Below are 265,544 nucleotides of genomic sequence, written 5' to 3'. Positions count from 1 at the left end.
TCATTTTGAGTAACTGCAGGATCCCCCTTTCCTTGGTAAAGTTACTCGGAGGTATGTATTTTGAAATTTGTTGCCCCCACCCGCCCAGAACAAAAAAACCAAAGTGACTTATTCTGCGAATTCCTGAACGCGAGTGACTTTGTTTTTTCTTTTGCTTCTCCCCTTGCAGCTATCGTTCAGTACAAAAAAAACCCGAGCAATCAATTGGAATAAAAGTATGTGTTCTGTTCCCTAACAAGAGCCCACTTAGCTGTACCTTGCCACTTATATTTGATTTATTTTCTGTCACGCCCCCCGCCCTCCAAGAAAAAAACAATTCGCGACTAGAAGACCTTGAACACGTGTCACTTAAAGTGGCAGACCTACTGTCATCGTGCAGCTTTTCAAGAAGCAGCAGCTCATTCTGTCTGAAACATTTTTCCTCTTTTTATTCCAAGAAAAAAAAGGTATTTTCATCCCAAGCGATTAAAATAAAAACAAACTTATATTAATAATAACAATAATCAATCATAAAGAGGATAAGTGTGACAATTCTTTTTGTCTCATTTGTCAAACATGCACCTAAGGATGATTATGATGGAGGTAAGAAGAGGAAGACAGACATTTTAAAAAATAGATTTCCAAGCTTTCAATGGAACTCAAACACACAGATCGCCGAAAGGAAGTCTTTGAAGTTGTACAAGGGGTAGACTTCAGGCGTAAGAGTGTAGCATGAGGCGCCGCTGTCTTCTATGTCAGATTCGCCTTGCTCACTTTATTGTGCTACAGGTTCAATAACAATCTTTCTATACAAACCAGAAGGGAAACATAATTTGCCAGTCAGCAGATAACATGTTAATGCTAATTCGTCAAAAAGAACTGCTACAGTTCAGTCGCACAAAGGGATGACATTTTTATGTTGCAGTTTGGCGAGTTACGCTAGTTCACTGAAGTAGAACATAAATATCTTGAGCGTTGAAAACGTTTTTACCTGGTATAAAGTTCCCTTTGTCCCAGCTAACTGTTATTAGAGAACACAGCGCTAGGAAATCTCATTTTCACCAACAGTAGATTAGCAAAGCAGCTAGTTTGCAACTATCCTTTAAAATTATGGCCTCATGTCCTTGCAAGCTTTTCTGTTTCGCTACTGTGGCCAAAATGAACACGTTGTTGGGTCAACAACTAATCAGAATGATGCAGCGGCTGAAAGACGGTTGCCGTGAGCTCCTCTCTATATATACACAACTCACAATTAAGTTCGGGATAGGGGGCTTACAGGCAAAATTCAAAAGCACAATAATTTTAGGTAAACTTTGAAACTACAAATTTCAACTGTTTCATGTTCAACACCTTTTGCACAACTTGCTGTTCTCTTTTAGGAGAGTGTTTTCTTATTTTAAATTTCCAAGGACATTCACTTGCAACCACTGTGGCGCTCTAAACTCAGTGGCAGCTTCCTGTTTAAAGCCTTGTAATGGCGAGCTTCTCAATTGCTTGTTGTTGTTTTGGTCTTACGATGACAAAATGTCAACAGCATGATGAAGAGAACTCTTTAAAGATCAATCATAATTTAAGCAGTAAGAAAAAAACACTAGTGAATTTTACCCTTGATCTTGTAAAAGAACAAGTTGTGCAAACAGTACTGAAACATTGAACATCTGGACAAGCGCATTCAAAAGTGCACAGATCAAATGTAATTTCACCTGGGAAAGTTAAATTGTATCTTAGGTTCTTCATGAAATTTCACCCGAAAGACCAGTAATCCTAACTTTGTGTGAGCAGTGTAAATTGTGCAAACCAGAATAAATTAAAACAAAATCCAAAATCAAAGTGATGTCATGTGACAACATTGTTTGTTGTGGCCAAGAGCCGGCTTGCGGTCCTAGTCGGTCAGTGATCGTATGTGATAATGCGGAACATGCTAGCAGAAGAAGTGCGTGTTTTGTTCCCATGGATTAGATCTCTCCCGTGACTTGACGTGGTTAGCGTATTCTTGACTGCCTCGCTGAGCCAGAATCCGCTCAAGTTCCCGATCGGAGGATAAGACAAGAGGGAGGGAAGGATGGATGACAGTTAGAGAGAAAAAAATAACTGCAATTCTTTCTTCTGGCTTTGTCTTCAGTGGTTCACGGGGCTAGGGGGTGTTTTATAGGTCGTTTATGTGCGTCCATCAGCTGCTGTCAGGCGACGCTTCTCGCTCTCGATGCTGAACGGTGCCGCTCTGATGTTTCATGCTGTCCAAATATTCCTGCTGGGATACGGCCAGGACTGACGCCAGGATCTCGTCGTCCTCCCAGTCGCTCAGACCTGTTAAAAAAAACAAACAAAACAACATACACAAAATTCAACTATGACTTTGAGTCTTTGCATGGCAAACTCAAGTGCCTCATCTGTGGACGTCTTGTTATATTTCTTGGGCAGCTCTTTCTTAAGCTTCACACCTTTGCTTTTGCATATATAATGTTGAAATGGACGTCAAAGTACGGTATATGCTTGGTAATTTATGTTAACTTTATGCTTGTGATGTACATATTGAGTGTTTTGTTTAGGTAGGAATTGGATACTGTTTTTATATTTGTGTTGAAAAATCAATGAATTCTTGGATTACAAATAATAATAATAATAACATCCACACACGTGTATTTACTAATAGTGTATATTTGTTGGGAAAAAAAAATTACAATTCAATTGTGACATAGGTAGTTCCAGCCCGACAGCAACTTAAAATGCTAGAAAATAACACCCAGTCCTCCATTGATCTTTCTCACCAAATGCTGTAGGTGACATCTCCTGCATGATGGCTCTGTACTCTAAATGATGACGACTCTGATTACTGGGCCCTGCAAACACACAAACAAAATATAACAACATTACAAAGAGCAGAAATTAGCACAAGCAGGTGCATTACCCGCAGGGTTGCAAAAATCTGGGCATTTTTAATTAGGAAACCTCTCATGGGAATTAATGGAAATTTACAACAATACAATACAATGCAACTTTATTTGTATAGCGCATTTCACAACAGCTGGAGCAAGAATGAAGCAGGAATTTACCAAATTGAGCATTGTCTCTTGACTTATTCTACGTCCCACACGACTCTTCTCACAAATGTAGAAAAAAAAGGGTCAGGTGCCAAGCTCTGTTCGTCACATTCCAATGATGGAAGAAGAATCCTTCAATCGCCGCAAATAGTGTCTACACCAGCAGCGATCAGCAGTTCGATCTGTGTAGCTCAGCAATCAGTCTTGTATTTAATTATCTATTCTTTTGTGTAGCTCAGCAATCAGCACACAATACCACAGTACTAACCAGCCAACATTCTTTATGGCTTTCGTCTTCTGCTGTCTCTCATTTTATGGGTGCCACCAAGTGTTCAGACTGAGACACGACAGCTTGTGCTGAAATGCGGCTAAATGGGAGATGCTCCTAAATGTTACCAGAAGCACTGCTGTAATTAATTTAATTCTTTGCACTTGCCTTGAAAAGAACTTGTACAAGCCCCCATTTTGATTTGATTTGACTTTTTATGGCCACTAGAAATTTCCTTTCATTTTATTAATGTAATTTTTTAAATATATTATTACGTGTACATTACATATTGTGTGTTCTACACGGTGTCCATAGTCTGGGCACCAAGCTAAAACTATCAACGGACGGATAAAATCAAAACCTTTCATATATTAATTTATAATATTTTAGAGATATCCATTATCTTTATTATGGATTTCTTGCTCTTTTTTGATGAATCATGACATTATATATCATTCTCTTGTGAGTAATACTGATTTTGGTTTTTGTTTTCCAAACGTCGCTGTGCTTGCGGTGATGACGAGTGCCCGGCACGTTTATTTAATCACTATTGACATTGGATCGTCAAAGAAAGCAAGCCATTTTCAACACTCAAAATTGGTGAATCATCAATCGTTAATATTCAGGTCCAGAACCTTGGATCCTTTTGTGTTATTTAAGTCAGCTTTTAAGGGCACGTAATGTATCGGTAGAGTTAATGTTGAATTTTGGTTCGTATGATCTTATCGGTGGATAGTTTGAACTGAAACTCAGATTTGAATGTCATTTTTTTTCATCAAATTTCTATGTGACGGTATGACACAAAAGTGTTCTCCAAAAATATATTTTTTTTTACGACACACACACAAAAAAAACAAACAAATAACACTCCAGAACCCATCATCTGATTTGAATTTACCAGACTATCCAGAAACTTTCTAGAATTTTTTTTTACCCACCCCTTTGCAACCCAAGTCACCCATGGGCTTTACCTGGCGCACAAGGTGAGGGTGGTTTGTTGAGGATGAGGGCAGCGCCAGCGGGGGAAGGCGGCTTGATGACAGTCGAAGGGGCACTGGTGAGGTCCGAGTGCGAGGGGTCAGAGTCTCGTTGCCGCGGCGACCGAGCAGTCCAATCCTCCAGCCCACTGGAGGCCGCCGCTGTGGCTGAGCTACAGGTGGCGCTGGCTTTCCTGGGCTAGAGGGGTGAAGATTGCAAGTAGTAGGCAAAAATTACTCATCCAAGCCGCTTCCCCTCACGAGGGTCAGTGATGGCATACCAGAAGCTCACTCATACCTCATTTTAGCTCGCAAAAAAAAAAAAAAATCATCCAAGAGATGACTGGACAAAGTCATAGGTTGGGACACTCGTTAATCAAGTTGCCACTCTTATTGTCTTCTGTCTGACCTTCGTTCCCATTCTATATGAAAAACCTTTATATAAATCAAAAGTTACAAGGAAAAAAAGTAGACAAGGCGCTGACCTGTCGGGCCTGCTTCTCCTGGTCGCGAAGCCACTGCAGGTACGACTCCCTGGCCACCTGCTCCTCGATGGCCTCGCATGTGGCTTCCCAGTCGCTCGCTCGCTTCTTGTCTTCCAACATCTGCTGTTCGATCCATGACTCCTCCGACGTCTTGATGGCTGACTTCATCAGGGATTGGTCCGCATACTATGGATGTGATTTAAAGGGGTCATAATATGCAAAGTAACTTTTTATTGAGTTTTATCTTTATAGTTGTGGGTTAGAAATAAAGTATCGGTCAGGCCAAGATGGCCCAATTTTCACGAACAAGCTCAGTTGATAAATTTTTGGAGCAGGAAACTGAAATAAGTTATCATTTTCTTTTTTATCCAGTCATTTTGGAGAAATTAGGAAATAAGTGCCGACTAGAAAAATGACTACTTTTAATGAGGAATATGGCCATGCCTCTCTCCGCTCTCTCCATATTTCATCACTCTGAGTCATTTCATGGGCCGATTACAAACTCTTTAACACTTTCATTGCTTATAACGTCCAAAAACGGCAATCAATTGGCAGCAAAATTCATGTGGACATCCCTATGTATGACCACTTCAACATATCAAAAGGATTGACCTCTTCGTGGTTGATTTATATGAGAATGAATTCAGCTTGGATCACATGAGCTCACGTTTGCTGTCAATAAATCCAAACTATTGTGCAGAACGCTTTTCTACTTTCACATGTTGAAGTGGAAAAGGGTAGTAATGTGCATTTGCATTCTGGTGGCGATCGATCGCCGTTTTAGACAACAGAACTGACAATTCCAGCAATATTACCTCGCTTGACTCCCTGCCGTGCGTGAGGGAACATTGTATTTGTCATATTATATTGTTATTATATGATTGGTTGATTACAATACAATGCAAATAAAAATATTGTCAATTTGAGGTGTGGCATCATTTTTCAAGTGCACTTCTTAGAGCAGTATACACTGTGTGCGTGAGCAAATAAAAAAAAAATAATAATATGGCGTGCAACGCGCAGGTTCGTACCCCCGGCTTGAAGGCGGGCAGGCCAAGGCCCACACCGATGGTGGCCTTGTTGGGGTTGACCACAGAGTTGTAGTGGATGTTACGGTGGTAGCTCACTCGGATGGGCTCGTCATTATTCTGGTGGATGCCGTGGAAGGTGTTTATTGGCTCTGTGGCAGAAAGAGGTGGGGCTTAACCTGGATGCAGCTAATTGGCAGTTGCAATGAACATAACCAAACTAACTAGGGCTGCAGATATTGAATATTGTTAGAATAGAGAATTCTACCGATTATACCACCAATTAGTCAGACAAAAATTGGTCCACTTGGTCAAAATCCTCTCGTTCTACTGCAGTATGTGTGTGTTTTTGAAGTGTGTATGGCTTTAAAAGGCCGGGCTGGCCTGGTGCGTGATGTGGACATCAGCTGTTAACTTGGGTAGGCAATTCTAGACGTGCAGTCGTGGTACAAATTGCATTTTATCTTCATGCTAACTTATTTTTACACAGAGTGGTGTGTAACTGCAGTGACATCAGTCCAAGTGGAAAATTATCCTAGCAAAGGTTTGAGGCAGATTCTAACTTATTGAATTATTCGATTAATCATTGCAGCCCTGAAACTAACAAAAAAGATAAGGAGACGAGAACGAGCGGAAGACACCTGTGCCGTACTGGTAAACCTCCACTGGCCTGTTGTACATTTCTGCCATGGCCTGCATCTCAATGTGGTTGCCATGACAGTTGTTTTTCCTCTTCCGGTTGATGTACGTGGTGAAATCCTCCGTCACGTAGTTGGAAAAATAGTCGGCGTTCTTCATCTGCAAGAGAAAAGTCAGATAAATAAAAATAAATAAACATAAACTCAAATATTACTGCTGTTGATACTAATCCAGTCCGACTCATATTGATCTCATAGACATTAGACAAATGTGTTACACATCTTTTAATCCAAATCCCAATTAACACAGTATACATTTAATTATTAACATTGCAAGCTGTTACATTTTTTTTAACATCGTAAAGGCCTACATTTAAAATACAGGAGAATAATTTTGCATTACATTTCATTGACATTTGAAACGTGTTGGAGAGACAAATGACCACTAGACAGGGTCAAACTACCAGCTTAGTTGAAACTATGATGAGGATTTCTATTGATTTTTTGGGACATTATATTTTAGTGAAACAGAAATTAATTATTAAATCCAGTTTTCACAAATTTAAAATGTTCCCAAAAAGCCACTCTGCACGCAACATAACAGTGGTGTGAATTCACATGACCACCCCGACATCAAGTTTCACCGCCGTCAGACTACAGCAAGTGTTACCCAACCAGGGGTGCACGTACCCCAGGTGGTACGTGAGCACATTGCAGGGGATACATTTAATAATTATTTCCAATGAGTAAATATTCTCAGTCATTTCATAAACAGAGACAATAACCTGTGGCACACTGTCAGCTCAACTGTCTCATGAAAGCACAGATGACTGATGAAAATCAAGTATAACTGCTATAGTGGGTCGGAAAATTATTATACGGGAAATTGTCTTTTACTTGTGCAGCCCTTTTCCACCTGTTAAGGCAATCAAAGCGCTTCACACCGAGTTTGCATTCACCAACTGATGGCGCAGCTGTGGGTTCAATACCACGTTTGAGAACACTTTGACATGGTCACAAGGGCCGGGGATCAAACTCACAACCTCTGGGTTGGTTGGGAGACGACTGCTCTCCCACTCTCGGCAGACATGTTGCAGACAAACAAAGGGTCTCATAGCCAATTTAAAGTTCTCTTGCACGTGCAGTGTGACATAATCAACGATTGGTCCATTTGTCCATACTCCCTCGCCCCACCATCCAGGAACGCGTCCATAGTCTCCACTTTTTTTGCCTTTTCCTTGCAGAAAACAAATGCACATCCCCAGAATGTCTCCGTCTACATGACTTCGACAGCTGCTTGTCCGGTCATCCCGAAGGGCAGAAACTTGACGGAAACATGCGACAATTGGGCAAGAGTGGTCTAAGGCGCCGTGTTCAGGACCCAGTCCCCCAGGAGGCCTGGGTTCGAATCTCGAATTTTTTTTTTGGCTGCCAGGATGGCCGAGTGGTCTAAGGCGCCGCGTTCAGGACCCAGTCTCCCCAGGAGGCCTGGGTTCGAATCTCGAATTTCCCCATTGTGGGACTAATAAAGGCAATATTATTATTATTATTATCTGGTTGATGGCAGACTTGTGGTGTGACGTCTCGCCCGGTCCAAGGCACAAAAAGATATCATCTTGTAGTACGACAGCACGCTCGTCGTGAACAAAAAAAAAGAAGCCATAACTTGTTGAGGTCAGGGTTGGGGCTATTTGTGAATGCCACATTAATTCTTGTATTTGTGCTAGATTCAGCGCAGATAATGAAAGCAATGCTTGCAATAATATAGGCCTCAGAACACTTTTGACCTGCTTCGTTCTTTAATCCATTGTTATATTCATTTATCTCATTAATTCATTCATTAAAAGATTTCAGGTGGGGGGGAAAAATAATACCGTAATGAAATAAAACAATGAGCCAAATAAACTAGATTTTTCCTAGAATTAATGAATTTCATTAAATAATTGTTAGTTGCATTATTGTCACTAACACAATAAAAATACAATAAACTATACATTTTTTTTTTGTGGCGTAAAAAAGTATTTCTTAAAGCTTTTCCTTCCCTAAAATTAATAAAAATTACATTTAATACATTAAAAAATAACAATAATTTAATGTAATGAATTAAAAACATAAATAAAATGAAGAATAAGCATTCATTTACTCATATTCTCCTAAAATTGGCTGATTACATTTTTTTTTTTTTTTAATTAACTAATTGGTTGATGAATTTATTGTAACCAACAAAATGTGAACTAAAATGTAAATAAAATAGTTTTTTTGTTTGTGTAGTAAAGAGAATAAAGTGCCACTCACCAGGTAGTCCATGCAGTGTTTCCTCACCACCTCATGCATGTCCTGATCGCCATATACCTGGTCAGCTGACACACAAGCACATACTTAGTGTTGGCAGCTAATTATCCAGAAATGTTGCTCGCTAGCAGCTCTATTTTGTTGCTAAAATTACTAAATGATATTGTTGTTGCATGATCAAATATTCAAATGTGTTAAGATTACATTATAATTGGATGATTTTCAACTCAGTTCAACTGTATAAAATATTAACAGCTAAGAAATTTAAGGTCACAGTATCACCTTCAATTTCAGTTGCTCCAGTCATTTATAAACATTTCAGGAATGCTGATACAAGGTCCAAAGTTTAGTGGAAGTCGAATGTACTGTCATCTTAAATGTCTTTATAATTCATTAGTACATACCTTCAAGAATTGAAGCTATAAGCTACCGATGGTCATATAAGAGCAGCTGATTGGTAGTGCCATATGCCACCATTTTCATGTGATCAGATTAATCGTGACTACTGTTGGTTTGTCGTCGACTAGCAAAATAATCGTTTTTGGCAGCCCAATTGCTAACGCAATTTGGGTGTTGTGTTGACTTTCAGCATGGTTGACAGAACTTTATTCTGTGTGAATTACATGTTGGTAAGGTTTATATTAATGCCAAGCATGCATTATTAGTGTTAAAATTTACTCCAGTTTCAGTTAAACCCTTTCTCTGTGCGTCACATCCAGTCATCTGGTGCAACTAAAAGTGTATAAGAGACTAACTGACACAAAAGAAAACACAGTATGCCTAAAAGTTGGCAGTACATTGCCATAGCTATTGATGTAAGAACTTGTAAAGTCGATTTGTCACTGTTTTGGCTTTCCTAACGCTACAGTGACAGCGGGTGGCCATCAGAGGAACCATTTGACTCACCGACGGCTCTGAAGAGGCATGCACCGTCCTCCTTCATCTTCTTGATGACAAAACCTTTCTTGTCTTGCAGCGTTTTTTCAAACCAGTGCTCTTGCTGCACACAGACACACACACGCACACAGTCAGAATTAATCATTGTCATTACAACATTGAGGAGCCACATCAATGAACAGAAAGAAAGTCCTTGGTTTACAAGCGAGTTCTGTTCCCATGGCGACTCTGTTCCAAAAGTTAACATCCTAAAACGAGCCGTCAAACTGCATTGTTGCAAATCACTACAGAGTCTTTTAGAGGGAGCAATTTAGTACTGATGTCATTTTTACATGCAAACCTATTATATAAGTTCCAATGTTAACGTCAGTGAAGTGTCCCTTTAAACATTCAGCCGAGTCACACTACTTTATCCATTTGTATGAGCCAGGGCCCGAGTCACACATCCATTGTTTGATATTAGTTCTGTTAAAACAGTACAGATCTGAAAGAAAGGAACAAGCTAAAACAGTGCAGGCCTCCAGCGTACAAAACATCTTCTGTTATGACTGACTGACTGTTGTTGTCTTATTTCGGACAGGTGATGAATGAGTGACTGTTAGTGTTTTGTTAATGTGTTCTGTATTTTCTGGCATCTTCTTGACCACTGATGGCACTGACCAGGAACATATTGTAATGTTAAACTGTACCACTGGCATTTGGCAAAAAAATAAATGCACTGGCTGCATTGATTGAAGTACGTGATTCAACTCGTGTATTGTTCATGGTTGAAATTGTTTAGAATTGTTTTCTAATGTAATAATAAAATAAAACAGTCTATTGTTTAAGACAAATAGCAATAACCGTGATATATATTTGCAAAAATCAGTATAATCAATAATCATGGTATTAACTCGTTCACTGCCAGCCCAGGTAAAAAAATACTTTTGGGCGTCTATATCCGTCAATGGCATTGAATGAGTTAATCAGTCACACAAGTATTGACATGATTTGAATCGAATTAGGAGGTAAGTGACCCGTCCCACCTCTAGACTACACATTATTTCATGGTTGTATACTTACACAATATTTAATGATCTATATAATTCTAATAGGACATCCATCCATCATTCGTTGTCATACTTTTCTGAAGAAGTAATTCATGTTTTTTTGGCAATAGTTTGGCTGGTTTTGCAACTTCGACTGAACTTCCACTGGTGGTAATGCAGCGGGAAAAAAAAAAGCTCCGCCAACTGGCAAGACAGTAGACGTAGTAGTACCGGTAGTGGTAGTAGTAGTAGTAGTTATGCATTACCGCCAGCGGCCATCATCTTTGTAGCATGTTAAAGAAGGTGGCATTAATGCACCAAAAGTATTTGCCAACTACCCAGAGGAAGGAGAGGACGAAATGGAAGCAGATGAAAAAATAAAAGACAAAGGCTGTGTCCAACAATCCACCCTTATGCTCTAACCCCACATTCACGTTATAGTCCTGAATTATATGTCGCACTATATAGTAGTCCCGTCATTCTGCTAGGAAATTCGGAGAGCCAGCTAACTCCTTGAAAAAAAAAATAATAATATTATAAACTGTATTTTCTTTCTTTTGTCCGACATATTTTTAATTAAATAAAATGAATTTATTATTTCTGTGGTGTATAGTTATATCGCTTGATATTTGCATTTGCGGCATGCTGTTTTCCTGCTCGCAGTGCATTGCGGTCGATATTAACCTGTTGATCTATGTTCGATGTTCACTTCTTTTCCAAGTGCCCCAACAAACCCCTTAGTAGTGCACTATATAGGGAAAAGTGAGCATATTCGGACACAGGCAAAGAAGTAGTTGTCAATGCACCTAATGTGTGACTTGAGTTAGCTCCCACAGCTAGCATGCAAGAATTTATAATTAAAGATGCAATAACCGACCAGGATTCTAAGTTTGGCCACAATTCGATGCGGAATTCAAGTTAAGGTAAAGCATTCCAAACTAAAAATAAAACATTTTCCGTAGTTTCAAGCAGATGTTTTGATGGCAGCCAGAACTTGTTCGCTGCCATCAAAACGGGTTGTGTTCGTAAATTCACTCTGATACCGCAACACCACTGTGAGAGTGGTTGTGTGAAGATTACAACAATAATGCAAATCTGCGTGTTTATCACTTCGTGCATACCACTTCATTTCATTAAACATAATATATAAACGAGGACTCCAATTCTGGATTAGTACTCAATTTATCATACAGACAGATAAATAAATACAACATACATGTATCAGGGGTCGTCATTGCAACCATGATGTTCGCAAATGCTCCTATTTTTTTCAGAAAATTTCACCCGATTGCACAGTGTGAGTGCATAATACTCCTAAGAGTACAAACAGCGAAGGGGCTTCAACTATGTCTGTCTGTCAGACTGCACACAGAAGGTGGAACGTCTAAATTAAAAGCATAAATAGTCATCCAAGTCTGGATGTGTACTTTGCCACTTTAATATCCATCTAACTTAACTAGTACTATTTACTTGATAAAGGACTGCTTTCAATTCAGCCCCCCCACCCCCATTTTCAGGGCTAAAATGTGAAATTATAAATCCTTTGCTGCTAATATTGTTGTAACACACAATATTTATATAGCCGGTTGGGTCATGGGATGGATATCTTAAAACGCGGAAATGGATTCATCGTGTGAGTCGCGGGCTGATCACTTGGATCACCCGTGCCATGTAACAGGCAGATGCTTGCGATTGAATATTTGTATTATTGTTTGCAACACACTTAAACATTTGGGTTCAAATGGATAGGGTCATGATGGCAACATTACATTTGACACCTCTCGCCTTCGGTGGGACATGGGGTGCATACAGGTACATTTCAAACTCAAACTGAAAAAAAGTCATTCTATGCAGTCAACGTTAAAAGCTACGAATCTCTAAATAGTGGGGGCACGGAGATCGACTGGTTAGCACATCGGCCTCACAGTGCCGAAGTCATGGGATCGATCTCGGTTCCGGCATTTCTGTGTGTTTTTTGCATGTTCTCCCTGTGCCTGTGTGGGTTTTCTCCGGGTACTCCGGTTTCCTCTCACATTCCCTAATCATGCATGGCAAGTTGATTTGACACAGTAAACTGCCCCTCGGCATGAGAGTCAGCGCGGATGGTTGTTTGTCTCTGTGTGCCTTGCGATTGGCTGGCAACCAGTTCAGGGTGTCCCCGGCCTAGTGCCTCCAGCGCCCCCACGACCCTCGTGTAGAGAAGCGGTTCAGATGATGCATGGATAAATAATGTGGGCTTTCCATCAATCTATAAAAGCTTTGCTATTTTACTTAATCAGTATCAATGGTCCATCTAGTCACTTCAAATCACGGGGCGTCCATCCTTCAGTCTAGTGGTTAAGATGGAGGTTGATACTTTTGATACTTACGTTTAAATAATAAACAACAAATATTCTGTTGCATGAAGACTTGGATGTAAATAAAAAATAAAATCAATGGTGTGTGTAAAAATTGTTAAATGTTATTTAATTTAAATTGTTGTTAAGTGTCTAAAAATGTCCAAAATGTATTAGAATTATCAAAAGCATTCTGTTTAGTATCTATAGAGTATTTTGTTGAACTAATATAAATAAAACAAATTTGAAGTTGTTTAGCACTCAGTTATTATTTGACTGCTTTTAACTGATGTTCGTTTTTGCCGCGGGAGCAATTCCTCATATTTTGCCTTCGTATAAAGTAAAATATATAAAATGAGTGTTTTTGCAGCAGCAGGGCGGTCGACTTGTTAGCACGATGGCCTCAGAGTGCGAAGGTCGTGGGTTCAATTCCAGCTGCAGCCTCCCATTTTGCATGTTCTCCCCGTGCCTGCATGGGTTTTCTCCGGGTACTCCGGTTTTGTCCCACATTCCAAAAACATGCATGTCAGGTTGATTGGGCACTCTAAATTGCCCTTAGGTATGAGTGTGAGCGCGAATGGTTGTTCCTCATCAAAGTGTACTGCACCTACTCCCTGAAGATAGCTGGGATAGGCTTCAGCACCCCTCATGAGGAGAAGCTGTACAGATAATGGATGGATGGATGGATGAATTTTTTTTTCTTTGATCCCTGTCAATCCTTATATCATACAAAACGAAGGCATGCCAACTGAGAGGACTACAAATCAGCAAATATGGTCATACTGCAGAAAACAGAACCACAAATCGTTGCGACCAAATCTGTGTGCTGGTGCGACCAACTTTTTCTAACGTTTGCACTGGTAACACGGGTGCGACCAATTTCAGTTGGTCGCACCCGTGTTACCCGAATCCCCTAAACACAAATTGTTGTCATTGTTTATCACCTCAACTCAATCACTTTAAGCCACACAAAGTACCCTGTCATCTTATGTATAGAAACATCATGAAAAAGGTCTAATTTGGGAAAGTGAGAGTTGGGGTAGAAAACACAGACATCAATTTTGAAATCTAGTGGGTCAAAGTGATTAGGAAAGTAAATAATAAAGTAAAGTGCGGTACGCTGAAAAACGTACTTCAATACAGTAACATGGTATTTGTACTTCATTACTGGCCATCACAAGCGCCTTTTAATTCTGGCAAGCCCAATCGTGTTGTCATGGCGACGACATGATTGACGTGACCCGAAAACAAGCGTCTTTCATTCACTCCCACGTCTCGGAGCGTCCATTTTATACCCGACCCAGGAACCCCACACAGGATTGAATCTCCGGCGATTACCTGCTCGGCAGTGGCCGGGTCAACGGCCTGCAGGCGGGCGGCGTTCTCGTACTCGTCCTCGCTGTTGTTGCCGCCGGCTCCCTCGTCCGGGTCCTGGCTGGAGCCGCCGGGACCGCTCACGCCGGCCTGCCCCCCTCCGGCCAGAGCCGCAGAGCCGGAACAGGTGCCCGCTTGCCGCCGCCTCTTACTAAGTCCAGGCCCGGAGCAGCAGCCGCCGATACTCCCGCCGCAGCCCACAACGCCGGCCTGCACCACCAGGTCCCCACGGGAGGTCGCCACCAGGCCGCCACCGCCGACTCCGCCGCCGCCGTCCCGGCCGTCGCAGGGCCCGGCGGAGGCCACGGAGCCGCCAGGCGGAGGAGAGGCCTGCTGCGGCCGGGAGCTTGCCTCAATGCTCCGCCGCTCGTCTCTGGTGGAGGGCGGCGCGGGCTGGTACGTCCACGGCGGTGGAGAAGCCCGCGGCCGTGCTCCGGTCCTCCCCGCGTGTGGGTGCGGGTGCTGGTGAGGGTCCGCGACGCTCCGCCGGTCGCTGTCATCAGCGTGATCCGCGACCCCGACCCCGGAGCTGGGTTTCTTTTTGGGCAGGATCGTCATTGTGGGGAGGCGGAGGAGTAGCAGGAACAGGAGGAGGAGGGGTTGGGGAAGGGTGGGGGGGTAGAGGGCGACGAGTCAGTCCGCCTTTTTGGATCAAAAGATTGCTGTGTTCGGCGTCGAGCTGGATGGCTAGCCGCAAATCATCGAGCGAATGTTCCTCGTCGACAACACGACGATCCCCATCGACGCTTGGACGGAACACAACATACAAACAAACGAGAAAAAACCCACAAATACGTCTCCGACTTCCCGGGCGAGAGCTCGTGCACAAAACATCAACACAGACTGACGGGCCTGCTTGCGTCACTTCCGGGTTAGACCGCGTGGTTACGTCATTGTGTCCCCGTGACTGCCGCGAATACAAAATAGCTTAAAAATAAATTACTGATGCAGCTAAACATGGATATGCTGCTAACAACCGCGCTGCTAAATTGTATTTCACACCATCTAGGAAAACATCTAAGGGTTTTACTATATTTATATTTTTAGGTATATTTCTAATATTTTCCTTTGTGAGGTTTTTTTAAAATAATCGTTTCGGTATTATTAACAAAAGTAACAAATAATAACAATTTACATGATATATATATATATATATATATATGTATATGTCATGTCATTATCCACACCGCTTATCCTGTACAGGGTTGCAGGAGGGTGCTGGAGCCTATCCCAGCTGACTACGGGCGAAAGGCGCACTACACCCTGAACTGGTCGCCAGCCAGTCAAGGGGCAGACATAGACATCGTCACTGAGTGGGAACTGAATCCACGCTGCCCGCACACAACTCAGGCGAGTGTACCACTACACTATCAGTGATGTATGTATATATATATATATATATATACATATATAGATATATAGATATATTAGTGCTGTCGAGTGATTGATTTTTTTAACTAATTAATCACAAAAAACTCCATGATTACTCATGATTAATCACATTTCTCAATCAAACTGAGTTACATTTTTTGGGATTAATCACCTGAGTTAATGCTTTAATTTTGACAGCCCTAATATACATATATATATATCCATTCATCTTCTGTACCGCTTCTCCTCACCAGGGTCGAGGGGGGTGCTGGAGCCTATCCCAGCTTTCTTCGTGTAGTCGGCGAGAGACACCCTGAATTGGTTGCTAGCCAATTGCAGGGCTCACGGATACAAACAACCTTTCACGCTCACGCTCATACCTAGGGGCAATTTAGAGTGTTAAATTGACCTGCCATGCATGTTTTTGTAATGTGGGAGGAAACCAGAGTACACGGCGGAAACCCACGCAGGAATGAGGAGTACATGCAAACTCCAAGGCCGGAGCTGAACCCACGGCCGATACTGTCTCCCACTGTGAGGCCATCATGCGAACCAGTCGGGCCACCGTGCCGCCTATATATGTAGCCGCGATTCCTGTGAGGTGAAGCGGCTCAAATCATGGATAGATGGATAATTCTGCCTAATTTAAACAGACATAGAACGAGTAAATTATAAATGATAAGGTTTATGAAATTATTGACATTAGGTTTGTTTTTATTTTCTAGCTATTCTAGTCTCAACATGTTTCTGTTTCTGTTTGAAATTATTGAAAAGAAGACATCAGATCACGAGCAAGGCTCTCATAATTTCAACTCGTGATACTCGACATTTTTTTCCTTTTAAACGTAAATGTATTTATTTTGGAATTATATCATATTGTGTCTGTTTCGATTCTGTGCGAATGCCTTTGACATGGGAGCTTTCATACAAATATCCATAAAATGCGTTGTTTGTATTATTTTGCACACAACACTCATACATCGATACATCTTATTTTGAAACCAGTACGATATATATATATATATATATATATATATATATATATATATATATATATATATAGTAACGTTGTCTAATAAATCAGGCCAATTTGTCCATCAGCGAACGCTTTTATTATTCAGCCAAAAACGGCTGCTGTTGGCCGCAACCACGCCGATCAGAAAAACAAACACACAACGACAACAACATAACGTTCACTCCCGTCGCTCCCCTGCTGCCTTCACAGCCTCCACAGAAAAGAGTAAAACACAGAACCCTTGAACTATTTACAAAGTCACTACAATATATATATATATGTATATATATATATATATATATATATATATATATATATATATATATATATATATATATACATATATATATATATATACATATATATATATATATATGTATATATATAGCGGCACGGTGGCCGACTGGTTATCACGATGGCCTCACAGTGAGAGACAGCATCGGGCATGGCAGGCCGATTCAACACTCGAAATTGCCCCTAGGTATGAGTGTGAGTGCGGATGGTTGTTCGTCTCTGTGTGCCCTGCAATTGGCTGGCAACCAGTTCAGGGTGTCCCCCGCCTACTGCCCGAAGATAGCTGGGATAGGCTCCAGCAACCCCCGCGACCCTAGTGAGGAGAAGCGGTACAGGTGATGGATGTATGTATGTATGTATGTATATATATATATATATATATATATATATATATATATATATATATATATATATATATATATATATATATATAACTTTTACGACGAAAATATGAACAGGATGTTCAACATGCCTCTTAGTTACATATCCGTCTTATTGTTTCCGGAAGTAATCGCTTTTCTCTATTACTTTGAAAATCTGCACCTTTGCACCGGATGTTCCCGATACTTAGTTGTTTATATCTTCGCTTTTCGCTTTCTGTGCATACTTCCTCGATTGGAGTCAGAATTCTTCGCGCGACCATGAGAGCTCTCTTGTGGGTTGTCTGCCTGTTCTTCCTCGGCCTCGCCGCGGCCTCTACCCGGGTCGACGTGCCCCCACACGACCAGGTTGCCCGGGTCGCCCGCTTCGTCGCCCACCAGTGCGACTGGGCCTCCATGGCCACCATAAGCAGCCACAAGCCGGTGGTGGGGCAGCCCTTCTCCAATGTGTTCTCGGTGAGCGACGGGCCACCGGGCTCCGGTTCCGGCGTACCGTACATGTACTTGACCCGCATGGAGATCTCTGTGCAGGACCTGGAGGTATTTTTTTCATTTAATGTGTCACACAAAATTTCAACAAAAACAAACGCACATGGCCTAAGAAGGCCCGTGCGAGGCTGATAACGTTAAGTTTCTTTGTAGTTTTTGTACTGATAAAACATTTTTTATTAAGTGATAAAGTAACATTTTAATTATTATTAAGTACAACCTTTCATGTGCTCAAATGTCTGGCCTGTGCAAATTCTTGTAGTCACAATTTTTACACGTAAACATAGTTTTGATATTTTGCTAGACCATTTTAATCACAAGTGCGTGGTTTTCTAGAGTGTACTTTATCTTTCACACCCCAAACGAAGAAATCCGTTGGTTCTGGGGATCGACTGGCCTTGTTGACCTGTAAATAATAAACAACTTGGTATAACTCTTATCTGTATTCCAACTTTTGCGCACTAATTTCTTCATGATGTAATAATAATTTATAATTTACATGATTTATTTCCCTCATTTTGACATCTAGTTCTTTAGTTACGGTTTCCACTCATGTGAATGTGATCCATTCAGTCACCATGTTACAAGAAGCGTTTATGCAACTGTCGAGGTGCCACCTTGACTCAGCATTTTTTCAACTATGACTTAGCAAGTTTGACAGTCACAGAGTGGAGATGCAACCACGTGACTTGAAATACAACCTCACGCTGATGATTTTTCTTTTTTACTACCGTCCAATATAGAAGTGGTCAATAGTCGCTCTATTTGCCATGAGAGCTGTTTAACAAAAGAGCAATAAAGTTGCATCCCAATAACTTAGAATATTGTAGTCAGTAGTACATTAATTTCACTAGTCAAATTCATGAAGTGAAACTTACATGCACAGTTATTAAACACAGGAGAATACTTCCCATGAGGCAATTTCTTATGTTTTTGAATATGGGGATACATTTTTGTTAATTTTTGAATGGATTGGGGAAATGAGTCATACTTAACTCAGTATTCATGTTTTTTTCCTTCAATAAAAAAATGCATCTCCCCAAAATGTTTAATAAATGATCAAATAAAATTTAATTGCCCTTAAAATGCACTGAAACTTTGCAACCTTTGTGTGTTGTGACACTGTATATTATATATGATTCATTGTTTGAATTGAACTAGTGAAATAAAATTTCCTCGATTATTAAAATTAGCCTGACCAATATTTTGTCTAAGTGTGTTTTTTTTTTTTAAACATTGATACATTACAACGTGATTTTATTCATTATAGATTTTTTAATGTCTACACTGATTACCCGTAGTCACTTATCGGAATTTTATTCTGCCGAATATCAGAATCAGCCTAAAACAAAATCCATATTGGACCCGCCTTAAATTTAATTGCTTACCCCTACTTTTTAATTGTAGGTCCAGTTTAAAGCTTGAGTGAAGTGAATTGAAACCTTGTCTCCATGCAGGTGAACCCACAGGCATCTTTATCCATGTCTCTGGCTCAGACTGACTACTGCCGCCAACAGGGCTTCGACCCTCAGAGTCCTCTGTGCGCTCACATCATCCTGTCCGGATCCATGCTGGAGGTTTTTAAAACACCCCCCATCCGCTCTCTCCACACACGCGCACACACAAAAACAAACTCCACTTACACTCACGCTATTTGTGTTCTATTGCCAGACCACTGACATGCACCTGCTCATCTTCTTCAGGTGAACGGCACAGAGGCAGAGTTTGCAAAGAAAGCCCTCTTCACACGACACCCCGAGATGATCGACTGGCCCTCAGACCACGACTGGTTCTTTGCCAAGTTCAACATTACACAGGTATTTGGACCACAATTGTATCTGCAAGGTCTTAGGCTTTGGAATTTAAGGGTCACTGTTGGAGTTATGATGCCAACACCCCAACCTGAGCTCAAGTGGCACTAAGGCACATCTGTTCAAAAATCATAGTCTAATCAGCATATTTATATGCCATCCCTGTGAGGTGGATGGGTTTTCTCAGAAGAGGAGAAGTGCTCCAAAAATATGCCTTTTGTTCTTGGAGGAAAAAATAGATTTAATTCCTGCGATTACACACCTTTTTTTCCAAAATCCCTTAGACTTTGCTCATAGATTTATGTCACAATCATATCAGATTTTATAATCGGCAAGGGAGGGAGGAGTAATTTGTTGCTTTATTGATGCCAGAAGCCCATATTTAGTTTATAGTAGCTACGGACTTTTTTTAAATGTGACATAACGGTCAAAAAAAAAAAACATCTTTATTTCCATACCCTCTGTGTTGCAGGTGTGGGTGCTGGATTATTTTGGCGGGATCAAGACAGTCAGTCCGGATGAATACTATCAAGCCTCTCCAACTAATATGCACTAGTGACATTGAATGGTGTTTAGTGTGTTCTTTGCAGTGAATCATGTTATAAATTTTGAAAGACAGTGCACAATTGAAATGAGGTGTTGTTGGTGTGGAAAATGAAATGGGCACACAGGGGCGGAGCTACATAGTGGCCATGGCCACTCCCACTTCTAGGGGCAGATTATTTTATACCAGTGATTTTTCTGCCAATTTCTCAAGGATTGTATTAATCGCGTTCTTAGATATCTTGATACATCCATCCATCCATGATCTGTTCCGCTTCTCCTCACAAGGGGCACGGGGGTGCTGCAGCCTATCCCAACTGTCTTCGGGCAGTCGGCGGGGTACACCCTGAACTGGTTGCCAGCAAATCGCAGATTATGATACAGTGACCGGATATTTAAAGAAGAGATTTATGGTTGATTTTTGTAAGATTGTTTGATATTACAAAGTCAATCAAAATCATTACTTTCACACGCAAGCGCATTGTATATCATATCATCCACAGTCAGGGTTTCATGAAAAAAAATGTACACATATACCAATCTTGCCTAACACACTCATAATACAAGCAACAACAAATTTACTCAACTCGAATAGAAAGTAACATTTCGATGAGCTTAATATACTAGACAGTGTCGTTTTTTTTTGCCGTTGTGTGCTATCTCGCAGTCTACTTACATCTCATGCACTGATTCGCTCATTAACTCACACGACACCATTTTTGCATACGATGATTGATGGCTCATTCTCAAATCCCAAATCAACAAAAATCTCTTAATTCTTCACAATTCTAAATGTTGCTTTTTACTGCTAGTTTTGTTCCTTTATAGCATGATCGCTGACTGTAGATGCTATGATAAACAATGACTTCTCAGTTTCAGTCGACTTGGCCATCCAAGAATTTCTGCTTTCTTCCCATTGCCTTTATTTATTTTATTTTCAGATCATTTGAATGGATTTCTATTTTTAGATTGAACACAAATATATTGTTTGTTAATAAAGTTTGTGTAATAAAACAGAATGTCTCAACCTCCTCTGTTTGTTAATAGAATTTATCCTAAGTTGAGATACTGTAATTTGAGGACTGTAACCATGGTGTCATATGGGATCAGTCTAAGATAAAATCCAAAATAGTATTCAATACTGTGCAGACTCTCGCTAAAAGTGTAAAAGAACATTTTATAGCACCAATCTGTATTTGTCTGACCACATCTCAACAAAGGGCAGTTTGTGTGATCGGAAGAGCATTCTGACAAAAACAAGACAGTCGATGGCTTACCTGTTTTCTGGGTTTGGTCACATGATTTTCACAATGTGAGCCAGAGGGGACTTTGACATCAATTTCTGTGACTTGTGGTACAAGACAAAATGGCTGCACCCTGACATTGAAGAAAGATTTTTGACTTGCTCTTATTTTTCTGATGTCACCCAGGTGGGGGTTCGTCTCACACTGACAGGTTTACCTCCACAAATTAGTGACTGCAGGCACCATCAGGTACAGAGGGAAAAAAATGTAGCGCTTTAAGCGGCGCCGTGCACATTTGCTGTGAAAAGTTGTTCAAATGAATGAATAGGATTAGGTTAAGAATACTGTAGGAAACAAAATCATTACAAGCTTCAACAGAGAGGTAATAATGGAAATTTGTGGAGGTGGAGGTTATAATGGCCATTTCAGTTGGAAATACAATTGCCACGACACCAAAACATCTGACTACATGTGATTTGACGTGGGCGCGACGTCACCTTCCACAGCAGCTCCTCGCCACTTCCTGTCCCACATCACAACGCGAGACGTTGTTCGAGAGACTACAAGGAGTTCGGGATGGCGTTCTGGTGGGCATCAGGTCTGCTGGTATTGATGGTCCAGCCCGCAGGTAAAACACTTCATAAAATCCTCAAACTCAAATCGTCTTTATTTGGTGATTGGCTATTATTTGAAGCACACAGGAAGTTCTTTGGATGATTTTCTTCATGGGTTAAAAAAAGACAAACGCAGATTCATTTTAAGAGTCTATACATTTTCAACTTTGGCTATGCATCTTAAACAAATTATTGTCCAAATTCATTTTTTTAGTCTACTAATTGTATAAACTAAAATGAAACTATCATATGGTTTGTTTGAGGCAACCAACCAGGAAGCAACTTTGTGGTTTTTAACACGACGGCTGCTCAGGAACATTCTTCCTCTTAAAGTAGAGCATCAAATTTGCTCAGAGAGAAGAAGGGAGGCAAATTGAGAATGCAGACATTTATTGGCTGACATTGTTGTTGACCACAACTTTATCTGCAGATGCCATGATGACGCTGTACGACCCCAAACTATGCTACATCTTGGACGGCTTCCTTGGCCTGTACGGCCTGGTCATCACCGCCATGTTCATCAAGGAGAAGGTCAGTTTGATGATTACAGAACCCACACACAATCTACTGTAATGATGTCATCTCTACCCAGTTCTTCAGAACGAAGGCGGCGGCAGCAGCGGATGATGGTTACACGGTGAGATGCAAAAGCAGCAGCGGAGCGTCTCCTGCTCCCCAGTCGCCATTTTGATTCTGGTTGTCTCGTTCATTCGATCAGGGTGGAAGAGGCCAAAGGGCGGGCGGTGACTTGCAGCTGAGAGGAGACGTGGAGAGAGGACGTGTAAGTAACCCAATGAAAGTAATCTGAGGAATAGTCTAGAACAGGCGTGGGCAAACTACGGCGAGGGGGCCACATGCGGCCCGTTAAACATTTTAATCCGGCCTGCCAAACTTGAAAAAAAAAATTATAAACCTTTTTAATGTTTTATTTTCTCAATACTCTGGTGTGTCGAACACAGATATTTTGTGGTAATGCTTTTGTTCATTTTCATTTAAAATAGATTTTTTTTCTCTGCTGAGGTGAGGTTACCAAAACACTCCATCCATCTGCTCCTGGTCCGGCCCCTCTGTCAAATTTTAGAACCCATTGTGGCCCACCAATCAAAAAGTTTGCCCACCCCTGGTCTCGAAAATACCAAGAAGCATATCTGGAAATGAAATATGAAGGTCTCAAAAACTGTAAATGAATGCAGAACATCTTAAAACTGATGAACTCAATTTATCAGCGAGCTGTAGTGTATGTGCACTTTGTTAAACAAAGTTTCCCCTTTAATCTGTCCTGCAGAACCGCAGGATGAACGATAACACGACATACACGGTACTACTACGTCTGAGTCAAATTTATTGTTTGGAAACAAAACTAAATAGCGTGCGTTTGTGTGTGTGTCTGTGTGGGCTTCATTTCAGGAACTGAACAAAAGAACAGAAGACGAGTACAAAGAACTTCCTGTAAAACGAGAGGTAAGTGTGTGTTGGCTTCATCGTTTCAGACTCGTTCTTGGCAATTGTATCATTCGTTTATTACATTTCAAGTGGGCAAGTTGGTTTTTTTTTTAAATACCAGCCAGAATCATATCAAAATAGGAGTGCACTTCAGTGACCTGCCATTTTATAATGGCAGCAAATTTTAAGTCACATTCATTTCCTTGCAGTGGAATGCCAATATTGAAAAGTTGGCATGGTAAATGCATAAATAAACTGGTTTGTCAACTGCCAATCGACCCCAAACATAAAAACAAGCAAATACAAAACATTTGATACAGTTGTGATTTGCACTTGCATTTCTTCTGTTTGTAGATTAGATAGGGAGAATTACTGTTTATTACTTAATATTAGGCTTATATTTATTTTCTTTGTCTTAAATTAAAAAACAAATGACGAAATAACCACTGATTATTTTTGATGAATGAACTAATGATACGGATTCCAAATACTTGCTAATGCTAGTGTGTGACTCAAATGAACTAACTGTTCACGTTCATTTGCTGCTAGCGACCCAGAAAAAACGATCAGGTTTACCAGGTGAGTCCAATCTCACTTAAAAAAAAAGACATTTTCATTTTAATTTCTACCACACTAACACGCAAATGTTAACTTTGAAATGTGATTTCAGGGTCTCAGCAGAACAACCAGAGACACTTACGACGCCCTCCAGATGCAGCCGTTTCCAGCCCGCTAGAAAGATGCCGTGCGCGTTACTCTTTTCCAAGTTTAATCAATCAATCCATGCTGTTTTTTTTATCATACATATGATTAATTATATAATGAAATATGAACATTGGCCTTATTTCTGTTGACTATTCTATTCTTCCAAACAGTGAAATGAACATGTAAATAAATGTAGATTTTGTTTAGACTACAACGATGGAATTTGTTATTTTTACATTCTTCATAGGAGCTTCGTCAAAGAAGGAGAACTTCTGCTTTTTGTGGTTTTCTATTAAGGCAGTGTACTCCTTCAGTTCGTCGGAGTAAAACTACTGTCTGACGAACACTGGTCGTGGTGGGGAGTTGATATCTAGTTTGGCACGTTTGCTCCTCAGTGTCGGTTTATTGTGAAAAGAACGAGCGGAAGTACATCTCCTAAAACGGTGGTTAACGGCGTATTTGGATTTCGGCTATGGCGCTAGCAAGTCCGCTCGCTGTGTTTATGTTGCCTTTTACGTCAGCTTGCCAAGTCATGTCACTCGTGTCCAATTTAATTATAATTATATATCATAAATAATGCAACGGTAGTTGTATCGTAGATTCAGTCTCGCGCTCATGGGTTGTGTTAAGTGCTAACGTTAGCTGTTCGCCGCACGGGTGTTTAGTTACATCGTCCTTCTCATTGGTTCCTTCCAAATTGTCACGTTTTAAGTCTGAGAGAAAAAGAATGGAAACGAACGTGCAGAAGAGACGAGACAACAAGAAGCCACTCCGCGTGAAAGTAATAAGCCTCGGCAACGCTGAAGTCGGAAAGGTAAGTTCTAAACGTAAATGGTCAATTGGTTTACATTTAGTATCGTAAGCTTCGTGGTCGAATTAAATTTGTATTTAGCAGTTTCGATGGATAATTTGATGACGGATTGTTTGATCAATTCCCAATTTCTGAGCAGCCCTCCCCCAAAACAACCAATTTAGTTTTAGTGACGTGTTGTTAATAAAGGAAGCTAACGCTATAATCTATAAACATAATCCATAAAAGACAAAGAAGAAATAAACTTGCTATTTAAAGTATAATGTGTACCCCTCGAATTCGTGTGTTGGATGTGTTCCGTTAAGGGGCGTGGCCTAGTGCATTACGTCAGGAGCTGGAGTCTGATGAGCGGGTTATTATGTTAGTGAGTGCTTGGCTGTCAGTTGTGGCTGACAGGACCTCTTTGCAAGTACAGAAGTGTTCCCATTTTGAATTCATCTGGCTGTTTTTTTTCCGCACACATGATGGAAAAAAAATAACTGCATGATACAATGACATTCCAACACAAGAGTTACACTACACTAATTAAAGTGGCCTATAGTAATCGTGTGGTGTATTTGTGAAATGAAAGTTCTTTGTGTTTCTTTAGACGTAATAAACATACACTGTACTACATTTCATGTCAATTAGAATTGATTAATTGTTAATTTAAACACCATATATGCATGTGGTAAAAATGCATGTATTGCTTGTCTAACAATGTTATTTTTGAGCGCTAAATGGATTTAGATGTAATGACATTCTTATTTCTTCTTGCAGAGTTGCATCATTAAACGTTATTGTGAGAAGAGGTTTGTTCCTAAATACTTGGCTACTATTGGAATTGACTATGGTGTCACCAAGTAAGTGCATTCACTTTTGATGTGTGCAGTTTAGCATTTGTACGTATCTGCAATATGACCCTCTTACGTCATGTTGTCAGGGTGCAGGTTCGCGACAGAGAAATCAAAGTCAATATCTTCGACATGGCTGGCCATCCTTTCTTCTATGAAGTGAGTCTGAGAATGTTGAATGCTTGGTGTTTATTTTTCTGAAATCAGTAAACCGCCGGGGATATAGACTGAGCCCTGCTGGAAATAGCGCAAAAATACAAGTAAATGTACCCTAAACATGAATCCAAGTCTATTGTCCTACTCTGCTTTTTGTCAGGGCTCTGTTGCCATTTTATAGCATCTTAGAAATAGAAAGCTCACAAAACCAAGGATGGCTTTTTCAGTGAATACAGAAAGACAGAAAGAAATCCAAAAAGGCAAATTAGTAAATAGCAAACCGCAAATAAATGCTGGTTAACTGTAGTCGATGTGGTGCAAACACACCAGGAGGGGGTGCTTGTAAATAAATCCATCTCTTCTTCTGCAGGTGCGAAATGAGTTCTACAAAGACAGTCAAGGTGTGCTACTGGTGTACGATGTCGGTCTTCGGGACAGTTTTGACGCACTGGATAGCTGGCTGGGCGAAATGAAACAGGAAATGGGCTCACAGGCCAACATGGACAGCATCGTGTTCGTGGTCTGTGCCAATAAGGTCCGACTTGGCCCCTCCGGCTGATTCACAGCAAACTTCCCAGTCAAGAAGTGACCCGATTGTGTCCACAGGTGGACCTGTTGAAGCGGCGAGTGGTGGACGAGGGCGAGGGGCGTCTCTGGGCTGAGTCTCGGGGCTTTCATTACTTTGAGACATCGGCGCAAAGTGGAGAGGGTATCAATGAGATGTTCCAGGTAGGAAAACATGCTGGAACCTCATTTGGCTCTGAACCAGAATGTCGACTCAGTCTGTGGTGTGTTTGCTTGTGTCCAGGCCTTCTTCTCCTCCATCACCGACATGTGTGAAAATGGCGGCAAGCGCCCCGTGTCAGAGGTCAGCGTTGGCTTCACCAAAGAGCAAGCAGACACGATCAGACGTATCAGAAACAGCAAGGACTCCTGGGATATGCTGGGGGTCAAACCTGGCGCCACACGGTGAGTTGACGAGCCAAATAGACATACGATTCTCGAATGTCTAAAAACAGACGCATAATTTATATTTTAAAACATTTGCCAGGTGTCTGCGACTTGATTTTAGTCAAAACCCCCCCAACAATCAACACTCACAGTACACACAACAGGTGCACGACTGGCTGCCCTGTATGTCAATCAAGTGACCCTACACTTCTATTCCAAGTGCTTAAGGAGTGGCAATGAGCCAAACCGCCAGCAGAGGGTAGCAAAACATAATTTTAGATTCAAATCACCTCTGTTGCCGAACTGTTTACGATGGGGAAGGATGACTTCACTATCATGGCAGCGTACTGGGGCACGAAACGGACTTTTAGTCACACAGTCTGAAGCATAAACTCGAACGAGGAACAGATTATGTGTTATAATAGTTAGCATGAGTTTGTGTATGTCAGAAAAGAAACATAGTACAACAAGTTGTCATATATCTAAATAATATATATGTGTGTATATGTATATGTATATGTGTATATATATATATAATCAGCTGATGTGCCATTCTTGTGAGTTGGCACACTCACAGTGGCTGTATATCACTAAATAGATCATTGTTTTGCCAAAAGCCATTCCAAAATGGTGTTAATTCCGATGTATGAATAGAATCCAATATTCATTGGGTCTTGAAATACCTATCAAAATGCTCTAAACTGGCTTGCGCTCTCGGGATATCTAATGTATAAAATTCGGCCGTTGGATGAGTTGATCTAATATATATATATTTTTTTCCTTCCTACATGCTTGTTACCAGGGAGGAGGTCAACAAGGCGTACAGGAAGTTGGCAGTACTGTTGCACCCAGACAAATGTGTGGCACCCGGGAGTGAAGATGCATTCAAGGCGGTGGTGAATGCGCGCACCTCACTGCTGAAGAACATCAAATAACGGATACCCACAGGGGGAAAAAAAAAATCTGGTGTCACAGTTCTTTATTTATAAGCACTTTTTGTTCCACCTCTTCGGTGCCATGTTATTCTCTGCCAAACCTGTTTTACCACATCTCTGAACACACGCATACATATATGTGTGTGTGTGTGTGTGTGTGTGTGTGCAAGAGCTTACATTTAACACTAATTCATTTTACTATGCTAAGTAGGATTGATATTGGGGAATTTCTTTTATTATTATTTTTTTTTTATTTAAGATGTTAGTCATTTATTTTTTTTCATTTTTGTGAGCATGGTGCCGCAAGTTGAAGCAAAAGCAGGTCAGTGTTAAACTTGATTTGGACTAAATGTCAGTAAGGTAACCGACAGGTAAAGGCTATTTCTACTAAATTATTCTAATTTATTACATTATTATAGTTGGATAGTTACTTGGATTAAACTCTACCTCTGAAATGTGTGTGAATTCCGATTAGCATCAGCTAGCTTTGGTAATCGTGCATGTTTGTATTTAAAGGAGATGTAATGCATTATTTGTCAATTTAAACCAATTTGCAGGTGTCTCAAGACAACGAAACCATTTTCACTTCTGGAGGCAGCAATTACACAACACGACACTTCATATGCTTAAGTTGCTAACTGAGTCTTTTCACCATAATATTAAATGTAAAACTCTGCTGCTGTCAAGGGTTTGAATGATGAGTTTAGCCCTTTTCTTGACTGCCGAAGTGTTAAGGTGTGACGTGTCAGTCGATTAGAAGATGCTACGTGAAGTAAATTGCTTCCAAAGGAATTATTCCAAGGGACAATGATATAAAAATAGATATGGTGGCAGCTCAGGTCATAGGTCACGTGATCATTTAGGGCCTGGAATTTCAGGATCAGAATCAGAATGCCCTTTAATGTCATTGTACTCAGTGTACAACAAGATTGGAAAGGGCCCCTCTTCAGTGCAGCATAACAAATAATTTAATTAAATATAGCAATTAAATAAATTAAAGATGAAATAAAATAAATACGAGATTAAATAAATAAAACACACCGTGTTGCAGTGTAATTTGGGAACTTTCTATTATTAATTGATGAATGATTATTGGCACAGATGTGCTGTTCCACAGATTCAGTTGGGATACATTTAGAATTTTGGAGAAAACCTCAACCTTTTAGGGTATATTTGGTGGCGCAACTCCAACCACTGCTAGTTTGTGTTTTATCATTTATCTGTTCACATCAGCCATGGTCGAACATTTTCTACCTCTTGGAAGTACCCCAATCCCTATTCTTTACAAACGCTGTCAAAAAGTCCATTAGTGTAGCTGATCCATGCATGTGGCACATGCAGTGGACACATTGGCAAACACAAATCACCTCAACTCTCGTCTGCCTTGACAACATCACTGAGCAATGAAGTTGTTGGCTAATGCCAATCTGTTAATCCAACAAAACTCAATGCAGCTGTGCTTAACTTTTGTCTTTGATGTTGGGTTTAAGACAGCGACAGGTGTCGGAACCTGGTGGCTCATGGGCGGTCAAGTAAAAGTAAAAGTGTTCCCTGTCCCAGACGTACCAGTGTTAGCCATGTCTGACCCTTGACATCGCACTTATAAGTCAAAATAAGGCAAGTAAAATATGAATGTTTGTATGGCAACAATGAGTCAACTAAAAAGATAAACTAGTCCTAAAACGATTCGTTAACGCTAATGCATGCACTGCAAGAGCGTATTAGGTTGCTACACTTATATTGTATGACCGTTGAATGAATGCTAATATAAATGTATCAACAATACTGCTTTGGAGTAGCATCAGATTCAAATAATGCACCATATTTTTTTTTATTGCTCCCTATCAACGATGGTCCGCATTAATATAAGTGTTTTCGTCAAGTGAGTTTCACTTAAATTAAGTTAAAAATGAATATGATATAAAATTCCATAAGGAAACTGATTGATAAAAAGAATGTCATTTATAAAATAATTATATTAAAAGTCATCTTTTAGTAGTCCTGCGAAAACATTATAACTTGGCAAATTGTTACTTCTGTACAAATTGTTCAAGTGTATTTGTGTTGCTGTAAATCTGTGAACAATGCATGACTGTGAAGTTATGTTGGCATCATGTGAATATGATTTGATGTACAAATGTGTTTTATACATCATATTTTAATGAAAAGAATAAAACATTTGAAAAGAATGAAGATTGGATGCTTTTATACTGAGGATAAATATAATCAATAGTAATCACTGGCATCAAAAACGTGCACCAAAAGGTGTCCCAAAAATATTGACCTGACTGGCTTTTGTTCATCTAAGTAAACCACACAATTTTATGGTTCTCTGCAATTTTTTAACACATCTTTTGTGCCACATTTGCCTTCCAGATTTGTAAGCAATAGTTTTGTGTTTTTTACAGCATACAGCAGAGGTATTCAATTAAAAGTCACACAACGAAAATTTCTTCCAATTAAAAGGTCCGAACCAAAGTCCAACTTCCCTTAATGTCTAGCGTATGTTTACATTTTTAGTTTCAATATTTAGTCATTTTCAACAGAGTGCACTTATATACTAAATATTTAGCAATATTCCCATTAAACACCTTTGCCAGTCAAACAAATATAAGGCGTGTATTTCACATTCAAGAAAATGTGGCTCCAGGAATTTAAGGGTGCCACTTCCAGAAATAAAAACTGTAAAATATCTCCTGCAGAAATATATCAAGTGCTAAGCATTGACTTAACGTCTTTTACCTTTTTTTTTTTTTTTTTTTTTTTAATCAAAGCGTTATCAGCCTAAAAAAAACGGAAAGCCTAATTATCCAAGTAAAACAGGTCAACATGCATGGAAGGTTAGATGAACACTAACCTAGGTATGAGTGTGGTATGCTGGTTGTTTGTCAATGTGTGCCCTGCGATTGGCTGACGACCAGTTTGGGTTGTACCCCGCCTACTCCCCGAAGACAGCTGGGATAGGCTCCTATTCTGTTGGGTTTACAAGTCAGAGTTAATTCAAATAACTAATAACAAATTTAAAATAATTTAATGGGATAGAAATTTTGTTTTTAAAAAGTGAGTAACAGGCAACAATCCGCATTTGGACAAAGACTTGTAGTCATGTATCTTTTGACACCTCATGCCTGAGAGGCGTGTTTTCGGATGGTCACAAGTTGAACACGGGTTGCCGTAACAACATGCATGACTCGGTGCATTTGGAGCGAGTGCTTGAAACAGTGGTGCAGAAGATCACTTCAAGTCAACGAACTAAATGACAAATGTGGTTCATGCATTTTATTTCTTACAACAAACAGTTGCCAAGAAATTGGGTGCATGATGTCCAATCTACCTCGTGGGGCTACATTGAGAAAAATAGAAGGATGCAAGGACAGCTTTCACATTCTTCATTTTGAATTTATTTAAAACTCTAAAACTAATCCAACAATCACGTAGTTGCCTTTGCTCGGACTTTTAACTTAAGAGGATAGGTGCAAACAGGAACGCAAAGAGGAAAAAAAAGAGACATCATTTTGAATTCCTTATTCCAAAATGAAAACTTCCGTACATCGCATCTCCCTTGGACACGGCAGATTTTTTTTATTGAATATTTTTCACAAAAAAAAAAAAAAAAAGAAAAAACACTATTAAACAATGTGCTATCCTATTTTGCCCAAGATGTGAAAAAAAACAACACCATATAGCATCTGTTACCTAAGTTTGTTAAGTGTGATCAATCTTATGCTGTTATTCTTTTTCATTGTTTTGAGATTCACCCCCCAGAGAATAACAGGCGCATTTTTCCTCTCTGAACCTTTGTAAAGGTGGTGGAAAGTGGAAACAGACAATCAGAGTAACACATACAGGTCTCAAGAGTGTTTGAAAATCCACAATGAACATCTTCCCTACTGTCACTAATGCCCGATTATGGCACATAAAGTTTAAAGGTTCCCACAATTCCCATCAGTTTCTTTGATTTGCCAGACACTGGTAAGTGTCAAATTAATACAGGTCACATATGACCCAAAATTAAGTCAAAGAATACAAACCTCGTAGCTACTTATCCAAAAAAATACCCCTCAACTCAAAACCGTATATTTTTGGACCTTTGTCTCCAAACACCTGACCAACTGTAAATTATTATACAGTCACCAAGCTCTTTCTGCCAAGTGTCAAAGTTCATATACAGTGCTGTAGATCAGTGTTTACCAACCAGTGAGATAGATTCCTGGTAACATTCTTTATTAAAAAAATCTGCCTGAACATGTGTAAACCAGTGAGTCCAACGAGTCCATGAAAATCTTAAAGAGGAAGTCAAGTAAAAAAAAATGTCTTCAGATAAATATGTTATATGTGCCCCCAAACACGCCAATCTGAATAATATTGCGTATGTGTAACATAAAATAAAACAATTCAGGGTACGACCATTTTGCCAGCTGCTGTTGCCGGAAAATGGCACTAAAATTCCAGTTCAGTTCTCAAAACGAGACTTTTCCCCCTTCTTCTTTTTTTTACTCCCATCCCTAATCCCGACCCACCTGGCCACTGGAAAAGGTGCCACTGATTAACTGCGATTCATCGACTACAGCGCAATGTTTAACACCATAATCCCTTTATAGATGGCATCCAAATCACATGACCACTGTCTGTGCCTTTCCTCTTACAAGCGGATCCTTAATTTTCTGACTGACAGACTACAGGTGGTGCGTTTGAGTAAGCACATGTCATCCGCCCTCATCACTGGAGCACCCCAGGGCTGTGTGCTGAGCCCCTTGCTGTATTCCCTCTACACCAATTGCAAGACCATTTCAGGCTCAAAAATCATAATCCAGTTTGCTGACGGCACTGTTGAATCACGACTAAGATCATTTGGCAAACTGCTGCTGGGGAAACACCATAAAATTAAGACGAACAAAACAAAGACGCTCATGTGGATTTCTCCAGGAAGTAGAAAAGGAGCTTTATCCCACTCATCATATGTTGTAGCTTGGAAATCTTCGGGCACCTCAACATTTTCCAGGACCCTCTTGGTCACACAACCTCAGCACTCTGATACTGTAGGACAACTAGTCTTTACCAACTCCGATGGCTGAGAGACTCGCAGCCCCACTTTATGGTGCCCAGGGACTTTCAGACCATACTGTAGAAAGCAATTGTGTTGTGTTGATCATTCAGTGGAAAGATATAAAAGAATTTCACTCCAGCCTATACATGTATAATTAATTCAGTATATGACCAATACAGTTGAATCTTGAAACTTCTTCTTCTGCAGCAAGGGGCGGGTCTACAACCACACGCCCCCTGCGGACGGCTGATCCCTGCAATCATTAAAGCCTCTGAAGAGGACAGAGTGGTTTCACAACATGAGGGGATTGGACGGAAACATGAAGGACAATATGAACTGTGCCCGGTCTTCGTCCGATGACCTCGTCTTCTTTGTGAATGGGAAAAAGGTAAAAATGGCATTCATTTCACTTGAACATTAATTGCATTTAGTTCATTCATTTTCAGGGACCATGTGAAAAAATAACTTTTTAACCATATAATATTTTATTTCCATTTGCAAATTAAGAAAAGAAATGAAAAGTAAAATGAATATAGATTACACGCAGAAGTTCAAAAGTAAAGTACAAATTGTCCAAATGCAGTCATTTTTGTAATGTGTTAGATTAAGTGTAATGTAAAGAAATATTCATTTATTTTCTTGTTAGCATACATGAATGACCTATTCCTGTACTCATTTGAAATAAGTTAAAACACACAAAGAAGGGGATCAGATTAGATACATACTTTACTTCTTCCAACTCCCCTTTGAACATGTAAACTTATGACGACCATTTGTGTCTCGTCTTCTTTTAAATATTTTTACTTTCTGCTACATTATTTTCCCCTTACGTTTAGATGTTCAACAAACAAACATTACTCGAGTTGTATATGCAAATCTACGTACATTAATTAATGGATGGCATTTCTCATGCATCACAAAGTGCAATAGGCACGTAAATATACTTTCGGTCTCCTATATATTAACAAAGTGTATTTGTCACAAAATATTTGCAAAGATACCAAAATGAATTCCCGCACATTACTGTATGGACATTTTGTGTATTCTAAAATACAGTCCAAAGTCAAGGCTGACAGGCCTTTTCTTTTTTTATTGTTTCTTTGGACAGGGTTTTATAACTTGTGATAGTCTTAACTCGTGAACGCTGAATGTGACGGTGGTATTATTAAAAAGCAGGCAACAGTGTGGTCTGCACACAAGCCTGCAGCTGTTAATAAATAACTGCTCACATTTTGGGCTGTAACATCTGTTAAACACAATCACCCCTTAGATTTGGTTTCATCACATGTTGAGCTAATGTGTTTTTTTAGCAACTTATATTTATATTAGCAAGTTGTGTTATTCGTACTCATTGATATAAAGACGGCACACAGCAAAAATGAAAGTTTTTGTTGTTGTTGTGCAGATTGTGGAGACAAATGCAGATCCTGAAATGACTTTGCTCACCTATCTGAGGAGAAAGTGTATGTCACACAAACACACACACACACACACACACACACGCACGCTTGTGATCAGACCAGAAGCGGCAGAAATACTCACACTCTGTGCTTAAATCGAAGTGAAGATTATTGTGTAAATCCAAAAACAGTAATATTTAAGATTTGACTCCTTTATTAAAAATTCTAAAAAGTGCTCCCACCAATGTAAAAATATATTTTTACCGTCAATTTTATACAATACCCGATTTGGCACATCATTCACTCTACGATGTTGAGCGACTCAAGATTTTTCGTAGTCGATTAGAACGAAGCCGAAGTCAAGTAATCAATAATTTCGTTGATATTTTTTTCAGCCCAGTACGGCATCTCCAACCTTTGTTATGCCCTGCACCGGGTTCCAAAATGTCATGGGTCATCTTTTTTCTGGGTTTGGTCAAGTGATGTCAGTTAATAGCATAGGACGGTACAGGACAAAATGGCTGTGCCCTGAGAAGGACAGCAATGGACGAATTAATTTGCTTGATTTTTATTCCAATATTAACCACAATACTCTGCTCATCTCAATTTTCTTCATAAAGCACTTTCCGATAACCACCCTGTGTACGTGCAACGTCAACAAACAATAAAACAGGCGGGCGAGGGCGCTTGCCTAACCTTTAGCGAGAACTCATTCCAAAGAGAGGGCAGGCAACGGAAAAAGGCTCGATCCTCTCTGAGCCGCCGCTTAGTCCTTGGTACCTCCAGTAGCGTCTGGTCCGCTGACCTGAGGCACCCGGCAGGTGTGTAAGGGTGGAGAAGCTCAGAGATGTAAGGTAGGGCGAGACCTTTTAAAGATTTGAAAACAAATAAAAGAATCTTATAAAGAACTCTAACGTGTACAGGGAGCCAGTGAAGGGACGCAGCAGGAGTTATGTGCTCCCTCCTATGAGCACCAGTTAGGATGTGAGCAGTATTTTGGACCAACTGGAGGCTGTTAAAGGAGGACTGGCTGACTCCCAGATAAAATGCATCATCTGAGATGTGACAAAGGCATGGATTACAGTTTCAAAGTTGAGAATAGAGAGGCTTTACCTTTGCCAGCTGGGCTGAACAAGAGTCACGTGGATCCAAAGACCTTAACTTTAGTTTTGTTATCATTGAAATTCAAGATATTCAGTGGCATCCAGGCCTTGATATCCTCCAGACAGGACAAAAGTGGCCCCAATGAGAGAGCGTCGTCAGCGGGTCCTAGATCTGACAGTCATTTGCATAGCAGTGGAAGGAAATACCACATTTTCTTAAGATGGAACATAAGCACAGCAGATACTATGAAAAGAGCAAAGGCCCCAAAATGGAACCCTGTGGAACGGCATACGATAGTGGAGCAGTGCGATACTCAAAGGCTATTGCATATGCTTTTGTTCATTTTCATTTAAAATGTAATTTTTTTCGAGGTGAGGTGAGGTTACCAAAACACTCCATCCGTCTGCTCCTGGTCTGTCAAATTTTAGAACTCATTGTGACCCACCAATCAAAAAGTTTGCCCACCCATGTACTAGTAAAATAATTTGATTTGTGAACAAAGTGGTAGGACTAGATAAGTATTGTACTTCATCCTACTCCTACTCTACCGATCATTTTCTTTTCTTTGTTTTAATTCTGTATTTATCTTGTCATGTGTTTATATGTTCTATAGTTTTTTTTTAGATATTTTTGTGTATGAAATGATACTAAAATTGTAAACATTCTCTGTCTTTTACACAATCGTTCCTCCCTCTCACTCTTATTGTTTCGTGAGTGCGGTAATGGTCCGCATGGAAAAATGAACACCACTAAATCCTGCGATGTACCAAAAAAAAAAAAAAAATTGAGACTTGTGATTCCTACTCGAAGTTTCTTCTTTTCTTGACCGAATTTGGTTTCCCCTTCCCTGGTTGGGTGTGTTGATTGCTGATTGCTGTCAGGTGTGGGTCTGTGCAGCACTTTGAGACTCGTTTGTAATTAAGAGCTAGACCAGGGGTGGGCAAACTTTTTGATTGGCGGGCCACAATGGGTTCTAAAATTTGACAGAGGGGCTGGACCAGGAGCAGAGTGTTTTGGTAACCTCACCTCATCAGAGAAAAAAAATACATTTAATTTTAAATGAAAATGGACAAAAGCATTACAACAAAATAAATGTCTTTGACACACCACAGTATTTAGAAAATAAAACATTATCAAGGTTTATTCATTTAATTTATTTCAAGTTTGGCGCACCGGATTAAAACGTTTAACGGGCCGCATGTGGCCCCGGGCCGTAGTTTGCCCACGCCTGGGCTGGACAGGTGAACTAGACTTTAAAAATCTGTGATACAGTGAAATTGGAAAAAGTGAACCGCGATATGGCAAGGGGTGAATGTATATGTGTTCAAATGTAGTAAGCAAAAGAAAAAAGTCATCGGAAAAATAAATACTGAAGGAAAGTACAGACACTCAAAAAATCTTTATATACAATAAGCAAACATTTATACATTGTTACTTCCCATCACGAGATCCATACGCTGCGTCACATCACATCCAGTCTTAAATTGATGTTTTGCACATTTGATCATTTCTGCAGAACTAAAGGGTCACTTATTTGTTCTCTTCCTTCATCCTGTTTTATTTCATTGGCCCCGGAATCAATGCATCACACTCAGACACTCCATGAATCAATTGTTGCCTCGTGACCCTGAGGAATTTGTATGCCTCATCTAGCATTTGTGTTGTCTTTTCCTTCAGTGGGCCTACCAGGAACCAAGCTCGGTTGCGCTGAAGGTGGCTGCGGAGCGTGCACTGTGATGCTGTCCAAATGCCAACCTCACACGCAAAGCCTGCTGTATCCTGACCCCACCCCGCAGTCATGTGTTGCCATGTGACGTCGGCAACAAACTGATTTCAAGCTGATAAATTGTGACACCGAGAATAAGTCCTTAGCTCTGCTCAGTCACTTCGCCGTGAATGCCTGCCTTGCCCCCATCTGCTCCTTACATTTGGTTGCTGTGACTACCGTGGAAGGAATTGGAAATGTTGCAAAGCAGCTGCATCCTGTTCAGGTAAAGCATCACAAACTATCCTCTGACTTACCTGTAAGACTATTCAGTGCACTAGTAGAGCCACAATGTTTTACGAGTGAACTGATTTCCACGACTTCCTTCCATGACTGTGATAATCTAGTAGAATGACTAGTACAAGCCACCAGAATGACAGTCGTACTAGTTATACCAACACTGCCTTCCACTTCTGTGTGACATTTCAGCACACTATAAGAACAACAATTTCTTACTAGTGAGTTTATTTCCACTACCCTATGACATTTCTGCGCTCTCGTGGAGCGTTTGTCTTACAAGTGGGGTTTTTCCACTTCTTTATGACCGTTCAGCACACAATTACAACAACTGCATATGACTAATGAGGCAAAAAATGCTCTGTTTGACATTTTAAACACTACATTTTAACAAGTAAGAATTGTACAATGTCTCTAGCCATACCAGGAGCACACAGTTTTACCTCGTACGCAACATGTAGGGCTGAACTGGCTCTCTGGTTTACTAGGCCGATGTCCGGTGGGCCAATGTTTTTGGGGGCCAATGCACAATGTGCTGTTGACTTATTGTTTTCCTCCATTTTACCCCAAGAGACCAGCCGACCTTAAGGGGCAGTATCCCATTAATCCAATTATAAAATAGACAGCACAGCAAATAGAACCAATCAGGAGTCATGACCGAATACACATTTGATCAGAATCTAAGAAGAAAAAATTCTAAAGGGTCTTTTGAGATTTTGACATTTCATTATTGCAGTCAATGTCCGTTATATCCATTATTTTCACACCATTGCAAGCGAACAACATGGCTGAGAAGTCATTTTTTCATAAAAAAAAATCAGTTTCCTACATTGTTAAATATTTATTTGGGCGAAACCATAAACATGATTAGTGTCTTCACATAAATTCCTATAATTAGAACAAATTTGTTTCGCGACAAAATATGGATTAAACTGGAACCCCTTTGTTCTCATCAGTATTCAAGAAGTAGCTGTGAGTTTGGAGACGCCCATTTTCTTGTTTTGTATTCAGGAACGGATCGCAAAGGCCCACGGCTCGCAGTGCGGTTTCTGCACTCCGGGTATCGTCATGTCCATGTATGCTCTGCTGAGAAACAATCCCACCCCCAAAATGGCTGATGTGGAGGAAGCTTTCCAAGGTAGAGAATGCATAGGACGTTTCACCCTGACTTTACATACACCATAAACTCAGCCTTAAACAAATCCTGCGGACCCCACCTCGTTCCCCCGCCCTCTCTGCTCCCCTGGATTACAGCTCAGGGAGGGGCTATGTAATTACATGATGATAATATCTAATTGTATGCTGCATATTGTGTGCTCAATTTCAACAAAGTATTCATTTTTAGGAAACCTTTGTCGCTGCACTGGCTATCGGCCCATCCTGGAGGCCTACAAGACGTTTACTGTGGTGAGAAACAGTCCGACTAGACCAGAGTTTCCCAACATTTATTGAGCCAAGGCAGTTACAGTGGTGCCTTGAGAAACAAGTTTACGTTCATAACTCAAAACACTTGTATCTCAAATAATGTTTTCTAACTGAAATGAATAGAAATACCATTATTACATTCCTGCCCCCACCCATAAAAAACACAAAAATATGTAATGTGGTTTTTAAAAAGCAAAATAGCATTTTATATTTACTTTACAAAACCTATGGTAATAATGTAATACAATAGAAAGAATTAAAAAGTTTGCGTGCCATAATTGATTCATTGCCACGCTAGGTGTGCGTAATCTGGCCATCGGGGGGGGGGGTTGTAAAATTGTCATAAAGACTTAAGGTATTTCTCATGAGATAAAAACTCTCAGCACACATCATACAACTGGATAAAAAGGTTAACCGTATCCTTCTTTTATCCAGAATTTACGTGTTCTGTTTGTTCCTATACATTGCTGGCATAGATAGATGAACAAAACACATTATTTGGACTAAATAAATCATTTTTCCCACCAATAAGTGAAATTGTGAAATTTCCCATGACACATACGATCATTTCTCATGGCACACATTTCGAAAATCACTGGATTATACCCAATCATAGTCTGTAAATCACTCAGTTTAAGATGTGCCTTTAGGAGGGTGAATGCTGTGGGGGGAACGGCTGCTGTAGAATAAATGGCAAAGCGGACGAGAATGAGCCAGATGTGGACGTAAGTATGTCTACAATGTAAAGCTGCTGCATTATTGCAAGTGGAGTAACGGCTCGGTACATTTTTAGACGGCCTCAAGGCTGTTCAACGCTGCTGACTTTGCGCCGCTTGACCCGACGCAGGAGGTCATCTTCCCCCCTGAGCTGATGGTGAGAAACAAAACACACACGGGCAGTCACCCTGCCCTTCATCTGACATCCAGAGGTGGCAAATGTACGCTCACTCTGTACTTGAGTAGAAGTACAGATAATTGTATAAAAACAGACTGAATGGATTAATTCAACTCATTGTCTTAAATAAAAGTATAAGAAGTTCAGACTATAGAATGTACTTCAAGGAGGAATTACATTTTTTTTTTTAAAGAGTCACATTGTTGTTATCTTTTGATTGATAAGTATGCCCTGACTTTATTTAGTTCATAAAAAATAACTGTGGTGAAAGAAATCAGCTGCCCCTGGCCTATGTTGTTCCTCTAATTTGATTTGCAAGAAACCACCGCATCCGAGGAAAAAAACCTACTAGTCAAGACTGATACGGGCACATTCATAGCAGCCTAACGTTAGCCACGGCTGCAACATTAGACATTACAAAATAAAACTGATAACATTTAGCGGCATCAACATTTTGATGCGACAAGTGAAGCAACTGCATGGAGTTTAGGCTACCAAGAAATGGGTTACCATTTCATGAGTATAGATGTGGTTAAAAATAACCCTGATTTTATTTCAAATAGTTTCGAAGGAGATGAGCCAACTTTGCCCTCACCGGGGTGGCCGCAGCAAGTCACATGCATGATGTTTGGCACAGTTTCAAAACCCAAATCCATTTGACGTGGATGGCCCGTCCACCTTGATGAGGCTTTGAACTCGATCCCTGTGTTCAAAGTCGGCGACGTTACCCACTGAGCCATCGGCAGCAATAACAATGTTGAATGAAATTTACTTCAATTCCAGTACACCGGCAACCAGCTTAAGCCCTTCACGCCCCCCAAATACAATTTTCAACGCATGCAGCTGAGTCGAAATAATTAACACAAGGTTAGGTTAAAGTAAAGCAAACTGCTAAAAATTCGCATCTAATCAGCAAGTGCGTTAGGAAAACAATGCAGCATTCTTTCTGTGCGAACTTTCACCCGAGTCTTTCTACTTTGAAGTATTTATATCTCTACTTCAGCACTGAGTGTGATTCCTTTCTCTTTTTTACATGTCTACACTTTTGCTCCATGTAGTCCCTAAGCAAAAATCAGAAGACTCGCTCACTGCAGTTTAGCAGCGACAGGGCAATGTGGCTGCAGCCTGCCAACTTGGACGAGTTCCTCAGTCTGAAATGGAAACATCCTGATGCCCGAGTGGTGGTGGGAAACACCGAAGTGGGTGCGTGTTAACTCTCATGCACTCAAACACACACATCCACTCAAATTTTAACCTGTGCGGGTGTGTGATTGTGTAGGTATTGAAGTAAAGTTCAAGAACATGTTATATCCAGTCATTCTGGCTCCAGCCTTCATTCCGGAACTCCACAAAGTGACACACACTGATGAAGGTGACCACTGAGGCAAATTGTGACTCTCAACTAATGAAAACGGATCAAAAAATGTTATAAAAACAAGTTGGTGTGGTTCACGCTTGCAGGTATCGTGTTTGGTGCGGCGTGCACTCTCACCCAAGTGGGTGATGTCCTGAAACAGGCCGTGGAGGAGCGTCCTCCTCACCAGACGCAAGTCTTTCTCGCCGTCCTGGAACAGTTACGGTGGTTTGCGGGTCTGCAGATACGCAACGTTGCGGTGAGCGTGTAGCTAGCCTTGCATTTGACAACTACAAATTCGTACTTGAAAAGCCACTTGGACACAAGTCCTGATCTGTCTTTTTCCACAAACCAACAATGTTACACCGCACAACTAAACACAATTATTTAACAAGTTATACATCCATACAATGCTCACGGTCACACAGGAGACATTGCTAGCATGGCAGAAATGAGGCATAAAATATGACCAAAGTCATCAAATTGACATTTATTTGAGGAAAACCTTCAAACTTAGACAGTATTATATTTAATTTGTCATTTACTTCTAAAAGCCAGAGGGAGCAACAGCAGAGGGATTTTGCGGGCATTCATCAAATGTTTGTGTTTGATGCATTTCAGGCTATTGGTGGGAACATCATGACTGCCAGCCCCATATCAGACCTCAATCCAGTTTTTATGGCGGCCAGCTGCAAACTCACACTGATGGACAAAGGTAACGTGTTATTATTAAAACGGCATCATGTTTTGAAAGATTTTGGAGTATTTGTTTCACATTCATCGTAAGTATGCTTTTTCCTCACTAAAAAGGCATTTTGTGAGTTTTTCCCCCCTCACTGATTCCATTCACACTCCTGTAGGATATTACTTCTCAGAAAAAAAGTGGCAAGTGTGCAGTAGAACAATAACAACACACTAGAAGCAGTAGTATGACAAGGTTATATAGTGCAGCAATAGAGACAAGGGCACACTAGTAGAAAGACTTAGAAAGACATACTAGTGCAGGTGTGGGCAAACTACGGGCCTGGGGCCACATGCGGCCCGTTAAACGTTTTAATCCGGCCCGCCAAACTTGAAAAAAATTAAATGAATAAACCTTGTTGATGTTTTATTTTCTAAATACTGTGTTTTTTCAAATACATATATATATTGTTGAAATAATTTGTGCACTTTCATTTAAAATTAAATGAGGTGAGGTTACCAAACCAATCCATCCATCTGCTCCTGGTCCGGCCCCTTTGTCAAATTTTAGAACCCATTGTGGCCCGCCATTCAAAAGGTTTGCCCACCCCTGCTCTATTGAAATGCTCATGTCTTAATATTGTCAAGAATGTCCCAAATTCTCCTGACAGGATTCCATAAACGCAGACTCAGATAATATTTGACAAAAAATATTACATTAGAAATTGCTCTAAATTGACAAAGCCGTTGGTCAGAATCAACCAGGATGAAAACGAGAAACCAAAAATGCATGCAAAAGCCAAGGAAAAATCCCAATGAAAATTGCTTGTCGCAGAACGACAAGGAAATCCAAAACAAATGATACAAACTTAACACTAGAAAGCAGAACGCTACTTACATGAGCGAGGCAAAAACATGGCAAAAGAATACGTGGTTTGAAGCGGCTAGAAAATTCAAGCACTTGGATGCAGCGTCTTGAGCAAGAAAAATAATATGGCATCAGGTGTTTGTTTGGCAGTCCTCAAATAGTCTTGTAATCATGATGCACACCGAGTAGGAGGTAGCGCTTTCTACTCTTGATGAGCCTGATGCGTGATGGGTGCGCCCCTGGAGGGAACACCTTCCACAAAATACAAACAAAACAGAAACATGACATTAATGAATATTTTTCTTTCCCCATTAGATGGCAGTCGTGTGGTTCAGATGGACGACGGTTTCTTTGTGGGTTACAGGAGAACTGTGCTGCGACCACATGAAATCCTGCTGTCCATCGAGATTCCCTATAGCAAGAAGGTACATGCGTCCCGAAGACCGTCTGGAACCCTGAAACTACAGTCGAAATCAAAAAGGATAAACAAGAATTCGATTAAAAGAGTGAACATGTATCAATCGGTCGCCTGGCGGATGTGTAGTTTTTGGCGCGCAGAAATACAGATACGTAACAGATTAAAAAAAAAAAATTCTGGTGCAAATAAAAGTACTGATTCCTCTCCTATGAAAAGTAAAAATGACTTACAAATGTCTTAATGTAAAAAGAGAACAACTACGCTATCACATAACAAGTTACCCATTCGTAATTCTCCAATCACTTCTGTTGCCGATGTTTCTGCTTGCCGTCCCTAGAATCAGTTTGTCTCAGCGTTCAAACAATCACCTCGCCGGGAGGACGACATCAGCATCGTCACAGCGGCGATGAGTGTAGTGTTCACACCTGGCACGTGCGTTGTGGAGGATTTGAGGCTAAGCTATGGCGGCATGGCAGCAACCACAGTGCTTGCAAAAAATACGGCAAGCAAACTGCTGGGAAGGTAACAAGCATAAAGAAAATGAATCGAGGAAAGAAGAGAGAATAGAAAACCCTTTGATGTCATCCAGATGTTGGGGGGAAGAGTTGCTGGAAGAAGCTTGCTCCTCATTGGCAGAGGAGTTGACCCTCGATCCCTCCGCACCAGGGGGCATGGTGACATACCGACGAACTCTTACCCTCAGCCTATTCTACAAGTTCTACCTGACAGTGCAGCAAAAGCTCCAAGGGAAGGTAACCAATGTGTGACTTAGAAAATGCAATTCAAGCACCTCAAATTTCAAGTCTTCGTCTTCTTGTCACATGATATAGTCGCACATTAGACACTTGAGATAAAGTCAGATGTAGTTGTTGTGTCACTTATCTTGAGTTGAATTGTTTTAGCCAAACAAGTCCCAAGTCTTAAAACTGGCAACGAAAGTCAAACCTGAATCAAGCCATGTGACTTTAGTCCCCCACCTGTGGTGACTCGTTTCCTTACACCGCATCCGTCAAATCAAACATCTGTGAAAGATTGAACTTGAGCTTGGTTGTCTGTCAGGGTCTGAACGTAGAAGAAGTCAGATCTGATTTCCTGAGTGCAATAGAGCCTTACCATCAAGAGACGCCATCCAGCGTTCAGATCTACCAGGTACAATCGACACCTGCCATTTTTTCGCATGTTCCACGAGACATGTCAGTAAACAACGAATGAACGCTTTCATCTGCAGGAGGTGCCGCAGGCCCAGAACCAAGATGATGTGCTGGGCCATCCCGTCATGCACCTCTCAGCTCTGAAGCAGGCGACGGGTGAGGCGGTGTACTGCGACGACATCCCACTGTTTGAGAACGAGGTCTACTTGGCACTCGTTACGAGCAGCAAGGCGCATGCTCGCATCCTGTAAGGCTCGAGTTATTCTCCTGCTCACACATGTACAACAGCTGGCCGTGACCATTTTTGGTTTTCCCCAAAGCAATATTTTGAAACATCAGCATAAAAGCAAATTGAAGTGAATTATTCAAGAGACACCTCATCAATTTGCTGAATATATTTTTTGGAATCACTTCACAAGCGTTGGTTTGCGTCACAGCTCCATTGATTCGTCAGCCGCCGAGTGTTCGCCCGGGTTCATTTGCTGCGTCTTTGCTGACGACATTCCTGGCAGCAACACCACCGGGTTGATGCACGATGAGACCGTCTTTGCGGATAGCGAGGTAGCTTTCGTTCTCGTCACTCGCAAGCATCGCATTATGATCCGGCTGTTCGGGTGTCACTTCTCGTCATAGGTCACATGTGTGGGCCACATCATTGGCGCCGTTGTGGCGGACACTCAGCTTCATGCTCAGCGAGCCGCCAAAGCCATCAGAATCCAGTATGAGGAGCTGCAGCCTATTGTCACCATACAGGTTAGAACACCTGCGGCCTGATTTCCTGAGATCCCAACAAGAAGACACTGAGTTGCATTTACTCACGAACAGATTATGCCCGCAGTTGCCGACAGGCGACCATTATATTTAAAAGAGGATTTGCACTTTTGAAAACTCTGAAAATGAGCAAAATGTAGTTTGAATTCATGCAACTGCAAGACTTTGTGGCAAAGGCAAAAAAATAAAAAAATATTACTGAGTTACAAAAACAAAACAATCCATCGCTCCGATAATTTCAGGGATGGCAGTGACTGCATAGAAGTCATGAATTGTTTGATTCAACTCCTCTCAAATGCATGCAGATTGGATTTATTTGCCCAACCTATCGTAACATTGCAATTAAAAATAGGGACAGAAAACAAAACAGTTTCCGCAGATGCCAAAACCGATTGTCGCAGTGCGCTGAAATGACACAGATGCGAGCAAAGGCCGAGTTGAAATGAATTTTGGTTACATGGCATATAACTCCTTCTTGTGAGTCCGCTCTAAAATCATCATCCAGAAGCTCTAAAATTTCATTAATGAGTAGTTCCTTTATCAGATTAAAATTTGTTTTGCGGCCTTTCAAACATGTTCTTCTGAAAAGCTTCTGGTCTGCTTGACAGGAAGCCATAGCCGCCCAGTCCTTCTATCAGCCAATTCGAAAACTCCAGAAGGGAGACTTGGAGGCAGGATTCAAACAGGCAGACCATGTCCTGGAAGGTGTACTTGTCAGCTCGTGAATGCAAACGGTCATGATACAACTGTTCACATTACTGACTGACTGCCCGGCAGGTGAGCTGCACATCGGCGGTCAAGAACATTTCTACCTGGAGACCAACGTGACAGTGGCTGTCCCTCGAGGGGAAGACAACGAAATGGAGCTCTTTATCTCCACTCAGAATCCCACCGAGACACAGGTGAGGGCATACTTGGTAAAAAATAAAATATTTGATCAAGGCTTTAATTGTTTGCATGTCAGTCTCTGGCGGCCAAGGCATTGGGCGTCCCTGCCAACAGGGTGGTTGTCCGAGTAAAAAGGATGGGTGGAGGCTTCGGTGGGAAAGAGAGTCGGACCTCCTTACTATCCACTGTGGTTTCTGTGGCAGCACACAAGTACGTCAATCAGGCAATTTCTATTCAGGCTTGTAGATTCATACAGATATTTTTCTGCATGTGCACCAGGCTACGACGACCTGTCAGGTGCATGCTGGACAGAGATGAAGACATGTTGATCACTGGAGGAAGACACCCATTCTATGGAAAATATAAGGTACAGAGCAGGCGTGGGCAAGCTATGGCCCGGGGGCCACATGCGGCCCGTTAAACGTTTTAATCTGGTCCGCCGAACTTGAAAAAAATGAAATGAATACACCTTGTTAATGTTTTATTTTCAAAATACTGTGGTTTTTCAAAGACATATATATTGTTGTAATGTTTTTGTTCGCTTTCATTGAAAATTAAATGTACTTTGTTCCTCCGATGAGGTGAGGTGACCAAAAAACTCCATCCATCTGCTCCTGGTCCGGCCCCACTGTCAAATTTTAGAACCCATTGTGGCCCGCCAATCAAAACGTTTGCCCACCCCAGGTTCAGAGGGACTATTTCAAGGCACTTAATATATTGACCCGGCAGGAATTACACTTCTCAATATAACAATCCTGCACATGTGGACACAATTGTTGGTACTGCTTATCCTAATGAAAGAAAAAAACAGTGGCCACAAAAATAACTTAAAGAATCTTTCCAGCCAAATGGCCCATTTTTCACTAACAAGCTCAATTCATAAATATTTTTTATCAGGAAACTGAAATGAGTTATTTTCTTTTTTTATCCACTCATTTTGGAGAAATTAAGAAATAAGCGATGACTTGAAAAACGCCTACTTTTAATGAAAAGTATGGCGGCGCCTCCCTCAGCTCTCTCCATGTTTCGCTCAAGTCATTGAAGGGACCGATTACAAACTCTCCATTGGGGATTATTGTACTTTCATTGCTTATAACGTCCAAAGACGGTGATCAATTGGCAGCAGAATTCATGTGGACATCCCTATGTATGACCACTTCAAGGAGGTGATCACATGAGCTCACGTTTGACGTCAATAAATCCAAACCATCGTGCAGAAAACTTTTATACCTTCACAGGTTGAAGTGGACAAGAGTAGTAATGTGCATATTACGTCGCTTGCCTCTCTGCTGTGACATAGACGTTGAAACCGGAAACAAATAACAAGCCATGCTTGTTTCTGTTTTGTTTGTCATAAATCTCATCACAAAAAAAAAAAAAAAAACTTGAATCACTACATTCTTTTGGGGGGGATCAGTTTAGGACTGATGTCATTTTCACACGCAAACCAATTTTAAAAATGCCAACGTTAATATCAATCAAGCGTCCCTTTAAATCTGACAAAAGTAAATCTGTGGTAGCCATTGAAAATCACACATGTTTTTGAAGTATGGATAAAAAGAATAATAAAAAACAAATGTGGAAAAAGGCCTGCACAAAAATGAATACCTTCAAACTGTGACACGGCTTAGCAGATATTTGCTGCTCCCGATATCACAGGTTTGCAGGCTCGGACACCAGATTTTCATAAGTGATGTTCTCCTGGTTGCTATGAATCTGTTCCAGCCTTCTGGCCAAAATAACAAGATTTTTTCATGTGTTTTTAATGGGAAAAATAATTCTCTACAATATTTTTCAACGCCCATCCCTCCAACAAAAGCTCTTCAACAATCCCCTTCCTCCTCCAGGTGGGGTTTCTGAAGAGCGGGAAGTTGGTCGCCCTGGATGTGTCATTCTACAGCAATAGTGGCAACTCCCGTGACCTCTCTCTGCCAGTGAGTATTCCTCATCACACATGTCCGTGATGATGCATTTACAGTTCCCTTGATTGTACTTTTGTCGTTGAGGTCATGGAGCGGGCTCTGTTACATATGGAAAACTCGTACAGCATTCCAAACGTGCATGGTCGCGGCTTTTTATGCCGAACAAACCTGGCATCAAATACAGCCTTCCGAGGCTTTGGAGGTCCCCAAGGCATGATGGTTGCTGAGAGCTGGATAAATGACGTGGCTCAGAGCCTGGGTTGGCCGGCTGACGAGGTCCGTGAACTTCTTGAATAAAAATTGCAAGCTTGTGGGAAGGGATTGTGCTGTCACATTCTGTCCTCTTGCAGGTTCGACGAATCAACCTGTATCAGCAAGGTGATGTGACACCATTCAACCAAGTCCTGGAACAGTCTACTTTGGATCTCTGCTGGGACGAATGCCTCTCCCGCTCACGCTACCGGGAGAGGCAAGCTGCTGCCGAGCTCTACAACAGGTGGGCTAGGCTTTAGAGAAGGCTTAAAAAGTTGAAACAAGTCGATATCTTTGTGCCAGGCAGAACCGATGGACCAAACGAGGCATTGCCATCATACCAACAAAGTTCGGAATCAGCTTCACCGCTCTCTTTCTAAACCAGGTAGGGTAAATGTAGGCTCTGGCCTTCCTGTTTGGAATTTTCATGTTTTCATTTCAATTTTAAGAATTAGTATGATTTGTCAAGTTAAGTGATTCGTCGTGGTTTATTATCAGAAATTTGGTAAGCGCTTACTGGCCATCAAATTCAATTTGTATGTATTTGTCATATTTTTTGGTAAGAGTCAAAAATCATATAATTGATTTATTTATTTTTTTTTTGCACATTCAAGGGAGAGTTTGTCACATTTAAACCATTTGTCAATTTCACAAACGTCTTTGTTTATAATTACTGTACTGAGGTGAGAGGATGATGGTTGTTTGAGTACATATGCCCTGTGATTGTCCGTGTGCATGCTTGTGACATAGTAAATATGTTGTCGGCCCAGACTGGCTGTTGCCGACGGCACATGGCCAAAAGTTCATTTCATCCTACGCTGGATGAGTGGAGGAGCAAAATTTCAGCTTCGAACACTTCAAATGTGCTGCGGGTTCCACAGCTGCACTTGACCGTGCTAACTGTATTGGCGATATACGTAAACTCACACCACAGAGAACGCTGAGCATGCCTTCGGTCTGTACGTAGCAGAACTTAATAATGAAAATTTTTCATGGTAGAATTCCCCCCCCCTCCAGTTTGTAAATGGATGGTCAGATGCATCAAACAATGGATGCTCACAATAAAACAAAGCTTTGATGGACATTTATACTGTGTTGAAAGGCTGGAGCGCTCGTCCACATATACACAGACGGGTCGGTGCTGCTGACTCATGGTGGGACAGAAATGGGACAGGGACTCCACACCAAGATGGTTCAGGTAGTTTACAGACCGAAGAGGAACTGCGGTTATTTAGGAATTAGAATTTGAACAAATTCTCTCATTCCAGGTTGCCAGTCGGGTTCTTGGTATTCCCTGCTCCAAGATCCACATATCGGAGACCAGCACCCAAACTGTCCCTAACACAAGTCCGACTGCGGCTTCGGCCTCGTCGGACCTCAATGGAGCTGCTGTGAGAAATGCCTGCCAGCTCCTCAATGAGCGCCTTGAACCCTACAAGAACAAAAACCCCAAAGGATCATGGGAAGACTGGGTAAGGATCATTTTGAGCATTACTTAGCTGCACTGTTTGCTCCCATTGAGTTGCAGCCTGTGTGTTTCAGGTCAAAGCAGCGTACTTCGACAGAGTCAACCTGAGTGCCAATGGCTTTTACAAGTGGGTCCGTGTTTGAGCTGTCCGCCATAGTCATTTTGATTAGTCCAGTGTCACTGTAAGATGTTTTGTGTCAGGACTCCAGAAATAGGATACGACTTTGAAACCAACTCTGGCCGAGCATTCAACTATTTCAGTTATGGGGTCGCCTGTTCTGAAGTGGAGGTCGACTGTTTGACTGGAGCTCACAAGGTCACAAAGACAATGCTTTCCTACATTTTATTTACCTTTATATACTATATGATGTGTCGCTCTATCACAAACCTGTCGACTAATAATAATAATAATAATAATAATTAAAATAAATAATAATAATAATAATACATTCACTTTGGACACGCCTTTCGAGATCCTCAAAGACACGATCGATCAATAAACTCCAGTAAAAACAGAATTATCCAAAGTAAGTGTCGCGGGTTCCTTTTTGACCTCCTCCAAAACAAATGGCGTAGCCAGAATATGTGCAACAGTGAGGTTTATTGTGCAGCCCTTCCAAAGTGCAACACAGTGAAAAGTCCCCAATAAGTCCAAAAACCCAGAAAAAGTGACACTATAGTAATTTACAAAAATAAGGGTGTCTATCTATATATTTACAAAACCACTGAATGGAGTTCAACCACAACTATCATGTCAGCTACGTTGCAAACTGCGACACTGTCTCGCTCTCCAGTACTACCTTCACTGCAGCACCTCTCATCCCCCTCTTTCCAAACAACTCACTCTATATATGATTCGCCCCTCCCCTTGGGCATCAGCTGACATAATTGTCGCGCGAAACAAACATATTTAAGAAACGCGGAAGCTCCCCCGCTGTTTGGTCTTCCTCTATGTCGTGTTATGTCGTGTCTGTTGTCTTCCGCGTCTCGTGACTGGTGAGTGTTAAATTGAACGTCCACGCGTGTGTGTGTCCATGTATGCTTCCATTCATAATAAAACTACCAAGTGTGCACCCTCGGTCGCTCTATTAAAACAGAGACTGACGTGGTATTGATGTGGTGCCAGGTGGGTGCGTATGTATTACACGGGATGGAATTGAATGCATCAGTATGGGAATGTGCAGTGCATGCGTGTGCGCATTTGCGTCCCCGGGACCATCCTGTACCGTCCTTATTGACGGAGCTGCTCCGTCACAGTAAGTAAGAAAATTTAATTACAAATAATAATAAAAGAAGAATGAAAATGATGCTGTGCCGTCACAGTGAGTAGGCAATCTTTTTTTCACAAGAATATGTTCGATAGCAGCTCCACTAGTTGAAACATAGCGTTCTAAATAATATTGCGTTTGTGGAATATGAGTGAAGCAATAAAATCCACCCATTTTTGTACATCTGAGAGACGGACATTTTGTCACTTGTCGACTGAAAATAACATCACCGTCGATCAGGGCTCAGCAAATGACCAAACATGGCTCAGATTCAATAAACAGGTGAGCCGTGATTGGTCGCTACCTGAGCTCTGAGTAACTGTAATGTCATTTTCAGTTGACAAAAGTGACAAAATGGCCACCCAGTGAAATGGCTGAAAACAACCGGATTTCGTTGTTAACTCATATTCCATAAAATCAATATTAATTAGAATTAGAATTGCCAAGCTGGGGTGCAGAGCTGCTGAAGGCTGGGCAGAATTTTATTTGTAAATCTGTTATATTTAAATGAGGCTATCTATTGCTATTCTTCTGGGAAAAGACATATCAACAAAATCTGTTGTGTTTTGGTAGCTGTTTTGGATTTAATAGATCAACCTTACGAAATATATCTTTTCAAAATTAATTTGGAGGGTGTTTACCAGTTCCCCCCTGTTTTTCATAGAAAACGCATATTGGATGCTTATCGGGGTTTTTGAAAAATCATTTTGGGGTTAAAATTAAATTAATGTTCATATTTTTTTCGATGCATTTCAACGCGTGTCAATTGTACGCACAATTTATATATTCGCAGGGTCCTCTGTACATCAGTCTGACATTATACTTGTGCTTAATTTAGAACCTGAGCACTACCATTGTAATGGACGTTGGCGTTAGCCTCAATCCTGCAATAGACATCGGACAAGTACGTTTGCAAGTCAACAAATTCAAGATGTTTTATTCTCGCATGGAGCTGCAATGCTGTCTATTTGTCTTCAGGTGGAGGGGGCATTCATGCAGGGTCTGGGTCTTTTTACCCTGGAGGAGCTTCACTATTCCCCCAAGGGCGTCCTCCTCACTCGGGGGCCGGGTTCTTACAAGATCCCAGCCTTTGGTGACATTCCTTCTAAGCTAACTGTGTCGTTGCTTCGTGACGCAGTCCACGACAAGGCCATCTTCGCCTCCAAGGTACCTGGAAACTTGAGCCATATGACTCAACTTGCTGAGTTTATGACTTGGTTGGCAAAACTTAAAGACTTGACATTTACTTGGCATTCATGAGACTTGACATTGACTTGAATTCCGTGACTTGACGAGATTTGGAAATCTACTCTTAAAATAAAGCCGAACTGTACTTTCAGTCACTGGGCTTCGATGATGAATGTGATGTGTTCTCTTCATCAGGCTGTGGGTGAGCCTCCTTTGTTCCTCGCTTCATCCGTTTTCTTTGCCATCAAAGATGCTATTAGTGCAGCTCGGGCCGAGTCGGGCATCACAGGCCCATTCAGGTTGGACAGCCCCGCCTCTGCAGAGCGGATACGCGATGCTTGCAACGACCGCTTCACCAAAATGGTAAAAAGATTTTGAATTCTTCAGCAGAAAGAATGGATTTTACGTTTGTTTTGGAAATCAGTAACAGTAGATCTTTGTGTGGCAGTGTCCCCCTGCAGACCCTGGGACCTTCCGACCTTGGTCTGTCCAAGTCTGAATATGTTGGAAAACTGAACCACAGGCCACCAGATGGAGAAGCACATATTCAAGAACTCAGCTGAATATAATGTCCATAGGATTAATAATCGGAAAAGACCTTCCCGCCACACTACAAGTGATTTTTGTGACACAAATTATCGCAGCACTTTAAAATCAATCTGAACATTGTGTGATTGTCAGTGTTGGGCAAGTTACTTCCATAATGAAATATATTACGTATTACTAGTTACTTGCATATGAAAGTAATAACTTTCTTGACAATATTACTGTCTTTGCAGAGTAACTAGTTACACAAGTTTAAGTTACTTTTAAATGACTTTAAAAAATGATCAGCATTCATTTATTTAATTAATGAAAAGGAAAATGGTAAATTTGTGACCATACTGTAGCTGATAAAGTTTACTTGTAATGAGGATGGTTAAGTATTTTGTGTGGGCTATATTAAATATTTTGACTATCAATAAGATGTATTTATTAATATAAATATTGAAACTAATATTTAGTAAATAGTGGTAGTAGTAAGTAAATAGTCCCACACTGTAAACCATGAATTAAATTATCAACATACTCAAATAAATTTACACACAAATAATAGATGACATAAAATTGACAATTGGTCTAAGAAAACAGGTAGGTAGGTATAGGCAGGGTTGGATGGATGGATGGATAGATAGATAGTTTGTTTTTTTTTAATCATTTTTTTTAAATGGCGCAAAATTCAATTTCAAAATTCAGTTAGTTATAATTCACTGTACTACATCAAGACAAAGGTTTACAAGTGAATCCAACATAAACGAGCGCATCCGACTGGAGTTGCCGTGGTGAGACGTCATCGGCCCCCAAACGTCTTTGCCTTTGCCCTTTTTTATTACTAACAGCCAATCAGAATGACCAATGTTTTACATACTGCCGATGGCCAAAATTCATTAAAATCGTATCTAAAAAGCGCAATGACTCTTATTTCTTCGCAATGTATTTTCAGCTTTTTACTTATAGATGTTTTGCCGCTTATATTTTGAGAGTATGTTTTGCATTTTATTTTATGAAACAATGATAGTCATTGGTGACATAAACAATAACTCCTCAGCCATGACAATAAATAGCATTGTGTATGAGCAAACGTCATTTCTCAAAGAGAGGTAGAAGGGGAAATTCAGTCTACTTCCCAGCTGCGTTTTTATTCAAAGGGCTCTCTTCCCGTAGGCTCACGAATCATCTGAATATTACTGTGAACAGGTCACATGAAACAGCTCCTAACTGTTTGAAAAAAAAAAAAAAAGAAAGAAAACGTCCCCATGTGGCTCATACTCCTGGAAGTAGTATCCAATTACAAATAAACGAAAGATTGTACTCAACAGCAAGTAGTATGGTTAGGTCTTGCCTTACTTGAACCATTTTTTTTTAAACTTGGAAAAAGGACTCCGCCCCTCACAAAACCTCTTAAGTGTCCTTGCATTATTCTATATTAGGGGGTCGGGGCTCGACAATTTTTATGAATAAGGCTGCAGGGTCGAGGCCGGAAACATACCACGATAGCAGCTGGAGGGCGGGGTACCGGCAAAAAAGGGTTAAGTGCCCAAGATGTGAAGAAGAGACATAGGGGAACAAGACATAACACAAAACATAAATTATATTCAAAACGAAAGTCCACAAACGCTGCTCATGACATTGACACATTAAATATGACAGGACTCACAGGCGTACAGTCTATCTCATCTGGCTGGCTGTCATATACTGCCCCCTGCAGGTGAAAACGGACAGCAGTACGGTGGCCATCCCACCACTAAGTTTTCCAAAGCCACTCAATGGGGATCTGCGGATGTTGAGCAATTTGGGATGAAGATTGGAGTTGAAGAACTGAAACTGCTTGCAATTTTTGTGTACTGAAGTTGAGGTAATTTGAATGCAATGCTCTCAAAAATCAAAAATTCTGGGTGACTCAGTAAGCAACACTGCTATCTCTGGGCATGAGGATTGGGGTTCAGATCCTCAACCGGGTGGATGACCCACACACACAAAATGGCGTCAGGAAGGGCATCTGGTGTGAAAACTGTAGTGACCATTGCCAGAGAATGGTTCCTGCTGCTTCTTCTAAGAAAATGGTGCTAATAAAATGTGTCTTATTTTTAACAACTGCTGTACTGAGTACCCGGTAAGACATTTCTCGATAATTTCAATTTAGCATTATGGGTACCTTTTACCCATTGAATCAAAATCTTGAGCCAATGTGGTGGGTCACAGTATTGGTGCAGTCCCTATTGGCTCCTGTGCTGGCTTTCACCCAAATGGGGTTTCTTTTGACACAAAAGTTTATTTAAAAGAGAATATTGATGCAAAAGTGAGACAGAAACTTTAAACTTTATCATGTCATTACTGTATGTTTATATAATTGATTTTTTATTGTTATGATTCTTTGGAATCCAAAAATGTTTGTTGTCTGGGGCAGAGGAGTTACCACCTCTGGCATTTCCTTTCATTTCTAAAAAAAACCCGAATTGAATCCAAAGCTTGTATATGTGTGCTGCCATGACACGATTCATGTTGATGTTGGCAGCCAGTGGCCGGAGATGCTTGGCGTGACGGTGTTACACCTTCACTTCAATGCTAATTGTGTGGTCTGAGTGTGAAGTATGAGCTTGTCCGGCATATGAAGCCGCGTGCAACGCCACCGAGCTCAGATGTGGACATGGCAGCCGGGTGTGCGAGGCTGCCAAACGTAAAATAAGTCCAAGTTTCTCTTTTCGCATGCGGTTCAAGTGTGACGGCCAGAGAGAGAGAGTGGAGCAATGGCACCAAGAAGGATGGAAACCAAACCGCTCATCTTGTGTGTGAAGATCCTGCTACTCTTCTACTCCTTCGTCTTCTGGGTGAGACGCCTTTTCAACAGCACGTCTCCGTAGGAAAGTTTGCAATCTGTCTGTTGTTTTCATCTTGAAAGGAAAGGTTGAAAGGAGTTTTTGTTTATGACTGATCAAGTTTTAGCTGAGGAAGTGCCGGACTGTCGTTGTTTATTAAAAAGCTGAGGTCAGAGTTCAAGGATGGAACAATCTGAGGAATGATGATGAGATGCAGGGTGAAATTATCTCACCCACTTGGTAATGAAGAGAGTGGCTGACACAGGCATGTCCGAACTTTTATGAAATGGAACGATGCAAGGGCCCATTGGACCTTCTTCACTTTTGTTATACTAATCTATCTGTGTAAAATTGGGGATGCTAAGCAGTTATATATATTTTATAACAGCCTTTCCATTGAGTCAGTGACAAAGTAATGACAACCGATTTGAATTGTGAAAAATTGGTTTTGACTGAATATATTAAACTCTACCATCCTTTAATCGTATCACACCATGTATTGATCGAGATACAATATGAATTCAGTTTGATGTTGCTGATGATTTGTTGTTCTTTGGAATTTGATCATCTTGAATCGTTTGGAAATTTGAGGATTTACATGTTGTTATATATTCATAACCACGACAAAATCTACAGCTGCACCGTATCGAACTAAATCGTATTCCCACTGAATCAAATTGTTCCACCTGCAAATTTACTGTTGTTGAATCTTATCAAATCCCATGTATCAAGATGCGCATCAAATTGTCTTTTATCGGAGAGATGCAACCCTTAATATTTAACAAGAGATTAAATGGCCCATGTCAGACTACATTTTTTTTAATATCATTGTTTTGTTGTCCCCAACATTCCTAACAGGAATGAAAGTAACAGGAGTTAGTTTTTATTACATGAAATATAAACACGTGGCATTAATGTGAATAGCATGATTACGCTAAACAAATTACAGTGATTCAGAATTTTCTTTAAATAAAAAAAAACAATTTCATTAAAGCCCTGAGCCAAGATCCTAAGCCCCAGTCCTCGTTGAAATATCCTTGAATATACAGAAAAATAAATCAGTGACTTACTTTTGATCTTCCCGTGGCCAGCAGAGCATCTCAGTGATGCAACTTATGGACCATGTGACTTGTTCAGGAAAATGTGTTGGGAAAATAGGACTAAATGAAAACCCAGGGATGCAATTTAAGTGTAAAATTAAAGTTTTTTGTTGTTGTTGTTATTGCTTTTACCGGACAAATCAGTAATTATTTTTGTATAAATGTATGATCGCCTTACGTTATCACATACACGCAACAAGTTGATGGAAAGCAAGTTTTGAAATCAGAAGCCAGTCAGAACTTGTTTGTTCAACAATTCAATTTATTTTAAAAAGTGAGGATTGGTAACAAATAAATGTCAAGATCTCATATCTCAATGTTGTTAAAGATGAAGAAAATGTGCTAGAAACAGGAAGTTGACACACATAATGTTCCCTTTGTGGGCCACATAAAATTAGGTTGTGAGCCAGATCTGGCCCCTTGCCCTTGAGTTTGACACCTGTGCATTAAACAATCTTATTCATGTGCCAAGCCATGCATAAAACTTGCTGGGTAATACAGAAAATGGAAAAAAACATCTGTAGCTAAATTGCTGAGTCAGAGAATTTCATAAATAAGTATGCGTCTGGCTTTTTCGCAGTTTTACAATGGATGCGGATGTTTTTGCTCGGATATTCTTGATGTGTGGTTTCCAACACAATTTATTGCCTATTAATATTCAAAGACATGTTAAAAGAAGTACACTTTCAAATTTTATACCATTAATCATGTGGTTTTTATTCATGGTGTTCTCTTGTTGATTCATGAACATTTTGTTTTACTAAAATACATAGCAAGTTTATTTTCATCCTTTTTACTAGATCATGTTCCATATTATTGAGGGGAAAATAAATGAATGTTATCCATAAATCGGATTGTTTGGATTTGATCTGATACTTCACAAATATCGCTTCTAAATATATTGAACAATAATGGCCCCAACACCGATACCTGTGGCACACCAAATCTGACTAGTCGTAATTGTGGTTTGTGAAGTTGTAGTTCAACCTATTGATCACTGTTTAGTGAATAACTAGTTGACCATCCTAGTGCAACATCTCTAATGCCATATTGTTGACGTTTTCTAATCACTAACCCATTCGGCACTTTTCCCATCTCTATTGACAGGTGACAGGTGTGGTGCTGCTAGCCGTGGGTTTGTGGTGGAAGTTCATGTTGAGTCCCTACACGCTGTTGATCTCCAGTGCACCGTCCAACGCTCCCTTCGTCCTCACCGGCACCGGCGTTGCCATCGTGTTGTTCGGCCTGTTTGGGTGCTTCGCCACGTGCAGGGGGCACCCCTGGATGCTCAAACTGGTGAAATATTGCATCGGTTTTCACATGATTTGCATTTTGTCAGACTTTTGGAATTAGTTACAAAAATCAAGGATCCACCATAGAATACCTCAAAACATAGTTTCTTAATAATGCCGTTTTTTTTTCTGTTGAAACGAGCTGGTTTGATTGGTAACGATCAAGTGCCAGGTGTGGCGTTCGTGATTGGGTTATTTATATATTGGTCAGTTATTGTGTATTTTAGTTGTCTTCAGTGACGTTCCTCCGCAGCCATCAAAAATTATAGCCTGAATCACAACCACAATCATTTAAATCGGGGGTCTTCAATCCTGTAATCATCTTAATTCATTACGTCACTTTTTAACTTTTGAATTTTCTATTGCCGTAACTTCTGTGGGCCAGATTGTGCACAGTAGCAAATAATCAGAGTAGCTATGGTAACACATGTCCGATTGACCTCTGAGCGCCACCTAATTGCATGTCTGACCCCAACAGTACGCCGTCTTTCTGGCTTTGGTCTTCCTGATCGAGCTCATCGCTGGAATCTCAGGCTTCATCTTCCGCCATGAGGTTCAAACTTAATTGACTACCGAATCCGGGGATTTTCATTTGATGAGCCAGTATAATTGAGAAAGTGAGTGTGTTTGTGTTGTGTGTGTGTGTGTTCAGATCAAAGGCACATTCCTCACCACGTACAGCGACGCTGTGCTGAGATACGACGGACGAAGCGACAGGAGTGTAGCTGTGGACGATGTCCAACGCAAAGTCAGTCCCTCCGCATTCAGTATTACAAAGCATCAGACTTTTTATGAATACCGGTGAGAACATTCCTTTTATAAACCTGAAGGTGGAGATTTGTTTCCCATGCTGTCCCTTTTGGAATCTCCTCTCAGCAATTATTTACGAAAGACTCAGCAGTACTTTGACAAAATGTTTTGCCTGTGCTGGCAGTGTGAATGAGTTTGAAATATTTTTTCAAATATGTTGCTGGCGAAATTGCCCGTTAATTTCGGTGTGACCCTCATGCTGACCAAACTTTGCTGTGCCATCTCTGTGCAGTTGCAATGCTGCGGTGTTCATAATTATACCACATGGTTCGCCAGTGACTACTTTGCAACCGGGGGAATCCCAGTCAGCTGCTGTGTTTCTTTCTCGGACTGCAAAGAATCCGACTTGAAGAACGCCTCTCTGGCAGCTAGCAAAGTCCACAAGCAGGTAACGAGCGATGATGTCACAGGTTCACAATTGACTAAATTGGCTCGAATTAACACATGTGTGTGTGAAGGGTTGTTACGAGCTGGTGACATCCTTCATTGAGAGCAACATGGGAATCATCGCTGGGGTCACCTTCGGGATTGCCTTCTCTCAGGTGCTCTCATCCGTTTTTCACTTTGGCATTGCGTCAACAGCCACGTCGAACAAATACAGTGGTGCCTTGAGGTACAAACTAAATCCATTTTGTGACCATACTTGTATCTCAAAACATTTGTACCTCAAATCATCCTTACCTATTTAAAAGAATGGAAATACCATTAATCCATTCCAGCCCCTCCCACCCAAAACAACAAAACAACATCTTGAAAATCAAGGGGCCACTGTAGAGAAAATAAACTTTAGAAGCATTCTAACAAACAACATTGTCTGTACGCAGCTCATCGGCATGTCGTTGGCCTGCTGTCTATCGCACTTCATCAACACTAACCAATACGAGATGGTCTGATGAAGAAACAATGTTTCATCATGGAAACCTGTGGAATCCTGTACTACATTGTGTAAAACACAAAAGTGGTCACGCTTTTTCTGGTTCTTTCCTGCTTCCTTGACTTAATTAGCTGATTGTTGACTATATTTTGAGAAGGCCAATGAGTTTACCTTACATTTTAACTATTAAAAAATGTCACAAGGCACAGCAGGACCAAACTGACTCACTTATTACATCAGTTTGAAAGTCATTCCCATTTTGGTATCTGATCAATGTGAATTTTACTAAAGTCATTCTTTTTTGTTTGACTGTGAGCTCAGGTTCAGCTGTCTCAAATAACTGTGTAGACGAGCTTTACACTTGGGGTCAGAGGTCATCCTAAAACGGCCCAGTCCACTGGACCCAATTTCGTATTGCTTACCATAGGCCGATTTGGAAACCGACTGACTCTACTGTCACATAAAATAAAGACCAATACCATTTATCAAAATGTCCAAGAATTGAGTGTTATTTCAAAAACTGACCAAATTTGGTGTACAATGTTGGTTTGCGGCTGGCTTCTGCACATCTTAAAAGCAGTTGTTGGGGCACGACCACTCAGAGCTTCCCACTGACTGGTTGTCTCTCAAAATCTGTAGTTTTAAATCTGGTACTTACTGTCAATAAAATACTCTTTGTTCATCAAGCTTGTATCACCAGTCTTCTTTCAGCACATCAGTTGTCTTCCAAATCAGGGAAGGAGATAATGAACCACACAATTTAAAGCACTGTTAAGGAAGGAGGAAAAAGTCACCAGTGAGGTACCTAACTATGAAATCATCATTGAAAAGAAAATTCGATTCCACCTTGTGCTTTTGCTTGTTTGAACCTGGATCGGACTCACCGTGGTTAATTTTGTTGAGTTGTGAAACAGCAGCTTAGTAATACTCACCTAATAATAAGACACGATCAAGAATACTTTGTGAATGCACACAAAACTCATCTCTTCCTCCGCAGTTTAGTCTTTGTTAGTTTCCTAACTGGTACGCTCATCATCCCATCATCTCTTGTTGCATGTTTGAAGGTGTACAGCTATTCATCCTCTAAGAAGCATTAGAGGGCTAATTTTAGCTCGCCATACAGGCGTGACTCTTCCAGAACTCATCATTGAGTGTGGTGTTGTTTTGAGTGGTGGAGAATGAGAGAGAGGTGGAAGTGGATGGCCTAGAGCACGGTTGTCAAACTCAAGGCCCGGGGGCCAGATCTGGCCCGTGACCTCATTTTATGTGGCCCGCAATGGGCAAATCATGTGCGTCAATTTCCTGTTTCTAGCACATTTTCTTCACTTTTGAGATATCTCTATTTGTTTGTGACCAATCCCCCCCTTTTAAAATTAATTGAAAAAGTGTAGAAGAATAACTTACTGGCTTCTAACTGGCTTACCATCAATTTGTTGTGCGTATGTGATGACGTAAGGTGATCATACATTTATATGGGTTTACAGTCATAACGGCCCTCGGAGGGAAACCATAACTACGATGTGGCCCGTCCACAAAAATGAGTTTGACATCCCTGGCCTAGAAGTCTATTTCCATTTTCATTAATGGACTCAGTGTGGATATTACAGTGTTTCAAATATGCACACAAAGCAAGTTTCTGACAAGGCCATGGAGCTAAGACATCATTTGCGTCAATGACAAAACAAAAATGGTCAACGTTGAATTTAAGCCCGTTTTCACCAATTGCGAGTCAAGTTTACTGACTACTAAACTCATATCCTCTCACCACACCAACTAGTGCACTTTTAAAGTGTAGCTAGTGAGGTTCACTAGCACACTGGCATTTATTATACATCAATAGTTCAAACATTAAAAAGATTTTTTCTAATTCTAAAATGTTTTCTAATTACATTAAACAAGAGCAGGAGTGATGGGAGAATGGTCAGCGCAGTCAGTCTCTCTCTCTCTCTCTCTCTCTCTCTCTCTCTCTCTCTCTCTCTCACACTCGTACATGCACACGCACACGCACGCAGCTCTGCCCTGCAGTCACAGAATTAGTCAGCTCACCCTGATTATTTACAAAATGTACAAACACTGCCATTATCCCAAACTACTGCAAGTCTAACAGTAGTTTGTGATAAAGGCACACGTAACTAATATTACAAGCAGTCACTATCAAAAATGGTCCAACGATTATCTGAACCGCTTCTCATCAAAAGTGGTAATCGATTGAAAATTCATACATATTTCAGACAATTGCAATTTACACTGAATGTTGAATTATTGTAGAAAAAAATAACTGTAAATATCAACACAGCCTCCTAGTGCCCACAGTAGTCCTGAATATGGTCTTTATCAAATCCCCCGCTGAATTTTCAAGGCCGCCTCGGCTGCCGCCTGGGCCGCCGCTGGGTGTGGATTATTTTCTCAGGGCACTATCACCCTGGTGGAGCTCCAGTAGGACGCCTGCTGTGGCGTGAGCACTTGGACGTGACATGTAGGACAGGATTGTTTCCGCCATAACCATTCCACTATACACTGCAAGACAAAGCAAACAGAAATGCCCATTCAACCAAACAATAGTGAAGATACTGTAGGGTACAGGTGTCAAACTCCGGTCTTGGAAGGCCGATTTGCTGCATGTCTTCCATTTCTCCTGGCTGGGGAGATGCCCAGGATATTTATCAGGTTTCTTCTGATGAGCTGATCATTTGAATCGGCGGTATTGTGAGATTGAAAGCATGCAGGAAAGCGGCCCTCCAGGAGATGGAATTTTGACAACTTTATTTGTTTAGCACATTTAATACACAAGTTAACTTAATGTCCTTTACAAAGTTAGAAATACAACATTCAAAGGCATTTACAAAAAAAAATAATTCAAGACATTTTAAAGCAAAGTAAAGAAATTAAGGTGTTTACAAAAATGATAAAAAGAATTTATAACGCAAAAACAAGATTTTGGAAAATTGATCATGAAAATGCATTAAAAGAACTTAATCATAGGTATGAGGGGAATCGGGCATAGTTTTCAGACATTTATCATTTTGGTTAATATTAGTAAATGTGTCTTCCCTTCCTTTCACATAAGAAGTGTCAGTTAATGACTTAATTTGGTAATTACCTCTCTGTGGAAGCTGTGTGTGCACTGCAGTTCTTGGACACCGCCAGCACCGCGGTTCAAGTCGTTGTGGCAGATCAGACACATGCTGTCCGCATCGCTCTGCAATGCACACAAGCAGATTTCTGTTATTGTACGCAAAACAATTTCAACATTCAATATTAATGTTTGAGCATTAAAGGCGGAGTTTGCCACTTTAGCCCAGCAAGTCGTTTTTCTCACCTCTTAAAGATTAAATGCAAATGTATTTGACATTCCGCTATGGACACCAATAAACCCCAAATTGATCTTTTGGGACACAAGGTATGGTCGGTATGACCTTGCAAATATACGAGTAGCCACAGCGCTCACCCACCAAAGACATGACATTGCGTCTCCTGAACTGGCTCTTTCTCTCGGGCGTAATGGCCTCTGGGATTGTCGGTATGAGCGATGGTCTTCGCTCAGTGACAGGTGCACAGGTGGCCCCCTCCTGCTGCGAGGGCAACAGGCGGCGAGAGGAGGAACGTCGCAGCAGAGTCTTGGCGGTCACGGGAGCCCGGGTGCAGGAGTGAAGTTGAGCAAGCTGCATACTTGTGAGAGTCGACTGCACACGGCAATTAGAATGGATTTTATTCACAGGAACTAACGGCAATTAACCGATAACCAGAGGGTGCAAACGTATTCACAAACGGGTTCTCATGCCGTTTAAAATTATCATTCGAATATATATCTTTTGAGCCATCAAGGCCCTGCATCTTTCACATAAAATGAGGAATTTCACTCAATATAATTATTTCGTAGTGTTGGCTGGAAACAATATGGCTTCATTCTTTAAGCATAACCAAAAAAGTACTGCAACAAAGAATCCAACGAGTTGCATGTTACCGGACATGGCAGCGATGATCGACGCTTGGTTTGAAGACGTGCTGCTGACTCCATGCTGATTCTACTTTCAGCTCTTGTTTCTTCCCCCTCCTCATCCTTCTCCTCATCAGTTGTCTTCTGCTGCTCGCCACCTCTGTACCGCAACATCCAGGCATTGAAAATCTTGGCATCCTCCTCCTCGTCCTCCTCTTCCTCCTCTGAAATCACAGGGTTCTGGTCATCTGCAAAGACCTTGCCTTCATCCTCAGAATCCATTAGATCAGGAGAGGTTCTCGTCAGCTAACTAGGGGCTAATCAACAGGCCAGCGTTCAGGTTGTAATAATGGACAGAAAAAGGTCACCGTTGTGGCAACTTGGCTGGAACAAACAAATAGGATGCTGTTCTTCGTTTAGCAATGCGCTTCGATCTCTTTGCTTGTGTTGCGCTTGCCAAATGCCTGATAATCCATTTAGGCAAAGATGGCTAAAGCTGGCTTAATGTATCTGTGTCAGAGTAGCCCAGAGGTGAGAAAGGAGTCTAACATGACAGTTTGCTAAATGAAAAAATTCTGATAAAGTTGGGTCATCCTTTACAACTGATATTCAGTTGAATACGTTATAAAGATTTAATGTTTCAGCTGTTACATTTTTTTTCAAATATTCACTTATTTAGAATTATGGTATTGGTAATTTAAGTTATATAGGAATACGAGTTTTGTGATTAAACAGGCCAAGATTTCACACCGAGTAAGTCAACAACTACAGTGAGATGAACTTCAGTATTTTTGTATTTATTGGTGTTACTGTGCTCTGATATTTTTCTGGTGTAAGACAGGCCCAATAACATAACCCAACTGCAATTCAATGGAGCCAATAAAAATATTGATGTTAAGAAGTGGGGAATCCTCTGCTGACCATTCAAGGGACACATTAATGGGCTTAACATTGGCACTTATATAAAAGGTATGCATGAAAAAAAAATACATTAGAAAATTCACCTCACTAAAAAACTCTCTAGTGATTTAGTGCCGTTCGGGGATGAGATCTAAGACAAATAGACAACATCCACTTTTGGAGCATGGCTTGTTATTTTGTTCCTTTTCAGCTGTCTCCATCACAGCAGGGAGGCAAGCATTGTAATATTGATTGACTTGTCACCTTATTGTTGTCTGGAATGGTGACCAATCGCCATCAAAATTTAAATGCACATTGATAATGGCCAATTCAATCTGTGAAAATATAAAAGTGGCAACGTAAGATGGCTGCCCTCTCGGTTCAGCCGCTAGAGGCGTACTTTCATAGTCCATTCTATTATATGCCTGTGCGTGGAGGATATGAAGTCGGATGTGTACTTCTCCCTCATTTTAAACTTCCGGTATGATGATAATGGACTCCCGTGTTGGACTGCATTGTGAAGGCAAATAATTTGTGAGCGTTTGTACTCACTTGAATTTCCCGTCAGTGACCAAAAATCAAAATGGGTTCGTGTTGATCCATTTTATTTTTTATTGTATTACGTGACAGATCGTCATTTTTCAGACTAAATAGCTAGCCGGCTAGCATACAACTGTGTTAGCTCACGAGTACTCAAATGCCATGAAACAAAGCAGCAGTAGTTTAAAAGTTTGGTGACTCTCTGACCCGTTAAGTTAATTAGATATAGCAATTGGTAATAATTTGACTAAGAGATAAACGTAGTATTGAAATTATGTCTCTGTTTACTTCCTTGTCCCATTGAAAATTATCATCCCATTCGTTCTATGAGCCTCAACATCGCCGTTGTTGGACGTTTTTGGAAAGTAATTGGAAAGCTCCAGTCGAATTTACAATTGCCATGACGTGTAAGAGTCCTCACAGACAGAAACAAAAACGGCAATTTACCTCACACGCACACACACACACATATATATATATATATATATATATATATATATATACATAAACCCTCCCATGGAATTGTGCATGAAACGTTCCCTTTGCCCCCTAATATATAGTATATAGTGTTGCAATAGTGTACACAACTGAGCTTTATTTATACATTGTAAGCATCAGATGTCTAGTACAAGAGCAATTGCCAATCATTGTCTTAGTTTGCCACAGCTGATTGGCTCGTGTGAAATGTGTGTGTAGAACGATTTAATCAGAGGTGGGTAGAGTAGCAAAAATTACCAAGCAATGGTACCCTACTTTTACATTAAAATAATATGACTCAAGTAACAGTACAAAGCAGCGATGAAAAAAAAAACAAATACTGACGCACTGAATAATTGTTGAGTAACTTGTGATTTATTTATTCTTTTTTTAAAATTTATTTATAATGTTGAATATCACTTCAACTAAAACAACACTACAATGAATCTTTACAGAGTTACAAAGTTAGGCAAACTCAGCCACTAGCAGGTTTATTTCTTGGTGGGATAAATTTGTTTTTTGGGAGTCATTACACATATATTGCTCCTAGAGAAACACATCAGTGATTAGGAAAATGAATGGATCTTTACGCTCTTGAAAAAGCATGCTTCACATAAATGAGTTACTTTGAAAACTCTGCTTCTGTGTGTGCGGTGTTGCAAAGTCTTTGAGCAGAATGTAGTGTGACAACAGACTAAAAGTGTTGTTTCTTAACAAATACACTTAAGTTGAAGTAAAATAAAACTACTACTAATCGACTACTGTTACCACCGACATTTGAATATAATTATATTCCCCATGTCATTTCAATATAAATTGTACTTGCACTCTCACTCCGCAGCCTCTCCACTCTCCTTCTCCTCACTGCGTCTCCTCGTCTCTCCTCTTCGACTGCTGACGGCGGCCATGTGGCAGGTGGCAGAGCAGCAGAGTGTCAAGAATTATGGGATTCTAGAAGAGTTTGTGTCTCTGATGACAGAGGCAGTACCCCAGTTGCTGACAGAAAAACAGAGAAGCCTGCTGCTGCTTGCGCTTAGGGCCAAGGTGTCTTACTAGTAATCTTGTCCAGTTTGTTTTATCTCTTCAACCAAAAACACAGTTTGTGATTTTGTTTTCTTTCTCATGACAGTAAAATCCCACGTCGAAATGTAAATACCATTACAGTTTTAAGAAATACAACAATGTTTAATCTTCTATCACAGGTGAGCCTTTCCCATGGTGAACCGCAGACTCAGGACACGATTCGTTCCTTCTCTGGGGCACCAGTGAGCGACACACAATCTGGGTTTATCATTCAGTTTCATTTCAGTCAGGTTTTATCATTTTCACACTCTTAAAAAAAAAATAATCGATTGAAACGAGGGCTGTCACGAAATAATCCTTATAAACGCAGCAATTAAGACTGATCGCCTTTGTGGAAAAAAAGAAAATTCCATCAACTACATGTGATATCAAAAGATGTCAAATGATCCATTCAGCCATGCAAACATCAGTTTGGCCAAAGATCAAAATTATCCAGTGCATGTAAACTCAGGCTTCACAGAAAAATGTGGAAACAGTAGACAGACTAATAAGGTAGTGAAATAACCTGATTGCACATGAACATAGTCATTGTGAATTTGACATGATCAAACTGTGCTTCACTTTTGTCATTTTTGTTTCCCAGCTAAGTGCAGGCTCACAGATTGTCAACTGTGATTCTGCTCTATTGACTCTGCGTGAAAAAACAAATCCGGTGGACAGACAGTGCCTCTTGCAGGTCAGTGTAGCAGCAAGAAGATGCCATGTCTTAAGATTAGCCTGTCTTTTCACTCTCCTTTTTGGCTTTCCTTTTTAAGGATGTGTTCAATGAGTCGTTTGACGAGGCTCTCCAGACTCTTCTCTCTGACTTCTTGGCCCGGTTGGAACAGCTTTTTTCTGTCCCTGACTTCAAACAGGTATGGACTGGCTTACTGTTGACTATCTTAAGACAATAAAAGAAACTAGAAAATGCAGTTTCTGTAGAAATTGCTTGTGACTGCTGACAAAAATGTGGCTGAACTTAACGGCTATGTAAGTAAATGAATTGTTGAAATGAAGCATGTGCGTGTCAGAAAAGGCGGGTGGAAAAATAATTGTTATATGATAACATACTTTCCTCCCCATTCACACACTAAACTGTGAAAAACTGCTGCTCAGTTACACTCACACATGGACCAACTATAGGCACTCGGAGTGCACTATACTGGAAAAACATGCGATATGTGATATGGATGTTGACTATAGTGATATTATTGCGATATTTAACATGTACGTAAGGAAATTAAATTTTTATTATCTAATGAAAGAAGTACATTTTTTCATACAACAAAATAAGCTAACTCAATGTGTTCTTAGCTAATTAATTAGAATTCCCCACGCTAATGTCCAACTATTGGGTGGTGATGCGCATTTAAGTTTGAATTTGACTGTTCAAATTAGAGAAAAGCATACAATTCCATAAGAAAATTATTGCATGTCTTTGCGATATGAAAATTGCTTAGCTCATTATCGCAATATTGATTTATTTTTCAATATATTGTGCACCCCTAATAATAAGCATTTGTTTTTTTCAGGCAGCGACATGGCTCAGTGCTGTCCCCAATGGCCTGGATGACTGTCTCAGTCTAGCTGACAGGGAGGACCTGAAAATACTTCTGAGTAATCAGAGCTGTCGGTTGGGTCAAGTCACTCCCGCAGGTAGAAATCATCCATCCGGCGGTGCGGCTTGTGTTTTGGTTGAAGCCACATTTGGAAAAACATTGGTCTTGTTTTATACAGTTGATTGCGACACAGAGAACATCCTCCACTCTGTTTGGTTGCACCCTCTCATCACAAAGCTGACCAATCCTGAGCCTCCTCACCTCAGTCTACAAGTCCAATCAGATCCCCACACGAATCCTGCCCTGGACGTGGATGTGGAGGTAACTGTGATGATGGAAGATGAAAAAGAGGAGACAGTGACAGGCCAGATGCCATCACCATCCGAACCCAAGTCCAACATCATCTCAGCCGTGGATTCTGTAAACCTGGAGGAAGACAGGTGAGATCTTTTCATGCCTGATGTTACCCATGCCACATTTCACATATCTTTCTAATCAACTTTCCCAACCAGAGTGGAGGACTCAGACGCAAACCAATCAGGACAACTGTCGGATCAGTCGCGCTCTGGTGCCATATACAGTATCTCCCAACATTCTCAGCGAGTGGCTCACAAATGTCCACATTGTGGGAAACATTTCATCTACCGCTCTCACGTGAGTCTCTGTCCCCAAACTCTCACAACCAAAACTAGCTCAAGCAGAACAAACTTTAAAGTTGCACTGTATACTGGGAGTACAAAAGTATTGCAATACCTCATTGTCAAAAATGCAATGGCACCACATGATTCAAGTACCGTACTTCGGAAGAAAATTCTCAGAAAAAGAGGCAACGTGTGGGTGTTGATTAATGGAAAGGGCTGTCAGTAATCATGGGATGCTACGCTTCTGAAATCCACTTTGCTGAAATTTTCCACAACAGTCCTAGAAATTCACAATGTCCCATAGCTGGCGAGGTATTTTTAGGACAGACCCACAGGCTGCTCATGTGGTTCTTGAGGGCTCCCTACCCGATTTCGAGCGCAACATTTGTGACTCCCGGTGTCTTTAAATTCTGAAAGGTTTAACCAAACCAGAATTTAGGCTAAAGAAAATCTACATTAAAAATGAACCCAACACCAATGATCAGGGTGAAAGGTGCTTCAAGTACCTTCTTCACCGCAGTGTTTGGTGACCGCCAACTTTAGGTCATCCGCAGTGTACGTCTGCTTGCAGTTCCTTATAAACAATCTTTTATATAAACTGCATTGGGTCTATTTCTGCTTCCACAAGCTGCCCGTCTAAAAAAGTAAAAGAAAAGCATGCACACAGTTTTCAGTTTACACAGTTCAATGTTAATTTGCGCCAGGTGCGAAAATAGGGCACAAGGTCTAACAATCATAACCATTTTTTTCTCTTTTTTTTTTGAATACACATTAACACATTACAACATGAGACAAAGATAAAGACATTCAAGCCCCTCAACCCCAAAAAAATAATAAGTGAAAAATTGTCCAAAACAATAAGATACTATTGCATAATAGTCAATTGTTCTGCCTGTAATTGACATCTTCATTGTTGTAAGCATTGAAGAGACCACAAAAAGCTCTTTTAGTTATGCTTTTGGGTTGATCTTTTATCTGAATTTTACCCTGATGTAATTGGCCTAAAAACACTGATCGAACTAATGAGATGTTTGTCTGCAGGTGATACGTCACCTGCATACCAGCAAGTCTTGTGGCTCCTCCGTTGCCACAGCTGTAACGGCACGCCAGGCTGAAGCACATGCTGGTGATAAGGCGCCCCAACAAAAATCCCTCCGCTTCACCAGAAGCCACATGTGTTTCCAGTGCGATGATATCTTCAGCACCAAAGCAGAGTTGCTGTCGCACCAGCGCACCCACCGTGTCCGGCCCGTCTTTCGATGTGGCCAATGTGACAAGGAGTTCCTTCATCTATCCAGTTTGACCAATCACAAACAGACTCACGGTGACAACAGCGGTTACATCTGCGCTCAGTGCGGCAAAGAGTTCGGGTCGGCCAAAGAGAGAGACGCCCACCGCCTGCGTCACCGGCCGCTTGACCTAAACTGCACCGTGTGCACTCAAACGTTCAGCTCGCAATCGCAGCTGCTGCGTCATCTTCAGACACACACGGTGGAGGGTGCTGAGCCGTGCTTTCGTTGCCGTTTCTGTGAGCAGACCTTTACAGGTAATGTGGACACAGGTGACAAAAATACTGAAGTAGAAGCACAGAAGACTTTGGTACAATGGTGCCTTGAGATAGGAGTTCCAATTGTGACCGTAGTATCTTTCAAACGCTGCATAATGTTAGTGTTTGTCAAATTGTCATTATAGGTTGTACTTGGAGCGCTCAGTATTTTGGTCAACTTCATTATTTTCCAACACTGAATATGAATGAGATCAAACTTGATCAAGCTCTCTTGCTTGATGTCACTAAGTTGTGTTTCCCGTGTCTAATTCTCTGCAGGTGTGACTCTCCTTCGTATCCACCAGCGCTCTCACACGCCCCGTTCATACCAGTGCGACAAGTGCGACAAGACGTACGCCTCGCTCACCGGTCTTCAGTCCCACAGAGCGAGTCACAACACAGACAGTCGATTCCTATGCCCTCAGTGCGGCAAATGCTTCAAGACCCGTGACGGGCTGGAGGGCCACCTGAGGACGCACAGTGGCGAACGGCCGCATCGCTGTCCCTACTGTTCCAAAGATTTCACTGCACTCGCTGGCCTCAATGTGCACGTGCGGCAGCATACCGGGGAGCGGCCGTATGTGTGCACTGTTTGCGGCAAGGGTTGGCCGTCCGGAGGCGACTTGCAGAAACATATGCGGATTCACACAGGTGAACGGCCGTACACCTGCCAGGAGTGTGGGAAGTCCTTCGCCAACTCCGGCCACCTGAGTGAACATCGCCGCATCCACACCGGTACGTTCACCTGCTCTGTACTTTTAAGGGCCTGATTTGCTCAAGGTTTGCACTCCGAATAGACTGATCATCTACCGGGACAATTATCGGTGCAGATATTTGGCATCTTGAAGTATTGGCATGTGCTTTGTTTTTTTTTTTAACGTGCTGGCCAATAGGAGATTGTCTTCAAATCGGGTAAACCTCAGAGAATAACTTATTTTACATTTTCAATTAACTTTTTAAGAGATGCTGTTGAGCCTGAGAAGTTAGGGAGATAATTATTGCTTTAAATTTTTCATTTTTATTTGAGGTTTGGATGCATATCAAAGTACACATTTTTGGATTTGTTGTGACAAGACGAATAATTTGGTATTTTTCAAAAATTTACCTGTTTGACCTTTGGTGCCCCGTCCTGAAAATGTTCAATGTTCATCTGGGTACCCCAATGCACTTTCAAAACTTTGTCTCCAGGATTTTGTCACAGGCCCTACCGGCTGATCCTGTATTATATATCTTATTTTTTCATTCAATGTATTTAATCTATCAGCAAGTGAACAGCCTCGCTCAAGCTGTTCTGTTTAATCATACACGCCAAAGAGGCCGAATCTAACCATGCGATCTTACATTTATGTACAATGAATTTTAAAACACTTTTTGTTAAAAAATATTTTTTTCACATCAAGTATTATACTTAATTACATATTTGTTGTGGCCTTCATAATTGTTGGCGCCTCTGTTTGAAATGTGTTAAAATTCTTGAAATCAATTTTAAATTGCAGAAGCATACTCTCATACTAAAAACTGTACAAATGGTTCACCAGACACGGGGTTAAGCTCCTCCCATTACCTTCGCAGTCCCCAGACCTCAACCCCATTGAAAACCTGTGGAGTGAGCTCAAGAGAAAAGGGCAGAGGAGAGGACCCAGGTCACTGGATTTTGAGAACGTGTACAAAGCGGAATGGTCAAAGATCCCTATCAGACTTCGATTCTGTCTTCATGAAGTTGTAACTACGCCCAAATCAATGAGAAAAGGAACTACTATCTATTGGGTTGTTTGGCACCCAATGCCAAATATGGGCAAGCTTGCACCGTGCCAGCGTCATACCTGCTCCTTACCCAGCTGTCGGCCCTTTGAAAAATATGTGCATTGTGTAAGCACCTTTAGAGTGAACTGGCAATTTTGCTTCGCTTTTTCGGATCTTTGTAAATCAGGTTTATGTTTGGTGTCCTAAATGTAAATGTGGCTGATTTTTGTGAAATGCTTGTCATCTAGGCGAGAAGCCCTTCTCCTGTCCCGAATGTGGAAAATGCTTACGGAGGAAGTTCGACTTGAAGAAACACTTGTTGTGTCACAGCACCAATCGTCCATATGCCTGCGTTTTGTGTCCCAAGAGTTACACTCGCAGGACTCACCTTAACAGACACCTGTTGACACATGGGCCGGCTGGCGGCGAAGCGATGGCCCCTGACAAAGTTTGACACTCTTTTTCACTTCAACTTCTTTAAATGATAGTTTTCATGAATGCTTTTTTTTGTTTGTTTGAACTACACCGTGTTCCAAATTATTGTGCATTTACTGTTTTTGTTAATTTGCCTTAATGGCCAATGACATTTACTGTGAATATCATTTTAGTTGTGTCATCAAGAACTATTTTATTTATACTATTTTTTAGTGATATTCAGGGATTTTGTTTTTTTGTTTTTTTTTTCGAACTAAGCCGCCACAATCTCAACATTGTCTTTTTATGTAAATTGCTCATTACTTAAAATATTTTCCAGAATGAATTCATCACACACCGCAGTTTGCAAAAAAAAAATAAAAAAACAAATAGGTTGTAAAATTTGTGATTTACTTAGAGATCTTTTCGATCCATAACAGCTTTGCCAATCAAATTCCATGTTAAAAATTGAGTCTCTTTTCTGTACCACTTTATATAACTTTCATCCATTGAAATTGTAAGTCGCTCGTTTGAGGATTCACAAATTGCCTCACAAAGTTTCTGTTTGGAGTTATACGGCTCTCTACCCCAAAATATCTTCATTTTAAGGATGCCCCAAACCCTGTCCCTTTACACCAGCACCATCCCGCATGCCAATTAGGTCATTGCTGCAGGGATGATTCTTAGTTTTATGGCATGAAGTGGTCAGTTAGAAATTATCGGAACACATTTTTCAAGGGACCATCCGATACCCTCAAGGGGCATTCCTTCCATCTCACTCACCATTATACCCGTAGCATGGCGAATCTCACTTTGGAAAAACTATTATTTTGTCAAATATACCTAATAAATTGTCATGCTTTATTATATGTATTAGGTGTAATTACTTTGTGACATGAAAAGATTTAATTTGGCATTTTCTGAAATGACTTCACACTTGGTCTTTAACTAGGCTCTATGAAACAATGATCAAACTTGTCTGAGGATATAAAATAACACTTAGTAACAACATATGCAAATGTCTCACAGCAAACTAAAACAATTTATTTCATAAATGCATAATATGAAGTACAAATGACATCAAAATGACATTTGTTTAGCTGCGCCGTATATGTTGGCTAGCGTTAAGTCTGATACAGCTCATACATTATGATTTTCCTTTGTTTTTTTGTTTTTTTAAATCTGCATTTTATTGTAAATAACGATGAATGTCGCGGCAGAGATTGACGCAGCATGTTGTGTCCTATCAATCAAAGTCATTTCTGAACGGGATGAACTTTATTTGGCATCTATTCGTCGTCATCTGAGTTTTCAATGACTTTCCTCATCCACCTGCTCATCCTGAAAACATGCGTGAAGAAGCCGTACTTCCCATCGCGGTCGCAGCCTTCACCCCACGACACAATGCCAATCTGGTACCAACGGTTTTCTGCTGGATGCTGCAACAACAACAAAAAGACTTTCAAACTAGTATCTCTCAATGATAGAGTTGATTGATGATGATGATGTTGCTCTCACCTTCATCACAAATGGTCCCCCGCTGTCTCCCTCGCAGGCGTCACCTCGTTCAGAGTCTTCAGGTTTATATCCTAACAGGGATCAATGTAGTTTAAGGATGGCTTTTTGGCCCAACAGGTTTAGAAAAAAAAAAAAACGGGTTTGGCGCAAACAAATCATACCAGCGCAGAACATGTTGTCAGTGATCCTGACGGAAGTCGATCTTTTGCAGGTGCTCTGATCTGCAATAGGTAGATGGATTTGCTGAAGAACTGTAGGCAAAGCTCTCGCAGATGGGCTCCAGGCTTCCTTCAGGTTTCCCCAGCCGGTCACTCGCCCGTTGAATCCTGCATTCATCAGCCTGTCGGCAATTGAAAAATGTCAATCGAGAGTCCGTTATTCTGACAAGATCATAAAAGCTGAAGGCCCGCCGCACACCGAGCAACGCTACTGAACTAGACACTCGTGAACAAATTCATTCAGCGACTTGCACTCATACAACTAATTGCCAGACCTCTCAAGCGCTGATAATTGCTGTAAATAAAGTTATCAGTTTTTGATAAGCTTGTATCAGCAGAATCTTCCTTTGGTACCACCACCTCACTGTCTTCTACCACAGGAAAGAAGACCGGCCGACAGACTACTCCATTTAGATGTCAAAGTTTAAGCGCGTGTGGTCTCACATTTTGGCCACCTTCTTGTTGGGGAGGCAAACGGGGTGGATCTGGTCGGTGAAGATGATGGGCCGCCTCATGTGTAGTAGTGCGATGTCTCGGTTCAGATTCACCTTCCAGTCGTACTTTGGGTGGACGATGATTTTGTCAATCGCAACAATCTTCTCAATGTTGCGTTCAAACCTGAAAAACAAAAGGCATCACTGGCGCGTCGCCCACAAAATTGATGCATGTGGTGTCAAGGGAAAGTTTGGTCTTACTTGGCCCTGTTGTGTTTGCCAAGGCGCACCAAGATGTCGTTGGTGGTGAAATTCTTGTTCCAGGGTGGGTACAGGATGCAGTGAGCGGCTGTGAGGATCCACTGGTCGCTGATAAGGCTAGCGCCGCACAGCAGCTCCTGAGGGCTTCGTTTGTAGAGCATCACCTGCCTGAAGGACATGGATACCTTTTATCTCCATATCACTCAGGACCATTTATCCATTCAAAAGCCCAAAGCAAACCTAATTATTGGGCCCTCCACATCCGTGTGCTGCAAACAATGAATATGTTTAATCATCAACTAAAAAGTCAATTGGAGAAAATGATCCGTCCTGAGCTACAATAAACAGCCCTTAAAATCCTTCAGGGAGATTTTTGTCTAACAAGCGAATCACCTCTCTCTTATTGATCATAAAATGAATCAGCATTTAAAACAGGTTACCATTTGGACCACTTGGATCCATCTTCGCGATGAAAGGCATCACTCATGTCACTCGGCAGTTGTCGGTTATGTTCACTGTCGGACCTCGGCGAAAAAGGCTAAAACTCTAGGTAGTTTTAATAAGATCTATTTTTCTCTTACCTTCACTGAAATAACAACTTCATTTTCCACACAACGGCCAACACATTTGTTTTTCAAGTGACAACCCTCTTCCTGAATCTAGTCTGCTCATGCCCAGTAAGAATTTGAAATAGGACATTGCATGAGAAGAGAGGGTAGAGCACTAACTAATCATGATAGATTTAGCATTTTGACTAACAAGAGGTGTGACTTAACTCCAATTAACTCAAGTTTCTATGCTAATCCAAGTCTGGTTACCATGGCGCAGAGGACACCTCAGCGTCGTCACCCCCGACGATGCGCTGTTGTTGGTATGACGCCAGCAGCTCCTTCTCATTGGCATCCTCTTTGTTTTGCTTTTCAAACAGGGGGCGCTCTCCACACACTGCAACATAGCGAGCTCAGGAACATCAATTTTTTTCCACCAGATATCAACTAAATGTCATTGTGCTTACTCATGTTGTGGCAAGCAAATAAGAGGAGGAATATCTTACCAGTCTCCCCTTGCCCAAATGTCCGAGGGTTAAAAAATGCCTTCTTGGCGGGTGCATGGACAGAGCGCTCGCGGCCCTCAGTCTCTGGTGGCGACTCATAGTCAATCAGCTCTTCTTCTGCATGTGAAAAGATGCAAAGACAAAAGCCCTCATCGGCGTGCTGCACTGGTTGAAATGGGGCCACGGGCATCATATTTACCACACAGCTGGAGGTTGCAGTAATCCATTGTCACATTCCCAGATAGCTGAACATAGCACCATGGGCCCTCTGGGTCGCTGTCAGGGTTACGACACTTGTTGCCCTCTAGATTGACCTCAGGTAAAAAGTCCTTGCCCTGGCTCAGCTTCTTGACTTCGGGCAGAGACCATTGCAGGCAGGTGTGGCCCCCCAGGGTGACGGCCATGTCGCCAGTGTAGTCCACGCCATTTTCCAGTAAACAGTCGCTCGAGCTTTTTGGTGCAGGGGCCACAGTGGGGGGGACAAAGGTTTCCCCTGGAAGGAAAAACAATACATGATACAACATCTTCCTCTAATGTATCTTAAGACCATTTTCCCATAACTCTAAGGTAGGGGTATTCAAACTTTATGCTATTAAATGGACACCGGGTCGTAAATGCTCCCCTTGTCAAGAGGCAACAGTGAGTTAGAGAGATTGTCCTGCTGAGGCAGTTTGATGCTCACAAATCAGGGGTGGGCAAACTTTTGGATTGGTGGGCCACAATGGGTTCTAAAATTTGACAGAGGGGCCAGACCAGGAGCAGAGTGTTTTGGCAACCTCACCTCATCTGAGAAAGAAAATACATTTAATTTTAAATGAAAGTGAACAAAAGCATTACAGCAATATATATGTCTTTGAAAACCCATAGTATTTAGAAAATAAAACATTAACAAGGTTTATTCATTTAATTTTTTTCAAGTTCGGCGGACCGGATTAAAACGTTTAACGGGCCGCATGTGGCCCCCGGGCCATAGCTTGCCCACACCTGTCACAAATCTAACTTTCTGTACAGTCTAACACACAAAGTCATCCTTAGTGCGTTAATGAGACTTGCCACATATTGGAACTCTGCAAGTCTCCTTTGGCAGCAATGGGTCCTGAGTGAAACACCAGGGTCCGCCATCTCGTCCGTCTGGGTTCCGACAGTAATTCTCCTTTAGGATGCTGTCTGGTTCTGAAGCGTTGAATTCCCTGCAGAGAGACACGTTTTTTTTTTTAGCTCATATTTGTGTGCGCGTGCCTCACTCAATAAGAGCCGATACCTTATTATGGGATGCGGGAAGCCGTTATTCCATCTTTGACAGAGTCTACCAGATTTAGTGATGTGGATGTTTCCTTCATAGTTGAGTCCTTTGCCGGAAATGCACAGACCTGGGCACCAAAAACATACGCTGAACGAATGACGCTTCGATATCAACGACCACCTTTACTTATATCTGCTTTTACCTTTTATACAATCTTTGACCAAGTCGATGTTGGACTGTGTTCGTACCAGTGTTGTTCCCTTGCAGTCTGTAGAGTGACACATTTGCACAGTTTGTGTGCTTGTGTGAGTTCAGCTTCTCTGGACTTTGTTCGTGTTTGATTAAACTTCTCAACAAGTCAAAGAACCTGAATCGAACGTAACCACAAACTTTTTCCAGCTGCACTAGCTTCTTCTTTCTGGTGTTTTTGCAGAAGTAGGACAACCTCGCTACACTGGATGCTACATGCTAATGTACTCACCTTGATATTTCTGCCAGAAGTCTTCCTGAAAAGAATTCCCAAATCATAATTAAACTCCGAGTAGCTCTCACAATCAGCGAGTCAAAATGAGTGTTCTCGTACTGTTTTGTCTGGCTGTTCAAACACTTCTCGGGCCTCTTCGTGGTCACAGATTTCCTCGATGCATTCTCGCTCCAGGTTCCCTGAGCACAACAGTCAAAAACTGACCCATGTCGACTGAGTTTGGTTCTTTTCTGTCGGGGAGCAGGTTGCTTACCTGGTTTCACCTCCTCAAACAGCTGGTTGGCTCGTCGCATACGGATCAGAACCTCGGAAGCCCGCTGGCTGTCAAGAAAAACTACAGAAACAAATTGTAAATGTGATTTTAGAACATAAACCTGGGTTCTTCTCAGAAGTGCTCTTGCTACTTTGACCATTTGGTCTTGAGTCAGGGTTTGTGAAACTGATTTATTTTGTACCTGATGTTCTAAAAAAAAAAAATCCTGATATTTTCATTTCACTACTGGTACGAAAGAAAGTAGAAGCATCAAATACCATGTTCTGTCAGACAGCCGTGTAGCAGGAACAGGAGTAGAAAAGCCGCTGGTCTCACCATGATCTACACCGCCAAGCAGAATCGCCAAACCAAATTTGTTAAGTCTCTTTGTAGACCCGCGTCATCTGGTGGGCGGGAATATTGACTACAAGGTCAAAGTATGATTCAGGTTGATGAGGCACACTTTTTTTTTTTTATTCTTACTCATCCAGCTCCCGATACCTGGTGTCGCAGGCAAATTTGCCATTTGTGTTAACATCAGCGAATGACGTTCAAATCAATTTGCATGTTGCGCTTTTCCAAAACAACACGTAATAGCATAATTACATCAAAATGGAAAATGTTTACAAAGCCATATCCACTAATCTAATTCAAATATATTTAGACCGGTGCATTTCCCAACACATTTATTTTAGTTTAAAATAAAAAAGCTTAATCTCCGTGATCCCGCCAGGTACCATGGCAGATGTGAGGATATTTTCTCTTTTCAGTCCCATTTTAAATCTGTTTTTGCTGTGTTGTATTGTATTGGCCTCATCCGAACTAACGCTAAATCCATCCCTCAGGTCTGGAGTCCATCTTTCGTTTGTTGCTAGGATGGTGTGAGAAGCCAACAGCAAGTTTGTCTAGATGGGCTTTATTGACAACTCTTTAACTGTTGAACTAAATGCACATTAACTGGCAAAATATTCCCATACAACTACTTCTCGGTGTCCACTCGAACCTTGCAGGTTGGTAGCTTTCATGTATTTGAGTCCTTGTACAGTCCCACTGGTGTAATTTGATTATTGAGGTGTGGTGTTCTGTTTGGATGGAAATCTGATTATCTGGATGCACTGTCTTGAAATGGAAATAATTTCATTCTCTGGCTGTGCTATATAGTGGGACTATATTACCAGGTTTTAGATGTGTATTCAGATGATCAAGAGATGTCGTTGGTAAGCTAAACTCATCTAACAGACGGTTGCATGATGATCTTCACCCTGCCGTCCCCTTTCTGACATCACCGTGACCATTTTGTACTTTTGTACCGAGCTCTTCAAATGTGCCAGCAGTATAAATGTTCAGCTTCAGAGGCCTTTCTTCTGTTCTCGTCATCCCTTTCCCCATCAAGCAGCCGGTTGATCTTAATAATGTATAAATCTCAGTGGAAATAAGAGATAAACGTGAGTGTCTCTGGAGTCTCTCTTGAACTTTAACAACTTTATCTCGGGTGTCCGATCAGCATGCGTAAGAGCAAATATTGACGGGAAGAGGAGAGCACACTGAGAGCAAACGGCAGGACTAAACTTCATTTCAGTGGTTTATGCGAGCGTACAAAACCACTAAATGAGTATGAAAATTTCGACCCGAGGTGATGAGGAATCTCTTCAGTGCTCAGGATTTATCATGTAACTGGAGGCATGATGAAATTGTTAACCTCACAGCCATAATATTGGGGTTCCAATCATCCTCTTGCAGCCAAAGATCATGCTTCTTGGGTTACTAAGACTTGACTTTGTCCATAGATATGAATAGTTATGTTGTCACCTGCAGGAAATCTGGGAATAATTTTTCAGTTGTCATTAGCATATTTAGCTTTTATTGTTGCCGTTACTCAGTTCACAAAATAAGCAAACGGTACTCGTGAACTGTTGTTTTGATATCATTGAAGTTATTTTTGCCTACTTCAGTTTTTTCATTATTAAAATTATTCACTTACAATATTAGCAAAGCCATATGGGAACAAGTTGTTTTGAGAGCTTGAAAGTAGAGCTAATATGAGCTAGCACTTTGTTAAAAAAAGATGTTCTTCGCGCAAAATCAGCACGATGTATATTAATAAGATGAAAACTATTTTGTGAGTGTTAACGGTTTTATTTTTAATTGTCCCAGATTATTGGTATAATTGACAATAAAGCTTCATTTTTATTTCGCACATTGTTGAGTCTGTACTTTTTTTTAATTCTTCATGTCCAGGCGATTAATCTGTGCTACTTTTTTTCTTAATACATGCGCTATTTTACCACATTTGATGCTTAGTATTAAAACCACATAAGCAAACAAGGCCATTTAGAGCTGTCGTCTTGTTTGTTTTTGTAAATGTTTCTACCGGTCGGATAGGGGCGACACCGTGCATTGAAATCGTTTGGCAACATTTGACAGTGGCGGAGGAGCTGAAGAAGAAGAAATAGCTTGTCAACAATGGCGACCGAGTTTCGGATGGACTTGCTCCCTTCGGACCCGCTGCTTCACATATTGTCCTTTCTTGACTTTAGGGACTTAATCCAGTGAGTATGTGATACCAAACGCTCCTCACGGTCACCGCACGTACGAGTCGGTAATGACGTTTGTTGTCGAAAACGAGCGCGAAGTAAAGTGTCCCCACGGAGCTAAGACGGTTAACAACAACAACAACAACTGTTAGCATTTTGCCAGCCAACTTGCCAAGTAATCGAAACAATAACAACAGCAGTTGATAAACAGAATACTTGTGCCTTGTTACAATAAACAGAAAACAGTGAACTGATGACAAAGTGCCAAATTCTGTAAAGTCGGTGAAAATGACCACCATCGTTTCATGACTTCAGCCACGTACTTAAGCTATTTTATATAAAGAGGTTGCAACCGTCCTCTCACTCTGTACTTAAGTTGGAGAAGATGCATGCCTAAACGTCTGGACTCCTTTACTCGTGGAAAAAAAATGTTGACGGAAATTATTATTTTAAATAGAAACGTGGTTTGGAAAATGAAGTGGATTCCTGAATTATTACACCATATGTAAAATGCTTTGTTACAGCTCCAGCTATTGTGAAATGCGCGATACAAATAAAGTTGTATTGCATTGTATAATATGACATGAAATTTGAATGTCTGGCTTCTACCACTATAGAAAGGAAGGTAATGTATCTCCTGCAAACTGTCTTACACAACATGTCTATTAAGACTCAAGCCAGATGTTAGAATGTATTGTAATGCCCCGTGCAAGTGGTCAAACATTTGGTGATGTGGACATCACTCATCAGCGCAGGCCCTGCCGTCTAAAGCCGCACACAGTCAAAAGTCACAGATACTAATGTAGAATGTGAGCGTGGACAAAAGTAACCCGGACCGCATGTGCGTTTACTGTAGTATGTGCAGATATTGTTGTGTCATAATGTGAAATCATTTTGTCACAGATTAATTAATAATCATGCTTGACTCAAAAAGATATTCAATTAGCTGCATCACGATTATGAAGCAAACAAAGTCCAGATATTTCAAAATGGTCTTAACTACAATTATGAAATCTTCATATTTAGCGACCTCTCAACACTGCAGACAATTACAATGCTATATTTATAATGAACATGTTTGTGTGTGTGCTTGGTCTTCAGCATCAGTTCTACTAACAGGAGGCTAAATGAGTTGTCCAAACACAATCCGCTGTGGAGGTCGCTGTGCTCCAAACATTGGCTGATCACAGAGTAAGTCCATTTGGTTGTAGGACTGGACGATATTGCCTTAAAAGAAAAAAAAATCTGTTTATCGTGACTTTTTAACCCCTCATGTAATTACAAAACAAATGCCGATGGCATTCAAAATGACATTTTCCTTCACCCCCTTTCTGGAATTTGTTTAAAGTTTCTTCATACTAAATAAGCTTTGAAACTTTTCTTTCCAACAAGTTTTTTGTAGCATTAAGTTGCATCAACTTCCACTTAAATAAAATGAACAAATCCATAGTTGGAATTGATAATGCGCTAAATTGTCCAGCCCTACTTAGTTGTTGATTTGTGCGTACGCCTTGTTTAAACTTGCTTCGATGTTTAGTGATGAGCGTCTGAAAAGCGGACAGTCCTGGTTCAACCTCTTCAGGGAGTACTACGATGACCTGGGCCGCTACATCCAGCATTACTCTGTCTTGAAGAAAGCTTGGGCACAGCTGACCAGTTTCCTGCAGCAGAGATGTCCACGCATGATCGCGTCACTTAAAGGTGATGACACGAGATGCTCTCATCACAGCGTCTTGAGGCCGTGTGTATGGTGACATCCAGTATAAAGTTTACATAACGCTGTTTCTGTTCACACCGCTAATGTAATATTTAGGCCGCATTAAGATCAATGAATACTGGAAGCATTCACACATACCTGTATGTAATTCTAACTTTACCATATACTGTAAGCGAGGGGCGGCATGGTGGCCGACTGGTTAAGAACGTCCGCTTCACAGTACAGAGGTCGGACAGACAGTATGGGGTTTGAATCAGGGCTCCAGCCTTCCTGTGTGGAGTTATAATCTAAAAATTATTAGTGTAACCTCCTGACTCCCCCCACCCAGATGTAAATCATGTTGTTCCAACCGCAAATAGCTGATGAGGACTCAGTATGAGTGCGGACTCAGACACTTTCATTGGTCCACTGTGATGTGTTCTCTAATTTCACTGGTCAGATGTGACACGAATGATAAATCTATTGATAGCTCGTTGGTTAATGTCCATAAATAAACCACATCACATTAAAGCAGATGGGTTCAAAGTTAGTGCAATAAGTAGGAGCTTATACTCCGAAAAATACGGCACATATCTAAATATCTGTATCGAAATAGCAAATCTGCATTGTTTTGAAAACATTACTGGCCATGCATGCTAAAGTCAATGTCATTCCACATTATCATATCGTTCCATAATCATACAATTCTCCACAAATGGCATTTTCTAGTTGTTTATGCTTTTGTAGGAATTCAGCGTTTAAGCTCTTTTTATTGTAATGTGTTCATTTGTGTTGTTTGGGCAGATGTTTACATTTGTCACCAACAACTATCAATCCCGTGCTTAGCAGGCGGCTAACTGACAACTGAACTTGTCGGATCATTGGTTGTCACCACCCACCTTTTTACTGTTTCCTAATGTTTGGTTCGCATCTGTTTGGGTGTCCAGAAGGTGCCACAGAGGCAGAGTTGGGGAGCATCGAGGCTCAGATCGGCTGCCGCCTTCCAGATGACTATCGTTGCTCATACCGCATCCACAATGGCCAAATGCTGGTCATCCCCGGGTCAGTATATTTGTGTGATGTGTTCACTTCTGCATAGCTACTGTTATGTCCCTCTGTGTGTGTGTGTGTGTGTCCCTTGTATGTGTCGTCGCAAATTTATCATGCTTTTCTGTCCCCTCAGGCTGATGGGCAGCATGTCGCTGTCCAATCACTACCGCTCAGAGGTGCTGCTGGACGTGGAGACGGCAGCGGGGGGGTTCCAGCAGAGGAAGGGGATGAGACGCTGCCTTCCGCTCACCTTCTGCTTCCACACGGGCCTCAGCCAATACATGGCCTTGGAGCATACCGAAGGGCGGCGCATGTTTGAGAGCTTCTACCCCTGCCCGGTTTGTAAACCTCATGCCAGCCGGAAGTGTTACCTCATTGCCGCTTTTGTGACTGCCACCTTTTTCTCTTCCAGGATCAGACAGCCCAGGATCCCTCAGCCGTAGACATGTTCATCACAGGTGGGTTTGTTGCTACGTTTACTAGCATGTCCATGTGGTGTTTTGTGAAAAAGAAACACGTTTGTATGTACTGTCTGTTCAGGTTCCTCCTTTTTGGAGTGGTTCACTAGCTATGTCAACAATGTGGTGACCGGAGAATACCCGATCATCCGAGACCAGATCTTCAGGTATATGATCTCATGATACTTGCGGTTTTTAGGGTCTGAACTCTCTTGCGAAAAGCAAAAAAAGTAAATGATCTCTACTTTTTTGTTTTTATGAAAGTAGGAACTCGATTAAAATCAGAACTTGGCTTTTCATTACCGTATACTGTAGTATTAATTGGAGGGATGAACAGTAAATCATAACGTGTGCGTTGACTGTATTTCAATAAGGAGAACCTGATTGTGATGTGACTTCTGCAGGTACGTGCATGACAAAAGCTGCGTGACGACCACCGGGGATATCACCGTATCCGTTTCGACCTCCTTCCTGCCCGAGCTCTCCTCCGTCCACCCGCCGCACTTTTTCTTCACTTACCGCATCAGGTAGTATTTGTCTGCTTGCGCTCGCCGCCCTGGTTCCGACTGACCCGCCAAATATGGTGCTCAGAATAGAGATGGCGAGCGGTGCGCCGCCCGAGGTGGCCTGCCAGCTGGACAGCCGCTACTGGAAAATCACAACATCCGACGGCAACGTAGAGGAGGTGCAAGGGCCCGGTGTGGTCGGTACGCTGCTCGCGTCGCATGACTCGCCATGGGGGTTGACTCCGGTTGGATCAGGCAAGCGATTAAGCGTGTGTGTGTCTGTGTGTGTGAGAGCAGGAGAGTTCCCGGTCATGACGCCAGGAAAAGTTCATGAGTATGCCAGCTGCACGACCTTTTCAACGCCATCCGAATACATGGAGGGACACTACACTTTCCACAGACTTGGTAAGACAATTCAAGCAAATATGTTAATACATCTCACATGCACTAATGAAATGCTCTCAAATAAATAATCAATAAACATTTATTAATAAAACACACACTGCAGATTTTACGCCAGACTAAAATTGTTTGCTCATAAAATATTGATACACTCTCTCACACACACTATTGTACCTGTCATCCCCAATTTTGAAACACTAACACACACAACTGAAATTTTCTCACACACTACAGATTTTTGTTTTGTTTTTGCTCATGTTCGTTATTGAAATGCTATCGCACACTATGGACATTGTTTTTTTTCCATTTAGAGACTCATGAAATGCTATCACACGCACATGATGAATACATACATGCGGCTGATTTGCTCTCATACGCACTGCTGAAATATTCTCATACGTACTTCTAAGCGCTCTCATAGTATAATTTTTTTTTTGCACACATGCGCAACTCATATTTGCAGGTCATATACACAATAATTAAAACTCAAGCACACACACACACACTACAGAAATGCTCTTATCCATACTACTGAAAGGTTCTCACGCTACTGAATATGTTTTCACTCACACAACTGAAACTCTCACACAGAACTGAAACTTTAACACTACTGAACTTTTTTGCTGACTGATTAATGAAATGTTCTGGCACGCATTTCTGAAACGCACACACATACACACATAGCCACTACACTGTGTAGACAATACTGAAAAATGTATTTCATGATATGTAAACAGAATTTCAGTTAGACATGCAGGCCTCCAGTGCTTGCCCTTAAGTCCATTACATTTTTAAATTGTCTATATTTTTTTCTGCTCTGTACTCTCTTGCTTCAGACAACAAGGAAGTCTTCAATGTAGCAATCCCTCGCTTCCAGATGGTGTGTCCACCATTCAGAGAGCCCACGTTACGGACGGTGAGTTGACATCGAGACAGGCAATTGAATATTCATCGAAACCGTCCCTTTCATGCCTCTGTCAGGAGTCGAGCGATTACACATCAGGCTTCAACGACCACGACGAGAGTGACTGCGGCAACGGAGATGAAGATGACTATAATGGTCTGAGAGGAATCAACATGGCCGCCCTGGAGGGAGCGTGGTGCCCCCGACACATCTGATGTTTGCGCATAGGCGTTGCCGTGGAAAGCAGCCAGACGGTCGATTGTTGTATTCACTGGTGGTGGATTGCGGGGAAAGCCATTGGGACGTTGTCGCCTTGCAGCTTGTCTGCACAACTTCAAGGAGCTTTTTTGGCTTTTTAAAGATTTCAAGAGGAGGAGATGGTGAAGCCTCACTTTTATTTTGCCCCTTTTGAACTCTTTGGCTGCCAGCAGCCGGAACAGAATTCCATTTGAGCTGGTATGTGCCAGTCTTTTTTTTTTTTTTTTGGAGGGGGTGGGGAAAGTATATCCATCAATGCTTTAGTTTGATAGTAGTCTTTTATTTCAAATTGGGGGTATTGTAAATAGTGTGAATTTTGTTTCAAGTCACAGAACAAATTTTGCACTCCATCACTTCCAGAGGTGGCTTAAAAGATCATGTCTCCACCTCGTATTACTTTTCTTCGCGAGAAGTGCGGTGAGATCATTGCAGATTTCTTGCAGTTTCTGTGGTAAAGTGACATCACTTTGTGATTGGTGGCTTTGGTTTTTGTTTGTTTGTAATGACTCAATAAATCTTCATCGCTGCTTCACCTCAACACTGACAATGGCCAAGCCGTATTTGATCAAGTTGACACTCTCAAGACATTCATTTTGACACATTCAACATATGGAAGGACGAGCAAACGTTTGAGAATGAAAGTATCCTCAAACATGTTCAAACAGGTGGGTAACTTAAGTGCTCAAGGGCCCCACATTTTTTTAACAGATTGGCCAAGTGGCTAGCACGTCCGCCAAAGTTCTGAGATTCAGTATTTGAATCCAGCCTTCCTACCATGTCTGTGGATAGTACGGCATCCTCCTACAGGCATGCAAAAGTTAAAAAAAATAAAATAAATTCTCTAAGTTGGACATAGGTTGTCTTCTGCTTATCCCACCTCTTGCCTAAAGTCAGCGAGAATAGGCCCAGGCCCAATGGATGAAAGGATGGAGGGGTCATGTCAACAAAAAGTAATTAAATTCCAATTAACCTATTATGTGATTGTTTTGCTCATATTTTTCATTTTATTGCTTCCATTAAAATCAATGGCAAGAATAGTGTCAAAATCTAAATTAATTGTAGTTATTTGTTTTTATATAACTTGATGAATTTTAATTCAATTATTAAATATCTGATCCATTATTGTATGAGCAATTATGCATTATTATTTTTAATTTAATTTTTGTTTATTTAATTTACCAATTTGAAGTTAATTTACAATGAACTGAATTATTGAGAAATTATTGTAAAATAGTTTAATTTATTTCATTATGCAATTAAATAGAAAATTTATTTTTGAAGCATTAAAAAAACATTTACAGGAAATTACCCAAGTTCAAATGTAATTATAAATGAATGTAAAAGTTTATTTCATGATCATTTTTAATTGGATTTAGTGTTAAAACACAAATCTGGTTAGTCCAATGTTTTTGTGATGACCATATCCAGTAATTATTGTGAAAGTTGTGTATTTTATTTATTTTATCTATAAGGATTCAATTATCAAGTATTTAAATAGATGCATTAGTACAAATAAATAAAAATGGATGTTTTATTTACAATAAATCAGCCAATTGATTTGGATAGATGAATGCAATAAAAAAATGGTTGAATACATTTTAATCAACCAAACCCAAAAAAGACGGCTAAGAAATGTAACAATTTTGCCTGCAGGTGGGCTGGATGGAAGGACGGAGCGGGATTCATGACAGTACTTTTGCTGTCCCGTGTTAGAACATGAGATCGTCTTCATCCCCCGCCTCTTCAATCAGCCTCCGTGCTCTTTTCCTCCCAGCTCTTGTCTCCTTAGTCTCCTCCTTGACCACCACCACCCCCCCTAGCCCCTCCTCGCCCATCACCAACCCCACTCCCCCTTCCGCTTCCTCGCGGGCGGTGCATCGGCTGCAGTGCCTGCGGAAGCCGGCCAGGAAGTGCGACCGGAAGCAGCAGAACGGGCAGGCGTAGCGTCCCGGCCGGTGAGCCGCTCGGATGTGCTGTTGGAGTCGGCTGGGCAGGAAGAAAGTGGAATTGCAGTCTTTGCATTTGTACGGACGCTCCACGTCGTGGCTTCGCACCACGTGACTGATGGCAAAACCTGCACGATAAACACTTTGGTGAGTTCAAGTCGTAGCAGCGACCTATTAACTCACACACGGTGGTGAAGCGGAATCTGTATCATTTGTAGTTTCCAGAGGTGGGCATTCTGTTATGCTGAGGAATGACAAATGACGAGAAACTTCAAAATACTGACAGTGTTAAGCATCAACTGTATCAGTCACTGGAATCGTCACGAACCAGGTCAGTACTGACAGATTTTCTCAATCCATCACTGACAGACTCCCATTTCATTGACATCTGACTGAAACACACGCCACATGTCTCACATTTGTTTGTAGAGCTGAATATACACCGGGTTTGCTTTGAGTGGACTTTCGCGAATTGCACGATCCTCACTCCTCTGTTTACATGCTAGCAACTCCCAGCAAACGTTTTTGGGATAGTGAGACAAAGGCTCCTCGATGTCATCATTTGATTGAGACATCTGCAAAAGTTGACCATGTCTCGGATGTGTGTCCCAAATGCACCATCTGTATGTCAGAATGATTACTTTCATCGCAAATGTCCACTTGGTGCGTTGTTTCAAGTGAGATAAAAGTCATATCAACAATGTTACGCAACTGCAGATGTGCTGGCGCTTAGATTACCTTTCATTGGTTGTCATGACAGGAAAAATCTACAAACTTTGTTTGAGTCTAGTATTTAATGTGTATTTGCATACAAACCTTCATGGTCATGATTTTCTGTTAAATATTGTTGATTTTTGTTTTCCAATTAAAAATGCGAAGAACAAATGATGTACGCACTCGGAGGCCTCACCTTTCATTTTGGTCTTCCAGCCGCATTTCACACAGATGTAGCGATTAGAGCGAAAGAGGACCACTTTGGCCGTCGCCTCCATTTCTTCTTTAAGAAGGTCGGCGCTCAGCCCGTCCTCCTCGTCTTCATCCACGCCGCCGCATGGATGCCGTTTGGGCGTAATGGTGGATGTTGAAGCGGGGTCGTCTAGTCTGATTCTCTGGGAGGCAAACTCCCTGGGGATGCTATGTTTTCGCACCACGTGGGTAATGGCCGAACCTTTCAGCTTGTTTTTCCACCAGCCGCAGATCAGGCAGTGGTACATGTCGCCGTCGAAGACCAACACCCTTTCGTCCGCGTCACAGATCATCCTCTCACTTGTGCTATCTTCATCCTTCACATACACCTCCACGTCGCTGTTCGGTCTCTGAGGAGTTGCCTCATCCTCCTCATTGGCTACCTTCAGATCCTTGCCGACCTCCTTTACTTTTTCCACTTCCTCATTTCCTTCCTTTGCTTCCTTCATTTCCTCATCTGCTTCTTTCATTTCCTCATCTTCTTCCTTCTTTTCCTCGGCTGCTTCCTTAATTTCCTCGGCTGCTTCCTTAGTTTCCTCCTCTGCTTCCTTAGTTTCATCCTCTGCTTCCTTAGTTTCATCCTCTGCTTCCTTAGTTTCCTCGTCTGCTTCCTTAGTTTCATCCTCTGCTTCCTTAGTTTCCTCGTCTGCTTCCTTAGTTTCCTCGTCTGCTTCCTTAATTTCCTCTTCTGCTTCCTTGTCCCCCTTTTCGCTCCCATTGTCCTCTGTGTCGGCTCCGCCCACTACTGCCGCTGCCTCATCCAAACAGTGTTTGGCGATGATGTGCTGGTATAGTCTATTGAAGTCTCGGCTGGTGAAGAAACACTCGGCGCAGTGAAATAATTGGGCGCCGCTCTGGTACATCAGGATGTTGCCGAGGCGACCCATTGCCACGCCGTCCAAGTAGGTGGGATGAGCTGAGGCGATGTGGGACAGCTGGTGGGCGTGACTTTTGGCGAAATTGCCGCAGAGGGGACACTGGAGATGGACGGCCATGCCACCGCCCGCTTCCACTCGAGTCTGTTTGACGACTGACATGACTGCAAGGCAGTAAACAGAGATACACAAAGCTGTTTGAGCATTTATTCAGTGGCCTACTACTGCATTGTCCATGTACCAGTGCACTAGCAGTACTACTAGTACTAGTTCTAGATGCTATTGCTAACTAGTACAATTTTATAATGGCACTAGTACCACACAGTTGTGAACCAGTGCAGTTTACCTCACTAGTAAGATGTAGATGTTGTACCAAAGCTCCTTAGATGCTCTACTTGTGCACAAAAATGTCATACTAGAAGTACAATAATTATTATTATAAAAATGAATGAATAAAACAGAGTGTGGGGTGCATCAAACCATAATTTTTCACATTCAAGAGATTTACATTTTTTTCTCAAAAATTGTAATCCAAGGTTGAATTTTTTGTCACCAATTCCGAATTGAGGAAATTGTGAATTGTTCCAAATAGCAGTTAGTGTTAGCGCAAACCCTTCTGCTGTGAAGCAGACAAAGATGTCAGGATAGGCCTAAAAGAACATCTGAATTTGATTTGGGGGGATTTTTGAGGGACTTTCGATGATGACAGCTGTGTGCTGACTACCATTTAACACCAGTTTGCATGTGATTGTTGTTGTGATTGAAGAGGGTGTGCACACTTATGCAAGCACATTATACTAGTTCTTTTTATTTCCTTGTCTACATTGTTATCAATTGATTTGTACAAATTTTTTTTTTTAGATTTATCTTGGTTTCATTCTTTTGGCAGTATATTACCAAATATATCAGTTGGAAAGGGCGAGGGGGGCTCAAATATTAAGAATAATGTAACTGATTCCAGAAATATCAATTAACACCACTGTCTATTTGCTGGACAACCCTTGGTTTGTTGGCTCAAACAGAACTCGGCGGAATATTATTAATCACAGCGTAAAAAAAAAGGCAGTCCAGTTCTTCGCCTGGCTGCTGTAGTTTCTCTTCCAAAACAATGATGCGGCTAACAGCGAACAGGCTAAATGTGCAGCTTGTTCCTTCACTTGAACGTTTCCCGGCTTCACTTGATGTGAGCTGTCTCTGGCGGATGTCGTCAAATCTGTTTACCAGTACATGTAGCAGAATCTTAGCGCAAAAACAATGGAAATTCATTTTTTTCCCACAAAACATAACGCGTACTCACCGCTTTGGCAACACGTCGTACTGACGTCTTCGCTCGTCTCAGAATGACCAATTAGACAATGTCTTTGTTGCGCCCGCCTCTTGAGCCTCACCAATCACGGTGTTTCCTTGATTACACACTAGCCAATCGCAACTCCATTGCTGGTCAAGCTCTCGTTCACAACGGCACTTATCGTGAGAAGTCACAATCTGCCAGAGGCGTCCTGTTGGTAAAAGCCAGTAACACGAGATATTATATTAAAATGTGAAACGAGAGATTTAAAAGAAAAGTAAGTACATCAGTATTTACCGTTTAGCACAGTTGACATGTTCAAAAGGGAGAAGGAAGAAGTAAAAAAAAAACGTATCTTGTCCTACTCCATGTGCTTTTTAGATTTGGACATTTTTCATATTAATTAAAAAAATCGGTCATTCAAACCAAACGAAAGAAAAAAAAGTTAATCATCTAAACTAATACATGACACAACTGCACTTAAACGTTCATGCATATGCTGACAGTTTATGTACATGCAGTACATAATGTAATAAATATAGCCTCACACTCACACGTATGATTTTCATCCATCCATCCATCATCTGTACCGCTCCTCGTCACTAGGGTCGCGGGGGGGGGTGCTGGAGCCTATCCCAGCTACCTTTGGGCAGTAGGCGGGGGACACCCTGAACTGGTTGCTAGCCAATTGCAGGACACACAAAGACGAACAACCATCCGCACTCACACTCATACCTAGGGGCAATTTAGAGTGTTCAAACTGCCTACAATGCATGTTTTTGGAATGTGGGAGGAAACCGGAGTACCCGGAGGAAACCCACGCAAGCACGGGGAGAAAATGCAAACTCCACACAGGATGGCCGGAGTCGGGATCGAACCCATGCCCGATGCTGTCTCTCCCTGTGAGGCCATCGTGCTAACCAGCCGCCCACCGTGCCGCCCGTATGATTTTCATTGCACTCAAATAAATTGTTCCAAAATTTTGGTATATTTTTTTTCCACTTTTCAAGCACAGCAAGTGATTGACACATTTTCAGGTAATTTCCATGTTCCACAAATGTAAACAACTAACAGAAACCACTACCAACACCAATGCTTTCTTGCTTTTTCTTCTTTTTTTTGAAGACACTTTCAAGTCATAGCAAGAGTCCAACCTTCCATTATGCAAACCACTTCTCCTTACAAGGGTAGCGGGAGTCCTGGGGCCTATCCCAAGGTGTGTACCCGTTGGGTAGAATCGTAGCAGTTTGTCCAGTCCAGAGGTAGGTTTGACATGTCCTAACCTTAAGTAAAACGTTCGAGTATGTTTGTTACCTCTCTTGGCTGATTTGACTTGACTCCAGATAAGCAGTATTGGGGTGACAACAACTCATTCCAAACTCCTCATTCTGATCTGATGCACAGTGTCAGGGTAAGCGGTCACATCAGGGTCTGAGATCCAAGGAAGGGACAACCCAGGGTGACTCCGGAATTGAAGATGGAGCAACATGTGTTAAGGTCAGTGACCATCTGCAAACCTGGATAATCCTCATTAGTAGATTAGCAACACACAGGCGACACTCAGAGGAAGATCCCATTTATGTTCTGATACCACTGGGCTGCGGCAAGGTCGGGACAAGTCGCTTTCAATGCGGGAAGATTGTTTTGAATGAGAGGTTTTAGTTTGCAGCTGACTTAAAAATGTCAAGACTTCCATTTTTATTTTGAAGAAAGAAGTATTTTTACGTTGTCAGTGGCTCGGTGGTGCCATTCTTCAAACATTCAAGGCAGGATGATTTCCTATGTGGAGTGTTTGGGTAGAGACGGGGTGGGGAACAGTGTTGCGTCCCAGTGCTGGAATTCGGGACCCGACGAAGAGCAAGACCAGCTTCTTCCTCGCAAGATCACGCCGCTTCAGCCCAAAGCAGAGGGTAGCCTTCGTCGACGTCTCCTGACGGCTAAAATCCACCAGCACCATGAAGCCATTTGGGGACGAAATGCAGGGATGGCTGGCTGGCCACCCTCTGGTGACCAAAAGCCTATCCCACCTCAGCCGCAATATCCCAACCCCTGGTACGGCCAGCACCACTCGCCTCATGCCCGAATCCACACTAATGTCCCCTCTGAGGCTCACGGCACACCGTCATTTACTGAAGTTCACGGAAAGCAACCACTGCCGTCCCATCAGGTTCCCCGCCCTGCCCTCACCCAGTGGCGACGGACGAGCTCCTGCCCTCCCACCCCGGAGCCTCGCCTTGGCTACCCCCCTGCAGACTTGTCACCTTTGAAAGGGGAGCTAGAAGTGCCACCGCAGTACAGTTACCGGCCCGGCAAGAGGCGAAAGAGAAAATTCTTCGGCTTTAAAAAGCAACAACGGAAGGAGGCCACGCCCCTTTTGCAAAAAGGTATTATGTACAGAAAATTTGTAAACTTGTTGTTGGTTGTGATTTATGGAACCCAGGACAATATGAGGACATTTAGTCGAAAAAATTTGAAAGGTGTTGATAAGACATAGGTGAGAACAAGGCAGACAAAAATTACAGTTGACGTCTCATATATATATATATATATATTTATATATATATATATATATATATATTAAAGAGGCATGCTGGGTCAATGGTGACCCCCACTCACATACCAAATGATATTTATTCATGTATGGTGGAACATGACGCGTGTGTGTTTGTTATGAAAAATGTCACTTTTATTAGCTGGTTACACATCGTCGTTTTGGCCATTCATTTGAAAGACAACAACAAAATGCAAACATTTGAAAACCTCACAGGTTTGAGACCAACACCCTCATTTCCATGTATGTGCATTTGGAAAATGGCTGATAGGCATATTCCTGATTTTAGTTGTTGGCATTCATATAAACGTACCCTATATCGTATCTAAAATAAATGCAAACATTGTTTGAAAACAAACAGTTCTGAAATAATAAATGCAATTAAACTTAAACGTTAAATACAACTGACCTGTACAACAGACTTGTCCATTAATTAACCTTGCTTCCTGTGAGCTTCTGTATGTTTGCTAAGGATTAGCTGCAGCTCCATACGCCAGGCTAACAGCTCATTTTGAAGACAGATGGCTTTACCGTTCAACAGCTGCTACTTGGCAGCTTCACCTGTGAGCCTCACATGCCTTCGGCCTCAGCATAACCACTCCTAATTCGACGCGCTGATGCTCCCTGCATGTTTATTATTTTAATACAGATGCCCAAGTGTTTTTCACTGGGCGCATGTACCGAAAATGGTAGGAAGAAGGGGCCCACTTCATCTTTTGTATTTACTGTATAGATAGATGTATAAATACAATATGAGATAAAAAAAAAATCAAATGACTAATTTTCTCATTTTTTTAATTCAGCAAAAAAAAATTTTTTAAAAATGTGTGCTGTCTTTTAAGATTTAAATATTTTCTCAGCACATTTTGATTCAGGTCAGTGTTCATTTTCTGATTAGAATATGCGGCAGGCCGATACAAACTGTGCAAATGGCCGCTTGGGGCAAAATTTGGACACCCCTGATCTATATAAGTGACTGTGCACCCGCTTTCCTGCTGTAACAATGCGACCTACTTAACTGTCCAATTATTGAAACTAATTAAACACGCATGGAAGAAAGACAAGCTGTCAGGCATAAAGAGAGAGTAATTAGTTGCTCCACTGGCCTCAATAGTTGGCACACTTCCCGACCGGAACCATCTTGGTTTGTGACTCAAGTTGAAGGTGCCATTATCATTACCATTGTATTGTAAGGTCCACAGGGGCGCGATACAGTCCGCCACTTCATTTTTTGTGACCCGCTAAACCAGGCGTGGGAAAACTACGGCCCGGGGGCCACATGCGGCCCGTTAAACATTTAAATCCGCTCTGCCGAACTTGAAAAAATTTAAATGAATAAACCCTTTTAATGTTTTTTTTTTCTACATACTCTGTTGTGTCAAACATATATTTTGTTGGAATTTAAAATCTCCGATGAGGTGAGGTTTCCAAAACACTCCATCCATCTGCTCCTGGTCCGGCCCCTCTGTCAAATTTTAGAACCCATTGTGGCCCACCAATCAAAAGGTTTGCCCACCCCTGCTCTAAACCAAGTACGATATGTCTTGTTGAATGTTAATTTTGTTGTGGTTGAATAGCTGTACCAAAATTGTACTTTATCCTCCATTTTAACTCATTGTACAAGCATTTTTTTCCCGCTAATTCCTTTGTAATATAAGTTGGTCATCTGACTATTTTTCCATGAGTTCTGATTACAAATTAAATTATCTGTTAAGATTTTTGGGCGGCACGGTGGCCTTACAGTGAGAGACAACATCGGTCGTGGGTTCAATCCCGGCTTTGGCCTTCCTGTGTGGAGTTTGAATGTTCTACCCGTGCCTGCGTGGGTTTCCTCTGGGTACTCCGCTTTCCTCCCACATTCCAAAAACTTGCATGGCAGGTCGATTGGACACTCTAAATTGCCCCTAGGTATGAGTGTGAGTGCGGATGGTTGCTCGTCTTTGTGTGCCCTGCGATTGGCTGGCAACCAGTTCAGGGTGTCCCCCGTCTACTGCCCAAAGACAGCTGGGATAGGCTCCAGCACCCTCCGCGACCCTAGTGAGGAGAAGCGGTACAGATAATGGATGGATGTTAAGATTTCACAAGATATGCAATTAATGATCAAATTGTGCACGTATACGGGTGGAACCTTGAATTAGGGTCCCCAGGTTTTTTGAGTTACATGGCATTGCTAGGTTGCTTTTCTTACTTTGTGCCGCGAGCCAAAATGTGATGAATGAGTGAGCTTCAACCCGTTAGGGCTGTTCAGTTGTGTGTTCGCTTCAAGACTGGTCGATAACGTCCTCACAGAGATGCACACGCTGCAGCGTACAGATAAAAATTAAATACACACTGTCCCTTTAACTTCAAAGAAAGCTGAATGTGTGTGTGCGTGTGTTTGTGTGTGTTTAAATAGGACATTTACTGTAGTGCGGGTAACCTTTATCACCTGGTGACACACACGAAGGGCATACGCCTACTGGCTGACTGCCAGCGTGTGTGTTCTTAGTGTTCGCGTGCGTGGGGGTGTGCGTGTGTGTGGGTGTGGGTGAAAAAATAGAGGCATGGAAGCGAGTGACATTGGCTAGAGAGAGAAGATACACTGCATAGTAATGTTTTGTAACTGATGAGTAATCTGATTACTTGCCGGAAAAAAGTAGAGCGTTACACCGTAGAGGAAAAAGATAGAGATTGATGGAATAGAGAGAGGAGATAGAGAAAGAGGGATCGTGTAGAGCGAGATGATTTAGAGAAAGATGGGATGAAGGGTGGGAAGCAGTGTTTGCCACAGTTACCCTGAAAAGGTAAATGAGTCACTTTACTGATTACTTGACTTCAAAAGAAAGTAGGTCAGACTGGAAGTTACTTTAATAGTTACATTCAGCAGATACCGACAACCTTGCATAACATAAAAATGACACCCGGTTTTGCCATTTAAGTGGATTGTATTTTTGACAGCAATGTTTAAAAATTAAAAGGGACAATCAGTCCAAGATGGCCCATTTTTTCATTTAAAAACACTCAGGAAAAAAGCTATTTGTTCAATATTTTATCAATTTCTTTTGGAGAGATCAGTACAGAATTACTCTATTTCGTCAGCAATTTGGCCATGCCTCTTTGTTCCCATGTCTTGGTGGGAGTCAGCAGAGGAAGTGGACACAATTTTTCCATTCAAAATCATTGTACACACATTGCTATGATAAGTCCCCAAGAAGCTTTTCATGAACTGGATTGTTCTTAGGTCGTTATATTTTTAATTTCAAGGTTTAAATTTGCTTTTTTCAAAGTCCACCTCCTACGCTCGCTATCGCATATCTGAAAATAACGCATCCGTACGCGGCGGTCAAACCAAATGTGTTCAGGGCATCTCTGGTGGCGCGCTTCCGTTTGGGCAAAGTCAATGTGATCAGGCAAAGTTGTGTGCCGAACTTTGAGTTTGAAGCATATCTTTAGCTCCGTCTACCTTTCCGCCGTGTTAGGCTGAAGTGAACTCTTGGCAGCAACGGCCACAGTCAATCGGCGTTGAGAACCTACTTAGTGGGTCACATGCATGCGCTGAACAAGCAGACAAGAATAAATTAATCGATTAAAAAATAAATTGCAACGTGTAGGACCGAAAGGTATAGAAAGAACACAGCCAGTTTCCTTTCGCGGCCTGTGCTGGATTTTTCAAAGCCCAACTTCCATCCATCTCAAAGCCAATTTAACAACAACGGCTGCATGAATGGCAGACGTGACCTAATTTTTACTTACAGACTTCATATAGAAATGTTCAGGCCAACCAATGGCCCTGTTAAGTTTGTTTTTATTAATTATAAAGACACCCATTTCATTTACAATATTTATTTTTATTTTTTAAAAAAAGCGTCATTTCTGGATTTTATTTTGCGTAAATGGGATACATTTTTTTTTTGTTTTTTCTCGCCCGAGATAGTGTTATTGAAGCTAGATAATGCTCTGTGAAACACAGCACAGCGTGTGCAACCGACCATAATATCTTCATTTATAGCTGGCACAAACTCAAAATAGTGACTGTATTTCCAGCTTGAAAATTCATATCTCTCTCCTTCCTCAATTGTAGTTTATGTGGTATGATACAGACATGTGAGTTGCGCTGAAAATGTGGCCCGACGTGCGTGTGAAGTCTCTCTCTCATGCAGGATTGTGAAATTGAATTCTCCCACAATGCCTCAATACATTCAAGTTGTAAATACCAGTTTCCCTCTCTGACGTGTTCCATAATGTAGTTATTTTTTAATGTGTGTTAAGTGTTAGGGATGCATGAGGGAGCACCATGGCTGAAAATTGTGCGCTTTTTAGTTGGTTAATTAAAACTGCCTTTGTTGGTAAAGGTTGTTTCTTGTATAGTCTGTTTTGTAAAGCATTAGATTAGTTGTTTCAGGAAAATGTGTACAGAGAAGATGAAAACAGATGAAATTGAAGAAAGATAGAGAGATGGGATCGAGAGAGATAAGCTCGAGGGATAATAGAGATTGGACAAAGTTTCACGTGAGGGGGTTAAGATAGAGAGAGGGTAGGGAGAGAGAGAGAGAGAGAGAGGGAGAGAGGGGGGAGAGATGAGAAAGGGAGATGAAGAGGAGTGTGAAGATCACTGCGTTGTGCTGCAGTACTGTTCAGCTGCATTCGGTATGTGTGTAGTGTGTATGTGTCTGCGCGTGATGCAGCTTACTGAGGTTGTGTATATTCGTGTGTGCGTGTTGCCGGGATGGTTCTGATCAACGCAGCCATTAAATGCGTCTTCAAGTATCTCAAAAAGAGCACAGGTGAGTTTGTTCTCATCTGTGCATGCTTGGTTGTGTGTGAGTGTGCGTGCGTGTGCGCGTGTAGGTACTGATGTGTGCCTGCCTTGTGTAAAGGACAGCTTTATGCTGGTTGCCATAGCAACCATCTCAGTACCTTGTGTCAAGGTCCACCGCAGAACCATGTCCTGATTTCCTCCTTCTGTCTGCAGCGAAGGATGGCGACTGCTGGTCCATTCACTACAGTACCCAGAAGCCCCAGCACGGTCTGCTCTTCATCCCTGCAAAAAGGCAACACGTGAGCACCGGGGACTTACAAGGTCAGGTTGTTTCAAGAATGAACATATCACCGGGTAGCAAAAGATGTGTGACAAGCTCGTGGGGATAAAGGAGTATTACTGGAATTTAACATTTAGTTTATGTCAGTTCCAGTAGTGTCTTGAGATATGAGCTAAATTTGTTCAGTTACCACGTTTGCGTCTCAAAACATGTATCTTAAATCATCATTCCTCATTGAAATGGCGGAAAATTAACATTTTCGATATTGTACATTAGAAAAACATGCAGCAATTACATAATTATATCATAATTAAACGTGTTTTGCTTCTATTCAATGGACATTGTTCTGCACCTTCTGGTGTGTGTGCCTCGGCTATCTGTGGGCAGTGTACATAGGAACGTACATTGAGATGGTCGCTGCTCCTCAGTAAGCTGCAGTAATATTAATTATTCTTCGCAGAGGATGAATAATATATGCTTGTGAGAATTGTTATATTATATGTCTACATGCGTTGCGCCACCATGTGTGTTCTAATATGTGTCACTTGAAGTGTACCACTTAGTAGTATGGCATTTTGCATTGTTTGTTAGCATTAAAGTTAACAAGAGACATTTGAAGTGATGTAAATTGCAAAAATATATGTCCACTTTTTGCAAAGGATAACGAATATATGCATGTGAGGTTTGTTCTATTTTCTCTGTGTTATGCAACTGTTTGTTTTCAAATTACATTGCTTAAAGGGTTATAACACTGATACACAGATGCTGTTCGTTAGCCCATCTATGGTGTTTCGCATTGTCTGTTTGCATTAAGCTAAACCCAGTTTATTAAAGAGGGGCCAATTGCGGAATGAAGTCAATAGCATAACAAATCTCAAAATAGCTCCGAACATAGTGACATTGTGTCCCATGAGACCAAAATGTTTTGTTTCTGTGCCTTTTCTCGACGTGGACAAACGTGCAGCATATAGCAAAGTGACTCAGCATGGAGACAGCAAACCAACCACCGCTCTCCTCTGCACCCCGACCCCCACCTCCTGCACATCTCCTGGACACCGCCAATCAGAGGGCAGGGTGCACAGGCGATGGAGAGACAAAAGCAGGAAGATGGTGAGAGCCTCGCATAAACATTTTACAAAGCTGCAAATATAAACACAAATAAAGTGTTCAACATAAATGGGCGGAATGAGGTATTACACGCCAATTCAAGTCCAGCAAAGCTACAGTTTATATTTGAAATTCTTCTTTACTAGTATTTGACGACTAATAATCATCCCATTTCCGATAATTATTTTTGTGAAAAATTGATTAAAAAAAACAGACTACTTTTAATGGGGGTGTCCTTTTTTATGTTGAGCATTGTACATGAGCTTGAGGCTTTTAACTTTACTGCATCACAATTAAAATGGAGGTCTGTCTGCTATTTAATTGCACACAAATGTTTAGGACATCAATTTAAGAGGTCTCTGGTTAGATATCTAACTCTTGTAGTCTCACTGTCTCTTCTTCTGTCACCTCAGAGGTCCACATTTTGGGACTTTCTCTCTCAGTCGTGCTTTTCTGTTTGTCTCGAGTGGTCAGTTTGGAGAAGAAAGGTAAACACGTACCCCTAGACTAGACTATAACGTAGAACAGTACCCTGACCCAGAGTTGTTCCTCTATCATAATATGTACCTTAATCCAACTATCCGGTACATTTATTTAAAAGTCAACCACCACACGTTCTCTGGTTGTTCAGTGTATTCAGTTTTCGGGCCTTGAACTTAATGCAAAACCTTGTGACGTAACCTGCATCGTTTGTTTACCGAAGTGTTTTTATAGCCGCTCCGCAAAGCTAAAGCATACACTTGTGGCAAAGACTTTTTGTGAGTTCTACTAACAACCAAGGCTAAGCTTTGCTCCTTTCTGACATACAAATGTCTGAAAACAGCTGTGATGTGTTACTTTAACATAAATCATTTACACCAGTTACTACTTTCCTTTTCGGTGGATCGCCTCGCCGAGTATGGGTGTGGGTAAAACATGGTGCTTCTCTTGTTGTGTCAGACAACAACACAAGCTTGAAGTTCACTTCATTTTGGTATCATTCTGTTTCACATCACAATCACAGAGTCTTTGCCTCCGCCAAACTCAGTGGTGATCACACACGTAACGATTTGCCATCTTAAAACGTTCACAGGTCGAACGATTGAGATTGTTGGCGAAACACTTCAGAGAGGACATCTCTTAACATGCACCTTGTCAGTATGTTTGTATAATTTTTTCAGAGACATCTAACAATTGGGCCAAACTAAATGATTATGTGTACGTGTGTACCGTGCTTAACTGATTGAAGCAGGTTTGAAAGCGTTCAAAAAGGTTTCAACCAATTTGGGTGACTCTTCTAGTGATTTATCTTCACCCAGCCCTGCTAGATTAGACCAAGTGTATAGACTTACCCTGGTGAATAAACCAAAATGTTGTCCTAGTCCTCAGCCTCCTCGGATGAAGAAGAAACAGTCATCCTCAGTGACACACGTCCTTTGACGCCACTCGTCCTCAACCCTATTGATCTCACCTCCTGTTGGGACGTCTTTGCCCGTGAGACGGAGCTTGGTGTGAAAACAGAGCCGGTCACCCGACTCCCGACCCCAGAAGAGAGGATGAGGCAACAGGCAGATGCTGTGTCGACTGAAATAGTTCCAATCAACATAACAGGTGGGCACTGGGCCTGGACTCAGGTCAGAATGACCTTACTTGAAATGGAAAGTGAAGCGCAGTTCAAGTCGAAATATTGAATAATGACGTGAGCTTGTATGTGTGTTCGGGACCTGATCTAACAAGTTGTATCTTCAAACTTGATGACAGGTCAGAGTTTTGATCGCCAGGCCAGCTTCCGAAAAGTGGCTAGCAACATCGACTCCTTATCCCGCCGCCGTCGGAATCCGAGCCAACGCGTGACAGTCACTGGGAGCCATGTTGATGTCAATCAGCAGGAGACAGGTGACACTCTCTACACTGGTCTGAAAATCATTATTTAGTTGCAACAAGTACAAGTAATGTCTTTGTTCATATATCTACATAGAACAGATATAGACGTATGTATTCATCGAATCCAAGACAGATACTTAATTCAACAAAAGTACTTTACATATCATCATAGGTAACAAATCCAGGTCCAGAATGTAAAAACACATTACGGAAGTAAGCACACTTTGGAGTAAAAGCAGGTCTGTCGAAAGCCAAACTATGGCTGTTTTTTTTTTTTTTTGTGGACCTAAATTTGCCACCTCTGCATATTGCTTTTCACCAGTGGACATTTTGCACAGTTTGAACAGGGAGTTTGGATTTAAGAAAATGAAGAAACTGTACTAAAATAATAATTCACCGAAAATCAATTTTCTCTACCGCGTATCTTCACGAGGATCTTGGATAACTTTATGCTAGGGGGGGAGTACACCCTGGACGCCGGCTAATTGCAGGGTACATATAAACAAACAATCATTCATTTTCACACCTTTGGGCAATTAAGCGTCTTCGATTGATTTTTTTCAAGTATTGTATTTAAGGAATGTGGGAGGAAACTTGAGCACTTTGAGGAAAAACACACATACACTGGGAAAACATACAAACTCCACAAAGGAAGGCTGCACAGAATCAAACCCCCAACCTCAAATGTGGGAGACAGTAATGCGAACCACTCATCCACCGTGCTGCTTCAGTTACAATTTTTGCATTGAACTCAAAAGTGAAATACAACTGAACTGTACCAGGGATTCTTATGTATGATTGAGGAACCCACGTGTTCCTCTGTCAACGAAAATCAGTCATTGCACTGTATTCCATAACATTTCCTCCGGTGTTCCGCTTCAGATTTGAATTCGGATCAGTGCTCCACAGCCACTCCACTTGGCCAACAGGAAGAGGAGGAGTTGGTCATGAAGAAGAGAGAATCGTTGGCGAGGAAGATCCGAGCCCCGAGAGGGGAAGGGATAGCCAGCCTCATGATGTCCCTTACCTCAGCGCGTGTGGACAGCCTCTCCTGCTCCTCTGACGTCCGCAGCCTGCCCCGCATGGCCACCAGCTCCTCTCTGGACTCAGAGGCCAGCTGTAACAGTGTTTCTTACAGGACACTCAGCACCTCCTCATCCTGTTCGCAGGTCAGTTTCAACAAGCCATCATCTTAGAGAATACTCAAAGGATGACAAATTTGGCAAATCACTTAGAAGTACAAAACTATTATTAAAAACAGACGCCCAATCAAAAGTGGAAGGCACGCTCCAAGTGCCCACTTCATAGTGACCAATTTTACACCATCTGCAAGTGGAGATCCTCTTGGAGTTCCTTATAAATTTATTTTGTGCGCATCAATCTCCTGAATGGAATGCAGCGAATCTGTTATGCTTCCGCCACATGGACCACACACCTCTCCTGCGCTGAATTTAAAAGGAATACGAGGAGCTGCTTCGATTGGGCGGGAATAACGTCGTCTGTGTTCACTCCCACAATGGTGCAAACGCCCATTTTAATGAGCATGCGTCCATGAAAATACCAAAAGAATGAAAAGCCCAAACATGTTCACACTTAGACCACGCTTTGCGCCAGACTTTTGCTGGGCTCGAAAATAGGGCCCTTTAGGTTTTCTCTGTAGTGGGGTGCCTTTTCTTTGATTGCCTTGTCTGTTTTACATTGTGGTGTAAATGGAAAAAGCTAGCAGACACGTTTCCCTTTAGGACAATGAAGTTTTGATGAACTGAACTAAATTGAATGAATTGAACTAAAACTTTGTTCCCATCTATAGGATTTCTCCACTGACCTTCAGTTCCTGCTGCCCTGCGATGTGAGCGCAAGGGTCCCTCCGTGTCCTTCCCCCTCTCATCTCAGCACTCCTGCCTGTTCCCAGAAGTGGGGGAGGACTTGCTCTTGTGACCATGTTGACCAGTCTCAAAAGTGCATCTACAAACGGCCCCCTTGCACTTCAATGGTAGATCCAGAGTCTTTGGATGGTGGGTCAGCCCTCTCCCGCTGCGGAAGCCATTGTTCCCTCCCGACCCCGTGTCGCACTGGCGGCAACTGGAGTCCCATCAACCAGGAAACAAGTCCTGTTTCTGTCATTTCTTCCGCTTGCTCCTCCCCTTGTAACTTTGAATCGCTCTACTCAGAAGATATGACATTGTCCTCCTCGCACAGTCGAACTAGTTTGTCCAGCACTTCGTCCTCCTGCCGTAGCATCTCCCTCCGCAAGTCCAAGCGTCCGCCTCCACCACCTTTGCGGTCCGACTCCCTCCGGCGTCGAATCAGCCGCAGCAAGTCATGTCGTTCATCATCTAGCTCATGTGTGAGGAGTCCTCGCTCGTCAACGCAGACCTTGCATGATCCCTGGGTACCTCGGAACCATACTAAACAACGCCAGAGTGGGATCGACTGTGGGACAGTCACTACTTTTGAACCTTTAAGTGTAGACCAGGAGACAGCGTCATCAGGTAGCACTCTTGGACTCATCCATGGTTCTCTGGTCTCAAACGAGGAGGGGCGACTTCAGGTTCTCACTTCCTCCTCAAGTGGTTCCTCCAGCCAGTCCAACACCCCGCTAACGGGCACCCCCCCAGGAGCTTTCTCTCGTTCCACAAACTCTCCTTTCTTCTACCCTTGTGTAACCTCCCTCCCCCTGTCTCCTAAGAAGACAAAACCTCTCCCTCCGGATAGGCGCTCCTCTCTCCTCTCCTCTTCTTTTTCCTCCACCTCTTCCTTGTCATCCTGCTCCTCTTCCAACTCCTCTGCCCAGTGTACTCACTCCTCTCCCCACTTGCTTCCAACTCCCCCTCCTCCACCTCCTCTCCCACCTTCTCCTCATCACCCGCCTCCTGTCAATCTGTTATCTCTTCATCGCACACCTCAGCCACCTTCTCCTCTTCCTACTCCCCCACCTCTACCACCTTCTCTTTCTCCCACTCCACATCTCCAACTGTCTTCTCCTCCTCTCAGTCCTTTCCACCCTTCATCTCTTCATTCCACTCCACCGCCACCTGCTACAATTCCGCCTCACCCTTCTCAATTCCCACGTTCTCCTACCACTGCATCTCCTCTCCCACCATCATCTCTTCCTCTTCAGCCGGATCATCGCCCACCGTCTTCTCTTCCTCCTTCCTCTCCTCCCCAACGATCATCTCTTCATTCCTGTCCTCGAGAATCTTCATCTCTTCCTCCGCCTCCTCCTCTCCCACCATCAAATCTTCCTCTTCACCGCGCTCCTACCAAGCCGTCATCTCTATATCCCACTCCTCCTCCAATCTCCTCTTTTCCTCCTCCACCTCTTCTACTGCCCTCATCTCCTCATTCTCACCTCCCACCTTCTTCTCTCACTTCTCCTACCTTTCCCCTGTCAGCTTCATATCGGCCTCCTCTTCCTTCTCCATCTTCTTCTTTTTCTCTCCTACCTACATCCCTTCCCCCTTCCCTACAGCCATCATCAAACCCTCCACCTCCCCCACCTCCTTTGGCCTCTCGACCTCCTCCTCCTCCCTACTCCCATGCAGTCAAGCAGTCCTCCCATCAGGCTGTGTTGCTGTCAACGTCTCCCGCTGTCGCCCACCCACTCGCCAGGTCAGACCAGCCCCCGGGCCTCGACACGGTCCCAAATCACGGCGTCACACGTTTAAACCTTTATACCTCCCCGCTTGTTACTGCACAAGCTTTGCAGAGCGTCAAGCTTCGCTCCATTACAAACCAGGAAATTCTGCCCCAAAACAGCATGCTGGCTGATGCCAAGCTTTCTGACAATCATCAGCATGATGGTGCTCTGATCATTCATACCCCTACCCGTGTTTATTCAAACGAACTACAACCTGAAATACTGCCAAGTTGTGAGGTGTTGTCCAATGATAAGATAATTTACAATCCTGTTCACACTGCGGACCAAAATGATCACTGTGTAAATGGCCAAATACATTCAGGGGATTCTCATGTGCACGCCAGACAGATGAATAATCAGATACATGAAGGTTCCTGTCTGATAATGTCCGATGTTACTTCCAGGAAACAGCAAACCCAAGTGTTATCAGAGGCAAAGTTAACTGAGTCGTCTTCCCGGCCGCACCATAATAACCACCAGGTCATCAGTGAGTTAGCATGCCATCCAGGTGAGGTTGCGAGCTTGAGGACAAAGCCCGTCCTTCCAAACAAGCCCAATCTTAGCATTCTGGGGGTGATAGCCTCTCCAGAGGCCAAACTAAAGCCAAGAGGAGAGTATGGCAGGGAGCCAATCGCATCTGACCTTGTAAATGCACAAAGCTTCCCGAAGACCGTTAATACCACAGAATGTGAAGTTGGACCCACAGGTGACATGTTGCCCAGTGACCCTTCATCAAGCAATAAGGGTTGCCATTCCTCGAGCATAGCGAATGCTTTGTACTCCTTCAATGGTACCGCCACTGGGTCATGTGCATTAGAAACTTTAACACGTAGCACTTTAGCGGTCCAAAAAGCTTCTGGGACATCACTCCAGCAAGAAGTGGACAGACAATGTCACAGAAGGATGATGAGGTCACTAGGTGATGATGAGGAAGAAGGTGAGGAGCAGAGAATGACAACTCTGATGTTTGTCGCCACCAAAAATGACAAATCAAGGAAGACGAGAAAGCCAGCAGGAAGATGCCGACTAATGATGTCGTCGAATAGACTATACTCATCCTCTTCATCATCGTCATCTTCATCCTCAGACGAAGAAGCTGAGTCACAGACAAGGGAGAACAGTTTGCATGTTCTGATTGGTCCGAGAAGCTGCTCCTTGAGCAGTGTGCTGTCGAGTGACAACCTGCAAGGTGCAGTTTCTCTGACTGACCTTCTTATAGAAGAGCCAGATGATGAAGAGGAGAAGGTTTCGGCCAGGAAGATGGATGCCGGCCAGCGTTCTGGAGGTACGCGGGTTCCAGTAGTCATTATTTGATGCGAGCTGTGATGTCACTAAGTAGCTTCTCTATGTGATTGTGCAGCTGGCCTCTTTACAGCTGAATCATCAGGACCACGAACAACCGAGGACCTCTTTGCTGTCATCCACAGGTACACGTCACACACACACACACGCACGCACACACGCGCGCGCACACACACACATGCAACGACTCACATGCTTTTTTTCCTCCTGCGTGAAGCAGTGCATTATGGGAAGGAACGGCTTAACTGGCAGTAAGTCAAAGCAAGCAGATGGAGTTTAGATCCTGTAACCTTAGACCAGGGGTTCTCAAAGTTTGAGTTCCACTTTGAGAACCATTGTCTCAGACGCACCCTCTACTGCAGGGGTGGGCAAACTTTTTGATTGGCCGGCCACAAATTTGACAGAGGGGCCGGACCAGGAGCAGTTGGATGGAGTGTTTTGGTAACCTCACTTCATCGGAGAAAAAAAATACATTTAATTTTAAATGAAAGTGAACAAAAGCATTACAACAATATTAATGTTAAAATAAAACATTAACAAGGTTTATTCATTTAATTTTTTTCAAATTCGGTGGGCCGGATTAAAAGGTCTAACGGGCCGGAAGTGGCCCCCGGGCCGTAGTTTGCCCACACCTGCTCTACTGTCCCTTTTTTTGCCAACATTATTCTAGTCAGCTTCCTTCCCTCCTCTGTTCTGACTTTAACAAACGAATGCAAGCACACTCCGTATCCGTCTGCCTCAGGTCGAAGCGCAAGATGTTTGGACGAAGAGATTCTTCAAGTTTGTCCTCAGACGACCACCGACCTCGACCAACCCCACAAACTTTTGTAACCCTCAAATGTAAAAGACTGTCAAAAAGCGAGAGCTTCAAGACATTACTGCTGAGAAAAGGGAGTCGCTTGCAGTCGTCTTCTCGTATATCTGCTGTTGAGCGTCTTTGTGCTGCTCCTGCTGCCTCCGGGCCTCTGCAAGCCGCATGCTTGTGTACTGTAAACACTCACCTGACTCTTGATGTGACACAAACATACCTGAACATGACCACATCCTTGGCCATGAGGCAAAGAGGCTCACAATTGCCACTCTTCTCTTCGCCGATCATTGTCCCTTCTTCCACGCGACCTCGCCCACACGCTGTTCCTTGGTCGGCAAGTCGGCGGTGGCTTCTTCGCCACCGCCACTTTGCTGGGCCCATGACTGCAATCTATGAGAGGGAAGGAGAAGAGGAGTAAGGTATAGACTGCTCACAAAAGGTTTGGGGAATTACACTTCTTTTTTGCATGAAATTTCAGGATGAACCTCTATCATCCGTCTATTATTTTTTTTTGTGACTCTTCCAGTCTCTCCGTAGCGCACGCTGAACTCAGTGGCCACTTCCCTCTGAGGACATTCTGTTTGAAGCTTTGTTTAGTGTCACAGATAGGTAAAGAAGAAATTTACTAGCAACTGGAAAAAAACTGTTGTGATTGTTGCAATTCAGCTCCTTATTCAAGAGCAGCAAGTTGTGAAAAAAAAAGTATCGCAACATTGAAGAGTTGGACATGTGCATCCAAAAGTAGGTTCAATCAATTTCACCCGTAAAGTTTGTGTACATTTTAGGTTCATCGTGAAATTTCATGCGAAAACCAAAACGTCCTCATGTAGCCCTAAAGTCTCACAAGACTTGTGCAATCATGTAACGTCATGTTTTGATATATGGTAGTCTTTCTGTCTTTATTACATCCACATGGACATGAGATCACGGTTTGAGTATCGTCATTATTTTCTCAAACATGCTTAAATAAAATCAGCTGTAATGTAATGCAATAGAAATATGTCATATCATACTATTTTAAATGCAATGTGTTAAAAAAAATCTGTCCTGTGTTCATCATCTGCTGTACTGTAGTCCAGTTGCACAAATTGAACTATTTTGGATCCCGTGATGATTTTATTAGCAATACATCTGAGTTGTAAGTATTTAAGAGCAATAAATGAGATGAATGAAATCATGCAAAGTGGTGAAAGGTGAAGAAGGTATGTAAAAAAATACTTTTAAAATAAATAATAATAAAAATTATAATAAATGCTAAACAAAAAATATTCACTCATAATATTTCTTTCACAAGTTGCATGTCAACCACATCAATTAAAGAGGTTGAAGCCACTTTTTTCCCCACCTTTGTTTACTATTTGCCAAACTGCTACATTTTTTGAGAGAATAACAAAATGGTCAAACCAAGGACCAAGTGTGTGGAGTTCAGGCGTTGTGCTGTTGTGTTAAATGGAATCATTGATAAAGTGTAGTTTTCATTTATTTTCCTGTATTCAAGCACAGCGTTAAATGTCAAACAAAGCATCATGCTCCAGTGACTTAAAATAATATCGGAATACCTTATAAGAATAAACCCTCTGTCTTGATTTTGATGAACACTTTGATCTCCTATGCTAATGAATTTTGCTGATAAGGGTCCTTGAACAGTCAATAATTTTCTTTTAGGTGGTCTTTGTGTAAAAAATTTGAGGAATCATTAAACTGATCGAGAATAAGAAGTTAAAAAATGCCGCCTCCTAGAGGATCTCGGGGACTATCACAATATAAATTGAGTCAAAGTGATAAATGGTAACGTGCAATCACACGCGACTTGATTTGTTTCCTTTTCAGTACGAGTACCTGCAACAAAAGGGAAACTATGACGTGTACTTTGCCAGGCCTGTCGAATTTTATCACCATTTAAGCTTGTTAGTTGCCACACACAGTCTGTAAGTTTATCTGTTTCATTTTTCTGTATGTTTTTGGCTTCTTGTGAAAACATCTTCAAGTGTTCATTCCAGAATGAAACTCGTTTTGCCCACACTGACTTTTTAATGTAATTTTCGGGAAGTTCAATTGACCACGAAAGAGCCACAAAGTAAAAAATGATGTAATCAAACTAAATAATATTGATAGATTTAAAGAGCCGAATATGAGAGAAAACCCCCATTATTGTTGTGTTTTATTCCATTAACACGGCGAAAATGGTTAAAAAATAATAATAAAGAAGAAAAAGTGAAAAGGCCACAAATGATCAGCATTCAGAGCCTATACTTAGACTTAATTGCCACAAGATAGGAGGGAAAAAAAGTTTTCCAAATTTAAATCGGATAAATAGGGCGGAGCTGGGGCGACCATGTGATTGGTTATCTTGGTTTAGGTGTTTTTATTTCACGCAACAGGAGACAATGCAGGCATAAAGGAACGTCGTCCCATGTAAACTAATAAAGGTGATGTTTTTTTTCTCATTCGACCTTGTCGACTTCTCCAGACAGAGTTCCAAACATTTGGTGCGCGTGCAGTTTGCGCTTTCTTCTCTTCCTCCTCCTCGTCCACTTAGGAGGAGGAGGAAGAGGAGGGGGAGGAAGAGGAGGGGGCCTCGCGGAGAAGTGGTAAGTCGAAATCGACTTGACGTGAAGAGGAATACGAGGCTGAGGATGGAACTGCTTCAGTGCGCGTGTGGATAACACTTTTTGGGAGTGACACCTGAATGGGACACACCCGGCCAAGGGACCCGAGAGCGCGAGACAAGAGGAAGACGTGTGGGTAAAACAATATATAGGCGATATTATAATAATAATAAATAATAAATATAATTAATAATAATGTTTATTTTATCGGCAAGTTTAACACTTTGTTGAATTAGGTGCTTACAGCATGGTCAATCGATGCGGCTAAATCCAGAAATGGAGGAAAGTTTAGACACGAACATTATTGAAAAATGTACCAATTATTTTTTGTTATTTCCACAAACGAAAGCATTTATTAAACTCATATAAGTATGTATTGCCGATATAATTGTAATTCTAATTTATAATTTCTCTTCTAATTTCCAAGAATTTTATTTATTTATTTAACCTGGTTTTCTGTATGCAAAATCACAAAAATGTTCCTCAATGTCTTTTTTTTCCGAGACAAAGATGACATTTTCTCCGGAAACCCAAATTCGTGCTGCACTGTACTCCGGCTGAAGTGTACACATTGCACAATGGTGGTAACACGGTTGTAATCAATGCTTATTTTAGAGTTTTTTCCTCAAGTGTCCATGCTAGGTGTGTTAGCTGCAATGCTGACTGGTCAAAAACTTTGCCATATATTACAAATCCAAAACTTTGATATGAAGGTATTTTTTTATCAATATCAAAGTTTTAGTTTATTTATATACTGATAATTTATTTACATAATATGAGTGACAGAAAACATAAAAAAAAAAACGCATGAATATGATAAAAGATTTTCTAAGATCTATGTACCCATGGTCAAAGCAATTACCTTGACGTCTTTACTCTGGAGTAATGTCGCTGCTCTTTCTTTCGCTTCCTAGTCTATACGTGGCTAAAAATTGTTAAGTAACTGGGTTTTTTTCGCGTGTGCGCGCGCGCGCGTGTGTGCGTGCGCGTGTATGTTAAGAGACGTCAGAGCACAGTGGCTATTTAAAAGGTCTGTGGTAAAACTAAATCAAAACTATAAAACTAAAGAGGTAAGAGCAAGAGAAAAAAATAACTATAATTTACACAGGGGCTGTATTATTTTGTATTTTGTGGATGGATTAATTGAACTTTACTGTGGTGTCAAGAAAATGCTGGAATGTCCGTTGTGACAGATGTGAGGATTTGAGTGTGAAAAATAAAAAATACCTTCCCCATGAAGGCCGTATGTGTTTCCTGAAAGTCATCCATCAGAGCTGAAAGTCGCTTGTGTATGCGTGTGTCCCATCAGGGACGATGGTCCGGTGGCTGTCCATCAAGTTCATTCTGTTGCTGGTCGCTGGTTACTGCTCTGTTGCTGCCTTGCTGAAAAGCTCCGGATGCCAAGAGGCTCACAGCAACTTCAAGTTGGTGAGCCACCACTCCGATGAAACAGCGCAGTTGGCGCAGAGGATCAGCAGACACCAGGGAGAGCTGCACGCAAAGAGCAGGTCCAGCGTTCATCTAGGTCGGTAGGGTTCTAGTCATCGTAGCTGTTCCGTTTAGTTCAGTTCAATAGCCCTACTCCGGGAAGCCTTGACATACAAGGCATCTAACTTGTGAATTTTGCAAATATAACAATTAAAGTGGTGGATATTTGACCAAAAAACAATAAAGCAACACATGTGGATTGACAATTTTACAATACTCACAAGTAAATATTCTTCATCCTGTGCAAAGACTGACTTGTTTCTCTATTGAGAAGCTGTTTTCGTGAACAGTCTCGCTACGGCTGTCTTATACTGTCCCCAGGTGGCCAAGGTGTGCACTCAACAATGAGCAGCAGAATGTGCATTGAATTGAAGTAAAAATTGTGACAAAATCTGTCTAATCCTTTTTAATTTTTTAAAATTACATAATTCTTGTATATTTCTCAAAAGTATATCCTTAACACTCTATTGTTGTTACCAGTCCTAATTGTTGCTGGATTAAATTTTAGCGAAACCAAAAAGTGTGATACTTCTCATTCATTAATGTAGGAAGGCAATTGCATTAAAATGCACAAAATGGTAAAATTGATCGACCCTGACTGGGAGATCAACGCTATCTAAATCCTTGACCCTAGGACCACCCGGTTTAATATTCTTGTAAGGCACTGTAACATTATGCACAGCTTGAACATTGTCACTGTGCTAAAATACTATATTGAAGAATTATTCCACCAATGCAATTTCCATTTCGTTACAGCAAGCAGAGATCTGCGGCATAAAGACAAGATCATCAAACACCTGACAGGTCAGGCCCTTCGTATGGCCAAATGCTAACACTATGAAATCTGTCAGCAACAGTTGTGCATGTATTTTTTTCCAATGATTTTGTAGTTTAGAGGTTATCATATCTGCCTGTTTGGGGTTTGAATGTAGGCTTCGGCCTTCCTGTCAGTATACTCTCCCTGTGCTTAGGTTGGTTTTCTGTGAGTACTCCGGCTTTCTACCACATCCCCAAAACATACATTTTCAAGTCACGAATGACTCTAAATTGTCTGTATTTGTGCATGCAAGGTGTCTTTGTTTTTATATCTCCTGTGATTGAATCGCACCAAGTACAGGATGTACACTGACTCTCGCCCAAAGTCACCTGGAAAAGGTTCCAGCTCAAGCACGGTAGAAAATGGATGGAGCTATGGATAGGCATCTCCAAAGGGAAATTTGATGATGATGGCAATAATAATAATAATAATAATAATAATAAAATAATAATAATAAAAAATAATATTAATAATAATAACAATAATAACAATAATAATAATATTAATAATATTAATAATATTAATAATATTAATAATATTAATAATATTAATAATATTAATAATATTAATAATATTAATAATATTAATAATATTAATAATAATATGTAAAGCTAAGAATAACATTTTCTATCCTCTTCAGGTCCTCTTTATGTCAACCCAAAGTGCAGGAGTCACTTTCATAGACTTTACCACATCAGGGACTGTGTGGTACCAGCCTGTGAGTACCTCAGCCTACACGCTGCCCCACCTTGAACCTATATCGACACTACACCACACCTATCATGAACCCTCAGCTTCAATTTTGCCTTCATTGTTTGTACCTCTCTGCCGAACATACATCATCACATATAGAAAGCTTCACTCGTTGTATCCTGAATTTATCTTTGCAACACAATGTTTATAATACTGTTTTTTAAATACATTTCACAGCAATGTGTCCAAATCTGGGGTTCTCAAACTAGGATCTGTAGCGTTTTGGGGGTCATCATTTGGGGGTCCACAAAACAATAATCTGTATTAAAAAATATTGTATAATTTTTATACAATATACGTCGTGTATGAAGACCAGTGTGCCACTAAAACATACGTCCAGCTGAGCCGCTGTACTGTATCTCCTCACAAGGGTCATTCATGGGTGTGTTGGAGCCTATCCCAGCAATCTTCAGGCAGTAGGTGGGGTACACCCTGGACGAACAACCATCCGCTCTCACGCTCACACCTAGGGGCAATTTAGCGAGTCCAATCAACCTGCCATGCATGTTTTTGGAATGTGGGAGGAAAACTGAGTACCTGAAGAAAACCCACACAGGCACGGGGAGAGCATGCGAACAACCATCCTCTGTATCAAAACACTTTTTTCACAAAATTCTGCCTAGTTGTAGAATTAGGAAGGTCTGCTGTTAGCCTAGCATTAAAGGAGCGGATTTTGAGGGGCGTGGCCAAGGGGCGGATAGGGGCTATTCACCGGGGTGCCGCTCAGCGCTTTGTGTTGACGACCATGATTCATATGTGCTATCGTTTCTCATTTCGCTAACTTGTGGGAAGGAGACATTTAAATAACAAATAAAATTTGTTTATAACTGCAAAGAGTTGCACAACACGCTACTTAGTCGCATGCTATGTGACATCAACCGGCCTGTTAGCTGAGAAACTAACGACTCAAAGAATGCCACAAGATATCACATACTAAAAGAAATTAGACAATGCTCGCTGTTCCAGAGAGCGTTGGTATTGATCTGGAGATTAGTAAACAATATCTTGCTAATTCACATTTGTGTTGCCGCAAATTGCTGAAGCAGTCATCAGTAAAATGTTTGCCACAAACTAACACACGTCTTGGGAGTTGTTTTGGCGTATTCGATGAATAAATAAATTACAACCACAAGCGTTACTGTGGCTTGGATGTAGGGAAAAAATTGTCTGCAATGCATTTTTCCCACTCTGCACTGTTTCTCATAATGCCACAGGGTATTTAATTCCGCATGCACATATCCCGTGACATTATGGGGAAAAAACTGTCAATCATGTACTGCAGACTTAATAAAACCAGACAATTACGGATGAGCAATGTTTAATTACTGAATTATCGGACGTATTGCTATCTCTGCTGTACCTGCGCAGCTTGTCAGTAATGTGAGAATTTTCCCCAGGGTTAGTGATGCAAAAGGTGGGGTTAGTGACGTCTTAAACCGATCTGCTAAAAAAGCCTGTAGTGCTGTTTGAGCTATGTTGATCCAAACAGCCATAGGAAAGGGAAGTATGGATCGTTTTCCTCCCAACTTTGTGGACTCAGTCAGGCTGAGGGAATGCATATTCATGATGAAAACCTCAACAAAAAGCAAATGTTTTGTCGGGGTCCCTTTAAATCGATTAAAAGCTTTGATATTATTCATACCAGCCGTAAATCTGACATCCCAGAATGCGGTGTGACCGCAGTAGAAAGTTTTGTGGATTTGAACACATACCTCAGTTCAAAGGTTTTCAAGATGTGGATAAATCATTGCTTTTCCAACTTATAAATGATTATCATGTCTTTGGCATTGCTCAGTGCAACTGATTCCCTGATTGGGAAGACAAAGTGACGAGTCCACTCACGTCGTCTGCGTCTTAGTGGAATTTCAGTCATTTAAAAAAGTAAATAAATAAATAGCTGCGAGAGCAGTTGGAAAAGTCACTAAAAATATAAACCAAAATGCTAAGTGGCGGTAGGACGGATAAATATTGTATTCAATTCAACTGAATTGGGTTAAAGTCTCAGTAAAATGAAAACAATCAATTTTGCTCCTCTCACAATTCTCTCCGTGATGTGCGCGCACTCACTGCCAACAACAAGGCGCTCTAAAATGGATTGCCCAAAGATGCATTTTCGGGGTGCAGGCGTTGTCAGATAGCTACTGCATGAAATTTGAGAACCCCTGATCTCAATGCTCCGAAAGACGCAAAAGAACATTGTAAAATGAATGAGCAGACAAATAACTGAAATGTTGTCACTCTGTGCAGATTTTAAAAGATGCGCTCGTCTGCTGACTCGACTGGCCAACAGCCTTTATTGTGCAGAGAGATGAACACTTTAACGGTACATACGAGTTCATGTCATGTAATTAAATGCTCTCCTTCTTGATGACAGAAGCCACAACAAACTTATGTATCTACATGTTGTTATTCATACACCAGAAAAACAGCTTTTTGTTCAATTAAACACTCTCAGATTTCACACAGAGATTTTTAATTTGATTCAATTGAAAATGACCTCCATTGCTCTTTTTACGTTCCAAACCACCCCCCGCGATATACAAATACCCGATTAAAATATTCCCTAGCAGTGTTTTGAATAATTTCTGGAAGTTATATATATTTTTTTAGGCTTTTAAACACAAATTAAACATGTAACAATTCCAGCACATTTTCAAGGTCACATTTTTGATTTCATTATCTCTAAAGGTGTTGACGTTCCAATCAATTAACAGATAAATGCAATGGATTTGCATGCTGCTTAAAAGTAAAATCCATCAAGTCAATATTGTCATAGAAATCACCCAGAAGTTACTCAATTACCATGACAGAATTTGATACAGTGCATCTAAAAACAATAACACACTTGCTTCAGCAGTTGAAACCATCAACGGTGTCTGTGCCAGTATTATTGGATCTCAGTGCAGCATTTGATACAATCGGAAACTTGGGTGGGACTAAACAGAACGGTTCTAAAATGGTTCAGGTCTTACTAGGAGGAAAGGAGTTACTTTGTGACCATTGGAAGTTTTGAATCAGATCAAATGGCCATGACGTGGCGTCCCTCAAGGGTCAATTCTAGGACCGCTTCTGTTCACTCTGAATTTGTTACCTTTGGGTCAAATGCTTCAAAACGCCAATGTTGGCTATCACAGTTAAGCAGATAACACTCAACTATATCTTGCAATGTCCCCAAATGACAGCAGTTCAATCAATGTATTATGTCACTGTGTAGAGCAGGGGTCTCAAACTAAATTTACCTGGGGGCCACTAGAGGCAGACTCTGGGTGAGGCTGGGCCGCATGAGGTTTTCCCCAAGAAAAAAAAAAAAAATCTAATCTTCTCAAATGTCTTTATTTTTATTTTTTAACACAAAATAAGATTTAAAAATAAATAAGGAATTAATAAGAAAATTAATCAGTAATAAATAATAATAATAATAATAATGAGTCAAATGTCTGTATTAACAGTTCTTTAATCTTCTTCTGAACATGAATTGTCCTGAACATGAGTGGAACATTCATCAATCAAACCCCTACTAAAACATAGAGAAAAAATTACAATCCTACCCTCGTTTTAAAGCTGAAGATGTGCCCAACAATAATCTGCGGTTCAATTTTATCCACTGTGACCAGGTAATCCTACATTTTATAATTAGTCCCGTCTGTGCTAGTGTTGATGCAAAGCTCCGTCAGACTGCACATCCTGTTCGCGCATGGGTCTCCTGTCAATCAAATCAAAATCTTGTCAAATAGCAGAGATCCTAAGCATAAACCATAGTTCTGGGATGAGTAGGCCTACTTCTGTAGTTATAAAGCTTTAATTACTCTGTAATTAAAGCTTTATAACTACAGACTGGCACTTCTGTAAAGTGCCAGTCATATCAAATTCGCGGGCCGCACGAACATTAAACTTTCATAATAAGGCGGGGGCCGCAAACTATCATCCCGCGGGCCGCAAATGGCCCGCGGGCCGCGAGTTTGAGACCCCTGGTGTAGAGCAAATTAATAACTGGATGAACCAAAATTTCCTTCAGCTAAACCAAACCAAAACAGAGGTGATTGTTTTCAGCAATAAAAAAAGAGGATTGCTGTTAGAATTTTATTCATGAGCTGAAACTCCCAAATACGATGGTTCATTTGCATACCCCAGCTGAACGTTACATTCTATTTGTTTCAACAAAAATAAGTTTTGAGATATGAATAGCTCTTGTTGACTTCTGATTGGGAGGTTAAAGGTCACAGAAGCAGCCTCAACACAGACTTGCACCACAACAGCAGATGGTCAGTCACTGAGATTTCAGTTTTTTTCCTTGCGTGCAGGCATGAGAAAAACATGGACTGCGGCACCACACAAAGCAGAAAACATCATTTTCCTTAAACTGGAGGCTGAACATCTGACATCATGAAGAACATGAAATATTGCCTTCAGCAAGGATGTGGTATAATCACAATTAACTATCACAATTAACCACAAATGAGTCCATATGAGTACAGAAGTTCAGTGTGAGTCATTTTCTTTCCGACAAATGGTCAATTTCTTTTCTATAGTGATTTTTTGTTGTTGTTGTTATTTTTAACTTTCAAGGTACTCAAAGCGCTTAAACAAGTCTCCTCATTTACCGACGGATGGGTTCAAAGGCTCGCTCCTGGATTCTTCGACATGGTGACGAGGAATGGGGATCCAAGCTGCAACCTCTGAGCTGGGTGATGACCAGCGATTTGGCATCTTGGGCCTTCCACTTCAATATCACAATCTGAAAATACTATTTTATGACTCAATCTTTGAATCATCAACATGTTTCTTTGTTTCTTTGCGGCGCACCTGGATTTGACCACGCTACCGTCTCCTTGTCAATTGCTGCTCCCAACATCAGGGAAAGTCATTCCGGACTTCCCAATTAACTCATTATGAAATAATCGCAAAATAAAGTGATGATTATTTACGCAGTTACGAATACTAGCATAAGTCTAAGTAAAAAAAAATTTAATTAATTTGATGCTCGAGATTTTGGCATGTCCTGAACCAAAAAGTAGTAAAACGATACTAAATTGGTAATCTATTTTTTTTATTATTATTTTTTTTATGATTCTACGGTACACAACAAGCTAATCAATAATCATTTTGAATATCTGTATGATCATATCGAATATTTTGTATGAGTCTCTGAAATTGCGTCCATCCTATCACCAGTTTACGACCAGCATTTTATCTTTCATCATTGCAGGCTGAAAAATTGGATAGGTGCACAAACACGTTTTGTGTCTTTCATCATATTATGTGTGTAGTTGGATGATGTCAAGCTTAACATGACCACTCTGTCAGAGTGAAATATCAATTGCTATAAAAAAAGTTTTGAAATTCAAATCTAGTTCAATGACAACACACTGTCAGCTTGCTAACTGAATCATGTTGTCAAGTGTGGGTCCACCTTGTGCTCATTAAATGCTAACATTACCCAGAAAATTATACTCTGCCGGCACCATGTTGCTGTTAACATGTGCAGTTAATTTATTTTTAAAAAAAAAGTGTGGGACCTTGACCAATACACATTTCAAAGAGTATAAAATATAATGCAATTAATATGAATTTAATAAAATCTCAACTATTTGATGAAGTGGGTAAATCTTAAAGGCAATTCATGGTGATATTGACTAATAATCTTTCTTTGAGTTTCTGTTAATGCTCTCTATTTAACCAATGTATTGTTATAATTGGTATTAGAATTTTTGGAATCAATAATGTTTATTCCCAGTGTCATTGACTTCCTGGTCTCTCTTTTTAAGGGATTATTAACAGTACCAATAAGTGTTAAAATAACAACAAGGACAGGACAAAACAGAGTCACTCATTTCTTCCCACCGAATAAACTGGGTTCTGTTGTGTTCCGTGATGGAGAAGGTTTACCAGTAAAGGAAATGGTGACAAAACTAGAAATGTTCTCAAATTGGGCGCCGAAAATTGCTGTCCTGTCAAAAGCGATTATTAAGATTTTGCTTTGAAGTAATATGCCGGGAAGATGATTAAATGGTGTTTAGGATGTTGTGTAAGTGTTTCGAACAACTGGATTGCACATTTTGGCTGACTGAATTTTCTATTCAATTGTCACTTTGGCAAATGAACTTTTTTAAATAAATGTAGCGCAATCAAATTGTGATTCACAAGGAAATTAATTTTAGCTTGAAGTACTGTAATCACTTGAGCAGTGAGTGGGGGTCGAACACTTTGATCATTTTTGTCACACAGAGGTACCTCAAATAGCAGCGCATCTGGCTTCCAAAAGTTCTATGTCCAGTCTGAAAATAAGAGAAGAAAATGCAGGAAATGTGTATTTTTGCAGGGATTTCTCGTTGCTTTTGCACATCCAAATTTGTCAAAAACGTACCTTTGTACGTTTACGTAAAGTAGATTACGTAATTGCTTTTTGTCTGTCTACCTGTGGTTGGGTGGTGGTTATTTGTTTGTTTTTGCTAAACCACATCTTGCTATTGCCTCATTAAAAATAGATTGGAGTTTGGGTGTGGCCTCCATGTGCCTTTTCATTTGTAGGTTGAAAAGATCTTTGACAGTTGCATCTCCTTGAATAGCCAGTGTACATTGTTAACACCAGCACTATAAACAGGGCATGGAATGAAGTTGGGGCCGGCATCAAGAGTGGCAGCGTTGTCATATTGTCAGCAAGCTCCACTGTGACAGGCAGAACCACATTGCTGCGCCCATGTTGACTTTAGCTGAAGCTCTGCGTTCGACAAATGTTGTTGTTTTTTTACGTGGACATCTTGGATTAACACACAGAAGCTCCTCCCAAAATGAATGTGTGTCCAGTAGAAGTGATAAGGCTCAAGTTGCAGTCCCCAAGCAAATAAAAGTGAAAAAGCGGACAGCGATTATTCTGATTCTGGTCACTTTCTGCCTCAATTTCTCAACGCAATCCTGTGAACCAATGTAATGCATATGAACACAAATGGTGAAGTAACACATGTAAACAAATAGGATGACAATACTCACACTGTCATATTTTCTTAGTCTGCTGCAAAAGGGCAAAATTTAATTTTAACACAGTTATGAACCAATGTGTCATTGTAATCGTCCGCTGCCAGGCTTGTAGATCACATTCCTCTCTCAGCGTGCATCTCAACACACATTTATTCTTCATTTAGGATTTTTAAATTTACATTTGTTATGTAAGTATTTAGAGGGTTGGGAACCATGTTGGGGTGGGTGTAACAGCGTAATAGAGGCGTAAATCCCCCAGAATAAAAAAAGATATATTTATATTTATATTTATATTTATATTTATATTTATATTTATATTTATATTTATATTTATATTTATATTTATATTTATATTTATATTTATATTTATATTTATATTTATATTTATATTTATATTTATATTTATATTTATATTTATATTTATATTTTTTTGTTCCACCTTGACTTCGCATTTTTTTACTTTTTGAGGTTTAGAGGTTCTGGTTCCCATTAACTGCGAAAAATGAGAGATTACTGTGTAACAATGCATATGAATTTTGGTGACAATTATTCAGTGTTTCAGACAACAGAACATGACAAACCAAGCCAAGAATCAACAAGTATTTCAACGCAAAATTCTCTTGGGCCTTCCACCTCCAGGTCTTCACTTCATTCTGCTCCTTCCCTCAGGTAGGCACTGTCAAACTCTGCACACTAAAACTAGCAGACATTTCTGTTGCTACTTCCCTCCTGTCATTAACTCTCGATTGACTCACAATTTGGTTGTGGCATTTTGCCAATGTTTTCTAATTTTGCACATCCCTGTTGTGACAATAAATATCACCATATTCCTATTGGAGTTCCGGCATCCTGCTTTATTTGCATAACTACTCTTTTATAACCACTTGACACAACTGGACACTTTAAAGTGCTCAAGTACTTTTTTCTCTGCCTCAATTGTCATTGTTCCACAATTTTGCCTGCCTTGTCTTACTTGACACCCCTCTGCATCATTTGCACAGCTGTCATTGTTCAGTGCTATGGTACCATCCTAATGCAATCCTTATGTTGCTTAATGATTCGATGTTTTCATGTTTGTATGTGTCACGTCCTTAATGTTCATTTTGTTATATGTTGCCCCAATACCAGGGTGGCTCAAGCTCCAGCACCCTCCTGCGACCCTGTACAGCAGGGGTCTTCAATCCTGTTCCTCGAGGGCCGGTGTCCTGCCTGTTTTCTATATAATAATAATAATAATAATAATAATAATAATAATAATAATAATTATTATTATTATTATTATTATTATTATTATTATTATTATTATTATTATTATTATCCATCCATCCATCATTATCTGTGCCGCTTCTCCTCACTAGGGTCGCGAGGCTGGGATAGGCTCCAGCACACTCCTGATATTTATGAGGAAAAGCGACTCTGATAATGGATGGATGGATTATTATTGACGTTTTTTTTCCCTTTTCCTTATATTTGAGCACAGTGTTAATGTTCAAAGTTCATAACCTTGCAGTGCCTTACAATCATATTAAATATATTCTTTAGGACTAAAACGTCTTTCTTTGTCTTGTTTTTTTTGGGAACATTTAGGCTGTGTTATTGGATTTTAATGTTGATCTTGATAGCGGTACTTAAAGAACTGCACGTTTTTTGATGTGGTGCGTTGTATGAAAAAAAGATTGTTACCAACTGCACTCGAGCAAGAGCACATAATTAGTTTGTCATGCTGCCTGACACATGCCAAGTGTCCATCGGGGCAGATGTGACTGGTTTGCTCCTGAGGCATATTTTCCAGACTGGATCCATTTTTCTGCTCTTTTTATAAATTGCATAAATTGCGTGACCAACACTTTCAAAGATCTGTCATTTGTCGAATAGCATGACATTTCAAAAAGAGTTATCGTTAACCAGAACTCTACATTTGGAACTGTCATTTAAATAGGACTCAAAAGCTACTTTGTTGTTTGGACGTAAAGCCTGGCACGCTGTTTGAGATTTTTTTGTGGATATCCTTGATAAACAAGATTTATGACCCAACAGTAAGAAATTCAGCTCACTATTAGAAAGACAAGACACACTCTCACTGTGAGAGATTTCTCTGTACTACAGCAGAACAACGACATGTTACTTGAGGGTCAAAACTGCCCTGTAGTTGACATCTGTCCCCAACTGGAAAAGTGTTATCAACTAGTACTCTGCTTTGGCTCACTTGCAGCACGTTGGGCGCCTGCTAGTTAACGAACAGGCTGATGTTGCCTCCTTCTGACTGTTACAAGTACAGCAATACCGCATTTACTGCATTTTCTATAATGCTTGTCTTCCCTACAGCGGACGATGAGCTGGAGCCACTCCCAGCTGACATTGGGCCAGAGGTCAGGTATATCCAACCAACCACTGGGCACACTCGCATACACTCCTATGGACAATTCTAAACCTTCTCTGGGACCAGAACCATCTCTTGGGATAGAATTCTCTCTCAGAACTAGAACCTTTTGTCGGAATTAAAACATTTTCTTGGGACTCGCCCACCTGGAAAATCAGTAGTAGACTATGTATAGGATATGCAATATGTCTACATAATGGTCATTCCAGAATTGGTGAATCTTTTCTGCCCCTCCCCTATCACATGAAATGTAAATAATCCCCACACTAATAACCCAGACATTCCCTTATTGTGCTATTTATATTTAGATGCAAAAGTAGCTGCAGTAAAAGTGATTCCAAAATATTATAATAAATAGCTCTTGAGCACCCCCCAATATGCCCCTTTTGTCCCAAATCCCTCCCTCTTAATGACTAATTTACATTAGTATCACAAAATAGGATTAATAACATTTTTCCCCATTATTTTGATGTGTATTATTTGGAATGTCAATTATGCTCTGAGGTTGTCTCTAAACATACTGTATGCGCAACCTTGTTTATATAGAAAAAGACAAAAAAAGTCCTCTTTCAATTTTCATATTTAAAAAAAGTCTTTTCAGCATGACACTCAAACTAGTGCGTCTGTGATGCTCGTATTATCAGAAAAAGCCACGTTTTCTTTCATTTATTTTTATTTATTGAATAACTAAGTTTGTTCATCACCAGTCAGAATGGCAGTTAACCAAGCTCGCAGGCATGAGCAAAAATTAACATTTGCTATGAGTTGCAAACCTGCCACTGCATATGATTTATACTTATGTTAAATTAGTATTCAAATTAAATTTGACGTTCTTAATTTATACATACCTAATTTATTCAGCAATATTTTTTAAATACAGGATTTTTTTGTCTGCGTACACTTGTGTTATACTGAACATTATAAAATATAAAAGACAAATGAAATGTCTCATAAGAATGTACTGTGGGCAGTAAAATTATATTCTTGAAAACATAACGATATGTGAAGTGACCGAACAAGGGGTCAACAAATAAATTCCAATTCTGGAATGACCCAATACGCCAGCAACCTCTCTCATTATCATCATCATCAGCTGCGGCCACCGAGCACGTGACGCTCAAGCTCACTTGTAATTGGCTCGCGACACAGCACACGACCACAGGCAGGTGAGGCGGAAGTGGAGAGTCGCATTTGTCGCGGGCGAACAACCTGTCGAGACGCCGTTGCAAAAAAAAAAAAAGTGAGTTACTTAGAAAATCAGCTTGCTCTTTACTTCGTTATTTCCGCTCGTCTGGTATTATTAGTTGCATTTTACTGGACTAAACGCATAGCAAGTGCTGTTGGGGCGTTTTCTAAACTCTAGAACTTGCCAAACTAATCAGTGCCTGCATCTAGGGGAAATAATTATTAGTTCGCGATAGCGGAAGACTGAATGAATGAGAAAATATTCTCGATTGACAGGCCGATATTAAAGCTGTTGCATTTTACTTGCTTACAATAGTGACGCTTTACTGAATGTGTGTTTTCCGTGTCGGTATTGAGCGATTATTGATTGATTGTTACCCAAGCTTTACTGTTATTGTGTCTTAAGTGAAGCTGAGTTTTACACTTGGATTATTTAGTCCTTTGGTCAGTGCTGTCGAGCTAGTGAATGTGAAAAGATGCGCTCCTTACTTCTAGTTCGGTTTTTGTGTTTTGATATTTTTTTTCCATTTTTTTTATTAGGGAATCAATAACTTCAACGTTGTAGAGGGTCTGTTTGTTAGAAACAAATTAAAACGTCCACACACAAAAAGCTTGCTCTCATTCTGAAAAAGAGTTCTTTTAATGCATAAGCTTCCATTCTGACCTTAGGTTTGTTTGAGACTGAGAAAAAAAATCGTTGGCCACGTGGTGGTGCTGTTTTTTGCTGTCACTTGTCACGGCCCCAGGAACACAATGAAATCAGGAATCTTTGTTGTCTTTCAATATGATGGTCTGACAATGCTTTTATTTTTCACAGTTTGCCTTCTAAATGAAGCCATAATCATGCTGTGGTCCGTGACAAAAACGAGTTCGATCCCTCGACTCTAGAATGATCTTGGTTTGTTTACATGGCTTTTAACTGTCACACACCAGAGACCTCCACTGCTTGATCCAGATGTGAATAGAAACATGAGAACTGTCACATGGAGCCTGCCAGTAATTGTATTGTGAAACTGGAAGTCCAATGTGGTGATCTAGAACTGACGGGCTCTTGTTAGAACTGTGACAAAACTGTCCATCCTGCCGAGCCAGTCTGTCAACGTTCCATCTGCTGCAGCTGCTGCAGCAGCAGCAGCAGTACATTCCTCTGGAACATCCACAAGTTCTTTTTATTCTGAGTGATCTTCAGCCAACCTGCTGTTACTGTAATTTTCTTGCCATGACAAAGCTACATTTTGTTTTGACTCTGCTGTGAATGACTCGACACTTTTAGGTGAGGAAAAGCTGTAACTAATAATATCGATGCCACTGTGTGCAGTGAACAGCCTCATTCCATCTGACTTAACGTCTGAGGTCAAGAAAGCCACCAAAATCCTCAGAGGATTCACTGAAATCTCCGCCGGAAATGGGCTGGACAAACTCATCCCAGGTACGGGTTTCCCCGCTGCAGCAAAAGTAAAGTTGAGTTGAGACACTTCCAATGAAACTTATCTAAAATTAGAGGCAGAAGCAAAACTCCTAATGTAACAAATTGAACTTATGTAAACCTTTTGTACCACTGTGTGGAGTTTGCATGTTCTTCCCGTGCCTGCGTGGGTTTTCCCACATTCCAAAAACATGCATGGCAGGTTGAACATTCTAAATTGCCCCTAGGTGTGAATGTGAGAGCGGATGGTTGTTGGTCTATGTGTGCTCTGCGATTGGCTAGCAACCAGTTCAGGGTGTCCCCCGTCTCTTGCCCAAAAATGGCTGGCATAGGCTCCAGCACCACCGTGACCTTCTGAGGAGAAATTAGAAATTAGAAATCCCTTTATTGTCATTGTACTCAAGTGTGCAACGAGATTAGAGGGCTCCCCTCTCCAGTTCAATACAACAATAATACAGACAAATATATAAATTAGATAAATAAATAAGAGAGTGCAATGGAATTTAGTACTGAGCAATGGAATTTAGTACTGAGAAGCGGAACAGATAATGGATGGTTGGACACTTGAAGCAATTTCTGATTAAAGTTTGCAGTTCACCAATGTAATGTTGGCACGGTGAAGGAGTGGTTCTTTGAAGACTAATTTCTTCCAGTGTGAGTGTAAATGGTTGTTTGTCTCTGTGTCCTGTGGTTGACTGGCAACAACCATGGGTAGGGCTGAAACGTTTAGTCAAATAATTTGATTACAAAGTAGTTGAGGTGAAATCTCTGCCAGGAGTAAAGAGTGTGTAAAAAAACCAAATAAACTGAGAATCTATATAGTTTGGGATCATTTTACACTTAAATAAAATAAATTGCAATGAAGAGCTGCAATTAACCATTATTTTGATAATCAATTAATCTGCAAAATTTGTCTGTTCAAAACAATACGTCATTTCGAATTGACTATGCAGCGACATGAATTAATATAAAAAGGTGTTAATGTATGGTTTCTATATATAAAGAAATCCCATTGGAGTTTAATTGCTATACACTTAGAAATTGTCATGGAACTGTTTTAACATTTAAATAAACAATTTGATTAAAACGCTCAAATTTTCAACTCAAGTACACTATCGTATTAGACATTTTAAAATAAGTACTATTTTAACAATTGTGTGTGTATATATATATATATATATATATATATACAATAAAAAATATGCTATATATTTTTTTTATGATTATTCAAATTTTGTAATCTTTGAGTATAATAATCATAATTGAATTTCGATTAAATTGTACATCCTTACACACCAGAAAACTCATTTTCTATCACTGGCGCCCATGTCACTCACCAGGCCAGGCCGCACCTTTTTAAATCCACACGCGCACTCAAAGATGATAGTTTGGAACATGATGATGGTGGCTCAAAGTGGACGATGACAACATCAAAAATAATACTTCCCTCTCAAATGCACACTTTGTTGTGTCAGAAGGCAAATTTTAATTTTATGCAATTAATCAGTGGATAATCAATTGAAAGAAATCTAATTGTTCAAAACAAATTTGACATTGCTGCCTGTGTTTTGTTGTTTTTGTTGCATGTGTAGCAAATGTGATTGCAGCAGCTGAGGGGCTCGCCATCATCTCCGTGGTGAAGGCAGGCTTTGTGATCACTGCAAGAGGAGGCAGCGGCATTGTCATCGCCAGGTTGAGTGACAGACGTGAGTTTAGTTCTGGCTTTGAGCTTATGCAGGCACTGTGCAGTCCTAGACTTTTCTTATCTTCTGCCCGACTTTTGAACGACTTTTGTCATTGATCCAAATCACTAATTATAGTTTGTTTAGTCTATTAATGAATGCTGTTTTTTCTCCAACTACTCGTCAATGACGATAATTCCTCTGGATTGCAAGGGGCACACCAAGTTGTGAACAACAACCAAATATAAGCATTCCACATACTTTTTTTCCCACTGCCTTTTTTCCCCAAACATTTTGAGTACAGAGACATCTTAAAAGAGCGCCATTTTTTTCAAGGTCCCCCTCAAAAGCATTACGCCAATTAAACATAATTATCATGCGTACACTGTACACCAAATTGAAACAGGTATTAAGAGTTGCCTGCTTTCAAGAAATGTAGAATTCCAAGAGCAAATTAGTCTTTATGTTTAGAAGAACAGCGTGAGGTCATATTTTGCCAAGTGAAAATTGTGATATTTCAACATGTGAATTAAAAAAAAAAATCATTCTTGTTTTTTATTCTGGAAAAGAAGTTTTTATCCTCTTAAAAAAGGAATATTGTCTCAAAAAATCTTGTTTGTTTCTTGGGGGAAGAACAATTTCGAAAACAATACTCCTTTTTCTACAAATCAGTAGATATTTGTATAATTGATTTGTTTTACTCTCTTGGTGCAGCGATGCCTGAATGTAGGTGTGTACTCTTAATAATGATGCAAAATAATTTGGTGCAAACTAATTTCAAGAGTGCGTGGGTTGAAGTTGACGTTCGTATGTAACATCAGAGATTTAAAACAGACGGAACACCGCCAGCTGTAAACAGAGTGGGAAGTTTACTAGCGACTCGCTGTTCACATTCCTTTATGTTGAAAGTCATTATTGCAGATGCAACAACATTGTAACACATCTAAATATCTAAATGTCACAAACCGCAAATGCTGTGTGAAACGAAATTCTGTCTGATAGGCGGTGTCAAATAAATCTCGACACTGCTGTTGCGTCTCTGTACCAATTTAAAATGAAGCGTGAAAACAACTTGCGTTATGCATGCTTCTGTGCACAGGCTGGTCGGCTCCTTCTGCAATTGGCATCGCTGGCCTGGGTGGCGGCTTTGAAATTGGTGTGGAGGTGAGTGGCTAAAATGGCGTTGTGGAGGCAAGGAGTTGTCTTTCTGGTGCTTGCTGATGTTCAGGAGCCACTTCAACACATTTCTCAATGCCGCATCTTCTTCAGGTTTCAGATCTGGTGATCGTCCTGAATCATCGGCGGGCCATTGACGCATTCACGAAGGGCGGAAACTTGACGTTGGGTGGGAACTTTACAGTCGCTGTGGGTCCGATGGGCAGGTTGGTTGTATTGAATTGTAGGAGAAATGTGGGTTTTTTCTTTTTTTTTTGCGGTGTAATCAGTTTTCTCGCAAATTACATCAGAACAACTTCTGTGGGCAGCAGTTCGTCTTCTGTTTTGTTTTTTTAAAGAATAAGACATCTTTGTAAGGACATTCTCATAAGCCTAGTGACAGCTTAAATGTAACTGACCCTCCATTTGTATCCCGATATGCCATGGGATTTATTTCTGAGACTTTCAACTTAAATATTCGGGAACTGTTTTAGTAGGAAGGAACTTGGTCCAATTCTCATCATTATAATAATTATTTACGGGTATCTATTTTTGTGTTCAGATAATTTATCTGTATTTTGTCTCCTGTGGACATGTGATTAGAATTAGCACCAGTGCAGAAACAAACGGATCCAACACCGTTGTTCTCGTCCCTTTCAAAGACATTCAATAATTTAACCACTAACTAATAAAAGCAGTGACCAAGTTTGGTTGGATTCAAAATGAGCTCAATAGCGAGAGAGCCAAAATTGAATATTTTGGAGGAAAAAAAGTTAACCAGACCCGACTTTGGTGTTTTCGACACATTCAGAGGAGAGACAGGGAGTACATTGGTAAAAAGTATGATGAGGATGAAACTGCGAGGCAAGAGAGTAAAAGGAAGACCCACGAGAAGGTTGATAGACGCAGTGAGTGAACGCTTGCTTGTAGTTGGTGTTACAAAAGTAGATGAGGATGGAAAAGGGTAACGTACTGTGGCAAGCCAAAAGAAAAAGATTAATTGGAGTGTCAAATGGCCTTTTTAAAAATATATATATTTTAAAGGTTACGTCATAGCGGAATTTAGTGCACATTAATTTTGCGCATTCCCAAGTTATAGATCGCTTTGGCTTCCGAACCAGTTTCACCTACGTGACATTGGTGACCTCTGTTCCTTGTAGTCGACGTTAAACACGGCAATGATGACAGTTCTCATCCTTTCAGGAACATGGAGGCCGATGTTACGCTACGCAATATGGCAGCTGTCTACACCTACTGCAAGTCCAGAGGGTTGTTTGCCGGCTTGTCTCTGGAGGGCTCGTACTTGATTGAACGCAAAGAGACCAACCGCAAGTAGGACATTTTTTTTTTTTTTTAAATAATTTGAATTCCAATGCAGCTGTTGGTGTGAGCTTGCAGGTTCTACTCTCGAGATTTGCGAGCGTCTGGCATTTTGAATGGCGACGTGGAACCACCGCAGGAGTGTGACGGTCTCTACAATATCTTGAATGCTTATGCAGAGGCCTCTGTCGCAGACCCGAGCAAAAAGAACGTGGCCACAAAGGTACATTGTTTTGAACTCCGAGTGGCACAATTGGTGTGAGTCTGACGTCCCACGTTGACGTTTTCTTTCAGTTGCACTTTTGCATTTAGGAGCAGAAGTGGCAGGAGTACTCACTCCGAAAAGTCCCATTGAAGTGAAAATGAATCTCATGTAAATTTGACCCACCACAGAGATGTGAGAGAGAGAGAGAGTTGTTGGCAACAATACTAAATTTTAATGGGATAAAAAAAAATGTGAAATATATAAAATGAGCCTTTTAAATCATGAAAAATCAAGTCTTTGTCTCTGCTCTCAAACGCTGTGGGGGTTGCTTACCAAATACTTGGGGAAAAAAAAATACATGCTCTGCTGAAAATTGGATTCAAGTTATAAAAATAATGTAACATTGACAGATAAAGCACATAATCAGATTACAGGAACGTTATTAAAAATGTGGGTTATTTTCTAGGGTTACATTTTGAATGGAGGGAGGAGAGAGGGATGAGTCAAGTCCTTTCCCCTCTCAAACTTGTTGATTCAACTAGCTTTCCTGAAGTTAAGTGGACAACTGCTCACAATATAGCTCAATGGACCGCCGTTGGTCGTTCCACTCAAGGTTTTGTTGGCCAACGATCAAATGAGCCAGTGCACTGGCTGGATACGTGTTGTTCGAGAGCGGTGACTCGAAGGGAATGCATGGATGGTGACTGCCTTGGATCGTATTCACTGTAGGACTTAACTTAAAATGATTAATTAATTCAGACTGCTTGTTACCATGAGTGCTACGAGCTTGCAAGGCTGCCCTACAAATAAGCCACACCTCTCTTATTTAAGCACCAAATTACCATTATTGTGTGCTGAATTTGTCACCGGGGAATATATTAAAAAAAAATTGCGATTGGGTGTGTGAATGTGTGTGTGCATGAGCTAGGGAGCGGTGGGTGGTAGTGGAGAGTGTTGGTCAATTAAGGATTTGGGGACTGGTGCCAGATAGCCAAGGACAACAATTGGTGCCTTTTTAGCCACGTGCAAAAATTCAGGAACTGAAATGGAAATGAAGGCAGTGATGATGATGGAAGTGAGCATGCACTGCACACTTCACAATTCAACAATATCGTCATGTTGACTACACCCAGAAACAAGACAAAGAATGAGTCCACACCTACATATTTTCAAACAAAAGAACAAAGTTGTGGATGTTTATGTCACTGACTGACAGACGGATCGCTTTGGGACGGATGGTCCAAGTTGACCGTGAGACCAACTTGTTTGCACTCAAACCAACACCTACTGCCTGTTTCTGTGGAGCATTAGCAATGTTTTCTGGTCTGTTTTCAGTCATCGCGTCCTCCTGCCAGACCTCCAGCTCCTACTCCTTCACGAGTAGCAAACGCCTCACAGAACCCTGGTGATTTTGGTAAAACTATGACACTATTATTCCTTCACCTGTACTTGAGTGCATGTCCATCACATAGGTGTGCTTCATGTAGAAGCATACTTACTTCCTGTTCCACATTTAGAGAATAAGGAAATTCACCTCTGAATGTCACCCATTGGTCATCACTGCCACTGTAACCATGGCAACATTACTGTGTGTCCAGGTGCGGCAGGTCAAAGGTCACTCTACCCGAATATCTCAGTCTACAAATCTGATCCTTCAAGTAAGTTGGTCTTCATTGATTTGCTTCTTTCAAGCTGCAGCACCCCCTAGTGGATAATCAATAACTTGATTTTTTTTTTTTTTCTGGGGCTGGTGGGATTTGTTTTAGGTCAGTTTCTTTCCAGAAAACCTCCAGACCTGGATAAGATGCATTCACATTGTGATGCATTTAACAAATAACCTAAACTTAAACACCAACGGCATGACATCTTAATTTGCAGTGTAAAATCTTAATTCGCTACGAGTCAATCTGTAATTTTGACCAAGATAGGGCAAATTAAAAAAAGGGAAAATGGCTTGAACAGTTATCTTAGCCTTCTTCTAAACCGCCGTGGTTTGAAGTGTCTCTTAAAAACCGACGTTCACAAATGGATGTAGTGAAAATTCAGATAGTTAACATGATCATTGCAGGACAAACTCAATTTCAAGCAGTCTTGTGAACTTCTCTGTATATCTATTAGCGTCATCTATGCAATTAAAAAAAATAAATAAAAAATTTTATTAAGGATATCCAAAAAAATCAAAATAATTCTTTATCAAGTTGCACAACCACTAAGACGATACGTTTTTGTGAGTTTCATTTCAGCTGTAAGTACACAAATGCTTATTTTTATTGTAATTGTTGCAAACATTCTTTCCAGGAGAAGGACGAACGCCAGTGGGCAGAGCCAGCGAACCTCTGGTGGTGACTGCAGTGCACGCCTATGAGGGTCAACAGCCCGGTGACCTGAGCTTCAAACCCGGCGACCGCATCACCATCATCACCAAGACGGAGAACCAGTACGACTGGTGGGAGGGGCAGTTGGGTGGGCGAAAGGGCATCTTTCCTGCAAACTATGTCACTTACTGACCGCTGTCAGTTGATGGAAAGTAGCTGTACATTGGTTCGGGAACTTTGGCAAGCCGTTGGAACATTTATTCTTCATCTTTAATATTCAGCTCAGAGTCCATGTATTAGTACACCCATTGTTCTCACTCGTAAGACAATAGTAGCGACGAGTTGAAAGTCTTACTATTTTTTTTTTCGACTGCTAGTGCCACTTTTAGGCGACAAGTGCTCAAGTATACCTTCCTAGTAAGCTATGGAAAGCCATTTGAGCATTTTTTTTTATATCCAGCTTGCACGAGTACACTGTTTGAACTCGTAAGACAATTCAGTGCATTAGTAGTAAGTATTACTAGTGCACAGAGATGCCATACAATATTGGGAAAACATTACTCGTAAAATGTTGTCTTACAAGTGACGACGAAGAGCGTACTTGTACATGGATATGGGCTAAATGCTCCGACGCCTTGCTACACTGGAACCATAAATAACTTCTTGACAGGTCAAACATTCATGAATCGCAAGTCATTTTGCTTCGGATGCTTTCAACAAATAACATTTTATCTTTAAAATAAAAGCAGTTTTGTATTGAACTGTTTTGATTGAAGTTACAAACTGACAAACACTTGCACACTTTCTTTGAATGCAATTTGCTTCCACACGTTACATATCTGTTCCACTTGAAGCAATGAGTGATGAAGTGTTGAATCCTTTTAATTCAGAGACAAATGCGACCATTCACAAACCCTGCGTGTCACCTTATAAATAAAATAGGGTTTTTAAGACTTAAATCAGACAAAGTACAAAAATTAAAGTGACTCATTAAAAAAGACATGGTCATTTCACGCGGTCAGGGTGTTGTTGTGTTTGCCTTCACTCTGCTGCGTCAACGACAGCCATCTGGCTTTGCAGATTCCTGGAAAGACAGAAGTTGTTCACAACTTTTCAAATGCTTTTCAGATGTTTCTTGTTGAATGCCATTTGATTAACTGAAAATTGATTAATTTGGGTTTTTCTTGGGATTTTTTTAAAATTGATTTTGGTTGCACAGTTCGACGTGCAGCATCGAGCTCATTTACAACAGCAGTCAGCGTTGCCAGTTTACTGACTTTGTCACTATATTGAGTGACTTCTGACCCCTTTAGCAACTTCCCAAAAGTGTGAATGGTAACTTTTATCCCAGCTAAAAAAAAAAAACAGACGAGCTGAATGGGTTAGTCAGTTCTGTACATCAGGGAAGGAAAATGAACATTTCCAAAGACAGTGCTCATTTATACGTTGCAAAAGAAAACATTTATCCATGTTAGAAACTTTTAACCTTATGCATGTGCTTCCGAGATGTCAGTCCTTTGCTGAGGTCGTCTTACCTCACCAACCAGTGTGTAAACTTGGCTCGTTTAGGATAATGTTTAACAAAGGCCGTTTTGTTAGATTCATAAAAACAAGTTTTTTTTTTTGTTTGTTTAAACCAATTTTTGGGTGTGTTAATTCACACCTAAACACAAATTGAGTTGCTTAAACTGTCTTGATCATTTTCACTGCTCCTTTTCAAACAGTTGACTAAATTTTTCTAATGCGCATGTGCAGACTTGATTCACGATTTATTCAATTAACTTGTCAAAGTGGTTATGGGTATGAAGATGTTACAAGTTACCCCTGTGGCGCGGACAAAGCAAGTGGAAAATAGTTTTTGTCAACTGCAAATTATTTCAGACTTCAACATGGTAACAATTAGCAAAAGTGCTCAACGAGAAAACCGCAAGAGCAAAATGCTCTGACAGAACTGGGATCAATAGACTGGGCACTTGACCCTTATTATCCGGTCAGTCTCTCTGGCCTTAGTCATAAAAATCGTCGGCCCCGAACCCCATCTGCTGTGACCCTTCAGACAGCTGGGGCAGACGAGCTTGTGCTCACCTTGTCCTTTCGAGGGGGTGTTGAGTTGGCCTGAGACAATCGTCCACAGTGTCAGGAAGCGGGGTGCCGCTGGTCTCCGGAAGCAGTAGACACAATCCACAGCCTATGATTGGCCCATTGCTGAATATGACCATGGCGGCCAATGAGATGGCTCCTTCGGGGCTGGGTGGAAACAGAGTGCTCACCAGACAGCCGAGCCGGAAACACAAGTTGACCAGCGACACACAACGCTGCCTGCAGGTAGAATACACAAGACGTTCAAACGAGTAACTAATCACCTTCAGGGGACTGGTGAATTTGCCACCGGTGGTCCATTGTGACAGTTGTTACCTGACCACGGTGGGAAACAATTCGATGCTGTACAGAGCCAAGATGAAGATAGTGGCTAGGATGCAGAATTTGCCCAACAGTGCCAAACTCATCACGAGCATTGCATCACCTGCGAAACACACGAGGGATTACAATGCCATCATTAACATTTGAGCACCTGTTTTGTAGTGATGGATGTGTACCAGATCAGACATTAGTGTCGTGCTTCACAACAATTGTGTCTCAGCACATTAGCCTGCTGTCAAAGATTACTCAATCTTTCCACCTGTTGCCATCATACAACTTGTATTCCTGTGAAATTATCATCGCCGGGTGTGATGAAACAGGTTCAGATTTCACAATGAATTAGGATCATCATCAATAGCATTAATTCAGTACACAGACCTTTAATTAATCAATGCCACAAGGTGGTGGCAAAGCACTAGTTTAATTTATCTAAAGCTCATCAACTCACTTGAAAGGCATTCCTTGGCACCAATTTCGCACCGATTGGTGCCCAGTGGCGCACAAATCTTTTTCCATTTTAAATGAATTGGATTGCAATTAAACTGTTACCTACTCAACCCTCAAACTCAAAATTCGCTGTTTTTTAAACGAGGAAAATAGCACTCCGTGTTGTACTTTGTGAGCACATAGAGTAACGGCAAATACAATGTGAAGAATTTAAACATTTTTGCCACATTTTTTTGCTTCAAGTCAATGGGCATTGTGCTGTTCCTTCAGATGTACACTCATTGGCCACCTGGGGGCAGAATAACGTACAATTCGTGTGAAACCCGTCTCAGCTAATCAGCGAATCACAGTAATGCTAGTTGTTCTTTGTAGAGGATAAAGAATGTCTGAGTATTGTTAATATTGTCTGTGTTGCTTCACGGTGCTATTAGCCTGTCTTTCTATGGCAGTTTTTGGCATTTCTTGTAAGCATTAAGCCAAACAGATTTAAGCAAAGCTATGTGGATGTTTTAAATACACATGTAATTCTCTTTGTCTTGTGTTTAGTTTGACAGTTACTTAAACTGGTTGTATCATAAAACAGCAAGAAGAATTTTTTTTAAATAAGTTGCATTCAGGGCCACTGTACAGCGACTGTATCTTCAATTTTGTACGCAAGTCATATCTTGAAAAAGTGTAAGTCGGCTTACTCGTATATCAAGGCACCACTGTACATGCTTTTTATGAAATTTTGTTCGGTGCGTGCAATACGGCAATTGGCTCAATAAAGTTTGAAAAAACTAATTATGGAAGTAGTTTTCTGTTCAGAAACAACTGTCAATCACTGAGCGAACGGTTATTTGTTGAAGCCTCACATTGGTATTTGGACATCAGCAAAGACAGAAAGCAGGCAGTGCCGCTCAGGAAGAGAGTCAGCATGCTGATGGGACGCCGATCCAGGCGGACCAGCGGGATGAGCAGACAGGGAGCCTCTGAAAGGCCGGAGAAGAACTGGGCGGCGTAGACGTTCACGCCGAAGGAGCCAATGTTCAGACAGATGCCGAAGTATGTCAGCGCAGTCGCGGCACTGACCAATCACAACACAGATCAGAATTTTACTCAGCGTGGACAGAAGAGAGATCTGACAGATATGCCTTTGCTAGATAACTGGCCAAGTCTCGATGTTCTTCTTGGTAAATAATGTCACAGGACGGTAGTCATTCATTAATACTCGACATTGAGGCAGTACTTATGAACACATTTCTATTTCACATAAACAAGGAAGAAATGTTTTATTGTGGGATTTTATATGAAAAAGGACAGTAAAGCCCCACCATCGCTGCCATGAATATAAAAAAAACATAATAGTTTAAACAATAGATGAACCACTAATTGTGATCCACAACACTTACATATAATTTCAAACTTGTTTTTGTTTTATAATGGCACGCCTCAAAATAATTATTACAAGTGGTTTGATTTGGAAAAAAAAAATCAGACGACAAGGACACTGGCATTTATGTTGACTTCACAACCTATTAAAAAATACAAGTATTTATTTGACGCAATCTCATGATTTTTTTTGTTGTTGTTGTCGGGTTTAATTAAATGATGTTCTTTTCATCAGCTATTGAGATATCCAGTGTTGTTGGTTGACCTTGAATGCACCTCAGGCACACATTCAAAGCGAAAGTTTGTTTTTGCTTCTCTTCAAAATTCCCAATGCAGCTACTTAGAACCTGTGATCTTGTGGAATCTATTGGCAATTACAGACCACTGGAAGGGGAGGGACATCAGCTATTCTGAGATTTTCCTTATTTGCTGCAGGGCTTGGACATCTACTGTATTAGCCAGGTATTAGGCCCCATCTTGCAGCATTTTAAGGTTACAGTGTGACAGAAAGTGCGGAAAAACTCAGAAAAGGTTGCCGTTCACTGTATAAAAACCTTTTACCCCAGATAGCTCATGACTGACAGCCGCAGCAGGACAGTTGGGTGTTTGAAGGGGAGGAGGTCACTTGGTGTTTGGCATTTCTGAGCCTCAGAGGCTTTCTGCATCTCCGCCATATTTGATCCCAGAAGCTACTTATACACAGGCAAGTGGATTATTCAGACAGCATGATGTTATGTCTGTGTCGGTGTCTGCGTGTACCATGTCCACACACTGCTTGTCGGCCGCACTTCCGCTTCTGTAGCGGTACAGAACATTCGTCCTCCCCATTAACAGCAACCAGCTAGGAGACTCTGGCAGTGAACTGTGTGGACAAACAAATGATTAAACAGTTGGACATATAAGGACATTGCAGGTGGATGGACAGCATCCGGATACATGGGCAGGCGAGGACAGACCAGTACAGTGGCAGGCAGACGAACTGGGGCAGAGCTAGACACAGGTGAAGTTGTGTCCAAGTGGGACTAAGCCAGGCTAGCAGAGCTCCTCCCATTGTCCCGAGACTGAAGCAGAAGCCCAAAAAGGCGGGAGGCCAGAGGCGGGCGGAGGGAGCGGTCCACTCTACAGCTGAAACACCCAAGCAGAGGATTTGGCGGTGGTCAAAAGCTGGAAGCATTCCGTATCAGCAAAAGGGGAGCGTTGTCACGCCGACTTAGACTACCTTCACAATTTTGCCGTCCTGCTATATAGTTAACGTATCATTTTTTCATGTTTTTTTAATCAGCTCATCAGCAAGCTCTGCAGGAGTCTGATAACGATCAGGCTGAGCTGCATGCAGGGAGAGATAGAAAGCGGGCCTCGAGGACTGGAGTTTCAAGACCCATTAACAGTGCATTAAATGTTCAAGCTGGCTGGTCACGTAACGATCCTCAATCATGTAATCACCTAAACTTTTATTGCTCTTCGGAAAGTAATCAACAGAGTTGGGGTTCGGGCCATCAGACGAGGCGGAAACGTGTCTGACTGCAACTAATCAGAGTCCATCTTTTCTTTCTAATTTTGGTTAAATGCACCAATAAATGAAAGAAGGAGCAGTAAACAGAAAGCAAAAGTAACAGTGAGTGAACATGCAGCTGACGAGCAGCCATGACTTGGCATAATCTTCCGAGGATAAAGCTACAGTTCCTTTCCATCTCCAGGGTGACGTGGAGGAGGAACAAGTTGTGCGGTGTGGTGTCAAAAACGAGGCAGTACAACAAGCCTGTTGAATATTTGAACAAGCAGGATCCAAGTGTAAACATCAACAGTTTAGCGGCTAATAGCCGAACTCCAGCCAGAAGCCAGGGCTGCCTTTACCTACTAAATTTTATGATGGCACTAGTAATATTCAAACCACAGTTGTCAAATAGTCGACTTTTGCCTCACTAGTAACATGTTGATTGTCTACTAGTGCACCCTAGTGATATTGCTAGTGCGCAATATATCATACAGGAGAGAAAGGCAGTAGGGGAAATAATGTTACGAGTACGACAAAAAGCCATCTTACCAGTGCACCCTGGTTATGCTACTAGTGCTCTAATTTGTCTTACTAGTGAGGGCAAGGCGTAATAGTTCCTGGGCCGTTCACTGCACTAGTAGAATGATTTGAGCATGCACTACTTGACATCTGTATGGTACTATTACCACTATTTAAGCACGGGACGCTAACTAATAAAATTGACTAACATCACTAGTGGTACTAGTAGTTGATAATTAACTAGAATGTTTTTCTTTTTTTTTTTTTTTTTTTTACCCAGACTGAAGGAGCAGTTGTTGATGCAGCAGCAGCAAACGCCCGTCAGGCAACGAACAGCGAGAAACAGAAATGGTTGTGGAAGAAGAGCGGGAACCAGGCCGCACAGAGCCTGCAGGTACAAGCACAACAGCAGCACCGGACGCTTCCCGTACCTACACATGCAAAGATAAAAAGTGCAAGTGCACGTTGCAACAAAATCGCTCACACATACGTACGTGTGCGAGTGTGCGACAAAGTACAAACACACTGGTGCCTTGACACATAAGTGTCTCGACTTAAAAGAACAAGGAAGGACAATAAACTAGCAACCGTAGTGTTGTGCACTTGCATTTTCCGTGTTTGTTTCCGTGGAAAGAAAATATTATTTCGTTTTTATACAGAACAATACTTTTGTCGGACTACAACTAATTATTTTTATAATTGATTAATTGGTCTCTTGTTTTAGTGATTAATCGATGAATTGGATTAAAAAAAAAACACACACAATTCGTTTTACGTTGGATTATCCACGTCTTTATTCAAAAACAGGACATTTCAAAATGACAGTTGAGAAAACTACTTCGAGCTGTCGTGTGGTCCGTAATATGTCAGAAAATTTGAACATTTGGATCACTCTTTTCAGCATTTGGTTTTAACGGTTTCATTTTGATTCAACTCAAATATAATTAGTCTGCTTTCATGGAGGAGTACAGAAATCTTAGAATGTTAACTGTTAACAGGCTGGAATTCCCAAGATTTAAATTAAACAAGCGCATTATATGATTAATCGCTAATCCAATTATTTGTTGATAAAACAATTAATTGTTGCAGCTGTTGAGGACAATTTTTGTTATGAAAAAGAAAACGTTAAAAAAAAATGTGTTCTTTGTGGGGAGGTTAAAACGGAAGAATTGAAATCTATTCATTTCAATGGGGAAAGAATATTCGAGATACGACTATGGTCATGGAATTAATTAATCTCTTATCTCAAGGCACCACTGTACTTTGTTACCGTACTTAAGTTGGTCATTCAGGTATCGCTTCAGGTGCTCCCTACATTTGAAAACAGATATCTGTACAGTGGTGCCTTAATATAACAGTTTGACCATTTTTGTATTTTAAAACACAATGCAAATGATCAAGTTTTGTTGTTGTTGTTTGTACAAGTGCCTTTGCTTCTTTATCGACAAAGGTACAGCATGTGAGTACTTTTGCCACCTGTGATGCGAATTGTACCTGTCAGACAGAGCACCGCCCACCAGCGATCCAAGCAGTAGACCCACCATGTAGACCATTTGGCCATAGGACAACCATGGAGTCCAGCCGCACACTGACTGATGTACACAAGAAACAAACGGTGAATCTTTATTTGTAACACTTGATTACACTCTAAAAAGTTTGTGGATCTTTATATGAGGTAAATGTGGTGGACACACGCAAACGTGAATACTTAGACATGACTGAACTAATACACATAGGGCTCTGGACCTGATAGTTACTGTACTGGTAGTTCATTAAGTCTAGACTTTTGTTTTTTGTTAATTCAGTTGTTTTGAAATAGAGCAAGTTTGTTAGTTTTTATTTTTTTTTTGGGGGGGGGGCGGAATTAGATTAGTTTTAGTTTTTTGTTAAAAATTGAGTATTTGTCAAGTGCAAGGTAAAAAAAAAAGGTCACTATGTATTGTGTATAGGTAACCTCTAGTTCTCGATCGACCGGTCAACATTCCTTCTTACATATATGGCCATACCTTACAGTTAAATAAGTAAATAAAAATTAAAGCACATGTAGGAAATTAACTGACAAAGATGAAACTAAGGAAATATTCATTATAATTCTGCTTAGTTTTATAAATGCAAAATGGATGGTAGTTTCACTTGCATCACATCATGTTATCTTTTTTAAGCACTCTTTGTCACATGAGGAGCAGGATTTGGACCCAGAAGCAGATAGCAGACAAAAGTGGCGATGTAAAAAAATAAAAATAAAAATCTTTAAGAGCAGGGCTTGATTCAGAAGACATGGAGAAAAGCTGAGTTATGCAAGCATAAATACTCTAAAGCATCAAGCCTGTATGCCATAATAAAAGAAACAGAGCACAAAAGGATCATGGCAACTGATACATCAAGAGATGTCAAGGAACAACGCTCTGGTTTTTTATTTTATTAATGAAAAAGTTTTTTCAAATGTGGTTTTAGTTATTTTGTGCTTTTCTGTATAAAACATGAATTACTTTAACATCAAAGCAATTGTTATAGTAATTGTACTATTTGGGTATACCTGAATACTTAATTCACACCTGAAAGTGTAATCGACGTAAAACCTTTGAAAATCACTGTCTCAGAGGATGAAGTGCCTTTTACGCCTACATATATATATTGACATTTAAAAACTCCCCATTCAACCGGAAATGTGAAATGAATTTCCGTTAGTTGAGGTTAAAAATGATCATTTTTGTTTATCACGTGCTAGGTGAGGCAACCAGGCTAGCTCATGTTGGCGTGTGCTAGCAAACTTGACTCATTGACCAACACGCGGATCTTTACACCACTGGAGTAAGTTGAATACAAACAAAACGAAATACTCACAAACATAATCAGTACTTTTACTCATTTTTTTTAAATACACCAACTCCATTTAGCTTGGGAAACTTTACACATTTTATTCCAATAATTATTCTGTTTTTAATTGAGAACTACAATATACACGAACAATATAAAATATGTACACTCTGCTGAACAAATACAAGAAAAATAGGTGACAAAAACAAACAAAAAATAAATATATAAATAGAGCTTGAGGTTACTTCCTTAATATAGTTCAGTCTTAATATAATCTTTTCACCCGAATAGCTCTGGAGTTCAAAGAAGAATATTTTTATGAATCAAATGATTCACTCACGTCTCTGTCGCCGCTTTTAGTCATCCAATCAAATTCGTCTCCCGAAAGATCCTCAATCTCTGATTGGTTTCGCGGTAATGTTCTTCCGTGTTTGGTTCCCGAATCGCTTGTAGCGTTGCCAGGGAGACAATTCACTTCGACCAACGCGGCCATAAAAATGTCGAGGAAGAAGAGGAACGAGTTGAAGAAGAAAGCGAGCGACAAACGCCAGAAGACGGATAACTGAATCGGAGACATTGCGCTCTTCCTTTGTGTAACTTTTTTCGGTACTTCAATCACCATACTCCATGTTGACAGCCCGAGCCAAAGGTCCGTTGTTTGGACTTTGGGCTCTAGTGACCTGCCAACGTTTCTTTTTAAAATTCAACATGAGCTCGTCTTGACCTCCCCCTTCTTCGCCTTATAAAGACAACGTGGAGGAGGGCCGAGAAATGTATATCCGTGCGAGGGGCTACAACAACAAAGACTGGCAACCATATCTGATTATTTAAATGATGTGCCACGTGACAGTATAAAATGAATGCAATCGTAAAAAAACATGTCGTAACTCTAGTCTATAATGGAGGACAACTTATTGGGAGCTCCTCAACATACACAACATTGAGAGTATGCATGTTTCTGTAGAAAATCACCCCTGCAATGAGTACAAAATTGTGTCCCACTTTTCTTGAAAGACAGTCTACCTATTATTTTCCTCCTCATTCAGTGAAATTAACGTGAAGTCATTTTAATTTTAAAATGCCAAATGAACTCACAGTAAAGTAGTTGAACATAAAAAAATAATCATGAAATCAATAATTTTCCAAAAAAGTGTGATCGTGGCAAGCGACAAACCCTGAAAAGTCAATTTTCAACAATGAGGGGCTCCACATGGGAAGTGTATAAAGCCAGTCAGAAATTGACTCAGAATGCAATATTTCAAACTTCCTTGATGCGATCCAGATGTTAGAAGATTTGGAGGAGGATGAGGTTATTTGCATGACGTATGTTGGACCATACATGTACGAGTCAGATGATTAGAATGCCGGAATGTTCTGCCCAAACAACCGGACATTTGGTGTAGAAAAGACCCATCGACATTAGATGAATGTTTCGAGACTGCAGTTAATACCCTTGCGTTCTTGTTTGAAATTCGATGCGTGCTCTGCTGTAAATTAGTTGCAATGTTGGTCCATTTATTCTGCTAGCACCGAGAGCACACGTCATAGTGGGTTGGTGTCCTATATTATCAAATTAGCTTTTTTCTCAGATTGTGTTAGTACTAAGTTAGCATAAACAAGGCATAATTAAGAAATCATAAAATGCAAGTCTATTCACAGTTTGATTGACGTGTCTTTGGCTGTGTGTGTGTGGGGTGGGGGGGGTGTAGGTAGAAGATCTGTAAAATGTGTGTGTGTGTGTGGGGAGGGTGCTTGGATTCTCTATAGGAGTGTGTCAACACCCCCCTAAAAATGGGCTAGGCACACCCCTTCCGGATTATATTCATATGTGAGGCATATTTGTTTAAATGTTCAAAATTAATTTGAAAACAGAACACAAACAAAGTAAAATGCTGCCATTTTCCCATTACTGATGCAGTCAGGCTGATGTGGCAATCAAGTTGTTCTCGCCCTCAAATTGGGCCTTCTAAGATGTGCTCAAATCTGGCACCCAAAAATAAAAACCTAAAATCAATACAGAATTTTTCAAGGGGCAAATTTTAGTGCTGACATAATTTTTACATAAATATCTAATCACATAAGTGCCAATGATCAGCCCAATGAAGGGTCGCTTTAAGATGCAGGATTCCTGTATTAACCATTTGAATGTGTTTGTGGATGAAAAGAATTCAAATGTTGACAAAGAGAAGAGGGCCACTGTGTACCAACAACCAGGTGTCCTAAAAGCAGTCTCGTCTTGTCCCCTCCCCCTTGAAATGCGTGTTCATGAGAACCCTCAGTTCACTATTAGTTGTCTATAATTATTGTGACATTTTTGGCAGTGTGTGAATTTTTCCTCATGCATCGTTTTGTGCGTAAATACTGCCCTGTACTTGCGGCATGTGGGAGCTCTACATTTATCTGTACTGAAGTCACTTTTTATTAGAGAGGCGTTCCCAGTAATGGCCTTGAGCTTTGAGCTAAACAAAAATAAAGGGCCCAGAAGAGATATATTGGGTGATTGTAAAGTTGCCAAGAAAATGAGAAATTCATGAAGATTAGTGCGATTGGTTAATTCTGAACACGGCCTCGTGCCTGTCATGAGAGGGTGCACACACTTGTGTATCTTTTTTTAATTATTTTTTTCTCCGTTGAGTTGTACAGGTTATACGTCACATTCATGGCTCATGGAAAAGAGTTATCTTGGTCTCTTTTTCCATGAAAAACCTGACATTTAAACAGGCGGGTGCTTCAATTTTTGGGAATACTAGCTGTTGTTTGATTACAAGCAGCAGATAGCAACAGCAAACTTCACAGCAAGCAGAAGATATTGACTAATCACTCAAAAAAAGTCTGTGTGCTTTTTTTCAAGGTTTATTGCCAGTCTCAGTCAAAGTGTAAAACACAACATCAAACAAGAATTAGACGTTTTAACTGCCCAAATATTATTTGTCATTTAATTTATTATAATTTTATTATTCATCAAACAATTGGCAAGTTGAATTTATTGATAACTTGTGCATAGTTGTCGTGCAAGTTTTCTTTTCCTATTTGTGAATCGTTTGTACGTGGAACAATAGGAATGTAATTATATTGTTTGTTGCTCCGGGGACGTGTTTGAGAGTTGCACTGTTCATACTCATGCGCTCTTTACGTGACAAGGCAAAGTGCCGTCGGACATTATTGACAAGCTGAATTTTGTTTGTCGGCTGAATAAGAAGTTTTTGAAGTGACTTTTCTGCCAACATTTGAAGCTCATTCCCCTCAGGATTATTGTACAGTCGTCATCGAGTTTGACTGTGACAAATTAATAAATGTCAGCTGTGTAAGAAGATTCGAGACTGTGATGATTATCTGACGGGAGTGACAGACGTTGTGTATGTAACCAACACACGTGACTTTTTCTTACAAACATTTTTATGCTAACATATAAAGGGAAATAAACAGGCTAATGAAACTGGCATTTTGTGGTAGTTCTAACCTTTGAAGAAATTACATGCATACAGGGCATACAACAATAAACATATATTATTTATCCTCTCAGAAAAAAAACATCACTGCAGTTTAGTAGCTCGAGTCTAATTCTGTGTTTGATCATTAAATCTGTGTAAAATGTGGCCAAATCGCACCCACCAGAAGGAGCAGAACAGTGTTCATTGAATAAAAGCATGAAATTAAAATTCACACAATCTCATTCTTTTTAAAAACACATTACAACCATTTTATAAACTCTCATGTAAAGAACTGACGGAACCAAAAATATTAAGAATAGCTCTCTTGATGATGTAGCACACTACTATTAACGACGACCACAATCATGAACACATTGTTTAATGAATACCTCTCTGACAGTGTCAATTAAAGTTAGCATTAGCTCTTGTATTGCACGTATATCATGTCTTGTGGAAGTGGTGATCGTGTTGGGACCGCTTGTATTCCTCAAGTGTGGGACACTTCTAGCTTTTGACAAGCATGTGGCTCCTCAGGCTATTGAATCATAGGGAGTACTTAAGCAAGAATATATATGTTTTTCACACCCATGGCATTTATTTTCTCTTAGCATTTGGTAAATAAATAATGACTCGGCATATTTCACCATTTATTCTCAGTAGTGTTTAGGGTAATCTGGAGCCTCTCCCGGCTGACTTGGGGAAAGAGGCACTGTCCATCGAAAAATATGTATGTAAATGAATCTATCATTTACGGTCCTTGAAGCCCATAAAAGGAAAATATGCAAAATAACGGCACCAAATGTGTGTAGTATGCCTGTTCTCCACATTCCAAAAACATGAATGGCAGGTTGATTGAACACTCCCCTAGCTGTGAGTGTGAGAGCAGATGGTTGTTCGTCTATGTGTGCCTTGCGATTGGCTGGCAACCAGTTCAGGGTGAACCTCGCCGACTGCCCAAAGACAGCTGGGATAGACTCTAACCCCCCCTGAGACCCTCGTAAGTAGAACCGGAACATATAATGGATGGATGGATTTTAAGAGAATGACTGATGAGGGTTGTCATGGAAACATTGTGAGTGGCCAGGCTTGGCTCCCACACAGGAAAAAGGATGAAAATCACTAGAGGCATCACATAATTTAACTGTGTTCCATAGCAGTGGTACAAAAAGTTTAGATAAATTAGATTTTTCACATAAGGAACTTTGCTTCTGCCTCCAAGAATGCAACTCTTGCTCTCAGTCTTTGCACGTTTTCAGAAATCATCTCAGAATTCACATCAAAGGGTCTTTAAAAATGAGTATTTGCTTTCTTAATTATGCTCAGTGGGTAGTTAACAGTCTTTATTAGATTTTATTTTATACAATCCTGGATGAAATAGCTTGTAAAACAACTTAATGTAAATAGCTTTACAATCATGAAACACAAATGTGACAAGAAAACAATTGCTCTTACATACTGTCCAGGAAGTAAAATGTATGCACGATAGAAAAAAAAAATCAAGTGACAGTTATACTTTCAATACATTTGATAGGGAGAGTCCAGTCAGCCTCCATCCGCAGGCCCGTCATGCATTAGTGGTCCCTTCTTGTTGGTGTTCCATCACGACGGCCACAGCTGACAAAGGCGTGGAGAACGCTCCAGCTATACTCTGCAGGCCATACACCAGGCAGCGCCAGCTGAAGCAGCAGGCTTTCTTGGCGTTCTGCCGAGCAGAACGTACCCGGTCGGTGAGTCTGTTGAACGTCACTAAAGTGTTCAACTATAGTACTTTTTTTTTTCTTTTTTTAGTTGTAATTTTGTTGAATGCATTTCAAAGTTCCAAGCTGTACTGTCGACTTGACACACAATTTTTAAATGTTTGTTAAAACTAACAAGTCCTCAAATTCATTTTATACGCATTTGTAAATTGTTTCATAACCACACTGATAAAAAAAAATGTCAAATTTGCTCAATTTTATTTCGTCAAGTGGTTGAGCAAATTAAAATTATCAGGGTGAACCCCGCCTACTGTCTGAAGACAGCTGGGATAGGCTCCAGCACCCAAACAACCCTCGTGAGGAGAAGAGGTTCAGATAAAGGATGCATGGATCCAGATACATTTTTTAAGGCGATCTATAGTTTACATCAGGGGTGGGCAAATATTTTGATTGGTGGGCCACAATTGGTTCTAAAATTAGAGGGGCTGGACCAGGAGCAGATGGATGGAGTGTTTGGGTAACCTCACCTCATCGGAGAAAATTTTTTTAATTTTAAATGAAAATGGACAAAAGCATTACAACAAAATATCTGTCTTTGACACACCACAGTATTTAGAAAATAAAAAATTAACAAGGTTCATTCATTATTTTTTTCAGGTTTGGCAGGCCAGATTAAAACGTTTAATGGGCCGCATGTGGCCCCCGAGCTGCAGTTTGCCCACGCCTGGTCTACATAAAAAAAATATATCGCAATTATCTACAAAGTGTGTTTGCTCGTTTTCAACCTGTTTTAGCACTGTGAACCATTTGTAAAAAATAAATAAATATCCGGGACAATGAGCATTACAAGCAGGACGACATAGCGTTCAGTGATTGTTCTGCTATTTTTTTTTTTATTTAACAGTAAGATTAGCAATATAGGAGTAATAATTTTCTACGTTCACCATTGCCATTTTATCGCAATTGTTCTGTAAAATGTAATGACAACATAATCTATGTTCAATGAGCAATTCTTTTGAAACCTTACAGAAATAGATTTATGCTGTCTCGCTTATGTGAAATTATCTCAATGCTGCACAATATTACTCCAAGATAAACTCACACAGGTATTTGTTCAAGCATTGTTACTTATTTCATTAGCATGTATATGAATTTTAACAAATCCAATAGTGCCTGGCCTTGCTTAACGCTCCATATTTTTTTCTCTCTCTACCTGGATAGTGCCTGCAGCACCAAAGGAATGAGTACTATAGAGTGAGTACCTCGGCTTGATTGCTAACGAATAATTAGCCTTATTGTTGAGCAACAACTTCAGGATATAGTTAATTATGACAACATCCAAAGTAGATCTTTCTCTTACCCTAATGTATTTCTTCCGCCTCCTCTTCTTCTTCTCCTTCCTCCTCAACCTTTCAGCTGACGTCTTCTGGCTTACTTCATCCTCGATCAGAGGTTCATATTTATCTGGCAGTACAGCGAAATATACTTCCTTACAAGTCTTTTGCTGTGTCTCCTTTCCCATCGCTCGTCTTTGTGGCTAAGTTGTTGTTTGTGTCTTCTCAAGTGCGGACCTTTGGAGTGGAGAGTCCAACTTTATTAGTAGCCTGAAGCTGAAGCTCTGTTGACTTTTAAATAAATGCAGGATTAGACAAAGAATGTACCAATACTTTGGTTTCTCTCTGACCTGCAACTCTTTGCATCCTCTCAGCACAACTCTAAAACATTTGTCCTTTGCGCAAGAGATTCTCCATGTTTGTTTTACAGAATACACACAAAACTTGTCACTGAGTCAATAGGAATATTATGTATCTGTTATGTTGGTAAGACAAAACCTCTTACTTTAAAGCGCTTCATTGAAAATAATCTGCTTAGGTCCAAATGCTGTCTTCCTCTTGGAGGATCTGAAATCTGCTGGCAATTCAGAGCAAATAAACACTACATGTCGTTTTATGAGAAACAAACTTCTAAGTGCCGAACTAAGGGACCATGACCCCAAGCAGTTGTGGGAGGAGGTGCTGAGTGTACCTGGACCAATAACATTTTAATCACAGTATTGTTTTTGTTTTTGAGTGACTGTTTGAAACATAACTTGGCCCTCTGGGAATCATCACTTGATTGGATTTGTTCTCTTCTGTTTTTCAAAAATAGGTTTTATTTTGTTTTGTTTGGTTTGGCCTTATTATGCTTATATACTCTGTAAGGAACTCTGTTGTGAGGATTTAGTTAATTATCTTCCATGCTCTGACTCATAGGGGCAATAGTGGACACAGTGGATAACACACACACAAAAAAAACAGTATACTGCGGGAAGTACTTACCGTCTATCCTGACTGTAAAGTTGAAATACAGATACACATGTAAAAGCAGATGAATGGATGAACATGAACTACGATTAGTAGCTGGCATAAAATATGGAAACATTTCACTGTCACTGTATAAAACCATCACGACTCAAATCTTTAAACAAACAAACACTAAAGAGTTCTTTTATGTATTTTATATTTCATACCATCATATTTTTCTTTGTGTCTCAATTGGTTTTGAATTTTAAAACATTTTGAGATACAAGTCCGCATGCGACAAAACATTTTGGTCGGAACTTTCCGTTGAGCACCTGCATCTGCACGTCAGCTTTACAGTGACGGACAAAACCCGCAACACTCAACAGCGACATCTATTCTTTGCCTCGACACGTAAGAACCCTGTTTGGTTGTTTTAAATAGCCCCTGAAAGAAGTTAATTTGTTGCTGTTTGTGGCGAACAGACTCTTAACAATAATATATTTGTTTTCGTTCTTTGGGTGCAGTGATGCTAATTCTAGGCTAGCAAATATCACTCGACAAGGACGAGTCGGTGACGTCATGTAGCAGCGCCGAAGAAGAGTGAATTATTGCAAGGCATTTGAGCATTTATTTCATATCATAACCGCCGTTCACAGAATTATGGTGTGAAGTGGACTGCATTCTAGTCTTGCGTTGCAAAGGGAAATTTCTGGATATTGACAGAAAATGTCAGTAAAGTTTCATGGTAAGAAGGGATGTGGAATTTGGGAATTAATATAAACATTGTTTTGTCATAAGCAGACATCCATACAAAATAATATGATTAAAACCCTACTATGAACTGCTCATTAGTCAGGCTGATTGCGAGGAGCATGTTTAATGGGTATTGCCTTTACCAGCTACACAAGTCTGCTCTATGTGAACCACTACACTACAAATGGCTGACTTGTGTTCTCATTCCTGGCCATTCTAGAGCGCAACGTCATGTGGAGGTGATGGGCGTGTTGTTACACATCAGAAGGACGTTTTCTTACTTCAGAGGCTCCTCAGAGGCGTGCATTTATAAAACGCCCCCTGGGGTGACTCGCACCTGCAGCACTCTTTTGACTGACAGCAGCGAGCCGGGGCTTGTCCTATACTCACAGTCCACCGACGTGTATGAGAACCTTTCCCTGGAGGACTGGATTGAAGCCAATGTGGACTTGCAGCATCGCAACATTCTGTTGCTGTGGCGCAACATGCCAGCCGTGGTCATTGGGCGACACCAGAATCCATGGAAGGAGTGCAACCTCTCACTCATGAGGCGTACCGGGATATGTCTAGCCCGCAGGCGAAGTGGCGGTGGCACGGTCTTCCATGATCTCGGGAACCTGAACTTGACCTTCTTTGCTTCTAAAAAGGGGTACGACCGCCAGAGGAACCTGAAGGTCATCACTGAGGCACTTAAACATCTACGGCCCGAACTGGAGGTAGAAGCCACAAAGAGGTTCGACATTTTCCTGAAGGGGCACTACAAGATCACCGGTAGGGTTGGAAAATTATGAGAAGTTGGAAACTTGGAAACTTCCCATGGTAATTAGTGAAAGCTCTTGGTAATAAAGCAGGATATTTTTTTTAACATTATTAGGCTCGTAATGGGAAACTTGGTTTTAGTTGGGGGAAAAACATATGTATATGTGTGTGTATATATATATATATATATATATATATATATATATATATACACACACACACACCCCATATACACATCCATATACACCCCCACACACACACACACGCTCGCGCGCGCACACACCATGGACATGTACCAGAAACTTTTTCTTGACTTAACAGAAATGTTCTCCAGGTGTTACTACTCTTGCCCATTGTGGATCAACTTACTTACTTACTTAGCAACTGCACCATACTGTTGTTGATCCCAGGAAGTGCCTCTAGAATCAGCCGGAAGTCGTCCTACCATCATTGCACCCTGCTGCACTCGGCCGACCACGCCGCCCTCTCTCCCGTGTTGCACTCCTCCTGCCAGGGTGTCCACAGTAATGCCACGCCCAGTGTGCCCTCGCCTGTGGCCAACTTGGTGGACCATGTCCCCTCACTGACGTGGGAGGTGCTACTTGATGCGTTGGCAGAGCAGTACAGTGCAGGTACAGTGGAACCTTTGGTTTATGATTGTTTCAAACTGGAATATTCATCAACCCAAGGAAAAATTTCCAATTAAAACAAATGAAAATGGAATTGCAGTAATCCCACCTCCATCGACGCGGTTATATTCCAGACCACCCCCGCAGTGAAATCAGCAATGTAGAAATACACTATTATTTACTCTCAAGGCATGTTTTTGTTGCATTTATCGCGCTGATTGTTTTAAAGGTCTTTACGCACTTTTGAAACAATACAAACACATTTAAACACATATATTGGGAGAGATTGTGTTTGTCTATATGTGCCCTGCGATTGGATGGCAACCAGTTCTTAGTGTACCCTGCCTACTGCCCGAAGACAGCTGGGATAGGCTCCAGCACGCCCGTGACCCTCGTGAGGAGAAGCGGCTCTGATAATGGATGGATCTTGCGAGAAAGCCAGTGCAATGGATAACACAAAAGAATTGTACAAACTCGGTTACAGTGTACCCAATTCCTCTGTGTTGACAGTAAACAAATCTCATGGGTTAAAATGAACAAATGTGTCGAATGTACATCAATAATCATGCCGAAAGATGTACATTATAAAATTAACCTCAAGTTGTCCCTTTCCGTAAGCATAAAAAGCAGGATGATCACGTTCCAATTTCAACAAAAACTTGGCTGAAGTGCAATATCTGCAGTTTTATTCCTCTTTCAAATTGACATTGTCTCAAACTAAGTTATTGTGTCACCATCCTTATGGTTAATAATGAAATGACACCTGATATAAACAAGTTAGACAAAATAGTTATTAACTGTTAAAAACAAAAGAAGAAAAAAAAAAGGAGAAAAATAGCAGGACCGCAAACCTGGAATTTGTGTTTTTTTTTTTTTTTTACGTAACTCATTTCACTGTATTGTTTTCTTTGAATGCCAGTTTAGATTGATGTGATCCTTCAACAATTTTCTTTGTTTTCTTCCATGACTCCCCAGAGTTTGGCGGCAACGCTGCAATGAATTTGGTGAATCCCGCTGATGACTCTGCATTTCCTGGTCTCAGCAGCATAACGGCAGAGCTGCGAGGATGGGACTGGATCTTCGGAAAGACACCAAAGTTCAGCATCCAAACACTTCTGAAAATGACAGACGATCTTTCATCGGCCGGGCGCACGGCCGAACTGTGTTTAGAAATCAAGCATGGTGTGATTGAGAGCTGTTGGTTGGACGTTCCTACGGACTGGCTTCCGCACGGCTTGAGCAGTGAGCTAAGCGGTGTGCTGGAAGGAGAGCGATTTTGTCCACAACGCACTGCCGCGGCTTTTGCGATGTTGTTGCGTTGCGAGAGTGGCGAGAAGCAGAAGAGACTGCGCAGAATTTGTGATGCCATTTTGGCTGTCATGGGCTAAAAGAAACGTAACAGGTAATGGGGCTGCACAATTTGAAAAAATGATGTTTTTGTTTTTTTTAATTCAAAGTTTTTTCCTTAGTATTATGATTTAATACACATATTTATAGACAAACAAGTGAAAATATTGATTTGATAGGTATACCTTATGCTAAAATAGAGGTAATGAACCATGAATGAATGTGGAAGAGTTTATCTACTTCTGTCTTTTATCCCCTATATAAATAAATAAATCCCATATGAGGAAAAAATAGAGCTTATTGACTGACCAAAATGAAGCAGGGACTTTATGTTTCAATTGCAGCCTTTGCGATTAGAAAATTGCGTTCTACTACATTGTGATGTCAATTGGAATTTGATTGATGGTCCCTTACAGCTAACAATAGCTGTGTCCCATTTCTGAGGCAACCCTTGCTAAACCAAATGGTCTGACATTTGTAGGATCCACTTGTAGCGTCAAGGGTTATGACATCTGGTGTAACCTGTTCACATGAGTGACAACTCAACATGGTTGTGTTGACTTATAAATGTAATACGTTTTGTGAACACACTCCTTTAAATCACATCACTTGTATCCTAAATCCTCTTTCCCCATCGAAATAATGTAAATGGAATTGCCAGCAATTCATTTCAGAACTCCCTCGTGCTCCTGGTGCGTGCATATTTGCCACCAGGGGGCAGAATAATACAGACATGAAGATGTACAAGAATCGGATGGTCACAATTGCTCAGTAAACTAAAGTATTCAGATCTGAAAAAAATGGCTGAACAGCAAAGAAACTTCAGTTTGTTTTTATTAGAACTTTTTCTGAATGTTATTATTTTTTTAAGTCACAATGTTTATATTTGTGTATATATAATTTGTGTATTCTTTAAATTATGTTATGTTTCTGTGCAGAGCAAAAAAAGATTAAAAAATAGTCTTTTAATTTTGACACTGCAGAGAAGAGTATTGTTAATCACTGTCAATCATGAATATTTGTCATATAGCCGTCAATGGCATGAATGAGTTTGAGTGCCAAATTTGAATGGTTAAAAATTTATCAAGTTAATAAAACGAGGCTTCTGCCAACACTGTGGGTGTTCCACCACATCCCACTGGCTGAACTGTCAAATATACCACGTCTACGACCTGGAAAAACGTATGCTACTTTGTCTTGCATCTTTCCTATGCCTGGTGCGGCGTATATGTTCGTCTCCCAACCCGGAAGTTGTGGGTTTGATCCCCTGCTCTTGTCTTGTGACAAGAGATGGGCACTGTCAGTCCGTCACTAAGTTCTCATGAGTTTTTCCGACCGACGTTGTCCCGTGTCTGCAACAGCCAATCGGCATCAAGAAAATATTTTGAACGTCACGCAGGCGCTGCACAAGCGGCCACGCAGCCAAATAAAAAATACAATAAAAACAATAGACAAATGCACAGAGTGGTTATTGGTGAAATGAAAACATCGGACACATCATTGGGGTATGTGGGAGTGAAAGGTATACTTTTGTTTTTTATTTATTTGGCTGCGTGTCAGGTGTGTGGCACCTGCGTTAGATGTGGTACCGATGAGTCTATTCTTGATGCCGTTTTGATGACTCAGACACGCCTCTTTGATCATAATCATAATCCAATGAACTTTTTCTTTTCATTCTCTGCAAGCAGTTACACATGGATGAGGAGAGAGAATACGAGACCTGACACTGTAAACGCAGATGCCTTTAAGATCTGATTATTGTCCTTGTGAAAATTCTAAATGAATGAAAAAAAAAAGTACCCGCGGGTATTAGTTATCCCCAAGAAGACAACATGAATTGCACACGTGTCTGTTGCAAAAATAGCATGGATGGAACACATACTCGGAAAAAACGAAGAATGTTAACATTTATTTATTCATTTAAACTTAACATGATAAAAGCTTCTTCTTTACTATAAATTCTGTATTTTCTTTAAGAATCAAATACTATAGATTGTGTTCAGTCGGGAAATTCTGTTTTTATTCACCCAAATATTTTTTAAAAAGCTCATTTTAGAGCTGTAATTTTAATACCGAGACACCGTAATATTTTGCTCACGGTTATCATATTGTCAAAATGTAATATCGGCCAATTTATGAGTCAAGACAGGTGAGCGAATACGTTGAGCATTATAGTGTATGTGCCTTGGCTCAATGAAGGTTGGGAAACATCACTTACACTTACTTTCTTAATCAATTTGTTTTCTCCAAACACTGATGCGAACTGAAATCATGATGTGACATTGGACGCAAACCCACTAAATGATAGTCTCTCACTCTGTTCGTTCTTTATGGACCAAACTCGATTTTTTCACATTACGGTACCAAACTTCCTATGAAGCATCGCGCTCATCACTGTTATAACTTGCACTCAATATTTCATTCAGTATTTATTTAAAAGGACACAATCATCGGCTGTTTTTTCTTTCTTTTTAATTTGATGATCAGGAAAAGCAAACGAAGTATGACCCCCATCCACGTAATCAATAGGCGATCTTTGGTCGATGTGAGCCATCCGTGTGTAGTGTGCGTGGTAAAGCGGAGAACCTCGGCTTGGAGGATGGGGAAGAAACAGAAGAAATCCGGAGAGGACAGGTAAAGAAAGCATAAGCGAGGGTCAGCGCATGAGTTGCCCTCGCTGACACGCGGCGGCACTAAGTGCCATCGCGAAAACTTACGCGCTTGCGCCACAGAGTTTCTTGCTTAGCTTAGTAGCTAACTAAAGCTAACCACGAGTTGGCGGCTGCGAGACTGGAGGCAGGTACAGAGTCGATTTGGAAATAGGGCAGCTTCACGAATGTTAGCCAAAAGTCAGCGTGGTCACGCGTTGTGCTCTTCGACCCCTCAAAACCGTTCTCGTCATTCTGCTAGTGCGAGTTAGTTGAAAGTCAGTCATGTTAGCCGGCTAGCGCTAGCATCCAGCTGGCTATCAAACGAAGCCAAGTGTCACCTAAAGATTACAGTGGTACATTTACTTACGTGGCTAATTCGTTGCGTGAGAATTGGTCGTTCCACTTCCAGCCTCCTGAAAACGTTTTTATTTTTTCATCACAGAAAATAGAACTTCTTGGCAAAATATAATAATTAAAACATAAAACGCTGTATAAATAAAAAAAAAAGTGTGCTCAAGTCGAAAGTCAGTGTGTGAATAGTGTGTCCCTTTAAGGGGCAGGGCTTGGCAGTGAGTGCCGTCAGCAGTAGGTGCTGTCCAACTAGTCACGTTTACTACTCCACTTATGGGTGTAACAATTAGTTATAACGATTCAATTTGTGTCATGATTGTGGTCACTGATTCAAATTAAGAAAAATCTTGGTTTGTTTAGGACAGTGCTTCTCAATTATTTTCTGATATATGTGATAGGTTGCATTGATAATGGGAAATGTTTCAAAATTAATTGTCTTGGCAAAAACGTGTATTGCCACAAGGGTGTGTTTGCTTTTTATATCCACTGTTATTTACCACAATGTAGTGGTTCATTTGTGTCAAGACAAATCACCCAATTTCACTTGTGTCAATTATGGTCTTTGCTAGTGACGTATAGTGACAGGTTGAACAATTTGTGCTCTTCCACTAGATGGCAGATGATACAATTAAGCTGTCTATCTACCTGTTGCAATTACATATTAATAGCTTTAACTGAGCAGGCCCACACTGAGTAAGTAAATTCTGCTCGGGTTAGCGAGTCAGCAGCGCGTGTGCCTGTTCCAACAGAGGGACAAGAATGAGCAGGTTTATACCCCTTTGAAAGTGTTTGTTTGACCGGCTGATTTTGACTCCATCAGCACTAAAGATGACGACATCGATGCTCTGGCGGCAGAGATTGAAGGAGCTGGATCCACAAAGGAGTCAAAAGGAAAGAAGAAGAAGAAGGGAGCCAAGAAGGATGACTATGAGTATGTGACATTATTTCCCTACTCTGGCCCCTTCTGTACTGAATCATCTCTAACATGTTTGTTCACTGTTTTAGTGAGGATGACATCTTAAAGGAGCTGGCGGAATTATCCCTGGAGACACGTGGTGGACAGGTAATGGTAAATTAGTCTTCAGATGCTTATCACATTTGTTTCAATAGGGTTGCAATACTGCGGGACTTTTTAAAGTAGGAAACTTTCTTAGGGAATTTCCTAAATTGGCTGTTGGCTTTCTAATTGGGAACTTAAATGTAAAGTGGTGCCTTGACTCTTAGTTCTCCAACTTTTTTTTAAGTTGTAGGGCGTTGCTCGGTTATTTTGTACGTTTTTTTTTTTTTTTTTGTCTCTGTATTACACGTAGAACTTTATTTTATGATTAAGCTTCATTTCTGGCTTTTCCCTGCATGCAGTCTGGCAGATAGCAAGAGGTTTCCCCAAAAACTTAAAACCATCAAGGTTGAATGTGATTTGCAAGTTATTATATTATCTTTTTATTTACATTTTACACTACATCTCAACTTCAATGGAATTGGGGTAGTACATATGAGAAATGGGAAGTTTTTTTTTTTATTTTTGTCTGAGTTGTGATAACTTTTGTAAATTTTTTTAATGGGATTGATATGGCGGAGAAGTAATATTTAGCACAACATTCAGGTTTTATTCAGCCATTAATTAATGAATTGTTCATATAAATACGCTATACCTACTTAAAAAAAAATTGTTGAAACATTGTGCTTTTTAATTTTACTTTTTGGTATAAATGAAAAAACATCTTTATATATATATATATATATACTTGAACACGACAATGCTACCTTTCAACAAAAAAATTTGTTGAAACATTGTGCTTTTAATTGTACTTTTTGGTATAAATGAAAAAACACCTTTATATATATATATATACTTGAACACGACAATGCTACCTTTTCAAATATTCCAGCTAAATTTAGCATGGAAATGCTCCCTTTCTTTGCAACCATAGTTGTCATAGGATACAAATGTTTCCTCACCGAGCTACCTCCATCTTTGTTTCTATGCAGAAAGATGACGTCGCTGTGGAAAATGATGTGGAGCCTCCTAAAGCAGAGAAGAAGAAAACCAGGAAGGGAAAGGTGCAGAGTGCCAGCCCTGAAGAAGTGGAGGACAATAAAGCCGAAGGTGCAGTTAATGAACTGCGGAACGGACAGCAGAAGAAGGTGGGCAGAAAAGGAGTTATGAATAATTTGTGTTGAGTTTTAAAAAATGAAATGAAAATATTTTGTTGTTATTGTTAAAACCTGCTTGTCGTTAACAATGTCAGTGTTGCATCTCAAGGTGGCACCTTCTGCTCTGTCCGAGTCTGATGAGGAGAGCAACTCACATTCCCATTTGAAGACCAAAGGTGGTAAGAAAGGTGCCAAGAGACCTTCCGGTTCTGACGAAGACAACGATGAAAGTGGTCGAAAAAACGAGAAAGAATCCGAGGAAGATGAGGATTTCAGCTCTCGGAGGGACAAAAAAAATAAGAATAAAGGTAAAGCTGCAAAGAGTGAGGATGAGGACGAACAGGAGGAAGACAGCGGCTTCAAGATGAAGACCGCCGCACAAAAGAAGGCGGAGAAAAAGGAACGTGATAAGAAGAAGAAAGAGGAGGAGAGGCTCAAGCAAAAGAAGCTGAAGGAGAATGCGGCCAGCGCAGATGTAAAAAAAGAACCAGAGAAGAATACTGCAGAGGCTCCAACCCCACCGGTGGTCCCGGTAGCTGATGCAGATGTGGAGGAGCCGGAAGGAGGAGAGCCGGCTGGTGAGGGTAAGATATCTGCCCCAATGCGCTGTATACAGTGGAAACAAGTGTCAAGTTTGTTGTTTTTCTTCAATCAGATGAGGGTGACAAGAAAAAGAAGGATAAGAAGAAGAAAAAAGGAGAGAAGGAGGAGAAGGAGAAGGAGAAGAAAAAGGGTCCAAGCAAAGCCACAGTGAAGGCCATGCAGGAAGCTCTGGCTAAGCTGAAGGAGGTGTGCTGTTCAAAGTGTGGGGAGGGGAACACGCTTGGGTATTGTGAGAACAAAGTTTCGCTTCGTCTGTGTAGGAGGAGGAGCGTGCCAAGAAGGAGGAGGAGGAGCGAATTAGAAAGCTGGAGGAGCTGGAGCAACAGAGGCTGGAACAGGTAAAAATCAGACCACCAAGCTCCACTGTTGAGAAGGGTGCCTCAAATGATCCATTAAAAAAAAAAATCATATCAGAATTGTGACTTGGCTAAAGATAAAGATGTCCCTTATTGGTCCCACAATGGGGAAATTTGAGAAATTATATATGAACACGTTTGAATCACCCTGGAAAGCGTCGCGGTTCCGGCGGCGTTCGGTGAGCTCCCGTCGGCCCTTGAAAATCCGGGGGAGGTGTAAATCTCGCGCCAGGCCGTACCCATATCCGCAGCAGGTCTCCAAGGTGAACAGCCTCTGGCATGTTAGAACAAGGTGTGTAAGGGAAGTCGGCAAGTCAGATCCGTAACTTCGGGACAAGGATTGGCTCTAAGGGCTGGGTCGGTCGGGCTGGGGTGCGAAGCGGGGCTGGGCACGCGCCGCGGCTGGGGGAGCAGTCGCTTCCCGTCGCCCGCCCCCTCCCCGCCCGGTACGGAGCCGGGGGAGTTGGACGCGGTGGGGCCCCGGCGGAGGCCAAAGCGGGTGGATCAGTCGGCGTCGCGGTGGCGGCGGTGTCGTTTCTCGGTTGTCCCCTCCCCTCGGGCGGGCGGTCGGCTTCGGCCGGCAAGCCACTCGAGGGGGCCCGGGGGGTGGCCGGGGGCGCCCGCCGCGCGCTCGGCGCAGGCCCTGCTCGCTCTCCGCTGGGCGCCCGCGTCGGCCGCCGTGCGAAGGCCGGGTCGGTGTGAGGGGAGTCGGGGTACGGCGGGTCGCGGAGGCGACTCTGAACGCTGGTCGGGCCCTTCTCGCGGATTATTTCAGCTGCGGCGCCCGTCGGGAGCCTGCGGCGGGGGTTTCTTCCTCACCGCCCTGCCACGTTGCGGCCCGAACGCCCCTCCGTTCCCCCCCTCCCGGGGGGGGTTCGCCGTGCGGTGGGATGGTCGTGGCGGTCGGCTTGGCGGCGGGTGTCCTCCGCTCGGGCCCCCCCGGCGGTTCGCCTCGGCCGGCGCCTAGCAGCTGGCTTAGAACTGGTGCGGACCAGGGGAATCCGACTGTTTAATTAAAACAAAGCATCGCGAAGGTCCAGGGCGGGTGTTGACGCGATGTGATTTCTGCCCAGTGCTCTGAATGTCAAAGTGAAGAAATTCAATGAAGCGCGGGTAAACGGCGGGAGTAACTATGACTCTCTTAAGGTAGCCAAATGCCTCGTCATCTAATTAGTGACGCGCATGAACGGGGCCTGCAGCTATAAATATTTTTGGAATCGATTCTAGCAATTGTCCAATTAATAAATTGAATAACCAGAAAATATCAACTAGATTATGTGTTATTAAGCCACAAAATGTGCATAAGAGGTGCAGCTGCTTTTCTCCACTTGGGGTTGCCATTCCACACCGTAATAGCAGTTATGGTGCGCGTGTGTGTGTGTGGCTTTCAAATGTGGCCCCGACATGGTGAGTGAGAGAGTCAGCAATTGAGAGTGTAGAGTTGGCTGTCATGAGCTCAGGCTCGCAGCTGACTACCTGGGAAACCGCTAGCCAGTTTCTATGTTGCGTGCCTGCGCTTCACTTCTAGTGTATGAATGGTGGACCAGTGACTGAGTCTATCGTTTCCCATTTGTGGGGGTCATTACTATGTGCAGTGCTAGACAATAATAAATGAGTTAACAGTCATATCTTATGTTGGTGATAGTTGACATAGTGCTCTTCTCGTTTCATCACTATCATTTAGATTTTTAATGTACTAGAATAGCCTGAGTTCATTTCATGGTCTGTTTTACCCTTGACACCTGGCAGGAGCGTATTGAGCAGGAACGCAAGGAGAAGAAGAAGCAGAAGGAGAAGGAACGGAAGGAGCGTCTGAAGAAGGAAGGGAAGTTATTGACAAAATCTCAGAAGGAAGCTCGGGCTCGGGCTGAAGCCACGCTTAAACTGCTGCAGGCTCAAGGTTTGTTGGCCAATCAGCTTGCTTCTCTCATAGTTGACCATCAACGATTACTTGCCCTGTCATCAGCTGACGTGTCACTGTGCAGGAGTGGTGGTGCCATCCAAAGACACCGTGTCAAAAAAGAAACCGGTTTATATGGACAAGAGGAAGAAGAAGCAGCCGATCACTCAAATTTCAGAAGGTATGACGACACAGTTTGTTATTCCCAAATTCAACTTTTCGCTGTATTTATTTATTTTTTCCCTTTGTGGAACTTATTCTGAAGCAGTTTCTGGAAACTCACTTATTCACAGATCATAGTTTCTGGTGTGTTCATAATTTAAACTATTACTACCGTGTTCCCTCGCCCCTGTGCAGTTTGGTAATTGCAGCTTGCCTCATTGTGAGTTTTAATTTGTGACCATAACTTGATCTATTGCAGTTTTACTTTGCTATTTTGCGGGTTTTTATCGCTATTTTTCTTCTCTTCTAAGTCCGAACAATCAAGGAATGTCTCTTTTATTTATTTATTTTTTTAGGGGTGTGGCATGATTCTTGGCAAATCTGACACCGTGAACATAAGGGTTGCGTTCGGAAATTGACATGCCTGCTCTTTGAATTGTTGTTCATATTTTAAGTTAGTTGCCATGACTACGGTAGTCTTCTACCTCCATGCTTCCAGCAGACGTTGCTTGTTTTTTTTTTTTTAAACAAGAAGACACAACGGTAGTTTTGACAACTAACTAACTAAACAGAACAATTCTCATTAATTGCTTTTCTGTGAAACAGAAACATCTACGGTGACCTCGCCAACGTCTGAGACGGCAGAGCCTATTGCCCCGGTGACGGAGGCAGTGACACCGCTTATAGAGCCAGGTGAGAGGTAGGAGGTGTGTACATGTGGAGGATAGATGCGACAAAATTTAACTGCGCCTGTCTTTTTTTATTTTTTTTGTTCTTATTTTATTTAGAAGAGGTGAAGGCCGATTTTGCTGTGGACGACTGGGAGGCGATTGCCAGCGATGAGGAGAAAGGTTAGTGTTAAAGCATGCTGGACTGGAAGTATCTGTTGCTAATTGCAGCTGCTTATTGTTTGATTGACTCTTAGAGTTGAAGAAAGTCCACATTGAGTTAAAAGAGGAGCCCGTCTGTCCACATCAACCTGCTGCCAGCGAAGAGGAGGAGGATGAGGATGAGGAGGAGGATGAGGCGGAAAGTGAGGAAGCGCCAGAGGAGAAGATCGCGCAGGAGGTGACAAGTGGTCAGGGGAAGAAGCAGCAGGCGAAGGAGAGTGACGATGAGAGCAGTGAGAGTGACGATGAGGACGATGACAGGACCAAAGAGGAGCGTCTGTACGATCGAGCTAAAAGGCGGATCGAGGTGAGTGTCCAAGAGCACCTGAGGCGTGAGCACTCACCTCTTTTCAACCATTTCGAACTGGATACTTGTGCTATCATAGAAACGCCGAGCTGAAAACCTTAAGAACGTCGACATAAACAGGCTGAGAGCACCGGTCGTGTGTGTTCTTGGACATGTCGACACTGGGAAAACCAAGATCCTTGATAAGGTACGCATTTTGCTGACTTTCAGTATCGCTGACTGCTTGACTGTTTCTGACACGTGCTTGGTATATTGACTTATAAAGTGGAGCGCCGTTGGTAATGTAGTGGTTCACGTAGCTCAGGGCCTGCCATTGAAACGCCTCGGGATTCGCAGCCTAATTGCATCACTTTGCGATGAGCTTTTTGGAAATGATTGATTACCAACCACTGTTCCACATCTGTGCGCCGTGAGAGAGGTGTGTTGCAGGAAGTGATTCAATTGAACATAATTGGTCAGACAATAATAGTTTCTAGAATACAATACAACTTTATTTATATTGCGCATTTCACAACAGGTGGAGCTCTAACGAAATGCTTTCCTTTTTTTTTTTTTTACTTTCCTGTGAGCTGTTTTTTTTTCTTCAAGAAAAACAATAAAATGTGACAAAACTAATGAATGAAAAATTAACCCACGTAACAAGTTAAACATTAATTTTCAACATTGTTATATTTTATTGTTTGGACACAATTCGATTCATTACCTCGTCGCCTTTTATGCTGTCCTTGCTCCGAAGCGTCTCATTTTGTGAGGACAGCATGCCATTCATCCTTTACACTGCCACGAGAAACAGAAATGTAATTCTGTCTAACTGCAGGCGAGCGAGAGCTCAGGATTTCACGACAATGTGGGCTGGCGCTCATGGGAAATGGGATCGACTTTATTTTAGAGACCGTATAAAGCTCCTTCTGCTGTTTACTGCCTTGATAGACTTTTTTACAATTGGTTTCCAGTGCAAATTCATTGACTGGTTTCTGCTCATTACAGATAAGTGGATGAAAATGGATGGATTTCCGGTTATTGACCCGGTTTTGGCTCTTTTTGCTTTCTCATTCTCGCAGCTACGACACACCCACGTTCAGGACGGCGAGGCAGGAGGTATCACACAGCAGATCGGAGCCACAAACGTCCCGAAAGAGACCATTGAAGAGCAGACAAAGATGGTGAAAAATGTACGACGACACACTCTCATAAAGACACAAGACCGGACGGACACGCATTAAGACACAATGTCGCAATGTTGTTTGTGCACGTGTAGTTTAACAAAGAAGACATGAAGATTCCTGGCATGTTGATCATCGACACACCAGGGCATGAGTCGTTCAGGTGAGAGTTTGTCAAAAATGATAAACAGACTTGTGACATGATCTAGTGCGGACACAGAGAAGAACAGGATCATGTGGCCCAGTTTGATTTGGCTAACAAGTTCTTGTACTTGATCAGTAACTTGAGGAACCGAGGTAGCTCCCTTTGTGACATCGCCATCCTGGTGGTGGACATCATGCACGGTTTGGAGCCTCAAACTATCGAGTCCATCAACCTGCTCAAGGAGAAGAAATGTCCCTTCATCGTGGCGCTTAACAAGGTGAATTCCTGTCATCCGCCAGCTGTGTCATCTTGGTGATAGCGGCTAACAGCAATTCTGCTTTTCAGATTGACCGTTTGTATGACTGGAAGCGGAGTCCTGAGACGGACGTTTTGGCGACACTGAAGAAGCAGAAGAAAAACACCAAAGACGAGTTTGATGAGAGAGCAAAGGCCATCATCGTGGAGTTCGCTCAGCAGGTGAACATTGGCGGTCTTAATTCCCATGGAAAGTTTCCAAATGAGAAGATTCACAGAATTTTGCAACCCAAGTATTCACTGGTTGGCCTGGCTTCACCAATGAGTTGTCCTAACCTGCTGCCATGTTGTTGATGTCCTCAGAGTCTCAACGCTGCCTTGTACTACGAAAACAAGGACCCCAGGACCTTTGTGTCACTGGTTCCCACATCGGCTCACAGTGGCGATGGGATCGGAAATCTCATCGCGCTTCTGGTCCAGCTCACTCAGACCATGTTGGCCCGCCGGGTCGCGCATTGCAACGAGCTCCGGGCTCAGGTCATGGAGGTAAATGAGTTGAGCTGAAGCACTTCAAACTACTGTCAAGACGAACACGTGCTCATTTTGTCCGCGTTTCAGGTCAAAGCCTTGCCTGGCATGGGCACCACCATTGACGTGATCCTCATCAACGGGCGCCTACGGGAAGGCGAGACCATCATCGTCCCTGGAGTGGATGGGCCAATCATCACGCAGATCAGAGGGCTCCTCCTGCCACCTCCTCTCAAGGAGCTCCGGGTCAAGGTTCGTTCGCCTGTTGCGATAAGCCTGGACTTGGACCGCATCCGCTGATAATCTTAGCGCAATGTCGATATTTTAGATAAACAGTTTATTGTCAAATGATCATTTTATTTTGTGATGGTTCTTATTCAACCTTTTTGTGTCATTATTGTTCCGCTCATTGTTTTGTTTTGTTTTTAATATCTAGAACCAATATGAGAAGCACAAAGAGGTCTCGACATCTCAGGGTGTGAAGATTCTGGGTAAAGACCTAGAAAAGACGTTGGCAGGGCTCCCCCTGCTGGTGGCTCACAAAGAGGATGAAATTCCTGTCCTGAGGGTAGTCTACTCTCCCTTCAAATAAACACACACACACAAACAAACTTAGAATCAACACATCTAATATCAACTGCTGGTCTGTAGGATGAACTTATCCACGAGCTCAAACAAACGCTGAGCTCCATCAAGTTGGAGGAGAAAGGAGTTTACGTGCAGGCGTCCACGCTGGGGTCACTCGAGGCTCTACTTGAGTTTCTGCGCACATCTAAAGTACCGGTGAGTACTGGTCTGGTTCTGTAATATCAGCGGTCCCTCACCTTTTTTTGCTCTTGGGACCGGTTTCACATCATGAAATATTTTGACAGACTGTCATAGAATGAAATAAAAACAAACGTGTTTGTTTGTGTGTGCAGTACGCTGGTATTAATATTGGTCCGGTCCACAAGAGGGACGTGATGAAGGCCTCAACCATGCTGGAGCATGACCCACAGTACGGCCGCATTTTTCAGTGTCCCTATCGAGCAAGCTAGTGTCCACTCTGACCTTTCTGTATCGCCTCAGGTATGCTGTGATTCTTGCTTTCGATGTGAAAGTGGAGCGAGAGGGCCAGGAAATGGCGGACAGCTTCGGCGTCCGCATTTTCTCTGCGGAAATAATCTACCATCTTTTTGACGCCTTCACCAAGTACCGGGATGACTACAAGAAATCCAAACAGGAAGAGTTCAAGTACGCGTGTGCATTTTGATGCTCATGTTTGGTGTGCGGCTGTTGATTGGCGGTACCTGTGTGTTTGTATTCAGAAATGTGGCGGTGTTTCCGGTGAAGATGCGCATCCTTCCTCAGTTCATCTTCAACTCCAGAGATCCCATCGTAATGGGCGTGTCTGTGGAAGCTGGCATCCTACGGCAAGGGACGCCGCTGTGCGTTCCCAGTAAAGGGGTGAGTAAGGTTGCAAAGCGGTGGAAAGGTTCTGGAAATTTCCATGGAAATTTAAAATGCGGAATTTTAGAAATGTTCTGAATTGGAAACATTCCACGGCAATTAACGAGGAAATTAAGAAAATCTAATGGAATTGTGTCATGGTCAATCATAGCTTTTCCAGTGTAATTAGTTATGATGTGGATATTATTATTTAATTATAATATATATTTTTTTACAATGACAAACACATTCATGCATTCATAAATCATAACACATTACATTTCAATGTATGAATGACATTTAAGGTCATTTAAAAAAATTCCTGTCGAGTGGTTCTGGAGAAAAGTTGGCGTAATAGTTGTCTCAAGAAAAAAACGCAGAAAACAAGTCAACCAGAAGTCAGGCATACTAAACCAGCCATTAAGAAGTCATCGTGGATGAGTGTTGCGATGAACTTATGGAGAGATGTCATTTGGTAGAAAGAGAACCTACGAATATTCCCTATGTGGGATGTTTGTAACTCTGGGACCTGTAATTTGTTTTGTCATAAGCAGACATCTATGCAAATTCCAATTCCAGCATAGACTTTTTGAGATCCAAACACTTTATGGTGACAAGCAACTCAACACAACTTAATAACTTTACAATCGGCAACATTTTGGCAAATAGTGAAGAGTTCTTTAAATAAGCGGCTTCCAGCTATTGTAAGTTTGCTGGCAAACTAAACATAAATCAAAAATAATTGCACTTTGTCTATCTAAAAAAAAACACACTGCTAATCAGCATTTATGTTGCGGTGCTATAATCGTTTAAAAAACAGATGAAAGATAGACAGCGAAGCCATACCAGGGCCAAGATTCAATTTTGTACTTCCTCATTCCTATGAAAAGTTTCCAAACATTTGTGGAATTTTGCAACCCCAAAATTGCAAGTTAGTGTGTGTTAACGTGGCAAGTGTTCCTGTTCATGATTTGTGCTTGTGCTTTACAGTTTGTGGACATCGGTGTCGTCACCAGCATCGAGATTAACCACAAGACGGTGGACACCGCCAAGAAAGGACAGGAGATCTGCATCAAGATCGAACCCATTCCTGGCGAGTCACCCAAGATGTACGGCCGCCATTTTGAGGCTACAGACATTCTTGTCAGCAAGGTGAGTCCGCCTCAGACCAGTTTTCTGTTATTCAGGACAAAATGTTACGAGGAGCTAATTGTAAGTGTTGAGGATCCACTTCCCTGAAGGTGGAGGCCAGTTAGGGATGAGCATTTGACAAATTTGAGCTACTACAGGAAACATTAAATCGGGTCATCCAATTCTTTCACTTGTACTTGGGTACTTTCGTTTAGAAGTACCCAAACTTATGAGCCTTTTTTATGGGAAAGACAGAAAGAAAGACGAGACAAGCTGCTGGTCTTCTATCATTGACTCATTATAAAAACATGAGAAGTCCGGCAGCTTGCTCACTAGTACAGTCGGTTTTCATGCGTTCCCTTCGTCTGCGACATGAGGACAATACTGAAGTATGCATGGACTGATCATTGTTCATGTCTCATTTTAAGAGCAAAAGACTGATTGAATTGGCAATGTTGCAGATCACGCGAGCGTCCATCGACGCGTTGAAGAACTGGTTCCGGGACGATATGCAAAAGTCGGACTGGCAGCTGATCATGGAACTGAAGAAGACCTTTGAAATCATATGAGCAGTTCGCACCGAAAAAAGGAGGCACATCTCTTCCCTGTCATGACACGGAATGAAAAGTTTTTACCCGCGAGAACGCTCTCGTCCGGTGTGCCCCGGGTGAAACAGTGCCACGCTGAAACATTTCACTCTCAGTATCCCAACGTGCCTGTTGTCTTTCTTGTTCTCTGCTCTGAGTCGTGGCTGCTGTTGCTTCCTGTCTCCGCCTCCAAATAGACGGACATTGACGAGTTTAAGCAGCCCCCTGCTTTTTGGGTCTGTCGAGGTGCGTCATCAATACACAAGGAATCGGCAGTGGCGACAGTCACCAGTTACAAAGACAACTCTGTGTTGATACTTTTTTTTGCTGTGTGCTTTCTTGGCCATGTTGGCGGCAGAGGGGACGTGGACAGAGGACAACCCTCGGAAATGTTTTACTGAAGTGCTGATGTAATAAATTCCCAAACTCTGTCTGTGTACGTGTGTGCATATGCATTTGTTCTCAATGAGTCGTCACTCGGTATTTGAAATTTTAAGTAATTATGTAAATGCATGACACATCCTCTTGACTTACACAAACACAAGACTACATGATATTCTGTTTTTCCAATGATCCACGTTGAATGTGTTGTCTTGCACTAGTTTAAACTTGCGCAACCAGACAAGTTGCAGCTTGAAAAAAAAAATGCGTTTTGGTTTTCGGCCCCATTTTTCATCTGGCTTTAGCAGATTGAAGCCACAAATGTCCCGAAAGAGACGATATAAAAGAAGATAATTATGGTGACAAAACACACACATGCACATGTCACAACAGGGGTCTAAACGCTGAACAAAAAATTCAAATAAAATTATTTACCAAGTAGTGACAATCCAACAGTGCACATTACACACAAATACGTGTGCGCACACATTTTAAATAAAGGCAGGACAAACATTTTAGTCCTACTGGCCATTTTCAACGACCTAAATAAAAATAAATCATTATGAATATCCAGCGTTTCTTTTCTTGTGAACAGCTCTGATTGGAAAGATTATTTGCAGTGTGAGCACGAGAGTCAACAATGAACAAATTCAACCTGAATCACATTACACCACTTTCTGAAATCTGGTACACTGAAAAAAAAAACATGCAACTTGTAGTATTGGGGGTCTAAAACAGTCACTTGAGTTGGAACAACTTTAAAACATAAATTGACATTTATGATAACAATATCAGCAACAACCAATGAGGAAAGTTGTTTTTCTCAAACGGTTTGCTGCTCTGTTTTTACTTATAATGTCACGGAATGGGGATCGACGGGGCACAACAACTATTCAGTAAATATTTAGTATTTCCTTGTTGTGAAATGCGGGAAAGCCAAATTTTACAAAAGCATATATTAATTCGAATTGCCCAACTTAAATTTAATCTGTTTGTTGCCTTAAAATTTTGAGTTTACCCCAAATTGTTAAGGTTCACAATAGACAATAAACCTTTACTTATAGCATGCTTTCACAACATCTGCAGCTGTACGAAGTGCTTTACACAACATAAAACATAAACATAATAATACTTAATTGGTCTCTAGGAGTGATTGTGTGCAGCTGGGATCGGCTCCACCGGCAACCCTCGTGAGGAGAAGCGGCTCAGATCATGGATGGATGGACAACAAAACGCACCCTAACATAAAACATGGACAATAAAACAATCAGAACTATTCCCGCAAATGTCTTGTTGTTTGAATCGGTTACAGATGAAAGAGAGAGTGAGTCTCATTTCACCACCGGATAAGGAGATGTCATGATCACATGCATGACATCACACAAAACAAGCAGCTGCAAGCGTCCGTTTGCCGTCCCATTTTCGACTTGCTTCAATTCCAAGCGCCAACTTTCAGTTCCAAATAAATTCACATCCACGCTCCCCCAATCAAAATCAGTGCTGGTGCGCGCATGCTGCCAAGAAGATTTTCCTCCTTCGACTAATGTCTCGGCCAAAATGTTAAAAACAGTTCACACGAGGGAAACAAACACTATAAAACATACAAACGGCATTTTAAGGGTGCCAACGAAGGCGCCATCTTGGAAATTTTGGTCAGGGTTACGCCACCGTATATATTTCGTACTTTCATCAAGTTCGCTATTGCAAGCCAACCTTCAGTTTTGTAGCTTCCCAGCCAACGCCCATCAATTCCTGTGCAACATTTCCATCTTTGAAAATTCCCAGATTTTACAACTCCAATCTATAATAGATGTTATGGCAAAGCTCAGGAATTTTTACACATGAAGTAGGTCAGGACAAACTGATAAAAAATAATAAAAAAATCTATATTTGGTTTGCGTTCACATTTTTCAGCTCAACTCAGACACTGAACTCATGTGTGTCTAAATTAATGTTAGTGAGCACTTCTCCTTTGCTGACATAGTCCATCCACCTCACAGCTGTCAGACTTATCAGACAGCATCGTTATTGCACAGGTGTGCCCTATGCGGCCTTCAAAAAGTCCAAAAGAATGTGCTGTTTTACTAAAACTCAGAAAATCATTCAAGTCATTATCTGATTTGACCACCTTTTTTGTGAGGCATATGGTAGTCACACCATATACTGAATTGAGTGTCACAGTGCGGAGTTTGACAACTTTTGGCTGGTTAGCTGTCAGTTTGTATTTGGAATGAAAAGTCCATGAAGGTCCAAGTGAACGCTGACAGGAATGGCGGCCCGTGCTAGCTCCTCCAACGTCTTGGCATCAAGCACAAGCATGAAGGGTGAGGTGTTGGGGTCCGGCGAGATGACGGATGACAAGATCACGCCTGCGGAGAAATTACGGAATCTTAAAAAAGTATTTCATGAGAGGAAATTAAAAAAAAAAAAAGTTAGTGAAAGCTCACCGTCGTCTTCGTCCACAGCGCTGGGTGACGCCACAAACACGGGTTCTGATGGGTAGCAGTTGTCCTGTTGCCATTCCACATGGGTTTTGGCGACTGTGTCATATTTGATGATCTGGAGGGACAAAAAGTGTGACGGTAAGCGTCCCTGCTTCGATATCATTTGGAGTGTCTATGCTGAAGGCTCCTGCATTGTGGTTGCAAGTAATGAAGGACAAAAGATTACATTTGAAAATTGCTATCTGTGTTTTCTACTCCTTACAATGTGAATTTAGCAACATTTCTGCTCAACACGTGTGTCACTTTATTGTGCATTTGACAAAATAAAACTTCAAAGTGATAACATTTCGTGTTGTAGGAACTACGAATAACGTCATTCAACAATGTAGCAACAGTGGCTAAATGCGTCTAATTCAGTGCTAATGCTAGCTTTATATGGCTAGCGCTATTATTTTGCAAAGCTGGATATGAATTTGCTTTTCATCACAACTACACGCTTTTATGATTGCATACCATTAGGAATTGGGGGGATTAGTCAAGGGAAGCTACATTGAAATCTTGTTTCCAGTTTGAACACCCTTTTGAAGACATTTGTTGATGTCGACTCCAGGGGTGATTTGTGACAAATGCATTGTGTCAGCTGAAAATGCCTTGAGGTCAGCTCTTAAAAAAGTCAGCTAAGAAAAAAAAACGACTGGTGTATTTTTTAAACTGCTATCATAGATACCTGAGCATGTTTTTTTTGTCAATTAACAAGGTTAGCTATCAGCTTTGAGATGTTTTCATAGCGTACGAGTCAAGACAATGCAAAATAAAACCTGAAAAATGTAGTGATTTTTTTTCTCTTCCCCTATCTCAATAATAATAATAATAAATAATAATAATAGTAAAATTATATTTTTACTTTTGTACTGAATTAATTTTCCTAATTTGTACTTTTTTTTTTAAAGTACAGCCATTAAATCAGCCACAGTGCTTTCATCAGTCATTTTTTTTTAATTTAAATCAAATATATTTATTTATTTATTTATTATTTTAGTCCGGTATGTATACTTCTTCTCAAGTACCAAGTAGGAGGACTTTTGCCTCCTCTGGTGCTGACCTTGTTGGGTTGCGGTGACCAGTCCACTTTGGAGCCATAGAAGTATCTGTACTTCTTGCCATTGAACTTGTAGTTGATGTTCGGCAGCTCCAAACCTGACAAGAAACTACACAATTATGGCAGGCCGTTGGGGAATTTATGTGCTGAATTATCCATGTACTAGTACAATCTTTATTCTCATGAGTCAGACTAATTCAACACACAAGTGACTTGGCCGCACTCTTAGAATGCCTGTTTCACTAGTACTGTTCGAATGATTGAATGCACAACACCTTGTGCACTGTGCAACTTATTCATGGCAGCGACCGCTGACCTTGGAACAGAGTTTGTGGCTGGCAGTAGACTTCACCGTTGTCCTTCATGACTGCTGTAGCAGTTGTGTCTGCCAGAGTCACCAGGTTGGCTCCTTTTGGTGAGTCCTGCACATTATACACTTGTGAGGGTGGATCCAAATAAAATTTCTACTGGACTTTTTCATTTAGTTTGGACATTCTCTTATTATGCTTAATTGTCTTAAGAATAAGCTTGCAAAATAAAACACGTGAGCAAACATTGAAGGGGGTCTGAATTCTAAATTCACTGTTACAGCCCACTCGCAGCTCATTATTCACTTCTGAAAACTCTAAAACTGTAAAACTTGTTCATATGCACGCACTTTCTGTAATACCCTACGATTCATCAAGATGGCACAAAAATCCTGGCTAATAGCAAAGCCAGAATTAGCGTCAATGAAGGACTGATCATTTTAATTTTGAAGATATTCATGTAGCGTTGGAGTTAGGATTAGCCAGGGTTGTTAGTGGAAGTTACAAAGTACACTCACACTTATTCTAAATCAAATAATATTTAAGACATTTTAAAGGGGAAAGTTTGACATAATTAAGTGGTTTAGGAGCATAATTTGGGGTGTTTTTCAATTTTTGTCTTCCAAATAATCCATGCACAAAAAAATGTAACATGCACTTGTAAAAATTATAGCTCTCCTCAGGAAATATTCAAACTATGTGACTCAGCAGAAGTTAACTTTGAATATTTTTACAAGCTCATCATAGTTCATCAACGGCCTTTCGTCTTACCTTGTTGATATTTAGCGGAAGGACAAACCGCTGGCTGACTGGCGGCGATGAGTTGGAGTAAGCCTCGATGAAGCTGCTGGTATTCATCCTCAAGTTCTTCATGTAGAACATGTCGTAAAGATTGCTGTCCTTATAGGTTATTAGGTCAAACACCACATGGTCCTCAGTCTCATAAGCATTAATATGATGAAAGACAACCAGGGCGTCACCATGGAAACAAGTGGAAACCCTCTTCCCAGTCCTGCGGTTGAATAGGTGAAAGAAGGTCTAGGAAAGAGCAGAGCGTCAAATGCTGATTGGTGAAGTTGACGGCATCCGGATGAGTCCACGTACAGCGTCGTCCTTGTCGAACGTGAGACAGTTTCCCCAGTTTATGCCACGGAAGTAAGCGGTCGCCAGTTTGCCAACGTTCACTTTGAAAGGTTGCTCCACAAATATGATGAAGTTCTCGGTCATGCCAAAGCTGTGGAAGTAGCTCGGCGACAGCGTGGAGCGAACCGGAAGGGAGCACACCTGTTGCACCTGCCGCAGGGCGGGTTTCTGCTGATCAGAACCTGAAACAAGATTAAAATTTTATTCGTATTATTATTATAAAATGTGGCGTGCTACAAAAAGAATGTTAGCAGATTCAGAATCAGCATCAAATACAAAAATTAACTTGCATCTCTGCTTAAAAAAAATTTGGAAAATTTTGTTGACCAGAGTAATTGACTAATCTGTTGATTATGTCATCGATGAATTGGATTTTTAAAAACCAAGTTCAATTACTGGTCTGGTCCCTAATGTCAAAAATTGGAAGAAATGTTGACTTTGCTTTCCAAAGTAAAAGCAAATGTCTTGTTTTTAATTCAATATAAAGAAAATTCCTGAATCGTTACAGATATCTGAGATTCATTTTTAATGAGAGTTCTGAGGAAAAACTAAAACAGTCTCTAAACTCTTGATCAATTATCACAATAATAATGGATTAATTTCCAGCTTTGTCTATTTTGCCTTTCTTGGGCATGTCATGCAAAAAATCAGACAAAATGTCTGCTATCCTAATTCTAATGCAGTAGCTCGACTAATATTTGAACACAAATATATAGACAAACAACATATAGCAATAATCAGACATGTTTGTGATGGGAGAAAAATTGTAGCTCAGTGACAATGTTCGGGTTTCCTTATCAAATCTTTTGTGTGGCGTAAGAATTCATGCAGTATACCGCCCCCTGGTGGTCAGGTCACACACTCACGCGAAGGAGCAGCATAAGATCCATTGAATTTCAGCAAAAAAGCTTGCAAAACCTGAAATATGGCCTGGAGCCCCCCCCCCCTCCCAGTCTTAGTTTGGACACACATGGCATAAGCTCATAAATGATCTTAAGACTACCTGAAGCATTAGATGGGACTTTGAAGATGACATACTTTGGTGGACCAAGGACTACAATGGCCGTGCCCATGTTGTATGTGTTGCCTTCATCATCATAGTGAGGGTGAGCCGTTGCCAAGTTGATTGCAATATGATTCCTGTAGTTAATCTGAAATGGATGCAGAGTTTAAATAAAAATATCTTACAGGAAGTAGTGAGCAAAGTTTACAGGAGAGCATGACATTCACCCTTCCGACGGTGTCCAAAGTGACGGGATCAATTTGATTAATGTAGTTGATCTCGGAGGAGGCGTAGTAGTCTTTACCATAGCGGATGATATTAATCATGTTGTTGTCGGTAAAGTCTGGTATGACGTTGCTGAGATGTGTGAATGCTCTGGTGAGGAAGAGACATTAAGTGTGAAAACCACTTTTTCACAAACGGACAACCGAGTTGGCCTCGGAGCTCCTGATGTCACTCACTAGGCCACGCCCCCTACCAGACACACATCCATCCGTTCTTTACATCGCTTATTCTATTCAGGGTTGAGAGGTGCTGGAGCCCTTCCCAGCAAAAGGTGGACTAGACCCATAACTGGTCGCGTCGCCAGTCAGTCACATGACAGACAACCTTCCAGACTCACATTCAGACCATCACAGAGTGAAAACTGAACATGTGTTTTCTGCACCAAAGATGGGCAACTGTATCACTTAACCATCAGTTAAAGATCCTTTTGCATCATCTCTCCCCAAAAATACACATTTAATCTTTGATAACTTGGTAAGTTCAGTTCAGAACAAAAGAAACCGGTAAGTCAAGCTCCGCCCTTTAGCACCTGGAGAAGATGTTTTTGCAGGGGTCAGGATAGACCATGGTGCCGAACTCAGAGACCACTATCCGGTCAGCCTTAATGTTTTTCTTATAGGTGTGACTCTTCAGGAACTTACTCCTGTAAAACACCTCGCCTAGAGAAACAAAAATGTCAACATCAAAGAGAGCAGCAACATGATATCACAACATTGCCAGAAGGAGATCAAGGTGTATTGGATTGGAAATGAGGAATGAGTGCATTTTAATAAAAATAAATCGAATGCTTCCCCATTTCGGCCTGGAAGTGAACCGGCCGTTCGGGAGATTTTTCAAGCTTCCAATGGCTACCCCGTCCCAGGTCAATGCAGTGGCTGCAAGGTTTTCTCTACTGACCAGAAACACTGACTTATACATTTCTAATAATATTTGTTGCGTGAAATTTGTCCCAACTGGCTTGTCTTCATTTCAAAGCATCATTTCTCAGCACTGCCTTGCAAGTACAATACTTGTTGTTTTTTTTTTTTTGGTCCAATAAGACTGTAGTTTGTGACGTCATGTCAATCTGAACCAGGGCCGTCAGAATCATGAGAGCTGGCCGATGAAACTGGATTGTAGTAATAGGAATGTTTCTTGGTTCAATGGATGATGTCAGCATTTTTCCATTTTCTGCATCGTGCACACAAAGACCATTACATTTTTTTGGGGTTGCAGGTGGCAGTTGAAACTAGAAACTCAAAAGACTGCGGAGTGATGCTTTAAGCAATATAATGTGTCGAGTGCATTAATACACATACTTGAGTCGAGACTTTTTTTTATGATGTATTGTTTGGTTGAAGACATTTAGTTCTCCATTCAAAATCTTTCATCAAAGCCCCAACCCTTGGCGACGCGACCGGTGAATTAAGTCCTCACTTAATTAAGGCCCGACTAGCAAATGCACGGCCCGTCTCTGCGTCAGCGTCCGTTACCCACCGTCTTTGAAAGTGAAGCTGTGAATGAGGGACATCCCATCGAACCAGTGGTTGTACTCCGAGTCACCAACGGAAAAGAGAGCGGGCCCATTCCTCATCAGCGTGCCCTTCAGCCATGAGGGCACACAACCTGCAAAGAGCACCGATCAAAGGTCTTCGACTCGTGCAAATCGTCTTCTTCCTTAGTAACAATGAGATATTGTAAGTAGGGGTGACCACTGACCCAAATCGATATTGAAATCAGACAATATCAGCAAAAAAAAAAACTGTATCAGATTTGATCTGTCTACATCCAAAATTTCTGATATTAAAACTCATGAACAAGCAGTCCATTCCAGACTCCATTCCCGCCAGATTCCGGATGCAAATAATTGATTCTGAATGTACTGAAATAAACTTGAATTTAAAGTAAATTTTTTTTTTATTTTTTATTCAAGTACAGTACATTCTCATGTTTGAGGTTGAATTTATGTAAACCAAACGTTTGGAATAAATGGGTCATATTTTGTCATCGTCCACACCGCTTACACTGTACAGCAGGCGTGGGCAAACTACGGCCCGGGGGCCACAAGCGGCCCGTTAGACGTTTTAATCCGGCCCGCCAAACTTGAAAAAAATTAAATGAATAAACCTTGTTAATGTTTGATTTTCTAAATACTGTGGTGTGTAAGAATTAGACATGATAACGTTAGATGCAATTGTGACCTAATAATAAAATATAACTGAGCTGTGCTAAGGAAGTGATTTTTTTTCCTCAGTACAACGACTTTTGGCACTTGAAAGTATCCAGCTGACATTTCCATGATACAAAAGCAGACATACATGAATTGCTTTTCTTATTTTCCTCACCTTTGACGTGCGCTTTCACAGGCTCTGCTGTTTCCTTCCCGTTCTGAATAAATAATGATTGCATTTTCACAGCGTTTAGTTTCTCGCTGTTGCCATCAAGAGGATGAAACACGAGCAGACAGTATGTACTTAAGCGAGCCTTTATCTGTCAGTGGGCGTCCCGTAAACATTACATAAGAGCAGCGCGGTCATTACAGATTTGGACTACATTTTCTGACCCCGCCCCCAAAGACATTTCACTACAGCCATTCACAAAATTAGAAATATGTACTTGTGTAGATTAAAGTTGTCCTTATTGAAAGTATAACTAAGTAAGGTAAAAAATTAAAAAAAAAAAAGATAAAACACGTTTCAACTTAGCTTGTTTTTGGGTATGATTTTGTTGATGTCTTCCTAATTGTGAAAATAATTAGTTTTACCTCTTACATTTGAAAAATATGTTAAGAATAATTGACTTTTGAAGTTTTTTCTCAACATACGTACACGTAACTCCATCACAAAAGTCTTTTTAGCCCTGTAGAGGAAAGGAAAACAAGTGAGAGTTACTTAGCAGAAATTGTGACCTTGTAATGTAAGTCCTCTCTTCTATTTTTTTTCCACAAATAAATTCAACTTTAATGGTGTTGTATCACTCAAACAATGCAACTCCGCTACTCATTAGAAAAACACTTGAAAATGCAACTTTTTCTTTTATATTATGTAGCTAAGTTTGTCGTGCCAGTTAGCGTAGCAACTAACACGTCTGACATTTGCTCTTGAGGGAAAATTCTAGATTCGCATTGATTTACAACCATATTATGGTCATGTAAAACTAAAAACAGAATTAGTAGCCAAATAAAGTTCAATTTAATTTTCATGTGCCCGAGTATCTCTAACTGAAAACATACGACAAATAAAATAACTCATAAAATAGTGTTAACTCATTATCATTAATAAGCAAGTTGCAACATCCAACATTTCTCTCACATATTTTTAATGTTTCCTTACTGACACTAAGTCACCAAATTCCTTATTTCTGACTTTGACTTGAGTCTAATTTGGCCCAATTACACAAATCAAATCTGAAAAAAAAAAGAGTTGCTCGTTGGTAAACTGCAGACACGTTTTGTGTGCTACGTGTTAAATGAAAGCGAAGAATCAGAGTAAGTGACCTTAAGACTCTTCTATCTCTAATTGGTTACATTAGTTTATGGCTTTATAGCTGCTCTTATCAACATCACACACAATACTTTGACCTCAATTTCACGTTGACATATTAGACATATTATAAAGACATATTATAAATATATATAGGGACACTTGCGTGGGTTGAACATTGGCACTTGTATAATAGGTCTGTACGTAAAAATGATATCAGCAAAATATTTTGAAAAAACAGGGAAAAAAATTCCAGCTCAGCCAGCTGTTTCTTCCCACCAGTGAGTTGTCGTGCCCCTGTCACGTCACCACACTGGACTACAGATAGGCAAAGTATTTTAGCGAAACTTCCTCGATCAACAATGCAGGAAAAGGATGACAACGCCCAATGTTTTAATGTGATGGCAGATTCTCTGAATGTTTTGAAGTAGAGGTGATACAATTAATTCATGAATTGACAGCTAATCAAATTATTCATCAACTAAGTTAACTATGGGCACATATCAGCTTTCATATTAACTTTGGCACAATGGTGATCGAATTTCTAATGTAAAATGAGTTATTTTGGTGGCTTTTTTTCCGACCCGGAAGTAAGATATGAATTGCATTTGCATAATGTGGACGAAGTTCAGCACATCAAATGCACAGAAGCTTATTTCCCGATTCAAGTCAGCGAGACGGAGCCGCCCGCCGTCAAGACAAAAATACAGTTTTTGTTTTACATCAACTTTGAACCAGGGGAAGCATAATTAATTTAAAATTTTCCATGGAAGAAGTAGCGCAACAGTGATGTCTAGAGCGGCACGCAAAGGGGCATCACCTCTACTTCAAAACATTCGGCATAATATGGCACCTTTAAAGACCTTGTTTGACTTAAAATTGTCCAACCCCCCCCCCCCCCCGACTTGTTACGGACCAAACTATGAATTAAGTCATAATCTTTTTGTTCGTGCTCATAAGAAACAAGGAGACAAGGGCTCATATCCAAAACCACACGACAAAGAACGCTACGAGTGGTCTTGGATGAAAAATGAAGTTTATTACAAACATTTGACACAGAGCTGTTAGTGGTCAACTTAGCAGCTGTTAGATTTGTAGAAATAACACTGTCTGGTTGGTTCGGTCTACTGCTCGTCAATGAGGCCGGCGCTCGAACAGCGCCAACGCTCGCTTCCCATCTTGACCCTTCGTAGTGTGCTTTTCATCACCTTTGTTAGTGCTCTAACTTAGGCCTAAAAACTGAGTAGTACCCTACAATCCACCTTAAATGTTTTGCGGTGCACTACATTTCATCTTAAATCCATCAAACGTAGTGCGCTATGTTCTCCCTCAAACTCTTTGTTGTCGCGTTAAATTTCTGTTTGAAACCATTTAGAGTGCTACGCTCTTCCTTTAACACCTTAGAACAAGGATGGGCAAACATTTGACTCATGGACCATACTTGATTTTTACTTTGAATCGATGGGGCAGGTTATTGTTAGATGAAATGGAAAAAAAAATAACGTTAGGTGCTGGAGCTTATCCCAGCTGACTACGAGCGAAAGACGCACCACACCCTGAATAGGTCGCCAGCCAGACATAGACACCGTCACTGAGTGGGAACCAATCTAACGCGGCCCGCACACAAGTCAGGCGGATGCACCACTACACCAGCAGTGACTTATAAAAAAATATTTGACACATTTTAATTGACATTCACAAATCAATTAAAGGAAGAGTGCAATAACAAAAGTAAAATATAATAAAAATCACGTCTTGTGAAATTTTGTGAAACGGGCAGTGGTACAAGAATAAAATGACCTGTATGGGAGGAAAAAAAAAAACTAAATCCAAACTTTCTGGCCCAGTCATGTGCCTTTATCTTGATTTAAAGAAAAAAATTAATGCAACAAATTTGAGAGGACTCTTCGGAGCACATCGGCGCAGTCCTTTTGTGGCCATATTTTGCCCACCCCTGCCTCAGAATGTCATGTATCCGCTTCAGTGTTCACTATTTTCCATCTTAAAGTACCCCTCCTTAACTTCTTAGTAGAAGAAATGGGTAGCAAAATTCTGACAAACTTTCCATGGGAATTAACAGGAATAAACCAGGAATTTTACAAAACTGAAGTTGGCTCCCATTATCTTAAAAAAATGGAATATGTTAGATTATGGGATGAGTAATATTTAACTCAACATTGTTTTTGTTTTTAAAAAAAATATATAAATCAAATATCAAAGATATTGTATTAATGATAAATCTGATTAGACATCATGCTTGATGATTAGTGCTTCCATGTGATGACCTTTCCATTACTTGCCGACCACCAATTCCCATTTCATAACCAAGGAAAGTTGTCAGTGTGGAATATTTTTAAAATTCCCCATCTTATATCATTTTCCACCACTGAAATAGCGCACTACATTCAATTCCATAAATCCTGGGTATCGCAACTACACGTCACTTTAAACCTGTCAATAACACGCTACATTCTATCTTTAACCCAGCATTACTTTCTCAGGCTGCATAGTTCCTTAAGGACGAGGGTGTTGTCTGAGAATGGCACCAGAAGAAAGACGCAGACATGTAGAGAAGTTGACAGGAAACAGTAAGTTGGGACACAGAGAGAAGAAGTTGGTGGGTGAGGAAGTTGCACAGGGAAGCGGACAAGGAGAAACACAGGAGGTCGGACAGAGAAACGGGAAGTCAGACAGGGAGACAGGCGGGATGCTGAACGAGATGACGGCCAGGAAGCGAGACGGGCAAAATTTGGACAGGCGGTGTCATAGATGAACACAAACGAGAAATGCATAATCAGTGTAGCCAAAGTGAGCAGAGCTGCACATATGAAGTCACTACGGTGGCGCCGCCACAGGTTGGGATGATCACGGTGGTGGTGGCCAACACAGACAATAGACCTTTTCAGGAAGTTTGTAAACAACAAGCGCCAGCGTGCTTCCGGGAGGCTGAACACGAGTGACTACTGTTGACCTGAACTGAAAACGATGACAACAACTCGTGTTTGGGCTTATGCTTGCTGCACGATATACCCCAAAAGGATTTTATTTTTTCGATTTCCATAAAAATCTCGAAATCAATACAGTGGAACCTGTGGCAAAATTGAGGAGATGTCATAAATTGTTATGCAGAGAAGATTGAAGAGCTGCTTGGTAGCGGGCTGCGCAGATGTATTATAAAAAAGCTAGTATTAAAAATATTTTTTTTAAGCAGAGCACATCTGCCCATAACTACAATGCAGAGAATATTTTGCAGCATCCCCTCCTACTCACTCCGGCATCCAAAGCTTGTCGGTGTAATGTTTGTAGCGGAGCATACGGTATATTCCCAACAGTAGAAGGTTGCCGAAATACAGCGCCCTCCAAATTATTGATCGTGTAACTCATGATGCGAGCAACACGATGCATTCTTAAGTCTACAAAACAATATTATCTTGCAATTTACAGGAAAATTGGATCAAATTCATTAAAAGAAGCTTAATTCCTCAACAAGACAATGACCCAAAAAAGGACTGCATCAGAGGAAAAAAAGAGGAAGGTCTTAGACTAGCCAAGTCAATCGCCGGACCTTAAACCAATAGATCGTTTTTGTGCATTTGACCTCCTGAAGGGAGAATCCTCAGAAACAAACAAACAGAAAGAGGTTGCAGGAAAAGCTTTCATATGACGTCTGAAACAGTCGATAGACTTGATGCTGTTATTGCAAGTAAGGTTTATGCCACCAAATATTAAATGTAATTCACTAAGTTCAATTGATAACGCCCATTCCAAAACCTTTGCTCATTTGTGGGTGGTTTCAAACGAATGGTGCTCTATCCTGAGTCGTTTATCATATCTAAATGCAAATACAAGCTGGAATTCATATTTTAATCAGAAAGCCAAATGTCTTTAGTATACAACAAAAACAAAGAGATTGATCGTGCCGTTTCACTTTTGGAAGGGACTGAATTAGTGAGACCATGAAGCGGTCCTATCCGAAAATATGTCGGTGACCACTGTCGTATAGAATAAATTGGTGAGAGTTTATTGAGTGATAATGCCACTTGTGATTGCTCTTGCCAGCCGGAAGTACGTGTGGCGTCTTGGTGAAAAGGTCTATTCTGGGTTGCCCAAACAAAAATCAAGAAATAAAAGATCAAACGCCAACACAACGTGGTTGCCATGGTAATGCTACAGTGGGGCACCACCAAACAGTCAGTGGATAAAAACCTACACAGGAAGGCGCCACTAAGACACACTCTGACACACCCCCACACACACACACACTCTTTCTCACGTACACAGGAATATGACAAAACAGTTTCTCTATTAAGGTGAAAAACAGATTCTATAATTCTTCATATTGATCATCTTCATTATCTTCATCCAATCAGTGGCATGTATGCAGTACATATATGTGCATCCTCATCATGACAGGGGCAGTCACGCAGAGACATCCAAAGGAACTCCGGTTCTTTTTTTTTTTTCTTCCTTTCTCTCTCTCTCTTTTTTTTTTTTTAAACTGTCTCTAGTTGCTAGGCAACGGCAGGTTCCCGGAATCAGAAGTTTATGATGTCATCTGTGATTGGCTTGAGGACCAATCAGATGTCAGTCCTGAATGGATGATGTCTGGAGGTTTTTTTTTTTTTTTTTTTTTTTTTTTTTACACTGACACCACAGGAAGGAGGGCGGGCCTAACATTACCTGCTACAGGAAGTCTGTGAATGCGTTTGCACGTGTCATTGTGTGTCGAGTGCACTGCGTGCCACCCAGCCTTCAGCCGCCGGCGAGTCGCTGTTGGCCGGTCGGTACACGAGACTCTGACCCTGTTGGTTGGAGGCCAGGATTTGAACCTTCTCACCCCGAAACACGCAGATCTCATCTTCGCGTACGGCCACAAAGTCCTGAAGCACCAGCACCAACTCCTGAGAAGAAGAACATTGTGAGTTGGGAGTCAAGCCGGACGGATGTGACCTAAAAATTGGACCTGAAATATTGTTTCAAACCAAACATTCTTGAAAATTTAATGCTAACCACTTTTATCCAAACCACTAGAGCAGGTGTGGGCAAACTAAGGCTCGGGGGCCACATGAGGCCCGTTAAAACGTTTAAATCCGGCCCGCCAAACTTGAAAAAAAAAAAAAAAAATCAAATGAATAAATCTTGTTAATGTTTTATTTTCTAAATACTCTGGTGTGTCAAACACAGATATTTTGTTGCAATGCTTTTGTACGTTTTCATTTAAAATTAAATGTATTTTTTTTTCTCCGATGAGGTAAGGTTACCATAATACTCCATCCATCTGCACCTGGTCCGGCCCCTCTGTCAAATTTTAGGACCCATTGTGGCCCACCAATCAAAAAGTTTGCCCACCCCTGCACTAGAGCATGGGTGGTATTTTTGTTGTGGGCAACGAATTGATGAATAACTAGTTTTGAAATCATAGAAACCAACTATTACACAAACCCACATTAACACACTTTCAAGGGATGAGGTTACTTTCCTTCTAGAGAGCTTGAAATAAACAGAAAGTGAATATTTTCACCAGATGGTCCATTGAAATTTTAAATTTTATGTCAAAAAGTACTAGTGGTATCGGTACTTGTTATTGGTAAATTCTCAAGAGTGGATCTCTTTTTTTTTTTTTTTTAAAGTGGTATTGAACAGCTATTGTTTAGAGTGATTCTGCGAATTAGCAGAACAAGTAGGGCTTGTAACAACATGCTACTCGTCAGACTAAAGTATAGCTACATGTGACTGGAACAAGTAGCGACATTAAAAAAATGTCAATTAATCATTGACTTTATTTAAAGTGCAAAATCACCAAGTATGTGATCCCAATGCACTTTACATTAATAATTACATAAAATGAAAACACTTCAAATAAAAATCAAGCATGAAAATAAGGAATTGAACACTTCAAATTAATAATAAAACCAAACTAGTCAATTCATATCTAGTGCTAAACTAGTGCTAGTATGCTCTTTGTCTGTACTAGTAAGGCAGTTTTGCGCACTGCGAGAACAAGTAGAATACACTCGTAAAACAAGTAGGTCACAAGTGAGGCAAAACTGCACAAGTTGACAAGCGAGAGCTACTAGTACAATTATTGACATTATTCAATTCTACTAGTTAAACATCTTGAACTTTACTAGTAGTGCACTGATGACAACTTTGGTAGTTTTGACTCAGTGCGTGTTGCCCACTTAATTGATTCCCACCTGGACTTCCTGATCGCTGTCTGGCAATGGCTGAGGGGCGTGGCCATTAGGTGTAGGCGGGGCTGAAGGCGATCGTCCCGACGATAGGGGACGGGTTACCGATATCCCGCCTTCCTTTTTCTGGTACTCAATAGGAGACTGGAGAGCTAAAGGGTGGCATTTACAGTTAATGAGGTTCACAAAATGTTGCCCCACGTCTAGCGTTGTACTCACCAGACAAGAAGTTGTTCTGCGCGTCCAGCAGGGCGGCAATGTTCTCCACCCAGGTGGTCTTGATGCCGGTAGAGGACGCCTGGAGCGTGAAGCGCTCAGCCGAGCCACGAGACCACAACATAAACTTACAGGGGTCTCCCTCCACGCTCTCCTGCATGGCCAGGTAAGTCACCTGTTGACACAACTACAGTGACTCTCTGCTAAATCGCATATTCTTAAGCTTTTAAGGTAAATCCAAATTTTTAATTGCGCTATATAAATAAAGATTTTGTGTATTGTATGTCTTCAGTGTTGTACCATGCAATACAGTCAGCTTCACCACATGTACATGCGGTGTAATTAAAAGACAAGAAGAAGCAGAAAACTGTCTGGATTTGGGTGAACATTTTGGCGGAAAATATAAAATGAAAAAAATTTCTTTGGTCCCTTTACTCACCAATAATGATATAAATTATAGGCAGAACATTTGACTAATTTACAATATATTGTCCTTTGTTTTTATTAGTTGTTTAACTAAACTAAAAAGAAGTCTTGTCGTCGACAGCCAATTGGCCTGGAGAACATCATTTCCACATCACGCGCTGGCGCCACACAAGGAGAAATGCAGCCAAAAAAAAGGACAAGAATAAAAACAACGGACATTCACACGCACAGTGTGCTGATAGGTGAAATAAAAACAATATTGTATGTATATATTATATGTCATTGAGGTCTGTGGGACCGCAAGTATAAAAGGCCGTTTTATTTTTATTTATGTAGGCTGCAAGTCAGGTGTGTGGTACCTACACGTGACGTGGTACAAATAAATCCGTTTTTGACGAGAGCTCACAGACGGACTAAAGCACTGACAAATGCTGTCATAATCTGTATTTTGTTGTAATTTGAGAGAAAAAAAAGATTTTTCAAAGAAATATCCACCACAGCTTAATGTTTTCATATACAATGCATAGATGACTTAAATAAGTCTTGACCAGTCCGCCCAGTCTAACCTTGATGCTGTTCTTGAACTGGTATCCTGGGTTGTTGGACCCTTTGCGGAGGAGTTCGCTAAAGATAATGATCTGCTCGAACAGGAAAACGCGCCGCTCTTTGCTCCGAGACAGAACTCCTCCATCCTGCTCCCAAACACAGAAGGTCTCCTGTTGCAGCAGCTTACCCTGAGAGGTCAACTTCCCCTGAAGGATAGAAACACACAGGGGCAGGGTTACAAGATGTGCAGACAAAGTGGAAGAAAACATCAGATAACCTTCAGCTGCATTTTCAACATTTTTGGTTGAGATACAGGAAGGAAATGTGCTTACCAAAGAGCGTATGATGTAGGAGGCAATATGTTAGCATACCACAACACGACATCGCGTGCAGTGTTCCATCAGACGGTCTCCTGTGTGCGCTAACTACAGCGAGTTTACAAAGATGACCGTCCCTATCTCAAAAATTTAATCGGGCATCAGACACAATGTGCTTCATTTTTAGGGTACTCGTTTATCGCAGCTGTTCTGCTATGAAAGGGAGGTTTACTTGTATTAAGGCATTTGGTGAAATGCGCTCAATTTCGGACTACGTTGCTAACGCTAACACAAGTTAGCCAAGAAACTACACTACTCACTATCCTTCTGTTTCGCATAAAAAAAAGGCATTGTGCGTATACGTTTTTATTTTTTGAAAGAGACATGAAAGAGCAGCTCTGGTTGACAGAGTTGCAAATTGATACTTTTAATGTTTACATTAATGCATATTTGAAGAAGTTTAAATCAATATTTCATTGATTTCTGATGAATCTTTACACCCCTAATATTTTATATGTGATGAGTGGGTAAAACTTAAATATTAAGAAACCAAGAACGTTTTGATTTCATCATATTTATGTCAGAAACGTGTACTGGCCCAGTCGGGCCAGCGTCAATGAACTTAATGTGGCCAAACCAGTCGTGTAGTGTCTCCGGGTCATCATGGCTAACTTCAGTTTGTTTCAGCTTTGGCATAATTTCACAAAAGCAGAAAAGCGTAGAGAAGTATCTAATAATTTTTTGAAAAGTACTTTAAGCATTCAATGGAACTACGTCGTCGTCGTGTACTCAGAATTTAAAAATAATACATTTTAGTGCTACAATTGCAATCCGATGGAATTGTGATACTTTTGCTCATGGTGATCGTACGGTCAGAATAATTGCCACAGTATCTTGAGACTGCTTAAAACTCGGATCAAAACTTGACACCTTAGTCCCACCCACTTCAGAATTTTGGAACTAATGCAATAGTTTCTCTCGTCTACCTCGTATCCCTGCAGCCGACCGAGGTTCATCATGTCATTGCAGCGCTTGGGGACCAGTGACATCAGCTCCAGCGCTTTCTACACACAAATTGCAGGAGGTGGTGACTAACAGAACAAGTCAAGCTACAAAGGTCTGGTTAGCACTCAAGAAACCGACCTCGATCTCCTCGCAGTCCAGCCCGGCTTTGGCCGTGTACTTCAGGAAGTCCTGAGACACATGCAAATCATTTTAATATTTTCCACCATATCCGAAGCACTGTAAACGTGACAGGTCATGTGACTAACCTTCAGTAGGAGCTGATACTTGGTGATCCTCTGGATGGGCTTGATGAGGTAATCACTGATGGACATCCTGCAGCTGATTTCATGCTGGATTTCCTACATACACAAACATACAAATGAGTTAGTACTACTTTCAGCAGTGGATGTCAATAGATTTCATCTATGGAAGTGTTTCTTAACCTTTACTCCGCCAAGGCACATCCATCTATGTCATTGTATTAATAGCAATTTAATCGTTTGGATCTTTGAACTTTAACAAAAGAACGAAGCAAAGCTGAGATCTTGAAGATCAGATGTCTGCACATGGTGTCTAACGATCCCAATCTTGAAATACTGTCACGTGAAGCAGCCATCTGAAAATGTCTCATTTGTTCTTTGAGCTGAGGCAAAGAACGTGTAGCTGGGATAGATAGATGAGCGACGCTTTGCTGCAAACGGATCAGAATTTTCTGAAATAAGATCATTTCCTGCAGCACATTTGTTACAAATCACTGCTCTAAGGCATGTCCTGTAGGACAAGCGTGGAAATGTTCAGTACCTCAAAGAAGGTCTCGTACTCGATGACAATGTACTCGGACCGTGGCTTGTTCTGACAGTAAACCACGTACATGTGAAGGCGACGCTCCTGCGGTGCATACACATGCAAAAGCGGTCACATTTGTTGTCCATCTCCATTTGTTTATGCATGCTTAAAAAAAATAAAAAACAAATACTCACATGTCTGATGAAGAGGTCAGCGAGAAGGTCGTGATTTTGTATGCAGCGCTCCAGCTCAACTAGGAAGAAACTAGAGAACAACATGAGTGTTGTGTACGTGCGTGCTGTGAAAGTGATTCTTATCTTATTGTGTTTCTACATGCACTCAAGTCCATGACAAAAACATTTTAGCCGTGTGTGCACATGAGTCATCACAAAAATATCATTCCAAATCCTCTCTATTTTTCAAAATGAATGCAGTGTGTCACTCAACCTTGGCTTTACAACCTTGTTGCTGTTTAAAGAATACTCAAATTGAATTTGTATTCAAATAAAATGTAACAGCGTTAATTCAACTGTAAATAAATTCAATGATTTAAAAAAAGAATCCAAAATGAAAAAAAAAAATGCTGCTGGGAAAATATCTACCATGATCCTCATTTTTCATACCAGTGGATAATTTGTAATGTAAATAATAAAGTTCCATATATCTTTACGGAAGAAACAACATCCATCATTCTCACAAACAAAATTATCGAGTATTCTGTAGTTTGTTCCATTGTGAATTAATAGAATTGGGTTTTTTTTTACATACAGGAAGGCTTGAATTTTCATTTTGTATTTATTTCTGTATCTACCCATTTATATTGGTTGAAAGGCATTCTTTTTTTTTTAATAAATGTTTTTATGGGGCCTGAGTGCCTTTTTTTTTTTTTTGGTTTTTAAAAAAACGAAAAGTTTTCAAAAATATCGTTGGCTGAACTATGCTCCAGTTTCGGAGGACCCATGTATTGCACACTCACTCGCGATGCCAGTCGTAAATCTGCTGGATGTTGCCAAAAACGATCTTGTCTTTTCCCCTCATGTCCTCTGGGATCCCTCTGACATCCAACCTTGACATGAAGCCCTGTCACACGCACACACTCGCATTGGTGTCAGGTACATCAATACGTTCAATAAACTAAATTATACATTTGGCATCTAACCTCAACAATGACACCCAAGTCCTTCACATAGTCCTTCTCTGATTGGATCATCTCGTTCACGACAAACCTGCACACAGAGACACCCAACGTTAAGCTTGCCACATCTGGAGGGCTCAACTCATATTTCTCGACTGAGGAGTGCTTGGCTCTCACATGCGTCCTCTCATAGCTTTGTTTTGCTGCTCGCCGTCCGACTCGTTGGAACTTTGGTCCGAGTCTAGTGCCTGAGAAACAATGACAGTCATAAGAAACACGCACTGCAGCAAGGTAAAAAAAAAAAATGTTATAAACATTACCACGGTGTTGTTGGGATCTTTGATGATCTGCATGGGAGGTGGTAAGGGGGTGGTACTTTCTTCCTCTGGCTCCTCCTCTCCTCCACTTTGTCCCGCTTCCTCCTTCTTTGCCTTCTTTGCACAGACAGCAACAAGGTCATCTACTGTGTCATTGGGAACGATATACTATGAAAATATTTTTTTTAATTCTTGTGTTGCGGATCAGTGGTATAGAAAATAGATGGATGGATGGATTTAAAAAAAACAAAAAACAAAAGAGTTGTGCCCGGATAATCAACTTGTCGTCCGTGACCTCTGGTATTTCAAATCAAATCTTCTGCAATTGAAATGAATAGAAATGCCATTGTGTTCCAGCTTTCTCCCAAAATGATTGCAAAAATTGGAATAAATTTGTATTTCAATGACTAAAAATGCAATCCGTGATTTTATACTTCCTCAACAGACTAATGACATAATTAAACAGAATGTGAAGAATTACGTTTTGTCTGTTTATTCATTCTTGTCTGTGTCCCTACCATTGTTGAGTTCCCTGTAAGGGGTATTGTCACTTCCGGCCTGTTGTCCCGCCTCCTATTTCGAATCGGAGCTTTCTTCTGTCCATCTGCTTTTCCTTGACTCAACCTCCTAACGGGACTGGTCAACCAGCGCTGTGATGACATATACACATTACGTTCAAATTAGTCAGTCCGATTATGGTATAATAACCTGCACTATGGTAATTGAACGCCATGGTATTGGTCACTAGATTTTGAATTCAATATTTTAAGGGTAATATTGTAAGATGATTTTGAAATGAGTGTTTTGGGAACAAAGATTAGTGTATATTTAGGCTTTAATGTTTAAACTATTCATATAGGCAGAGCTGGGCAGTCTGTCCCGGGGGGCGGAACCCTCCGGCTGCTCATTTTTGGGGTGGGGAGTGACAAATTTTAAAAAAGGGGCTCGATTTAGCGACCCTGGAGGTGGATCTTAATCCGGTGCCACTATGCCACTAATCGGCCTTCGTGTGTGTGTGTATGGTCACAAGGCCGACAATTTTTATGAATCAGGCCGTAGGGTCGAGGCCAGAAGGGTACCCAGGTCTTGGCCGGAGGATGGGGGACTGACCGCCAAAAAAGGGTCAAGTGCCCATCTCTGAATAGAGGCAAATCCAAACATTTTTAGAGGGAATGTACATTGTTGGCAGATTTTTGTGATTCTCGACGGGGTTCAAGAAACGGTCAATAGACAGATATCAAGTATGTCATAGCATGATTCTGAGACTGGTGGCCTCACCGGATATAGGACTACTATCATCAAACTGACCTCAAGATCTCATTACCTTCAAGGTGTTTCCTGTCCCTGAGCCACTACGTTTTGGTGCTGGAGAACTGGTAACGGCCCCAGGAGCCCCGCCCACAATAGAGACCACAGTGGACGTCCCACCTGGGAGGAAAGACAAGGCAAAGTCAAGTCATGAGTCTTATATATCAAGTTTTAGAGGCAAGTCCCAAGTCAATGAGGCTAAAATCAAGCAAGACAATTTATTACCTGGGTTGAGTACGTCAGAAATCAGGTCATACAATTTTGCTAAGTCACCTCATATGTTTAATAAGCCACCCATTTTCGGAACCACTTATGCTCACATATTTTTTTAATAGCGGACGAGGTTAGATGTAGTTGTTGGTGTCTCTTAACTTTAGGGTGTGTTGCAATTCTTTATGATTTAATCAAAAATGTAATCACTGGATCTAAATGAAATTATATTTGGAGCTCCCTCCATGATACTTGCTTTAAAAAAGTGGCGTCGTCTGCATTTGGCATCATAGCCCACTGGTGGATTGTCAAGATTCCGTGCATTATACAAAAAACAAAAAACAAAAAGTAACTCAAAAACAAAGGGCACGCTACCTTGAAAATTTTGATTTTCAAAACTAAACCGACAATACTTCTCGTCATGTAGTTCAAGTTGGGTCTCATGAATATCAAGTCATGTTGAATATTTGATAGTTTTAGACAGGCAAGTCCCAATTTCAGAAGGTGTTCACATAAGACTTACTCGAGTCAAGTCATGTGACTCGAGTCTCCTCACCCATGGGAACTGGGGAGGAGTTCATTTTCTATTGTGTCTTACTTTGAGTAGGTTGAGCGTGCAGCCCGGCTGTCTCAGGTGTTAATGGTACAGGATCTGCAGAGGCAAACACACACAGACACATACATTTAAAGTAGAAAGTATTATTTATTTATTATTTATTATTTATTTACTGCAAATAATGTATTAAAACTGAGTACACTCCTCATTTTTCTAACTTTACAAGACACTAAAAAATGTCACTTGTCATGCACAATACAAAGTAGTCAGAGTACAAAGTACAACTGGGTACAATTCTGTCCCTCAGAATAACTCAACACATGGTCACTAATATGTCTGGCAAATAAAAAAGTGAGCACACAAGTGTCCAAATTGGGTCCAATCAGATATTTTCCCTCCCTGGTGTTATGTCACTCGTTAGTGTCTCAGGTGTAAATACAGAGCAGGTGTGTTAAATTTTGTTTTTTTTGCTTCCATATGCTCTCATACGGATCACTGGAAATTCATTACACTGTAAAGTGAAGCCTCGTGGCAAAGAGCAAATAACTGTTAATCTGCATAAAGATAGCCGAGGCAATAAGAATATTGCTAATACCCTGAAACAACTTTGTGGCATATGTTGTCACACGAAAAGAAAATATTTACAAAAATGGGAGGGGCGTCGTCACTTCTTGGAGCTACTGTATACACAAGCTTTTTCTGACATTTTGTTTGGTGTGTCATGAGATTTTTTTTAAATGTCCATAAAATTTGGAAACACTGACAATCTAAATATGCTGACTGATACATCTGCATGCATCAGGTGCATGCATCACGTTGCTTTACACGCAGGAAGAAACCTGCGTGTCCAGTTTGACACGCCTGAAACATTCCTGCTGCATGTTAGCAGTCTGGCTTCACTGTCAATATTTAACCACCTCTCCCACAAAATGCTTCAATATCAGACCCACCTCGTCCGTCCTCGCAAGTAATCCAGCCCCAAACAACAGAACAATCCCAGCATGCACTTGTGCTGCGCCGCATGCTTCAGTGCGCGTCCATGCGGACAAAGCAGATGTCAAGGTGACCCACACAGAAGTGATATGGTTGTTATGAACAGCTAGACCCAAGTCCAAAGGAGTACCGGTCAGGGGGCGGGGCTTAAATGTAGAGGCGGGGTCTTGGAGGGAGGGTGGTTTGAGAAGAATTCCGATTTGTTATTTAGTGTCAACAAGTGAAATAAAGTGCCTTAAAATAAGTTAATGGCATCATATGAAATTGATGATCAAGAAAATAGAAATAATAAATCCATCAATTTATTCATGAGTCTTCTATAGTGCTTGTCCTCTTGAGGCCAGTTGGGGGGGGGGGGCATGAGCTTATATATCTATTTGTATATAGACAAAAAAATTTAGACAATTCAGAGCAAAGAAATTCCAAACCTTTTCAACGTAGAGAAAAATGGAAGGAAGTGGGGGTCAATTTATGCAAACCAGTTAAACATATTTAAAGTCTAACACCAGCCTCGTTTCATGGGTGACGGAGCAAGAACATATGAGTATTAATACCCAGTTTTTTAATGGAAGACATTACGTGTAATATTTTATAACACTGACATTTATTTATAATATATATGAATTAAAATCGTGTGGCAAATTTTCATTTTACTTTTTTGACAGGTCAAGACATATGATTTAAAATAAAGTTTGATAACCTGTCCAATTCAAATGTGCTTACAATTTATATTAAACACATTTTACATAACATTTTTATATATTAATTGTAAAAATCAAAGCATGATAACCTCTTCAAATGAAATATATTTTAAATTTGTGTAAAAATTGAAGCAAATTCTCACTTAATTTTTTCTATGTGATTTTTTTTAAATGTGATAACTTGATGCATTCAAATGTATTTAAAAGTTTTATCTAAAATAATTATATGTGAAATTCTCATTTAACTTTTAGATGAACTTTTACCATTTTTGTCTTTTTGTTTGTTGTTGTGACAATGTATTTAAAATTTTTAATTCAAAATAAATTTTCATTTAACTTTTTTATTACATTTTCAATTTTGTAAGTTTAATATTTTTTTACATTCAGATGTATCGAGCACAATTATTAATGATAAAAACATTTTTTATCGTTTTTTAACTTTTTTTTTAAAGTGTGAAAAGTTGTTACATTCAAATGCATTTTAAATTGTTAAAAAAAAAAAAACAGAATTCTCACACACATCCATTACTCGCCCCCAACCCCACCCACATTCAAAAAATGTGTACATTAGGTTAATTCAGCGCTTCTCAATTATTTTCTCTTATGCCCACGCTAGCAAGAAGAAAACAATTCGCGCCCCCCACCACCACCCACTCTCCACCGCAATTGGACAAGGGGGTCCCGTGGTGACAGCATTTGAGAACCACTGATTTGGAGGACACGGCCAGAGACAGGAAAGGACCTAAATACACACAGTGTTGACCAGAACGCCTCAACAGGAAGTCAACCGGACAGCAGATCGGGGAAATGGGTGTGGGGGTCGGAGAATCCGGGTTCCTGAAGACACTCACCCTTCCCAGAGCTCGTCAGCGAGGATGAATTGGAGGCACTGAAGGAGGTGGTGGTGATGCAGGAGGGGGCATTTCCCGAGGAGGCAGGGGACGCCGGGACTAGTGTTTCCATGTCAGCAGCACTGTGCGAGTGTGACAGGCAGAGGGCGCTCATGGGCAGCAAGCCCTCCTGGTGGGAAAATGAACAATACAATACAGTTCAATTCGATTTGATTTCTAAAGCCGCAATCAACAATGGACACCAATAATGTTTCTTGGCGTGTACATTATGCGTGGCCACACAAATTGACATTTCTAGGACCACCACAAATGTATCTGAGCCTCTTACCTGTTGCGGAGTTTGATCGGTGGTTCGGACAAGACACCAGCCGGGTCGATCCGCTGAGCGTTCCACTAGCTCCACAGTCTGACCGCAGCGGACACTGAGCTCTCCAGGTGAACCAGAGGAGAAATCCAGCAACACCACCACTAACTCACAGCCTCCCGAGAGCTAGATACAGGTACACAAACAGATGGATCATTGCAAAGTCCAGCTTGTACGGAACACGACCCATTCGTCAAAAATGAGACACAGCCAGTGGTGGGAAGTAATGGACTGCTCACACTTGGCAAATGGAATGAAGTATAGTTTTTGATTAAGTTACTCTGAGATGTATTCAGTAGGTAGATGCGACATTAGTGTGAAGCGCTTTGAGTGCCTTCATAGGTGGAAAAGCGTTATACAAGTGAAAGACCATTTAACATTTATGCATGCAGGATATATGTGGAGGAGGCTCAGTACTTAATAATGAACACAAATATTAGTTGTTCTTCACAGAGGATAAACCATACATGTGTTGTGCCACCATTTGTGTTAAAGGGTTATAACTTTGCAACACCGCCTGTGTATGGCATTACACATTATGTGTGAGCATTTAGCTAGTGGCCTCACTATGTGCCAAACTGTTGCTTGTTGTGAAGTTAACTACACCGTTGTGCTGTATCCCAGGCTTTGCTTGCAAGCTACAGTAAAAAAAACAAAAAACAAACAAACAAAAAAAAACAGCCTAACAACTGCTAATATCTTAGAAGTCGGGCCACTCATATCTTCTGACATTTTTGTTTGGTGATGTGCTGTAACATTGTTCTGATATAAAATGTGTGCCATGCTCAATGAAGGCTGGAAAACATTCTTATAGTGTTCATATTGTGCCCTCCTCAACCCGCCCACCAAGCACGCCCCTACTCGGTCTGTGGCAAAACTGATCAGCATGAAATTGGTCCCTGGTACACAAAAGTTTGAGGCCACTGGTCTACAAGTGAAGTAGACATTCAGAAGCTGGTTGGCATCATGTCAAAAGACACTGTCTTTAGACTATTTTATATGTTCAATGTTTAAAAGCTGCAGGATGAAATTTCTTCATTAATGATCAGCTGTTATTACATATTAATTAATTATCAGAGGATTTCATAGGTAGATTTAAGCTCAATGCCACATTAAGAAATAAAACATACCTCTGCAGCAGAGCAACGACGAGATGTTTTCTCCAACAGTGAGACCATAAAGGGAGGAAACCCCCTCGCACACAAACATACAGACACACATGCGTGCACACACCCAGCTGCAGCAGTGGTGAGGTCATAAGACACACGCCTCTCACGCTGTGCTTGGGAGTGAGCAGTACCTTGTCACTGTCTGCGGTGTTTTGGGATGTTCGGGAGGCGATGGAGACGGTGTCGGGCTGACTGCTGGCATCACCCAAGCTGTCGGCGTCCTCGCTGGTCTCTCTGTCAAACAGAAGTGCAAAAACGCTATAAAGAAGCCATTCTCAAAGTGTGGAAAGCTCCTTGTCACAGAACGCAGGGCTGCGGCGAGATGGCCTAAAACTCATATCACTGTAGAAATTGAAGCCCTTCATGGTAATAATACAATACATCTGTATTTATATTTATATTTCACAACAACTGTAGCTGTCAGAAAGCACTATACGGAACATTTAACATTACATGAATTGTGATATGAACAAAGGGTAAAATTATAAAGGAACTATTTCCGAATGCGTTAGCCCTCCGCAAAGCTAAATTGATGAGGTGGAAAAAAAAAACCTTAAAGGTCAGCCAGACTACTGTTAATTTTTGGACCATCTAAGAAATAATTCAGGTGTTCCGCGAACCGCGTCCCTGGTTTTTGCACTCTGAACAGTGGCATCGCCAAACCCCTTTTACAGGGGCACTTACTACATATATTAAAGCAAGCTGACCAAATATAACATGCTCTTTTCTTCAAGGAGCTATAAAGTTTTGGAGACAACATCAATAGCAATTCACTTCAAATCAAATTAGGACTTTACTAAGTTTGTACTCAAACATGGCGCCATTCAAGCTAGTACCACCACTGCACCGTCACACACAGCTTTGCCTGGGGTGCGGGATGATGCACACACTATGCAGCTTAAGGTCTGGTAATGTGACACAAAAACAACTTTGCTCTGTTTTTGTTCTATTGTTCAAAGTGTTCATAGTTGTTGAACTATATAATGAAAGATATGTATTTGTTTCAAACATTCATCCATATCTCAAGTGGTAGATTCAGTAAGAGTGCAGCAACGGGGTTGTGTGCGTGTCTATCATGTTTCTGATGAACGCTTGGGCCTACAACACATTATTGTGTTAATATTGGCTATTATGGTCATGGTGGCACTTGGTCTAAGAATTACGCAAACCGCAACTATAAAGGTTTGTGGACAAGCATACCGAAAAACACCAATAGGGATGAAAAGTGTAAGAAGGTTGGAACATGGAACACTAGTGGTGAGCATAATGATTTCCAGAGTCTGAACCCAAACCTCAGAATTTTGAGGCAGACATGCTCAGCACTCCTCTTATGATTCTCCCATTTTTTAAAAATTTATATTTAAAAAAACAACGATTGATTAATTGCTCATTGTGGCTAACAGGGTCTGTAAAATGCATGCTGACCTGCGTGTGATGCTGCGTTGTCGCCCGAGAGTCAAATTGGGGGTTTTGGGAAGGGGGATGGGCTCCCTCAGAGCCCCCCGTAGGTGACCCCGTCTCTCCTGGATAACCTGGCGAATGCTGCGGACCCACTCCTGCTTCAGCTCCAAGGACGAAGCCTAGCGGGAGAGCGTGACAGGTTGAAGGACGAGTCACACCAGGGTTCAAGAAACAGAACCAACATCCTGAACATTTACCTTCAGGACCGTCTTGTTGTCCGAAGTTGGCGTTCTGCCAACCCAAAGTGCAAATTTACAAGGATCCCCTTCGATGTGCTCCGTCACACCAAGTTCTGATGTCTGAAGTGGAGTGACAAAATAGAGTCATTAGGCCTAATCCATTGGTCTCCCTGTATGCAAAAAGAAAGGTGTTACCCTCAAGCGGCTCTTGTAAAGGTATTTGGTTCGTCCGGATGAATCTTTCATTTCCTTGCTGAAGATGAGTGACAGCTCAAACAGGAAGAGGTGTCGGTCACGCCCCTTCCTGATGAGGGACTTTGGTTCCCACACGAGAAAGGAGTCCTGCAGCAGGAGCTCACCTTGCACCTCAAGTCCCTCTTCAAGACCTGACAATGACATGTCACCATTGTTCCAGAATTATCACAAAGTCAATTTCTAAGAGAATTGCGAGACCATCATTATTTCAGTGGACAGTCGTAGCAAACAATGCCACAAGATGGTGGCAAAGCACTACTTTTGTCTAAGTGAAGCTCCTTAACTCACCTCAGGATAGTTCCTTGGCACCAAGATGCCACAAGATCGTGCCAGGGCAATACTCTATCTTAAGAACCGTAATAGACAGACATGAAGTTGCTGTAATACCCTACTTTAGATTAAACCTTCGTACATTATTATTTTGGTCAATTAAGTCAGTTAATTTCCAATTTGAATGGAAAATTTGGGGTGGAAAAATTAGATTTTGAGGCCAAAATCGACAGAAATAGAATGCTCCTTGCTATATTTGCAATTATCTTCTCTACTAATAGGTGAGTTTTTTTTAGTTAATGATGGAGGAGAGATTCACTCACCCACCCCCATCCGCGCAACAAATAATCATAAATTATCAATTGTGAATATGTTGGGGAACACCAAATATAACTTTTGTAAAATATTTATTCAGCACAACCTAACCTTTTTGGGGTATAGCTGGCACCACAGCGACTAAAACACAAAAAGTGTTTGGCACTTTTTGCAGTTCAAGTCAGCACTGGTCAATGCCAGTAGGAAGTACTCAGGCTCTTATTATTTTTAAACATTTTGAAAAAGGAAAGGCTTGAGAAACACTGTTACCTTCTAACATGCTAACATGCATCGCATCGTTCGCTCTCTTGGGAACACTCAGCATGACGTCCAGGCCTTCTTTGATCTCGCCCTTTCCTTCTTCGCAACATGCCAACAACTCCTGCAAAAATACACAAGCATCAATCGAGTAGAGCCTGCTGTCAGTTATACCGTGCGTCACCAGCTCACCTTCAGAAGCAGTTGATATTTAGTGATCCTCTGAACGGGTTTGATGAGTGCTGACGAGATGGAGTTGGCGAGCCCGTGTCTCCTCTGGACCTCCTGCAAAACCAACCAGACTGGAAATAACGACCGCACGCTCTGATACCACGACTTGCCAGCGACCAGACCTCACAGATACCTTAATCTTGATTAAGCCTTTTGGGAGTCAAGACCGAGTCAAGACCAAGACGAAACAAGCCGATACTGAGACAAAACCAAGCCAAGACCATGACAAGACAAAGACTTTTAAAATGCAAGAGCAAGACCGGTCTTAAGTGTGAAAAGACTCCCGGAAAACTGAAACCGTTGGATCTGGAGACCTGATGGATGTTTAAAAAACAAAAAAAGGATTACCTGAAAGAAGCCAGAACCATGCTGCTGTATCAATAAACTGGAATCTGGCTTGTTCCTGCAATAGGTCACGTACATGTGGAACTTGTCAGCCTAACAGCAGGAACACAAACACACTTAAGGATAGGATGCATGATCAAGAGTTTTCTCTTTTTTTTTTTTTTAACTGTCAAAATAAATGTGGTTACCCAGGTGACAAAACAATGTCCCACATCTTCTGGAAGTTGCTCGTAGTTCTCCAGCTCCTTCAGGAAAATACTAGAACAGACATCACAGGTCCATTGCACCACTGACACAAAAACACAGACGCACTCTTTTGTACGGATTTTATACCTGTTATGGAACTCGTAGATGTCCTGGATGTTCCCGAACACCACATCATCCCTGTTACTAAGACCAGATGGGACTTCCTCGGAGCCGCTTGTCATCTCCCACATGTATGTCTGCAGCACGGCACGTATCAAAGTAAGAAAGTATCATGTTGCACCAGCATTAGCACTGTCATGATTTAAAACCAGTAGTAGGAAATAACCAAGAACAGTTCAATACTGTACTCGAATACGATTTTTCCAGGATTTGTACTTCAATTGAATTATTTATTTTTCTGATCACTGAGCTAAGATAAATAATCTCCATCCATGGTCACATTAAAAAGAATTTCTTCATGTTGTCAGCTTCAAAAATGAGATGTGACCAATTTGTTATTTCGTGCTTGCCCAAAAACCTTCAGCTTCAAAATTCTCCATCTACTATGTTATGAAAAACCTAGAGGTAAAGAGTGCAGCACGGTGGACAACAAGTAAGCACGATGGCCTCACAGTGCAGAGGTGCAGGCTTCAATTCTTTCCTGAGCGGAGTTTGCATGTTCTCCCCGTGCCTGTGTGGGATTTCTCCGGGTACTCCTTTTTCCTCACACATTCCAAAAACATGCATGGTAGGTTGATTGAACACACCAAATTGGCCCTAGGTGCGAGCGTGAGCGCGGTTGGTTGTTCGTCTCTGTGTGCCCTACGATTGTCTGGCAACCAGTTCAGGGTATACCCTGCCTGCTGCCCGAAGAGGGCTGGGCTAAGCTCCAGCACGCCCGCGACCCTTGTGAGGAGAAACGACTTCGATAATGGATGATTGGACGGATACAGGAAAGGAGTATTTTCCTCAGTTGTTTTTATTTGCTAATTTGCTACAGTATTTTTTTACTCAATTAACAATGATAGCAAAGCTATGAAAAACGTTGTTTTCATAGCATGGAAGTATGAACTTTAGTTTCTTCTTAGTATGACCAATATACAAGTGAATAAAAATGAGAAACAATTTCGTATCCAGAGATGATTTTTTTTTTCATGCCAAGTTATGAAAAGAGGTATTCTACAGAGCTGAAAGTGAAAAAAAACACATAATTTTTAACTTTTGTCCTTGAGTACATTTTGTCGTAGCTCTTGTGTGAAAGAATTTTCTTCAGTTTCACTTTAGTAGAATACTCAAGTACATTTTGGAGTCCGTACTTGTTTTTTACTTGTCTTTAATTCAACGACTTGAGTCAGAACTTTAATAGTCTTTTTTAATTATTCAATTTGTGCTTCTACTTAACGACCCAGTGTGAGTGCTTTGGCCACCTCGGCCTAAAACTAATGTTAGCTTTGCAAATTGGATTGAGTCTTACCTCAATGCATTCTTGAAGGTCTCTGACGTAGACTCTCTCCGTCTGCAGCAGCTCCGCCATGATGTACCTGTAGGACATACTTGTCAGCCAGCATCACGACAGCGATTCTTATGCTGATTATAACAAGTGTTACTTCAAAACGTACTTACCATCATCGTGACCAACATTAAACTACAGTAGCATGTTCATCAAAAACCAAAGCAAAGGCTTTACTCCTGAAAAGTATACTTAATATTTTTGCAAGCCCCTGTAACATCATATACAGTTTGAACATTAACACTACACTTAAACGGAGGAACAAAAAAAAAAAAACAATAGCTCAATAAATTAAATGAATGTTTGAAAGAAAAATATAGAAAAAAATAAATCGAACACTTTAAGAACTGCTGCAATAAGGCAATGATTGTCACTTAAGTTACTCACTCTTTCTTGCGGGCCGAGCGTCTCTTCTCATCGCTGACCTGGTGGCTGGGGTCAGACAAATTGACTTCGGGGTCCGAGTCAGACAGACTGTTGGGAATCAGCTCGAGCTCCAAGTCCTTGTTGTCCTAATGGGGAACACAACAACTCCTTCTTATGTTCTTTAACATTCATCCATCTATTTTCTATAACACGTCCTCTTTGGGTTTGCTAGAGCCAATCCCAGCTGACCTTGGGCAAGAGGCAAGATAGACCCTTGACTGGTCGCCACCCAATCACAGAGCAAATACAGACAAACAACCATTCATGCTCACATTAATGACAGGACAATTTAGAGCACGGTTGCAAAAACTCAAGGCCCCCAGGCCAGATATCATATGGTGGTCTCATATGTGTCTGTATTAATAGATGACCTGTCGTGCGAGCAACCCCAACAGTCTGATGTCTGCCGTACATGTAAAATAAAGACCATACCTGTGAGCAGCCTCCAAGAGCCGTCTCCAGCAGGTGGCGATACTGGCTCATCCTGACTGTGAAGTCTCGGTACCGTTTATCCACAGCAGAAACACAGCGGCGAAGCTCCAGGCGGTGGGCATGGCCTTTAGTCAGCATGCTCTCAGCCAGTTGAATGAGCAAGTGAACCTTCTCCTGGGTGTGCTAAGGACACAACAGACGGAGTCAGAGGTTTAATTCCATCATCTTTATCAACATGCACACTCAGAGGTGATTTGCACAACATTCCAAGATTAAATGCACTCAAAAGTTAAACACAACTGAACTGTCCTTAGGCAGTGATTCTTTCATATACCACTAGAGGGAGGGCACCTACCATACTTTAAGAAACACTGCACTAGGTCTAATTAAATTGAGGCACTTGCACTATTGCACTTTATACTATGTGATCCCCAAAGCGCTTTAAAAGTTACAAAAGTAAACCTTTAAAGTATGCTTACGCCTTGGGCTGACTCTATGCACAGCCTTACCTTAGCCGAAACACAAAACTGCCGGTGCTGGTTCAGCAACTCCTGCGTCTCCGTTGCTGTTGCTCCTGGTGACGTGTGCGTGGCCAGGTAGTGGTCCCCTGACTGCGCCAACCAATCAAGAGCCTGTCAAGTCGAGGGAAATGTTTTTAAATAAATAACTCTGACCTGTGTATGGCTTTTATTCCTTACGTTTATTTTCATCATTCTAATGCTGTTGTACTCTTTCACTGTTTCAAGATTGTTTCCCGATGGACCCTTCAAAGACTATATAAGCTGGGTGTTTTTTAAGAAAACCTCTGGCAATGTAGTGGGAACTCAAACAGTTCTCTGTCCTGTACTTTGTACATAAAAGTACAAATAATACACAACCTGGACTCTTACTGTTTCAAAATCCGTCAACCCCCCCTCTTAGGCCCCCCCCCCATGATCTTCCAACAAATTTAACACATATTGGTGAATATAAAATCCATTTTAGTTGACAATCGAATTTGATAGCATCGTAAGACACAAACTTTTTAACACCTCCACAAAAGAGTGACATTTTTTTAGATTTACATTTTTGTGCATTTTGGCTCACTTTAGGAAAAGTCAACATATTTCAGGGTGAAAGAATGACATTTAGGCCAGTATACTAATAATTGTAATACACATGATTAATAATTGTATGTTCAACACAATGTAAGTAGTACAGTACATACCTGTTGTGTGTGGTTCTGAAACATGACGTACTGCTGGCATTGGTCCAGTCGGCGCTTCTTTAATGTCCAAAAATGAAGTACTCTATTTTCTCTTTGAAGCAACTCACTGAGGATACCTGGACACACACGCACACGCAAACACATGAATGATAAGATCCTTATTTTATGGTGCTGCCATTTATTTTCACAAAGTGTGTCTGTGTGTGTGCGCGTGCATGAGTATGAGTGCATGTATTGGGATAATGTCACCTTTGACCTGTTGCTCTGGTACCCGTGAGTGACCAGTCACCTCAGGGACCCCCGGCACGCTGACATTGTGACCAGAGATGTTCGCCATGGTGACGCTGTTGCGGTGAATGTACTTGAGGAAAACTTCTGCGTTCCGTCTTGCAAGCGTGCAGGCCTGTTTCCATAGTAACAAGAAAGTGAAGGATGTTTCATTACGACTAGTGAGTATCTTAAAATTAAACTTAATATTGGCAGTCCTCCAACATTTTGGGCCCAGGCGAGAACCTTTTTAAACTTGTCAATTATTTTTGTAAACTCACAAATTATATCTTGTAAACCCCCTGGGGTCTAGGGGAACCCAGTTCGAGAGCTATTGCGTTACACAACACCTTGAGAAAGGCCTCCTTCTGCTCCATGTGTTTGTTAATGAGAGGCAGGAGATGCTCAGGCTGCCTGTCTCCGCCCCCACACCAGTCCTCCTCCCTGCGGTACTCCTGCTCCAGACTCTCCAGCACACCGCATACCTGCATATTCAAAGTGCACACACAGTTGAGTATGAGGGGCACTTTGGACATAATTCAGGATTACCGCTCGCATGCTCTAGTAAAACGCTCTCAGACGCTCTACAAATGCTCTCACACCCACTTCTCCATTTTTTCCACCTCACACACACACGACTAAAATGCCTTCACACACACTCCAAAACTCTCTCATTCACTTTACTGACATTTTCCCCTCACACACTGAAACGCTTTCACACAGACTAATAACATTTTTTACTCAAATGCTCCCACACTCTACGGACCAGGGTTGTGCACAAATTGGTGGTGATTGGAATAGAGGCATGCATTTGCAGTAAAAAACAATAGAAAGCGAATCAAAAATTCCTCATTTGAGTCAGAACGTGTTACACCAAAACAATAACGGTAACCGGTGACTCAAGTGGATTGATTTAAAATTATGCAAAAGTAATTCATAACCCATTTGCGTTGATCCAGAACTCGCTGATTAAACAGTAAATGGATAGTGAAGGCGGACTAGTGAAACACAATTGAAAAGCTCTTCTACTACTAAAATACTCACACTACAAATCTTTTTTGGAGCCAAGAAAATTTCACAGTTCTCTTAAATAATGAAACAATCTTTTGCATCATTGTTGATGCTCCCTGCTTCACGTTCAGCCTTAAAAGTCCCCAAGATTTCAATCAGTCAAAATCTCAACCCCGATTGACAAGTAACGTGCATACTAAAAACATTAACAAATTATTCATAGTTCATTATTTTCCACCACTGATATTTTGACAGGAGGACAAACTTCTGCTTACCTGTTGCGATGTCCTGTAGAAAGCAGCAGACGCGTTGACCAGTTTTAATCGGTCCTCGATCCGGAGCATCAGGGTCTGCCAGTGGAGTGCCACTGTCTGTGCGCAGGACCTGACTGCATCTGGATCATAATGGCCTGACCTAGATAAGAAGGAAGTGTTTTGGGTGAAGCAAACAAACACAAACCCATAGATGTTCATAGCAATTATTGGCAATATATATGTGTGTGTGTGTATGTCAATCAAAAGTACATTTTGAATTTATAATCATCAGATTTAATTTAAAGATACATGCATTTTTTGGGGTTTTGGTCTTAAATACTGTATATTGGTTTGTGTGTCGGTGTGAATGGGTGCATTGAAAGGATGAACTTTTTGTACTTTGCAGATTATCGATATATGAAGTTTCAGTCCATTTAGGCCAGTCCAACGACAAGGTTTTTGAGCCAGTCTGTCCAAATAGTGTATGTCTTTGCAGGGAACTGGTTTGTGACACTGAATATGCAGTACGTCTGCGGACAAACCTGACTAGTAGTTCTGCTCTCTGCTGCAGAGCCAGAGCCACCTGGTGGGTCCTCTGCAGGGAGTCAGCATGGAGGAGAGCCTGGAAAATAAGACGAGTTAAAATGTTCCCCAAAGGAGCTGCTATACGTTCAGGTGTGTGCGTGTGTGTGTAGTAACCTCTATGGCCTGTTGGAGGCGCTCATGTTCTCTCTGCAGCTGTTCAGCTTCAGACAAACAGCTGGAGTTCAGCATGCAAGATGACAACATGACCTCACCCTCCGTGATCCAACCCAGCACCTGACCAACGTACATGAATCAGAACCAAAGGTGTGTTTGCTGCATATTGGGCCTGCAGGTGTCTATGTGTGACCATTTAATCTGCGGGTGTGTGTGTTACCTGTTTGACCTGGTTTTGCAAGTGTCTAAGCTGCAGGTTCTGTTCCAGATGTGTGTGAGTGTGATCTGCAATCTGCTGCAGTTCCTTCTGTTTGTCCAGCATAAGGCGTTGCAACTCCTCCACCTGAGAGGAGAGATCACCCTCCACCTCTGACAGCTCAATTCCTGATACATACATCCACACACGCGCGCACACGCACACGCACACACCCACACACACAGAGGGAAACATACAGACACGTGCATGCGCATGTCAGAAAAAAACTACACCAATGAAATTCAAGTACATTACTATAAATGTGCAATCTCCAATCATGTGCTTGGTGTGTGTGTGCGTGTGTGTGAGTGTGTGTGTGTTTGTATCCATAGCAAAGTCAATGAGCCGGTTTCCATGGGGACCAGCTGAGTGCAGTTTCCATGGCTACCCCAACCCCCTTTCTCCCTCCCCTATTATCCTCCTCTGCCCCCCCACCCTTAAATCATCTGTATGTTGCTGAAGGAGGCAGACTTACATCAGCCACTCTATATTACTGTATCATATTCTACTCTATCACATTTTGTTCCATGTAGTTCTATTTACTTCCATAATGTTACTGGTAATGGTTTCGAATGGATGTTTTACTGTAAGTGTCTGCAAGCTCCAAAATGAAAAACTATACAGGTGCTTTACGACCCCCACCTCAGTAAGTAACCTCGGTCACCCTCTAAGTGACACCACTCAGGTGAAGCCTGCAATTTTGACAAATGAACACACTGCGGAGGAAACGCAAGAACCCAAACATAAGAAACATAAAGCTACTAATTCCACTTAGAGATAATAAAGTTGTATTGTATTGTATTGTATTGTGTAAGCGGGTAGACTGTTCAGAAGAAAATGAAGTCTCAAGTAAACCAAAGAACAAACCAGTACATGGAGAACATCCATCCATTCTCCTCTGCTTATCTGGGCAGGTGCAGCAACTGAGGAAGGAATATCCAGACTTCCCTAACCCGTAGCTCCTCTCAAGTTCCACCAAGAATACACTGAGGCATTTCAAGCTGTGAGACAAAGTCCCGAAGCATGCCATAGATCTGCCCCAAGGTGGAGTCCCAGTCGGTACAGCCTCACATTTCGGACTGAAATCCAAGGTCTCCAATTTGGAGGAACCGTTTATAATCGCTGTGGTATCACACTAAAGACCTCCCTTACAATGAAGGTCATTTATTTTTCGATCCAAAGACTTCCATGCTATGTTGAAGCAATGTGGCTAACATGACAAACTCTTATAACCTCTGGGTGAAAAGTAACCCAAATTGGGTGCGCTAACTAACCCAATATTAGGGGCGCTGGACCCACAGGCCAGGACTGATTGGGAGGCTTGCGGGCAGAAGGGCGAAGTCAGTCACTACCAAGAAATTGATTACTAGGTTATTAATATATGTATTTACGACCAACATTTTCAAAGAAGAAAAAGTAACTTTCCCCTGAAAAGGGGTCTTCAGAGCAAGACCCTCACAAGATGTTTGACACCGTTTTTACTCCAAATGCCCATCCTGATGCTATCCATCCATTTTTATCTAGTATTAGGTCCCAGCTGGATGTTACCTTTCACTCTGAACTCCAAACTATGTGTCCAATGTCAGCACGGTTAGCCACGGAGCCATCCAGCCACCACTAACGTTTTCTAAGAATATTACATTAAATGTAGTTTAGTACACAACCAAAATGATGACCTGATCTTTTTAGCCTGCACAAATGCAATCATCAACCCTATCTGTTGGGTCAAAATAATGAACCCAACCTTGGGTAAAAGTAAGTAGGTAAAGTAGCTTGGGAAAAGAGCCGTCCGTTGACGAACAAAGTTCTATCGAGGTCCAAATGTGGCAAACTACATTTCTCTAAACAACTGTAGCAGAGTGACTCACCTGTAGACTTGACCTCGGTGATGTACTGCAGAAGGTCATGACCTTGTTGGACCACCTCATAGGTCATATTATTCACAGCGAGCCTCCGTTCCATGTGCCTATAAATCAATCAATTGAACTCTGAAATGTAAGTTTCAAGCAGACGTTTTTTTTCCTCTTGGACATAAGATCAAAGTGTTCACCTGTGAATACGTTGCTGTGCTAATGTAAGTGCCTCTGGACTGGCTTCGGCTAGCCGTGACGGTCCGAGTGCTTGCTTTTCTTGGTTTGCTTCAGATAGCCGCTTCTCAGAAGACAGGTCCTGGGATTGTTTCTGGAGCTCCTGCTTCCAGGCGTCCATCTCCCCGGTTACCTAGGAAACAGAAAATACACATTGAACAACTGGAAGGTTTTAAGGTTTTTGTAACGTCCCAAAATTCACCTCCAGTATGCACTGTTGTAGGATGCGCAGTTGCAGGTAAACATCCAATCGGATCTTCCTCTGATGGAAAATGTCCTCCAGCTGAACGTGGAACTCTTCTAGTTGCTGCAGCACTGATTCCACATGAGCCACTGAGCTGCCCTGGGGCCTAAAGCAAATGCACACTACATTAACTTTGTAATCCACCTCCAGCAATCACCTTCATGCACTGAGCTGAAAACAAACGCACCCAACACAAGTGATAAACAAACACACGATCAAGAATACTCTATTGAGCCCGAGCCAGCTTATAGAGGGAAGTAGGCACCCCAGCACTGATAAACAATGCAGCAGTGGGACGTGAATCACACGCATCCAGGCTCTCTACCTGAGTTGCAGGATGAGGTCTTCGCCCTCTCTGATGACACTCATTGCAGCCTCCTGAGGGGTGGGGTTAGAGGCCGGGTTAATACGAGGGTTAGAAGTCAGTGTCAGAGGTGGAAGGGATGTCGGGCTTTTGTGAGAAGGTTAGTGTTTAGGTCTGAGATCAGACATAAGGCATTACTTGTGTGTTTGCCTGTTGCTGTTGTTGCTGGTTCATGAGCGTCTGCAGAGCTTCCACCGTTTCAGAACCAATGCAAAGATCAGCCGAGAGCTGCTTCTGAAGTCCTTCCATCCATGACGACAGCTGTGTGTGGGAGGTAGAGATTGTGTTAGATATCAGGTTCACGTTTTGTCAGTCGCATCCTCCAGATGTTACCTCTTTGGTGTGTGTGTAGAAGGACACAGCCAAGTCTAGCAGCATCTTCCTTTGTTCCACTTTCTGAATGAACGCCTGCAGAAACACAAACAAACACACAGCACATCACCTGCTTTTCTCTCCAGATCAATAATCTCATAAATCATTTGAGTTTCTTTGAGAAGACAGTTAGACTTGAAAGGAACACTTAAGCATTGTGCTTAATTTATTGGCAAGATATTTTCATGTGCAGGTGGCTCACCTGCATGCGGAGCTCCAAATCTCTGGACGCCTGGTAGATCTCTTCCTCCTCACACTCGCCGGACTGAGCCAGTTGGTCAGCTGCTTCCAGAAGCTTCTCCGAGTTGGTGTATGTGTTCTAACACATGCACATCAATCACACGTGCACAGTGAAAAATTCACTCATATATAAAGAAGACTTTGACAATAGTGAGGGTTGCACTCACCTGAGCCACTTGCTGGAAGTCGTCGTGACGTTTCTGAAGAGCTCGCGCTCTATGCAGAGACTTCCCAACGCCACTGTGTTTATTGAGGAAAACCTCACCGTGCTGCTCCACCCAGTCCAACACCTGACATAGTTGGAGGGAGGTTCCGACAAATTGATAGAGATAATATTGTGAGACAATAATAATATGTAGGCAGGTCCCATTATTTCAGTTAATGTGTGCCATGCATGCACCTGTCTGACGTCTTGTTGAAACACACACAACTGAAGGCGCTGGTGAAGGCGGAGCTTGCGGTGCTGCCATGCATTCTCCAGGTCATGGTGACCCTGCAACAGAGTTCAATTAATCCACATCGGTCCATGCCTACAGTAATAGAGAAATGCGAAGTAGGCCGTACCTGCATGACCTGGTGCAGAACTCCCATGATGCCATGTGTGGTGGCAGTGAGGTCTGGTTTAGATGACGTATCATTGTTGTCAGTCACTGTGCTTCGGTTTAGAACGTCCAGCAAGGCTTTACCACTCTCGCTCACCTGTACACAAGACAGGTAAGTAGAAAGGCAACAAACAAATGTCCAGATTGACGTGCCGACACAAAGTCAGTCACCTGCGTGTAGTTGGCAGAAACCTCCTCATTCAATTCCTGGTGTTTTTTTACAGCTTCCTCCAGCTCAGCCGTTGCCAATGGCAGCGATGCCTCAGCATAAGTCTGAAGCCATGCCTCTGCTTTGTGAAGGAACTGCATACACAACCAGGGGGGAGGACAGAACAGAAAAGCTATGAAGAAGTACAGCAATCTCACACCTATTCGCAGTTTGGCATTCCTGTATTTACTTATGTTTTTTTTTCTATGGAACCTATCCTTTAATTTGTATTGCAATGTATTGTATTTTCTAAAAATCTCCCTTCTTGGTTCTTTCGTGATCTTTCCATAATGCACGAAGAAGATACCACAAAATGGTGGGAAAGCCGTGATCACAAAGAGAGTTACACAAGTATTTAATGTTCACTGCTAGCATCAATAGGCACAGTTTTAGAACCCTTTAAAGCAACAGATATTTAATCACAAACGGTGAAGCAATACGTGTAGACAGATAATGTAAGAGTACTTACGGGTATATATTCCTTATCCTCTACGAACAATTACTCATCTTACTGAGTCACTTATAGTAGTAGAAGAACAACAACAACCAGTCCTTTTTGTTTGTCTGTATGAAAGTATAATACTGGCTCCCGGTGGGTGAGGTGGGCAAACCAGAAGGAGCAGCTCAATGAATGACAACTGACTAATCACCTGCTCTGCCCCTTGGTGGAAGCCAGTTGCCATGGCTAACGTGTTGCTACGCTCTTCCAAAGCTGTGGTCAGTAACTTCCAGTCTTCTTGTAGCTGTGAGGACACGGTGGCAATCCTCTCTGCCCCAAAGTGACCTGCCTCTGCAAGCCTGGCTGCCACAGTAACGACACTGTCCACATTTACACTACCATTCTACACGCGCACACACGCACACACACACACGCACACACCCCCACGCAAAGTGACATCAACAAAGGGTGGAACAGTTAAACCCAAATACTGAGAGACGTCACATACTCACCATCACATTCGAGGTGAAGTGCTGATGTTGTGATTGCAAGTCAACGGCGTGCTGATGGTTCTGACCAACCTCCACCAGCGTCTGCACGAATAACTCCTTACTGTGGGCGATCCACTCGGACATCTGTTGGGGGCAATATTTGACATGAGTTGATGAAGTGTGATTTGTTGATGACTCGCCACTCACTGGTAGGCGAGACTGCTCCAGCTCACCTTGGTGGCGTCCTGCTCAAAAAGGTGCAACTGCAGTGCCTGGTCCAGGTGGAGCTTCCTGTCGCTCCAGCTCTGTAGCAGGTTACTGCGAGCCACCTGCAAACGGTCTAGTAGAGAGGAGACCTTTGGCGCCACGCTTTGGAAGTCAGCCCCGCCTGACAGCCAGCTGCCATGGCTGCCGCCGCCGCTGTCGTTGGAGGAGTCCCCATGGGAGGGGCCCAGGCGCATGCGCTGGAGCAAGCTCCTCCCCTCTCGGTCGAGGGCGTCAACTGGGGCTGTAGCGATGGTGTTTCGGAGGCGATTGTGTTCTTCGAGTATTCTGGAGGTAAGAAAGTGTTCCCATCATCAATCAATACGGAACAGTAGCGTCTGATGCGCTTGTGGAAACATTGGTTGTCCTTTTGACACACACTGGCAATCTGTAGACAGCTAATCAATAAGTGGGATTCTCACTTGCGGGAGTCATCCACATCCTGCGGTTCTGGTAAGCTAGTCAGCCCAACTTCCAGCTGATCTAACTGGTTCAACAGTTGTGTGGCGGCCCCTGAGAACTCCTCTAGACCCAGACGCAGCTCGGTCCACTCCACATGATCATACTCCAATGAGCCACCGAGGTCAGATGTTAACTGAGAAGGGTCAACCAACCGGGACAGACCTTCTACAGACACTAGAGTGGTCTAAAGACAAAAATGTGGGTATGTAACAAGCTTTAGTAGGAATGACATTTACATGAATAGAAGTTAATTTGTCAAGCAAAAAACGTGTACCTCAAAGCTGAGCTTGGCACTGCCCAGGTTTGTCTTGTGTTTCTGCCAAAAGGTATCAGGTTTGATGAGCAGTGCCGTGTGGATGTTGGAGGAAAAGGATTCCTGCAAAGTACGTAACACCGGCTTCACGCTGTCCCACTTACTACCACGCATGTCCACTACTACTGTGAACCCTCGTGCACGCACGTCCTCACTGAGACAGAGAGAGAGATAGAGAGGGAGACAGGATCAACAAAGACTGACAGACATGAAGATAGTTGTGAAGACAAATAAGCACACCTAGGTATAGTCGACAGGTACGTAACCAGCCGGCTCAGATCTTCCTGTTTTATTCGCTCATGGTTGGTTCTAGCTGGGAATGTCAGGATTGGTCCTCCTCGTTTGTCTCGCCCCCCTGGACATTAAACTAGGTAAAGACCAGACCAAACCAGAATGTCGCCATGCTCTAGCGGTGAACTTTACCTGACACAAAGGCCACTTTCTCTCTGAGCACTGTCAGGACGTCACCGGCCCGGACGCACTCTGCTTTACTGGACCCTGGAATTCCAAGACACATTGTTATCTATCTTGACTACATTAGAGCACAAATGTGGCTTTGCCCTAGTTCATCTGGGCTCTGCGGCTGGCATTAGAGCAGTTGGACTTGCTTGCAAGTGTGGGAGTTTAGCTAAGTGACTCATCATGAATGAGGTTTGCAGCATGAACGAGTCTTTGAGGAGCAACCATCAAAACACTCAATTAGCAACCTGAGTGATCCGTCAGTTGTCAGTTTGAGCAACAGACAGCAGATCAGTAAGGGATGCACACATGCACACAAACATACACACTGAGTCAGTGATGATCCCAAAATAACTGTGTTGTGGAGGGCTTCAGAGAAAGTTGCTCTAACTGTCAGCACTCATTAGCCTGATTACGCAAAAAACATCATGAACATGTCTCACTCTGACTTGAATGTGGCCTATAGCTGCTTGAATATCCATCCATTCATTTTCCATACCACTTACCCTCCTTAGGGTCATGGGTGAGCTTCACTGATTGTAGGTGAAAGGCGGCGGGCTATACTACCAATCGCAAGGCACACATAAACAAACAACCATATACACTCACATTCACGCCTCGCAATGATTTAGAGTCTTCAATGAACATGCATGTTCTGGAACGTGGGAGGAAGATTGAGCAATTGGAGGAAACCCACGCAAGGGGAGGACATGCAAACTCCACACAGGAAGGCCGGAGCTTGTATTGAAGCGCCACTTGCCACAGTGGCACTGCTGTTTTGACAAAATGATACTATCAAACAGTCAGTTCATGAGGTTCCGCTCAAATATAATCACCAGAACCACCCCTGTGAAGATCAATGAAGCAGTCCATAATTACATCACCTCGTAGTCAGTTGCAATTGCTATAATACGGTAATTAAATGGCAATAGCCAATCAGAGAGCCCGATTCCCATTGGCATTGGAGTACAAAAACTCGTAAATGGGCATGTGACCATAAGCCTGTAGTATCTACCGTACGGTGTTCTGTGCGCGCTGCACACGCACACGCGCGCGCACACCTTCCAAATCAATGGGCGTTCTGTGAAGGCATCATGGCGATAAAGCAGTTCGCGCGCACACTCACACGCCCTACCTGCCGTCGTCAGGCCGTCCGGGCCCGTTTCTCCTGCTCCATCCACCGGATTCATCCTACTCCCTACTCCTCCTCGTCCTCGGGCTCTCTCCTCCTCTGTGTTCCGATGGTCGCGCCTCCTCCCCTGCCTACCCGTCCATACCCGCGGCTTCACATCAGATTGGGCGCCCGAACTAAGCTAATATTAGTCCGCCGTAAGGGACGGATGCGTTCCCCTCCTCCCGGTAACGATCAGTGGGTCAGTGATGGTGCATCCTCCACGTTCAGCCTCGGCATTCCTCCTCCTTCACCGCCTCTCTGATGATGATGGTGATGCCCTCTACGGTGACGCCGCCGCACGGCGCTGAATCTCACGCTTCATCGTAAATGTTCGCGTTACCGTTACACGAGGCGCGTACCATCACACGAACCGGTATCTCGCTCCCCCCGTTCTCTCTTGATGATGATAACCTCGCTCGGTCCGTCGCCGAGTAGCCTCAGCGCGCATGCGCGCAGAGAAGGGCCGTGCACGAGGGCTGCACCAGCTGCTGGGCGCGCGCGCGCACACACACACAAACACACGCACACACACGAGCGCGCAAGAAGGTTTCGACGTATGTCAAAGCCGTGTGATTTATTCGATGTACATGTGCGATAAATTCTCCCTGTACTCGTATACTACTAGCTCTTTGTCCTCACTAGTATGACAGCGCCCTATAGTCATTCTAACGCAATCGTGGTAAAATGCCATTGTTCTACTTGCGGGCGGAATGGCTTGTAAGAGAAACCAAATAGTGTATGTATAGAAAATGGACAAGTCATTGCACGAATGAAAGCAAATGTACACCAGTTGATAACCACTAGTACGTTGTAGTCAATCTAATACCGCAGTGGAAGGCAGTACTAGTGGAAAAACTTCCAGTGTAAGACATAGTCGTTCTAAGTGTGAATAATTGTCTTAGTGAGGCCAAAGCTCTAGTACTCGTTCATGGACAATTCAGCGCACTAGTAGAATGACTAAGGCTCACTTGTGGAACAACATCATGCTACGAATGAGGCAAAACGGCACAATAGTCATTCTACTAATACAGCAGTGGCAGGCAGTAGAGGAAACAAATGTCACAAGTAAGACAGTTTTTCTACTAGTCTTCCCTAGTTGTTTTACTTGTGGACTCAACTGTCTTAATTGTGAAAAGGAGTACATGGAGAACTTGGAGCACTACTAGACCTATGGCACACTAGAAGAATAACTACACTTTACAAGTGATGCAAAACTGCACTAGTACCCATCTAATAGTACTCCAAAGTCGTTTTACTTGTGCACTCTCTAAATGCATTATAGTGAGGGCCAAAATTGGGCATGAACAATTCAGTGCATTAGTCGAATGACTATAGGGCATATATGTAGAAAAAGTATATTTCGCTATGAAGGCAAAACTCTGCACTAGTGAGCTAGTAGTTGTACTATTCTAAAATTATACTGGTTAAAATCTAGTGCTTCACTAATAGTACTAATTGTGTGGAGATGTCACCTAGTGCACATTTTTGTTTCATAGTATAATGCAGCTATTCTACTAGTGCGTTCAATTTTCTGACTAGTGAGAGCATACTAGTACAACAGAGAGACAGAAATGTTATACACACTACTTATGGATAGTGGAAAAAACATGGATAGTAAAACATATTGGTTTTAGGTAGGCCTAGGTGGAATTGTCTTGTTGGGACAAATTGCATACCAGTTCATGGTCAACATGCACAAGTATGCAAGGATATACAGTAATTTAATGCAAGTAAATAGTACATTAGGTTGTATGGGGGAAATAACAGTACTGTCTGTTCTTCAAATATTGTCTGTATACTCTGTAGTGTGGATGATGACCTTTTCCACTCTTTTTTTAATAGATAAATATATAGAGAGATATTTGAAAATTGAACTGTTAAGTGACCGAACCAGCGAAATAGTATCTAGTACAGAATCTATACTTCTGTTCAAAAACAACAACACCTTTATTTGACTCTGACTTACCCCAAAAATGCTGACTCTTCTTAAAAAGTTTTCTATTTTCACAAAGATATATTTTTTCTCCAAAAATCTTTCAGGATAGACACCTAACATAGAATATTATATTCGTTAAATTTCTGCCATAATGCCATGAGTGAACTTTAGCGGAACCACGTTATACGTCATCGTGGAGCGCCACCAAGAGAGCCAGATAGATAGTCGCAGACAGATGACGGCATCGTGTTTATATGGTTTAGCTAAGTTGGCCAGCTAACGGTAGTAAAAACGACTAAAACGTCTTTTTTTTAAAAGTGCGTTTACACGCGAAATATATGGTACTCGTGGTCGCTAATAGAGCGTTGAAACGGTGCTAATTTAAACCTACTTTGTTTCGTAAATGAGTTGGCCCGTTGAGCGTTAAATCCATTGATTACTTACTACAGTACAACACTTATGATGGAGCAGACCGAGGAGGCTGTAATGCGCCTAAAGCGACGACTGGAGGACACAAGTCTGAGTACTGCTGACAGAATCAACCTATTGAATGATACTTTGAAGCGTGAGCCCTTTTCCGTCTTTCCATTACTTAGTGCATTTGTTCCACCAGTGGGTAAATTTGACCAAAAATACTCAAGTACTGTACTATAGTCTACTGTGAAAATCATTTGACTCCTGTAAAAATCCTTCATATTATTACTTGAGTAAGTAGTTTAAAACTACTCAAGTACTAATTAATTGATGATTAACTTATGTTTTCCAATTAGACAAAAATGGGAATAAGAAAATGGGAATGTGCAAATTCAGATGTTGCCTGGCAACATCACTTTAAAGAACTGATGTTTTCAATCGTAACAAATAATAAATTAATGTAAATTCAGCCATAAGAAAGGACTTCTTAAATGAATTTCCTTAGTTTGACTTGACTGTTTCATTTACATAGTCTGTGCGGTAAACCTATTGAATGTGCGGCCAGGGGTGTTCTGCCTTTTCTGACCGTGACTTTCACAGCGTTTATTCTACCATAATTAACATAAATTAGTCACATTGTTCCTGTGTTGGACTGTGGAGACGTCTGATAGGTAACTGCCTGGGTCCATGTGATTGGTGAAATAGAGTCAAACCTTGCTTGGGATTATGTTAGATTGGTGAAATGGGCAGTGCCAAAGGCAGAACTCCCTGACATACCACAAGAAATCAATTGCGCAAGCCATAAATAATAGATAAAAATAAAAGTACAAACCTGAATGTGTAGTCCCCTCCATAGGAATTGGAACTGCAAGGTTAGTTAAATTGTTTTTGTTATATACTAAACACAGTTGCGTTTCAGGTTAAAAGATGAATATGAAATAAAAATTCACAAGTCCAGCTTTTATTTCATTGTATTTTCATCTAGATATGTTAAACAACTAAGGACAGAGCACTTTTTGTTTGAAGCCACCCACTTTTCAAGTGAGCAAAAGTATTGGAACACATTATTGATTATGTAGCTCATGATGGTAGCAGCGGAATGAATTCCGAATCTACAAAACCACTTTGTGTAGCATTTTACAGAAAAATGCATCCCGACTCATCGGGAGACTCTTTATCATGCCACAAGACAATGATCCAAAACTCACTGCCAACACAACAAAGGACTTCATTGGGGAAAAGCAGAAGGTCTTAGACGAGTCAATCACCGGACCTTAAACCAATAGATATTTTTTCAGCATTTTCCCTCCTGAAGATTAGACTTAAGGATCAAACCTTAAGTTTGTCCATATCGAAACATACAAGAACTGAAAAAGGCTGCAGTAAAGGCATGGAAAAGCATTTGAAATCAAGAATGAAACAGTCTGGTGAAGTCAATGGGTCATAAGATTGATGCAGTTATTGAAAGTAAGGGTTATGCCACCAAATATTAAATGTTATCCACTTTAAGGTATTTAATAATATATGTTCCAATAAATTTGCCCCCATGAAAAGTGGTTTGTTTCAAACAATAGGTGCTCTATCTAGATATAAATTCCATGAAATAAAAGCTGTACTTGTGAACTTCTGTGTCATATTAATCATTTAATCAGAAGCCCAACATTTTCAATATACAACAAAAACAAAGGAATTGACCTTGCCGTTTCAATACTTTTGGGTGGTACATTTACAATAACTTGGGGAAAAAAAGGTAAATGGGATCTTTAATCAAATCCAGAGTTTCTGAACATGGCGGCGGCCCAGAAGGACAGCAGTACACTGATCAGCGTCAAGTCTCTTTTGTATCAGAGCGGTATCCTGAACCACTGCGTCACCCTCCTCACTCTGGATCCCAGAAGACTGCAAAGCATCTGGAGAGCTGCCGTCACACTTGCCTCACTCACAAGGCAAGTGCCACACAACAGGCCAATAACCTTTTTTTTCTTTAAACACAGAATGAGGCTGTTTGCCTGATCTAACTTTCTGTCTGTCTGCTTGTTGCTTTAGTTCCTGTTGTGTTGGGGTGGAGTCTGGTGAATTGTCAAAGACTTTTCATAGGCTTTTCCTGCCATCAGTCTTGGATGGCCTCCTGTCATTGGCCAGTCATCTTGCAAGGCGAGCAGAGGTGAGGTGGCGCACAGGCATATTTAAGAACCGTAAGAAGTGTAACTGGCGTATGGCGACAGTGTCTCTCTCTCATCAGGAAGGTGATGGACTCAGTCAGCTGGCTTCTGCAAGCGCACGCACAGCTCACCGTGCAAGGTGAGTGCCCTGCTGCTTATTCAAAAGTGCCATTATGATATGCAGGTCTAAACCTTTCATTTATATTGGTCCCAAAAATGTGACTTTGAATATGACAACCACGATAAAATCAATTAATTGACACGTGTATCGATATGTTCTTAGTTGTTAGTTCTTCCCACTACGAACTCATTCAGGACTGCGACGAGGTCAGCATGTCACTGCTCTGTGTCCAGATGTGGATTAATATATGCACTGCAAACAGGTAACACACACACACACCTACACATCACGCCCAATTTGCATAATTTGGAACGCATTGCATATATATTTACCTGGAACCATTAAAAAAAAACAATTGCTTAAAAAATGACTATCTAGCAAGGAATTCATCGCACTAACAATGGAATATTTTATTGTCAAAAATTTTCAGCTAAAACACTTTCTTTCTTGTGTATACAGGGACTTTCTTTCTAGTTTACGCGAGGACGCCATCCTGCTGCTGCTCAATGAGGCTGTTGGCCAGTTAGCTGTGACCTCTGATGGGGCAGTAGGCGAAGCATCTGTCAGACTCATCCTCCACATGGCCAGTCAACTGCCGCTGCAGCCCTTCCTCTTCAAATTCAAAGGTTCGGTCGTGATGTCTGGGGAAACTGAATTTGATTATTTGGAATCTGTTGGATCCTCGTTCCTCTGTTCTCGCTAGCTCCTCCTACCGGAGAGCACATCGAGAGGCTCATCCCAGGAGCGAGGAGGGACTAATGTTTAAACCGCAGGTGTCCATCCCCGGTCCCTGGGGGCCCATTTCAATCCTGTTTTAGATGTCTCCCTCCTCCATCACACCTGATTCAAATTATCTTCTCTTCTCTTTGAGAAGGCTGATAACGATCCTGATCATTTGAATCAGTTGTGATACAGGAAGGAGGAATCTAAAACAGGCTGGATAGGGCCCCACGAGAACCAGGGTTGGACACGCGTGGTTTAGACAAATGAGATTTTCTATCCAGCATGCCTGCAACCCTCGTTAGGATGGACGGATGGATGGATATTGTCAACTGTCAAGTATTATGTGGAATGCAAAAACAGAAAACAATCAACAAAACTTTGTTTTTTTATGTGGCCTAATGCTTTCGTTGAAATCATGTACTTCTTATTACACACTTTGTGTAATTGTCATTTGAGTATTAAAACACCCCAAATACATGTTTAAACTAATTAAGCAACCACAAAATAAAAGATGTCCTGCTCCATTTAGGATCCATCTTGTAATGGCACATTTTTATACATATATGTTAAGGAGATAGTCAGACTTTCGCAAAGGTTGCCATGACATTTTAGACAGATGTTCTCATTTTTGTCTTGCTACATGCCATTATGGTTCGTGCAGTTAGAAGAGAAGATTAAAAAAGTTCAAGCTTGGTTGTATTTGTTTGCAGGTTTGGACAGCCTGTTAGACAAAGACTGGCGAGGACGAGGCTTTGACCAGGAAGTAGATCAGCTGATCGCTCTTACCCAGTCTCAGGAAAGCACCGTGAGTCAGTTGCAGGAGTCGCCCTCTTTGTCCACAAACCATCAGTCTTTGCTGACACACTCTTCTCTTTTATAGGCTTCTGTCGATCGTGTAAGAGCGGCATGTGTGATTCAGGCAGCTTGGAAATCGTATGTGACCAGACGTAGGGTCAAGAGTCTTGGCGGAGTGGTTTCTATGCTACAGCGTCGCTTCAGGTGTGTCACATGATTAAAGGTGGCACTGGCTGATCTAGATTTGAAATATGACATTTTTTTGCAGCGTTAACGGGCACCATGTCCTTAGCAATTTTCAGCGGGATTAACTCTGTGATTGCCTTCCATAGGGATCGTTTCTTGTGAAACACAAGAAAATGTGAAAAAGGTTCTGTTTGTGTTCTCGAGTATTAAAGTTGGTTGTCGCTTTTTTTAAAAAAAATAGAGGGGTTCCAAAATTCGCCAAGTATAAGCAATCAAATCACTACGTTGGCCACACTGTCTGTGATATTTTAAAACCTCTCTCTTCGCTGCCATGTTGTTAGTGTAAGCAATGTATGTCAGCAGAGACGGACTATGAATAACGGAAGCAGCAAAAACAACAACAACAGATTAATAAAAACAATTATCCCTACAACTAGACTTGAATTAATCAACTAAATTGATTAATCTCCAAGCCCTTGTTAAAACTGTTAGCGAGATGTTTATAAAGTGTGTGTGTGCGGGTGTGTGCGTGCATGCGTCTGTGTGTCAGGGCTCGCAGAAGACAGCAGCAACAGCAGAGGGATGCACAGCGGTGGCAAGAAGAATTGAATTATCAGGTTAAAACATAGCAGTCACTTAGTATACATCCACACTACACCACCAAGATGACTGTGCGTATGTGTGCGCATTGTGTATTCTTGCAGGTCTGTTTGCAGCGTCAACAGGCCAGAACAAAGTTCCATCAAAAACAGAGAGAACTGCTGCAGCTTCTACCTCCTGGTATGCGATCACATTCACACACACACACAATGTGGGAGGAAGCCACATGTGTGCAGGACGTTGAAACAGTAGATAGTTTTGATTATAAAAAAAGAGGACAGCAAGTTATTTCAATGCTTTCTCCAACTTTAATGTGACTTATAACCTGTTCAACTTAATTGCACACTTTCGAGAGTGAAAGCAAAAAATAAACAACAAAGTGTGCATCCTCTCTTTAACTGGGATGTGGCTGTGATCAAAATTCAACCTCATGTTGACACGCCACCGCCACCATTTGAAGCGTCTCTGATTAACCACAACGTTCAGCTGTTGGAATAAACTTTTCTTGATATTTTGTTTTGGGTTTCTAGCAGGAGACTAAAGGTTTTGTGCAAACACAGACAACTATTTCATACAGTTTATAATTCCCTCTACCTTGACTATGGCCCACATTCCAGCTGAAAAGAGAACAGCCACCTCCACCAATATACCTTCTCAAATTGTGTCCAAAACTTTCACCCTTGGTTTCATCAAAACCTATCACAATTTCCCACTTATGTTTGGGAGATTTTGTAAGCCAACTTGACAACTTAAGTCCGACTCCAGTCAAGCTATGTGACTCGACCACTTCTGACCCAGATTGTCCCCCCCACACATTCAAACATACGATAACTCCTTTCCTGTCCAGACCAGGTGCAGCCGTACCTGCTAGAATGCGAGGTCCGTGCAGCCGTATTGATCCAGAGCGCCTGGCGAGGCTTTCTCGCCAGACGACGCATTGACTCGCTGCGACCTGCATTGAGACTCGCGCACACACAGCAGGATGCCGCCAGGACCCTGCAGAGAGTTGTATGCATGCATTTTTCTTTTCTTGTTTATTACAATGTATCATATAAAATAAACATTCTCTTAATATCAGTTTATCCATTTTTACCTCTTTAATCCCTTCCTACACGATCAAAATATTCGTTCTTTTCCAAAGACTATTTTGATAACGTGATCTAATCGATGGGATTTGACTTTTATCAAACCCTACTTGAATCAAGAATGAATGCCAGCTTGACTCTGGCTGGCTGTGCCATCTTTCAGGTCCGTCGCTTTCTCCAAGAACGCCGGGCAGCTAAGGTCTTGGCCTCTGCACCTTGCTGGATTGGCCAGAAGGGTTTGACAGATAGCAAGAGAGCAGTGTTGAAGAGGCAGGTGGAGGATCACATCAGTCTACATCCTGTAAGGCATTTTACCTTGAATTACTTTTACACAGGTTCACTATACTGTGCCACTGAGCGCTAATACGGTATCTGTCTGTGTGCGTGCGTGGGCATGTGTAGTCCAGTGGGGTGAGTCGTCAGCAGTGTGAACAACTCCACGTCGACGTGCAGTGGCGGCTGCAAGTGCTGCTGCAACAAGCAGTGCAACAAAAGAGGGAAGAGCAGAAAATGGAGTCCCTGTTGGCTCACACTCACACTCAGCTGGATCTACTCAAAGGTTTATTTTTGTATTTTGTTATTGGCTTATTGTTTGCAATGAACAGAGCCGAGGCTGACAATTTGTATGTATAAGGCCGGACTGGTTGAGGCCGGACTGGTAACTAAACCGCGGCCGGAGGGCGGGGGGACTGACTGACAATAAAAGGGTAAAGTGCCCATCTTTGGAAATGAAATGCACAGATTGTGAACAACTAGTAGTTGAGAGTGACTGGCGAGAGCCTATCCCAGCTATCTTCGGGCAGTAGGCGGGGTACATCCTGAACTGGTTGCCAGCCAATTGCAGGGCAAACAGAGACAAACAACCATCCACGCTCACACTCATACATAGGGGCAATTTAGAGTGTCCAATCAACCTTCCATGCATGTTTTTGGAATGTGGGAGGAAACCCACACGGGCACGGGGAGAACATGCAAACTCCCCACAGGAAGGCCGGCGCCGTAATCAAACCCACCACCTCTGCAATGCGAGGCCATCGTGCTAACCAGTCGGCTACCGTGCCACCCCTGGATAAACAGTATACAAGGATGGAAAAGTCTTGCATTGATCCATCACATGTTTTTTTTGTCTCTTCTTGCACAGATGCTCCACCCCTCTCTGCTGTCACGGCGACCGATATCAAGTCCTTCATGAGCCCTTCTGGTACAGTCGCCACTCGGGCTCGTGACGCACATAATGCCATGCTACAGGCCAACAGGCTGCCATGGTGGCGGACTCTGGGGGAGACGACGGCCGGATTGAAATCAAACGAGGAAATGGAGCTTGCGGGAGTGGACAGCAGCTGACCAACTGTCACACTGTAAACCATCACAGTGGTACTGTACTGAAATTTCAGTTTGTTTATTGCGTTAACGGATATCCCTTTCATATGCATCGTCTCATTTTCGAGTTCATCCTTGCAACACATACAATTGGGCCATCCATGTGCTGTTTTCCAGTCATGGAGTTGTTTGAGCAATATGAGTAGCCTTACATTACTTAAACAAGGGTATGTGGCAAATTTTAAGCTTCTTTCACTTACTATGAACAGTATTATTGCCAGGCCCCAATTTTTCTCTATTTAACCGCAGATCACCATGTTTAATTTAGTTGTCAATTGATATTTTAATTTTTCCTATAATTTGGAGATTTAATGAAATGGTTAGGATTATTTTTTTATCATGCTGCAGTATTGTTTTGAGAGTATATGTGTATTTATTTTTGTCCTGCTTGAACATTTGTTACATTTTGAATTGGTTTTAATGAAGGACTGAATGTGCCAAAATTAAATAAATACACCAAGAGATGTTTAATTAAAATTGGCATGAATTAATTGTTTCAGTCGTTCATTGAATGTGGAATTAAATAAATCAGCTAAAGAAATGCAGTTAAATAATTACAAAAGTGTCATTAAAGTTTCATTTGTTAATGAAATATGAAATTGAATCAATGTTTAATTAACGAAATTACCGATATATATATATATATATATATATATATATAAAATTAATATATATATATAATTAATATATATATATATATATATATAATATATATATAATTAATATATATATAATATATAGATATATTAGTGCTGACAAGTGATTTCTTTTTTAACTAATCACAAAATTTCCATGATTAATCACATTTTTCAAATACTATTTTTTGCGAAGCTTATAACAGATATTTACTATATATAATATCTTGGAATTGATGCAAAATCACCCAATATGAAGTATATTTAATTCAAAGACGGTTCTAATCGCTTTCTTGGATTCTTGAATACGATCTAAATGGAGACATCTTTGCAGACATTTATTTTCAAAACATTACTCAAAACTGCCCGCAAGCGCCACACTCCAGCAGTGTTGCAAGGCCCAGTGGTAACTTAAACACAATGTTTTGTTCTGAGACGTGCTAAAGACAGCTAATATGGCACAATATTTGCAAATTATGCAAATTATTTTTTCAGTAAATCAAACTGAGTTAATTGTGTTAAAACATTTAACTGATTTAAAAATATATGGATTAATCACCTGAATTAATATGCGTATATATATATATATATATATATATATATATATATATATATATATATATATATATATTATTTCTCTATTTAACTAATTATTTCATGGTCCAATTTAAATTAAACATTTTATGGTGTATTTTATTTAATAAATTTTGTCCCTTTCAGTCCTCCCTAGATTTTGTATGTCGCATTTGATGAGCGCAGAGAGAGAAAAAGAAGGGGGGAGGCGGTATGCGTCAGAGTGAGCCTGTTGATGTTGAATTTAAACAGTCTCAACTACATACTGTCGTTCCTTTTTTGGGGGGCAAGAAAGACACCAGAAGAGTTAACCATGACCTGAACCTGAGCCGTCTGGTCCCAAAACTGTAAGCATCCCTAAACTTCAGATTCTGGTGCGCAAGTAAGAATTTGTGTGTGGGATTTCTTCAGCATTGTTTTAGGGTGAGATGGCAGTGGTACAAGACTCAAAGGAACAGACTAATGATTTTGTTTGCAAGAACTTTTATGTTTCCATGTCATCAATATTTACAGTCAGTTGTGGTGATGAGTGACTCAACTCTCTGCTGACCACTTGCGTAAAATGTGTCACTACTTCTGCGTCTGTCCATCTTTGTTGATGACGTTCTTGAGGAGTGTGACCAGTGGTCTCTGCTCGGTCTCGTCCCAGCTCTTCATGAAGCCGCCGTAGCGTTTACTGGCGGGCGGGCTGCTCCAGCGAAAGTGCTTCATCTTGTAGGAGCCGTCTTTCTTCTGGACGCCATCCTCCTCCATCACCTCCTCTTTCTCTGCACCCAACGGCAGCTCATTGGTTAAATCGCGCCTCATCTCCCCGGGGAAAACTTCACTCGACTCTTCTGCCACACCGTTGGACGTGTACACTTTGATGGGACGGCGTTTTCGGCCGACAGGCTTTCCCCATCTGAAATGCTCCATGGAGTAAGAGCGCTTGGCAGGCGAGGAGTAGTCGGAGTCAGGCGGCGTGGGAGGCTGCAGCGGGGCCGGGTTGAGGTTCGGGTCACTGAGGTCGGCGTGGCAAAGCTGCAGACACTCCTGAAGTGAAATGATGTAAGCAACAAGTTAGGTAGCACTTTTAAAAGATAACCTACAAAGATGCAACATTTGTCTTTTACCATCATGGTTTTTGAGTCCAGTTCCTGACAGGCTGCATGTTCCCAACACCGACTAGCCGTTCCTCCGGCCACTCCCACAAGCACCACAGTCAGGAACAGCCATTTCGAACACATCCTCCTGCCAAGGTACACGCACACGCACAATTACTTTCATGAAAAAGGACTGTGGCGAAAGTCCTGATTCAACTCCCATAATAAAAAACAAATGTGTTGAGGTACAAAAGTAATGGTTTTTGTAATGTGTGTCTTTAATGAACAAAAATAGGTCTCTATGATGTACTAAAACATACATTAATGTATCGGTTCCGCCAAGATGGCCCATTTTTCACTAACAAGCTCAGTTTAACTTTAGACAAAAGTAGTGATTTGTGACCATACATCATCTGCATCCCAGTTCTGAGTTCAAATCAAGGCCTTCCTGTGTGGAGTATCCAAATAGCTGTAAAGTAAATTTACTCTAAATTGTCCATCACAAATGTTTATTGCTGCAATTGACTGGTGACCAATCCAGGGTGTCTTGTTTTAAAGTTTATTTTTTAATTTGCCATTTATTTTTATATCAACCAACATGAGCATAAATAGTTGTCTTTCTCCATGCGCACTGCAATTGACTGGAGACCAATCCCGGGTGTACCCTGCTCCTCCTTCTGAGTGAGATAGGATTGTTTCCAGCTCACCCACAACCGAAAAAAATGTAGAGAATGGGATGGATTTCCTTCTTAATACATGAATATGTTGTGTTTTTGTGTTTATTTTTAGCACTTCATCTTTTTTAATTATACATATAAAAATGACATTTTCAATTAAATCTTTGCTCTGATTCAGAATGTCCCCTATTTTTTTTCTCTAGCACATTATTATGAAAATAATAATGTAATTTGTAAATATCGTAATTAGTAATATTCATGAATTACTGGTTAGGTTCAGCAAAAGGTGGAATTTTTCTATGAAATCTTACAACTATAAATTACAACACATGGTAAAATCACAAGCTGTTTTAGGTCAAACAAAAAAAAAAAAACAACAAAAACAAAATCAAAAACAAATCTTGACTTAAAACTGGCTGTTGACCAGCGTTAATAATGAAAGAAGGAAAACAACAAAAGTAAGTCTTACCTCTTGTCTGTCTTCGTCTTGTTCTCTGATGATTGCTGGATTCTTGTATCAGCCCACTTTTATATTGTCAACCAAGGGCGCATACACACACGCTTGGCCACGCACGCACAAATGACGTCATCACCACCAGTTCATACTTTTCCTCAGTCTTTCTTTGACGAATGTTTGCAGATTAATTGACCGTGTGACAAAAGCATCACTAATAGGCATCACTTCATCATGGAAGCGACTCGTTATGAAAAAGCCCATTTACCGTTGTCTGGTAAATGTCAAACATTGGATTCTGTAGATTAACACCAGGTCGGTATGTCGTCACTGGGATTTCAACCTACAAACCGAAGGTGTATGGTTACACGCTCGGACACCTGCTCCCCTGGCGTCCTTTTGTCTGCAGGCTCAGCATCGCTCAATAAAATTGTCCATGACTCTGTTAACTTCAGTACTTTGCTTCTGAGATTTGTAAAATTCACTTTCAAACTCTTAATATTTTTCAACCGTGCTACTAAACTCTTCCACACCCTTACTCAACAGAATGAAATACAGAATCTGATTCTGTTCATTTTGAAGTTATTTTTCCATTTTATGTTATAACCTCTCACACATTTCAATAATTCTGATTTCTAGAGGAGAATAGTGGGCTAGGGGGAACTGAGGTGGTTGTGTTGATGGTAACGGTTTGCAATGGCAATATAATCTTAAACTGGACCTGAACTATAACATGCATGTGGAACATTCAGAATATTTTCCACTTCTTTTAAAAGGTCATATGTGCATTTTTCCTAAAATACTTTTGCCTCTAATGGAACACGTGACGCCATTAGCCGTTCCTGCGGCCTTGAATATCCCTGACAAACAGACGCATATCGGAGGGGATTCTAAGTAATGGCTCTTAAGACAAACTGACCCAAAGCAAAGATTTTTTTAATGACTAGAGGTCAAACATTTCAATCGTCCTCTGCTGTCACAAGGTTTCTTAGGGATTTGCTCAACACAATTTTTCTTAAGAACCATGCAGACGAGCAGGTTCATGTCCGCTTGTCTGCAGCTTCAAGGATGTTGGTGGCACAATCTTTTGCCACCTGTAACAATGCTGACACTTTGGACTGAGTCTGCAAGACAAGATGGGACAACAGGTGACTGTATGGTAAACTTAATGGGGCTTAAATAATGTTAGTAAAGCTGGAAAAAAAATTGGGTAAACTCAAAATTTCTAAGGCAACAAATATTGATGAAACATTATGTTGGGCAATTGTGCAAACCTACCTCCATCTTGAAACTGTCATCAGTGATGTCTTGAAGGTTGATGATGACGTTGTAGTAGGCCCCGAAAACTGCCGTCTCCAACGCTTTTACTGCAACCTGAAAGCCACACAGACAATGCTCAGAACCCTGGTGCTATCAGCTCAAACCTTTCATAATAACAGAACACCGATTTCTCCGCTGAGTATTCCCCACCTGAATATCTGATTTGCAGCTTATGTTCCCATATAAGACAAGTTCTTTAAGTGGTGGCCACAGGGTGCAAACGCGCTCAGCTAGAGCCAACGGGACTCTCACTGCTTGCTGCAGGCCCTCCTGCAAGGCCTCCTCACGCCTGTCAGGACACGACACATCATCCAAATGAAATCTTTCCATGCTGCTGCAAGACAAACTTGGTCTCTGAAGTGTTTGTACCTTTTTATTTCTTCCTTAGAATTTTTAGGCATCTTCAGTGCTGCCTAGAGTGTAAAAACCGTTGATGTGAATCACTGAACCAGAAATGTTCTGATAGATCAGTAGATTGTAAAAATAAGAAATATCAAAAATAACAGTTAATCCAGCACAGAAAGTGAGACCATGTAGCTGTTGAAGGCAGACGAGTCGCTGTCCACCATGTCCAGCAGCTCATTCATGGCGTGATGAAACGGAGGAATTAGTCTCCTCATCGCACCGTCCACAGCCTCAAATTGCCTCTTACCATACGTCATCTGGCCCACCATGGCGCCCAGTGCTGCTCCCTGCAGCACAAAAAATGTCACCACCTTGACCAGTTTAGCAAGGTGACAATTTTTTTTAGTCGTATGCAACGTTACCAGTGCAGCCACGGCGGCAGAGACTGAGCCTCCTCCAGGGGCAGCCGTCCGAGCGCCAACGCTGCGAACAAACTGCTGCAAGGAAAGCGACGCCAGGTGGCCGTTGTCCTGCGACTTCACCATGTACCTGGCGGTGGCGGTAAGTAACAAAGTATAAATGCTTCATTACTATTATAATTATACAGCGCAAATGCAATGGGCAGTTTAGCTAGCAACCCAGAAAATGTATTTTCCCCTCAAATAGTCCTCTGGCGTGGTCACTTGAGAGCATCTCATTGTTGGCTTTGAGTTTGCACACATCTCGGAGGAAAGGCGGAATTGCAACCGGGGGCAAAAAGTCAGACATGTCACCCAGCATGTGGACAAGAGAGTTGCGCTGGCATGGCCACTTTGGAGTGCCTTGTTGTTGCGATGACCCGGTGGCATATATTTCAACCACCTGAGGCTATAAAATGATATATTTCCTGATATAAGAAAGAGGCTGAAGTAGCATCCATTTTTCCAAGTCGTAGAAATTGTACGTATTGGCAGATGACAGTTGACTGTGTGTGGCTTCAGCTCATTCAGCAAACACATCCGCAGCATCTGAGAGTGGAGTGAAGAGCTTGATTTTTCATGATTTCACTTAATTTTTTATACTTGCCAATTGTTTTAATCATTCAAATTTGGCAGGGTTGTGAACAACAATCTTTCCTGTGGAGTGTCAAATTTAGCAGATATAGAATTTAATTCTGCTTTACAGAGACTCTAAGATAATTGTTTCATGGTGTCGGCTCTGAAAAAGACTCGTCGCGGATATGCTGTCTTCACCAGCTTAAGTCGTTAAAAAAAATCATCTGAAAAAAAACATACAGGTGTAAGGAGTGGATTTTTTAAATTTTTCTTTATTGTTTGCTTATTTGTTATATTTTGTTTGGCATTTTATAAGCAAAGCTATGGGACCCTCCGTGGTTTTGATAGCATTTATTTATTTATTTATTTCTATTGATGTTGACCTCGAATGGGAGTAGTCTCACGTCACAACAACAGAGTCAGTATTTTATTTATTTTTTACTTATACTTAAGGAGTTATATCAGTACTTCTTTTCAAGCCTCATAGTTTCACACACTTCACACGTTAGTCATTGAGAGGATTTGAAACTTACTCAATTATCCGCTCCTTTGCTTTGAACGGACCTAATGAGTCGAGGCCCAGCTTGCTGATCACCTGATCACAAACGGAATATTTAAAAAGTTAGAACCCCGAGAAGCCATGTGACAGAATTATTGTGGTCAAGCTGTCCTCACCAGCCGCACTTTATGCTCCTCTTCCATGACGAAGAGTTCTTCCCTCGCAATATAGAAGTCTGCGGCATCCAGAATAGCTTTTAGAGGAATCAGACCGACAATCTGAGAGCCGACGATGGGCAGCTTCAGATCCTGAGGGCGTGTGAGCATTGTCAGGAAAAGGCCTTCCAGTTCATGTTCCTCTTTTTATGCAGTAAAATTCACAAGAGGCAGAGTCTACCTATCTCTCTGCTGTTTCTATTTGACACGGACATGACAGAATAAGTATGGTTGTCAAATAGTTTTTATACGCTCATCATGTGCATGAATGTCGTGTTAATTCGGGACATTAATGATTTATTTGAACTTGTCATAAACTATGTTTTTGTTTATTTGATTTAGATTAAACAGTATTTAGTTTTGTTTCATGTTGTCTTTTGTTGAGTTCCATGTTCCTGTCTTGTTGAATTTTCGTTTCTACCTGTTCTTGTCAGTCCAGTCCGTGGCGTCTGCCAATCAACCATTCATCTTGTACAGGTGTACCTCGCTGTCACATCAATTATCTTGGATTTACGTAGTTCTTTGCTTTCTGTCAGCTGGTGTCTGTTCATTGTTTCGTTTGTGTATATCTGCGCGAGTCTACCATAATACCAAAAGAAAGAAAACTCCATCCATGCACACACGCTTTGCCCTACTTGTCCTGAGGACAAAAATAGAGCCCGACGTGTAAGTTCTGACCTCCGCATCCTTGCAGATCTCCTCATAGACACAGTGAAGAGGTGTTAGCTCAAAATCCAGGATGTTGGTGGACACCTGAGCGATATTGGCCTCATCCAAGTACCAGCCGATAGCTTGAACCTTTTTCAGCAACCCTGGCTGGGATGTAGCCACACAAACACACATCGAGTCACTGTGAGTTCATGGAAGATGACTTTTGTCGTCACTAAGGGAGGATGATAACATTAAATATTCCCAACATGCACCTGGTCTTTTCCTCGGCCTTGCTCCCTTATGTCCAGTGCGATGCGATGTGCCTGCTCCTTAGTGCCGATCACGTTGACATTGTAGGCGACGAGGAACTTCCGAGCGCCCGTGACCGTGGCACCCCATGATGACACAAAGGTGGCGGGGCCAAAATCAGGAGCCCACTCCTTCTGTTTCAGCTGAATGACAAGAAGCATGCAAAAAGTTGTTTTCCCCACAACAATTATGGAGTAATGAGAAATCTATCCGATTTTCTATGTATATTAGTGTTTTACAACCTTTATTGAGGGAAGGCATATTTATTATAGATTTTACATTAGAAAATTCTCACGGAATACCACAAAACATGATGACCTTCCGCTATTCGCAGAGGGTAGGGAATGCAAATCGCAAAAATCTGCAAATAATTGACATCAGCCACTGAAAGGGGTTTTGTACATACGCCACAGATGGTAGCAAAGCCCTTAAAATGGAAAAGCTTATAAAGCATCAACACCATTCATCTAGCATGAACAAAATGAACTCATGCTACATGGACAACTTTCTCGAGTACCGTATTTTGTCCTAGATTTTGAACCATGTGGCTAATACAACGGTGTGGCTTTCCTCTGCATTTTTCTTTCACCAGTAGGAGGCGCTCTACAGTTCAGAAAATACGCTAAAGAAAATCTCGCTTTTTTTTTTCCTTCTGGGTCTGTTCTGTTTTAATTAGCAAAGTTGTTGCCGTTCCAAAAGGCACTGTTTCAACAATCTGTTTATGTACCTTTGTGTGTATTCACAGTACAAAATCCTTCTGTACTTGCAGTAAACAACATTTTTTTTTTCAACATAGAAAACTGTGTCTTATAGCCAGGTGCGGCTTGCATATGTTTTTTTTCCCCTCAAAAAGAGTTGCTGTAGCTTATATACAGGTGACATACCTGACAGTATGTCACATTTGAGCAATGAAACTTTCCCGCGTACATCTGATGATCTCCGATGAAAGTGCTTGTAAATCACTAGTCTACTCCACAGTGTTGTGCAAGGCAGGCGTCTAATTGGTTTCAAAGTCTTACCTTCTCTGCTAAAGCTTCATACTCGCCGGCTCTCACAGACGGAAGACTCCTGCGTGCCTCGCTTCGTGCTGCTTCGCCGTAAAGAAACACTGAAGAAACAAAGCTTGTTAATTTTTTTTAGAGGCTGCATTTATGTTGACTTTTCTTTTCAAAACACTGCGACAACCCACCGGGCACATGTAGCATATCCGCTAGTTTCTGTCCAAAGACATTGGCGCAGCGGACACAATCCTCCATATTGACGTTCTGGACAGGAATGAAAGGACAGACGTCCAGCGCTCCCATACGTGGGTGCTCTCCTGTACTTGCGCACACATTTCAAGTAATTCATGTACTAATTTTCTGACAATTACTCACTCCTCTCCAGTTTCACTCAGGAATCAATCTCCAATTAGTTCAGAATGTCGCAGCGCAAATCAAACGGACGTCATCACATCATTCCAATGGCTTCCATTTAATTTAAGATTTAGCTGATGACTTTCAAAGCAATCTTTTAACCCCTTACGAGGAAATCCACAGTTTCAGATCGTTGGGTGAAAGTCGAGGCTTAAAATTCAAGGTGATTGCGCCTTTTCAATTAGCGCACCTCTGGAACGTGTTGCTTGAGGAGATGCATAATTGGGGTCATCCTCTAAATCACTTAGTTATCATGATCAAGTTCTCATTTTTTACACAGGCAAGTGCCCACAGGTGATGTTCCAGTCACATTGTGGACTTACCTGAGTGGTGACTCATGTCAATGAGGCTGAATGCCTGACGGGCAGCATTCAGCGCTCCTTCCACCACAGCTTCAGGAGAGCCCACAAACGTGTATACGGTTCGGTTGGTGGAGGCTCCGGGGTCGACATCCAGCAGGGTACATCCAGGTGTGCTCCTAATGGCTGCCGAGATGGCGTCAATGACCTGAATGTTGACAACGGTGAATAAATCCATCCATTTTCTGTATCGCTCCAACCAGAGTTTTTCAAACTTTTGGGATTCATTGATCCCTTAACTGGTGAGAAAAATCTGTTTTTACGCGCCTGACTTGCGCACCTTTCACCTGTGCGCATTAACTCGTGGGTAATATCCGCTGCATAGAGAGCAACACAACCGAATGCAACAAAAAACTGGCGGGCAGAGTGTGGTGTTCTCCCACTTCATTTCATGAGTGGTGGACCTTCGGCCTCTAGTTTTGCTGCAATTGGAAATGTGAAGCAGATGAATGCCGTCACAACATTGCAGATGTTAACAGCCGATCAAAAATGTCATATTGTGTCACAAGCGCCTTCACAACTAAAACAGACGTTTACAGGTATGAGGCAGGATCCAGTCGTCTGCTGCCAAGCTGTACCAAGCCGCATATTTTTTTGTGTTTTACATGAATACTTTAACTAAATTTATCATTTCATTTGTACTTGTGGTGAAAATGTGAAGCGTGGAGAGTCTCTGTCACTGAACTACACAAGTGCGGTCCACTCTCTGTTTCTCACCGACTTGCTCTTTCTGTGTTTCAGCCTAGAGCACAGGGAAATCCACTTCTTACTTGAAAATCACTGTTGTTTGTTTTTAATGAAAAAAAAACCCCATAAAACAGTGCTGTATTAGACTCAAAACATTATTTTGCAAGTAATACCGTTTTTCGATTGCAGCGAGTTGGTTATGTGTGCAAAGCTCAATCAACTAGTACTGTATGCAGGTGTCACGGACTATATTTTTGAGATTGCTGCATCCCTCAGTGGGCAGCAGGCCTAACACATGTATAATGAGCATGTTCAAAGATTTAAAGAACACCAGATATCACAGGATGATATTGTCAAACCTTGCGTGGAAAGAAACAAGCAATGGGACACCAGAAAATTTCATAACAACTAAAGAACTGACCTCTTGATTTTTGCCCTCTGAGAAGTTGGGGACACATTCAACCAGCTCAGCTGCCATAATGTCTCGTCGCTGACCTCCGTCAAGAACTGGTCAGATGCATCCGTTCACCACTGAAACACAGACACAAACACACTCTGAGCTGAATCATTAACAGTAGGTCATCACAAGTGTCGTGTACACAGCAGAAAGCGCCCCTGCAAGCTAGTAGATGCGCTGCAACCAGACAGCGCTAAATGTTCAAGCAACTGGTCGGATGTCTGGTCAAAGTTCAGTGAGCTGCTCACAATAAGTAACTCTAAGGTCAAAGGTCAAAGGTAACTCTCAGGTCTGTAATTGAAAAAACAAAAAACCGATGTGATTCCTCTGCGGGAACCAAGAAGCAAAGATCACACTGGCACACTTCCGTGTTTATTTCTGACAGACTGGAATCTTCAAAGAGAAACATCATTTTGGGGCGGTCAAAAGTCATGTTAGCCACTTTGGTTGAACATAAACTCGAACTCTGACAGGAGACGACAACAATCTTTAACCTCTGGCGGTTATGGGTTAAAGCTGATTGTAACTGTCGAATATGTCCGTCTGTGTGCGTGGGGGTGTGTGCGTGTGTGTGTATGTAACACAACAGTCACTTTCACTTTAGCAAATGTTATTAGTATTAGACAAATGACAGTAGATGTGAGCTTTCTGTCCATTTTATGCATAGGGTAACAAAACATGCGTAGTTGTTCATTTCAAATTTTGAGTTTGTGACTTTTATGACAATGGAAAGCAGGTCTAGGGGAAAAGGATATAATTTATACACATTTACACGTATGAACAATTTGAGTCTTCAATGAACCTAACGTGCATGTTTTGTATGGCGCAAAACCCAGAGAGAAAAAAAAACACACAAGCTCAAGGAGGCAAACGCTACGCAAAAAGGCCAGAGCCCGATTTCGTAAATAAGCCTGTATTCCAACTGAAATTGCTTACGGGGTTTTCATTGCATTCCAAACAATCTTCATGGCAGTTGTGGCTGAAATCTTTGTTGGTTTAACTGACTGCGGCTTGGTATCAACAGAATCATGAAATGTCCACATCTTTATCAGAGTTTGAATACTAGCTATTGCCATTTCCAAACCTAGAATTTGCCATTTTCAAATCTTTAGATAGCTTCTGATATATTTTTCCTTTTGTATTAATGGCCAACAGAAGTGAACTTAGCGCCAAGTTTAAATGCTTTTAAATCAAGTTAAAACTTTTACTTTTTCCCAATAGCTTTGATTACCTCTAAACAATTTTAAATCATTTCCTCTTTTAGTTCATTTAGAAACATCATTTTATTTATTTAAATTACTCTTAAATGTTTTTTCAAGTTTTCTGTTAATGTGTTTCTAATTTGTCAATGAACGTTCTTTTAATAATTTCTCTCAGGTGCTTTTGTTTTCTTTGCCTTGCTTCTGACTGTTGTTAACTGTTGCGTTTGTACATAATTGTAGGTGTTGAGTGTTTGCTTGTGTGAAGCTTACTGAGTTGCCTTGTGTATGAAATGCGCTATATAAATAAAGCTGCCTTTCCTTGCCTTAAGTTCAACGACCCTGTCTCGTAGGTCCTTGACTGTTCTTTTACTTTCCCCATGGCTCAGTGTCCAGTTAGTGCAGCATGGATGAAATCTTAGAAACAAATTCACTGTTTATACCTTTTCAATGTTTTCTGTCATAATGGAGTATCACTCAGACCAACGCAACCTTGTAGATGTTTTCAGAAAATTACAATAATATGGAAGTTTGGCTTTAATTATGATTAGTTTGTTCTTGACTAATTACTGTACCCTTAAGCAAAAACTCTTAACATTTGTATCTGCAACCCTGTAACTACAATTGGAGTATTGCTAAAATTTAATTAGCATTCATCTAAAATATTACTTTATTGAATTAAAAAGGGTTCATTGAGCATTATTTTTTAAAATACTGCATATACGTTTAAAGGAGAAGTCAACCCCATTATTTTCTTCACAAGAATATGTTCTATGCAGGGCCACTAGTCAAAACATGGCATTCTGATTATGATTAAATTTGTGGAATATGAGCTAAACAGTAAAATCCACCTGTTTTGATCCATCAGAACAATTTTCCCATTGCGATCGACGGAAAATTACATCACAGTTACTTGGGGCTCAGTTATGGGCTGATATTTGTACCACTAGAAACTGAATATTTGAATTGAAGACTGAATATTTGAATTGTAGACTGAATATTTGTATTGAAGACTGGATATTTGAATTCAAGACTGGATATTTGAATAATTAATGATTCAATAATTCAGTTTTCAATTCAATAATTCAGTTTTTAATTCAAATATCCAGTCTTCAATTCAAATATTCAGTCTTCAATTCAAATATCCAGTCTTCAATTCAAATATTCAGTCTTCAATTCAAATATTCAGTTTCTAGTGGCACAAATATCAGCCCATAGGCTTCCCCCTGAGATGGCTGAAAATGGGTGGATTTTGCTGCTTAACTCATATTCCATAAAGGCAATATTAATGAGAATGCCGTGTTTAGACTAGTGAATGCACATAGAGCATATTATTGCCAAATGTTTGGGGGTTGACTTCCCCTTTAAGGTGCCTTCTAGAATAGCGTTGAACAAAACGCAGCAAAATATATGACAAATTTAATTTATCATAAAAAAGTGCCATTGATAGTTGAACTGGACTAATTAAATTATACTATGGGTTATTTTCTGTTTTTTTTATCTTTCTTAAACACGTAAAACTATATACGAAGTAATTGGTCACACCAGCACGTTTCAACGTCAGTGACGTATGAATCTACGTAAGCTACGTACGGTGTTTACGTAAAGTACAGCTCAATTTCAGGACGACCAAAAAAATGCTTCCTCACATGTCAGGGAAATAACTTATTGGGTTTCGTGAGCCTCAATGACAAAAGTGTTAGTACATCTTTCAAATTTACTGTTTTGGGAACGTCGAACGGAAACTGCTCACTGAGCTGTACCGGGATATTAGCTAGCGGCTTGTCGGTTAAGCTGCTTTGGTAGCTATAGCTAGCGAGCTATCTTGGGGTTTACCAGCAGCACACAGTAGGTTGTTCGTGTTAACTTTAATTAAAGTTAACCGCAAAAGCCGTCAAGTTCCTCTCTGCATCACTTTTATGGACGAGTTGTGGTTATTCGGTTGCACCAGTGGTAAACATTTTGGTGGCTTCTCACAAAGAATGCTGATACATTTTTAACTTGGTATATACACTCAGTGACTAATCTAATCCGCCGGACAGTTACGTTTCTGGTAGTTTTGCCCTTTATTTTGTGAGGGAAGTTTTGGAATTCTATTATTTGGGCTAACGTTAAACCCACGCGTATGGACAAAGTAAAGGACGGACACGAAACAGTACAACATAAAATAGTGACAAAGAGAAAGAGCGTGTTTTTATTTCTTCTAATAGTTGTCATCCAATGACGTTTGCTTTAGAATCCCTAAGAAGACGTCTATCGAAGCATCTCACTCCACCCAACAACTGTTACACTCACCGCAGAGTCCCGCATTAAACTTCAAGGTGATCTTTTATTAATGTTTTTAGGCATTTGTTGCCCTGGGAGTTGGCACAAGAGAGGTTGCGATTTACTGTTTAATTTTGTGTTCGATCAGAAATCAGGGCGCGGGTCGAGTCATGGCAGCCTGCGTCGACAGAGGTCAGTGGAGTGTCTCCCGTAGCTATCATAATAAATATAATACAAAATAACAATAGTACGAGAATTATTCGAGCGTGTTTCTGTTTTGTCTGTAACAGCGCGCATGATAGGGTGCGGTTTAAAGACGTTGTCAAAAAGCTGATGAGACTGGAAAGCCCGCCCACAGAAACATCAACGACCCATCACACGGAAGCAAGGTACAATAGCAGCCAATCACAGCCGGCAACGCAAACACCTCGTGCTGCAGGGTCTTCAGTTACTCTGTTAAACAGGTGAGTCTGCTTGCCGTAGTAATAACAATGGAACATGCACGCGTTCAATCGGGGATATTCACACGCACTGTGTGTATGTTCGTGTGTGGAACCTGTCCTCAGATATTAGCTCAAACAGTCACTTGTTCGTGGTTATTGTGCTCGTTCTAAAATTCCACAAGGTGGCACCAAAACCCAGCTAATATAAACGCAGTAATGCATTTGTTAATGAGCTTTGTGAGATTAACCTGGGTAGTTAGGTGAAGTTACAGCGAGTTTTGATAGTAGTTTGTGGCCATTATAAAGCTCAGTTAACAATCGTTGGAGGTCTCATAATTGCTTGGTCTGTTATAATTTTCGTCTTGCAAAGGCAACTAATGTGCGCTTGCAGTGCATTCCATCTTCAAATAATTTCTTTTCAAGGTTAAGTTGTTCAATGAGTTTGAAATGATATTAAAATGTTTACAATATATTTTGTGGTATATTCACATTTTAACTATTATATACAGTTTAATATATTACTAGCAAGTACAAGTGGCCACTCTATAGAATTTTAAAAAAAACTGAATTTCACAGACCTCAAAAATCCTCTATAATGATTAACAATTGATGACCAGAGTACATGACCTGTTCTACTTCCCATAGTGCTCTTCTAAAAAATATTATTCCCTTTGCTCTATTTTAAGTAAATTAAAAGTTACATGAATTTTTCATTTAGAAATTGGCTCACAGAAACAACGTTTGTGATTTGAGGTACCACTGTATAAACAATTATTTGTTGTTCGTTTTGTCCACCAGATGGCGCCCAAAGCGCGCCTCAGACAATTATCTACAGACTATCTTGGACTCAGAGTGTCTTCCTTCACAGAAGAGTGAATATATAAGCAAGAGTATGCTCGTCTTTTGTTGAAATTTGAATGTCTTAAAGCACAAATGTTTCCCGACAGGTTTTTGTTCACCCGTTAGGTGTGTATCTGTGGAGGCAGATGACTCCCTGACTGAACTGAGAGGAAACCTGCATGATGGGAGGCTGAATTCCTCCTTGCCGGGACACAAAACAGTACAGAGAGCTGATATTATGCAGGAGGTGACAATCATGTAATCTGTAGCTACCGTATAGTCAGTCAAGATGCTTCATAATATTGTCACTTAAAATACATATTGAATGATACTGAATCATCATGATAAAAGTTTTCTGGCGTCTACTGTATATGTGTTTGAATCATTCATTTGTATTTTAATTACTACTTTAACTGTTTGTTATAGAATTTTTGCTAATTTATGATATACTCTATGTAAAGTGCTTTGTTACAGCTTCAGCTGTTGTGAAAAGCGCTACACTAAGTTGTGTTGTAAATGATCTGGCTGTCTTTCGTCCTCTTCTCAGTCTACCTCAGCTACAAATGAAGTGTCTTCTTCACTGGAGACAACGCCTCATGCCCAACGACTCTTCAACAGGAAGTTCAACAGAAGCAAGTCAAATGAGGAGCCAGGGGAGAAAGAGAGAAATATTTGGATGGCCTTCAGACAGAAGAAGAAAATGAGCAAAGTGGCTGGTCTTCATTCTCGTAGCAGGAAACAAGCTCGATCGGAACCCAGTGAGTTGCGAGAACTCAGCCACCACCCATTTGTTGCAGCCATTTTGTTTCTCAATAGTTCTGTTCTTCTAGTTGTTTTGTCCAGTGAGGACGACGAGCTGGATGAAGGGGATGAGAGCAAACGGATTGACCAAACTCCTCCTTGGAATCAAATACCTCATCAGACTCCAGGAGGAGACCCGCAGCTACCGTCCTTCCTGGAGTTGGAGTTTTTGTCTCTTCACCTTGGCTTGATGCGCATTGATGCCAGCGGGAAGATGATGGTGAGATGTAAATTCACTTCATAGTGTGCGGCCAAGTGACATGTTTCCTGTTGGGAACTAAAAATCAGGTAACGTGTGTGTCACCAATAGGAAAGAGATTTTTTGGTTGCAGTGACTGCTGGTGGAGTTTCCTCCTCTATAATTACATGAAATTATATATAATTATAATTTAAGTTATATTATTTTTATTATTCAGTATTTGTTCAGGTTCCAATCATCTAATTCAAATTTGAAAGGGTAGACCCTTTTAATTTTCCTTTACATTTTCAAGGCTTTTACAGTGTTTTAAATAAATGAACAAACTAGACAGCAAAAAAATAAAATTAGTCACAAAACACTTGTGACTGTCTTCTGCCCAAGAATCAAACGGTCGCCACCATCCTCCCAAGCTTCAATGCTAATTAGCACTACACCTTTGGCCAAACCTCCGTGCTGATTGCCCAATAATCCAAAAAGACTTTTGAGTGAGGAATGTACAACACAACCTGCCATCCATTCAACTTAATAAATATATGTCTGTTTCACACTAAATATCACACATGAGAAATGCACCCACAGAAATATTCAAATTCTCTACATTTTAGACAGTTTTAAGAATTTAAACAACGTAAGGTCACATCTTCACTCGTCTGTTACTGCTTAAGCACGACTACACTTAAGTCCGCATAAGAGTAAGTTAGCAACCAATGATGGCACACTTACTTTCAAAGTTGGAGAGGTTGAAACAAATAAATAAACTTGTTATAAATAATTAGTAACTCCAGCAGATAGTGAGTGAACATTCTTGACTCAACTGGAAGTTCGAATTTGTTTAATTATTTTTAAACTTTATTGAATCAGCTAAATGCTGCGCGTGTAGATGGTTAAAGATACATGTGGCCCAGACTAGAAGTGTATAACCTGTCAGGCTCTAACACACAAGAAAAACAACAATTTCAGTCATAATTAACGACATACTGTCCTGCGCATCTTATAATAGATTTAATTTACTATCAATATTCTTATTACATTTTTTGTCTCCAAAAAAAGTAATGTGCTGACCACCATGCATGGTGGGGCAGCACCTTAGTGCCCTCTATTGATCAGCTGCCACTGTTTGCTTGTGATAGATCTGTTATGAACCAAGTGTGTCGTGTTGAGAATTATTGTGATAACGATGCGTTGGTGTGTTTTTGTACAGATTACTTCAAGTGGAATCGTTCTGCCGCTTAAAGGTACCAAACCTTTCCTCACAATTGTCTATTTGTCTGTTGGAATGTCTGATGTCTCGGTGTCTCTGTCCAACAGGAGATGATCAAGGCGAGGTTACTGTGGTTGCATCACAACTGCAAGGCTATGGTTTATGGGATGGCGGTGTAGCTCTGGGTGGCACTCTGTTAGATGATCTGGTAGGGCCTGCTCCATCGCTGCTTTTCCTGTGGGTGACGGACGCTCAGGCCAACGTGCTGCACCGGGAGATGACCTTCATCCAGAACACCAATGCCCCAGGTAAAATTACGCGCAGTCTGCTTTGTGGCCAGGAGCTGTGTGGCCTTCGGGAATAAAAAAATATTTTAATTTTCCATAACGGTCGGTGTATTTCCGGGCTGGTCTACCAAAAGGTATACTTTATTCGGTGCAAACTACAGAACACCATATGTTCTGTAAAGCATGATGGTGGCAGCATAAAGCTTCGAGGCTGCTTTTCTTTAACTTTGCCAAGGTTAAAGTTAAAGTTTTGATCGGTTAATTCTGACCACAGCCAGATATGAGGTTGTTCACATCTCAGTTGTTTATTCTTCACTTCCCCTCTTGATTAGAGTTTTTTTTTTTTTTACAATTGAGTTGTATAGATGAGATGTCACATTAATCATGGAATATGTTGAGACATTATTCATCTTGGTCTTGCTTTAATCACATCACAAAAACATGGCTTTTTGAACAGTGGTGTGTAGACCTTTTATATTTACTGTACATGCATATATCATTGGGTCTTGATTTGGTGGAGGCCTGTAATCATTAAAGTTTCTTTTACATTGAAAACTAATAAATAAAATTGCAGAGTGTACTGAGCTGTGGTTGCCTACTGCCAGGCAGAGCAAGGAGAAGATCTGCTGTCTCCCATGTAAACACAGGAAGTTGGTTCTCAGCACCAAAAATGTAGTTAAGTGGCCCATGTGAAGTGATAATAATGAAATAGTTCTTCTTGGGACCACAGGGCCACCATGCTCCATTCTTCTACTGGTGATGACAGAGCAGCTTCCTGAGTCCCAGGCTGCATTGCTGGCTTCTATGTTTGAGATGACGGAATTCAAAGATGGCCGCTCCACCTCAGCAAAGGGGCTGACTTCCCCTCTGAACTGGACTGATGGACTGCTACTCATCCATAACTGCCCCACTCCACTGGATGAGCATCTTCTTCGTCTGCTGGGTCAGTCACCGGTAAGATTAACCTTTTGTCCTGTCTCCTCCTTGCGCCAGTCGTCGTTGCATGGGGGTGGTCTACCTCTCACGTGTGATTGTGTTTGTTGACCAGGAGATGTCCAATCCGCTGAGAAGAAGCTGCAGAAATCAATTATCTGCTCTGCAGCTGGCGAGCAGGTCAAGATTGACTTAAATTTACCATTGTCTGGTGTAAATGGAGGTGTCAAACCAGTATTATTTTTGTCAACGATGACAAAATTATTTCATGAACGCCCCTTTTTTTTCTTGACGATAACAAGATGATGACAAGCAAAATTTGATGAATGACACCTCTAGTTTACAACCATTTTTTCAAGTGTTTTATGACCGTGTAACATTATTTGGCGGATAGGTTGATTCAGTATCCGGCAGCGCCTTCGAAAGGCCGGATCACAGTGACAAAGGAGGACTTGGCTTGTCTGGAAAGTGGCCAGTTCCTTAATGATGTCATCATAGACTTTTACCTCAAGTGAGTCGATAGGAAATGGCCATCATACCAGCAAAGTACTGCCCACCTTGACTCACTGTTGTCTTCACCCAGATTCCTCTTTGTGGAGGGCGGGGGCCGCGCTGTGGCTGAGCGAAGTCACATCTTCAGCAGCTTCTTCTTCAAACACCTAAGCAGACAGCAAAGCTCCAGCGAGGGTGTTGCTGTCGTCCCGTAAGAAAAACGTAATGTTGGATAAAGTATTGAAAATGTGTGTAGAAACGACTGATTTTGTTCTCAGAGATCAGTACACGCGGCACCAAAGGGTGAAGACGTGGACTCGCCATGTTGACATTTTCACTAAAGACTTCCTGTTTGTGCCCATCAATGAAGAGTAAGTAGAGTTAGTAAGAAGTCCTTTTCATATGCATTTCCCCGCCCCTTTTTTCTGCTCACTCCTGCTGGGTATTTCCTGCAGATCTCACTGGTACCTCGCAGTGATTTGTTTCCCAGGTCAGGATGGCAGACAGTATGAGCAGCGTACAGGTTAGCTCATTTACAAGCCAGGTTTCAAGCAACGCGGCTGCTTGCATGACGTCCCAACACGCAGTTGCATTTTAACACAATCTCTTGTCCTAGGTGGATCCAAGATCCTCAGTACGAGATCAGAGCAGCTGCCGGTAAATATCACTGAAAATGAGCAAAGGTGGAAGGATTCATCAATTAAATAATGCATCAATTTATGTTCTTAGAATCTAACTGCATCCTAAGGGCCTCAGCACATTGTCCCTTGTGTGGGACACATTATGACTTGATTAGTTTAAATTGCAAATCAGTTATTAAGCTTGACAACCGTCAAACAAAATGACGTTTTAAGATGTTTAATAGTAAAAAGCCAGCTAATTATTGCTCAACTTACTTTCTCTTGATGTGACGTCATTGGTATCAATTGTATCTATTAAAAAATAATCATTAAATCCCTGTATTTTGGTGTTTCATTTGGCATATCACCAAAGATGTGTGGTTGTGTTTTTTTTGCAGGCATGTACAGAGCAAGGTTGCATGAGGGAGGTCGCGTTGACGCAGTGAGTGTTCTGCCGAATTGTTGAATAGCTTCGTGTGATGTTTTTGACCGTGTTTCATGTTCGCCTGCAGGCCGTGCATCCTCGTCATGGACTCTCTTAAAGTGCAGCAGCATGAAAAAGCTTGCAAGCTTCTACAAGAGTGAGTGTTTATATTAACCTGCAAGATTAGCAGTGCACCTGGAAAATATTCACAAGTGTTTAGAGTGCTTCACTTTTCCACATTTTGTTATTTTACTGCCTTATTATTATTGTAAAGTTTACTTAAATACAATTGTGATTTGTTTTTAAAGGGACAGTGTAGAATTATTTCCATCTAGTGATGAACTAATAGAAGGCAATGATTGTACGCACACTACAGTAGTACTTCAGAAAGACCATACTTCGCAAGCCTACCACCAATTTATGCAGCAGAAGTGCAGGCAAAATGGCATTACAAACTCTTCGAGTACTCCTTCAAGTGATGAAGTACGGGTGGCGTATTTGTTACGTGTCATTGATCCAGCAAATTGGTTATCAGGTACCCGGAGCAGAAAGATGGTGGCAAGACATGTCACCGTACTGTACAGTGAGGCGTGACCCATGTAATATTTCAATTTTATGAAAAATCAAAAAAATCCACACGCTGTCCTTTTAATTGATAAACTTGCAAAAATCCATCAGAAAACAAATTGTCAGTAAAAAAAAAATATATATATATATTCTGCAGAATACCTGCCAACCTCGTGAGGGTCAGGGGATTATATAATGGTTGGATGTATATATTTCATTGTAGAATAAGCAAAAGTGGAAAACACAAAGTGCTCTGAACATGTAACGGTTGCACTGTGTTCAATGGAAGGAGACATGGATACATTTCTACAAGCCACTTGTCAGTCTTAAAGAGCGGTCACTTTGCAAGAGTCGCTTGAACGCTAACAATGTTTTGTGTAGTTACCTGCAGGTGGAGTGGGAAGAACGTAAGGGGCTACATCGTGTCTTCACCTCAGACAGCATGCACAACTACAGCTGCAGCGTTCCACAGCAGGACAACAGCAGTGATTGCGGTTTGTACCTGCTGCAGTACGTGGAGAGCTTCTTTCAGGTGACCAAACTCAATGTTGTGACCTGGAACGTCATTTATTTTTGTTTACAATACCAAGCGGTGAGCATTCGTCAGTGCTTTAGTCTACCTGTGAGCTCTCGGCAACATTTCAGGCCTGGCAAGTTGTCAAAACTACGAAGATAATTCATTTGCCGGTATAAAGATAAAGATGTCCTTTATTAGTCCCACAATGGGGACATTTGAGGTGTTACAGCAGCAAAGATATAGATCACACAGAGTCGGCGGCGTAATGTAATGCGTATCAGACATTCATAAAAAGCATGCAAATATACGCAGTATAAACGTATCTAAGTGTAAGGAAACACTCCTAATGCCTGTCCATTATACGGAGGGGGAAACGCTGTAATGATAAAAACTACTGAATGATTGAAAATACTGCAATGATAAAAATATTGCAATGATAACAGTACTGTAGTGGTAAAAAGTACTGCAATGATAAAATATACTCACGTCACACACCTGACACGCAGCCAAATTAAAGATAACAGTGGTCGGGCTTTTTAGGCTAGGTTTAAGACAGGGCATTCATAATCAATTCTCTTAAACATGGCCATGTAGAGTAAATATTTAGTTTTTCCGAATCAGTTGCCAGTCTCTAAAAGGCTCCATGTTTCGGCTGTCCCTGTTTTTTCCGCCTTACATCGCAATCAATCAATCAGTCAAGATCTCTACCGCGTCTTTACCTTTCTATTTACGTCTTGGTTACGTAGTGTCGTCATCCGTGAATGTTGAAAAACTGTTATACTATTATAACATTAAAGAGTCTGAGTCTGAATTACGGGTATTTAATTTCAAAGGTAAAAGAGTGAAAGTAACCATTAGTTTCCTCACAGCATGTGTCACACATTAATCAATTGGTGTCTTTGGCTCCCCAGAACCCCGTGGTGCACTTTGACCCACCTCTGCTTTTGGGACGCTGGTTTCCGCGGCAACAGGTGCGACAGAAACGTGAGGAGATCCGGCACTTGATTTTGAGGCTTCACAAGAGTCAGTCACAGGAGGAAATTATTTGATGGTTGTACAGTTTTTTTGTCTGCTATATATTTGTAAATGTTGTTTATGGAGACGGAATAAAACACAATTCAATTATTATTTTGAAGCCTTTTATGATTCCTCTAGGATGATAAGTTTGATTATTTTCTGTTTGTGGAAATGCAGTGTGTTCTTGGAATGTCAGATGGGGTGAAAGGTCAGGTACGAGAGAGAGCCTGCAGACGATCAATCAGCTTACAGCTCATTAACAGGATCGCACAGCAGTAGGTCGATTTCTTTTTTTTTTTTTTTAAAGCAAGACACAAACTTCCAATGAGCTAATTTTCTGTTAAACTTTTAATTTGTGGTCGTGTTGAGCTGCTCTGCAATCTTTCCAAACAAATGTTCGTGTTTCAGTGTATTTGAGCCTTTTATGCTGCTTTTCGGCATGACATCTGATGCCCATTAAATCAATTCACCTTTTTTTTTCAGTCTGGCCCTCTTTAGTCCTAGACCTAACTGGATCCTGCATGGTACTCATGCCATCGTAGTCTTGGCTAATCTGCCCAATGGGAAGGGAAGATTAACGGATTTGTATCCTAGACTCCAAAAATAATCTTTGTCCTTAAGATACTGATCCTGATCAGCTGCGTCCATTCGACTTCAAAGTAAAACAAGCGTCGTGGGGGTGACGTTGAGTATTTTGTGCCGTGATCTTTAGACAAGTGTACTGTACGACTTGAGTTTGTCCCCTAGTGTCTATTAAGCTGATTATCCAATAAAAGATGTCCGCTCTTGTTGACCAAGGGGTGGTGGAGGTGTTGCGCAAAGATGGAATCACATTGATGTTCCCTCTCTGAGTTTAACGTGACGCAAATTAGACAGGAAGGGAATAGTGGGAAAACTAGAATGACTTTAAATGTCAGTGATTGTCAACATGACAGTCCTGTTGAACATTACAAAAATGCAATTAGGCTACAGTGCATTCTCAGGGCCCTATTTTTTTATGTCACCACCAAGGACCACGTAAGCGGAATGGCAAATGGCTGGCTGGATGGATGCAATATGTGCACATTTGTCAGTAAAGTGGATATCTGCTTTTGTTCAATTACCGAGTTTTTGCACTCAAAATAATTAAAACAAATTTAGCGTGGCTGTACAGCTAAATTGTATTTTGAAATCCTTTTAAAAGGGGAAGTAAAAATCAACAATTTCAATTTTTTTGTTACAAAAGTGTGCACACCCTTTTAACTGGCACGCTGTTTAGATTTCACCAATTAAATTCCAACTCAGGTTAAGTACACACCTGACTTTTATTAACCATAAATAAATATCAGATTTTCTAGTTGGCTTTTCCTGACTTTTTTATTTTGCTAACACAGACTGCTATTTAAAACTGTCCATCTTCCCTCCATCTTGTCGAAGAACCTCAAGTCCAACTGAAGAAATACAGCTCCAATTCATGAATCTGAATTTTATATGATGTGATAATACCAAGGTTAATTTTTTTGGGCTATAATTCCAAATGGTATGTCTGGCGTGAACGCAAGACTGGATGATGGGTTCAACATTGGCACTGATAGAATAGATATGCATTTAAAAATGACATCAGTACTGAAATTCACCCCCCTAAAAGAGTGTTTAAGGGCGTTTTTGGGATGAGATTTATGACAAGTTGGCACACCCCCTTTTGGAGCTTGGCTTGTTATTTTTTCCTTCTCAGGGAGACAAGCATTGTAATATTGCTTGGTTTGTCACATTGTGTTGTTTGAAACGGTGACCGATCCCTACCAAAATTCAAAATTCAGCTGCTGCAGTGCTGTTAAAAGTAATAACTTTTGGTCGCTAAAGAGACAAAGTTAGCAGAACAAAATCAGCTTCACACCATTTAAGCATGCCGCTCTGTGCCATCGAGTATGTATGTGTCCACTGCTTGCAGCCAATCTATGAAGCCGTCAGCATCGTGGAGCAAGTGGACAATTTCTAATGAAACTCATTGACAAGCCGTTGGGTATTTTTGATTGTTCTGTGCTGCGCTGCGTTTAGGATCCGCTTCAGTAGCGTCAATGCCCCCTAGCGAGCTTCCAGATAGCAAATAATAAAAGATCATAAAAGCAGGACTTTAAAAAAATCCAGCACGCCAACGCACTACACTATTGATGATATGCAGCACAGAAAATGGATGGATGGATGTACAAACTCAAAAAAATTCAGATGACCAAAGCTCCAGCGAGGAGGCCGACTCTACAGCTGTGTGTGGACGCGTCATTTTCAGATGTGTGGTGCAGTCATACACCGTGAGTGTCTTTAGTGAAAGCGAAATGTTTTGTGATGTTTTCAGAGGTTGAAGTGGGCCAAAGTAGAGTTGTCCCAATCCATTTTTCCTCCGACTGGTCCAGTTATTTTGATAATAGCGACCTATATACAATCATTTTGAAAAGACGAATTGTGATCGCTAGCTCCTGTGACTCCCACCAAGATGTGGCGGGAGGGTAAGCGGCATGGCCATATCAGTCATTTATTGTGGGCAGTTTTAAGTTCGTTACCTTTGCATTGATTTCTCCATGACAAATTGATCAAATGCAAGCTAATGTGATTTCCCTGGTAGAATTACATAAATGGAGCTTGTTGTTGAAAAATGGACCATCCTGGCTGAATGAGCCCTTTAATATTCTGAGTACAACTGTAATTAAAATATAATACAAATCGGCCTCGGGAGGCATTTGACTACTGGGTTACTTGACACGAGAAACAAATTGAGGAAGCCGGGTCAAGTAAATAACGTCTGCCCGCTAACACTCATCCACCCCAACAGCTTAACAAATAGGATTAGAGCTCCCATCTGCTCACCTGAGACGAAGCCACCCGGCGAGCTTCGTCCCTCCACCACGTCACCAAACGGCGTCTGGACAAGTGTGAGAGACGTTACACATGAGCTGAGGACGTGAGCTGCGGTGTTGGGTTCAATATGGCGGGAAAGCATCGTGGGTTGTGGCTCTGGATGTTGGGGCTGCTGCTTCTGTCGAGCTGCGTTGACATGGACACAGGTCGGTTTCTCACAGTGGAAGGCTTGCCACTCACCTGTTGTAATCACCTCATGCCTCCTCACCACCCTCAGGTGACGAGACGGAGGATTCTTCTGAAGAACTCCAGCTTCTGTTAAGGCATCATGGATCCATGACGCGCAGGAAAAGGAACCTTCTGTTTCCCAGCGGAGTGAAACTTTGCAGTCAGGACACATTAGACCAAGCGGTCTCCAACCATCTCAACTACTTTCACCTCAGAGGTTTGTCACATCGTGCCAATGTCCATCTTGACGTTTTATACCTGCATTTGTGCTTAAAATGCACAAAGCTTTGTCTTAAAACGCTTACCAGCTTAATAACAACATCTGGCATCATTAAACGCAACTAATGGTTGGGAGGTCAAATGTCACAAAGCGAAATGCTTCAGGTAGTGCACAATAAATGGGTCACGGAATTTTGATTTTCAAATAATGCAAAGAGATACCAGTTTGATATAAACCTCTGAGATAACCAATTTGTTATCAAATCAGATGTTATTATTCATAACTAATCATATTCACCTAATTGAAGATGGTGACCATGTGAATGATTTTTCACAATATTTCCCAACAAGGTACAATCAGATCAATATGCAGCAATTTATCAAAAAAAAAAAAAAAAAGTTTCTACAGCATTTACGTTTTCAAAACATCACTTCTACAAACTTCCGAGGAAATATCAATTCCCTGTCTGTCTCAATGAGCTATTTTTAGAACAGTTTTGTGGGCTACTTATGTGGTACTGTGTGTGCGGCCTGTTCCCCTGTGGGCACCATGTTGGTGACCCCTGGTCTAGCGCTTCTGTTGTGCTCCAGTGTGCCAAGAGACGGTCTGGGAGGCCTTCAAAATATTTTGGGACCAGCTGCCAGAACGTGACCAGTACCGGGACTGGGTGGGCCGCTGCATGAATGGCTCCATTAGCATCAAGGACATTGGCAGATTCTTCAGTCAATCGGAGGAGCACCACAGCCTCATTAGGAGCGTGAGTATCCATTATCGTTTGACCCAAATAATGTTTGAGCTCGACAAGTTTAATGAGCTTCTTTGGATGTTTCTTTCAGAGAGTTGGCATGGCGGCGCCCTTAAGCAGGTCAGTTTCTCATTGCTTGCAACACAATTTCACATTATTGCTGAGCGAAGGATGTGATTTGACGCTTTGGGAGGGTGCTGCCAGTAATTACAATGCACGACTGAATATTATTCTTATTTGTATTTACTTATATTCTAATGTAGAAATGAAGACCAAACGTGATTATACACTTTTTTTATTTGGACGGATATACGGGCCTACAGTTGTTTTTTGTCAATATGTATTTTAGCTGGAGAAGACTGAAGAAATGACATTTTGCTATATTTTTGTCAGTACAACCCATATAACCACGTAAATTTACTTTCCCCTCAAAATAACTCAAAACACTGTTATAGCCTGAATGGCTGGCAACAAAAGTGACCCCTTGGTGACAATGACGAAATTGCACCCCAAGTGTCAATATTTTATTCAGCTATTTTTTTTTCCCAGCACTAACTACTAGTGACTGCTTAACATTTTAGCTAAGTGTCACATTGTTGTTCCATGAAAATATATAATATATATTGAGTAGTATATTTGTATATTTTTAACATATAACTACAAATGTGAGAATGCTTTATTAGTGCTCAGGTAGTAAGACAATCAGTGTGGCAGAATGCAGATTTGCCGTGGCAAGTTTGTTGGTTCTTTTTATCAAGAATGCAGAGTTGTGGTTATTTTGCGTGTCCATCGTCCCTGAGGTCTGTTCAATGGAAATATTTGCCCCTGTTCGCTTGGGTCTTTGTTCTGATTAATATCAAATTTGTGGAACATAAGTTAAGCAGCAAAATCCATCCGTCATCACTTCTGTCGACAGAAAATGACATCACAGTTTTTAAGGGCTCAGGTAAAGACGAACCACGGCTCACTCTCTGTTTTCTGAACAAGAGCCTTTTAAGGGGAAGTCAAGTATAAAATTTGTTATGTTTTATGGTATTCTAACTAAACAAGATATTTTGATTAATATTGTGCTCTTGGAATATGGATTAAGCAGCACGATTCACTTGTTTGTAGCCATAACTGGAGGCAGCCATTTTGCCACGTTCTCTTGGCAGAAAATAACATCACAGTTGCTCTGGCCTCAGGATTTTGGTCATGTGACATTCATGAAAATGGCCGCCCCTGAGATGTATAAAAAATGGATTTTGCTGCCTAATTCATATTCTACGAATGCATAATTAATCAAAATGCTGTGTTTGGGCTAGTTGTGCCGCAGAACATATTATGGTAAAGAAATCTTTTGACTTGACTTGCCCTTTAAAAATTATTTTAGCAAAAGTTTTTGATGATTTTTTTTTTTATATATATATATATTTGGGCGGTGAGGACCCCGCAAATTTACACTTAATACCACCCATGGGTGATAACAGAGTTTTATTATATGTGCTAAGTATGAAAAGATGGATGCAAGCTTCACGCACACACACGTCACAAACGTTGATGTCTTGTTGACAAAACGTGTGTTGTTTTTCCTCACCTGCTGCAGTGTTCCCATCAGCTCAGGCCCGCCTCTGTGCAGGTAGGCCTCCATGTATCAATCAATAAGAGATGGCAGGCTATACCTTTTTTGGTTTTATTTATTTTTTTTTTAAGAAAGAAACTCAAATTCAAGCTGTGATAAAATGACTGGAGTAGCTGGGAAGCAGGGAAAACTGCTTTCAATATTTGACAAATGATTTACTTACTGTCACGCTGATATGTTAATCAATCTATAATACGGAAGGGGAATTTTGCCACAAAAAGATGTGAAGTATTGGAGATATCCTCTGCAAATTGTCTGCTTTTTAAAAAAAATATATTTCCGCTGCACTTGGTTGCTTCATATATACATTCGTGTGATGCTCCAACTGTACTCTGTCACTTGCCATACTTTGATAAGTAAAAAGATTAGATGTAACAAAATATGTCGGTCTTCTCCTATTTGACTTTGTGTTTGTATCCTGTAGTTCTGAAGGTTTGTCGGTCATTCCAGTTGGGGGACTTCTGACCCTAGCCGAGCCAGGTAAAGTCTAACCTGACACTTGTCTACATCAAATGATGGTTGATTAGTGAAAGCAAGTTTTTTTTTTATTGATACTAGTAATGGTAGAAGTTTTAGTAGGAGTAGATCAACTGATAGTAGTAGTGGTAGGAATGAGGAAAAAGGAAATGGGGGGCATCCATAAGAACCATTGTTGCTCTGGTAATGATTGCTAATAACCAAACAATGGATATAGTTAGTATTATTCACATTGTCAACAATGATAATAATTAAAGATAAATCTATTTAAAGCAGCCTGGACACTGTACCAAACACAAGTTATGAAAGAAAAAATAATAAAACCATAAAATTAAACATGAAATGACATTTAAAAATCAATAAACAAATTAATAAGGCCGATAAGAAGGGTGTTCCAAAAAGAAAATTGTGAATGGCTAACTGCCTTCTTGTGCTATGGGATTCGCTGGCAACCAGTTCAGAGTGTACTGCAGATCTTGGCCAAAGTAAGCTGGGATAGGCCACAACTCACCTGTGACCCTGAACAGGATAAGCAGTAGAAAATGGATAGGCGGATGGTTGGATGAGTTAATTGGAGTAAGCTTTTCTGAACTACAGTAATGTGTTTTCAGTGATATGATAGCTATAAGAATAACCAAGTACAGTATTGCAAAGGTCTGATAGTGGTTGTGGACGTCCTGCAGGACCGAGGTGATGCAAGAACTGTAATTTTTGGAGGACGATATTAGGGAGCTGAAATAATTGAGGATTCTATGTACGGTGTGATTGGCAGCAGCTTGGCAGTGCGGGAGGGGCAGAGGCAATTAGTGTTTCTCAAATGGAACCACTTGGAAGTGCACCGGGTGATCTTATCAATATGGGATTGAAATGAAGAGGTGTAGAGAAGTGTGTCCCTACTTATATTTAGCCAAGGCACACATTTTACATTTGAATAAATCCCAGGGAACACCACCAAACAAAAATGTACAGTTTAACTCCAACAGTTAATGTTGTTACTCTGTGCTTCTGTTATTGGCTCCGCCATTGGAAGACAGAGAATAAGAAAAAGAAAGGAAAGATTGGGACAAGTTAATAGTAAAATACAATTACGTACCATAAAGACTTGGATAACGGAGCACAGCAAATAATGTTGTTATATGTACCGTAAAATAAGTGAAAAGCGCGACTGAAAAGATTGCGGCATACATTTAGGCATACAGTATGAATATGAACAGCTGCAGATAGAGAGAAGGGCTGCGTGTATCATAAGATATCCCGGGCAGTCTAGGCCTGTAGCAGCTTATCTAAGGGTTGACCAAGGACAAACCTGAGTCGGCCCCGAGAAGAAAGAGGAATAGTTTAGTCTGCATTTAAAATGATGAGAGAGCGTCTGCCTCCCAGACAGATTGATAGATAGTTCCACAGAAGAGGAGCCTGATTATTGAAGGTTCAGCCCCCTGTTCTACTTTCGCAGATTTAGGGAATCAATGTAAATGTGAACTTTGGGAGCATAGTGCTCTCGTGCAGTGGTTCTCAAACGTGTCAATTGCTCGGGGTCCACAAAGTAATTTGCAATCTATTATTGTTGTATGGCTTAATCATGTAACATGGGGACTGGTGCGCCAATAAAATAGACATACTAAACCAATTACGTCTCCCTACCTTAGCTTTGGCCTTATTAAAAGCTCTGATATGATTGTGACGTATACATACGGTAAGTCTGACAACCCTGTATGTGCGCAGCATTTCAGCTTCCAATGATGGACAAATATTTAATTAAATCAATTACTGCAGGTTAGTTTGCTTTCTATTAATAATAATAAGGGCTGCCAGGATGGCCGAGTGGTCTAAGGCGCCGCCGCGTTCAGGACCCAGTCTCCCCAGGAGGCCTGGGTTCGAATCTCGAATTTCCCCATTGTGGGACTAATAAAGGGAATATTATTATTATTATTATTATTATTATTATTATTAAACAAGTCATGAATAGTTAGGTTGAAGTCTTCAAAATGGCATGTAGGGGTGCATATGCTAGTTAAGTGTAATTGGCCTTAGGGCCACTGCACACTGCTTGATGCTTCTAAATCCGACTAGGACCCGACTAGCACAAAAAAATGAGAGTTAGCCACTCACTTTGGGCGGTTTAGCAAAAGAACTTGCGATGTGAACTGTATGAGCTTGTATGACATTCTGAGGCTCCTCATACAATGCTTTGTACCATATCACTATTAATAAACCTTAAAAACCCTAGTGAGGAGAAGCGGTACAGATAATGGATGGGTGGATAAATGGAATTGCCCTCAGAGTTGGCAAATGGTATGGCAAGACATTTGTTATAGATGGCAGCTGTAACCGGCTGTAAAACCGCCTATGGACACCCGGGTCTAATTTTATCACAAGCTTTGCTATTGCATCCACAGGTACATATGGAATTATAAATATGGTTAATTCATGTTGTAAATCACAATATGTGTTCCGTATTTCTATCACTTGGTGGTACGTGGTGGGCGGCTGTTTCTCAACGCTTGCTTATAAACTAGAAATTGTGTCTGTTTGAAAGCTTCCATGCACATTGATTGGTTATACTGTGCGACATCAGCACATTGTGGCTCTATGGTTGAAGTTTGGAATTGATGTATGCGACAAAACGCAGTACACTGCGCAAGTGTTGAGTAAATCCCGCTACATCGTTCAGTGTGCGGCAAATTTAGGAATTTCCACAACGAGAAGGTTTGAGAACCGTTGTTCTCGTAGCTTCATAACGCACCGCTTTTGTACTTTATGATGCAGTGGATTCAAAGTTAAATTTGAAATTCGAGTGTAGCGAGGCAAGTTCTGTAGATATCTCCTTGTTTGAGTCAGTACTCGTGCGACATTTCGGACCAGCTGGAGAGTCTTTAGCAACTTGATAGAGCAGCCTGCTAAGAGAGAGTTACAGTAATCCAGGCTAGAGGTCACAAGCATGCACTAGTTTTTCAGCATCAGCGACAGACAAGAAATTGGAAAATGTATCACGTGAAAAAATGCATCACACAAGATGGACGGTTGCTGCGAACGGCTCTGTGGTAGTATCTGAAGGCCCAGCTGATAGAAGATGGAATCGCGGAGTGATTTCAGAGCGCTGACAGTAATAGCCCAACCATTCGTTACTGATTTTACTAAATTGTAATCAATCTTACAAGTAGGATTTAAACCAGTTAAAGACAGTTCCTTTACTGCCAACATGAGTAACTTTCGCCAGTTCTTTCTCAGTACAATTAAAATTTAAATTCCTGACTGGAAGTCCTCAAATAGAAATGATTTGTTATTGTTTAATATAAAATACTACCATTATTTGGCCGTTGTTTTTTTCTTTAAAAGCTTGGAAAGAAAATAAATATATTGGCTTTGACCCAACATTAAAACTTGATTAAAATCTGACAAAGGGAGGTTGTCGAAGATCACCAGTGGTTATCTGAGGAGACAAAAGGAAAGTACACCCATGATGAGATGTGGAGACAGTGTTGTGTAAAAATGCGCACGCAGGTTTGAAATCAGTTGTGAGCAGCTGTCGTCAGTCCGCTTACACCCCACGAGCAGGAACAAGCAGTGGATGCCAGAACACATGCACCCTGTGCTCAGAATAGCTCATTAAGCCTATTTACAGGCCAGAGCCTGGTCAATGGCGAACCAGCAGCTGAAGTGTTCCCAAGCTTAGTGCTGGACGAGTACCAGGGTCATCACAACCGCAGGGCTTTGATGAGCTGTGAAGTCTGGGTTTGGTAAAATTTGACTCGAGGCAGTCTGAAGTTCAGATGCTAAAAACATTCTTCTCAGATGCAAACTACAGTATAACATCAGTGTGTTATATTTGGGTATGAAGAGAAAACCAGGTTTATTGTTACTTTATTCCACATGATTAATCAATTAAAAAAATGTATTTCATGTTTTTTTTTCCTGGAATGTTGCTGTTGAAGAAACCCCCGGACAAGAGGCCCAAACCTGGACACCCTCGCCCTCTGCACGCGAAGAAGTCCTTGAAGGAGAATTAACAAAGACTCCTGTGGAGTTGACCTATGACACTGTTGTCACTGCTGCGCCAGACGAGTCGGTAGGCTGTGGTTCTAACGTCTCAAGTCACTCTGACAAGACCGCTAAGGCTCCTCCTGATGCTATTGTAAAGCTAATCTCTAAGCCGACTGCCCAGGTCCCACAAGAGGATAGTCGAGCAGGGGTCACTACTTTAACTGAGAAAGGTTTTCCAGATATATTTCAGCCTGACATGGTAACTGAAGAGACTGATTTGGAAAAAGAGAAAATCAGTTCAGTGAAAGATCCACTTGAAGTTGTCGATGATCCCACAAATAAAGAAGAGCCAGCGGAGGCTACAAAAGACTCTGTCAAAATAGTTGCTGAGGATCAAGAAGGACCTGTTGAAGCTACAGACGAACCAGATGAAAATCCAACTGAAACACCCATTATAGATGCAGAAGCAGAGATTGTCACAGAAACTTCAGAAGAAGAACAACTGCCACGTAATGAGAAGCTCGAAGAGGAAACTGACCCTTCGATACTAAAATCCACGGAAACCGAAACTGGACCTGAAGTACCTGACACACAAAGCACCCATCTTGACTTTACATCTACCGAGAATACAAGTGAAGATGGGGGTAAAACTTTGGGGGGAACGGATCACATGACACACTTAACAGAAGAATCCACCTCAAAAAGTTCTGAACCTGACGATCCAAAAAAGGGAATTCAAGCGAACCAGTCACACGCTAAGCCTGATGATGATGCAAGTCCAGTTATTTCTGTGGAGAATTCAGAGAAATTACTACCAGGCTCTGAATCGGAGGAGCTTGAAGTTGTAGAAGAACCTCAGGAAGAGTCTGAGGTGGGCCGTGCATCAGAAATAACTTTACAGAGTTCTACCCTAGAAGTTGATAATGCAGGAAAAATAGAAACATTTCATGAAGTTGAGGAAGAGCCTGCAGATAAAGATCTTATCCCACTGTTCTCCTCTGAGGATGATGACCCCGCAGAAAGCATCCAGACACATCCTGCAGAGGTTCCCCCTGATGAAGGCCCGCTCATCTTTAGTGACACATTAGCAGGAGAAGGATTACATACGGAGGCACCGTTCCATGAAACAGTTGTCAAAGCCACTGTGGACAGCGATGCCAAGTTTGAGGCCACACCGAGCAGCTACGTGCCAGCCACCACCCCGTATATTGCGGAATACAACAACGGCAACTTCCCAGATTCCACAGTGAGCCCCCTGAAGGCCGATGACAACTTGCTAAGTTTCCCCATTGAGGAGCAGGAAAGCTCGGTGAGTCATATATATCGCATATCCCTAATTTTAGTCAAAAGACTTCACTAAACATTTTCCATCTTCTTACACATTCAGCTTCATAATGAAATAGACAACAACTTCCTGAGGCCTCTGAAGGACCAGATGGTGGAGCTGAGCATTACACTGAGAGAAGAATCCTACAACGGTGCTCTGAGGGATCCGAGTAGTGTCCACTACCAGCAACTAGTTCGACACTTTACCCGCAGGGTACGCTCTTGCGCGACCAAATTGAGTTTTGAGTCAAACTTTTGAAAGGTCTTGAACGTCTCAGTGTTACCATTTCTGTCTAAACAAGTATCCTAAACAATCTTTGCTTACTGCGTTTTACATCCAGGTTAGAGACGCCTTTGAGAAACTGCCAGGCTTCAAGAATGTCTTTGTCATCGAATTCAGGTAACAATCTATTATGCTGAAATCATAGCCAACAAACTTGTGTTGAGACTTTTTTTCTCAGTTTTTCTGTCTTCTTTTCCCTGTTGTCAGACCTCAGAAGGACCTGGAACGGTAAGGCTGCATCCTTTTAAGAGTTAAAACTGTTGCATGTGCAAGAAGCAAGGCGGTAAGACAGTGGGCAATCAATATGTTTCTGGTTCTTTTTTTTCAGGGGTCTAGTGGTTCATGTACACTATGCCATCACTTTGGCGGTGAATAGTGATGGCATCTCCAATGCCACGATGGATTTCATCACACTGCAGAACAACCTGGTGGAGAAGAACTACCCTGCTGCTGCAGAGGAGCCAACCGTCGTTTATACCATCACGGACTTCCGCAACTACATTACGGAAGCTCTTCGCAAAGACAACTTCCTGACCAATAGCAGTCTGGGGACCCACTCCGACCCGCTGCTGCTCGAGAATGGTGACTGGATGCATAACTTGATTTTATCTCTTCAATTAGAGGAGTTGCCACTCACTTTGATCAACTTCTGACTCACAAGCTATTTACTTGTGTCATCTGTGTCCTCCAGCTGAAAATGTGTTACCTCCAGGGCATCCGACAAATCGACCAGCCGACATCTACGACAACATGGTGACTTGCCACCAAACAGAGAAAAATCCATATTCCTTTCTGCTGATTAATATGTGATGATAATGTCCACAGGATAACGTCCTTGCTGCAGAGAGACCACCTGATGCACCGAGTCAAGAGATGGAGAACAGTGGCATTTTTTTGAAGAAAGAGGACTTCCTTTTTGACTCATTTGACTCGTGGAAAGACACAAAGAGTGAAGCGGTGAGCGAAAATGATGTCTTCATGGTGGATGAGAGCACAACATTTCCACCGACCCTGGAGAGGATACCAAGTCTGCTGCCAAACACACAAGACTGTGAGTTCAAGTAAAGGATCCAAACATGTTTACTGATTGATTTATGCTAGACTCCCTTGGTAACTTTTTTTCTTTTTTAATAATTTCCAACAGATAACTAATATTAAAACTAGTTCCGTTCTGTGGATTGTTACACATGTGTTTTAATGTTCCCTCCATGTGTTTCTGTGATTGACAGCTGATGAAAATATTGAAAAGGAGGGTTTTCTTGTGAGCAATGCTGGAAATGAGTCCTTCCAAGGGGACCATAAAGCTTCTAATGTGCTACCTCCTCAGAAAGGCCTTGAGGTCACAATGGATTTTGGATCTGGCTCTGGTTTCTCAGGAGATGGGCAGGAAGGAGTTCTTGAGTCTTGGGAACTGGAAGCAAACTTTTATGGTGAAAGCCATCTGGAGGTCCTACCACCCCCAGATCTGGAAGAGACAGATGAGGATGATGGAAACCAGGACGTAGTCGAACCTCTTGGTCAGTCACTAAGTAGCAATCGGGATGGTGTCACGGATTTCAAGTCTACCCCTTCTACACTTTTACGCACGCTTCCTACATTAGAGGACTCTATGACAGGTAGAGACATGGACAACCCATTCTTGGGTCAGGTTTTATTTACACCACACATCAGCACAGACCCACGGTTGTCTACCACTGATCCACCCGTATTTTCACCCAAAGGCACCTTGACAGTTGAGTTGTCAATGCAAACAGTGGAAGCATCTGGCCTCTACGAAGAGTCTCAGGTGACGCAGGATCAACACAATTTGGTGGCATTTACGGGCGCACCTCATCTGCAGACCTGGTCTCTTAACCACCCAGGTTTTGCACCAGAAGTAGCAGTGACAAGCGAAACCCCAAAAACTTATGTTGTGCAGCAAAACACTGATGCCGCAGAAGTGATTGCATCTAAAAAACCTGACCAGACCACACAAACAGTTGAAGAAGATCTGACAATTAAAGTCGAAGAATCACACTTTGAGGCCATACCTCCTCAAACGCCTCAAGAGGAAATCTTAACCGAAGAACCCAGCTTGCCAGTTCCAGAAACCCACCATGATGAGCTTGAAGTGTTAGAGGAGCAACTTATCCAGTTCTCTCAACCAACACCAGTGATTGTTACCCTCGAAGAAGACCTGGCAGTAGATGAAATCTTAGTTGTCACTACGACTGCTGCTACTACTACTACTACTGTTGTCACTTTATCTCCTGTTAGTTTGGACCCAAACCCCATTGCCCTGTCTCCTGAGAAGGATTCACCATTCACTCGCGTGTCAGATTCGGCACCCGAAGACGATGATTCACTTATTGCTGAGCACTCCAATCAAGATCATGGTCTCTTCAGTACAGTGTCTTCTGAAGTCAATGGAAAAAAAGCAGATGAAGATTTGAGAACAAACTTGGAAGGACTCAAAACGGAAACTTTGATGCTTCCGGAAAACACTAAAAGTACAGAAGCAACGGAAATCCAGACGATCAAGCACAACCCGTCTGGTGTGACAGGTATCGATGTCAGCCTTGATGTGTTCCAGTATGGCAGCGTGGTAACAGAAGGTGACAGCAGCGGCTATTCCAGTGGGGCGCAGGGATCAGAGCTGGATGCTATTGCATTGCCGACCAGGCCAATCCAAGCTCTGACGGTGTTCTTCAGACTCCGGGTCACCAACATGGCATTCTCTATGGACCTTTTCAACAAGAGCTCCCCTGAATACAAAGCACTGGAGCAACGGTTTCTACAACTGGTGAGAACTGAACCAATAAGGAGTGAAAACCTGACACGACAATAACATTTCTCGTTTGACTTTGTGTTTATTTCAGCTCGTTCCGTACTTGCAGTCCAACCTAAACAACTTCCAGAATTTAGAGATCCTCAACTTCAGAAATGGCAGTATTGTGGTCAATAGCCGTATGAGATTTGGCAAACCGGTTTCTCGAGGTGTTGCCAATGTTGTTTTCCTTATCCTTGAGGACTTTGCTAACACCGCCTACCAGACTATGAACCTCGCCATTGATAAGTACTCACTGGATGTTGAATCAGGTAAGACAGAGTGTCCTGCTGACTTGTTTGAACGTGCTCACAATTTTTGTACCTTAGCATAAAAGTAAAACTGCTGCTCATAGCAACTGGTGGCATTTATAGTTGATGCGTGAAATGTTGCAACAATTATAATTGTCTATATTTATTTAAATAGGTCATTACTTTATGTTTTTATAGAGTAGGCTGCCATTTTATAGAGTGGTATTTCTTTTACTGAAAAATTATGTGATGACGCTTAAATTATGCCACCCCTTGCCAATTTAACCCTATTCACTGTGGATGATAATCTATGATAATGCCCTAATGGCAATGAATCTTTGGCCAGTTAAGATGCCAAGTTGAGAAACTCTGTGTCAGGCTGGAAATTACTCAAATTAGCCTCAACTGTTAAATAACAATGTGACGGAAGTGTGGAAATGCCCGCTCACAGACATTTTCAGAAATAGGCAGATTAAAAACACTTTAATTGGTTGCTTAATTTAACATGTGATAAATGGGAAAGTGCTCCATGGATCCAATCATTTATATACAAACATTAAAAAGTAAATTTTACATTATATGCCCCGCCCCCCAGAAATCAAGTGGTGTTTAGGACTAAATTCAATTTTGACTTGATGTATAACATTAATACAATGTACTATTGGCACACTTGTACACTATTTTTTTTTCTACTTCTTCAGATGGATTTTGACCATTATCACCCCCCCCCATCTCCCTTTTGTCTCTAAACCAATCATTTGTTACAAATTGAGCTTTGCTGCCCTTGGAAGGTTCAAATCCACTTCTTTACTGACATTTTGGATCCCAAAGCTGAAATGCATAAGGTTGATCATGTACGTTTTGCATATTACTACTATACTACCGTTGCTTTGACTTGGAAAACTACTTTTGTATTTAACCTTAATGACAAGGAGGACTCCAGTCTGCATTGCGTCACTGCGTGCAAAGACTCTTGACATGCAATCGCTGCAGTCAGGTCGTCTACGGCTGAGTTAATCTGTCTGGGACGAACGTGAGCGGAACAGAGTCGCACTGGTTAGCCGCCGTCTTTCTGACCTCTGTCTGGACAGTTGACTCGGTTGCTGTCGTCTTCATTTCAGCTTCCAACCTGTTAAAAAATATTTTTGGAATAGATGGGCACTTTACCCTATTTTGCCGATTCGTCCTCCATCTGTAACCTGGCCACCCTTCTGTCATCATCCCTCCGTCCTTATTTATAAAATAATCGTCTTGCATCTCAAACCATCCGTGCATATCTCTCGGATCTTGTCTTTAGACAGCGTAAAAACAACAACTTTTAGAGTTAAAAAAATGTTCACACTTAGCAGTGTTGTCATTAGCTAAATTAGCATTTTATTAGTCATCTTACAATGACAGCAAAGCTACTGGAACATGATTGTGGTTTTTTCTTCTCAGTATGAGCACTATGCAAGTTAATAAAAGAGGTAAAAATATATTGTACAGATATTGTACCTATTGGACAGTTAAAAAACACTTCATAGCCTATTTTTCTACTTCACCTTTACTTTTAACAGTGTTTTTTTCCATACCCATATATGTTCTTGAACAGACTGTGAGTTATTTTGCCACCATCGTTGTCACGTTAAAAAGAAGGTTCTTCTGGAATCAGAACTGAACAATACAAGGAATTTAATGAGAATCTTGAAATATACTGTGTGTACTTTTTTGTTTTAAGAAGGTGTGCTCAACATGATATTAAAAATGAGAATCATTTTGTTATCCTCTCTAGGTGACAACGCGGACCCGTGTAAGTTCCAGGCATGCAACGCCTTCTCCCAATGTATGGTCAATCGGTGGTCTGGCGAGGCTGAGTGTGTTTGTGACGCCGGCTATCTGAGCGTGGACGGCCTGCCTTGTCAGAGCATCTGTGATGTGCAGGAAGACTTCTGTCTCAATGATGGCAAATGTGACATCATTGCTGGCAAGGGCGCCATCTGCAGGTCAGACTACTTTTATACAAAAGCCAATTAGAGGATTGTTAAGGTGCCTATGAAAATACCTGTGAGCAAAAGCGGAAGAAACATAAACTCTGTTACAACACAGTAAATTAACTTCCATCTGTATTTATATGCTGCTCGATGGTAATTTAATTTCATATTACAGTTCTTTACCTGGGGCAGCTATTGTTTGACAGCAAAGTATTTATTAAAAACAATAAAACACCATATTTAAGGGGTAAAAATATGAAAAATATAAAAAGAAATAACACTTGAGTTAGAATCTTAACTGTATGTTGTATGTGCATGTTTAACCTTTCAATGGAAGGGCATATATTGCACACTCCCTTCTTTAATGTGGCCCACCGAGAATTTATTGTATCAAGACCAACTCAACAAAAAATACTGTCATAGTGATTTGGTAAAAAACAGAGAATTATCAAATATATGATATAAATACTGGCTATTACGGCTGATCGCGTTTGAAGAATAATCTAATTGATTTTTTGAGTCCCCCTCAGTATTGATTCTCTTCCCATGAATAACAAATACGAGTAATAATTGATACAACAATATCAGATTTATTATACATAAATGTTTTGGTTTAATTGGTTCACTACGACAACTTCACAAAATTCTACCAAACCAATGTTGCCTAATTAATGTAAGTCAATAAATCAATGTAAATCAATCTATGGCTTATTGTCCATAGAATGGTATCATTCTCGGCTGTTATACACGTGTAAAGCTAAGTTAAGCAGAAGACAATGTGAATTAAAAGTATGTGATAGAAGGTTGCTGCAAATATTGTCTGTTGAACAACCGCAGGTGTCGTGTAGGAGAGAACTGGTGGTACCGCGGCGAACACTGTGAAGAGTACGTCTCTGAGCCACTGGTGGTCGGCATTGCTATTGCCTCGGTCGCGGGTTTCCTTGCGGTGGCGGCAGGAATCATCTTCTTTCTGGCCAGGACTCTGCGTGAGCAGTATGACACCGAGGACATGGAGGATCCACTTAGGTTGGTACGGCGGTCACTCTGTGGCTGTGTTTATCCCAGTGATACCCAACCACTGCACCGTGAGGAATCATCAGGTGGACTGCAGGAAATTAGCTAATTTCCCTTCATTCTCAGAACAATATTAATTCGCTACAAATAATGTATCTTTGTTCATCTATGCCATCATATACTAACAGTAAGAACAATTAAATGCTCCTCCATGAGATACGGTACAATTAACCTGTGTTTCACCTGTTGCCGATTATTACAGCAGAATACCGTCCTGCAACGTCTCATGGCTAATATAGCCGTTAGCAGCGAGTTAGCCAAGTCAAGCCAGCTGTGACAATGGTTGTTCATAGACCAACATGCAACTTCAGGTCAACTTCAAAATAAATGCGAGAAAAAAATAATACAATACAACATGGGTATCAATGCCTTACTTTGTATTTATTTTGAAGTTGGCCCACGGAAGCAATTGGGATGGCTTACTTGACTTCGAATTGAGGCTAGCCTTACGAATTCTAGTGCACAAAATTGTGATTACAAAGTTGAACCAGAGCGCAATATTCTATTTTAATCTATAATGCTCATGTGCACCAGCGAATTACTTGTGTGTTCTCTTGTCTGTTTGTCTTTTTGTGGGTAGCTTTGACACACAGAGCTGAAGGAAGGACCCACACAATGTCCATTGAATCGAAGCAAACTATTTCAAAAATGAATTCCTTGCTTTTTATTCAATTATGTTTTTACTGGATGTTTTTATAAAACACAGTCCTGAAGAAAGATATTTTTGTTCTTCAGAAAATATCCCCAAATTTTGGCAATCTTGACTTTTTTGTTTGGTGTGTGCCATAATGTACAATATGTGCCTTGGTTCAATTAGTGTTGGGTTATACTTTTGGTTTTTTTTTTTCATGACATGACTTAAAGCGATTAGTGAAAGTCTAAACTTTGTGTGAGTGATTGATATTCTGTTTTGCAGACGAGGTGACAGCGTGCCAACTCTGGAACGTGCCACTAAATTTAACCCCATGTTTGAGAGCGACCCAGTCACCACCCAGTATTACCGTCGCTATGACGATGACCGTCCCCAGTACAGCAGCCCCACTGCCACGTCTAATGAGCTGAGTAGCGAGGAGGTCCGACACATCTACCAGAACATGGCGCTCACCAAAGAAGTGCGACTCATTTCTCTAAAGGAGACAGTTGCAGTAAAAAAACATTTAGTGGACTTGTATCACTGACTATTGATCTTCGGCAGGAGATCCAGGAGCGTCTAAGGATCATCGAGCTGTGCGCCAGAGATCAACATTTTGCAGACTTTGTGCGACAGACACAAGTGTGAGTGATCATTATAAAACAATGTCGATATTCATTAACTCAAGCATGAAATACTAATTCCGAGTGAACATTGCTTTTGAATATAAATCTGAAACTTTTATGCCATTCTCTGCTTTCTCATTGGTGTGATTTTTTGCTCTTTTGTCAAATGTAGACTAGCTAAACGTCATTGGTTTTTAATTGTTTTTTTTTCACCCTGCAGATACCTGGAACGACGGGGCAGCTCCACCACATAATGAGTTGCAGGCTTTGAGAGGTACTAAAGTTGCTGTTCATCCTTTCAATTTTTTATTCAGGTTACTTCCGTTTTTGTTTCTCATTACTCAACACGACTGTATTTTTCCAATTCGATCACTGCATTTCCTAATATTATTTTTTACTTTTCAGGGTGGCCCCAGTCCTCCTTGTACCAGTCACCATGAACTTGATTCATTGTATTTTTTGCATTCTAGAATGTTCAAATCTCTCAATGAAGTAGACTGACGTCAAGTTAGGTTAACTAGCATCTTTCTACAGAGACAGCTGCCTTTGCCTGCGACTGTGAAAGTGTGACTTGGGCGGTCGTGGCTCCTGATTGGACAGGGTGGTATTGAGAGTTTCATTTTATTTATTTATTCTTTTTTTTTGCAAGGCAACTTTTGACTACTGACCTTTTTTGTGTCTGGTCTTTTGGTTGTCATTATCTGCTGGTGTCTGTTTTTTGAAAAATGTATTCCATTTTCTCCTTGCGCTTCTCGCTTCACTTCAAGGGCCTGATTCACTAAAATGACAAATAGCGGGCACTAAATTGCATGTTCACTTACTTACAGACTGAGTGACTAAGTGATTGGAATGGAAGCGTTAGACAATCAAACATTTGTCCCAGAAAATAAATGTATCACTCTATAATAATATAATAATAATTTTGGTGAAGTGAATAAACGCCTTTTTTTTTTGTTGGTTAAACTCACCCAGAGTGCATGGATGCATCTTCCGATCCTGTGTAACAATGGAACAGTACACCAGAGGCCAGCACAAATTGCTCCACCGTGCTGGAGTGACCCATATACAAAGGAATGCAGAATTGAATGGAGTTTTGTCAATGATGACATGGCAGGACTCCTTCTTGTGCCTAACTCCTTCAATCAACAAGAATCTCCAAAACTGTATTGCTGAAGAAACAATAAGTCCCGATCATTTTTGTTTCTGGCATTTTAAGTGTTTACACGAGCGGATAAGATCTGTTCTCTCCGATCGCCTCTCATTTTGCCTGCGCCTCCTTATCGTTGTTGCGCACAGCGGTGCCGTTTGCACCTGCCTTTCAAACACCTAAAATTTCATGTTTTGAGAAATCACATTGTTTGCTAACCAAATCCATTTGCATCTAACTCTTTCGAGAGTGTCCAAAGTGAACTATGGAGCCATTTTGGCAGACGCAATCTGGATGCGCCCGATGAGTCGATCAGTGCAAACCTTTAGTAAATCAGGCCCCAAATATTTTTTTTTTGCTGCTGTCATGTCATGTCCATGTTGCTTCCACTGTCAATAGTGTCTCTGACGCTGCTTGCACTCTGCAAGAAGTCTCGTGAATTTGTCTTCTTTCCATGAACCTTTACGTCTGTTTTCCTGGGTTTGTTCTTTGGGCCGGTGTTACGCCTCCTCAGTGCCTTGGTTGCTCTGTTAGCTTGTGGACGTGATGCAGCTCGGGGCCCTCGAAACAAACAATTTAAGCGTTTCAACCTGGATGAGTTAACTTGTTCCGCTTGTCTCCGTCTGTTCAACCGCCCGCACAGTGCAACCATGCACCCTGCATGTTTACAGCTGTCGTAGCTCAAGAGTAGCCTGGCAATACATTTGCATTTTTTTTTAAATGATAACCTGGTGTCTCTCTTACTAATAACATGCAATAATGTCTGTTTTATATATTTCTATATTTTCATGGTAATTTAGCAAAGACGCTCAAGCTACTGACCAAATTGTTGTTTTTTTCTGTGTCACCTTAGAATCATTTTAGCATGTTAAGCGTTTCTTAATTCTGTTCCTACTTAGTTTGCAGTTCATCTATGAAATGACCACATCAAACCTTGTTGCATCATTTGTCTGATGCAAGGGTTCATCAAGGCTTACAAAATGTTGTTATGGATAAAATCATCTATACGGTCAAATTTGTGCGACCTAAAACTTCAAACGAAGCATACTTGAAACAACATTGCACAGTTACATTTTGTCTTCCCATGTTGACTTTCTTTGTGGGTCTGTTTGTCTAGATGTCTGTGTGTTGGACAAGAAGCAAACGAGCTGCTTTGCCGAAGATTGTCTTGTGTTTTGTATTGTGTTTTCTATCGGTCCAATCACAGGCCAACATGACTGTCAGGTGTGTTTGTGCGAGCTGCACCCTTTTCTAAAATAAAATCGGAATATTTTTTACTGCGTCTCCTCATGACTCGCTGACATTTTTACATGCCCGCCAAGCGAACAATAATATTGTTTTAATGTTCTGATCCCAACAGAATAGAATTTTCTTTTCACCTACGGAAGACAAAAAATGAAGAAAGCAACAGCCACAAACCACACCACTTAGTCTATGGTGTGACCCCCCCCCCATCGTCACGGCGATGCAATGTCATGATGGCACAGCAGAGTGCCAGAAGCTGCCCGTAACTTGCTACCTTCAGTGACCTTTGCCCTCTCACAGGCAATACTCAGAAGCAAAAGGAACAGACTTAGTGATAGCTTCCCACAAGCCATAACTGCATAGAACTCATAATAGTTAAAAAAAAAACAAAAAGTAATGTTATGGCAAAGATGCTCCTGTAAGTCGAGTTGAAATCAGTTTATCTGTAATGCATTTATTTTTTAGGAAAATTATGGAGCAAGGGTCCATAATTTTAGGCGGATATTTGCCTGCTTGTTACTTGATCCTATCTATGCTGTTCCATCATATCCATCCATCCATTCATCAGAAAAAACGACAGGAAGTTGGAAGACATTCCAGAAAGCGGATGTGTCTTCTTTGTAGAACGCACCTGCTCGTTAAAGGTAAACTTGATTGTTTCCTGTCAAGACACAACGAGGCCGTCTGTTGCTGTTACATAACGGAAGAAAACCAAACATTAAAGTGTGTTTCCTCTTTTCACTTTCAGTGTTCGTCTAATTGAAGACAGCAAAAGCTTTCCGCGGGCATTTAATCAGAAGCGCATGAAGAACACGTATCTTTAATGGTAGAGGTGAAAGGTCACATCTGTTGCCACATCAACTTAAGAGAGGTTTGGCTCTTGAAAATTGTGACGAAATGATTGCTAATACCGAACGTCAGAATAAGAACACAAGGTTGAAGGGCAGAATAAAACGGAAGTGCGGTGGAGAACTTGGCGTTTGGCGTCTCCTCACAAAACTTCTCATGTTTAAGCTGCTGTGGAAAATTGGCCGAGGTCTTCGCCGCTCTGCTTTCCAGACCTGAGACCATCCAAGACCCAAGTAGGGGAGCTAATATGGCGGTGGCCACACAAGCAACCTCTGCAAATCCTTTTCCAAATCGTAACACGTGTTCGGAAAGTGTGTGTCCTTTGAATAATGACGTGAAATGTGTCGATGTCAAGTTGCGGGGACACTTGTCACACGCATTCATCTGGAAAACCTGAGCAGAAAGTTACGTTGGATATTGAAGCCAAATGGCAAACGTGCACGTGAGTCGCTGACAAACACAAGTACAACAACCACTGTTTGTTCGTTTAACGAAGGAAGTTGTTTGTCTCTTCGCTATTTTGTTTAAATTTCCCACATGTGTTTGATTGACCACTTAACTGCTTTCCCAGAAGCTCCTGAAGAACTTTCTGTGTTCTGGCTTCCCTCTTTTGGTCTCTGGCGGCACGATCCCGAGCCCTCTGTACTTTTTCTTTTTCTTTCTGGCAAAGCATTCAAGGCATTTGGAAAAGAAAAAGATTGCCCAGGTAATTACTTCAATAGTTCCACGTCAGAGCCTGTGGAGGCGGCTGCATGCCAGCTGACAGCTTTTCGAACGGTGAGTCTCAAAAGTGTGGTAAACAAAAGAATTACTGCCCAAGTATGAAGTTGATTGAAATTTATATTTATTTTTTTTAACTTGTAACTTGTATTTAAACCTTTATTTAGGTACTTCTATCTTCATTTTCATGTTCATTTGCAGTAAATTGCCTTACAATTCTGGTTTCGTGGCCCACTATTTTGCATATTTATTTTTTTAATCCATTAATAACTCAATA

The 265,544-nt window shown here is 41.3% G+C and overlaps 25 protein-coding genes across 41 annotated transcripts; 15 read left to right on the top strand and 10 right to left on the bottom strand.

The window, feature by feature from the left end:
- Window positions 1–401: 401 nt before the first annotated feature.
- On the bottom strand, window positions 402–15,222 carry otud5a (OTU deubiquitinase 5a). The gene is made up of 9 exons (XM_088289571.1): window positions 14,308–15,222; window positions 9,615–9,708; window positions 8,712–8,776; window positions 6,420–6,576; window positions 5,782–5,930; window positions 4,751–4,936; window positions 4,260–4,464; window positions 2,748–2,819; window positions 402–2,286 (listed from the first exon to the last, which is right to left on the bottom strand). The coding sequence occupies exons 1-9, from the start codon at window positions 14,899–14,901 to the stop codon at window positions 2,150–2,152; spliced, it is 1,659 nt and encodes a 552-aa protein (XP_088145697.1). The 5' UTR covers window positions 14,902–15,222; the 3' UTR covers window positions 402–2,149.
- Window positions 15,223–17,578: 2,356 nt separating this feature from the next.
- creg1 (cellular repressor of E1A-stimulated genes 1) lies at window positions 17,579–21,278 on the top strand. Its single transcript, XM_088292251.1, has 4 exons — window positions 17,579–17,943; window positions 19,350–19,469; window positions 19,596–19,709; window positions 20,176–21,278. The coding sequence occupies exons 1-4, from the start codon at window positions 17,665–17,667 to the stop codon at window positions 20,257–20,259; spliced, it is 597 nt and encodes a 198-aa protein (XP_088148377.1). The 5' UTR covers window positions 17,579–17,664; the 3' UTR covers window positions 20,260–21,278.
- Window positions 21,279–22,035: 757 nt separating this feature from the next.
- On the top strand, window positions 22,036–24,466 carry cd247 (CD247 molecule). Its single transcript, XM_088291313.1, has 8 exons — window positions 22,036–22,118; window positions 22,535–22,635; window positions 22,697–22,741; window positions 22,823–22,885; window positions 23,390–23,422; window positions 23,512–23,565; window positions 24,097–24,126; window positions 24,218–24,466. Exons 1-8 carry the CDS (start codon window positions 22,067–22,069, stop codon window positions 24,281–24,283), a joined length of 444 nt encoding a protein of 147 aa, XP_088147439.1. The 5' UTR covers window positions 22,036–22,066; the 3' UTR covers window positions 24,284–24,466.
- A 217-nt stretch (window positions 24,467–24,683) lies between these two features.
- dnajc27 (DnaJ (Hsp40) homolog, subfamily C, member 27) lies at window positions 24,684–30,127 on the top strand. Its single transcript, XM_088292242.1, has 7 exons — window positions 24,684–25,066; window positions 25,823–25,905; window positions 25,986–26,055; window positions 26,423–26,587; window positions 26,659–26,781; window positions 26,861–27,021; window positions 27,806–30,127. The coding sequence occupies exons 1-7, from the start codon at window positions 24,980–24,982 to the stop codon at window positions 27,936–27,938; spliced, it is 822 nt and encodes a 273-aa protein (XP_088148368.1). The 5' UTR covers window positions 24,684–24,979; the 3' UTR covers window positions 27,939–30,127.
- A 3,153-nt stretch (window positions 30,128–33,280) lies between these two features.
- Window positions 33,281–53,488, top strand: xdh (xanthine dehydrogenase). Of its 2 annotated transcripts, XM_088290649.1 has the most exons (35): window positions 33,281–33,373; window positions 34,391–34,448; window positions 37,167–37,263; window positions 37,372–37,480; window positions 38,503–38,629; window positions 38,837–38,898; window positions 39,567–39,641; window positions 39,710–39,790; window positions 40,870–41,014; window positions 41,091–41,183; window positions 41,273–41,424; window positions 41,787–41,880; window positions 43,030–43,139; window positions 43,470–43,654; window positions 43,722–43,884; window positions 44,192–44,281; window positions 44,361–44,530; window positions 44,721–44,844; window positions 44,917–45,036; window positions 45,663–45,759; window positions 45,832–45,956; window positions 46,019–46,152; window positions 46,222–46,309; window positions 47,790–47,876; window positions 47,949–48,140; window positions 48,215–48,360; window positions 48,420–48,501; window positions 49,219–49,314; window positions 49,385–49,588; window positions 49,659–49,711; window positions 49,786–49,900; window positions 51,691–51,756; window positions 51,831–52,019; window positions 52,236–52,403; window positions 52,489–53,488. In XM_088290649.1, the coding sequence occupies exons 1-35, from the start codon at window positions 33,284–33,286 to the stop codon at window positions 52,537–52,539; spliced, it is 4,038 nt and encodes a 1,345-aa protein (XP_088146775.1). In that variant the 5' UTR covers window positions 33,281–33,283; the 3' UTR covers window positions 52,540–53,488. The 2 variants fall into 2 exon arrangements, with proteins under 2 accessions (XP_088146775.1, XP_088146776.1); XM_088290650.1 differs by lacking the exons at window positions 51,691–51,756; window positions 51,831–52,019; window positions 52,236–52,403; window positions 52,489–53,488 and having other exon boundaries at window positions 49,755–49,894.
- Window positions 53,489–54,318: 830 nt separating this feature from the next.
- Window positions 54,319–59,556, top strand: LOC148340399 (tetraspanin-7-like). The gene is made up of 8 exons (XM_088291171.1): window positions 54,319–54,435; window positions 55,299–55,408; window positions 57,604–57,792; window positions 58,267–58,341; window positions 58,441–58,536; window positions 58,831–58,986; window positions 59,057–59,140; window positions 59,423–59,556. Exons 2-8 carry the CDS (start codon window positions 55,328–55,330, stop codon window positions 59,489–59,491), a joined length of 750 nt encoding a protein of 249 aa, XP_088147297.1. The 5' UTR covers window positions 54,319–54,435; window positions 55,299–55,327; the 3' UTR covers window positions 59,492–59,556.
- Window positions 59,557–61,249: 1,693 nt separating this feature from the next.
- LOC148340398 (uncharacterized) lies at window positions 61,250–63,859 on the bottom strand. The gene is made up of 4 exons (XM_088291153.1): window positions 63,437–63,859; window positions 62,925–63,155; window positions 62,573–62,671; window positions 61,250–61,989 (listed from the first exon to the last, which is right to left on the bottom strand). Exons 1-4 carry the CDS (start codon window positions 63,689–63,691, stop codon window positions 61,879–61,881), a joined length of 696 nt encoding a protein of 231 aa, XP_088147279.1. The 5' UTR covers window positions 63,692–63,859; the 3' UTR covers window positions 61,250–61,878.
- A 907-nt stretch (window positions 63,860–64,766) lies between these two features.
- LOC148340397 (uncharacterized) lies at window positions 64,767–74,325 on the top strand. Of its 2 annotated transcripts, none has more exons than XM_088290348.1 (11): window positions 64,767–64,843; window positions 66,168–66,370; window positions 66,529–66,591; window positions 66,993–67,085; window positions 67,165–67,263; window positions 67,921–68,044; window positions 68,126–68,387; window positions 68,460–68,601; window positions 69,630–70,134; window positions 70,414–70,869; window positions 72,126–74,325. In XM_088290348.1, the coding sequence occupies exons 2-11, from the start codon at window positions 66,233–66,235 to the stop codon at window positions 72,329–72,331; spliced, it is 2,088 nt and encodes a 695-aa protein (XP_088146474.1). In that variant the 5' UTR covers window positions 64,767–64,843; window positions 66,168–66,232; the 3' UTR covers window positions 72,332–74,325. The 2 variants fall into 2 exon arrangements, with proteins under 2 accessions (XP_088146474.1, XP_088146473.1); XM_088290347.1 differs by having other exon boundaries at window positions 64,770–64,896; window positions 72,126–74,324.
- f2 (coagulation factor II (thrombin)) lies at window positions 73,315–78,152 on the bottom strand. The gene is made up of 15 exons (XM_088290349.1): window positions 78,035–78,152; window positions 77,757–77,837; window positions 77,603–77,682; window positions 77,501–77,525; window positions 77,222–77,287; window positions 77,038–77,146; window positions 76,830–76,966; window positions 75,976–76,269; window positions 75,777–75,893; window positions 75,541–75,667; window positions 74,723–74,890; window positions 74,472–74,645; window positions 73,971–74,149; window positions 73,810–73,880; window positions 73,315–73,730 (listed from the first exon to the last, which is right to left on the bottom strand). The coding sequence occupies exons 1-15, from the start codon at window positions 78,093–78,095 to the stop codon at window positions 73,581–73,583; spliced, it is 1,839 nt and encodes a 612-aa protein (XP_088146475.1). The 5' UTR covers window positions 78,096–78,152; the 3' UTR covers window positions 73,315–73,580.
- Window positions 78,153–80,142: 1,990 nt separating this feature from the next.
- Window positions 80,143–86,102, top strand: fbxo3 (F-box protein 3). Its single transcript, XM_088289831.1, has 12 exons — window positions 80,143–80,305; window positions 81,392–81,481; window positions 81,828–81,991; window positions 82,934–83,048; window positions 83,170–83,374; window positions 83,449–83,494; window positions 83,577–83,661; window positions 83,899–84,021; window positions 84,086–84,201; window positions 84,298–84,405; window positions 85,239–85,318; window positions 85,384–86,102. Exons 1-12 carry the CDS (start codon window positions 80,220–80,222, stop codon window positions 85,519–85,521), a joined length of 1,356 nt encoding a protein of 451 aa, XP_088145957.1. The 5' UTR covers window positions 80,143–80,219; the 3' UTR covers window positions 85,522–86,102.
- A 784-nt stretch (window positions 86,103–86,886) lies between these two features.
- On the bottom strand, window positions 86,887–100,789 carry LOC148340394 (uncharacterized). 3 transcript variants are annotated; one of them, XM_088289828.1, is made up of 5 exons: window positions 100,647–100,789; window positions 98,087–98,210; window positions 90,649–90,850; window positions 88,421–89,515; window positions 86,887–87,638 (listed from the first exon to the last, which is right to left on the bottom strand). In XM_088289828.1, the coding sequence occupies exons 4-5, from the start codon at window positions 89,511–89,513 to the stop codon at window positions 87,274–87,276; spliced, it is 1,458 nt and encodes a 485-aa protein (XP_088145954.1). In that variant the 5' UTR covers window positions 89,514–89,515; window positions 90,649–90,850; window positions 98,087–98,210; window positions 100,647–100,789; the 3' UTR covers window positions 86,887–87,273. The 3 variants fall into 3 exon arrangements, with proteins under 3 accessions (XP_088145954.1, XP_088145956.1, XP_088145955.1); XM_088289830.1 differs by lacking the exons at window positions 98,087–98,210; window positions 100,647–100,789 and adding an exon at window positions 93,600–93,666; XM_088289829.1 differs by lacking the exons at window positions 98,087–98,210; window positions 100,647–100,789 and adding an exon at window positions 91,954–92,184.
- nhsl1a (NHS-like 1a) lies at window positions 92,018–110,984 on the top strand. 3 transcript variants are annotated; one of them, XM_088289826.1, is made up of 11 exons: window positions 92,018–93,023; window positions 98,142–98,249; window positions 99,173–99,318; window positions 99,729–99,803; window positions 100,677–100,905; window positions 101,056–101,190; window positions 102,061–102,347; window positions 102,989–106,103; window positions 106,179–106,245; window positions 106,341–106,371; window positions 106,863–107,011. In XM_088289826.1, exons 1-10 carry the CDS (start codon window positions 92,411–92,413, stop codon window positions 106,363–106,365), a joined length of 4,800 nt encoding a protein of 1,599 aa, XP_088145952.1. In that variant the 5' UTR covers window positions 92,018–92,410; the 3' UTR covers window positions 106,366–106,371; window positions 106,863–107,011. The 3 variants fall into 3 exon arrangements, with proteins under 3 accessions (XP_088145952.1, XP_088145951.1, XP_088145950.1); XM_088289825.1 differs by having other exon boundaries at window positions 92,019–93,023; window positions 106,338–106,371; XM_088289824.1 differs by lacking the exon at window positions 106,341–106,371 and adding an exon at window positions 110,850–110,984 and having other exon boundaries at window positions 92,020–93,023; window positions 106,863–107,350.
- alkal2b (ALK and LTK ligand 2b) lies at window positions 109,551–117,379 on the top strand. Its single transcript, XM_088289832.1, has 7 exons — window positions 109,551–109,672; window positions 110,850–111,065; window positions 111,785–111,832; window positions 112,486–112,563; window positions 114,846–114,921; window positions 116,900–117,018; window positions 117,165–117,379. The coding sequence occupies exons 1-5, from the start codon at window positions 109,621–109,623 to the stop codon at window positions 114,908–114,910; spliced, it is 459 nt and encodes a 152-aa protein (XP_088145958.1). The 5' UTR covers window positions 109,551–109,620; the 3' UTR covers window positions 114,911–114,921; window positions 116,900–117,018; window positions 117,165–117,379.
- Window positions 117,380–121,904: 4,525 nt separating this feature from the next.
- On the top strand, window positions 121,905–132,002 carry sh3yl1 (SH3 and SYLF domain containing 1). Its single transcript, XM_088289736.1, has 12 exons — window positions 121,905–121,947; window positions 123,047–123,119; window positions 124,231–124,343; window positions 124,457–124,567; window positions 126,157–126,270; window positions 127,346–127,410; window positions 127,516–127,628; window positions 128,605–128,733; window positions 128,800–128,944; window positions 130,262–130,340; window positions 130,525–130,584; window positions 131,225–132,002. Exons 1-12 carry the CDS (start codon window positions 121,905–121,907, stop codon window positions 131,431–131,433), a joined length of 1,254 nt encoding a protein of 417 aa, XP_088145862.1. The 3' UTR covers window positions 131,434–132,002.
- Window positions 132,003–132,105: 103 nt separating this feature from the next.
- Window positions 132,106–140,896, bottom strand: LOC148340390 (solute carrier family 22 member 6). The gene is made up of 10 exons (XM_088291382.1): window positions 140,652–140,896; window positions 138,989–139,086; window positions 137,771–137,925; window positions 136,437–136,605; window positions 136,240–136,342; window positions 136,042–136,169; window positions 134,964–135,175; window positions 133,657–133,765; window positions 133,327–133,560; window positions 132,106–132,325 (listed from the first exon to the last, which is right to left on the bottom strand). The coding sequence occupies exons 1-10, from the start codon at window positions 140,886–140,888 to the stop codon at window positions 132,283–132,285; spliced, it is 1,488 nt and encodes a 495-aa protein (XP_088147508.1). The 5' UTR covers window positions 140,889–140,896; the 3' UTR covers window positions 132,106–132,282.
- A 4,159-nt stretch (window positions 140,897–145,055) lies between these two features.
- LOC148340389 (uncharacterized) lies at window positions 145,056–147,407 on the bottom strand. The gene is made up of 3 exons (XM_088291066.1): window positions 147,279–147,407; window positions 146,800–147,010; window positions 145,056–145,444 (listed from the first exon to the last, which is right to left on the bottom strand). Exons 2-3 carry the CDS (start codon window positions 146,959–146,961, stop codon window positions 145,307–145,309), a joined length of 300 nt encoding a protein of 99 aa, XP_088147192.1. The 5' UTR covers window positions 146,962–147,010; window positions 147,279–147,407; the 3' UTR covers window positions 145,056–145,306.
- Window positions 147,408–148,007: 600 nt separating this feature from the next.
- On the top strand, window positions 148,008–152,605 carry lipt1 (lipoyltransferase 1). 3 transcript variants are annotated; one of them, XM_088290843.1, is made up of 5 exons: window positions 148,008–148,132; window positions 148,246–148,466; window positions 148,695–149,245; window positions 149,644–149,865; window positions 150,838–152,605. In XM_088290843.1, the coding sequence occupies exons 3-5, from the start codon at window positions 148,717–148,719 to the stop codon at window positions 151,248–151,250; spliced, it is 1,164 nt and encodes a 387-aa protein (XP_088146969.1). In that variant the 5' UTR covers window positions 148,008–148,132; window positions 148,246–148,466; window positions 148,695–148,716; the 3' UTR covers window positions 151,251–152,605. The 3 variants fall into 3 exon arrangements, with proteins under 3 accessions (XP_088146969.1, XP_088146967.1, XP_088146968.1); XM_088290841.1 differs by lacking the exon at window positions 148,246–148,466 and having other exon boundaries at window positions 148,035–148,132; window positions 150,838–152,603; XM_088290842.1 differs by lacking the exon at window positions 148,008–148,132 and having other exon boundaries at window positions 148,141–148,466.
- Window positions 152,606–153,687: 1,082 nt separating this feature from the next.
- Window positions 153,688–166,271, top strand: eif5b (eukaryotic translation initiation factor 5B). Of its 2 annotated transcripts, none has more exons than XM_088290267.1 (26): window positions 153,688–153,843; window positions 155,032–155,142; window positions 155,217–155,274; window positions 156,201–156,356; window positions 156,475–156,949; window positions 157,021–157,154; window positions 157,229–157,306; window positions 159,074–159,224; window positions 159,310–159,405; window positions 159,993–160,079; window positions 160,178–160,237; window positions 160,312–160,583; window positions 160,663–160,770; window positions 161,645–161,755; window positions 161,842–161,909; window positions 162,027–162,168; window positions 162,237–162,368; window positions 162,510–162,692; window positions 162,765–162,926; window positions 163,111–163,242; window positions 163,326–163,457; window positions 163,595–163,671; window positions 163,743–163,907; window positions 163,982–164,120; window positions 165,093–165,254; window positions 165,695–166,271. In XM_088290267.1, exons 1-26 carry the CDS (start codon window positions 153,689–153,691, stop codon window positions 165,800–165,802), a joined length of 3,654 nt encoding a protein of 1,217 aa, XP_088146393.1. In that variant the 5' UTR covers window position 153,688; the 3' UTR covers window positions 165,803–166,271. The 2 variants fall into 2 exon arrangements, with proteins under 2 accessions (XP_088146393.1, XP_088146392.1); XM_088290266.1 differs by having other exon boundaries at window positions 160,175–160,237.
- A 25-nt stretch (window positions 166,272–166,296) lies between these two features.
- Window positions 166,297–174,902, bottom strand: bco1l (beta-carotene oxygenase 1, like). Of its 3 annotated transcripts, none has more exons than XM_088290269.1 (11): window positions 174,808–174,902; window positions 173,960–174,139; window positions 173,013–173,142; window positions 172,426–172,573; window positions 172,199–172,346; window positions 171,157–171,377; window positions 170,824–171,090; window positions 170,061–170,166; window positions 169,748–169,842; window positions 168,649–168,760; window positions 166,297–168,570 (listed from the first exon to the last, which is right to left on the bottom strand). In XM_088290269.1, the coding sequence occupies exons 2-11, from the start codon at window positions 174,054–174,056 to the stop codon at window positions 168,416–168,418; spliced, it is 1,479 nt and encodes a 492-aa protein (XP_088146395.1). In that variant the 5' UTR covers window positions 174,057–174,139; window positions 174,808–174,902; the 3' UTR covers window positions 166,297–168,415. The 3 variants fall into 3 exon arrangements, with proteins under 3 accessions (XP_088146395.1, XP_088146394.1, XP_088146396.1); XM_088290268.1 differs by having other exon boundaries at window positions 173,960–174,088; window positions 174,808–174,901; XM_088290270.1 differs by having other exon boundaries at window positions 173,960–174,135; window positions 174,808–174,892.
- Window positions 174,903–179,794: 4,892 nt separating this feature from the next.
- LOC148340385 (kalirin-like) lies at window positions 179,795–210,732 on the bottom strand. Of its 3 annotated transcripts, none has more exons than XM_088289341.1 (57): window positions 210,278–210,732; window positions 209,107–209,181; window positions 208,924–209,038; window positions 208,645–208,837; window positions 208,331–208,554; window positions 207,878–208,196; window positions 207,666–207,788; window positions 207,365–207,556; window positions 206,678–206,809; window positions 206,469–206,603; window positions 206,305–206,397; window positions 206,072–206,194; window positions 205,867–205,983; window positions 205,626–205,700; window positions 205,431–205,553; window positions 205,254–205,306; window positions 204,887–205,034; window positions 204,648–204,817; window positions 204,466–204,563; window positions 202,562–202,725; window positions 202,342–202,461; window positions 202,185–202,264; window positions 201,664–201,802; window positions 200,728–200,862; window positions 200,360–200,513; window positions 200,111–200,226; window positions 199,413–199,535; window positions 198,904–199,086; window positions 198,433–198,557; window positions 198,010–198,076; window positions 196,683–196,792; window positions 196,538–196,607; window positions 196,353–196,442; window positions 195,966–196,058; window positions 195,786–195,897; window positions 194,871–195,061; window positions 194,694–194,795; window positions 194,461–194,615; window positions 193,167–193,269; window positions 191,831–191,992; window positions 191,503–191,671; window positions 189,000–189,053; window positions 188,208–188,311; window positions 187,402–187,533; window positions 186,887–187,000; window positions 186,744–186,814; window positions 186,591–186,657; window positions 186,408–186,511; window positions 185,626–185,695; window positions 185,447–185,533; window positions 184,912–185,004; window positions 184,784–184,834; window positions 184,627–184,704; window positions 183,344–183,529; window positions 182,355–182,526; window positions 182,142–182,287; window positions 179,795–180,845 (listed from the first exon to the last, which is right to left on the bottom strand). In XM_088289341.1, exons 1-57 carry the CDS (start codon window positions 210,330–210,332, stop codon window positions 180,660–180,662), a joined length of 7,041 nt encoding a protein of 2,346 aa, XP_088145467.1. In that variant the 5' UTR covers window positions 210,333–210,732; the 3' UTR covers window positions 179,795–180,659. The 3 variants fall into 3 exon arrangements, with proteins under 3 accessions (XP_088145467.1, XP_088145468.1, XP_088145469.1); XM_088289342.1 differs by having other exon boundaries at window positions 186,887–186,997; XM_088289343.1 differs by lacking the exons at window positions 209,107–209,181; window positions 210,278–210,732 and having other exon boundaries at window positions 208,922–208,972.
- A 1,743-nt stretch (window positions 210,733–212,475) lies between these two features.
- Window positions 212,476–220,209, top strand: iqcb1 (IQ motif containing B1). The gene is made up of 14 exons (XM_088290821.1): window positions 212,476–212,817; window positions 214,444–214,612; window positions 214,713–214,830; window positions 214,892–214,967; window positions 215,112–215,211; window positions 215,409–215,575; window positions 216,383–216,477; window positions 216,553–216,671; window positions 217,204–217,270; window positions 217,358–217,433; window positions 218,101–218,261; window positions 218,502–218,639; window positions 218,741–218,897; window positions 219,480–220,209. Exons 1-14 carry the CDS (start codon window positions 212,712–212,714, stop codon window positions 219,680–219,682), a joined length of 1,752 nt encoding a protein of 583 aa, XP_088146947.1. The 5' UTR covers window positions 212,476–212,711; the 3' UTR covers window positions 219,683–220,209.
- A 1,183-nt stretch (window positions 220,210–221,392) lies between these two features.
- On the bottom strand, window positions 221,393–223,238 carry LOC148340383 (pro-opiomelanocortin-like). Of its 2 annotated transcripts, XM_088289421.1 has the most exons (4): window positions 223,155–223,238; window positions 222,039–222,156; window positions 221,772–221,958; window positions 221,393–221,693 (listed from the first exon to the last, which is right to left on the bottom strand). In XM_088289421.1, exons 2-4 carry the CDS (start codon window positions 222,150–222,152, stop codon window positions 221,497–221,499), a joined length of 498 nt encoding a protein of 165 aa, XP_088145547.1. In that variant the 5' UTR covers window positions 222,153–222,156; window positions 223,155–223,238; the 3' UTR covers window positions 221,393–221,496. The 2 variants fall into 2 exon arrangements, with proteins under 2 accessions (XP_088145547.1, XP_088145546.1); XM_088289420.1 differs by having other exon boundaries at window positions 221,393–221,958; window positions 223,155–223,236.
- Window positions 223,239–224,054: 816 nt separating this feature from the next.
- On the bottom strand, window positions 224,055–234,171 carry ftcd (formimidoyltransferase cyclodeaminase). Its single transcript, XM_088289419.1, has 15 exons — window positions 233,925–234,171; window positions 230,395–230,504; window positions 229,251–229,434; window positions 228,702–228,830; window positions 228,532–228,620; window positions 227,476–227,655; window positions 227,231–227,368; window positions 226,514–226,645; window positions 226,372–226,433; window positions 225,227–225,353; window positions 224,990–225,151; window positions 224,829–224,872; window positions 224,610–224,748; window positions 224,418–224,513; window positions 224,055–224,263 (listed from the first exon to the last, which is right to left on the bottom strand). The coding sequence occupies exons 2-15, from the start codon at window positions 230,449–230,451 to the stop codon at window positions 224,180–224,182; spliced, it is 1,623 nt and encodes a 540-aa protein (XP_088145545.1). The 5' UTR covers window positions 230,452–230,504; window positions 233,925–234,171; the 3' UTR covers window positions 224,055–224,179.
- On the top strand, window positions 233,214–242,332 carry LOC148340381 (sentrin-specific protease 7-like). 2 transcript variants are annotated; one of them, XM_088289417.1, is made up of 21 exons: window positions 233,214–233,327; window positions 233,866–233,950; window positions 234,043–234,086; window positions 234,185–234,358; window positions 235,136–235,209; window positions 235,285–235,424; window positions 235,725–235,935; window positions 236,008–236,198; window positions 237,379–237,412; window positions 237,486–237,686; window positions 238,396–238,619; window positions 238,714–238,778; window positions 238,993–239,109; window positions 239,182–239,301; window positions 239,369–239,461; window positions 239,546–239,613; window positions 239,707–239,747; window positions 240,109–240,152; window positions 240,223–240,291; window positions 241,083–241,233; window positions 242,130–242,332. In XM_088289417.1, exons 1-21 carry the CDS (start codon window positions 233,317–233,319, stop codon window positions 242,265–242,267), a joined length of 2,295 nt encoding a protein of 764 aa, XP_088145543.1. In that variant the 5' UTR covers window positions 233,214–233,316; the 3' UTR covers window positions 242,268–242,332. The 2 variants fall into 2 exon arrangements, with proteins under 2 accessions (XP_088145543.1, XP_088145544.1); XM_088289418.1 differs by lacking the exon at window positions 233,214–233,327 and adding an exon at window positions 233,339–233,477.
- Window positions 242,333–245,077: 2,745 nt separating this feature from the next.
- LOC148340380 (interphotoreceptor matrix proteoglycan 2-like) lies at window positions 245,078–263,730 on the top strand. 2 transcript variants are annotated; one of them, XM_088290377.1, is made up of 21 exons: window positions 245,078–245,273; window positions 245,345–245,512; window positions 246,106–246,272; window positions 246,352–246,380; window positions 247,846–247,878; window positions 248,306–248,361; window positions 252,291–253,648; window positions 253,727–253,879; window positions 254,007–254,065; window positions 254,156–254,176; window positions 254,277–254,530; window positions 254,640–254,701; window positions 254,774–254,999; window positions 255,178–256,730; window positions 256,807–257,026; window positions 258,777–258,987; window positions 259,813–260,001; window positions 260,966–261,161; window positions 261,245–261,324; window positions 261,527–261,580; window positions 261,712–263,730. In XM_088290377.1, exons 1-20 carry the CDS (start codon window positions 245,195–245,197, stop codon window positions 261,558–261,560), a joined length of 5,148 nt encoding a protein of 1,715 aa, XP_088146503.1. In that variant the 5' UTR covers window positions 245,078–245,194; the 3' UTR covers window positions 261,561–261,580; window positions 261,712–263,730. The 2 variants fall into 2 exon arrangements, with proteins under 2 accessions (XP_088146503.1, XP_088146504.1); XM_088290378.1 differs by lacking the exon at window positions 247,846–247,878.
- Window positions 263,731–265,544: the final 1,814 nt, after the last annotated feature.

This window comes from Idiotropiscis lumnitzeri, chromosome 3, assembly GCF_059441095.1.
Source record: "Idiotropiscis lumnitzeri isolate Australia: NSW breed Sydney's pygmy pipehorse chromosome 3, RoL_Ilum_1.0, whole genome shotgun sequence".
Lineage (NCBI taxonomy): Eukaryota > Metazoa > Chordata > Actinopteri > Syngnathiformes > Syngnathidae > Idiotropiscis > Idiotropiscis lumnitzeri.
Note: the sequence above shows the minus strand (reverse complement) of the source record. Positions and strands in the feature narration are given on the sequence as shown.

What these genes read in the sequence shown, in the direction of transcription:
- LOC148340383 (XM_088289420.1), bottom strand. Translation starts at nt 222,152, where the DNA reads ATGTGTTCGAAATGGCTGTTCCTGACTGTGGTGCTTGTGGGAGTGGCC. An exon ending in TGGACTCAAAAACCATGATG is followed by an intron (nt 221,959 to 222,038) that starts GTAAAAGACAAA and finishes ATTTCACTTCAG; the next exon opens with GAGTGTCTGCAGCTTTGCCA.
- lipt1 (XM_088290843.1), top strand. Translation starts at nt 148,717, where the DNA reads ATGGGCGTGTTGTTACACATCAGAAGGACGTTTTCTTACTTCAGAGGC. An exon ending in GGGGCACTACAAGATCACCG is followed by an intron (nt 149,246 to 149,643) that starts GTAGGGTTGGAA and finishes TGTTGATCCCAG; the next exon opens with GAAGTGCCTCTAGAATCAGC. An exon ending in GGCAGAGCAGTACAGTGCAG is followed by an intron (nt 149,866 to 150,837) that starts GTACAGTGGAAC and finishes ATGACTCCCCAG; the next exon opens with AGTTTGGCGGCAACGCTGCA.
- bco1l (XM_088290268.1), bottom strand. Translation starts at nt 174,871, where the DNA reads ATGCAATCATTATTTATTCAGAACGGGAAGGAAACAGCAGAGCCTGTG. An exon ending in CTTTGGACACCGTCGGAAGG is followed by an intron (nt 172,347 to 172,425) that starts GTGAATGTCATG and finishes CATCCATTTCAG; the next exon opens with ATTAACTACAGGAATCATAT. An exon ending in CGCTGTGGACGAAGACGACG is followed by an intron (nt 168,571 to 168,648) that starts GTGAGCTTTCAC and finishes ATTTCTCCGCAG; the next exon opens with GCGTGATCTTGTCATCCGTC.
- LOC148340397 (XM_088290347.1), top strand. An exon ending in CTGTCCCTGACTTCAAACAG is followed by an intron (nt 67,264 to 67,920) that starts GTATGGACTGGC and finishes TGTTTTTTTCAG; the next exon opens with GCAGCGACATGGCTCAGTGC. An exon ending in CTGTGAGCAGACCTTTACAG is followed by an intron (nt 70,135 to 70,413) that starts GTAATGTGGACA and finishes AATTCTCTGCAG; the next exon opens with GTGTGACTCTCCTTCGTATC.
- fbxo3 (XM_088289831.1), top strand. Translation starts at nt 80,220, where the DNA reads ATGGCGACCGAGTTTCGGATGGACTTGCTCCCTTCGGACCCGCTGCTT. An exon ending in CATGATCGCGTCACTTAAAG is followed by an intron (nt 81,992 to 82,933) that starts GTGATGACACGA and finishes TTGGGTGTCCAG; the next exon opens with AAGGTGCCACAGAGGCAGAG. An exon ending in CAAATGCTGGTCATCCCCGG is followed by an intron (nt 83,049 to 83,169) that starts GTCAGTATATTT and finishes CTGTCCCCTCAG; the next exon opens with GCTGATGGGCAGCATGTCGC.
- otud5a (XM_088289571.1), bottom strand. Translation starts at nt 14,901, where the DNA reads ATGACGATCCTGCCCAAAAAGAAACCCAGCTCCGGGGTCGGGGTCGCG. An exon ending in AACACTGCATGGACTACCTG is followed by an intron (nt 6,577 to 8,711) that starts GTGAGTGGCACT and finishes TTTCTCTTGCAG; the next exon opens with ATGAAGAACGCCGACTATTT. An exon ending in GATGTCACCTACAGCATTTG is followed by an intron (nt 2,287 to 2,747) that starts GTGAGAAAGATC and finishes TTTTTTTAACAG; the next exon opens with GTCTGAGCGACTGGGAGGAC.
- LOC148340381 (XM_088289417.1), top strand. An exon ending in ACAAGCTCGATCGGAACCCA is followed by an intron (nt 235,936 to 236,007) that starts GTGAGTTGCGAG and finishes CTGTTCTTCTAG; the next exon opens with TTGTTTTGTCCAGTGAGGAC. An exon ending in CGAGATCAGAGCAGCTGCCG is followed by an intron (nt 239,748 to 240,108) that starts GTAAATATCACT and finishes TTTTTTTTGCAG; the next exon opens with GCATGTACAGAGCAAGGTTG.
- dnajc27 (XM_088292242.1), top strand. Translation starts at nt 24,980, where the DNA reads ATGGAAACGAACGTGCAGAAGAGACGAGACAACAAGAAGCCACTCCGC. An exon ending in ATTGACTATGGTGTCACCAA is followed by an intron (nt 25,906 to 25,985) that starts GTAAGTGCATTC and finishes TCATGTTGTCAG; the next exon opens with GGTGCAGGTTCGCGACAGAG. An exon ending in GCCATCCTTTCTTCTATGAA is followed by an intron (nt 26,056 to 26,422) that starts GTGAGTCTGAGA and finishes CTTCTTCTGCAG; the next exon opens with GTGCGAAATGAGTTCTACAA.
- eif5b (XM_088290266.1), top strand. Translation starts at nt 153,689, where the DNA reads ATGATCAGGAAAAGCAAACGAAGTATGACCCCCATCCACGTAATCAAT. An exon ending in TGCGCACATCTAAAGTACCG is followed by an intron (nt 163,458 to 163,594) that starts GTGAGTACTGGT and finishes TTGTGTGTGCAG; the next exon opens with TACGCTGGTATTAATATTGG. An exon ending in TGTGCGTTCCCAGTAAAGGG is followed by an intron (nt 164,121 to 165,092) that starts GTGAGTAAGGTT and finishes TGTGCTTTACAG; the next exon opens with TTTGTGGACATCGGTGTCGT.
- iqcb1 (XM_088290821.1), top strand. Translation starts at nt 212,712, where the DNA reads ATGATGGAGCAGACCGAGGAGGCTGTAATGCGCCTAAAGCGACGACTG. An exon ending in ACACTTGCCTCACTCACAAG is followed by an intron (nt 214,613 to 214,712) that starts GCAAGTGCCACA and finishes TTGTTGCTTTAG; the next exon opens with TTCCTGTTGTGTTGGGGTGG. An exon ending in CCCAGTCTCAGGAAAGCACC is followed by an intron (nt 216,478 to 216,552) that starts GTGAGTCAGTTG and finishes TCTCTTTTATAG; the next exon opens with GCTTCTGTCGATCGTGTAAG.
- LOC148340389 (XM_088291066.1), bottom strand. Translation starts at nt 146,961, where the DNA reads ATGGGAAAGGAGACACAGCAAAAGACTTGTAAGGAAGTATATTTCGCT. An exon ending in GGCGGAAGAAATACATTAGG is followed by an intron (nt 145,445 to 146,799) that starts GTAAGAGAAAGA and finishes TCTGCTCGGCAG; the next exon opens with AACGCCAAGAAAGCCTGCTG.
- nhsl1a (XM_088289824.1), top strand. Translation starts at nt 92,411, where the DNA reads ATGATTTCCTATGTGGAGTGTTTGGGTAGAGACGGGGTGGGGAACAGT. An exon ending in CACGCCCCTTTTGCAAAAAG is followed by an intron (nt 93,024 to 98,141) that starts GTATTATGTACA and finishes TTCTGTCTGCAG; the next exon opens with CGAAGGATGGCGACTGCTGG. An exon ending in AGTTCCAATCAACATAACAG is followed by an intron (nt 100,906 to 101,055) that starts GTGGGCACTGGG and finishes ACTTGATGACAG; the next exon opens with GTCAGAGTTTTGATCGCCAG.
- sh3yl1 (XM_088289736.1), top strand. Translation starts at nt 121,905, where the DNA reads ATGAGCTGGAGCCACTCCCAGCTGACATTGGGCCAGAGGTCAG. An exon ending in CAGCACACGACCACAGGCAG is followed by an intron (nt 123,120 to 124,230) that starts GTGAGGCGGAAG and finishes CTGCCGAGCCAG; the next exon opens with TCTGTCAACGTTCCATCTGC. An exon ending in CGCCAGGTTGAGTGACAGAC is followed by an intron (nt 126,271 to 127,345) that starts GTGAGTTTAGTT and finishes TTCTGTGCACAG; the next exon opens with GCTGGTCGGCTCCTTCTGCA.
- LOC148340398 (XM_088291153.1), bottom strand. Translation starts at nt 63,691, where the DNA reads ATGGATTCTGAGGATGAAGGCAAGGTCTTTGCAGATGACCAGAACCCT. An exon ending in GATCATCGCTGCCATGTCCG is followed by an intron (nt 63,156 to 63,436) that starts GTAACATGCAAC and finishes TGCCGTGTGCAG; the next exon opens with TCGACTCTCACAAGTATGCA. An exon ending in GACGCAATGTCATGTCTTTG is followed by an intron (nt 62,672 to 62,924) that starts GTGGGTGAGCGC and finishes TGTGCATTGCAG; the next exon opens with AGCGATGCGGACAGCATGTG.
- LOC148340390 (XM_088291382.1), bottom strand. Translation starts at nt 140,888, where the DNA reads ATGTCTCCGATTCAGTTATCCGTCTTCTGGCGTTTGTCGCTCGCTTTC. An exon ending in ACAAGCAGTGTGTGGACATG is followed by an intron (nt 136,170 to 136,239) that starts GTACACGCAGAC and finishes GTGTATAAGTAG; the next exon opens with CTTCTGGGATCAAATATGGC. An exon ending in TCAGTCATGAGCTATCTGGG is followed by an intron (nt 135,176 to 136,041) that starts GTAAAAGGTTTT and finishes GTGATTGGTCAG; the next exon opens with TGCCGCGACTGCGCTGACAT.
- LOC148340380 (XM_088290377.1), top strand. Translation starts at nt 245,195, where the DNA reads ATGGCGGGAAAGCATCGTGGGTTGTGGCTCTGGATGTTGGGGCTGCTG. An exon ending in CCTCAGAAGGACCTGGAACG is followed by an intron (nt 254,177 to 254,276) that starts GTAAGGCTGCAT and finishes CTTTTTTTTCAG; the next exon opens with GGGTCTAGTGGTTCATGTAC. An exon ending in GCTGCCAAACACACAAGACT is followed by an intron (nt 255,000 to 255,177) that starts GTGAGTTCAAGT and finishes TGTGATTGACAG; the next exon opens with CTGATGAAAATATTGAAAAG.
- f2 (XM_088290349.1), bottom strand. Translation starts at nt 78,095, where the DNA reads ATGGTGAGACCAGCGGCTTTTCTACTCCTGTTCCTGCTACACGGCTGT. An exon ending in TTCCCGCATCCCATAATAAG is followed by an intron (nt 76,967 to 77,037) that starts GTATCGGCTCTT and finishes GTCTCTCTGCAG; the next exon opens with GGAATTCAACGCTTCAGAAC. An exon ending in AACAAGAAGGTGGCCAAAAT is followed by an intron (nt 74,150 to 74,471) that starts GTGAGACCACAC and finishes AATTGCCGACAG; the next exon opens with GCTGATGAATGCAGGATTCA.
- LOC148340394 (XM_088289828.1), bottom strand. Translation starts at nt 89,513, where the DNA reads ATGTCAGTCGTCAAACAGACTCGAGTGGAAGCGGGCGGTGGCATGGCC. An exon ending in CTGGAAGACCAAAATGAAAG is followed by an intron (nt 87,639 to 88,420) that starts GTGAGGCCTCCG and finishes TTTATCGTGCAG; the next exon opens with GTTTTGCCATCAGTCACGTG.
- alkal2b (XM_088289832.1), top strand. Translation starts at nt 109,621, where the DNA reads ATGGGACACACCCGGCCAAGGGACCCGAGAGCGCGAGACAAGAGGAAG. An exon ending in GCGAGACAAGAGGAAGACGT is followed by an intron (nt 109,673 to 110,849) that starts GTGGGTAAAACA and finishes GTGTCCCATCAG; the next exon opens with GGACGATGGTCCGGTGGCTG. An exon ending in GATCATCAAACACCTGACAG is followed by an intron (nt 111,833 to 112,485) that starts GTCAGGCCCTTC and finishes TATCCTCTTCAG; the next exon opens with GTCCTCTTTATGTCAACCCA.
- LOC148340399 (XM_088291171.1), top strand. Translation starts at nt 55,328, where the DNA reads ATGGCACCAAGAAGGATGGAAACCAAACCGCTCATCTTGTGTGTGAAG. An exon ending in ACCCCTGGATGCTCAAACTG is followed by an intron (nt 57,793 to 58,266) that starts GTGAAATATTGC and finishes TGACCCCAACAG; the next exon opens with TACGCCGTCTTTCTGGCTTT. An exon ending in TCGGGATTGCCTTCTCTCAG is followed by an intron (nt 59,141 to 59,422) that starts GTGCTCTCATCC and finishes GTCTGTACGCAG; the next exon opens with CTCATCGGCATGTCGTTGGC.
- xdh (XM_088290649.1), top strand. Translation starts at nt 33,284, where the DNA reads ATGAGGGGATTGGACGGAAACATGAAGGACAATATGAACTGTGCCCGG. An exon ending in AGCCTATTGTCACCATACAG is followed by an intron (nt 45,037 to 45,662) that starts GTTAGAACACCT and finishes TCTGCTTGACAG; the next exon opens with GAAGCCATAGCCGCCCAGTC. An exon ending in TGGGTTGGCCGGCTGACGAG is followed by an intron (nt 48,141 to 48,214) that starts GTCCGTGAACTT and finishes GTCCTCTTGCAG; the next exon opens with GTTCGACGAATCAACCTGTA.
- ftcd (XM_088289419.1), bottom strand. Translation starts at nt 230,451, where the DNA reads ATGGCAGCTGAGCTGGTTGAATGTGTCCCCAACTTCTCAGAGGGCAAA. An exon ending in AAGGCCGAGGAAAAGACCAG is followed by an intron (nt 227,369 to 227,475) that starts GTGCATGTTGGG and finishes GCTACATCCCAG; the next exon opens with CCAGGGTTGCTGAAAAAGGT. An exon ending in GCAAAGGAGCGGATAATTGA is followed by an intron (nt 225,354 to 226,371) that starts GTAAGTTTCAAA and finishes CGCCACCGCCAG; the next exon opens with GTACATGGTGAAGTCGCAGG.
- LOC148340385 (XM_088289341.1), bottom strand. Translation starts at nt 210,332, where the DNA reads ATGAATCCGGTGGATGGAGCAGGAGAAACGGGCCCGGACGGCCTGACG. An exon ending in TTCTGCACCAGGTCATGCAG is followed by an intron (nt 206,398 to 206,468) that starts GTACGGCCTACT and finishes ACTCTGTTGCAG; the next exon opens with GGTCACCATGACCTGGAGAA. An exon ending in AGAAGGAGGCCTTTCTCAAG is followed by an intron (nt 200,514 to 200,727) that starts GTGTTGTGTAAC and finishes CTATGGAAACAG; the next exon opens with GCCTGCACGCTTGCAAGACG.
- creg1 (XM_088292251.1), top strand. Translation starts at nt 17,665, where the DNA reads ATGAGAGCTCTCTTGTGGGTTGTCTGCCTGTTCTTCCTCGGCCTCGCC. An exon ending in TGTCCGGATCCATGCTGGAG is followed by an intron (nt 19,470 to 19,595) that starts GTTTTTAAAACA and finishes CATCTTCTTCAG; the next exon opens with GTGAACGGCACAGAGGCAGA. An exon ending in CCAAGTTCAACATTACACAG is followed by an intron (nt 19,710 to 20,175) that starts GTATTTGGACCA and finishes TCTGTGTTGCAG; the next exon opens with GTGTGGGTGCTGGATTATTT.
- cd247 (XM_088291313.1), top strand. Translation starts at nt 22,067, where the DNA reads ATGGCGTTCTGGTGGGCATCAGGTCTGCTGGTATTGATGGTCCAGCCC. An exon ending in CAGCGGATGATGGTTACACG is followed by an intron (nt 22,742 to 22,822) that starts GTGAGATGCAAA and finishes TCATTCGATCAG; the next exon opens with GGTGGAAGAGGCCAAAGGGC. An exon ending in GAGACGTGGAGAGAGGACGT is followed by an intron (nt 22,886 to 23,389) that starts GTAAGTAACCCA and finishes TCTGTCCTGCAG; the next exon opens with AACCGCAGGATGAACGATAA.